This window comes from Nyctereutes procyonoides, unplaced genomic scaffold (genome assembly GCF_905146905.1).
Source record: "Nyctereutes procyonoides isolate TBG_1078 unplaced genomic scaffold, NYPRO_anot_genome, whole genome shotgun sequence".
Classification (NCBI taxonomy): domain Eukaryota; kingdom Metazoa; phylum Chordata; class Mammalia; order Carnivora; family Canidae; genus Nyctereutes; species Nyctereutes procyonoides.
The window spans coordinates 43,008,722-43,297,079 of NW_026575131.1; the positions used below are offsets into that span (position 1 = coordinate 43,008,722).

Consider the following 288,358-nt stretch of genomic DNA (forward strand, 5'->3'; position numbering starts at 1 on the left):
TCTCCCTCTGCCTATGTCTCTGCCTCTCTCTGTGTCTCATGAATAAATAAATAATATTTTTTAAATGTTTGGTAAATAAATCAGAAAAGGGAGTACAGGCATTATCACCTATAGGTGAACAAAAAAATTTATTGGGCTCAACCATGACCCAGATTTGGAGAGACAAAGAGGAGGCTGTATTATTACCCTGGTAACTTTGCAAACCTTCTATAGAGCTTAGTGATTACCTTGTACAAATGTTCAGTCTACATCATACATCCCCTATCTTGCTAGTCAAGAGCATGACAATATATAAATATATGTGTGTATGTGTTTGAATGTATAAAGGGTATTTGACTGAAGAATATCTATTTGTGGGGTGCCTGGGTGTCTCAGTCAGTCGAGCATCCGCCTTTGGCTCAGGTCTTGATCCTGAGGTCCTGGGATGGAGTCCCGAGTTGAGTTCCCTGCATGGAGCCTGCTTCTCCCTCTGCTTGTGTCTCCGCCTCTCTCTCTGTGTGTCTCTCATGAATAAATATATAAAATCTTTTTAAAAAAATTTGTTTGCATGCATACATGTCTATTTTTTATATACTTGAATTGTTGACTAAAGGGCATTCAAAAAACCCTAATCCAATAGACCGCAGGCAGCAAACGGTGCCCAGTCAGCCTGCGAATTACCAAGGGGCCCGTGAGGCCAAGGGCCCCCGTCTTTAGACAGAGCCCTGCTTATTTTGCAGTTAACTGAAAGGGCCTTTCTGTTGCTTTTGCTTGGCTACAGGGAATGTCTCTGCACACAATGCTGTGTGTGTCCCAAAGCTGGAGGGCCACTTCAGGGAGAGCTCTCAAAAGAATCTTTATATTTCAGTCAAACAGATGGATGAAGAATGAAGAACCCAGGTTCCCCTGGGCTGGTCCCTGCTGATGCCCAGAGCAGGCCAGGAAAGCTCAGCCCCTCCAAATCTATTTCCCAGAACCCTGGGGGCTCCGGCCTTGGCCTTCACGGTGGAATTGCCCCGAGAATAGAGAGAACAGATGTGCCGAAGGCCTTTTCCTGGTGCTTGGTGTCATGATCGTCTGCCCTGGAAAGCTGCCGGGCCAGACCCAGATATTCCGCCCTTGACCTTGCTGTGTGCGGCTGCTGGAGCCCACTGTCCTATGGTCTCAGGCCTGCCCCCGGCCCTTGCACCACGCTGCAGGCATGTGCCTGGCCACAGGGCTCCACGTGGCTCCTACATACCCACGGGGGGACGGGGGGCTCCCCCTGGCCCCGGCCCAACCCCGCCCAGCGCCATCTGCTCTGAGCGCTGCCAAAGATGTTTAACGGGACCCAGTGAACTGGGGTGCTCCTTCACGAGCCAGCTCCAACTTCTGCTTCCTCTTTGGGATGTTTAAGCAAGCGGGACGTGCCTATAGCTTCAAACGCGAAAGGTGAACGAGCACCGAGGGAAAAGTAGGCGTCCTCCCCCATGGAGCCCCAGGCCCCCAGCGCCCCCTCCAAGGACAGTGGGTCCATCTCTTCCTGTCTCCCTTTTCTGTGACACAGTGGAACACGGCCCGCCCCCTTGCTCCTGCACTTGACCAGGCTCTTGAACATCTTTTCACACCACTTCACAAGCAGCTGCCTTCGTCTAGGCGAGGGCTGCCGTTTCTCTGGGTGAGTCATGGACTTTCTTTTTTTTTTTTTTTTAAGATTTTGTTTATTTATGAGAGACACAGAAGAGAGAGAGGCAGAGATACAGGCAGAGGGAGAAGCAGGCTCCATGCAGGGAGCCCGACGCCGGACTCGATCCCGGGACTCCAGGATCGCGCCCTGGGCTGAAGGCAGACGCTCAAGCGCTGAGCCACCCGGGCATCCCCGAGTCATGGACTTTTTACCTGACGCCCCAATTCGCAGGCCTGCAGGCTGCTTCCACGCTCTCCTGCCAGTGCGTGCACCGCAGTGACGGCTGCGCCCCGGGACACCCGCTGCTGGCGCGGCTGCGGGATAAGCCAGTGCGGCAGGGTCTTCCCGAAATCTCCGCGGAGCTGCGGAAATGACTGGTTGCCTGCAACTCTCACCGACCCCAAGGACTTGCCCCACGTGCCCCCGGGTACCGCCGTCTCGCTGGGGGCAGTGCTAGGAGCACTGAGCGGCCACGACAAGAACAATGATCACGACACTGATCACCAACATGTCACGCGGCGTGCTCAGCTCCGCTCTCTACATCCACGGACGTGATGGTGTGGAATCCCGCCACGGCCCATCGGAGAGGTCCCGTGATCTGCTCCTTTGTACCGAAGAGGAAACAGCCCAGGGGAGCTGAGGAACCGTCTGGAGTCCCCCTGCAGGGAGGCGGTGGATCCAGAAGGGGACCCAGGCAGCCCAGCTGTGCAACACGCCACCTGTCACGACACAATCGTCTGGGTGCTCGCCAGCTACCGGAGCCCCTGCACCTGCCTCCAGAGCCTGGCTGCCTCCCAAGCCCTCACGGGAACCACGTCTTCTGTCCCCAGCACCGCTGTGGGGCCCGGCAGTCAGGGAGCTGAGCCACAAGGTCCCCGAGGGTGGGTATCGGTCTGCGTGATTCACCCGGGACCTTGCACCCGGCTCAAGGCATTATCACAATGAACGAGTAGTGTCCTCAATAATCATGATGCTAATAATAGCTGATTTTCATGGGGCACTAAAAGCTCACCTAAATTACCTCCTTTAATTTTCACAGCAGCTCCAAGGTAAATCCCATTATTATTTCCACTTTAGAAATGGAGAAACAGAAGCTCACAGGTGCAGGCAGCTGGTGAGGAAAGGGCCCAGGACCCAGGCCTGAACCATTCAGAGAGAGGAAAAGGCCAGATAATGAGGCTGGGTGAGTGGGCAGGGAGGCAGCAAGAAAAGAGGGGAAAGCGCATCTGGGAAATTGAGAGAGGAGGGTGGAAGCGAGTCCCCGGGCCTTGTCACACTGAGGCCATTGGCAGGCCCGGCTTCCACGGGGAAGGGCACAACTTCCCCCAGGCTGGTGGCATGGGCCTACATCTGTTTTATGTGGGTAATGAGAAATGGGTAACTCCAGAAGGGCGGCGCATGTGGGACACTTGTGCTACCTTTGTGAAGCAACATCAAAAAGGAGAAAGTGCCTGCAACATTTTCATTAATTGGCATGGGTGGGTGTGAGCGCTGGAAGAGGCATGTCCCGGCCACAGTGCGGCCCGAGGAGAACCCTAGAAGCTGTCAGACACTGGACTGAGGATCTGGGTGTGCAGCAACCCCCCCACCCGCTCTCTGGGAGAGGCGACCCCGCTTGGAGAACATGAGCCCTGGAGACAGGAGGGAAGGAGGCCCTATTTATTATTTTCACTTGCCGTATTTCACACCAGCTGAGGTCTTCATGCCCACAAACCTTGTGCCTAAGGGAGCTCAAGTATAAAATGCTCACAATTCTCAAAGTCTGTTAAAAAAATATATAGATATAGATATAGATATAGATATAGATATAGATATATAGATCCAAAAACATGCCAAAGACTGGCTCCATTCCCTCTGAGAGCTGTGGATGGACCATGAGGCATAGCGGGCATCCGCAGGGCGCACCCCACATCTGAGGGCCAGTCTCACAGCCACTGTTTTTTTTCTTGTCAAAATAAATGGGCCTCTTGTGTTGGAAAAGATTTCACGGTCTAACTCCCTCTGAGGCCTGCCAACCCTCACTGACGTGAGAGCACCTCACTGAAACTCCCACTGCCGTGGGCTGGCGGGCCTGGGTGACCTGCACCCCAGGCAGTCTGGCGGGCCTGGGTGGGGACGGCTGCCTCCCCCACTCCCTCCCATCTTGGCATTTGCTCCACTGAGGATCCAAATGAACACACCTAGAGCTTCTAGAAATCAGTGGGAGTGCAGCAGACAGCCCCAGCCTTCTCTGCCTGGAAGGCCGGTTGCCACTGTCCTCCTGGCAAGGCTGGTCCAGCAGGGCCCCTCCTCAAGGAGAAGGGGGAGCACTGGAGAAGGGGGCACAGGGAGCAGGTGGAGAAGGCCACGGGAGAGACCAGCGGGAGGCCTGTGTTCCCCCAAAGTCATGCCACCCCTGGAGCCTCATGATGTGACCATGTTTGGAAACAAGGGTGTTGACAGACGTCACCGGTTAAGTGAGGTCCCCACGTGGGAGGAGGGCAGGTCCTAGGACCAGCATGACCCGTGGCTTGTTAGGAGGAGACACCGAGACACAGGAGGAGGATGCCCTGTGACAATGGGCACAGGTTTGTGCGACGCAGCCACCGAACCCAGCATAGCAAAGGACACCGGAGCCCCCAGAGGCTGCAAAAGGTGAGGGAGGATCCCCTCTAGAGCCTTCTGAGGGAGTAGGGCCCTGCCCACACCTTGCTTTTGGACTTCTGCTCTCCACAGTGGTCAGAGAACACATTTCTGTTGCTTAAACCATTCAAGGGAGGCCTGGGTGGTTCAGTAGGTTGGGCATCTGACTTCAGCTCAGGTCATGATCCTGGGGCCCTGGGATTGAACCCCACATTAGGCTCCCTGCATCTCCCTCTCCCTCTGTCCCTTCCCCCTACTTGTGTGTGCACCCGTGCTTTCTCTCTCTCAAATAAATAAAATCTTAAAAAAAAAACAAACAACCCACTCAGGTTGTGGCACTGTGTTGTGGTACCTTCCCAGCCCCAAAGTGGCACGTGGCAGCCCTTGGCTCCCCTCCAATCAGCCCCCTCATGAATGTTCAGAATCCCCCAGCGAGGCAGAGCTGGAAAACGCATATAGCATCTCATTCATTCCTTCGACTAGTAGTTATCGGGTACCTACTCGGTGCTGGGCCCTGAGCTCAGTGCCAGGGACGCCATGGGAGATAGAGCAGATGGGCCGCCGCCCCACGCAGCATCCAGGCTCACGGGAGACAGGCGCACATGGAACAATCACACAAGTGCAAGGGGAATTCCAAGTGGTGGAAAATGCTGGGAAAGAGGAGAACATGTTCCTGGGAGCGCAGTAGGGCAGGAGGAGTGTGGTAGTCAGACAATAACTCTGTGAGGAGTGTTCTGCAAGGGCAGGGAAGTCCTCCCAGGGGGGCAGAAACTGAGACAGGGTGGGAGCAGGAGGCTGCCCCCTAGGGCTGGTCAGGGGTCCTGGATTTATTCTAGATTCAGTGAGAAACACTCCCAGTTAAACCTTCATCCACGTGCTTATTCTCACAAACAGATTTTTTTAAAAAAATTATTTTAAAGTAATTTCTAAACCCAAAGTGGGGCTTAAACTTACAATCTTGAGATCAAGAGTCACATGGTCCGATGCCTGGGTGGCTCAGTCAGTTGGACGTCTGCCTTCAGCTCAGGTCATGATCCCCGGGTCCTGGGATTAAGTCCTGCATTGGGCTCCCTGCTCAGCAGGGAGTCTGCTTCTCCCTCTCCTCCCCACTCCTGCTCTCCAAATAAAAATTTAAAAATAGGGATCCCCCTGGGTGGCGCAGCGGTTTGGCGCCTGCCTTTGGCCCAGGGCGCGATCCTGGAGACCCGGGATCGAATCCCACATCGGGCTCCCGGTGCATGGAGTCTGCTTCTCCCTCTGCCTGTGTCTCTGCCTCTCTCTCTCTCTCTCTCTGTGACTATCATAAATAAATAAAAAAATTATAAAAAATTTTAAAAATAAATTTTTAAAAAGTCACAAGCTCCACCAACTGAGCCAGCCTCCACCCCTCTCACAAATGGATTTTAAAATGGGGAGGTGGAAGTGCCTGCATGAGGCCATGATGAGACTGTCATCTCCTGGGGAGCGGCGGGTCACCGTCTGAAAATGTGCCCTCCCTACTTCCTTTCGAATGTGTATGTGCAGACCTCACACTAAGCCTATATTGAAAAACAGGCTCACATCTGGATTCCAAATTGAGGCGACAATGAAGGAAAGCAGAGGTAGGGGGGCCCTTCAGTCATCCGAACCCAAGAAGTCAGCCCTCAGGTGGGGCATGGTGGCTCCATAATTGAATGCCCCCACACTCCAGACGGCCTGACTTTGGGCAGTTTTTAGGGAAACACATGCTGTGGGTCTTGTCTTTCTCTCGGGCTGTGCTCTTGCAGAGCCTGTTGCTCTTGTGTCTATGGGTATCTCTTCGCTGTCCAGACAGTAGGAACCTGGGAGGAAGGGGTGGTGGTGGGCGAGAAGCGGCACATGGAGGTGGGGGGCAGGAAGAGTCAAAACCCAGGTCATCCCAACACAGACCCGTGAGTCTCCTGAACCTCAGCAGGGTGTAGACAAAGAAGACCATATCGAGGGCACCTGGGTGGCTCAGTTGGTTGGGCGTCTACCTTTGGCTCAGGTCATGATCCCAGAGTCCTAGGATCCAGCTCCCTGCTCAGCGGGGAGTCTGCTTCTCCTCTCCCTCTGTCACTCCCCCTGCTTGTGCTTTCTCTGTCAAATAGATAAAGTCTTAAAAAGAAAACAGAAAACCACATGGAGGCACATCCAACTCAAAGTGCTGAAATACAGAGCTAAAGAGACAATTTTCAAAGCAGACAAAGGAAAGAGGCCGTCTTCAACAGAACAACAAAAGCATTGTCATCAGAAACGAAGACGGCCTGAAGCCTGTGGCATGGCATCTAAAACATTGAAAGAAAAACGTGTCAATCAAGAAGTCTCTGGTGAAAGTACAGCGAAGAATTTTTTTCAGACAAAAGCTGACAAAACTGGAGAGAATTTACTGCCAGTAGGACCACTATTATAAACCCTGAAATAATTCTTTAAGGCTAAAGGGAAAGTATCTTGGATTAAAGGTCAGAATCAAGAACATCAGAAATGGTATGTGTTTGGGTAAATACAAAAGATAATTTTTTCTTAAAAAAAAAAAATTTCTGGGCAGCCCTGGTGGCTTATCGGTTCAGTGCTGCCTTCAGCCTGGGGTGTGATCCTGGAGACTCGAGATCGAGTCCCACATCGGGCTCCCTGCATGGAGCCTGCTTCTCCCTCTGCCTGTGTCTCTGCCTCTCTCTCTCTGTGTGTCTCTCATGAACAAATAAATAAAATCTTTAAAAAAAATTTATTTAGGGGCACCTGGGTGGTTTGGCAGTTTAGCACTACCTTCAGCCCAGGGTGTGATCCTGGAGTCCCGGGTTTGAGTCCCACATCGAGCTCCCTGCATGGAGCCTGCTTCTTCCTCTGCCTGCGTCTTTGCCTCTCTGTGTCTCTCATAAATAAATAAATAAATAAAATATTTTTTAAAAGTTTCTTTAAAGACTGTTGGCTGTTTAAAGCAAAAATAATGTGCAATTTATGTAGGATTTACAGCATAGAGAGGAAAAGTATTTGGAGGTAGCTCAAAGGACAGGAATAGCAGTTCAATTTGTACAATGTGAAGTGGCACAAAATAAACTCAAGAAAGATTATTACCAGTTATGTTTGTATGCTGAAATGTCTAAAATAATCATTAAAATCGTATAAAGAAATATAATAAATATATTATCTATTCAATACTAGTGACAACTGGGTAGACCATTCTGGTCAGACCATTACCATCCAATTTAAGAGTGATCTAGAAACTCAGGCTTGGAGAGGCTAAGGCTTTGCCTGGGGTCGCTGGATAGAAAATAGGTGCCCCAGAACTCAAGTTTTTGGACCCTTCCAGCCCCTTCCATCATTCCAAGAGTCAAGAAGCTTTCTCTGTGCAGAGCCAGATAATAAATATCCTAGGCTCCTCTGGGAGCCATAGAGTTTCTGTCACCGCTTCTCAACTTTGTGCAGCCACAGACAGGGCGCCTGGGTGGTTCAGTGGTTGAGCATCTGCCCCGGCCCAGGTCGTGTTCCCAGGATACCAGGATCAAGTCCAGCGTTAGGCTCCCTGCGGAGCCTGCTTCTCCCTCTACCTATGTCTCTGCCTCTCTCCATGAATAATTAAAAATCTCAAAAAAAAATAAGTAGCCACTGACAAATATATGCACAATTCAGCACAGGAGTGTTCCAATAAAACTATTTATAAAAACAGGAGGTGGGCCGTAGTTGGCCAATCTCTGCGTTACTGCACCATCGAGTGGTGTTCAGCTCTGGCCCTCGGAGGATGATCCTGACGGACAGCCGGGGTCCGGAACCACCGACCAAGGCAACAGGCTGTATTTGAGCCAATAAGGCTGTCCCCACCCCTCTCCCCTTCCTGGCTCCCTTGGGCTCTGGCCCCACCGTGATGGTAAATAGGACGCTTGGTTCCTTTTCATTCCTGCCCAGAGGAATCATCCAGGTAAATGGGCCCTGATTTCTGGGCCCTGATTATTGCATCACCTCGTGCTCCCTCCGCTCTCTTTCTTTCTAGGCTTAAAATACGCCCCCCCACCACCCCCGTGCTTCCCCCTGTAGCTCCCCACTGCCGTCTCACAGCTGACCCCACAGGGCCTTTCGCTTTGAAGCTCCCTCTCCAGCAGGCTCCTGGCCCTTGGGCTCAGCCCGGTTCTGGACAGTCGAGGCTTAAAACCCACACAAACTAGACGTGCAAGGGGTTGTTGCCTCCGGGAGCGGCCCGTGCCTCACCCTCCACCCTGAGCCCACGGCAGCCCCCGCGAGAGGGGCCAGAACTGAGGCCTGAGCCCAGAGGCTGCGGGCAATCATCCATCCAGCTGTTACACTTTTGTTCCAGCCAAGAAATCCCCAGACCGTCAGTTAGGACTGCGCAGGGGTTTCCAATGTACAAAATATCCCCAGACTATCTTCAGCGGTCTTCCCTCCCAGGATGCCCATCTCACTTACCAGCTGGCATCGCTGGGTTGACTTTGTAGCTAAGGAGATAAACGTCTCCGCCGTCCTTAGCAAATTGCTCAAGGTGGTGGTGCCCACCTGGGGCCAGAATCGGAATTCGAAGCTGTCGAGCACCACCAAGCTTCACCCAGAAGTCTGTGACCACTTCTTTTTTTTTTTTTTTTTTTTAAATATTATTTATTTATTCATGACAGAGAGAGAGAGAGAGAGGCAGAGACACAGGCAGAGGGAGAAGCAGGCTCCATGCACCGGGAGCCTGACGTGGGATTCGATCCCGGGTCTCCAGGACCGCGCCCTGGGCCAAAGGCAGGCGCTAAACCGCTGCGCCACCCAGGGATCCCTGTGACCACTTCTTGATCCTTGGAATCACATCAAGACTTTGGACTGATGCCGAAGGTCAGTCTTCTAGCTCATTCTGACCTGATGCTTAGGATCTAAGCTAAAAGGTGCTGCAGGAAACATTTTGCTTAGGGGCTGAGGGGCAAATCCATGGATCACCTCTATAACATATTTATATGAAGGAGAAAAACTGCCTGTTTTGGGCAGTCAGTCCTGTGGGCACAAGGCTTGGCCACTTGCCCCCAACTAGATACCTTTGTGCCGTGTACAACCTACACAACCATACCAGTAACCTTACAGAAGGGACAGCCTAGGCATTTTGTACTCTTTCCACTCTCCCAGAAAAAAATAGGCTGGTCTTTGGAGCGTGCCACCACCCAAATGCACATAGCATTAGGACGTTCCCCAGCTGCCCCACAGAAGCCTCTCCACGGGCCATGTAGGGTGAGACGCAGACTTGCAACCCACTGTGGCAGTCATACCCCAAAGGAATGGACCTGTTGCCAGGAGTGTGGGGAGAGGGGAGCAGAAGGGAGCTCGTGTGTGCTAAGCACTTACTGTGCACCAGAGCCCACACGCACCCCCTCCCCCAGCCTGGTGGTTGCCCCGTGGAAAGGGGGAAATCGTGAGGGGTAGATGGAGCCCAGGCTGGGTGAGGCGCAACTGGCTTTTCTGGTTTTAGTATTTGGTGTGATAAGCGTATGGTTGTGAGAGTACTGGCCAGCTCTCAGCCTTTTCCCATACCTTAGCCTGCTCACAATAACGTCAAGGTGGAGCTGTCCTATCCCAGGCCCAGGTGAGGAAATGAGCCTCAGGAAGGGTAAGCGACCCGCCAAGCTCGGGGTCGGGGAGCCGTAGGGCTGGGACTCCCACCAAGCCGAGTTCCAGAGTCCTCTGCCTCACCTGCCAGGCCGTTTGTCCGGTTCGGTGTCTCGCAGAAGAAAATTAATGGTCGATACACAGCGGCCAGTACGGGTGGTGCCCTGATTATTATTATTATTCGCTTTTATTAACGATACAAAGGGCGTCCACCACAGGTGGGTGCTGTGGGGGGGAGCCCCCAAGATTTCTTTTTTTTTTTTTTAAGATTTTATGTATTTATTCCTGAGACACACACACACACACACACACAGAGGCAGAGACACAGGCAGAGGGAGCAGCAGGCTCCACGCAGGGAGTCCTCTGTGGGACTCGATCCCGGGTCTCCAGGATCAGGCCCTGGGCCAAAGGCGGTGCTAAACCACTGAGCCACCCGGGCTGCCCCAGCCCCCCAAGATTTGACGCCTCTGGTGATGGTGAGATCCCCTGAGCACTGGTGAGGATGGGGCCCCCATGTGTAATGGTCCACAGTGGCCCCCGCCTCCGGCCCGTCCTTGACTGTCAGCTGGGACTCGCATCCATTCTCATGACTGAACTGCCCTCCCCGCGGCCCCCTCATCCCGTGGCTGTGAGGCTCTCCTCCATCAGGCAGGAATAAATGACCAGGGACCCGCCCCTCAGGCTGGATGTCAGTGTCCAGGGTGACCCTGAAAGCCAGGAGCCCAACATGACGGAGCTGTGGCCCCTGGGTCCCTCCCACAGGCCAGAGCGGGCAGAACAGGGCCCCCTCCCCTGCTCCTTCTCTGCAGGATTAGAGTTCTGGGAATGAGAAACAAGGTTTGCTGTGAGACCACGGAGGTTTCGGGCCTTAGATGTTATACTTATTAGTTAGCTGATACTTAAAAATTTATTTCTTTAAAGATTTTATTTATTTGACAGAGAGAGAAAGCACAAGCAGGGGGAGCAGCAGGCAGAGGGAGAGGGAAGCAGACTCCCTGCTCAGCGGGGCTCGATCCCGGGACCCCAGATCATGACCTGAGCCGAAGGCAGATGCTCAACCCGACTGAGCCACCCAGGCGCCCCTCTAGGCATTTTTAATTTGTAAAGATGCACGGCGACCAGGATGGCTAGCAGACAAGCAAGGCTTTGGTGCACGGGGACGGGGTTGTAGGCAATAAGGGAGGAACCGGTAACTAGGAGGTCTCGGCCCTTCTCCAAGGGGGTCCCGAGAGGCCACTGTACTCCCTGGGATGCTTGCCGGTTCGCTGATGACGGACGTGGTGATCGCCGTCTTTGTGTCGGCCGCTGTGACAAAGTACCACAGACCGGGGGGCTTATGAACAACAGAAATGTATTCCTCACGGTTCCAGGAACGCATGTCTGAGATCGGGGAGCCGTCACGGCCGAGCTCCGGTGCCGGCACCCTTCCCGGGCTGCAGACCCCCAGCTTCTCCTTGGGCTTCCGCCCCTCTCTGTGCAGGGAGGCGAGCTCTCTGAGATTCCTCCGAGGGCACTGATGCCACTCACGGGGGCCTACCCCCAGGACCCCATCGCATGCCATCGCCTCCCAGTGGCCCTGCCTCCTTGCACCATTACTTGGCAGGGACAGGCTTCCAACATATGAATTTCGGGGGGTCATATTAAGTTCATAATAGTAAAGCTATTAACAGAAAACTAAAATGTGGGACGCCTGGGTGGCTCAGTGGTTGAGCGTCTGGCTTCGGCTCAGGTTGTGATCCCAGGGTCCTGGGATCGAGTCCTGCGTCAGGCTCCCTGCTCAGTGGGGAGTCTGCTTCTCCCCCTGCCCCTCCTATCCCCCAGCTCATGCTTGTTCGCTCTGTCTCGTGTTCTCTCTTAAATAAAAAAAAAAAACTTAATGTCTTAGTTTTCTTTTCTTTCTTTCTTTTTTTTTAACTGACCATGAAGAAGTTTATTGATAACTACTACTGGAGATAGTAGGTGACACTTGGCCCAGGGCCCCTGCTTCTCAGCTACTTCTTCCAGCCTATTTCTGCACAGTGGCCACCCTGGTGTCCTGCCCACGGACGGGGAGGCCCCTCTGGACCCCCCTAGACAAAGGCTCCCTGGCCCACCCTGGCTCTGTTTCTAGTGGAAAGGGAAGCTTGCCTTCTTCTGATGGGTGACATGCCAGACTCAGGGAATGACATCAATCTTTGGGTGGCCCTGCCTCCCCGGCAGTCCCCACAGTGTTCACTACACCCTTTGCATGCGCCCCCATCACCTCCCTGTCTGAGGGAGGGGAATCCTTCCCCAGGACACAGTTCTCTCCTGGTCCTGCGGGCAGCCCATGGGGGTGCAGCTGCAGTGGTGTGTGTGTGGGGGTCTCCTCTGGAAGGGGCCAGGGGCAGCCAAGCTCTGATCCCAGATGAGGTCCTTCTGTTGTGCCCTGAGGTCAGCCCAGGCCATGTGTCCCCCGCCTCCTTCCGCGGCATTTCCCTAGCGGCACGTGGGGTTGAGCATGTGGACTCCCTGACTTCTAGGTCCCCGTGATGGAGCCCAGAGGAGGCTCGGTCGGCCTGCCAGAGGTGGTGGCCCCTCGGGAGGGGTCAGTCCCAGGCTCGGAGAGCGCCCAGACCTCTCTCCGTGGGCACTCGCTGAGTTGGTGCCTCGGGCCACGGGGGATGTGCTTACCCTTCTGGGCCGCAGGTCAGGAAGTGGGGGTGCCTTAGGATGATCCGGAGATTTGCTGGGACAGGGTCAGAATCACGGCTCTGCCCTTTTCTCCCATGTGGAATGAGCAAGGCCCCTTCGGAGGTAAAGTCGTCAGAACGGGGCTTGCCATGTAATTGGTTCGCGATAAATGGTCAATATTATCATTGCTGGTAGTAGGGGATCCCAGACTGGGGCTCCCACACCCTGAATGTCTGGCATGGGCAACGCTCTTCCAGAGGCCCGACAGGAACGGAAATTCAAGTTCAGGGCTTGAGGCTGGGGGAGGTGAGTCATGAGTGTTGGGTCCCAGGCCAGCTGGGTGACTTCAGCAGGCCTGGCCACCACCTCCCCTGCAGGGCCTCACTCTCCTTGCGCTCCTCCCCCATGTGGGCGGGTGGCCCCAAGATACAGTGGAAGCCTGGAGCGGCCCCACCCTTGCATCTGGGGCCTCTGCCCCCAGGACTGGCCTTTCCCTGGGTGTTGCAGGCTCTCCCCTTCCCGCCAGCACCAGCAACGCCCACCCACCCACTCGCCCTCGGGGGGATCCCCTCCTTGCTCACTGTCGGTCATCCCAGATTCCAATCTCCAAACTCATCGGCTTGGATGAGATCCTCTAGCCGCCCACCCTCGGAGGGTCGGACAGGGACCCAGCCCACGAAACAGATGTTTCTGCTCGTCAGCCTCCCAGGGAGAAGGGGAGAGCAGATCCTTCTCATTCTGTCTACCCTGTGCCTTCCCCTGGCCTACAGGGTGCCGTGGGGCTCGTGCATCGGGGGGATTTCCGTCCTGAGCTGAATTTTGCTGCCGGGAGCCCCAGGCTGGGCCTACAGAGGAGGGGAGGGGTGCTGCGAGTGGACTGGGCACAGAGCAGAGGCAAGATGCTTCGTCACTTACGGTCACGGTCTCAAGCAAGCCCCAGCCTGTTCGAGCCACAGCTTGGTCACCAGCAGGAGGGGGACAGTAAGGCCTCCTGGTCGGTCTCACCCACCGCCCGGGAGCCAGCGGCATTGGCGCGAGGAGGCCAGAGGCGGCTGGGCTTGTTCAGACTCCATCCCGCCGCATTCCACTTCTCCGAGCCTGGCTGCTGTCTCGAGCCTTTGCTCACCCACAGGCTCGCTGCTCCTCGGGCCTGGACTGTCGCCTTCTCTCTCCGGGTGGTCGCCGTGGGTGCTCCGATCAATCCTCTTCACAGGCTGGCGGCTGTTCCCAGCTGCTCTGCAGGGTGGCTGCTGAGGGCTCAGCTGTGCCCCATCTTGGGAGACTTTCCCTGAGCCAAGGAAGGGGGTCCCCAGATGCCTAGAAAGTTCTCACCTCCACACCCAGAAGTGACCCGCAGCCAGTGATGGACAGATTAAAGCACAAAAGCCCAGCCCCCTTCTGCAAGGCCCGACAAGTCTGCAGGGCCACACAACATGCCAGAGCTCCAGTTTAGAATTCTCTGGATAGAAAGAGCAAGAAATGGGCTATACTCCCCCCCCCCACCCCCGCCGCGAGACATCCCACATCTTGCCTCCCAGGTAGGCAGGTTGGTGCTGCAGAGGAAGCAGGAGCAGGAAAGGCAGACCCAGGACGACTTAGGTAGGTTTCTAGACATTTCTAGGCCTCTGTCCTTATTTATAGGAAGTGGGTCATAATTTTTACTTTGTTGCTTCGATGTACGAATTCCAGAGTAGTGACAAAGCCTCTGCAATGGCGTTTGGCGCACAACATGACCCTGGAGGGAGGCCTGGGTGGCTCAGCGGTTGAGCGTCCACCTTTGGCTCAGGGAGTGATCCTGGAGTCCCAGGATCAAGTCCCGCATCAGGCTCCTTGCATGGAGCCTGCTTCTCCCTCTGCCTGGGTCTCTCATGAATAAATAAAATCTTTAGAAAAAAAAAATGACCCTGGAAGTGTGGCTGCCCCTTCCCTTCTCTCTCAGGAGGAGGAAGGCTGAGGAGGGCAGCTGGTGGGAAGGCCAGCTGGTGTAGGAACCATGCCCTCTCTGACCTGTGGTCTGTGGTGACCAACCCTGGCCCAGCAGGAGTATTGCAGGCCCATTGCTCGCTGTGGCATGTCCGTGGGCACTAGTGACCTCATAACCCCTCCTCTGTGGCTTAGTTCAGGAGCCAAACCACCTGTAAATGAAAACTTCTGATACCCCACTTTGGGTTTGGAGGCCATATTGCCTGAGCACTGGCCTGCCATGGGGCCCCTGGGCCACGAAAGACCTGCCAGGTCTCTGGTGGACTTCTCTGTGTGCCCCCAAACCTCCAGCTCACACCCTGGACCATTGCCCCCAGCAGCCTCAGCCCACCAATCGGTAAACCCCAAGCCAAGGCTGCTCCACTCTGTCAAGAGGCACCCCCTAGCACAGCACAGGCTCTCTTTCCTATAGCTGCTGTGGAGGGAAGGGCGCAGAGGCCACTTGGGAAAACTTCTACTCTGGATGCCCTAGGCAGGCCACCCCACCTGAACCAGACTTGATCGAAGGGCTGAGGCTAGGCTCACACGTATGGTTTCCAGCTCTTGGCTTTTTGTCCCTTGCTCTGTTCTCCCCATGTCACAATCTAGTGTGTCCTGGGACAAAAGTGAATGGCCACAATGGGGCCAGAACAAGGTTGGGAGCTTCCCAGGCCCCTGGCAGGCTGTCTGTGGTGGGGCTACCATTTAAAGAAAAGTGGGTCTCCAGCACCAGAGAGATCACTGTCACCTAGATGAAGCTCCAAGAAACAAACCAGCAGGCATGGAATCAAGGAAGCGGATAAAACAAAGGTTTCAGGACAGGAGGTGAAAATACCAAATAGTAGGGCTGATTCTACCCAATGGGATTAAAATTCCTCCAAGTTTACAGTTTAAATCTTTTTCCTCAACAGGCCTGGGATGCATATTTTTCTAAATGTTCCCTACTTTCTGACCAAAGATAATCCCATTCTAGACCATTAGCTTATTCTTACTCAGGCAAGATTACTCATAATAAGGCGTTCTCATTTATCGCGAGCTTGTTCCGTGCCATGTGCTTTGCACACATTCTCTCACTTTATCCTCATACCCCAAGGCATTATTTTTACTCCTGTAAGGATCAGAGACATTCCAGGGCTTGCCTAGGTCACGGAGGTTTCAAGTGACACAGTCACTCCGTCACAGAGTCACACAGAACCTTGGTCCGGCTGACTCCGGAGCTCACGCCCTTGGCCACCATATTGGCTTATCCACTGGGAACAGGAGAGTTCCACGAAGGGAATGTTACCTCCTGTTCTTCTGTCCTCAGGCTGCAAGATTCTGAGGAGGTTCCCACACCTGCCCACACTGAGTGGCTGCAAACAACAGCTTTAGGGGGCTGCTTTTCACTTCTTTAGATTCCACTGCATACAACAAAGAACCTATGCTCTCCTAGTTGGGGCATGTCCTAACTGGCAACTAGCTACTGCAGGAGAAAAAAAATGAAAAAAACAAGGGGGACAGGCTTTTAGCTCATTTGGATCTTCACATAATTGCACATTTTGATATATTTCCCCCATTATTGAAATACTGCATGGCCAACACAAGTTAGAATATGCAAAAAAGTAGAGAAGGAATAAATTACTTGTAGGACTCCCAACCAATGATTTGTGGGCAAATCTCCTCTCTGCGTAAAGGTTAGGGTTGGTTGGAATTTTAAAAAATCATCAGGATTTTAAAAAATTATCAGGTCAGGATCACATTGTGTAAATATTCTGATTTATTCATGAGAAAGACGTCACATTACTTTTTTTTTTTTTTTTATAAACCATCTTTGGTTGGCTGCTTTTCCTTCCATTGACTGGCTGCACCCTATTTTCCTTAATCAGCTCCCCAAGGGTGTGTAGTTGGGGTGGGAGGAAACATGTCTAAGCCTTTTTTTCCAGCTCATTTATTGTTTCAGGGTGTCAGAGATCAATTTCATTTTCCTTGGCAGGCAGTTGGCGCCTACTGTAGTGGCATCTGTCATGGGGCTTCCCAGGCGCCGCCTCCTCTATGCGTAAGCCTGCTTCGTAACTCACTCGCTTGACAGCAGTAACCCTGCCATCGCCCGTGAACCTGGGCAATCCACTGATTTGGCCTCAACCTCTGCCTCCAGCCCTATGGAAGCCACACCATGTTCTCACAACCGTCAGCCACTCTCCATCCCTGCATAAGGCCAGTTACGGGGTGGCGGCCGGGGGCACGGGCGAACACAGTAGGGAGGCATCAGGGGATTCGGAGGCCAGAAGATGTGGGTTTGGATCCCAGTTCTACTTTTCTGCTGTGGAATCAGAGCAAATCATTGAACCTCAGAGCCCAGGCTTCTTCGTATTTATGAGGCTAATACCCTCCCCTCTAGGGTTTCTGTGGGAGTTAAATGACATAATGCAAGGGAACCTGTTGAGTCCAGTTTTTGACCTAATCAAAGTAGTTAATAAAGGACTGAGATCATTCCCCACCCCACCTCCCTGCCCCCAGGGATTAGCGTTCTGTTCCATTGTTCCTTTATACCAACCATGTCCAGTAGTACCAAGGAGCTCTTGTTTTCTTCTTCTTCTTTTTTTAAAGACACAGAGAGAGGCAGAGACACAGGCAGAGAGAGAAGCAGGCTCCATGCAGGGAGTGCAATGTGGGACTCAATCCCAGACCCTGGGGTCACGCCCTGAGCTGAAGGCAGATGCTCAACCACTGAGCCACCCAGGCATCCCAGGAGCTCTTGTTTTCCAAAGGTTTATCCTCTTGAAGAAAACTTCTCCAAAGGCAAGACCAGTTAGCCCAGCAGCCTTGAGGCTTTAATGGCCCATTGCTCTGGCCAGATTATGTGCAGATCAAGGGCTCCCTGCCCTTACCCTGTCACAGGTTCCAGGCTACTCAGCTTACTTTAGGAAGAAATAGGACAATCAAGCAAAAACACTTGAGGCTCCCTCCCTGTATCAAATATCCTCATCCACTAGCTTATGTTGAACCTACACAGGCTGTAGAATGGGACTGTGTGCACCCAGGTCAGCTCGGGAGCATCTAAGCACCTGCTGGGGAGTTCCGGTCCTGCCTCCCATTCTGGGCCTCGTCTTTCCTAGCTTTCCTCCTTCATGTTTGGGTCCCTACACCAGACTCCTCTCAGTGAAGCTGAAGATAGGAAGAGGACGGGCTCGTTAGACATTACGGTTCAAATCCATCAATTAACCCAGTGGCTCTCAAAACTTGCTGCCGGTTAGAATTACCCATGCAGCTTTTAAAGCTCCTTGAGGCCCAAATACACCTTAGAGTAATTAAATCGGAATTTCGGGGCATGGGGACCAGGCTGTATTAAGTTGATCTGTAACTGTGAACAATCAATTGAGATAACTCACTACCTTCGGACCAGCCAGGCTGTATTAAGTTGAGAATCAGTAACTTAACTGCTGCTGTTGCTAAGGGGCCTGAACCAGCATTGTATATGGCATTCTGGAAGTCCGGCACACACCTCACTTTGTGACTTTCCAGGTGGAGTCAGGCCCAGAGCCGGTGCTTCTGATGACAATGGAGCACCTCAATCTGTTCCTGATTAACTCCTAGAATTGGAAATATGGTGGCTATAGCAAGATCACACATATGTCCCAAAGTCATACATGACAAACATTTTATTGCGTTAAAAAAAAGTCATCTGTTAGCTGCTAAGCTGTAGCCACATGTGAGGCTACTTCGGAAAAATAATAGAGATTTTCAGGGGCGCAGAATGGCTGCACTCTCCTCCACTTCCCCAATAAGCGTTCATCAGTGGCTCAGGCCAGTTCTGGTAAGAGCACCTAATTGTTGACTTCACATAAAACCAGATTACCCTAATGCACGGACAACCTCGCTGGCAGCCAGACGGCAGTGGTGGCTCGAACGTGGAGGCAGCGCTCGGTGGCATCGGCCCACTCGCCTGGGGCAAGCTCACTCTGGCTAACGAGAGGCGCTGGGGGCACAGCAACGTCGGGCCATCTGGGGCCCACATGAGCAGCCTCCCAATGGGGCTGCGGTGGGCCTGGGATCGGCACCAGCTGAGCTCAGAACCAGCGTGGTTCTGCTTCACGCCGCAGCACATTTTACATCCCGGGGGAGTTGGAAGCCATGCTTCGCCCAAGAGCCCGTGTGTCAGCAGCAGAGCAGGCCCGGCAGCGGGGACGCCTGCAGAGAGGGACCAGGCTCAGAGCAGCTTCTGCAGATTGCAGCGGGCTCGCCACACACTGGACATCTGGACACGATCCAAATGGCTCCCCCGTCCAGCGTGAGAGTGAGTAGACCATCTGCATTGATGCCCAAGCTGTCACCCGTTTAACACTGGCTGTCCATACTGCTCCTGTGCCGGGTGTGGGTCCTCAGTTTACCCTCATGTTTCCGGGGTGTGCCTAAGGCAGCACAATTTCTAGGAGTCAGAGCTCCCAGGCTGCCCAAGAGGCACCAGGTTCATTCTCACTTGCTTCTCTTCTTGCCTTCCTGTAGACCCCCAGGGGACACCCAGCAGTTCCTCTGGTGGCTTCACCTGCGTCAGCTGGCTTCCTCCACCTGCAGCGGTTGCCCAAGCCCTCTGCCCCTGCTTGCCCTCCTCCTCTGTCCACACCCACCCTCACCCCTGCACCGGCCCCGCCACACAGGCTCACTGCCCAAGCCCATGTCAGAGCACGAGGACATCTGTTGCTCCCCCGCCCCGGGCCAGCACACTCCCAAGCCTTCCTCCCCTGCAGCAGTGGGAAGGAGGCCCCCTCCTTCCTCAGAGGCCGCCCTCCTGTAGTCAGTCCTGCACCAGAAAGTTGATGAGGGCCGTTCTAGGGGACAGGAAAGCCTTCTTGATGCTTCGCCCCTGCAAGAGCTTGACACCCAGCTCGCTTTGGAGGACAAGTTCATGGACCTTGTCCTGGTCCTGCGCGACTCCTTGGGGCACGGGGATTTTGCCGCAGGCTTTGTTGTTGATCTGGGAGGGAGAAGAGCAGAGACAGAGGATGAGGAGTGGTCCTGAGAGTAGCAGGTGGCCCCAGGCCAACGCCCGCTTCCTGTAGACGGGCAGCATCTGTGCGGGGAGGCAGGAAGACACAAGCACCAGCTTCCCCAGAGGATGGAGGGCAGTGAGGACAGGATTAACGCCCGTAAACCACAGACCAGGGGGGAGAGAGGATGCGGGCGCCCCAGCCCCGAGTGCGCACCTGTGCCTCTTGAGCGCCACCCCATACCAGCTGTGCTGGTGGTTAGCTCAAGACCCTCAGCGGCTTCCAGGGGGAGAGGGATGGTTGGGTCACTGGGGACCGAGCCTAAGTTCCACTCACAGGGGGTGTCACCGTGAGGATTTAACCCCGGCTCCTGGGGATGGCAGGCAACCTCCTGGCTGGGGGCCTGGCTCCGAAATGGGGCACCCAAGAATGGGGACTGGGAAACTGGACCCACATCACTTTAACTCAGCCTTGCTGAGAACGGGGTCCGTCTGGTTCCAGACATCGGTGGGTATTCACCAAGTACTGTTCAGTGAGGACAAAATTCACAGCAAATATGAATAGATATCGGCACTGGGTGTGGGAGCTTCTGAACAGCCTTGCTTTAGATCCTCCATCCCACCGCTCCTGTAGGAACACTTGCATTTCTTTCATTTGTGCTCTTTCTCCCCTCACCAAGATTTTGTTTATTTATTCATGAGAGACACACACAACACAAAGAGGCAGAGACATAGGCACAGGGAGAAGCAGGCTCCCTGTGGGGAGCTGAATGCGGGACTTGATCCCCGGGATCACACCCTGAGCGGAAGGCAGATGCTCAACCACTGAGCCACCCTGGTGCCCCTAATGTTCCTGTCTTGTTCTTGTTTTTTTTTTTTTGTTTTTTTTTTTTTTTACTGGGAAAATACAGACATTGTATTATGAAAAGTTATCAGGAATCATTTTGTAGGTTTCAACCAAAGCCTATCAGGTGTCCTCATGACCCAACTTCATTTTTTTCAGATTTACTAAGAACTCAGTGGCATTTTTCTTGGTTGTATCAACCTACATCACTGGTGGGGGCCCAATAAGATAAAACATTGTGTCCTGAAATAATTCTAAAATATGATTCTCCTAAAAAAGCTTCCTGGATGCAGGGTGTTGGTGTCCTAAAGCTATGAACTGGGGCTGCTATTCAAAGGACAGTGCCCCCTGCCACCCCCTCCTCCCACCACCTTGTTTCTAAGCCACTAGAAGCCGCCTTCTTTCATGAACACATGCTTGCTTTGACCAAGACCTCAGAAAAGACCCCCCACCCTGTCACATCAAAGCTGTGCCCTTCTTCAGATCCTGGGGGCCCCAAAATGCATTCTCAGAACTGGGAGTGGTAATGAGTCCCGGCTCCAGCTTTGGCTCTTGGTTCTGACCCAGGGAAGAGTGGCCCAGGGCAAGGGCTCTTTAGCCACTTGCCGTGATGGGGCGTGTGGGGAGAGAGCACATGCTCTCATGCAGACTCTCAGGCCTGGACTTCAGTTTTCTCTTCTTTAAGGATGGAATTCTCTGGATGGCTGAAGGAGATAACCTGTCTGAAGGTCCCTTCCTTACACTCCCTTATTATGCCCCTGCCTTTGTTGGGACTCCTGGCTACGATGGAAGGAGCCAGTGTGAGATGTCCTCTTCTATACATGGCCTGGGCACCATGACCCTACTTTTAGACCGAGTGCCTCCCTGGAGCCTGGGGGCTGACTCTCAGCTGTCCCTGGTGAGGCCTGTCCAGGGGCTGAGTCATTTTTGTCCCTAGTTGGGCCTGGGGGTGGGGCAAGTGACCTGGATGTGGCCAGGGAGCCCAGTGGGCATTCCCACATGGCCTGGACACCCTCTCACGGCTTCTGGCTCCCCGGGCCTTCCCCTTAGTTGCCTAACCCAGGGCAGTTCCTTAGAGTGAGGGGGTCTCCAATGCACTCCACCTCCTGGCATGAGGCACCAGGTAAATGGACAACAGAAGCCCAGGTGGGATTCCACACTGGACTTGGCCTTCAGGGGTCCACAAGGGAAGAAGCTCTTTCAAATCACCTCAAGTAGTGGCCATTTGACTTGCGAAAAGTCTTCTGGTCCCCATCTGGTGGCCTTGCAAGCTTCCATCTTTGTCACCTCCCCTCATTACTCACAGCCTCGGTCTAGGGCCTCAGCGTTGTTCTCTGAGACTTTGCCAACTGTTGCCTGATGGGCCCCTGGCCATGAGCACTACCTCCTTCTCATCCATGGCCACCCAGAGACACAAGGGCAGCCCTGTGATAGCTACGAACAATGAACACTCCCGCTGACTAAGCTCTCACTCCATGCCAGGTGATGAGCTATGCAATCCACTGAGCCAACCTGTTCATCCTCCCACAACCCTGTGAGGTGCGTGTATAACCACTCTGTGCCCATTTAACAGATGGGGAAGTTGAGGCACACAGGGTGAAGCCACTTCATCCAGCAAGTTATGTGAATGGGATGACCCCCCTCCACCCCCGTCAGATGCCCTGCCAGCCCCCAACCCTCTCAGAGGCAGAGCCTGGCCTTCTCCCCAGCTCACAGACCCACCATCCCCAAGGGCTTTCCCTGCCTTTGCTTCTGCCAATGAGGCATCCTCTTCTCCATGAGGGAAACACCGCTCCCCTTCATAGAGCCCGTCCCACGCCCCCTCCCTGCACTGTCCCCGCTGCCGGAAGCAGTGACTGCCCACAGCAGCAGCCAGCGGGACCTGCCATCTCCCTCGGGGATTAGGCCTGTACTGCCGCTGTTCCCTCACCTGTACTGTGGACTTGGTTACATGTCATCTGTGACATGGGGAAAACAGAGCCCACTCCCAGGGCTGTCGTGTGGGGTAAACGAGTCAGTATCTGGAAAGTTCTTAGGGCAGAGCCTGGCCCTTATGCGGCGCTCACTACTTGTTAATGGGTTTTGTTGTTAGTGCATCAAGAAGCGGGCTAAGCACCTCCTGGTATTATTTGATTTAATTCTTTCCACAATGGGCAAAGCTAGGTGCTGCGTTTGCCTCCTTTTGTAGCTGAGGAAGCTGAAGCTACAGAAGCATTTTGTAAAATGGACACTTCCAATCAGGACGGTCTCACTCCCAAGCTCTATGCCTTAACCTCAAGGCTATAGAACTCCCTGTGTGTGTGGCAGTTGTGGGGCCCTGAGAGCATCACTCCTGGGCACTGAGCCTCATGAATCTATGGTGGTGCCTGGCCTGGGTGTACCTGGTGTTGGGCCCAGCCCTGTGTGACACGGGCACGGCGAGACCAAACCACGCTGAATGACAACGTGCTATATATACTGCAGTTGCTCCTTCTGGCCAGGGCACCAATCGAGATCCCATGGACACAGAGCACAGCGTGGCACGCTGCCCTGAGCCGGAGGTTCTCCAACTGGGCAAACCCACAGGGAGTCCTACTCACATTTTAAACTTTGGGTTTTCATTTCCACGATAACTTAAAACTATTTTATCAATTACCAGAACTGAATTTCTTTTCTGCAGTGATTAAAGTGGAATGATAGTTTACAGACTCAAACTTTGGTTTCTCAAGTCGGCATTTCTTGTGCTATGGACGAGTTCTCTGGGGGTACACAAGACATTTCTTATAAACGTTACTTAAGGTAAAGAAATCTCTCTGTGCCACAAGGCTTCTTCTGGTTTTGAGGAGTTTTGGAAGAAGCCCACCAGGGCAGGCCCACCTCCTCCCTGCTATGGGGGAAGCAAAGTGGGGTTGGTGGGGAACTAGGTGCCTGGAGAGGTGGTGTGGAGACAAAGTGACTGTGAAGGGGCCGGGTCTCCTCCACAGAGTTGGCTCTTCAAACACCGACCTGCTGGCTAGGCCCAGGGTTTGTACAGATGCAGGAGGGCAGGGGCCTGGCAGACTGAGTGCCTGTGAGCCTGGGCTCTCCCCCAGCTCCCGAGTGATGTGTGTTCATGGCCCTTTTCACCATGTGTAGTAATTTTGTTTTTCTTTACTTTTTCTTTTCCCAATCTCTCCCCCTCAGCTTTCAGCTCCATCAGGGCAGGGACCCTGTCTGTCCTGTTTGATTTGTATCCCCAGAGCCTAGCACTGAGCCTGAAACACAGCAGGTAACTTGATAATTACAGAGGAATAAGCAAATAAACTTGGGCCAGGTGACGGACTTCTCTGAGCCTGATTTCTCAAGTGAAAACAATGAGAATGGAAATGCCTACTTTCCTGAGTGATAAGAGTTTAATTACATTTTGGATGTGAATGGCCTGGCTCCGTGTGTGGTGCAGAGACGTGCTAAGAGGTCTCCCTATTCCTCTTTCCCTCTTCAGCCACATCAGCATCAATTTTCTGTATGATGTGTTTCAGAGTAAACACATTAGATATTCAAGGATTACATAAAGGATAAACTGTTATTTGCTCTATAAAAGGTTGCAATAAAAAACTAGTTTTATGTATCTACAATGATGTAATTAACCAAAAAGAAAGAAAGAGAAAGAAAGAAAGAAATGTTATGTAGCCTTTCTGAAATAGATTTTTCAAGGAAGTGTTCCTGGTCCGCCAACCTGCTCACCATCACCCTCCTCCCTGAACGAACCAAGAGCCACTGAATGAAGCAGAAGCTAGAGGAGATGGGAACACAGGGGGAGAGCAAGGCCAGATGAGAACCTGTAATGCAGGCCCTTCTAATCCCTGGAGGGCCTCCAGCGCTTTCTGCTCACAAGCTTTTGGTATGTGGTGACCTCAAAGCTGAAGTGTGCAAAGGTAAGACAGGCAGGGACGGTCAGGCTGAGTCAGGCTGGGTGGGCTAGAAAGGCCTGACGGGACACCTCTCAACCCCAGAGTGTTTGCGGGCTGCAGCGGGACTGGGACCTGTCCCTGGTCAGGTCCGCCCCCGGCTCTGGGGCTGTGGGAGACACTCACCAGGACAGCCATCTCCACCACGTCAGGCTGCTGAAGGAACTTCGGGTCCACGGTAGGCCACGCCTGAAGCAGCACACCAGCGTCCCAGGCGTAGTGGGCACACAGCTTCCCAGGCACCTGTGCCAGGCCTGCAACACCAAGGCACAGAGGGTCATGGGAGCAGGGTAAATAGCCTTTGCCCCAACACAGTCTGGTTTGGAGCTGCCTGAGGAGGCCACACCTTGGTTTTACACAGCCTCCCAGCCCCCCCCCCCCCCACTTACTTTGGCCTCGCTTATCATCCTGGGTTATAGGTAGCACCCCCTCCCCATTTTTTAAACCTATAAGAGCAACATTTTTTTTTAAAATATTTTATTTATTTATTCATAGGCAGAGGAAGAAGCAGGCTTCCTGTGGGGAGCCTGATGTGGGACTTCATGCCAGGCCCCCAGGATCATTACTTGAGCCAAGGCAGCTGCTCAACCACTGAGTCACCCAGGTGCCCCCCTGTTCCCTTTTTTAAACCGTACCCAGAGCTGCAAAGATGCATGGGCATGTTGTTTTAAAGTGTGTGTTTGGAAAAACAAGGCTGCTGATTTTCCTTGGTCTCTGCACTTCTGTTGATGAAGGAATGCCTTTGTGCTCCTGAGTGCAGAACCCAAAATAATGAGCTGTGCTCGCTTCCTTTCTTGCCTGTGAATACTTGTGGTCTGTAAAGGCCTCTGACCCAGTCCTTTTACTCATGATCACTGGAGCCAACATGCCGAGAACAGCAGGGTGTTCCTTCTCGACCTTTGCAAAGGGATCTCAGCCTTCACACTACACTTTTTGAGAGGGGCTCCTGCCAATGACTGAATTGGGAGTGCTGACTTGGCTCAGGCTGGGTCAAATGCGAGCCAGCAGTGTGGAATGAAAGCCCCAGAAGGCTTGTGTCCTAGAGGGCTCCTTGCTGAAGCCCCCCAGTAGAGGCAGCCGTGCTCAGCACCCACAGTGCTCTATAAGGACTTCAGCCAAGGGCTGCTCATGGGAAAAGCTTCGACTTCAGAGCCTCTGCCGATCTCATGAGCACAAGAGATGCCCTCAAACATGCAAGAAACACACACATCAGAAAACAGAGCTCGGGGTATTACCAGTGTGGCTACATTGCCATTGCCTCCACATCCTCATCCTCCACATCCACCCTCCTGGTGGGCCTGGCACAGGGGCTGGCAGTGAATGAGGCAGTATGCCCCCTGCTTGGGCAGAGCCATCACAGCTGCACGGCCCTCACCCCGTGAATGACTTTTCCAAGGGTGGTGGAGGTGGGTTGGCCCTTGCACACCTCTTCCTTGAGCCCAGGAGATGCATTTGAAGGAATGGGCCCAAGCCTCACAGGTGGTCTGAGGCCAGCTGCAAGACAGAGGGAGTGAATCCTACCAACGCCAGTGCCTGGAATGCTGGGCTGTGGCTAATAACATTTTATTTTCCTTGATGGCAAAAGTAAGGTATGTTCCTTGCAGAAAATTTGAAAAGGTCAAACTATAAAGTAGAAAGTCATGTTCACCTGCATAGCATTTTTTAAACTTCTGGTTTTCTTTAAAGATTTAATTTATTTTGAGAGAGAGACACACAGAACAGAGGGAAGGATAGAAGGAAAGGGAGAGAGTCTCATGCAGACTCCACATGGCACTGGATCCCATGACCCTGAGCTGAAATCAGGTTGGATGCTTAGCCAACTGAGCCACCCAGGTACCCCTAAACTTCTGATTTTGAAGAACAGTAATGTATGTAATGAATAGTATATTAACCAACCCACCAAACCAAACCGCTACCCCCAGGATCATACTATATAGTAGCTTTGTATTCCCTTCATTTCATTATTTTAAGACAATGTTTCATTTCATGGAAAGGGATGATCTACAATAGCACATATAGCATGATCCTGGTTTTACTAAATATTTATATGAACAGATAAAAGGTCAGAAGAATAAAGCAGAATAACAGCGGTGATTCTATCTGGGAGGTGGAAGCATCGGTGATTCTTTTAATGCTTTATAGATTCTCTACAAAAAACATTTATTACTTCAGTAATTTGAAAGGATATTTCAGAATCAACTTTTCCCACACTGTGGGGTCAGTTCAAGATTTTTCTTCTGGTTTCTTTTTTAAGGTTGCATTTTGTTTCCCATTTAATTTTTTTTAAAAAAGATTTTACTTATTTATGAGAGACAGAGAGAGAGGCAGAGACACAGGCAGAGGGAGAAGCAGGCTCCATGCAGGGAGCCCGACGTGGGACTCGATCCCAGGTCTCCAGGATCACACCCGGAGCCGAAAGCAGCGCTAAACCGCTGAGCCACCTGGGCTGCCCTCCCATTTAATTTTTGAATCCAGCTGTACTTCATCTTGTGTGTGAAGCAAAGGAGCACAACATGGTTGCCCAAACCTAATTCAGAGAGTAAACCTTCCCCATTGGTTTGTGATTTTTCTTTTATAAAATACCATAGGGGGATTGTCTCAGGATCATCCAAAGCTATTACCTGAAGCTACTCAAAGTGCCCATCTGCCATGTGCTGGAGCAGAGGTTGGAATGTGGATCCACACACTGGTTTTTTGAAAGTCTTGCTACCAAGAACTTGGTCAGCCTAACTTGTGTGCTCGGAGACACAGTTGGTCTAAGTTCTCAGCTCAAGCTGCGTATCTCGTTTGCAGACTGTTATAGCCAGTGCTCAGACAGGCCTCAGGGCTACGGCCCACTCTGAGGACACCAGACCCATTCCACGCTGTCGACTTCAGTCTTTTTTTTTTTTTTTTCCCAAGATTTAATTTATTTATTCATGAGAGACAGAGACAGAGTCAGGGACATAGGCAGCGGGAGAAGCAGGCTCCCTGTAGGGAGCCTGATGCAGGATTCGATCCCAGGACCCGAGGATCACGACCTGAACCTAAGGCAGACACTCAACCACTGAGCCACTCAGGTGTTCCTCAACTTTTGTCTTGTTTCTTGCGTGACCATCACAGATTTATGTGTTGCACATTATAGGTTTTTACTCTTTGGCTCTCTTGGCATAACCCTGTGCTGCTCGTCAGCCTGAGGGAAGAGAAAGCCCATCAGAGTCTGTGCATCAAGTGGTGTCAAAGATGTATTCCTGGGGCCCAGCTGCCCCTAAGCCCTGGGCTTCCAGCACTTGCTGATGAACCTACTCCATTTCTAACAGATGTGCCTTCTGGCAGGGTCCCAAAGGAGCTTCCTGCTTGTTACTCAGAAGGGGTACTATTAAGACTCATATCTAAATACAAGACAGAGGTCACAGAAGGGAGATAATCACTTCTTTATTTTAGCAGGCTGGCCCAGGATGGCTCATCCTGTGATCCAGCTGCAGTGGGAAGGATCCAGAACTTCTGCGTGGTACTTGTACAGGATGCCTGGGAGATGAAAAGGGCCTTGGACACAAATGTTCTAGGCAGAAGCTGTTGCAAATTCCACTGGAAAAAAAAAATGAGGAAGCTCAGCCTTCCTGGAGCAATCAGGATGCTTATTTATAGCAGCCTGGGTCCCCGCCAGAGTTTCCATATAGATGGGAGTGGAGCCATCCCGCTTGGCGGCGAGGAACAAAAAACTCAATGGCTGTGGGTTCTACGCAGTGTATTTGTCTCCCTCCTCTTTAGGGAAGTAAAAATACCTAATGTTTGCATATAGCAAATACAATGGTTTCTTTACGAGACACAGGCCAGGTCGAGAGCAGACCCTTGGGTAACACCTGGAGAAAATCTGAACACAGGCTGGGAAGTGTCAGAGCCCTGGCATACAAGGCCATCACACAGGGCCGGCTGTCCCCCACGGCCCACCCCCTTCCTGCTCCTCCTCTGGGAGAGCTGTTGTGGCTCACCTTCCTTCGAAACGACCGAAACAACCAACTCAAGCCTCCTCTCATGCTCTGAGAGCTGGTGAGGTCACCGCGGCCACCATGGCACCTGGGAATGGGTGGTGGTGCACTTGCGGTGTCTGGGGACAGCAGTCTCTCTGGTGGCCACCATCAGGCCTGCTTCCACCCCGACCTCAGCTTGTGCACTCACACACAAGGGTGGACTTGGGGACTCCAATGGCCTCTGAAGCCAACTGAGCTTCATCTGGCTCTGGCGATTCCAAGAAAATGGATAGAATGTGATGCCGCTTCATTTGAGCCTTTATCCACAGAAAGAATTCCACTGACATTATTTTGAAATAACAACACTGACTCCGCACCCATATTCATATGTAAAATGCCACCAGGTCATCAGTGAGAACTTCTTTTCCTGTACAATGATCACACACACACACCCCTACGTGATTTGTATGTTTGTAATTTTGTTGAAATTAAGGGATACATATGTATATAGCAAAACTCTAAGCTACAATATTTTGCAGACACTTTCATTTTACGAAGAAAAATGGATTTGTGGCAGCAGCCTGATCCTTCAGGATAACGAGTTACCTCTGGATGCGCAAGTGGGGGCACGGGGTTCCCTTGCTGTGACCTCACAATTATGGTGGTGACGGGACACCTGGAGCTCGCACGAGGCAAAGCCTGAGGCAAGAACACGGACAGAAATTGCTACACAGCCATAAGAGTGGCCAGAAAAGTAGAAACAGAGATCTTACCACCACATTTTAAGTAACTTGTATTTTGGGTAAGCAGCACAAAAAGTAGCAGAACAATCACCCAAATGCCCACTACTGGATGACTCATAGGACATTCTCAGGATGGCACACACCACGGCCAGTAAAACAGAAAGGGTACGTCCGTAAGTGTTGACACAGAACTGGTCTCACACACACACAGAGAGAAAAGCGTTTGTACAGCCTGCCAACATTTGCATAGAAACAGATGCATGTCTCACATCCTCCATGCGTGGAGTCCTAGTGTCAGATTGAAGAGCCAATACGGAGCAGGTGTTCCCAGAGCAACAGAGGGACAAGGGTGCTATGGGGCTTAGGACACACCCTTCTTCGACAGTTGAATGTTTCACAGTATGTGCACAGATGTGACTTTTCAATTAAAAATTGAGGTTTTGCTTTGCTTTAAGAAGCCCAGAGAGAGGGCAGCCCTGGTGGCTCAGTGGTTTAGTGCCGCCTTCCGCCCAGGGTGTGATCCTGGAGACCCAGGATTGAGTTCCACATCGGACTCCCTGCATGGAGCCTGCTTCTCCCTCTGCCTGTGTCTCTACCTCTTTCTCTGTGTCTCTTATGAATAAATAAAAATTTAAAAAAAAAGAAGCCTAGAGAGGTGCACTGGAGGGGGAGTTACTTTGCGCAGTTGGCTCTAAGCCTTTTCTTCTGAAGCTGGTCTGCTTGCTTTCTTCCCTCCCTCCTTTTCTTTCTTTTTAAGATTTTATTTGTTTATTCATTAGAGACACAAAGATACAGGTAGAGGGAGAAGCAGACTCCCCTACAGGGAGCCCAATGCAGGACTCGATCCCTGGACCCCAGGATCATGCCCTGTGCCAAAGGCAGATGCTCAACCACTGAGCCACCCAGGTGTCCCCTGCAGCCCGGCTTCTTTTTTTTTTTTTTTTTCTGTAGAAACATTTTTATTGTCAGTATAAAAATTAACAGGTTTTATTAAATACTTTCTCCAATTTCGTAACAAGTAGAATCAGTGTAATCTGTGTTCATGTTGCATGGCTAGAGCAAAGTGAGTAGGTGTTTCCAAAGCAAAACACAATACTTTAAATACAGAACGCACAACACGGCAACATCGTGTCTGACGTTGGTACGAGGCCCGATCTTTTGGTGAGGTCCTGCCAGAATTAGACAGAAGCAAACCCTTAAAAAGATGGAAGTATCTCCAAAACCATCAGCAGAACAACTCAGTGTTTCAATTTCGACGATGACACGTGAAGATTCTAAAAGGCTTCCCTAACGCGAATGAATCTGGAAGCCATTATCAAAATCCACTGAAGAGAATACAGGCTAATCTGATTAACGTGCAACTCAGGGCAGAAGGCCAGCTGCCGGAGGGGAGTACGGTCTGCTATCATCTCAACTAAGGTCCACCCTCGAGGAATGGATTAAGGCATCTTTTTAAGAGAACGCTGGTACCATTTGTCTTGGGAAGTCCAGTTACGCGCTCCATGGGCCCAATGACAGAGCTACACAGCAAAACAAAATACTTTCCTATCGATGGGTTTGTTTACTACTGGCATTTTGGTGGCAGAAGAACAATCATCTGACAGCAGAGTTTAAACAAATAAATCAAAACTTCATTTTCCCCCAAATTAGTCATATTCTGTAAATATTTCTCTTTTCAAAGAATCTGATAACTAGTTAAGTCCAAGCAACAGATTAACTAGTCCGATGTTGCAGCCCGGCTTCTTACAGAGAAGTGAGGGCACTCTTGAACAGCAGAGCTTGTGGGACATGGAAATAGGCCTGGCCTGTGACTGCATCCTGTAGCCACTTCATCCTGCTCTCCTGAGTGATGCAGGCGCCTCAGACACCAGCAGGATGAATGAATGGTTGCATCTGGTCAGGTGTGTGTGTGTGTGTGTGTGTGTGTGTGTGTGTGTGTGTGTGTGTTAAAGACTTCTCCAAAGAGAAATAAATTCCTTCCTTTCTCATGGTCTACTATGTTCCAGGGCCAGAATCTCAATATTCAAGACTTGTGGGTTTAGAAAGAAAATTGGAGGAACGCCTGAGTGGCTCAGTGGTTGAGCGTCTGCTTCAGCTCAGGTCATGATCCCGGGGTCCTAGAGTTCTGGGATCAAGTCCCATGTCGGGCTCCCTGCATGGAGCCTGCTTCTCTCTCTGCCTATGTCTCTGCCTCTTTCTGTGTCTCTCATGAATAAATAAATAATTTTTTTTTTTTTAAAGAAAGGTCACTTCTGAAGATGATGAAATTATACCTCCAACCAGAGTACCATGGAGAAGCTCCCTGTAGGGTGATTTTCTGCTTTCGCTGTCCACCAACAAAAGAAACCTTGTGTCTTTTGTGTGGAAACAGTATCCGTGACTCCAAATACACAAAATTTCCCTAAGCAAGCAGCTAACATTCTCAGCTGGGGAGCACAATACTCTATTATGGTACACAAAAGTTAGCTGTGTGAATTCAGACATGGTGTCTTGAGCTCAGATCCCAAACTTCAGGAAGGAAAAAAGATTTCCTCATCCTGTTACAGTTTGCCAACTGGCAAGACACTGGTTCTGTTTCTTACTGGAAGGTCTCCGCTGACCCTTTAAAGGGTTGGTTCGGGACTACTAGAGCTTCTCTGAAATGTTTCCTTTTTATCCGCAGCAGTAATGGCCATTTTGCTCCCAGGGCTCCGAATCTCCCCTAGAAGACAGATCCCAATTCTGCTGCTCTTTGGAGGGAGGCTCTCTCCTGGGAAAAATGTGCTTCTCTAGGGAACTCCAGAAAATGGCCATTTCTGAACATTCCATCCTCACCATATTCCCTTTACAACCATTCTGACTTATCTGTCGAAGATGCAGGAATGAAACCAGAAGTTACATGAAAGCCAAATTTTCTAGAACAAATGAAATGTGTATCAAAGCCTGGAGGGAGAAGGACCGACAGTGTGGGATGGCAATAATGATGCTCCTCGCAATACAGTGCTGCCGTCTGCAAAGCACTCCCCATACCTTGCCACAATGGCCCTCTTCAGCTCTGGGATGGTCATGTCTCCACTCTCTCCTGAGGGCACCTGACCCGCACCTGTGATGTAAAGAACAGGGTGCCACACCAGGTGTGTGGGACTCCTCACATGACTGTTAACGGACCCAGTGGCTCATTCAGAGGGTGTCAAATGTACATGTGTGGGGAGCCAGGAGACAAAGGCTCCCCATTACTTCCCTGAATTCAAGATAAAAAAATCAATTGATATGAATTTTGAAAGCCTGAGTGAAAATGTTATCTAGACCACCCTCCCCAGTTTTCATGCAAATGCCCTAAACAGAGCCTGTACATAATACGTGCTCAATAAACCCAACTGAATGAAACTCTGTAGCAAAACTAAGGTTCCATCTCTACCTACTCATCATGCTGCAGCTCACAAAAGCTGTGTGTGGTAGGACAAATCATGGGGCAAGGTTTGGAAGGGGCTGGTTTCTTTCCTAATGCTTTGGCATGTGTCCTGTTGAGGATCCTGTCACACAGCTGAGGGATAGACGGGCAGGGCCACACCATGCTGTATATTCGTGTCCTAAGACTGGGCAGGTAGGGACAGGGCCCTGGGTAGAGTAGATCCTCTCCGCTCTCCTGCAGCACAAATGAAGGGCCATGTGAGGGAGGAGTTTCTTCAAATCGCACTGACACTAGTCCTTCGTGGGCGAAATGAAATGAGGGAGATAGATAATGTGGGACAAAGAAGGAAGATAAAAGGAGGAGATGTGCATATTCTAGGATGAGAGTAAGTTTATTACAAACTAGCTTGGTTTTGTTTTAGAGCAGAGGAAGACTAGGAAAGAATGAACAGTGTGCCATTTAAAAAACTTATCGTGGTTGCCAATGGTAGATCAAAGAGCCACGTTTCCTTCCCAAGGAGAGAATAAAAGGCTGCAAAATATAATACAGCATGAGCATGGAGGGCCTGAGACCAACCTCCCTTTAGGGCATTCTGTCTATGCAGCAAAGAGTGAGTATCTCATTCTCTCTAGTCTTTAGAACAAGCACCACAAGAGGCAGAGGAACCCAATGCAATTCACTCAGGGGAGTCAGTGAAATCCTCATTTCCAAACCTGACCACTCATCCTGAGAAAGACTCATCCTGGTCTTCCATAGGAAAATAATTGCCAAATCCTAGAGAAAACACTCACAGATAGAATTCAATGGCATCCTGAAAATCCACAACACCATGGTCAAGGTGAACCTATGCTAGGAGAACTTGATGTTAGGCAGTCAATTAACTGGGCAGAGATGTCATCAACAGGGCAATGAGGGAGATTAAAAGCAAATGATACAAATACCTCAACAACTGAAGAATATGGATGTTAAATAAAACATAGCTCCCACTCCTAATATGAGTTCTGGAAAACAAGGACAGAAAGCTGCTTCCTTAGCATCATAATGGATTTTGGGTTGCCTAGAAGGCTCAATCCGTTAAGTGTCTGATTCTTGATTTCGGCTCAGGTCATGAACTCAGGGTCATGACATCAATCCCTGCGTTGGGCTCCATGCTCAGTGGGGAATCTGCTCAAGATTCACTCTCCCTCTCCTCCTGCCCCTCCTCCCTCCCTCTCTCTCTCTCTCTCTCTCTCTCTCCCTCTCTCTCAAAAATTCTTTAAAAAACCCTAAACAACATTATAGGGAATATCTATTCTAAACCAATAGCCAACATCCAACCCAACAGGGAAATGTTAGTTCCCCTTCAATCTGGAAGTGAGACAAGACGATGTGGACCAGCATCTCCAATATCCTGTAGGGTTTTCTGAGAAGTAAAATACAGTACGTACACAGACTCCAAACCATAACTGTTAGAAAGAGAACACTTATCCTTTATGTGCTGATCACAGAATGCTACCAAATCTAAGAGGATCTTACCCCTTATACAAAGTATGAGAGAGAGGGAATTGGGATAAGAGAATAAGTATGCAAAAAATTTTAAAAATTACATGCCAGCCATCACCATTCAAAATGTATAAAGAGAAAAGATTCTAGTTACAAGGGCAAAAATAAAACATAACGGGCAGCCCAGGTGGCTCAGCGGTTTAGTGCCACCTTCAGCCCAGGGTGTGATCCTGGAGACCGGGATGGAGTCCCGCGTCTGGCTCCCTGCATGGAGCCTGCTTCTCCCTCTGCCTGTCTCTCTCTCTGTGTCTCTCATGAATAAATAAATAAATAATATCTTTGAAAAAAAATAAAAATAAAACATAACAAAAAATACTTGGGAATAATCTTAAGAAATGTTAGGACTCACATGAAGAAAACTATAAAACTTGACTCAGTGTAAGGGAAGTCTTGAATAAAGAGAGAGGTGGGGTGCCTGGCTGAGTTGGGGGAGCATATGACTTCTGATCTTGGGGTTGTGAGTCTGAGCCCCACATTGAGTGCACAGTACTTTTTTTTTTTTAAGATTTTATTTATTTATTCATGAGAGACACAGAGAGAGAGAGAGAGGCAGAGACACAGGCAGAGGTAGAGAAGCAGGCTCCATGCTGGGAGCCTGACTTGGGACTCGATCCCAGGACTCCAGGATCATGCCCTTGGCTGAAGAAGCACTAAACTGTTGAGCCACCCGGGCTGGCCTAGACATTACTTAAAAATAAAATTAAAAAAAAAAAAAAGATTTATTTTAGAGGGGAGGGAGAGGAGCATGACCAGCAGGGGCAGAGGGAGAGAGACTCTCAAGCAGACTCGGCACTGACTGAGGAGCCTGGTATGGGGCTTGATTTCATGACCCTGAGATCACAGCCTAAACTCAAACCAAGAGTCGGACACTTAATCAACTGTGCCACCTAGGCGTCCCCAAAATAAAATCTTAAAAAAAAAAAAAAAAAAAAAAAGGAGAGACAGACCAGACCACATGGAAGTCTGGAAGGGGTAAAGATGTAAAGCCTTCCCAAATTAATTCTAGGTTTAACCACATTTCAAAATCTCAAGGATTTTAAGCACAAAATTATACCAGAGTTCTACTGAGAAGAATAAACAGGTGAGAAGAACTCAAATAATGATGAAAAAAAAAAATGAAGGGAGGCTAGCCCACAGATGTTAAACTATGTTGAAAAAACCAATAATTAAATTAGTGAAACAGAACATACACTTCAAAAACAGATCCTCGAGTGGAAACGGGGATATTTTCAGGAAAATAGTCTGGCAACATAGATCAAGAGCCTTAAAAACATTCCTATCTTTTCCACTTCAAGGGGATCATCTGAAGTGGAAACTCATATCTATGCACAGAACTGTCCGTGGTGGATTATGGGAGCCAATGCTAGATATGTCACCGGAACAGTTACCAAAGTCATGCCTGTGGGCAATTAATGCAGTGATTAAATACGTTTACAAGTAAAAAAAAAAACAAAAACACACACACACACACAAAATCTAAAATGTTTATAAGTGTATCTTATTTTTAAACTGGAAATACTCACAGATGAATTTTTTTTTTTTTTTTTTTTTGCAAACTCTTAGGAAACCAATTGGAGCTCCACGTAAAACCACAGATGGCCCAAACTATTGTTCCACATTCTGATTGTCTTGAGTCGGTCCTGACAGGCCACGCTAGGCCTCTGACACTGAGGCCCAGGCCCAGGGAACTGTTCTCCCCTAAGATTTATTCACCTGCTCTGGTCCCATAAGATGTGTGGCTCTGATGTTCATCTTCATGGCAGCAAAGGCATGAGCATATCCCTCAGGATTTCAAAGGGAAGGAGTGTGCCCAGGTTAGGTTATTCCAGCATGCGGGGTAAGTTTATCACTAAGTGATTGCAAAGAACTTGCAGAACACCTGGAATCGTGATGGATGCTCTTGTTTGTTGATATTCACTCATGATCCAGAGAATTTTTTGGAAGCATGATTTGAGGATATGCATCAAAAGCCTTACTATTTTGCATCTCTTCTGAACAAGCATTACATTTAGGCATGTGTTCTCAGGATTGTGCATGTGAACAAAAAATTAGCTATTCAACTCCCACCTTTTTTTTTTTTTTAAGGATTTTATTTATTTATTCATGAGAGACACACACACACACATAGAGAGAGAGAGAGAGAGAGAGAGACATAGGCAGAGGGAGAAACAGGCTCCTTGGGGGAGCCCGATGTAGGACTCGATCCCACGACCCTGGGATCATGCCCTGAGCCGAAGACAGACACTTGACAACTGAGCCACCCAGGTACTCTGCTATTCAACTTTTAGAACAATAACATATAGTTTGAAATAGTCTAGGTGTCCAAAGATAGGAAATGGGAAGACACTTTAAACCTCACACCATCTGAAAAAGTAGTTCCATGTTAAAATTCACAAAAAATAGAGATGACAAAAAGGAAAAGAATGAACTATTGAAGGCAGTTCAGGGTAAAGAACATTTCAATATTTCTTAAAAGGAGAGGATACAAGTATTCCTAGTGATAGTCTTTTAGAATGACCAATTGGCCCTGAAAAATGCTCTCAAGAGGCTACCCTAAGACAGAAAAAGTACATGAAGTCCTGCCTTGGGCTTCCTCTGAAAGTCAGGTCTTAACAGTAGAGAGACACAATCCCCTGCCTGCCTGTGGATCAGAATTGCCTAAGAGCTGGTTTAAAACTCTCCAGTCACGGGGCGCCTGGGTGGCTCAGCAGGTTAGGCATCTGCCCTTGGCTCAGGTCATGATCTCAGGGTCCTGGGATTGAGCCCCGGTCAGGCTCCCTGCTCAGCAGAAGCCTGCTTCTCCCTCTCCCTCTGCCCTTCCCCCCCACTCATGCTCTCTCACTTTCTCTCTCTGTCAAATCAATCAATCAACCAACCAACCAATCAAAAGCCCACTCTCCAAGCACTCTCCTGGCTCCAGAACTGGGACCTCTAAGGGGGCAGGTGAGGGGGAAGCTTCCATATTTCGCTCACAAAAGCCTCAGGCAGTGGGACTTGCTTCAGTGCCCAGTTTAGGAATGACGGTCTGCTGGAGTGACCAAATCCCAGTTCATGTGAGTTTTAGATCTGCAGTGTGATCCAGGAGCCCTTTTCTCCATCTGTCAAGTGGGATTAAACCTGAGTTTCCACCTTAAAAAGATAACCTGAGGTCGCGGTATATGGAGAGCAGGAGGCTGAGTTAGGAGAAAGAATGCCCAGTCTGGACACGTGTGCCAAAGTGGAGAAGTGCTTTCCCCTTCGGCAGGGGTGACCATGCAGAAAGCCCACCATTGTGACCGTAAGACAGAGGTCCCGGGTAGAGATGCCAAACACTGGACCCCACGCCTGAGGACACTTGAGCCCCAAGTTGTGTTCCACGAGAGGCTTGAGCACATCCTGCTCAGATGAGGACACCCCACCTACCTGCCCAGAGCTCCGAGGTGATGTGAGGGGCCATTGGGGCAGCCATCACCACCAGGGCACACAGCGCGTCCTCAAACTCAGGGCTGTGGAGAACCACTCTCTGAGAAGCTTGCTGAGGAAGAGAAAAGAATGGTGTAAGTATACTGAGATGACCGGAGCACCTGGGTGGCTTAGTTGGTTAAGCGTCAAGCTTCAGCTCAGGTCATGATCTCAGGGTCCTGGGGTTGAGCCCTGTGTCAGGCTCCCTGCTCAGTGGGGAGCCCGCTTCTCCCTCTCTCTCTGTCCCTCCACTCTGTTCATGTGTGCTGTCCCTCTCAAATAAATCAATAAAATCTTTAAAAAAATTGAGACGAACAAAATAAGCCTGCCTAAGAAAGGCCATTTATGTATCTGAAGTGCAGAGACACAAGCGGGTAGGCCGAAACCCTCCTTACCATCTGTGTTTGCTCTGGACAAAGAACTTGCCCCTTTCAATCAGAGTATTCAAAGGAATGCAGCAGCAGCAACACCACATACACGACTCTTAACTGAGCACATACTAGGCCCTCAGTCTGAGGCTCATTTGGTTCCCACAACTACCCTTACAGGGTGGTGTTCTTACCCCACTTGACGGATGAAGCAGCTACAGACCATGAAAGGAGAGTAACCTGCTCCCAGGTACCTGGTTAGCCAAGTGACGCAGCCCCCATGAGAATCCAGCTTTGTCTTCCACCAGACTTAAACCACTAACCGCTCTGCGAGGTTTCCCGTGCATTGCAGGGCCAGTGAGACACACAAACAGACTTGCCCACAGGTTCTGCAATGTGGAACGTCCAGTGCAGGGGCCCTCCTGCCCGCTCAGGGACCTCGGGGGTCCTCCTTCTATTAAACAGCTTTGCCGATTACAGTAAAGACCTGGTTTCCTCCTGCAGTGCAGCTGGTCAGATAATGCAGCCACACCCATTTAATTTATGGGGCACCTACTCTATACTAGACTTTGGGGAAGTCTCTGCCCTCAAGGAGTTTACAGAGGATCGAGGGGGAAAAGTGACAAATGAGTTGAGGGTGAGGATTCCACGGGGTGCAGGTGGGGAGGGAGGGTGGTCAGCAAAGCAGGGTGTAAACTGGCGAGTGTAGACCAAGGACAGTCCAGAGGGAGGCAGGCCAGGCTAAGGTGGTTGGAGGAAAACAACTGTCCTGAGTTTCCCAGAGGCTGGCAGTTCTCAAGGCACCCTGGGAAAGTCATGGTAAAAACCAGCCTAAAGTGATGGTGGCAGCTCAGTCTACGTTTGTTAACTCAGTCTATGTTTTGTCACTCTGTGGCAAAAACAGTTTTGGTCTAATTTTATGATTTTTTTTTTTAGATCTTATTCATTTTTATTTATTCATGAGAAACACAGAGAGAGGCAGAGACATAGGCAGAAGTAGACTCCTTGATGTGTTTGTTAAAATTAAAAGTAGGTAGCGGGGGGGGGCAGCCCCGGTGGCGCAGCGGTTTAGCGCCGCCTGCAGCCTGGGGTGTGATCCTGGAGACCCTAGATCGAGTCCCACGTCGGGCTCCCTGTGTGGTGCCTGCTTCTCCCTCTGCCTGTGTCTCTGCCTCTCTCTCTCTCTCTCTCTGTGTCTCTATGAATAAATAAATAAATAAATCTTAAAAAAAAAAAGTAGGTAGCCCACATAATGTATTTTGCTAGGTAAAGGGAGTCTAAATATATTAAACACTTTTTTAAAAAAGCATGCATATATGATCTTTGCAAAACTGCCTAAGAGATTTAAATATAATTCCACGGAAGACGGTACAGAGAGAATTTGCCAGAAGTAGCTGTTGGGGAGAAGAAATTTCATTTTTCTATAATATTAGCCATTTTTTTCCTGATTAAAAAAAATAACACACTCTCAATAAAGAAAATTTGGGAAATATACAATTACACATAACTGTATCACCTAGGAAAAAAAACAGATGTATTTTTATCCTGGTCTGCAAAAAGGCAAAAATATGTGAGTATACACAACTGTCCACATACCCTTTTGCTTGACTGGAATTTTTGTCATGCAGGCACTTCCGTATTGTGTGCCTTTACTTGATGTTATATCGTGAACAGTTTCTGAGAGTAAGGATTCCTGGAAGGTATGATGTGAGCGGTGGTGGCACATTTCCTTCTTATTGATATGACAAGTCATTTTACGACTTCCCCATCTGAGGACAGTTGGGGTATTACATGTCTGTGATTATGAGTCACTTGCCAATGGGTATCCTGAGCCAAAGGACCTAAATAATTGTAGTAGGGCTACCAACCTCAAAGCTGAAGTTCCTCTTGGCAAGGTTACATCAACCACGGCCACAGCTGCTGTGTGATACTCTCTCACTGCCTTTGTCATAGGACAGACTTTATGTTAGAAAGTCTCTACAAATTTGATAGGTTAAAAAAAAATAGCATTGTATTTTTAATTTGCGTTCATCATGATAACTAGCAAGGCAGATATATTTTTTCTACCAAGTTTACAGATTATTTCTATTCCATTTTCTGTGGGTTATTGTCTTCTCACATCCTCTCACTATTTTTAGGTTAGGTATTTTCATATTCATATGTAAAGAGCTCTTAATATGTTACGGATATTAAGGCTCAAGTCTGACATATTTGTTATAAACTATTTTCCCCAGTTTTTACATGCTTTTTAATATGTCATGTTTTAATATACTAAAAATACTAAGTTTCACGTAGTCAGGCCTGTAAATTTCTTCCACTTTCTTAAAGTCTGGAGAGAGCTTCATTATAAAAGCCATTTGTTGGGGCGCCTGGGTGGCTCAGTTGGTTAAGCCTCTGCCTTTGGCTCAGGTCATGATCCCATAGTCCTGGGATGGAGCCCCATGTTGGGCTTCCTGCTCAGTGGGCAGTGTGCTTTTCCCTCTCCTTCTGCCCCTCTCTCTGCTTGTGTTCTCATTCTCTCTAGTAAATAAAATTAAAAAAAAAAAAGGCATTTGTTAATAGTTTAATGTGCTTTTTGTTGTGTGTTGTCCAAACAGCTAACCACTGTTCTAAAGCTCCATTTGTTGACAGATGCTTCCCCTGGCAAGAAACATTCTAGTCATATGTAGCAAGATGAGTCTATGCTAAAAACGCTGGCTTTTGTTTTTAGTGAGCACAAATCTGATCTGTCCAGGTTAAATGAGCGTAAAATATTAAGGATGCCGAGGGAGTATCAGATCAATCGGGAAAGCAGGCAGTGGAAGCATGAAGAAAAGAGCAGAGCCGGAAGAGAAGGGGGCTTGAGTCTGGTACTGGTTTGTCACTAATCATCCAGACATGTCATCTAACCTTGCTGGGTGTCACTGTCCTCATCTGCAAGATATGGGAGTGGGGGAGGGGAGAGAGGGAGCAGGGTTTAGAGCAACTTTTAAGAACCTTCCAGCTAGGAACACCTGGGCAGCTCAGTGGTTGAGCATCCGCTTTTGGCTCAGGTCATGCCCCCAGGGTCCTGGGATCGAATCTTGAATCGGGCTTCCCATGGGGAGCCTGTGTCTCCTTCTGTCTGTGTCCTTGCCTCTCTCTGTGTCTCTCAAGAATACATAAAATCTTAAAAAAAAAAAAAAAAAAAGAATCTTCTAGCTATAAAACTAGGTTGTGACTATGGAAAAAATGCTTCTTTAAGATAACAGAGCCACACCAAGGAGGTGACACCATGGTGCTACCCTCTGTCCACAACCCAGGATCCCCTGTAGGCCACCTAACAATGTGGTTGGCAGCCACCTGCCCTCCTCTGCGACCAGCAAATGAGGGCAGGAGGGCCACTTACCAAGAGGTTACTGCTGAGTCCCATCAACTGAGCAATTGCAGAATTCAGTGAGAAGTCCTCTGTGAAATGGCCGGTCACCTATTTATAAAAGTCAAATTATTCACTGTCTTCAAAATTCCTTTAAGGACACAGAACATAAAGACTCCTAACTCTGGGAAATGAACTAGGGGTGGTGGAAGGGGAGGAGGGCGGGGGGTGGGGGTGAATGGGTGACGGGCACTGAGGGGGACACTTGACGGGATGAGCACTGGGTGTTATTCTGTATGTTGGTAAATTGAATACCAATAAAAATTAATTTATTAAAAAAATTCCTTTAAGGTTTTCATAAACCACCAATGCAACACAACACAACAACAAAGCAAACGAATTATCCCAAAAAAAGGGGGGGGGGAATTAAATGAATGCAATCAAAGATGTTTATAAATGTATTCACCATCTTGAATAATCATGGTAACATTTCATTGGCAAAGATTTTTAAAATCAGGATCTACAGTGTTTCCACTATTCAACACTTCCAGCCGCCCCACATCTGGGACAGTGCTGGTTCTCACAGCACTATCCCAAATGCTGCTAACTACCTGGATAGGAGGCAAGACCCACTGACAAGCAAACATCTATACAACAGTCAGCAGGAGGTGGGGTACAGGATATCCCTTCTCTGTGGCTACGTGACTTTCATTCACAACGAAGGTTATTAGTATATGGGATAAGTTTTGCATTTTCGAATATGGAGTCAACATAAGAATATGAGTATGACCTGTCAGCTACTTCCTGTTTGTGTGCTTTTCAATTTTGGCCACGGCCAAGAATACAGAGAAACGACATGTCTAAAGATATCGAAAAACAACACATCTAAAGATGTCGTTGAAATACTCCAATTCTATTATCTGACAGAACAGAAAAATGTGCCAAATCCTTACAGGAAATATGTGGTATGAAAACAATCATTCAGGCGTCACTCACATCATGAAATTCAACTGTGTGAGCTCTGTGTCTCTACCCTAGAGTGGGGAGGATAGGGATCTTCCCTGAAGAAGTGTCACCGAATGAGACCATGCTGCACCCGTGGCCTCATGAAAACCCTGTTCCTCCAAGGTCATCAGTTACGAGTCCAAAAAGTGACCCTGGCTGACTTTAGATTGGCAATTCTAAAAAACAGAGGTAAAATTAAAAATTCAGCCTGAGGAGTACTTGGTGTGTTTGGTACCCACTAAAAATACAGCTCCGGATCTCCTAAATGCCTTCTTTCAAAGACAGGACATTTTTTTTTTTTTTTTAACAAAGTGCTTAAAAAGGCAAATGTCATGGTATTGTGTCAGACTTCTAGATAAGAAATGTATAGGGATTTGTTATCAATGAAGAATCTTTTAAAATGAGTGAGGGGGCGCCTGGCTGGCTCAGGAGGTGGAGTGTGTGACTCTTCATCTCAGGGTCAGGTCTTCAAGCCCCACGCTGGGTGTGGAGGTCACTTAAAAATAAAGTCTTTAGAGACAGGAAAAGATAAAATGATTTAGACAATAAAACATTCTCTAAGAAGGTAATACGAACAAATAATTTATTGGCAAAAGTTACGTCATAGTAACTCACACAGATTCTGTGTAACAAAGTAAGTGGTGGGAAAGTCCTCACTATACTGAGCGTCCAGGAACTCGGATTCTAGCCTCTGGGCCCCATCTCTGTCCCCATCTGTACAATGAGGAGGCCAAAGAACAGTCTCCTCACGCCTGTTTCACTTCTAAACTTCTGTTTGTTGATCTCCCACGTATGCGTCATCAGCATAATCCTGCATTTGGTTCTCTGCCCTGGTGCATTAAGTGCGGAGCCACAGGGCGGGGGCGGCCTCCTGAGATCTGGGATGGACATGTGGGGACCACTGTTAGAGGAAGCCGTTTCCTGAGAGCGAGTCTTCCTCAGCATGTGGACTGTTGCTCCCCGCTGGTGAGATACTCGACACGCTGACGGCAACCCTTCAAGACCAGAGGCCCACCACAGAGAGGAAGGAAGAAGGGTAGCTCACCCACACCAAGAGCACTCAGTCACCAAGTTAACCAGCATCCCCAGAAAGTTCCTGACCTCAGAGATAACTGCATTCTTGTACTCCCAGAGCTTCTTGCTCTCGGCTCTCTCCTCGTTCCTCAGGAGCTCGGGCCGGGGAACCATCCCAGATGCCCTGGCCTCAATGAAGCGGGTCACCAAGGTCCACAGACGCTGTTGCCACCTTAGCACGCCCGGGAGGGCATCAGCTGAGTTTCATGACAAGAAATGAGACAGAGAAGGAGAGACATGTGAGTGACTGACCTGGTTGTACCCCAGCCCAGAGAGGGACTTGTGCATTGAAGACATGCATCACTGTGCCCCAATGGGGGTTATCCAGGGCAGGCTGCAGGGTCCACCCTGGCTTCCAGGGTCTGGGAGCTCAGAGCAGCACTACTCTGCCATATTCAAGAGCCCTGGGTATTCAGAGCTCAGGGCTGCAGGGCTACTCAGAGTGCTGCCCCCCACCACCCCTGGCCCCCACAAGCTCAGGAGCCCTGGGGGATGTGCCTCAGTGACCAGCTGCCTTGAGTAAGAAGCTTGCTGCCACAAAGGTGTCCCCAAGGACACCTATGCCTGAACGTCTGCACTCTGTAAGTCCCTGATTCCGATGCGGCCAGTTCCAGGACTGGCACCTGTGACGATTGCTCCAGAGCACACTTAGCACTAGAAAGGGATGCTGGGTAAGCGGTCATCCCAGGCACTGATGGCTCCTCCCCATAGCAACACTAGGGGTGGACCACAGGAAGGAAAACTGAGTGAGCATTGGGCCGCTTATTCTCGGACATCCCGACACCTAAGATTGGACCTCATCCTTTTTCAGATCTAATCAACTCTGTACAGACAAATCTCCCCTCAGGGGGCTCTGGAGGCTGCTGTGGGTGACAGAGGTCACGGAAAACATTAGGAGGAGGCCCCAGAGGGCACCTGGGTGGCTCAGTGGTTGAGCGTCTGTCTTTGGCTCAGGTCACGATCCCAGGGTCCTGGGATTGAGTCCCGCATAAGGCTCCAAGCAGGGAGCCTGCTTCTCCCTCTGCCTTTCAGGGTAGATGGAGAGGGGACTGGCCTCTGTGGACCACCGAGGGGTCTCAGGGTTGCGTGGAAGCTAGTCTGGCTCCTGCGGAATGTTCTCAGGTGGGGTCTTTGTAGGACCAGCAGCAGTATACCACAGATTTGCCAAAGGCAGGGACTGGACACTGGGACCCCCTGGACGCTGTGTCAGCAGGTCTGGGGTGAGGATTGGGAATCCATGATGGCCACCAGCTCCCCCCGGGGTTCTGAGGCTCATTACATCTGGGGGCCCTGTCTAAGATTGGCACAGGATGCTGGACACACCGCTACTCACTTCAGGGACCCGATTCCTAGGACCCTCGCTACTGTCTTCAGCCACGACATTTCCTTCCCCTAAACTCCTTCGGCATCCAAGGCAGATCACAAAGGAGGCGGCCCCGGGGACAGGAAGGGGACTTACTCTTCACATCCCACAAGATATCCTTCTCGGGAGGGGCAGCGAAAAGGATGTAGAGCCGGATGGTATCGATGCCGAACTGCCCCACGACCTCCTCGGGGTCCACCCCATTGTGCTTAGACTTGCTCATCTTCTCCCACGTTACCTCCAGCTGCTCCTTCGTTTCTGAGTGAACAGGAACAGAGCCTACACACCGAAATAACATGTGGGGATATGTGTGGTTCTGAGCTAGCTCTAGAAAAGCCCATCTCAGAAGAGCTGTTCCAAGTGTCCAGCTGAGGAATCCCACTGACTCACTTAACACGCCTCTTTCTCCTTCTCTACAGGATGTTACAGGAAATGTTTTCGCTTTGAAATAAGTGAGGCCCACCTCTCACCACAAACCTTCCCTTTGGGAATACACGGTACAGTCAGAAGGGCCTGGGCCAGCTTTTTCTCGACCACAATATAAGACAAAGCAATTTCCTGTGTTGTAAAAGTCAATTACTTTTATCTAAAAGAGAAAGTAGGAACAGGGCAACAAAGCTTTGCACGCTGTACTGTCTTCTTTATGGATTCATGGTCTCCTCTGGAAGCCGGTGGTGGACTGGTCTGGGCCTTCAGGGCAGAGGAGCACCCCCGGAGGTCACTATAGTTCCCAACACATGGTCTGGCCCCAGGAGACCATGGGCTCATGCGGAATGGGGTGCACCCAGTGGTGCCAGGGTGCCACGGCCTGTTCTTTGGAAGTGACTCCTCCCCACCCACATGCCACCGGTCCAGAGGGTGCTAATGGAGAAGGTCTTCCGTGGCTGGGACAAGGAAGGACATCTGGCCAGGCTAAGGTCTTCTCAGAAACCAGAATTAAGAGACAGAAACTCTTGTTTCAGTGTTCCTGGGAACCAGAGCCATAAAGTCCTAAGGAGATGGGGTGAGCCATGGCCTGGTGTCTCCCCAAGGTCACCCTGTAACCTCAGAAGCCAAGCCTGGTGGAGGAAGGAGAATAGGGCAGAAGAAGAGGGCAGATGGAACAGGCATGAGAAGCTAGGGGACAGGGGAAGAAGTCCTAGGACTGGCATCTGTGTGGCAGCTGGTGACCACGGGCATGCTGTGAGGCCAGGCTGAGCCCCGGCAGCTGGCTTGGGTGACAGCCCTATATCCCACGCTCGACCTGCCTTTGGGTACATTTCTGTTCCTTCCAGGCAGACAGTCCTGGACTCTGGCCACAACCAAACTCCCAAGGGATTGATGTGTGTGCCTAAGAGCTAATTCCATAGTTCACAGAAGTGCACCCCTGAAGGAGATGGAAGCCTGCCCAGGCTGTTCCAAGTATTCTCTCCCACAGGGAAAGTCTACATGGGAAGGGAGATGTTCACAACACTGGTCCCGTGACATCAGAGCAAAGGGAACCGAAGTTGCTTTACCCAGGCTGTGGTAAGGCTCAGGGAATCACTGCTCCGTTTATTCTGCACACTTCCTCGGGTTGTAGCTACCCTTTTCAGCACTGTTGTGCAAATTAGGAAAAAGGCATCTATCTGGGCAGAGCAGTTGAGAAATTAGAGGTGCCCTCTCTTGGCAGATGTGGCCTTGAGGTGTTAAGTTTGGCAAGTGGCTGGATTTCAGGCCCTGCTCAGCCCCTTGACTGGGTGCCTTTGTGCAGTATACACACTGCACAGCTGTACATGACAGTCCTGCCCTTAACACAAAGAGCACTTCATTGACAATTGCAATCTGGATGCCCTTTGGATTTGGCTCCTTTCCCTGCTGGTTTGTTGGAGAATCACTGCCAATTTCTGCCTTTCTAGCTTCTTTTTCTCCCTTGGACCATTCCAAACCCTGATATATTACTGCATTAATTAGGTAATTCCCTTGATGGCTTCCACCTAAATCTTTCCTCTAGTATTTGGCTTGGGAGGCTGCCTACCATTAGGGGTTTGTTGGGTTTACATGATTTCATCCATAGTGCACTGGTTTTCTAAGTCAGAGTTCTGGGGGTTTCTTGCAGGGGCCTCTAGATACCCCCATTCCCATCTTCTGATTTCATCGGTATACTGGGTGCACACAACACCTTCACGGTGCCACCTATATAGATCTGGTAGAGCTACCCTACAGATCTGGTAGGAGGAGCTACCCCTGAGGAAAAGTTCAGGGGAAAGCCAGGGAAGTGCTAGACGGGGTTGCTCTGGGGTGCTGCAGGGTAAGTTTAGTGCTGCGCCTCTAAACCACTAGGGAGAAGTGCTGGGAGTACCCCAAGCTTCAAAGAGTGTCTCTTGGGTCTGGGGGCTCTCTCCCTGAGACGAGCTGTCAAACATAAGTGAGGACACGAGCTGATAGCCAGGTTGACTCTGGGTTACATACACATGAAAACCTGCCGGAAGTGAACCGACATGGCTGGGGCTGGGTCGGGGCCGAGAAGCAGGCAGCTGTCCGAACCCCAGCCTTCAGAGGGCACCAGCCTGCAGCGGGCGGAGGCTTGGAGACCCTGGATTTTCCACAGCCAAGGCCCTGGGCAAACACCTGCTTTGTCAAAGGCTCTCAGGCCTGTGAGTACCGGGATGGGACCAGGTGGGCCACTCTTACCTGTGAGATCTACTTCTTCTCTCTGTAGGTATTGTCCAGATGGCAGGCGGAATGTCTGTCCCTTGATAAGGCCTTGGGCCAGCAGCTTATGAAAAGGCTCTCTGAGGAAAAATAACAGGAAAAGAAATCAATGGGTAGGGATTTGAAGTGTCCAGAAGACAGCAATACAAACCTTATCTGCTGGATGGAGATAGTTGCCCCTCACAAAAGCAGGGGGGCTGGCCAGTGCCACTTGTAAACCCGACTGGAACAAACCGCTCCTTATAAAGAAGTGATAAGAACGTGAAGTCCAATCAGCAGGCGTTAACTCCTGTCCACCTGGCGAAGTGGCAAGAGCACGAGGCTTCCGATTCGGAAGACCTAGATTTGAACCCATTTTCCTTCTCGACAAATTCCATGAGCCAAGACAAGTCACTTACTGGTTCTTAGCATCAGTTTGCTTCTCTGTTAAGTAGAGGCAATAAAAATCTGTCAGAGGGCTGTTGGGAGGATTCGAGAATATGACTGTGTGAACATACTCATAAACTGTAAAGAACCACACAAAAGTCAGCTACAGGCGGAGTCTAGCATCAGGAAGGTCTCAAGAGGATGCAGAGAAGTTGAAGTTGGGGCTCTGTTCAAGCAGGCTCCTTTCACCTCAACCTTGTATACAGTGCCTACTTATATTCTTTAAAAAAAATTTTAGGGCAGCCCGGGTGGCTCAGCGGTTTGGCACCTGCCTTCGGCCCACGGCATGATCCTGGAGACCCGGGATCAAATCTCGCATCAGGCTCCCTGCATGGAGCCTGCTTCACCCTCTGCCTATGCCTCTGCCTCTCTCTTTCCGTGTCTCTCATGAATAAATAAATAAAATCTTAAAAAAAAATTTTAAATCATAGAAACCAATCACGTATATACCCTTTCTGTTCAAATTCAAACATTACCCTCCTCTTAGGCCTACCCCCAGCCTGAAGAGGCACGTTATTAATTGTATGGTGAATATACCTGGAAAAGTCTAGAGACTTACTGAATGTCTTTTCCATGCAAATGAGTATATATACACATATACATATATATAGTTTTGCACAATTTTTATTTTATTTTATAAAAAGATTTTACTTATTCATGAGAGACCCAGAGAGAGAAAGGCAGAGATATAGGCAGAGGGAGAAGCAGGTTCCATGCAGGGAGCCCGATGTGGGACTCGATCCCAGGACTCTGGGATCACACCTTGAGCCAGAGGCAGACACTTAACTGCTGAGCCACCCAGGCATCCTGATTTTTATAAAAAATTTTTTAAGAATTTTATTTACTTATTTGATAGACAGAGAGCACAAGCAGGGGAAGCAGAGGCAGAGGGAGAAGCAGGCTCCCCAATGAGCAGGGAGCTCAATGTGGAGCTGGCTCCCAGGATCCTGAGATCATGACCTGAGCCAAAGGCAGACACTTAACCGACCCAGGCACCCAGGCACCCCTTTGGTGTAATTTTTAAAAAATTTAAATAGATCATCATGTATATACTACTTTGTGGTATTTCATTTACTATAGGAAGGATTTTTCCACAACAGTCCAGACAGATCTATCTCAGCTTTAAACAGCTCTCTAGTAGGTCTACGGCACAGATGGATTATAATTTGTTTATAGTGCCTGGTTTTCATCACTTTTACTGGATGAAGAGTGAAATATAAACTTTTTCTCTGAAGGGGACAAGTTGAGTTTGACTCCTATGCTGAAAAGACTTTTCTTTTTTTTTTTTTTTTTTAACATTTTATTTATTTATTCATGAGACAGAGAGAGGCAGAGACACAGGCAGAGGGAGAAGCAGGCTCCATGCAGGGAGCCTGACATGGGACTCAATCCCGGGACTCCAGGATCACACCCTGGGCTGAAGGCGGCGCCAAACTGCTGAGCCACCCGGGCTGCCCAGGACTTTATTTCTGATTTGAAATGGTATCTCCTGAAAAATCCACCTGATTCTGTTTTGAAGCACATGAGCATAGCACTATTCCAAACTCCAAGGATGATTTGTGGGGACATGTGCTGACAACACGCATGTGTGCTATTCACAAAGACAGCAGGCAGGGACATGTGGTGGGAGCCGTGTTCTCCAAGAGCATCACCAGCAGCATGATGCAACTTTCAAAAGATAAACCCTTTGGCGTTTCAAGTTCATTTACTCAAGGTGGCTCTTATGTAGAGGTTCAAAAAACCAATTACCGGGATCCCTGGGTGGCGCAGTGGTTTGGCGCCTGCCTTTGGCCCAGGGCGCGATTCTGGAGACCCCGGATCGAATCCCACGTCGGGCTCCTGGTGCATGGAGCCTGCTTCTCCCTCTGCCTATGTCTCTGCCTCTTTCTCTCTCTCTCTCTGTGTGACTATCATAAAATAAATTTTAAAAAAAATTAAAAAAAAGAAAAATTAAAAAAAAAAAATTACCTCAGAGGCCCAGCAGGCCAAAGGGGGGCTGTGGTGATGGAGGGAGGAAGCTGGCTTGGCTAACCTGACAGGAGCCTCATTTCTCACGAGAGGTAGTCGGATTTAGATGAACTGGGATGCCCAGCAAGGCCACTGGCAGTCCCCTGATTTGTACCCAAGTGGCCCTCATCAAATGGCCGTATGGACAGATGTAGTATGAGAAACTTTCTAGTGGATTCTGAGCATGGCGTGGAACAAAGAGTTGATTGGGAAAGACATGAAGGTCAGCTAGAAAAAAAGACTCTTAGCCTTCATATCTTAAAATCTTAGTGTGTGTGTATATGTGTGTGCAGAGGTGGTGGTGGTGGTGGTGCTGAGGTATTCTCTAAGGTGGAGGAGACCCAATATATTTAACATTCCAGTAGAAATGTAACACACATTTTTGAGACTTATTCAAATTACTCAATGTTTTTCTCCACCGTCTCGGGGGCCATCGGTACGCTACCATGTTAATCTGGGAGAAATGCCACATGCATGTGTGCACAGAAGTCATTGACGTCATTGTGCAGGCCCTAAAATCCATCCTAATAATAAATTCTTTTGAGTCACACAACTGCCTTTGTCCCGCTTCCCCCATGACATTCCACCGGCAAAGTCCTGTCTGGCAGACTGACTTCCTCCTGTGCCACTGTTCATGTGCCAACAAGATTCCTAGAAAATGTTAGTCTTTTATTTTTATTATTTTTTTAAAAAGATTTTATTTATTTATTCATGAGAGACACACAGAGAGAGAAAGAGAGGCAGAGACACAGGAGGAGGGAGAAGCAGGCTCCATGCAGGGAGCCCGACGTGGGACTCGATCTCGGTCTCCAGGATCAGGCCCTGGGCCAAAGGCAGGTGCTCAACCGCTGAGCCACCCGGGGATCCCAAAATGCTAGTCTTTTACACAGGAAAACATGGAAGGTTATTTAACAACCAAATGTGCTCGGATGGATCTTATGTATTTGAATCCAGGAGCACCTAGAAGGGGGAGGCACGGTGTCTGAGGTCCTCCCCTCTTTTCAGGAACACCTGCACCAACAGCATGAGGAGCAGGTGTCCTCAGACCACACAGGCTTTCTCCAGGGCAGGTGGGGGTCTGGATGCCCAGGGAGCAGGGCTGCATTTTCCTCAGGAAGCTCAGAGAACTGTCCCCCCACGGGCAGAGCTCTCGGTTTTCTCTACCATCAGCCCCTGTTGACCTTCCCAGTGTCTCTGACACTTAAACACACCAGCTCCTCACCGAGGTCATATGTGCACTTGGCTGTTCCCAGCAGGTGCTGTGCTCCACAGGATCAAGTGCCTAGGCTCCCTGGGGAGACCTGAACTCAACACTCACCACCAGACTCGGGCATTCCCTTTTCTGGATGGCCAGCTCAGTCCCCTGTACACAACTCCATGCCCTCCCTTGTGTCCTGCAGTGTCCAGCACATGCTGCCGTGATGAGTGTGACCAGGCAGTGTTGTGACTACTATGTGAAGACCAGTCCCCAGCCTACCCTGCCCCCTCCATGGTGAGGACTATTCTCTTATTCTTCCCTCTGTCCCAGCTCTTAGTGCTGTGCACAACGCTCAACGACAGGCTCAAAAAAATTGTCCAAAACCCAGAGGGATGAATGAATGCACAAATATGCACAAACAGATGCCTACAGGAGGACAGCGGGATGGAAGGAGGACGACACCAGGCAGTTGCTGTTGCTAGCTCCTGAAGCCATCTCTCCCTTCCAAGCGACCTAAGGTGGCACCTGGATTTTAACCCCCACACATATTCTATACGGCAACAGTTTTGAAACAAGATAAGAAAATCATATGGCTAGGGATGCCTGGGGGGCTCAGTGGTTGAGTGTCTGTCTTAGATGCAGGGCATGATCCTGGGGTCCTGGGATCGAGTCCCACATCGGGTTCCCTGCAGGGGGCCTGCTTCTCCCTCTGCCTGTGTCTCTGCCTCTCTCTCTGTATCTCTCATAAGTAAATAAAATCTTTTTTTTAAAGTAAATAAAATCTTAATAAAAAATCATATGGCTACTTTTTATTGGGCAGGTAAAGGAAGAGACTGGACACAAATACATTCAAAAGCACAAAGCAAAATGAGCCAGTATTCTACAAGGAAGGGCACCCTCCCCTCACCCAAGCCCCAGTGGTGCCTTTGCTGAGCATCAGCAGGCTCAAAGGCATGATCTGGCCACACATTCAGGGTGCACAAACTCATCTTTTAGATCAGAATCTCCCTCAGATAATTTTACGTGCCGCAGCTTGATGGAAAGAAAACAATGCTCAAAAACCCAGACTGCCACCTTCTCCTTGCTGTGCCCTGTGCCAGCTGGAGGAACTTGTTACTGTCTGCACTAGTTTCTGAGATTTTTCCTTTCCTCTCTCTCTACGTACATGGCTTGGGTCACGAGAAATATAAGACCAGTATGGAATGAAGGAGGGAATAATCTGGATCCCAAAAATAAAGATGAGTAGTATGATGAATATCTGTATATCTGTAGCTTTCGGCCCCCCAAGGCAGGGAGCTCAGGGGAAGAAAGCAGGAATCCTGTCCTGGGTCCTGCAGTTTCTCAAGCGGGTCGATGCTGCCACCTTCTGGGAATGGACAGCACTACACCTGCCAGCATCTGCCCCTAACCCCGGTCATCCTGCCTGACGCTGCTGTGCTCAGGCCTCATGGCTTACAATTCTTCTCCCTCTTTTTTTCCCTTTAAACTGTGAAATGAAGTGCAGCACGCATATTGAAAAGTATACAAATCCTAGGGGTAGGACTTGATTGGATTTTCACAACTCCAACCTTTTGAAGGCCCTACCTCCCCATGGCAGGCACAGCCAGCCCAGCTGCTGATGCCCTCGATCAGTTCTGCCTATTTCTTTCTTTCCTTTTTTTTTCTTTAAAGATTTTATTTATTTATTCATGAGAGACACAGAGAGAGAGAAGCAAAGATAGGCAGAGAGAAGCAGGCTCCCTACAGGGAGCCCGATGAGGGACTTGATCCCAGGACTCCGGGATCACAACCTGAGCCAAAGGCAAATGCTCAACCACTGAGCCACCCAGGTGTCCCAATTCTGCCTATTTCAAAGCCACTTCTAGAGCACCTGAGTGGCTCAGTGATTGAGCACCTGCCTTTGGCTCAGGTCATGATCCTGGAGCCCTGGGATTGAGTCTGAGTCCTGCAGCTTGCTCTCTGCGGGGAGCCTGCTTCTGTTTCTGCCTCTCTTACTCTCATGAATAAAAACAAACACCATTTCTTACCTTCTCCCAGGGAGGGATCCCAGGGGTCAGTGCACCTTGGAGGCTGCCCCCAGAACTGCTCGTTGTTGGTGGGTGCAGTGTGGTACCTGTACTTGGGAGCTATGAAATATTAATGTGTTCTCATGTGAGTCCCCTCCTAATGCCTGGTTCACAGTGAATGCTCAACACTCGTTCATTGGTTTCAACTCAATGAACTTGTGTCCATGAGGGAAGAAATAAACCTGCCAGCAACAGAGTGGGGACGAGAGATGAAGGAAGAGAGGTGGATGACGGGTAGGCACGGGATGTCTCGGGTTCCAGATGGGGCCATGACTTTTCTGCAGGGAGAGGCACAGTGAGACTTCAGACCCTGCCCACTCAAGGTCGCAGGAAGTCTGACTGCAGGAAGGAGCAAGGGCACGAGCGTGGGAGAGGGCCCCGAGACTGTTCACACCGGATTTCACAGTGGGAGGGGTACAAACCACCCCTTCCCCCACAATCGTGCAGCGCTCCAGCAAATGATCCACAGGACTCTGGGAATCTGGTTCTCATTCTTAAGGCTGAAGCTGGTCACACACACCCACAAGTAGTTTAGCTTGGAATGAATTGCACTTGTGAGCACATTCCACATGCACAGGAGCAACAGCTAGGTATCAAGCGTTCTGCCGTTAGAGGGCTTCCAGCAGAATGGGTGATCTGAGACATCTACGCCATAGGGAGGAGGCACTAGTGTGACGTGGAGGTGCAAGGTGCACAGGCATGAGGGCGAGGGGGACATCAAGGGTCCTGCTGAGTCTGGAACCCAGTCTTGCTGGAGCAGAGATCACACCAAGGCCAGGTTCATTACTAAGAATCACAACCAGTGAGGGGTGCCCGGGCAGCTCAGTTAAGCATCTACTGCTCCCTCTGCACCTCCCCCTGCTTGTCCTCTTTCTCTTGCTCTTTCTCACTCTTAAATAAATAAAATCTTAAACAAAACAAAACAAAAACAGTGGAACATATTCCCTATTTGTCCATTCATCTCAACAAATGGCACTGGGAACAAACTTGCAAAAGCAACTGAGGTATACAGTCATCATAGTGACCAGGTGTAGCAGAGGGCTTTAGAAGGAAGTGAAGAATCTGAAACCACTGCCAAACCCCTCCTGCCCTGGAAGCATCATAGTTCTGTGTATGTGTGGGGGGCATTATACGGGGCCCCTGCCTGCAGGGGATTAGCTGGTTTCCCTGGGGTGGGTGCAAAGCTATGCTCTCTGTTCTGGCTCAGTTTTAGAGGTGGGGTGAGTCTGCTTTCACTTGGCAGCAGAATGAGGGAGTGTGATGCCCTCTTCAGTACTGCCTGGACAGTCTGCGTGGCTCTAATTCAGAAAATCCAACAATTGATACCTGCCCGTCACAGAAAGACACCTCTGTCCCACCAAAGAAGGAAGAAAAGAAGAGAGGGAGGAAGGGAGGGCAAGAGGCAGGGCAGGGTGAGCAGGGTCAGTAATCATTAGGATAAACAAAGAATTTCAGGGTGTAGAGTGAGAGGGTATTTTAAGTGCCCTTATGACAAATCACTGCTATACAAGTAAGGTACAAACCGGGATGTGGCTAAAGGAAGCTCAGGATTTATCAGAGCACTAACTGGTCAATGCAGATGACATTTTACCTACTTATGAGGTCCTAGAGAGCTGTCCTGACCTGCTCAGGTGGCTCCCACATAGATCTGGAAAGAAGAGAACAGGAAGCCCTGAATTTCTGAAAATAAGTCTCTAACGTGGACTTTTCAGACTAAGTTCATGAACTTCCTCTGTTTCCCTGCCCTGGGCAGGGAGCCATCATGCTCACATAATCAGCTGGTTTCTAAGTATTAAGCCATGGCTCATTCTTAAAATACCACCGTTTCTATTTCTTAGCAGCCAGCCAGCAGCATGGGAGGAGCCCCAATTAATAGGGTGAGAACCAAGTAAAGCTTCCCTTCTCTTCCCTTCCTCCCAAAGCTCGTTTCTGGTGTGATGAGAGAAAAAGGATGGGAGCTTTCAGTGGTCAGCAGGGTGCAGCTGCTCTCTGTCAGTAGAAACTGTGGGGAGAGCATCAGTTCAGGGCATTTCATGTCTCCCCAGAGCTGTATTAATAGCAACAACAAAAGCTGACATGATGCCCAAGTTTACCGCTGTCTCTCACGGAGGGAGAGAAAAGGCTTCCTGAATTGCAGTTCAGTGGAGATGAGCTGCAACACATCCCTCACTGCAGAGGTCCCCAGCAGCTCCCATCCCTGTGCCCTCGACCCAGGGCTGATGTCCTGCCAAAGCTGCTGTCTTCCCCTTGCTCAGAATCAAACTGGAAAGCTCCGCCTATTTCTCTGCTTCTGACCATAGACTGTAAAGGACTGTTTTTTTTTTCTATTGTGAAGTTACATAATTGTTGTAAAAAATCTGGGAAAAAAATCAGGAGTGCATGAAAAAAATAATAAAATCATCGATTAGTTCATCATCCAGAGAAAACTAGTGTGAACACGCTGGCATAATTTTTCCTAGCTTTTTCTCTTGCTTTGTGTCGTGTGCATATATGTGAACATATGTTTAAAGGCAGAGGTAACCAAACTGCATCTATAATTTTGTATCTTGCTTTTTTTTTTTTCAGTTCTAAGCATGTCAGATGCATTTCCTTATATTATTAAACAGTCTGTATAACCAAGAGGCTTTCATATAGAAGGGCTAGACTTTATTTTCTCTTTCTCAAACTTTCAGGGCATTTATAAAGGTTGTATCCAAACTTTTAGCTACTTGAAATAACACAAGAACAGTTTGGTGCATAAGTTTGCATTTCTGATTATATCCTTAGGCTCAATTTCTAGCAGTGCAATTAGTGTGTCCAGAAGTATGAATGCTTTTAAGGCTCTCACTATTCAAACAGCCTTCCTGCAGTATATGAGACGCTGTTCATCTCAGCCTCTTCACTATGTGGAAAATGGTACCTCACTGCCATTTAATTTGTATTTCTTAGGCTACCAGTTAGGGAAACATTGCAGGGTATGCTTCTTGGTCATTTGACTATATCTTCTTTGCAAATTTCCTGCTGACATGAATTCTGGCTTGATCATTAACCTGGTATTGCCGACACACAACTGCACCGCACTATACTGTGTGCTGGCACTCCCAACCCTAAGACCAACTTCTTGTAGCCGGTTAGGAGACCTACGGAAAGCTCAAAGTACAGACCTAAGTGCATAAGTGTGAAAGAGGGCCAGGACTCACTTAGAAAACAGGAGAGGGGGACGCCTGGGTGGCTCAGTGGTTGAGCATCTGCCCTTGGCTCAGGTTGTGATCCCGGGGTCCTGGGATCAAGTCTTGCATTGGGCTCCCCACAGGGAGCCTGCTTCTCCCTCTGCCTCTGTCTCTGCCTCTCTCATGAATAAACACAATCTTAAAAAAAAAAAAAAAAGAAAACAGAAAAGAGGATTAGATCTGCACAAACACCTGTGGTTTATACTTGATGAAATTTACTAGAATTACATAGTGAATCCAGTGCTCAGAGATGATTGAATTGCTGACATATGAGGCTCTTGAGAGCCAAAGGGGTTACCTGTCCAGAGCAAAGCAGGGGCCCACATGAACATGGGACACAGGCCTCAGGCTTCCAGGCTAGAGCTACTGCCTAACATGGTGGCCAAGAGGTTGAGAAATGAAAACAGAAGGGAGTGTCTGTAGCCCCAAATCCCTCCCGGAAGGACAATGCTACCCAAAAGCAGTTACAAAAATAGACATAAAATTCTGATTTAGACATGTGCTGGCAAAAACAGCTAAGAAAGACAAATAAGTACACATGTGGTTGACAGGCCTCAATTTTTCCTCGTAGGCCAGCTTGAAAAAGTTGTTGGAAAGCCTTTAAAAATCTTGACTGGAGAATTCTGAGTTAGTGCAGAAAGTGGGTGACTGTCAGTGCCTTTGTGGCTGACTGGTTTACTAGGACAGCTCTGCTGGGAAGGGCGTGCTCAGAGACCATTTCCAGAGGCTGTCCTTGTCCTGATGTGACCTCATGAGAGTGGACCCTGACAACTGTGCTGAGGCACAGAGAGGAGTTTCTGAACCTTCTTCAAGGTTCAGTTTCAGTACTTAAAGTAAGTACATTTTCAGTACTTAAAATAACTCTCTCTTTTTTGGTGGGGGGCTGGGAGGGCATGGGGTAGAATCTTATTATCTTGCAAAGAGTTTTTAAAGATGCACACAAAATACTGCATAGATATATTTCAATTCACACCCTAGAGCTGTCCCTTGAGGTTGATGGTAAAGCATGTTCCAGGCGTACCTGGAAGCTCTGCAAATTAAAGATTCATTTAAGTAGATACAAAGTCATACCCAAAACCATATTTTAAAATGACATCAGAAATTTGCTGCCAACTTTTTTTTCTCCTTGAATATAGTTTTAAAACCACTATACAGGGACGCCTGGGTGGCTCAGCAGTTGAGCGTCTGCCTTTGGCCCAGGGCATGATCCTGGAGTCCCAGGATCGAATCCCACGTCGGGTTCCCTGCATGGAGCCTGCTTCTCCCTCAGCCTGTGTGTCTGCCTCTCTCTCTCGCCTCTCATGAATAAATAAATAAAATCTTAAAAAATAAATAAATAAAACCACTATACAGAAGTCACAAAAGCAGCCAGGCCTTGTCTTATACTTTGAAATAGCTAGCCAATGGATCATTTATTGGTTTGTTCATTGCTCCTACAAATAACTGTTTTGAAGCTGGAGAAATGTGCCCAGGAGCCAGAAATCATTTATGATCTTTGTTTCTAGACCTACGTAAGAAGGAAACATTCCTCGTGTTATATTTTCTCTCTATCCCAAGGAGAACGGTTCCTTTGAAAAATATAAACTATCCCCCCCCCTTTTTTAAAAGTAGGCTCCACACCCAATATCGGGCTTGAACTCATGACCACAAGATCAAGAGCCACACACTCTACCAAAGCCAGCCAGGTGGGCTACGAAAAACATAAAACTTTTATCTGTTTATATCAAGAGGTTACACTCGATTTACTTAAACAAATAGTCACTGAGAATGTATGCTGTCCACAATACTGTCACAGCAACAAGACATAATTCTCATCCCCCAGGGGTATTTTTATCTGGTGAGGTAAATAAGTTTCCACAGACGAGAAATGCAAGGAACGATGGCAAATTCTCTAACCCAGGACACAAACATTTCGACTGAAGATTAATGCTGCTAACGTGTTCATTGTTCTTTTGATGTGGATCAGTTTATTTTTACACATGAAGGGCTCTGGGACTAATGAAAAGAAAATTATTTTAAGCATTTAATTTATAAACTAAAAGCATTTTCTCTACAGGAGACCTTTAATCCCTGTGTGCGAGCACAGAACGGGCGGGGGGGAGCAGCTCTGAGGGTGATGTGAAGGGAGGGGGCTTTCAATGTGCTTCATTTTACCAAGACTGGATTACAGTCTGTGTTACAGATTTTTTTTTAAATATTTTATTTATTTACTCATGAAAGACACAGAGGGAGAGGCAGAGACATAGGCAGAGGGAGAAGCAGCTCCCTGTGGGGAGCCTGATGCAGTACTTGATCCCAGGACCCTGATATCACAATCTGAGCTCAAGGCAGATGCTCAACCGCTGAGCCATCCAGGTGCCCCTGCATTACCAGATTTTAAAGTAATAGATTTTAAAAGTAATGTGTTTTTTAGGGACGCCTGGGTGGCTCAGCCAATTGAGTGTCCGACTCATCATTTTGGCTCAGGTCATGATCTCATGGGTTGTGGGACTGAGCCCCATGTCAGGCTCTATGCTCAGCAGGGAGTCTGTTTAAAGTTTCTCTCCCCCTGACCCTACCCCCACTCATGTATGTGCACTCTCTCTAAAATAAGTAAATCTTAAAAACATTTTTTTAAATAAAAGTAATATATTCTTTATCTATCAAAATTTTAAAAACACATATCCTTTGACCCAGAATCCCCCACTGTCAGGACCTGAACCTACAGATATGATCCCAAATATTGGCCAAGAACATAGATGCCAAAAGCCGCCTGGCTTTTTTTCTTTTTGGCAATAGCTGCTGGAAAACTAGGTGCTTACATATATTATGGTATATCCATGCGATGGAATACTATGCATAAATTATAAGAATGGGGGATTTTTACAGGACGATGCAGAAAGATCACTAAGATATATTACTCAATCAAAAAAGCAAAAGGCATATATGTAATATATGTGACATTTTAAAAATGAGTATGTTCATAGAAATATGGAGATAATGCAAATTTCTTCTGGAAGAAAACAAAAGAAATTGTTAACAGGCTGAAGAGAAGGGTAGAGGGTAGAGCGAGATTTCAATGTTTGCTTTCTGTGGAGCTAAAAATAAATCTTAATCTTAGACGTCTATTGCTTTTTTCTTGTTTTATGTTTCTTAATCATTAACATGGGTTACCTGAACAAGGAGATCATTAGATATTTTTTCCCCTCTTCTTCTCTGCAATTAATAAATAGTCTAGGGAGGGGCACCTGGGTGATCAGTCAGTTATGCGTCTAACCAGTTCTGGTCATGATCTTAGGATCCTGGGATCGAGCCCCACATCGGGTTCCCTGCTCTGTGGGGTGTCTGCTGCTTCCTCTCCCTCTCCTGCTCATGCTCTCTCTCTCAAATAAAAAAATAAAATATTAAAAAATAGCCTAAGGGATGCTGAATTTAAGAAAAAAAAACCAAAACACAACAACAATTGAAAAAAGAATCCCAGGAATTATGCCCCTGGCAATATGGCAGACCAGAGCGTCTAAATTATTGTCCTGGTAATAAGTGAAAAAGCTAAAGAAGATATAAAAAAGAGGGGCACCTGAGTGGCTCAGTGGTTGAGCATCTGCCTTCAACTCAGGTCATGATCCCGGAGTCCTGGGATCAAGTCCTGGATTGGGCTCCCTGCATAGAGCCTGCTTCTCCTTCTGCCTACGTCTCTGCCTTTCTCTCTGTGTCTCTCATGAATAAAATCTTTTTTTTTTTTTTTAAGAATTGTTTTAAATGTGTCATTGAACTGGTAAACAAACTAAGAAATGAGGTTGAAATAAATAAGAGCTAGCAGATGTATCTTCACTAAAGACAGCAAGAAACATTCTAAAATAAATATTTCAGATAAGGAGGAAATAATTTCAGGGGCACCTGGCTGGCTCAGTTCAAAGAGTGTGCAACTCTTGATCTTGGGGTTGTGGGTGTAGAGATTACTTAAAAATAAATAAATAAACAAACAAACAAACTTTAAGAGGAAATAATTTCAGATGTTAAGGTCCGAGACACAAAATAAGAAGAGTGAGAGAAGATATCAGTAAATATGGAGATTTAATGTAATTCCAATTAAACTCCCAATAAGATATTTTTGTGGACTGTGACTTGGTGAATCTGAAATTCATATGGAAGGACAAAGGTCCAATTACAGCCAAGATACTCCAAAAGAAAAAGAAAGACGACCTGGAACTTATAAAAATGAAATAAAGCCAGTAATTGACTAGCATAGCAAAAAGCAAAGAGACCAACAGACAGAATAAAGGTCCGATAATGGGGCCCTTGCATATATACAAAAACCTGACTTCAATGGAAAGAGCACTAAAGATCAATGAGGAAATGCATGGACTGGTCCATTAACAGTACTGAGACACTACAAGCAATAGCCATAAAGGAAAAGATTATTAAAATTTACTGCATTAAGAGTTTCTGTTCACCAAAGTACACCATAAAATAAGAGAAACTAAGATCTGGGAAAAATACTTGCAATACATATAGCTGGAAAAGGATTAGCATTTAGAATAGAAATTTAAAAATTCCTACAATCAAGAGGTACGTGGGTGGCTCAGTCAGTAAAGCATCTGACTTTTGATCTCACCTCAGGTCTTAATCTCAGGGTCATGAGTTTAAGCCTTGCATTGGGCCCCACGCTGGGTTTGCAGCCTACTTAAAAAAAAAAAAATTCCTATAATCAATGTAAGACAACTCAGAAAAGAAGGGTAAAGGACTCAAATAGGGATTTAATGTAAGAGAAAACACCGAGGTCCCTACATATATTAAAAACACACTAAATATCATCATGTGGGCATTGTCTTTTTATTCAAACATAACCCACAAACTGATTTACTATATAACCAACACTGACATGATAAAGATGTGTGGGGATGGGAACCCTCATCTCTGTTGATCCAAGCACAGGGGTTTTTTTGCTTTGCTTTGTTTGTTTTTTAAGTAGGCTTTATTTGCAGCATGAAGCCCAATGCAGGGCTTGAACTCACGACCTTGAGTTTGTTTTTTTTTTTAAAGACTTTATTTATTTATTTATTTATTTATTTATTTATTTATTTATTTATTTATTTATTTATTTGACAGACAGTGAGAGAAAGCATGCACAAGCAGGAGCAGCAGAGGGGAGTGAGAAGTAGGCTCCCCACTGACCAGGGAGCCCAATGTGGAGCTCTATCCCAGGACCCCGAGATCACGACCTGGGCTGAAGGCAGACGCTTAACCGACTGAGCTACCCAGGTGTCCCCAGAGAGGTGATAAATTTATAAAGGAAATTAATAGTCACGATTTCAGGATAGGGGTTGGCTGCGGAGGGACAGGGGGTAGGGAGATGGACAGAGGACCCTGGATATATTCTAAGGGACTTGTAATATTCTTTTTTTTTTTAAATTTTTTATTTATTTATGATAGTCACAGAGAGAGAGAGAGGGGCAGAGACACAGGCAGAGGGAGAAGCAGGCTCCATGCAGGGAGTCCGACGTGGGATTCGATCCCGGGTCTCCAGGATCGCGCCCCGGGCCAAAGGCAGGCGCCAAACCGCTGCGCCACCCAGGGATCCCGTAATATTCTTTCTTAAACTTAAATTCTAAGGGATGCTGAATTTAAGAAACAAAAAACAAAACACAACAACAATTGAAAAAAGAATCCCAGGAATTATGCTCTTGGCAATATGGCAGAACAGAGTCAAATTATTGTCCTGGTGATAAGTGAAAAAGCCAGGCAAGATATAAAAAAGAGGGGCACCTGGGTGGCTCTCAGGGGGTACAGGGATAGTCACTTTATTCTTAAAATATCTATAAGACATTGAATACATCATATATATATATATGATATATTTCATGGGAAAAAAGTACGCACAGAGCTCTTTGTGACCATAATGGGAACAGGTTATAGGGCCAAAAGGAAAAACATTTATCGATGGATTTGCAATGTGATTCCCTGGCTTAATCTATTACCTACTTTTATCAGAGTGCTCCATCAAGGCAGGATTCAGTCAAGCTTAGAAAAAAAGTGTGCACAGGACAGCCACGAGACCTCAACACGACCTCAAACGAGAAGCTGTAAAAAACTGTACAACATTATGAATTGCTTCTCTCTGCCTCAGAAGTAAAAATCTCAATCACTTAACTCAGCTAAAGAGACAAGCGCTGAAGGCAAGCCTCAGTGCGAGCCTGCAACATCACATGCTAGAACCAGGATGAAGTAACAGAAATGTACTTCAAATGGCTAAGGCTGACAGTGATGGCTAAAGTATATTTGAAAAACCAAAGTCTTCTGCTACATGTGTTTGCTCTGGAAGAACTGACACCTGCTTTAAGCTGTCGTTTGTGGAACTGAATTCTTTTGCAAAGTGGTATAAATGCTCACCTGTGTCTGACCATTTTTTGATCATGGCAAAAATGACTAAAGAATCTCGCGTAGAACAAGTGCATGACGGCATGTTCCTTCCCTCCGATGTACAAATCCACAGGCATCCAGTAATCTGCCAATGCTGTGTTAAAAGGGCTGGAAGAGAGAGAGAGAGGAGGTCATTTTTTAAAAACCCGCTTTGCTACAATCAACATAAATTAGACAGAGCTACTGTAATCTGCATATGCCCTGAGTCAAATTATGTTGGAGAAAAACAGTGATTTTTCTTTTTAAAATCTAATAAGAGAAAAGCTGATACAATAAGGGAGGAAAAAAATCAGATCAGTGTTAAATTATGAAATTTGTAAAAACTGTCTTGGAAGCCATTACTGACTTAAATGCGATTCTCATATAAAACGAGGACAAAGGGAAAAAAACAGCAGCAAAAAAAAAAAAGGTATTTCTGTGAAAAAGGTATTTCTGTAAGGTGTATACTTGAATATTTGGATTTTATCTTAATTTTTATTATGATTAGGCAATTGGGATTTGAGAGTTCTTACCAACAGGGGGCAATATGGCCTTTACAAAGGAGATGAACCTGCAGCCACTAAATGTTCATTTTAAAACAGAAATTCAGTCTTCTTTTTAAAAGCCTTAAAATAAAGTCAGCAAGAGCTTTGTGTATGGTCTCCTGCATGCAAGGAGCATAGTTAGGGTAACTAACACAGGATTGCTGGACTTCTCTCTCTCACCTAATAGATACTGTCAGTGACCGAGATTCTACAGGAAAGGCTTCCTCATACCCCATGGTTTTAATGGATGCTGGGGAGTAAAGGAGACACCACCTCCCTCTAACCTCTGGCTGTAACTCTTGAGAGGAGTCTATGAGTGTGCAGGTGTGTGTGTGTGCGCGTGTGTGTGCACGTGCACACATGTGCCTGTTGTGGGGAGGGGGGACAAAGCTGACTCAGACTCTCAATCTCAAGATAATGTGCTTCGTAGAGATGATCCAATGAAGTCAATCTCTGCCTTTGTAGGATCTGTACTCCATGGTTTCAAATATTTGTAACTTCTCTTCCCTACACCTCAAGGCACTTTTTTTCCCCCCAGCAAGGACTTGGCTCAGGCTGTAAGGACTGTAAAGGCCATATTGCCCCCTTGGACTTGGCTGAGCCTGCAGCTCAGCAGGTAGGCCTGGTCCACAGCCCCGCATATTTGCATCTTAATGCAGCTTGGTTTTCTCTGGTCTCTGGGCCAGAATTCTGGTAAAATTAAAACAATGTTTTTTCTTCCTTTGTGAACAATAATGGTTCCTCAGAAAAATCCAACTACTAATCCATGTGACAGAAAAAAAAGGGAGGTCAAGGGTGATGGTACTCATCCCCAAAACAAGTGCGGGGTGCATTTAGATGTTGAAAGTAGCTCAGATCCATGATTTAGTCCAGAACCCGCCTAGGGAGCACTGGAGCTGGTGCTGAAAAACTAGCAGCCGCATTTTATGAGGGCAAAGAGGTGCTAAGTGGTATTCCCAGATCGGAGTCTGTGAAGGCCTCAGAAATGTCTCCTGGTCAAGGATCCACCACTGATGTAGAGCCTCCATCATCTGTAAGATTTTTCTTTGAAGCATTCTGAGAGGTAGGGCCTGACTGCCCTGGCATTCTAAGCAACTGTTACTGAACAGAAAGCACCAGTAGCCCTTTCTAGAAGGAAGAGTCAGAAGGAGGGGCCACGGCAGCCTCCGGTCATTATCCTGCCTTTGCAGGCCACCGTTTACTTCAGGTCCCCTCCTTCCCGGATGGCCTGGACTTGGAATGACAGAATCGCAGTACTGCAGGGCACGACTCTGGCAGGGGGAGGGCAGGAGCGCCCATCTCACTGGAAATGTATTATTTTACAGCCACTGGAGAGAAAAAGAGGGCATTTTTATGCATGGACTTAGGAGAGTGATGGTTCTCCTGTGGGCAAAGAGCAGCCTGGCAAGGTCTTGGAAGTGCGGTGCTTGTAGTTTTTGTGCACTCGGCATTTGCTTTCTTTTTTGCTCATTCTCTTTATCCCCTCTCCCAATGGCTCTTATCCCCAAAGGTCATCTATTTATCTTTGTCTGAGAAATCCGCAAAGGGCTGCAAACTCAGATCGTACCGAGAGGTCTGTCCTTTCAACACTGGCCCCCAGCCCCTGCCTTTGTGAATACTGCCCCCGCTCAGCTCTCAGCCACTCGGAATTCTTGTAGCTGTCTCTTCTGGCAATTATACTCACAATCGATTTATCAGTTTAGAGATGACTGTGTGTATGTAACAAGAGACAATGCTTCCTAGCTCCCTCTTGCTCCCTACCTACGTCCCTCATCCCTCTCATCGTTATTGTCAGCTAAGTAAACAACATTACATCTTTATGGCCCCATCAGTGCGGTTCACCACAGGGCCAAGAAGGCTAGGACAACAGCATTTTCTTGCTTCTTTGGTTTTTGCATTTTTCTTGTACTTGGGATCTGCTTGGCTGTGAAGAATTGAACTTAATAATCCAACACACATGGGCAGCCCGGGTGGCTCAGCGGTTTAGTGCCGCCTTCCGCCTGGGATGTGATGCTGGAGACCCGGGATCGAGTCCCATGTCAGGCTCCTGCATGGAGCCTGCTTCTCCCTCTGCCTGTGTGTCTGCCTCTCTTTCTCTCTCTCTCTCTTTCTGTGTCTCTCATGAACAAATAAATTAAAAATCTTAAAAAAAAAAAAACAAAAATGACACACTGCCTTATGAGGGCCTGTTTCAAGGGGCACAATTGACCAGCAGCTTCCAGCTGTTGTGCCTCGGAACCACTGCCAGCTTCTGCTCCCCAAAAGGGAGGGGACCAGCACATGGATACTTCTGCTGGACTTGGGACTCTACTGGACAAGCGTTGCTCAGGGCTTCCCATCGGTCTGGCTGAGACTTTCTCAGAGCTGTGCTGTGGTCTGAGGCTCTTCAACCCATCCCTCCTTCCTGTCCCTTATTTTTCGGGTGTGGGGCTTGCACTAAGGCCTCTCCCCACCAACTCCTGCTCCCCCCCCCCATCCTCTCAGGTGCTGCCCCCAGTGAATCTCTCGCATCTATAATTCCATCTTGGCGTCAGCTTCTTGGGAGGTCCCAGACTGATGCATATTCAAAGGGTTCAGCAGTGCTTTACCTATGAGTATTCTGCGGGTCAGTATAGCGGAAGTAGTACCAGGCGGAATCAACAAAGGTATCCATCGTGTCTGTCTCTCTCCTGGCAGCTCCCTTGCACCTAAGAAATAAAGGAAACTCATCAATTGGTTCGTTTTTAAATCTTAATGTGGTGTTCCACCAGCTTTTGAGACAGCTATGACAGGTTAGTATCAATTTAGAAGGTCTTAAGAACAATGCCTTATCATGAACTGGTGATTCAGAAGATGCTCTCCCCTTGTATGGTTGAGTACAGTTTTAAAGAAATTTATAGGGCAGCCCGGGTGGCTCAGCAGTTTAGCACCACCTTAGGCCCAAGGTGTGATCCTGGAGTCCTGGGATCGAGTCCCACATCTGGCTCCCTGCATGGAGTCTGCTTCTCCCTCTGCCTGTATCTCTGCCTGTCTCTCTGTCTCTCAATAAATAGATTTTAAAAATCTTAAAAAAAATAAAGAAATTTATAAATAGAAATTTAAATCTTCAACAAGTAAAGGCATTATTCTCCACTTGTCTCAATTCTACCTGGTTGAAAATCTAATCACCAGGAGTATCTGTTTTGCACGTTAACTTTTATTTTAGGCATGTCAAGATTGCCTTCAGCCAAGGCCTACTTCATGATACTTGCGAAACCAATCAATTTGCAAAGAGAAGCTGAAAACCAAACATAGATGTTGTGCTGAGGAATGAACTTGGGTTTTCTCTATCTCTGTGAGGACTGGGGGTGGTGCAGAAATTGAAACCCAACAGGATGACCTTGGAAGGGAGGTCACCTTGGAGGCCCAATGGCAGTGGTCTGCTGGAGCCAACTCATACCAGCTTGTGAAAATCAAGTGTTCGCACCTCTTCTCAGCTCGGTGACAAGTGATGTCAAGTTTGTAGCCGAAACTAGCCCTTGGTGGAAGTATCAATACTATAGAAATTGGCAAACACCACAAATCAGAAGTTCCCATCACTGAAGGACAGGACACAGAAGGGTGAGGATAGCACCACTGTTCCAGAATGAAGAGAGATCGCTGGTGTGTGAGGGGCTGAAAAGAACAAGAGATCCTCATCCTAGGGATGGGGATGTCTGGGGAGGAGTAAGGTTCCTCAAGGGCCCAACTGCTGAACTGGTTCTGAAGCAGTGCCCAGTGTGATGGACCTGTGGGACTGCACAAACCGGATGCAAAAAACCCCACAACTTCTAGGAACCCATGAGAGGATGCCCTTAGCCAAGCTTAGCGTAGGAGGGGCCCAGAGCCACTAAAGACTCCTCAAGGCCTGGATCAGCAGTGGATGCAACGAGCCAGCAACCATCAGCTACTAATAGGTAACAGGGGCCCTTTGTGGCAATGAGAAGTACAGTAGGAGAACAGTTCTCATTCCAGGTTCTCCCTTCTGAGGTGTAGAAGCGGGACCAACCACCCCTCTAAATGCTGCCCTTTTGGCAGTCTGAGTCCTTGGGGGTTCTTGGAGATTCTGAGAAGCCCTGAGAGGAACGGATAAATTGTCTGCTAATTTTGTGTGCAAGGGTGTGAGTTTGCTTTTAATTTAAAAGTAAAAGAAGGCCTGCAGTTATATCCTGCATCTGTGAAGCAGTTCATACTGGCTTTATAAATCGTACCGAAGGGAACAGCCACCCCCCAAACTCCTGCTTATTAAGTAGAAGTGGCTGAGCAGAGACAAAGGAGCCCCAGATATGAGGGGGCTCTGGGACTCACCGGGGCCTCCCTCCGGGAACAGTGGTGGTCCCTAGGGGCAGATGTTTATGGGAAGGAGTCCTGTTTCCTACCACCCAGGGCTACTAGAAGACATTGATCTCAGTGCATCTCTAAATTAAAGCCACATCTCTTTATGTGGAGAGCAATCAACCAGAACTCAGACACTATTTGGGGAAATAATTACAAGATAAAGGTTACTTCTTCTCCTTCACCATCAATGCAGGTGTCCAAGTCAGGAAGAAAATGCAGGGCTCAACTGATCAAAGGAGTAACGTCTGGCTACAGCTCACCATGATGATTTTCTCTATAACAGTCACGTGGGACTTGAGGACAACCAACACGTTTTATTCCTGACACTAAGAGCTAGTGTGGCATAGGCTACTTGGTAAGTGGGGCAGATGGGTGATGGTGACAGTGACAGCAGTATGATCATCATTAGCTCCAATGGTACTAACAGTGACAGTGGGTGCAGGCGCTGAGCCAAATGCTTCCCGGGCATTCTCTCACTTAATCCTTAGGAACCCTGGAGATTACGAAGTAGATACTACTCATGTCCCCGTTTTGCAGATGAGTAACTAAAATTCAGAGAGGTTAAGAAATCTACCCAAGGTCTTGGAGCACAAGAGTAAGGAATCCACATCTGTTGAACTCTACTGCCCTGCTTGCCATGCTGTTCCATGACTAATGGTCCTGCATGCTCATTAGAATCATCCAGGGGGCCTTCATCAACACCACAGTCTGGCCTCCACCCTCCAGGAATCTGCAGCCAGGGTTGGAAGCCTTATCCCCACCAGAAGGGTCCTGGGCTGCTGTAGCTGGTGTGCTGAAGGCCAGTGTCTCTGGCAGGGAAGCCCTTTGTCACTGCTTATCAATAAAGAGGGTGTGCTATTTTCTCCTGGAGCCCACAATTCTACCCTGAAAAGGCTCAGAGCTCCCTATGTTCCTGCCCACATGTCCCATCTTAGATCTTAAAACCACCTAGGGACGAGGACCTGAAAGGATGGTGGTAACACTTCCATTTACTAGATATTTGTTAGGTGTCACTGTGGAGGATTATAGGTGTTAATTCTGTACTTTTGAGTAGCCCTTTGAAGGGGTTATATTAGTTTCTGATAAGAAAATCGAAACTCAGAGAAGTTATGTGACTCTCCCAAAATCACATAGCTAGTTAAGAGGCAGGGCCAGGGCTTGAATCCATTACTGTCTGACTCCCCAGCTTGGGCCTTGCAACTGTGAGATTGTTACCTGATTGCCAACCTCGTAACCCAGCTCTGTACCGGCAGAGGACCAAATTAGTTTAACATCCTCATCAAGATCTGTAAGGCAGAGAAGGAAGGAGAAAGATTCTGGAGCTGGGATTGGTTACTTATTTGTCTAATCAGCTGGTATAGTGTCACAAACACCCTATTTGCCAGCGAACTAACCGTAAAATACAATCCTACTTCCAAAGTGAGAAGATGTTTCAGTGTCTTACAGAATGAAACCCCTGTGCATACTCACCCTTGGAGCTACCACTCTGCTACTTGTGAAAAAACCTCCCCTATCATCAGCTACTAGGTGGGAAAACTAAGGCAGAGAGGAGAAAACATTTTCTATCAGCTCCAAGGAGCTCTCTGGAATATGAAAGGGAAGACAGTGGTCTTTTAGAAAGCCAGGATGAAAACGTGTAGCTTTCCATCGGTTGGCAGGTATTTCTGGTAAAGGTGTGAATGGATGCTGTTGCTTCTGCCAGCACAGAACAGAGGAGAGGGAGCTCATGCTGGGAGCCAGGCCTCAGATTCCAGCCCCTTCTCTCGAAGGTCTAGAAAGACCTAGGGTATTCTTTCCAGTCTGGCAGAAGTGCCAGAAAGGGAACCGAGAGCCTGAAACTCCAGCAGGCTGCTGGGGGCCACAGCTAAGGCCATGGCTGGGGGCGTGGTTCCTTACCTAGGGCAGGAGCAGTTCACCCACTCTGAAGCCGCGGCCAGTGGGGAGCCTCCCTTGCCGGTGAAAGACGTGATGTGGGGCAAGGTGACGGGCAAATCCTGCAGAGGCACAGGTACCGGGCCACAGGCCGGGCAGTGCACCATGGGGATGGGCGTGCCCCAGTACCGCTGTCGTGAGATCAGCCAGTCCTTCAGTTTGTTACTTGTCACGTCTCCACCTACTCTCTTCTTCCGGGCTTTCTGCGTCAAGGCTAGAAACGCATCCTGCCGGTTCATGCCTGTGAACTGTGAGGGAAAGGACAGAGAGCCTATTCTTCCCTCCACAAGGACAAGCTGTCACCCACTGCTAGCCCCCATACTGCTATAGTCTGTGCTGGGCAGTGTTGTGACTTCATAAGCCCTTAGGTGCCTTTACCTCTGTGGCCCCATTCCTCCTTAGGATAGTATTAAAAATTATGTCTTATGACTGTGTCGAGGATGAACATTATTTTGACCCTAAAAGTTCACTTTTTCCCCTCTGATTTTAAAAGAAATCAGCAGGGCACCTGGGTGGCTCAGTGGCTGATGTCTGACTTTTTTTTTTTTTAAGATTTTATTTATTTATTCATAGACACAGAGAGAGAGGCAGAGACACAGGCAGAGGGAGAAGCAGGCTCCATGCAGGGAGCCCGATGTGGGACTTGATCCGGGGTCTCCAGGATCACACCCCAGGCTGCAGGCGGCGCCAAACCATCGCGCCACCGCCACTGGGGCTGCCTGCGTGTCTGACTTTGGCTCAGGTCATGATCCTGGGAACCTGGGATTGAGTCCCGCATCAGGCTCCCTGTGGGGAACCTGCTTCTCCCTCTGCCTATGTCTGTGCTTCTCTCTCTGTGTCTCTCATGAATAAATAAATAAATAAAACCTTAAAAAAAAAGACATCTTTTTGGGGTCCCCTAAAAGTACCATGAGCCCTAGGTACTATGTCCCCCGTGTCTCATGGGCAAACTGGCCCTGGTTCTGCGGTTCTCCTTATCACCTGAGCCCTGGAATAGTACAGAGATCATCAAATGTCAGCATTGAGCTGCCAGCAAAGAACTGCATGATATGTATTTCTAATGACTAGTACCCTGTTGGGAGAAAAATAATCCAGAAAAGAAAATTCAGTATCATAAAGCAGAAGTATTTCAGGAAAGCAGGGGAACATAGAGCCATAGCCACAAGAACTTGAACCATTCCTTTTATATTTAAATTGCTCCCATTTCATAGAGAGCAGAGCAAAACACTAAAAGTAGAAGAGAAATTCTCTCTTCACCTGATGCTTTTTCACAGAACCAAGCTAATGAGCATCAAGTCAGCGTGGAATGCCAACGGGGGGATCGTGGGTATCCTGGAATTGGTTCACCGAAGATGGACTGCATACCTACTATGTGCCAGGCTTCTGCTAGGCATTCTGTCCCCTGCCTGCAACGAGCTTATGATCATGAGGCATAAAGAGAGAAGTATAGTGACTTTTATCAAAAAGGGGGGTCTGCAGTGTCTTCGGAGGCACACACAGAGCTTGCTACCAAGGAAGCACTCATACTCTGGGAGGCATCTTCTATGTTTTGCGCTCCCACCATCATATAATCACAGGACAAATGACTTCAAGCTCTCTTGAAAGGCTACCTTCTCCATGTATCACTGTCTTTACATTCTAGAAACTCACAGATGATAGGAGCCTTTTACCACCTGTTCTCCTTCCACCCACTGAAATAATTCGTTATTATCCTATATATTCAGTCAAGAGCCAGGAGAGGATTCAACAGACTACCAAAACTATCTGGAGAAGCCAGGGAGCATAATTAACATCAGTCCTATACTAAGGAGTGCGCAGCTCTCTGGGCACTTCAGAAGCCTAATTTCAGCTACGAGTGTCCCCTTTCTTGCCCTGCAGAGAGAGATCCAGGGCTCCCTTAGAGGCACCTTGGTTTGGCTCTGCCCCACCTCCAGGGAACCTGCTCTAACACAGTCTAAAAGAAGGTTTAAGGTTCAACATCTTAGAGCATGACTCATGTCTGGGGATACCATTTATGCAGTGAAGGCACAAACATGAGGCCAGAAAATTTTGTCATTTACTCTTATTTTTAAACATCTATATTTATCTATATGCATATATATAAAATATCCTCTAGCCAGGTAATCCCAAACCTGAAAATCCTGGATCTTCAGATCTAATTGAATCAGTATCACACAGGCTGGGACCTGTAAGCATCTCCCGGGTTATTCAGAGACATGGGCAGGTACATGCTACGTGAAACCAGTAGTCCCCAGACTCAGTGGCACATTAAAAATCACAGCAGGGGAGTTCTGAACACACTTGATGATTAATCCGTGTCTCCCACCCCATAATCTTTACATCAGAATTTCTGGGGTGGGACTCAAGTATCAGTCGTTTAGAAACTTTCCAGGTATTTCCAAAAGGCGGCCACATTTAAGAGAGAGTACTCTAAATCAGAACTGTCAACCTTTATAAGTACACGAATTGCATGTACTTATTAGATCTTATTAGATCTAATCTAATTAGACTATTAGACTTAATAGTCTTATTAAGACTTATTAGATCTTATAGATCTTAATAGATCTTATAGGGGATCTTATTAGACTCGGGCAAGGTCTGGGAGTCTCCACTTCTAATAAATGATGCCTGCACTCCTGGTCCCGGGACCAGACTTTGAGTAGCAAAGTTCTGGGCCAGTGATTCTCAAAGTGTGGATCCTGGATCATCATCATCAGCAGCAGCAGCACCTATAAATTTGTTGGAAATGCAAATTCATAGATTCTACCCAGGACTGCTGAATGAGAATCTCCAGGTTGGGGAAGGCACTGTGTATGTGAACAAGGCCCCAGTCGATTCTGGGGTTACTCTTAGGTTTGAGAAACACCATCTCTGCTGTCTCCCACTCACCCCTCACTCTACCCCTATCATCACACTTCCTGGCCTAGGTCAATGGCAAGGCTAAGGTCAAATCCTGCCAGACCTACCACCTGGCAAGAGAGAACCTGACCCAAGTAAATAAATGTGATTCAACTTCAGTGTTCACTTCTATACATAAGCTTAACTTTAGGCAAAAACAAGTCAGTCATCTGGGGAGAATAGAGACCTCCAGGAAGAACAGCCAATTTCAGCCACCCTCCCAAGGAATCCGTATCCTTGGAAGAGGGGATTTTTTTTTTTCCCTCCAAGGAGAAGATTCCCCAAATATAGTGACTATAACCATACTATTCTAGGATTAGGCTTGATGTAGAGTTGATAAATTTCTAGATCTTAAAGAAGAATATGGTTTTGTTTTCATAGATTATGAAATGAGGCTGCAAGACCATGAGTGAAATGGTAGGCTGTGAAGTGCACCTGAAAGAAAATGTCTCATCAAACTCCTGTTTGGATCCTCAAGATCAGGATTTGAGAAGCTGTCAGGCCCGTGCCACAGGGAACCAACCTCAGCAGAGCTGCTCATTCTCTCGGTGCCGTCTGGCAGAGTTTCTATAACTTCAGAGTAGGGTAGGCCCAGAGTCTGGGCTAAGACGGTGTCTTCTGGGCTGGTGCTGGGGATTCCTATTCAGAGGGGAAAAAAACATAGAACACCTTCTTTGCAAATACCCAAGTCACAAAATAACTGACGGCACTGACACTCAGCTTTCGATTCCTAAGGGAGACTCTCTTTTAGCTATGGAAGTTCTAAAAATGCAGCACATTCCTTGGGAAAATGGAGGACAGTCTTGGAGAAACCCACCACTCTAATACAACCAGTTTACCACGCTGGCATGATTTCCTTTCTTTATCCTGTGCTTCATGTCTTTTAAAAAAAAAATAGCTGTAATTCTAAAATATATGATTTGGGATGCCTTTGGTCACTGAAATCATGAATTGCTGAGCATCTGGAAAAGCCTCTTATCTGAATTCCCTTAGTGACTAAGGACAGAGGCATTCTCTTGAGAAGCAGGGCTGACTCCTTTAGCATTTCCTGGCACCTTAGAAAAATCCACACACTCTGGAAGTGGAAAGCTGGCCACTGTGTTTCTGCACGCTGTGTTTTGTTCCCAAAGGCAAATTCATTCTGAATAGAAATTTATTGTTCAACCCACACACGCCCTTGAGATGGAACTGAGCATAAGTAAATCACTCATCCAGAGGGTCAAGGCCTACTCTGTTGGCTTCAGCTATTTGTCAAAACAAGCTTGTTGGTGGTTGGCTCTGCAGGGCAGACCTCAATCTTGGCACTCCTGGTATCCTGGATTTGTGAGGCTATGCTGAGCATCGTAGCCCCTGGTCTCTGCCAGTAGCACTCCCCTGAGTGTGACAGAAAAATGACTGTAGAATTGTGAAACGTCCCCTGGTGGGCAAAAATCGCCCCAGGTGGAGGACTCCTGCTGTAGAGTCAGCTGTCAAAACTGTTGATGTCCTTGCAGACACAACACGTCATGTGGCCACCAAGAGGGAAAACTAAGGACAACCCACAAAGTGCTTGAGTCAGATTTCGGTAAAGGGCCTCTTTGGAACACTGCCCTACAAGGGTGATTTAATGTTTGGGAGACATGTTCTAAAGCTCCTTGGCAAGATGGAAAGCTCCATGGTGTGATGGAAAGTTCTGTGGTGTTCCAGCTGAGGTAACTGACAAAACGCATCTAACAAGGCAAATAAATGTTAAGAGTGGACCTGAAGGATATGGAAGGCTGACGACAAATGGCAAGCAATAAGTATTAGTGGAAAGTGTTCATGGGCAAGAAGGGAAAGAGCCATTTGCTACGTTCCTGAAGCATATGGTTTGGAGTAACCAAGAGAAATGTTCGAATGGAGACACTATGGCCAAAATTTATTTGACCACATAAAGAATGCTCTGGACCACAGTGTGGGTTATGTGGGGCTCAGCACGATGTGAACTATTTGTAACATGCAGGTGGGATGGCAAAAACAGTTGCTTTTTCTCTTTTCTATTTCTACTGCTTGTTCTTGGAAGGCAAGAAGCAGTAACTTAGAAAATGTTAATAATGGAACTGCGGGAAATCAAGACAACAGGGAAAATGATTTCCATGCACATCCAAAAAAAAGATTTTTTTCTTCTTTCAGGATTTTTTCTTTTTCTTAAGATTTTTATTTATTTATTTGAGAGAGCACAAGCAGGGGGAGCAGCAGAGGGAGAAGCAGGGAACCTACTGAGCAGGGAGCCCGATGTAGGGCTTGATCCCAGGACCCTGGGATCATGACCTGAGCCAAAGACAGATGCTTAACCAACTGAGCCACCCAGGCTCCCCTCTTTCAGAATTTTCAATATTGTGCCAGTAATTTGATTCAAATTATATTCCCTACCCCCAATAGAGCAAAAAGCCACATCAACAGCTTCCTTTATTGCTTCTCTTGGCTGGTTGTGTTAATGCATCTTACTAATTATAAAATACATAAAAATAATAGAAGGAATTATTTCCCTCAAGCAACACACTTTCTAGATTTAAATGGTCAGAAGGGAATGACCCGAATGGCTTAATATCCATTTTCTGTTTGGATGTTTCTTCAAATCACTCTGTCAAAAACTGATCTGGGAATCACGATGGAAAACATGATTTCAGTAAGAAATGCTATTTCTTCTGGGTGCCAGGAAATTGAGAGTGTGGAAGGAACTTTCTCTGCAGGCTTTTGGCATTTTGAGACTGGCTGGGATCTGCAGTGGGAATGCCAGGGGAGAGGGGCACCCAGGTCCATCCGAGGGTAGATCTTGGACCAGCTGTCGGCAGTTCTGTCCTTGGTTTGCCCCCAGCCTCTGTGAGGTGACAACTTAGAACTCCCAGGGCTGAGCAAGGCTCTGGAGGACCTCCAGTGCATAGCTCTAAATGCACCTTCGACCTGACTGCTGTGCCATGGTCCTTTCCCTAGAGGGCTCAAGTTTACCTCCTCAAGCCTTCACTCAAACCCTGCCCAATCCATCATGTGTGCTGAGCATCTCCAGCTCTGCAGTTGCTGTTGGTTCTATGAGCTCTGAAAATCAGATTTCATCTGAGTTGTGCTCTTCCCCATGTCATATGTGCGAGTCTCACTAACTAGTTCTACTGGCCAGACCTGTGGGCCAGACACTTTTTATTATTCTTAATAGCAACCAGCAAGGTGTGATATACTGGGTATGTTTTCAAAAATGTAGCTCTTAAATAGTGAGTGGCTAAATGAAGAGGCATATCATTTTTCCAAACAGGTAAAACAGACCGTGAATCAGCAGTGAGCTCTTCCAGTTGACAGCAACAGGCTGGTATTTGGATCTGAAGCCTGCTGAGTGTATTAAGTTGATTATATTTTAATAGCTACTTACCTATTTTGGAATCCAGAGAGCCCTCAAAGTCCGCTTTGGCCAAGATAACGACAGGGGCCTCCTGCTGGGTGAGCATGTTCACAGCCATCACGGGTGTGAGGCAATCTGAAAATGAGAGCGAGTGACAGCTGGGATATTAAGACCATCTGAGTCTCTGAGGAGACAAGTGAGAAAAATAAGCACTAAGACTTCTGTTTTGTGCTAATTGTTAAAGAATCTTTTCTTTGAAGGTATTAATGGATAATTCACACCAGGAGAAAATCAAAAGCTTATGCAAATACACAAAAAAGTTCATCTATGTTCAGAACCAAAGAAGTTAAATGGGATTTTTACTTTACGGATGGTAAAGATGCTCCCGCCACCTCCCTTTCCTTTTGAAAAATACCTCAACTATACAGAATAAGCAATAGAAAAATCTATGATGACTAAGAAGATGTCTGAAATTCTAAATCCTAACACCTGAAGATGGAAGTGGACAGGAACATAGAGAATAACTAAGCAGAGGGCACGAGAGTTCTGGACATACGAAGATAGAACAGTTCTTCCCACCTACCCCTTTTTAGGAGATAGTGCAGGAAGGATGTGTTCCAGCAAAACAAAGGGGTAAATGAAGAAAGACACAGAAATGGGATCTAGGAAACAGGATCCACCAAAGGAAAGAAGATCAGGACACTCTCAAAACAAAGATAAGGGGAAGCCCTAGGATGGGAGATGGGCAGCAGAGGCCTTGAGAGTGACCAGGTCAGGCCTGAGCAGGATGGAGGGCCCAGGGAGCATCTTCAGGGGAAAAAGGAGAATCAATACTTTATCTGACAGGTTGGAATATGTAGAAAACTCTATTGAGAGGAATTTTAAAGAGCCTCTGGGAGGGTGTGGGAAGACTTAGAAATTCAAGGAACACAAAGCAAATGAGAAAAAAAAAAGGACATCATTAACTTCAGGCAAAACAGAAAGTATATTACCAAAAGGAAAATGTAATCATAGTATACTTGTCTCAGTTGTGAATGACATTTATGTAGTCATAATAAAATACTTAATTTGGAATTATCCAAACAGTGTGTCATCTTAAATGAAGCTTGTTACAACCACCACAGCAGGGAGACAAGACATTAATAGATGAATCGTTACTGACTATATACAGGAATGGAAGCATGAAGGCCCAAACACAGTCCCAACGAAAGAAAGGATGAAAAAAAAAAAAAAGAAAGAAAGGATGAAAGAGGTAAATTAATCAGTGAGTTTACTTGAGCTTATTCCAACACAAGCAACTGACAACAGTTATAATTTGTGAACTCTTACTACTTATAGTTGCCATATTTTAAGACTTTATACAATTATCTAAAATCTGTTTTATAAACCCCAAAGTTAGAATATGCCCAGTAAGTAAGATTTATTCTTTTCAAAGAGGGTAAATAAGCTCTATAGGCATCTAAGCCAGCTCTTCTCTTCATTCACCTTGGTGGGGGTAGTCAGGAAGCACAAGACAGGTTATAATGGGGGCAGAGTAGCATGTAACCCAAACGGGTCTCCAGGGTAGAGGTTCAGTAGCACCAATGGTACCAAAGCTAAGAGGCACCTGCTGCCCTCAGCTGTCTAAGTGGCTGGCACTTCTCAAAGTGGACACCATTTTTTCTGATTCTGTACTGCCCCTTCTCAAAAACATCACATGATAAAATGTGAAGAGAAGGATGGAAGATGAGGGGAAGTGGTATATGAGTAGAAGTCACAGGATAATGTTGAGAACTGGTGAACTGGGAGGGAACAGGGTGGGCATATTATCCAGACACATGGAGGTCTGTACCATAGAAACAGCTGTAGCACAGAGTGACAGTTGACCCCAGACCTGCATTGCCTTCTGACTCAGCAACAGAATGCTTAGTTGGACACACGTCTGCATAGTTCACAAGAGCACTGCTCCACCTTCCTTACGCTATGTGTGGTCATGGGGTATGTGCAGAAGCAACTTCTAGGGCATGCTCTCAGAGGGAAGAAGGATGTCCTTCTTTCCCTCTTTCTTACTTACAACACAGATGATGTGTAGAACATCTCAAAACACACAGGTAAAGACAGGACCCTTGAAGGGCAGAGTGGGAACGCAGAAAGAGTGTTGGCCATGACTCATTCACAAAGCAGACTTGTTATACTTGCTTTGAGATTCATGTGGCCAAGAAATAAACTTGTCTTATTAAGTCACTGTGTTTTCAGGACTCTGTTGTAGCCACCAAACTTATATCCTAAGTAACACATACCTAAAATGATATGAAGTGGCTGGATAAGTAAGCTCCTGCTGTTGTTAATACGTTTTGACTTTTCTTTTTTTTAAATATTTTATTTATTAATTCATGAGAAACAGAGAGAGAGAGAGAGAGAGAGAGAGAGAGAGAGAGAGGCAGAGACACACAGGCAGAGGGAGAAGCAGGCTCCATGCAGAGAGCCCGACGTGGGACTCGATCCCGGGACTCCAAGATCATGCCCTGGGCTCAAGGCGGCGCTAAACTGCTGAGCCACCTAGGCTGCCCCACTTTTTGACTTTTCATGTGATACACATATATCACTTGGATCTTATAAAACACAAGTTAATTTTTAAAAAGTGAAATGGACATTAAAGTAATCTTGAAGTAATATCATTTTACACCTGGTAAGTTAGCAAAAACTTTTAGAAAGGTACCATCACTGTTTGTGAAGTTGCTCTGAAATTTGTGTATCATTGTACATGGCATTATAAACTGATAATAGTACTTTCAGAAACCAATAAAAGCAACCTGTAATAAGAACTAGAAAAATGTTCATAACCTTTGACCAAGTAATTTCCATTCTGGGAAATGTCTTTTAAGGAAGTAATTCTACAGAGAAAAAGAGCTATGTGGATATAAATACCGAGAGTGGCTATTTCTGTAACAGCCCCAAACATTAAAAGGCCAAATGTTCAATATGATAGGGAAGACTGAGGATATTACGGTACATTGAGTTAATGTAATATTTTGTATGGATTAAAAAAGAATTGTGAAGCCTGCCTAAAAACCAACACCCTCTCCCCTTTCTGAAATGATATTATATGAAGACCAAAACATAAAGACAGAAGCTGTCTGATATCTAAGATACATTTCTGTGAGAACATGAATTAAAAAGTATTATGATCACACACTGGGACACCTGGATGGGTCAGTCGGTTGAGCGTCCGACTCTTGGTTTTGGCTCAGGTCATGGTCTTGGAGTCATGGGATCAAGCCCCATGTTAGGCTCTGTGTTCAGTAAGGAGTCTGCTTAAGATTCTTTCCCTTTGCCTCCCCTTATGCCCCTCTCCCTGCTCACGCATGCTTGCTCTCTCTCTCTCAAATAATTTTTTTAAAAAGGTAATATGAACAGACACAGAAGAATAAAGGTTGTCCCTTACCTTTGTTGTATATAAAAATTAACTAAAAAATGGATTAAGGACTTACATGTAAGATAGAAAATGAAGACCACCCACAGAACTGGAGAGTATTTCTGTAAATCATACATCTGACAAGGGACCTGCATCTAGAATATGTAAAGGACTATTAAAAATCAACAAAAGAAAGACAACTCAATTAAAAAGTGGGCAGAGGGTCTGAACAGACATTTCTCCAAAGAAGATACACAAATGGCCAACAAGCGACATACAAAGATGCTCAGTATCACTAACTATTGGGTAAATGCAAATCAAAACCACAGTGAGATACTACTTTCCATTAACTAGGATGATCATGATCAAAAAGACAGATAACAAGTGTTGGCAAAGATGTAGAGAAATCGGAGCCCTTGTATACTGCTGGTGGGAATGTAAAACAGTGCAGCTGCTGTGGAAAACTCTGATGCTTCCCTGACCAGTTAAAAACAGAGCTACCATATAATCCAGCAAGTCCACTCCTAAATACATACACAAGGAAATGAAACCTATGTCTACATAGAAATCTGTATTTAGGGATCCCTGGGTGGCGCAGCGGTTTAGCGCCTGCCTTTGGCCTAGGGCACGATCCTGGAGACCCGGGATCGAATCCCACACGTCGGGCTCCCGGTGCATGGAGCCTGCTTCTCCCTCTGCCTGTGTCTCTGCCTCTCTCTCTCTCTCTCTCTGTGACTATCATAAATTAAAAAAAAGAAAAGAAAAAGAAATCTGTATTTATGTTCACAGCAACACCACTCATAGTAGCTAGAAAATGGCTAGAATGTCCATCAACTAATGAATAAATAAAATGTATAATATTATTCTGAAATAAAAGGGAACAAAATACTAAAATGGATGAGCCTTGAACACATTATACCAAGTGAAAAAAGCCAGTCTCAAAAGAAACAAATACTGCACGATTCCATTCATATGAAATGTCCAGAATTGGCAAACCTATGGACAAAGTAGACTAGCAGTTGGCTAAGGCTCAGGGTAACAGTAGGTACAGGGTATGGAATCTCTTTGGGGGTGACAAAAATGTTCTAAAGCTGTGCATAGGGGCACCTGGGTCTGCCTTTGGCTCAGGTCATGATCCTGGGGTTGTGATCAAGTCCTGCATCAGGCTCTCCACAGGGAAAACTTCTTCTCCCTCTGCCTATGTCTCTGCCTCTCTCTCTGCATTGCTTATGCATAAATACATAAAATCTTAATAAATAAATAAAACTGTGCATAATTCTGTGGATATACTAACAACCACAGAATTGTGCACTTTAAATTAGGGGTGAATTTCATGGTATGGGAATTATATCCCAATAAAGTCATTAAAAGAAAAATATGAAACAAATGTAGGGTACTATATTAAACAGTTGGGTTGGGGGTTTTGTTTTGTTTTATTTTTATTTTTCCACCTCAAAGTTCTATTGGGACAGTTTTTCAATTAGAAAAAAAAATTGGCCTATGAACTCGAATTATTAGCAGATCTGTAATGAATATACAGCAGCATCTTGCATGCTTGCTGCATCTGGTCAAAATCTATTCCTTACAAAGGACAAAACTAAAATCGGAAGTTCTCGAACCAGACCGAGAGCTCTCTGTATTTCTCCTGTCAGGTGCTAGCAGCGTGAAGCAGGAAGCAAGGAGGCCACAGAGAAATCCAAAGTAACTAAAGCGTTTCCTACAGAGGCTCTATACCTACCAAACGGGTTTAGTACAAAGCCTACGAAGGAAACATTCTAGGCCAAAAGGTGCCCTCTGCCCCAGGGCCCCACTGCAAAGCAGGCAGGTCTTTCGTGCCCTCTGGAAAAAACAAACAGATGGCTTTCCTTCAGTGATCAGCAAAGCAGTGCTCCACGCAGGGACACCCTGTGGGAACTGGGTTGTGTGGTCAAGGAAGTGTGAAAAGTGCCACGTGACCTGCACTCTTGGACAGTCTCAGTGTAAAACGGCACAACAAAGGTTCTGAGACATCCAGGAGCAAAGAAACCTGTTTGTTTTTGTTTATTCCACATTATGTGAGCACAGAGACTCTTTCCTCTGCCTAACATCTATTAGCATGTGCTGGAAGGATGGTAGAGGGAATAGCTTGATTAAAGAACAGACTATAATCTACAGGATTCCTTTCCTTGTCTTGTATCCCATCCTCCCACACACACTAAGCAGAAAGGGGGCAAGGGCCGAGTAAGCAATTAATTATTTAATGTCCTGGAGCTTCCAGGGAGATGAGGCTCCTGCTCTGATGTGTCCATAAACAACAGGGTTCTGAGGTACCCTCACTCAGAGGGAGACCTCACTTACCCTTTTGGCAAAAAATGCATCGTAGAGACCACTGGTGACTCAGAGCTGAAATGTGTGGTTCCAAAGCCTCAGGGTTTGAATATTTTAATATCAGAAATGTAAGAAAAGACGTCAGGAAAAGCCAGAACAGCTTCTAGAACTCTGATGATATTTCCCTATTGATGCTTTTTATGGTTTCTGCTCCCATCAAGTCAGAGCTTACATAACACGACTTAAATCAGAGGCGGTCAGCTGAGAGAAGGAGGCAACGTGAATGATAGAAATAAACTCAGTTTGAAGAACTCTGGAGGGAAGCACCTGACTTTTTGCTCTCTTAAAAGAAATCTATGCCAAATTATAGGATGCTGAGCAAAACAGTATTTGTAGTCAATAACATTGGCAATCCAGTCCACCCATCCAGAAATCAGGGCAGCATGCCTAGAGGTCTGCCCTTGATGCCTTCCAGATACTTCTGGGAGCTGCTTCGGACCCTCCATTCTGACAACTGCTGTTTTCTTGTCTTCATGGTCTCCTAACTCATGGTATGCAGGTCCTCCTGCCTGCCCTCTGCCAAGCATCACCCTATCCGCGTGTGTCACCTTCCTCTGAGCCCCTGAGGGCTCCTTCTGGACCCGCAGGGCCCCCAGAACCACCTTGCCCCCTGGGCTGGGAAAGCCAAACTCCCAAAAGTGAAGTGACTTTCCTTAAGTAACAGCCAGGATGGCTCTGGGATCAGAACCTTGGCCATCTTGTTGTCCACAAAGGCACTGATATACAGAAACCAACTTAGTGGCTGTAGGAACTCACATTTGAGTATTTAAACTTCTGCAAGTGACACATTCCATCACAACTGTGCACTGTCCTGACTTTCGGCGGTCACTAGTCGCCCTCAAAACCTGATGCTGGAGAAAAAATCCAGCCGTTTGTCTGATTTGAGCTGAGCCACTTGGCAAAGGTAAATGACAATAGCAATGTGATGTTTGGGTTTAAAATGTAACTTCCAGGGATCCCTGGGTGGCGCAGCGGTTTAGCACCTGCCTTTGGCCCAGGGCGCGATCCTGGAGACCTGGGATCGAATCCTACGTCAGGCTCCCGGTGCATGGAGCCTGCTTCTCCCTCTGCCTATGTCTCTGCCTCTCTCTCTCTCTCTCTCTCTCTATCATAAATAAATAAAAAATAAATTAAAAAAAATAAAATGTAACCTCTAAATAAATATATAAATAAATAAATAAATAAATAAATAAATAAATAAATAAATAAATAAAGAATGTAACCTCCAAAGCCAAAGAAGGCATCCGCCCATATTCATATGGTGATTTTAATTCGAATTTTAGGAAAACTGTATTACACTTAAGGCACCGTACTGGCCTTACGTAACTAGTGTCACATGTCAAAATCCAGAGACTTGACGTGCAAATTAAACTTGAGACTTTGAATAAGTTGACATCTGCAAAAAAGAATATTTCTATTCTGAAAATTGGAACTGGAAAAGATAGAGCCAAATGCAATGTTCCATTTGAAATTATTTCAGAGATTATTAAAAGAGGTGAGAACGAAGCTAGTGAGCCATTTAGTGCTAAAATGAAATGATGGGACAAGTCAGAAGTGCCGATACCCCAAATGATCATGAAAACATCGCTCTTTGCATCTGCTAAGAAAATTAAATTTCTTATATATAAAAATGTAGGGAGTTTATACAGTCCCTTTCATGTCAGGAGCTCTGTCTTTTATAATGTATGATCTCATTAAATCCCTGTTAATATTACCTCATTTTAAATTGTGTCCCCAGATTAACTGTAAGAAAACGAAATCTAAGGGCTGGATATTTACATTTTTTAGTTTTTCAATTTTAGGTATTTTTCAACCATCACAGCCCACAAGAAATCTCAAAATGCTCATGAGAGTAAAAATTATGAGTTTTCCCTTTAAACAGTAGAAAAAGGATCCAATTTTTTTTTTTTTTTTGAGTAAGTGGGAAAAAACCCAGAGAGATAGCTACACTGGACTTTAATGAGCACAACACTGAAATTTTAACACAAGTCTTTTTTCTGTTTCAATACATAACAACAAGAGATGACAGCAAGTGGTATCTGTCCTGGGCCAGAGTGAATCACACTTGCATCTGGCTCTCCTCTGTTATGGTCTCCCACAAAGGCAGGACCATGACTGGTCTTCTGCACGTCCCAGATTGCTTAGCACACAGCAAACTCATCCTAAGTGCTCATTGATTTGACCCTGGCTTCAATGCTGGAAGTTCACAATTAAGTCTTCAGCAGAGGTAAGTTGGGATGACACTGTCTATCTTTCCAGCCTGATATCAGGAAACCTTTCATTCTGGTTACTTTAAGAATAGCAATTAAAACAAACAAACAAACAAGGGCGCCTGGGTTGCTTGGGGGTGAGCATCTGCCTGCAGCTCGGGGTGTGATCCTGGGGTCTTGGAATCAAGTCCCATATCCAGCTCCCTGAGGGGAGCCTGCTTCTCCCCTCTGCCTATGTCTCTGCCTCTCTCTCAGTGTCTCTCATGAATAAATAAAATCTTAAAAACAAAACAAAAACAATAAAACCAAAACTTTACATCACCATGCAAATCATTTTGTTAGGCAAATAATTCAAACAGACCCTGATAATTCAGACTGTGTTCTTTGGGTTGAAATTTATAGTCTACGAAAAGAGAATAAGGATGAGATTTTTACAGAAATATTTACATTTCTCCAGAAACCTACCCCCCTTTCTAAAAAGATTTATTTATTTATTTATTCATTTATTATTATTATTTTTTAAAGATTTATTTATTTATTTGAAAACGAGCAAGCAAGTGCATGCTCATGACCAGGAGGAGCAGAGGGAGAGGGAGAGAGAATCTCAAGCAGATCCTGTACTCAGTGTGGAGCCCAATGTGGGGCTCAATCTCGCAACCCTGAGCAGAAACCAAGAAGTGGACAGTCCACCAAATGCGCCCCCCAGGTGTCCTATCTGGAGACCTACTTCTAACTGGTAGGGGGACTTTCTTTTGCCTGCTTTCCTCTGGTAAGAGCCTCTGAGTTTGTTTAGGGTAGCTACCTGTCCTCACTGGTTCTAGTCTTGGTAGTCTAACAAGGAAGGGGTCCAAAAACGCCAAGAAAAAGGTCATGGGCCTCAGTTATGCCATTCAGATACTTTTCCTTGCAACAGGAATCTCAGACCAAGTGGTCCAAACACTGAGGGCGAAGGGAGAACAGATTCACTCAGTCAGTGGTGCTCAAGAGACTGTTCCTGCTGCCAAAACCCAACAGCTGGCTGATCCAAGTCCTCTTTAGTCCAGTTCCTGCTAGTAAGCAGGGTTCCCACAGCCTCCAGAGTGTCATCTGGTTTGGCCAGGGATGGATTCTGTTGCTTGCAACCACAGCATCCTAACGCACAGGCACTCCCCAAATCCTCACTGACCAATAACATGTGCTAGGCCTCTTCCAGGTCAGCCTGATCCATGGACTGAAGGCCTGTACTGAGCAGGGCTCTGTTCAGCTGCTCTAATGATTGTGTGAATTCTTTAAAGTCATAAAATGAAGTTGTTGAAAATGCTTCCTCTGATTCTCACTGGCTTTCTCCTTGTCACCATCATCAGGAAAGTTTCACTTGATGATGTAATTATAAATCAAGCAGAAGATTCTATTCCTATCAGAAAGAGCTTTAAATTTAGATTATATTTAAAGAGAAAGAGTTGAGCTTTCGGTCAGAAATTCAAGAAGCAGATAAAATAGTAACTCAAAGTGAAACCAGGGGTAACAATATTTTCAAGGCTCTTATTTACCCTGTTTTATTATTTTTTTAAAAAGATTTTATTTATTTGAGAGAGAGAGAGAGAAAATATGCAGGCAGAGCAGCAGGCAGAGGCAGAGGGAGAAGCAGACTCCCCAGTGCACAGGGAGCCTGACATGGGGCTGGATCCCAGGACTCTGGGATCACAACCTGAGCCAAAGGCAGACCTCAACTGACTGAGCCACCCAGGTGCCCCTTAAAATAAAAAACCAACAAGTCAGGGCCAAGTGAAGAACAAATGACACAGGATGACATATGAGAGAGAACCGTGAACCCATGTAGTGCTATCCAACTATAAGCTGTAATCCACATGTTCGCCTGAACTTGCCAGCTCACCTTTGCCAGGAACAAGTGCCTTCTGAAGGGTTTCCTTCAGGGAGCTGTGCCCGTGTAAGAGTCTGTGGCTGGGAGAGATGGCGACGTGGGAGGTACCGTAAATGGCTTCGGGGGTGGCCGTGTAGGCAGTTAGCTTTTCTCCTGTGACTTGTCCATCCACCTGGAAGGTAAAAGCAGAGCCATTTCATTCCTTAGGGCTCCTTCTGGGCTGTCGTGCTCCCTGGCCACATTCCCTTCTCCCTTCTCTCTGGGGACAGTTTCTGGCTGCAGCCCCAGGGATATGGGGCCCTAAGATGGCCCCTGGCAGGGGCAGAGGTGAACGACAGAGAAGAGGATCACCATTCCTCTTTGAGAAGCCTGGTGCCCATTGCCCCTGGTGGCCCCAAATGGAAGGTGGTTAAAGCATGCTCAGAAAGATGCCTCCCCCATTTTCCTGGCTCCTTTGTTCACGAATCAAGAATTAACTATCAACATTATATTGTTTCTGTCTTGACAAAGGAGCTATATTTTTCTCCAGGATTTAAGGTAGAGATTAAAAAAATAAAGGTATCTACTTTTCTAACCAGAAAAACAGTCACTGAGGCTAAAACCATTCTGAGAAGGAAGAAAAAAGGACACTTGAGCTCATGACTAAGTGTTCCTAGGGCTGGTTAAATGCCTTTCAAAGAAGAGGCACACATTAGGCATCCACTGAATGCTAATTCTATGACAGACACAGAGAGGACAGAGGCTCCTTCCTTCACACATTCATTCAAATATGCTCACAGTGAGCCAGTGATGTGTGAGTCTACACTATGGCCTGAGTGCCAGTTAGGTGTCACCTAGGGAGCCTGGCTTAGGGTGCCAGAGGCACGGCCACATGATCCTGTACCTACAGGACTGAGAGTGTTCCCATCCCTGAGACAACTCATTTTCATGTGGGTCCAGGAATGGAGACAGAAACATTTTCATAATAAAATGTTGGGTAAAGGAGAGAATGTGGGAGCCACTTCACATACAGCAGCTGAACGGCTCACAGACCCTCAGCCTTCACCCTGGCCTAATGCACAGGATCTCAAAGAGATGGCCCTGAAAGTCTCAACCAAAGTCGCAGCTGGGCTAAATTTCAGAAATCTCACCACTTTCTTAGGAAAGTGGTGAGAGAGTTTGGTCATTTCAGGATTTGTTTTTCAAAGGTTCCAAAGTTCTCACTCCCTCATGGGGGGCTTCCCATGTCTGCAGTGAGGTGGATCACTTCTGTGAGATGGCACAGGGAAGTGTGAGCTCTGTGACAAGTAGCAGGTGCTCAGCAGACACCAGCATGGCTGTCAATAGGAGGAGTCTAGAAAACTAGGTCAACTCTGTATGTTGGCTGCTGTCCCCTCCTTTGGTCTGGCTTAAGGAGAGGGATGAGTTTGGAGCTAAATGAACAGGGCACAAAAGTCTTAAGTAGAAAGGAGACATCAGAAGCATTAAAAAAAAACCAAACCATAACCTACCCAGGTAAGAAACAGCCAAACAACAACAACCTAGTCTGTAAGGACAAAGAGAAAAGTTTGTGGGGGACCTTCCAAAGTAGGTGGGCCCTCGGTAGTGACCTTTGAGCAGTGTTTCCACACAAGTAGGCTCTACTGAACCCTGGGTAAGCCCATAGCTCTTACCAGCTTCGGGTGTGGCTAGTTTTGAGAAGGCGTCAGCCTTTGCCTAGCTGGTTTTTAACCTGCTTTGTAGACATGAACCCCTCTGAGCTCTGGGCCCTCTGCTCCAGAAAATGCCCACCCAACATTCCACACATCATTGCAGGGAATTCATGGGCCCACAGAAAACCCTCTATATCTGGGCTGACCAGTAGGGTGGCCAGTAGTAGCATGAGGTGATGGAGCACTTGGAATGTGGCCAGGATTGTTGTGTGAGATAGTGCACATTTCAAAGACTCTGTTCTAAAACTGAAGTGTAGGGACGCCTGGGTGGCTCAGCACTTGAGCGCCTGCCTTCGGCCCAGGGCGTGATCCTGGAGTCCCAGGATCGAGTCCCACATGTTGGCATTTGTACATGGTTGATTTGTTCCTTATTCTACTTAAAACTAAGAGCTCTAAGTTCTCCTTGATCTCCCTTGGGAGATTCAGGCAAGCATTCCTAGAACTCTAGTTTCATCAGCATCATAAAGTATCTGAAGCACAGATCGTGGTAAACTCTCAAGTTTTAAAACTTACCTTATTTTACTCCCCGCATGGAGCTTGCTTCTCCCTCTGCCTGTGTCTCTGCCTCTCTCTCTCTGTCTCTCATGAATAAATAAAATCTATAAATCAATCAATCAATCAATCTGGAATGTAAACTGTTTTCTCCATAAAAGTTTGTTACTGATCACATCCTGAAATGACAATGTTTTCTATACGATCGGTTAAATAAAAATATGTTATTAAAATCAATTTCGCCTGGTTCTGTGCACTTTAAAAATGTGGCCACTACGAAGTTTGAGATGACATGTGTGACTGGCAGTATTTTTCACCAAGTTGCTGGTTTGCTCAGTGAGTTCAGAAACTTGCAGAAGGGATTTGTGAGCTTCAATCGATGAAGAGGCATTGCCTGATCACCTTCAGTGTGAAGTCCAGATGGCAGCCCACGCAGTCCCCGATCCAATGGGCTTGCATGCCTTTTATCCCATACCACTCTGGAAGGTCTGCCAGTGCGTCCTGCATGGCCTGTAGGAATGACAGGAGACAGCAAAGCTTACTTAAGGGACAGCACAGGATGAGGGGCTTGAGAAGGCAGGAGGTCAGCCTGCTCCAGATCTAGCCCGCTTCTTGTCCACCTGCCAATCCAGGGAGCCCAGCAAAGTCAGAAACAGATGCACTCACCACGACTCAATTTAGTGAGATGGGTTTGACCGATTTTTCTACTCTGACCGGGCCAACATTTCTCGGAAGGAAGAAAATTAATGAAGGAAGACCTTAACTAGTATCTTTGCTGAGTGCAGGGAGTACATTCTCTCCCACAGTCTGGGAACTAAACAAAAGAAGTTCAAGTTTATGAATTCTGAAACTCTAAGATGAACAACTCATGGGGATGGCCATGCTACAACTCAGCTGTATCAAAAATAGAACACTATAAGTTACATCTTTGCATTTAAAAATTCAAAAAAAGGGATCCCTGGGTGGCGCAGCGGTTTGGCGCCTGCCTTTGGCCCAGGGCGCGATCCTGGAGACCCGAGATCGAATCCCACATCGGGCTCCCAGTGCATGGAGCCTGCTTCTCCCTCTGCCTATGTCTCTGCCTCTCTCTCTCTCTCTCTGTGACTATCATAAATAAATAAAAATTTTAAAAAATTAAAAAAAATATCTTTTTTAAAAAAAATAAATAAATAAAAATTAAAAAAAAAACCCACCCTCAAAATCAGCATAAGGGAAACCGTCCCATTGATTTGTGTAAACATTTTCTATCAGAAGTGCATATATATTTTCACTGTTTCTTTTGGTCTACTTTTAGTCCTAGCTTCCTATAACAGGGAGCCTTTTCTACAAATTACTCTATGGCCTCAAGTACATGCCATCCTTTAGCATTTGACGATGAGACACATTCCTTCAACAGATGGATTTAAAAGTAAATCATGGGGGGGGGCCTGGTAGCTCAGTCGGTTTAGCATCTAACTCTTGATTTCGGCTTAGGTCATGGTCTCAGGGTTGTGACATTGAGCCCTGAGTTGGGCTCCATGCTCAGCAGGGGGAGTCTGCTTGAGATTCTCTCTCTCCCTCCTCTTCCCTCCTCCCTCGACCAGTGCTTGCCCACTCGTGTGCATGCTCTCCCTCTCTCTCAAATAAATAAATCATTTTTTAAAGAGTAAATAACATATTTGAAATGTAAAGAGTCCAATTTTAAATTCTTAATTGTATTGTGATTAATACGGGCAACATAATGATGCTTTACTTGTCTAGTGTTTTGTGATTCATAAAGTGCTTTTATACACATCTCTTCTTACATACTCTGGTAAGGCAGCTCACTTTCCTATCAATCAACTTTTGCTGAGAAAGGTTATAGCTCTCTGATGTGAAGCTGCAGGAACAGACCAGCCAGGATTAGAACCCAGACTTACTAACAGCCTTCTTTCTCCACCAGCACAGAGATTCTCATTCAGTCATGTGATAAACAACACAGAGCTCTTTCTATACATGTTATGTCTATCCTCATCTATTCAATAGAGTCTGGAAGCTTCAAGATCCAGAAATTTCTTTTGCCACAGAAACTATGGATAATGGACCCCATCAAGCTGACTAGCAATGTGTTCATTCATTTCTTATTCCACCACGACGTGTTAGCCAGCCACCCCTCCACACTAGGACCTCATGTAGGCACTGGAGGCCTGGGCAAATGCAAAGTAGGATGTGCCAGAGTCCTTCCTATTAAGTTTAAATAATGCACACATGCAGTCTGCTGCTGTTAGTTGGTAACCGATCAAGATTCAATGCCAGATATAATTAGCATCACAGAAAGTGAGACACAGGTTCTGGAGATGAGGCAAGGAAGAAAAAAAATAGTGGGAAGGTGGGGAAGAAAAGGAAGAGAGGAATAAATAGGGAGAGATACAAAAGAGCTGGGTGGATGAACCCCAGAGAAGGAAAGTCACAGGAGTGGGTAGTGGGGAAAGCAAGGCTCCAAAAAGGAAAGACAGGAAGAAATAAAGGGGGGGGGGCTTGGAAGCAGATAGGTAATGGAGGAATGGCAGGCGAGGGAATGAAAGTTGGGGAGCCTCTACTGTGTGTGGGGCTACAGGGCATCTGTCCACAGGAAGGCACAAGGAACAGTGTGACATGGGACACGGCTTACCAGCTGCTTGGTGACATGGTGAGCCTTTCTGTGGTAGGGCTGTTAGTCTCAAGCAACAAGCAAATGAAAGAGGGAGAGCACTGGAAAGCCTTGAGAGCTCAAGTTGTTCTTTGAACACAACAGCACACCAAGGCTAGGGAGGCCCCTTCCTTTCTGCCACCAATGAACCTAGCGATGGGACACTTGGCGCAATCCTCAGTGTAGAGACCCAAGCATCCAGGGGTGTTTATAGGTTCTTTCCAACAAATGATCCTAGGCTTCACCCGTTTCTGGACTGTTACTCATGTAAGATGAACACTGCTTTTTTATGATGAAATGCAATCAACTAGAAACTGCGGGTATTTTAAAATCTACTTGGTAATTTGGATAGGAGATCCGTGAAAACCAAACGGTTGGTAAAGATTTAAGGTAAGTTTTAAAACTTGAGAGTTTACCACGATCTGTGCTTCAGACACTTTATGATGCTGATGAAACTAGAGTTCTAGGAATGCTTGCCTGAATCTCCCAAGGGAGATCAAGGAGAACTTAGAGCTCTTAGTTTTAAGTAGAATAAGGAACAAATCAACCATGTACAAATGCCAAACATACGTTCCAACTTCCTGTAATTGTGAGAAGGCTTCACAGGAGAAATCTAAAATACCTGACAGTTGGGTGCACAGGTGGCTCAGTCGGTTAAGCATCTGACTCTTGATTTCAGCTCAGGTCATGATCTCAGGATCATGTGTTGAGCCCAGTGTTGGACTCTGTGCTGGGTGTGGAGCCTGCCTCAGATTCTTCCTCTCTATCCCTCTGCCCACTCTCCACCCAGATAAAATAAAATACTTGATCGTATAAAGTAACCCAACAGGACCACGATGTTTCTGTATTTGCTATAGTGAAAAATGACTTTAGGGAAGGTGGTAGAAGTCCTGCTCCCGACTGTTCATGATGCTTCAACTAAAGCGATGTGCTTTCAGTTTCTTAAAAACACCAAGTCTGCCTAAGGCCCGGGCATGGGCTATGCTTCTGGCCTGCCCTAGCCACCCTGGCTAAAGTACCCCTTCATTCTCCTCACTCTCCATCTCTCTAATCGTTCATCTCTTCTTTGGACTGTGTGCTTGCTCTCTGACAGCCTGGTCCATCCTCCAGATTGGAAATTCCCTGAGAGCAAGGACTGTGCTCGATTTGGTTCACCACTGAGTACACCACAACTATAGTATACCTACAGTGTGCAATAGATCAGAATCCACGAAAAACACGAATAAATGAGAAATGGGTCTCCTGCCAAGGTAATGTAGACACCAACCTTTTTGTCTCCTCCCCTCCCCTCCGATAATGAAGAGAAAGCCTGTCTCTAACAATCTGGAACAGCTGAGACACTGCTTTCAGGAGGTCTGTCTCAATGGTCACACCACTAACTGCACATAGGTGGCCTTGTCCTCCTGGGGCCTGGCACCACAAATCTGGCTCTTGAGGTGGCCCTTTGGTGGCCTCTCAGTTTCATTGGCATCCCTTCCTTTTTCTCTCTTAGAGATCTCAAGAGGCCTCCATCCCATGATTATAACACTATAAGCGTTAAGAGAAAGCTACAAAAGGCTAAAAACAAAACAAAACAAAAATAACAACCCCCAACCCCCTGATACCAGGTTTATTTTTATTTTTTTATTTTTTTTTTTCAGGTTTATTTTTAAATGTGACTTCTGGGGTGTCTAAAAATCACTCATGGTGATGGCTGAAGGCAGTATAAGATCCTGACTCATCAAAGCAAAGTTCAATTATAGGCCACGTATAGTTTACATATACTTAGTTGGATCAGATTTCTTTGGAAACTGACTAACCATGTACATCAAGGATAGTACACTTGGATGAACACTCAGCTAGCTAAAATACTGACTTGATTCAGACAGCCTGTCTCCTGACTCTTACAGATAAACAATGGCTTCTCCATCTTTTCCTTTCCTGACTCACATAAACAGAATGTGAATTGTGGAGCTATGTATGTATGCAATGGTTTGAGAATGCTCAAAAACAAATATCAGAAACACGAAAGAGTTTCTATTACTGATAACACAGACTTGAGTAGCCACACAACAATTTTAGTATAACCCAGAGTGCAAGGCGAGTTCTGAGATTTGATCTCAGGATCCACTGTCCTAAAGGTGCGTGAGAGAGAAAACCAAGTGAGCTGGTAAGAAATGCAAAGTACACATCATCTAAAAATATGGCTTTCTGAGAAGTCTGTTCTTTTAAAGTCACCAGTGGCTTTGGAAACGTGGACATGACATGTAGTATGTCCATTATGAATGAATCACGTACCAAAGTTCCCATGCACCATTCCACTTCAATTACAAAATGGTCACTGAGCTCCTTCTTCTACAGGAGACATTGTGGTGTTTGGTGTAATAAAAGGCATCAGGATCTCCAGATGACACCAGGAACATGTCAAACTGCCCCAAGAGAGTCCGATCAGCAAAACCCATGAAATTCTAAGGGCCGTAGTGCCTGGCTACTCCAACAGGTAAATTTTAAGAAAAAGAAAGGGAGGAAGAGGCAGATCTGCAGATTCAGACACTTAAAAGGCATCATCAAATAAAAAAAGGGAGGGTATGAATAAACCGGAGAGTCTAGGGAGGCACACGTGGGTGACTGAGCTACAGAGAAACGTTAAGGAAGTACCTATTCTAAAAGCACAGTGGCTACTTGGGAGGTCATTTATTATGGGACAGAGGCATAGGGAGGGCTTCAGGGTGCTGGCACAATTCAGCATCTTGACTTCCAAGTGTGGCTGTTTTAAGATAAATCAATAAACTATGTATTTGTTTCATATGGTTATATGCATTTCATTTTACAGCAAAAAATGTCACAGCAAAACAAAAACTTACTAGGTTTGGTACTGCAGAGGTCACAGCTCTCAATCCCAGAGGGCTCCTGGAGAGCAGGGCACAGGGCAGGGCTGGCCTGTGGGATGCAGCTTCTGACTCTGGTTTTTCTTTAGAACCCATGTAGGCCTGGCCCAGAGCACAGAAGTGTACCTTGTGTTTGACGAATGTTCACTGAATTGCCATTTAACTCCCTCTATTCGAGGGTGAGACTGAGAGAGCAGAACCAGGAGAACCAGACCCATCAGCCTCCTGGGCAGGGAAGGAATGACCTCCTTAGAACACTTCCTATGCACTGGGTACTTTTACATGTGTGGCCTCAATGAAGATGAGGCACATTTCATCTTCACAACAGTGCAAGTCCACCTTGCAGATGCGAATACAAGTTTCAGAAATCTCCCTTGGGGCACCCTGCAAGGACAGGGTTAGGGGTGATGGCATTGGAAAAGCAGTGCTTAAGCCCATTCATTCCTACACCTGCTACACCATGACCACTCTGCCATCCAAATACTTAAACTTTCTCATGTCCAGGTTTCAAGGAGTGTCGACTTAGCATTCTCGAACTTTGAAGAGATGCTTTATTACAGCTCTGTCTGCTTCTATTATCTGATTTATTTTAAAATTTTATTGCTGGAAAGAAGGACTCTGGTTATGGAGTCATGGGGCTGAGGCAGTCAGTAAAATTCCCTCTCTCAGTAAAGATGAGGACACAGAGGCCCCCAGGGCTTTAGCAATCTGCCCACCATCACTTAGCTAACTGGAGTCAGGCCCCAAAACTCCAGTCCTTAGTATGCTACTCAGCCCTCATTTAACTAGCACATACTTTGCTCAAATTTTCTCCCCAGTGACACAGGGAACTTCTACTGGATCAGCTGCCCAGTACCTGAAGCTCTTCTTTCTTGGGGGCGATCCATGGTGGGTGAGTGGCAGGGACCCATCACCAACTATGGAAGCTTTCCCAGGCCCACTCTCCTTCTCTGTGGAAGCGAAACAGGGTAACCAATCACAGTGCAGGCTCAGTACAGCCTTGGAACACTGCAGGGTGGGGGTGAGGGACACAGAGGCACATGGGCAACTGCTTTAAGTGTTACACCAGACCTGAGAGGCTGGAGATTCTGGGAATGACAGTGGTGATGGCTTAACCAGATCTTTCCTGGACATGGTTTTAGCTGAGTCTTGTTCTCCATGAATCCTGCCAAAGCCTGAGTCTCTGTCTTCCCCACTGAAGTGAATAACTTGATCCTCATCTGATCAATTCCTTTGTAGCTGAAGTTAACTAGAATAAGGTGAGGTTGCTGTTTGCAGCAAGTTTTCTAACTAATATCAATGGATTTTAAAAGTTTCAACATCCTGAATATCTCTATTAGCTGACGCTGTACTACACTGCTATCGTTGTAATCAAAGTATAAAATCTTGAATATCTTAATTATATATTAATATAACAATAATATATTAATAAACTAATAATCCACCAAACCGCACATTCTAGAAAGCTTTTCAATTTATGGAATGATTTAGAGGTCCTTCAATGCCCACAGGCACATAACTAGTGTATTGTAAGCTCTAAAAATGACCCATGGCTTATCCTCTCCAACAATCGATAAATTCCATTTAACTTCCAAGCAAACCCACATGTGGTCTCATGGCATCTAATGTCTTTCCATCTGATAAAACCCACATTACATGATTTGAAGATTAGCTCCATATCCCACACTATCCTTTCCTGCCACAGAAAATTCAGAGTTGATAGAGCCCAATGCTGACCACACTTGATGCCCCCCCCACTCCCGCATCACTGAAGGAGTATGTAAGTCCTCTCACCATGTTTTCCTTCTAGATTGAATTGTCAAGGCTGAAATACTTCTGGTGGAGGTGCTTTGCTTAAAATATTCAGATCTCGGTGAGGACAAAAATTTTGAATAAAATGAAATGTGAATGTTTTGATATGCTAATTATGAGGGGGACTACCTGCTTAAAATCTTAATCCAATATATGAATATTTTTTAAAAACCAGAAGAAATTTTGACAAATAAACCAAATGAAATCAACATCTTGAGAACAAACCAGCAAACACTGCTTCGTTGCCACTGTAAAACAGATGCATTATGTACTTTTTTTTTTTAAGGATTTTATTTATTTGTTTGACAGAGAGAGCACAGCAGGGGGAGTGGTAGGCAGAGTGAGAGGGAGAAGCAGGCTCCCCACTGAGTAGAGAGCCTGATGTGGGGTTTGATTCCAGGACCCTGGGATCATGACCTGAGCCAAAGGCAGATACTTAATCCATTGAGCCACCCAGGTGCCCCTATGCACTGGTTTTTGATGAACAGAGTTTTAGAGAGCACAGCCCAACAGCCCCAAGGACCTCTCCATCCTGTGCTGCCCCAGCAGCTCCACCAGACCAGGAACAACGTGGGGGGGGGGGGGTTAGAGTACTGCAGCTGTTTGATCTAAAGTAGGCTATTTTTATCTGTTTGGTTGGGTTCTTTGGTTGAGACCAGATATTCTTCCTCCTTTTTGAGGCAATTATGGTAATAGTCAATGGAATTCATCTCATCTGGTAAAGAGTTGGCAGTGCTTCCCTTCCCCATCCTGGCCAACCTCAGTGTACAGAAATCTTACTGGTTTACAGAATCCCCAAACCTGGGGAAACAGCAGGTTTTGACATGCTCCTTAAAAAGTGTGGTGAAATCACTTTTTCAGCGACCTCAGAGGGAAGCTGAACTATCCCAGGACACATCCTGCTCTCTCCTCTGAGCCCTCCCCATCAATCCTAAGGCTTGGCACGGATTGGCAATGACTAATTTATTCAACTCCCCTCACTTGATAAATGGGAAAAAAAAAAAAAAAAAACAACAACTCACTCAACCAGGTCAACAGCAAACTCCAAATAATGAATTACCCAGGTCTCCTTATTGTCCTGGAACCCCTGTGCTATTTTCAGTTATTTCTATGTAAATTAAACAAAAGACAACTTCTTCCAACCACAAAACCGAAAAATTAACCATATGAATGGGCTTCTTACTCAATTTTTATAAATAAGGACTATACTATACTTACCTGAAGTCAGACTACCATTTCCCTGTGGTTATTACTCAGCATACACAGAAGTACTGTGGTTGGCAAAGGGCCCTTACAATCATTTTCACCAGGATAGGTCTGAAAATACTGCCATTGCTGCTCCACAGGTATACCATCTGAATGCAGACGCTTTAAGAAGCTGAAACAGGACTGTACATTAGTGAGTCTGAATAGGAGCCAGGGTTTAAGAACGTGAACCAACAAGAGATGGGCTGACGCATGCATCTGATCAAAAAAGCTTCGGGGATACAAAACATAGGAATAAAAAAGACAGAGATTAAAACGAAAAAGCCGGGGATAAAAAGAGAATTAAATATAACATGGCTAATCTGCCTCTTTCTTCAAAGAAGCAGAAATAATGCCAGGAATAAATCCATACCTCCCAAGAGAGGACAGTACGTGGGCTAAAGCATTAAGAACAAGGAACAGCAGGCCCACAAATAAAAATTCCAGAAGAAGTGGTTTTAAAAACATGATACACTTTAGAAGACCTTGGTTAAAAAAAAAAAAACAAAAAAACTTTAAAAAAATGGTTTAGGCAAACTGAGAAATAAAGTGGATTTATTAGCTACTAAGGGAGAGAGTTCAGAAACTGGAGCCCAGAGAGCTGGACACAGATTGGAGGCAGAATAGAAGAGAAAGACTTAATGACAAGATTTAATTAAAATGGACACTTTTTAAAGTCTCAACATTTAGCCTAGTTCTGAATCAGTGGGATCTGAGTAGCAATTATGTTTGAATTATAATTCGTATGTACTTTTTTCTAAAACTAAATCTTATGGCCAAGATGTCCTTATTCTTTTTGTTTTTGAGATCATTTCAATGCAGTCACTCCAAAGACACAGTGTATCAGCGTACATTTGAGGTGTAATAAAGGAAAATAAATGCTGACGGCAGTAAGATGCTTACAGAAACTCCAGATGTCCTGTCTAGAATATTCTAGAGGGATAAGCTCTCCCGCAGTCTAGTCTCCTTCTCCTGTGTTGACTCTGGCATGAAGTCTCTCACAAGGACTTCTGCATTACAAAGCTCACTTGGCATGTTTACCTTGTTCACTTCCCTCTGACAGCTGTACTTTCACCTCTCTTCTGAAGGTGATATGTATTTCTAGCAAAATCCATTTGTTGTGGCATCTCAAGGCAAAACATTTATTTGCAAAGACAGCTGTGCTATCCAAGAGTCTCAATTCCAGAGAAGGTGTTGTTAAACCAGAAGGGAGATAATCAGTACTGAGCAGGGCATCCTACTGATGATACACAACTTGCCAACAAGGCGTGCATTTCTGGGGCCACGAGGGTAAGAGGAGGAGAGCCGTCAAGCAGCCCACATGAACACTGAGTGTGCATCTCAAGGCCTAGTCAAAGAGAGAAACACACCAAGTACTATTAAATAGCTTCCAAGCAGCTGGACAGAAGGAAGGGCTTTCTGGGTGCAACCACCAGGGATGCATGTGGGGAGGGAGACCAGGAAGCATGGTGGCAGCCATTCTGGGTAATCTCTGATTCCTGTATGCATACGTTCACTCAGGCCACACCTAGCAATCTTTTCCCCCCACTTCAGACCCAAGCAAACCACTGCTCTCTCAGAACAGTTCTAATTCCACGAACTTCCAAGAGGTGCTGACCACAGGTTCTAAAATGTCACCACCATGCCCCTAAGAATGTAGATGATAGAGGACAGGATCTCCTGGTGACAGTCATCTATCTGGATGAGGCTGCTTCTGATTCCCAGGGGCCACTCAGGTCACCTCCCTGCCCCTGGATGGAAAGGACACAAGCAAGGCTATCCTGTACCCCACAAGAGGGGGAGCAAGCAGTGAAACAGCCACACCATGCACTCAGCCCAATCTGTAGCTCTGGGCTACCCTTGTCTGGAAAGGTGCTTTTGTTCTGGGAAAGCAGAGTCTTGGGAGCAAGACTGAAAGCTTTTATTGGTCTAATAAGGGAGGAAAAAAAAAATGGGGACAGCAGTCCCACAGGACATTCCACTCAATTACCTTCAAGTTGGAAGCCTGCCTGTAAATTGAAAACTTGCAGGAACATAAGACCATCCCTTCTGAGGCACTCGGGTCGACAGAAGATATGTAAATAAATGCTGACATAACCCTGCTATCAGGTGTTTTGGTTTATGATTACTAAAATAATGATAATCATTCTGGAAAATATGAAGGATGAAGAACAAGTTTCCCACAATCAATATAAATACCTAGGGAGGTCACTATTAATATTTTATTCCATGGCTTTCCATCCTACTTATACCTCATCTTCCACTGATTCAAAGATACACATTTTCTGTCTTCCTTCCTTCCTTCCTTTTAAAGATATTTATTTATTTATTTATTTAAGAGAGAGAGAGAAAGAAAGAGAGAGAGAGAGAATGAGCAGGGGGAGGGGCAGAGGGAGAGAGAATTTCGAGCAGACTCCCTGCTGAGCATGGAGTCAGATACAGGGCTCGATCCCATGACCCTGAGATCATGACCAACATCAAGAGTTGGATGCTTAACCGACTGAGCCACCCAGGTGCCCCAAAGATGCATATTTTCCCCACAAATGCTGAAACTGGGACCTGTCTTATAATCAATGGTGCCTTTGACACCATTTTTCTTTCTTATGGAACAAAAGATGTAATGCCAGTCACGTGTTACAGCTGATAAAATGTACTAGGGTTGTGGGTACTCATGGGATCTTCATGTAGTTAAGATCATGCTGTTAGTCTACTCTTTTTAAACTACCAGAGTGTGCATTTTGCCGGAGTTCACAACTTATTACCGTTCTAGAAAGGATTAAATCTTTATTTCGAGCAAATCTGACACTCAAAATTAGCCACTGTGGAATAGTAAACAAAACAGAGAGAAATGGAAAGATACTGTGGAAAATTGTTTTCCTCTCTAAGAAGGACATTTATTTTGAATAACAAAGCACTATCATATGATTATGGATATGGCTGTTAATGCCTGCTTCCCTCACAGCACGGCAGCCACGGCATCAGTGTCCTTGTTCCCCAAGCAGCCAGGCTCCAAAGGTCTAGGGTAAGGACAGGACGTTGGAGGAGAGATATGACACAAAAAGACACAGTTTCAGGTTAGAGGCCAGCAAACCAATTCCATCAAGAACAAGCTAGAAAACTTCCAACCACTGTCCTTGCCATTACCTGGCCACCTATGCCCTGCCCCTGCCCTTATTACACTTCCTACCGTGCTAATGTCTGGCCTTCCTGCCAATACCTGCCCTCTGACTGCACGGAGTGCTCAGAAATGCCTGGTTGCTTGGGAACCCGTGCTCAAGAGCTGGTGGAAAGCAGCAGACCTGGCTCTCAGGAAACCCAAATTGGGGGCTGGCTTTCTTGGGCTTGGGAGCCTAGTTTTAAAATGAGGAATGGGCCAGGTCTGTCATTTTCAAGGACACCTCGAGCTGGCCATGAGCCCCCAGGGGAGTAGGAGGGGGGGCAGGATGTATGCTGCTAAAGAACAAGCAATGCCCGATCCTTTTAATTTGTCTTTAGATTGCATACTGATTTTGTAATTTCAAAGTCATGAGGTTTTTTTTTTTGTTTGTTTGCATTTATGTTTTTCAGATCAGGGCAGGGATTTAAAAAGCACGAGAGACTGTGGGCTAAATGTGGGGGAGCCTATGCACTGTTTGCTCAAGTTTCTTCTAGCTTTAAAATCCAAATGTTGGGGTACCTGGGCATCTCAGTTTTTTATGCCTCTGACTTTGGCTCAGGTCATGATCTCAGGGTCATGGGATCAAGCCCTGAGTCGGGCTCCAAGCTCATTGGGGAGTCTGCTTGAGATTTTCTCTCCCTCTCCCTCTGCCCCTCTCCTCAGTCATGTGCATGTGCTCTCTCTCTCTCTCGAATGAATGGGTTGTTTTTTTTTTTTCTTAAGATTTTTGTTTATTCATGAGAGACACACAGAGAGAAGCAGAGACACAGGCAGAGGGAGAAGCAGGCTCCCTGTGGGGAGCCCGATGCAGGACTCAACCCCAGACCCTGGGATCACACCCTAAGCTGAAGACAGACACTCAACTCAACCGCTGAGCCACCCAGGCATCCCGCTCTCAAATAAATAAAATCAATCTTTAAAACCCAAATGTCTCCCTAAGCTAAAGGGGTTCACTGGTAACTACACTCAGCAGCCCTCTCTGGCATACCCATGGACCCCCACAACAAGGTGATAACAAAGCCCTTTATTCTCATGGGGTCCAGTTAACACTTTGAGAAGGAAAGAGGTTCTTACACCCCAACGGATCTGGCCAGGAGCTCAAAAAGCCCACTCAGGGTTTAAGAGCAAGACAACATGTTTAGTTTTGCCTTCATTTTTTCCTAATCAGATCTACAATTTATTCCATTTTCAGTATAACCGAAGAAGTATAGGTTGACCCTTGAACATCATGGGTTTGAACTGTACAGGTCCACACAGTACTGCACCATAAATGTATTTTCTCTTCCCTATGATTTTTTTTTTCTTTTTAAAGAGTTTATGTATTCATGGGAGACACAGAGAGAGAGGCAGAGACACAGGCAGAGGGAGAAGCAGGCTCCCAGCAGGGAGCCTGACACAGACTCAATCCCAGGACTCTGAGATCATGACCTCAGCCAAAGGCAGACGCGCAACCACTGAGCCACCTAGGTGCCCCTTCCCTATGATTTTCTTTCCTCCTGGCATTTCCTCTTCTCTAGGTGTCTTCATTGTAAGACTACAGTATATAATACATACAACCCACAAAATATGTGTTTATCGACTGTTTCTGTGATGCTAGGTCTCTCTGGTCAACAGTAGGTTATGACTAGTTAGATTTCTGGGGGACTCAAAAGTTATCTGTGAATATTGAACTGCATGGAGAGGGGGCAGCGGTCAGCACCCCTGAACCCCATGTTATTCATGGGTCAATGGTATTTATTTCTCTCATTTCTCCCTTTGCAGTCATTCCTTCTATGTTAGATACAAAACCCCCCAAACAACACAGAAATGGAAGCTTCTTGTTTGTCAAGCGTGCACACTGGCCAGGAGCCCGTGTGTCCGCTTCAGAAGCGCTTTGGGCAGGCTGTGCAGGCACAGCTGTCCTCAGTTCCCAGACTGCAAGGCACCAGGAAAAGGGAGAGGAGGGCTCACAGGGAACGGAGCTGATGGAGAACACACACAGATGTGATCAGGCACTGGCAGAGGGCCTGCCAGAGGTGGCCAGGAAGGCCCTGTGTCTAAGGAGAGGAAATCTAATTACCAGTGTCATCTCAGTACCATCCACAAACACTGTGGGTTCCTGAACCCTGGAGCCAGGGCCCTTGCCCTGCACCAACTCTGATGAACTCTTCCGGGCAGACTTCCCACCAAGAGCTGCGAGGAGCCAGCCAGCTACCCCCCTTGCAGTCTCACTGCCTCCAGGCAGCAGGAGGCTTGCGGACTTCAGGGAGCTGTCAACCTCAAGGCACCTGCTTTCCTTTCAGCCCTGTTCCCACACCCCCCTGGGTCCTGCCTACTTCCACTCCAGAATGACTTCCAGGGGGCTCAGGGGTAGCTCTCCCTGTAAGAAGGCTGACGATTACCCCAAGGAGTATAGAGGGAACAGCATGGAAGGTGGGGGATTGAGTTCACCTTACAGCTTAGGAGAGGAACGATCCTAGAGAGGCAGGGAATACAGAGGAGAGAAAGAAGTCAGAGAGATTATGTAAGGAGGAGCAGATTTAACAACTAATTCGTTTTGTGAGACAGGGTGTCAAAACCAGATCTTAGGGACGAGAGCAGAGTCTGCGGCTTTCAAAAGAAGAGACAGCCAGGGCAGGGGGAGAATTCTAGAAGGAAGCTCGCACTCAGAGGGTGCCCCTGAGCGCTGCTCTCAGAGTTCAGGGGTCTGGAGCCTGCAAGGGTTCAGCTACTCTTACCACTCAGGAGCTGAGAACATATTTTGTTTTTACAAGCAGAGAGGCATAAGGCCACCTTTCCAGGCCTGGTGAGCACCAAGAGGCATGGCAGGGATGATGCCATAATAGCTTTAAAGCCACAGGGCTTTTAAGAGCCAACCCTCACATTAGATAAGCCCAAGCATCATCATTAAATGTGGTCCTGACCAGTGTCCTCACTGCTTTTTATCCCAACAGCCCTGCAGAGAAGCAGACAGCTCATTAAACATGTCTCACTGTCTCTCTCGGTTCCCAGAAACTTGGCCTCCTCAGCCCACCTCTCATCTGGGCCTCCACCCACCTGTGAAGAAGCAGGCCCTAGCATGAAATCGGGGCAGAGGTGCAAGGGGGCAGAGGCATGGAGGCTACTCTCTCTCATTTTCCCTGATTTCTTGAGGGCTCCCCGATTTCATGAGGGCACATGGTTGCCTGGCTGCTTCTTGCCAGCAGAAATTCTACTTGCAAATACCTGTGAGACATGAAGTTTCTTGCACATCTGGAAGGCAATAAAATCCTGAGAGACATTCTGCACTTCCCATTCTTCATCACTTCCTGGAGATCCTCCTCACCCCCTCCCTGGTGCTCACCTGTGCTGTCACAGGGATCCTATTGTGCTGTGCCCCCTCAACCTGAGCCCGTCTCCTGCACTAGCCTCCACGCTCCCTGTGGGCACCTAGCCCAGGTCTGGCCGGGCGCTCGGTAACATCTGGGTAAAGAATGAATGAATTCACTCCCTGAGATGTGATACAGACTGCCAGCCACGAGCTCCAGCACTTGGACTTGAACCCCAGTGCTATTACTTATTACCAGTGGGAGCCTTGGTTTCCTTTTCACTAAAATGGGGATAACAGGCACCCCAGCCCTCAGGGGTGGTTAGCATGAGGGTTAAGTAAGATGGTGTCTGTATGAAGCCCGAGCACTGATCAGATCTGATCAGATCATGGGCAAGCAGGTAGGAAATGGGAAGAGAAGATAGACTTTGATATTCTAGCAGCTACCAGGTAATTCCTGAACACTTGGATGGTATACCCACCAATTTAGGGTGGTGGCTGACTAAGCACCATGACGGCATGATGATGCCCATCTTACCGCCAAAGGGGAACCTATGTCCAGTGCCCCAGGAGCTGAGGGCCTCCGGGAGGCAGCATCTGGGGGCTACAGGAGGCAGCCACAGAAATCAAAACTGCAGATCTGTTAGAAAAGTTCAAATGGGAAGCCAGGTCTTTGTCTCACCTTCCAACTGTCACCCAGCTGGGAGGAGCTGAGGCGTTCGCTCAGACCCTGAATCTCTTCTTTCTGTGGGGAGGTCTGCAATCCCTGCTCCTCCCCTTGCTCTCACCTCGTGGTGCTGCCCACAGGATACCTCCCACACACCTCTGCCAAGACTAATTCATGTGCTTTTGATACTCCTACTGCAAGTTTTCTTAACATTTCACAAAACAAAGAGTCCTAGCAAGACTGGGTGGGGAGGTAAGGGGAGAAAAATCCAGTAACATCACAGAAGAGCCTTAAAAAGGGATTTCTGCATTTCAGGGTTCCCTCTAATTTTCACATTGGGCCTCGTCTTGCTAATCTGGAAGGTGAGTGAGTGAAAGGAGGGCCCCCGCACAGCCACACTCCCCAGCAAAACCAGATGCAGACACAAAGCTCTAAAGATGACTGTGGTGGGCACAGCTCACAGGCCATCCCAGCACTAACTGGCCCTTCCCTTCCCTCAAACAGCTTGACTAAAGAAGCTTAAAAAAAAAAAAAAAAAAGAGCCCAAGCCCGCTTTCCTAGTCTCCTTTGAAACTGGAGAGTAGGGACACCTGGGTGGCTCAGTGGTTGAGCATCTGCCTTTGGCTCAGGGCATGATCCCGGGGTCCTGAGATCAAGTCCCACACTGAGCTCCCCGCAGAGAGCCTGCTTCTCCCTCTGCCTGTGTCTCTGCCTCTCTCTGTGTCTCTCATGAATAAATAAAATCTCAAAAAAAAAAAAAAAAAAAAGAAAGAAAGAAAAGAAAAAAAGAAACCGGGCAGTAGCCACATGACACAACTGGAGCTAACATGACATCAGTGGAATTTTGTTGGGGGTTTGTGGGAAAGTTCTTGCTTTCCAGGTAAAAGTCACTCACACTGCCCCTTCTGTCTCTTTCTGTCTTGAATAGGATGTCTGAAGCTGCAGCAGCCATCTTACAACCAAGAGGTGATAGGCAGGAAGGAAGGGCTAAGAGAACCACCGAGATGCCAGCTGAAAGCCCAATCCCGGTGCAGTCCCAGCAACTTGGGCCTTCTCATGTGGGAAAAGTCAACTCCTGTTTGTTCAAGCTACCACTAACTCAAGTTTTTAGTTACTTGCAGCTGAGAGCATTACTAACTGATCTGACACCTCATCTTCTCTCTATAGCAGGACCTCCTCCCTGATTCAACACTATTTCTATCATACTAGGTTTTAAGGTAGATGTCTTATCTCATTTGATCTTTGAAATTTCAAATCCATTACCTGTGGTTTCCCACGGCCCCCATGATACAGTCCAAATTCCTGAAGGCTTTGGCTGATCTGGCTCCTAACTCCCTCTCCAGATTTTCCAGCCCTGCTGAATCTCTCCTCTTGGCTTCCTGTTGCAGTTCTGTCATTCTTTCAGTTTCTCAAAATTATTACATACGTTTCTACTTCAGGGCCACCACATGATGTTCCCCGTATGAAGGAGCTCTCCTCCAGTCTGTGGCTTTATTTAACCCTTACTCATCCCTCTGAAGCCCAAAGAGTGATTTTCTATTTCAGATATTGTACTTTTCTGTTCTATATTTCCAGTTTTTTTTTTAATAGTTTCCAGTTCTCTTCTGAGATTCACCATCTGTTCACTCATCATGACCATCTTTTCCTTTAAGTCCCAGACTATTTATATAACAGATGTCTCTGGCTCTATCTCCTAATTCTAACATCTGGGTCATCTCAGAATTTATTTCTACTGGGCTGCCCCTTCTCCCTTTTTTTTCTCTTGATGGGCCACAATTTCTCAATTTTTCCCAAGTCTAGTATTTTTTAAATTATATGTGGAACATGCAGATAAAAACTATGTACAAAGTCTGGATTATGTTGTCTCCCTTTAAAGGTGCTGACTTTTGTCTTGAAAGCTCCTTTTGAAACTGTCGGGTTGACTTTTATTCTTTATTAAGTTGAGTCTATTCTGATTTTGTCTTTGGTCCTAGGATGTCATCCATACCTCTAACATATGGCCTTTTGGGAGTCTCAACTGCAGACTTCTGGCTGGGCCATGACTCCAAAATCTCTGAGCACTGTGCAGTTTTCTGGTATCTGATCTCCCCTGTCTCACTGTGATCATTTTCTGTTAGAGCTTCTGGAGTCTTGCTTTTGTGCATGTGTAGCCTCCAGCCAAGGACTTAACAGTGTACATCGATTTCTGCTCGCCCTTACCACTCCCATGCCACTCCCTCTTCTCCTGATTTTCAGGGCAAACCAAGTGCTGACCTCTAGAGACAGCTTTTTCAATAAATCTGCACAGGAGTTCAGCAAGAACCAGGTGAATCACCATGGTAACTAACCATTTCTGCTGAACAGCTGAAAATTCACAGCTGACAATTTAAAGAATAATGTCCCTCAGTTAGGTTATAACATTCCCAGCTGGAGGCAGAGGTCAAAAAAAAAAAAAAAAAAAAAGACCTAATTAGATGACCTTTCCCACAATGCCTATCACAGAGTCATCTGGAGATGACCTGGCTTCCCTCCTGGTAATGCAGCGGATCTAGGCTGTCAGCAGATAGGGGCTCCCACTGCCTGGAATGTTATGGAAACAATGTCCTCAGCTTTGTTTTTCTCAATCAGTCTCTTGATATTACCGTGTGTTTCAAAGGAGCAAGGCACTGTGTTAACAAGTTCTAATGGGTAGTTTGCCAAATCCATATGCTAGTCTCTGCTACATTCTGAACAACCTATAATGGGAAAACTGCCTCATTTAAGACCTGTCTTTTGAGTGAGAAAACTGGAGGTCATATATCCATATGGCACTGGTGTTGTGAGTTGGTGTACTGCGGTTCTAATTCAGCAAAGTTCTGTACTGATCAGAGGTTATTTATAACTTTGTGCTTTCCTGGCATGTAAGAAGACAGTATTGGATCTGACCCAAAGTCCATTTCAGCCCACCACCCTCTCTCTGACAGAGCACCCCAGGGGCTACTATGAGTGGGTATAATTGTCCTTCTCATGGTGACTACCATGGGGCAAGAACTAGAATGGCACACCATCAGTAGCCTGTCAAGAGGTCTTTACCTTTTCTTTTTCTTTTTTTTTAATTTATTTTTTATTGGTGTTCAATTTGCCAACATACAGAATAACCCCCAGTGCCCGTCACCCATTTACTCCCACCCCCCGCCCTCTTCCCCTTCTACCACCCCTAGTTCGTTTCCCAGAGTTAGGAGTCTTTATGTTCTGTCTCCCTTTCTGATATTTCCCACACATTTCTTCTCCCTTCCCTTATATTCCCTTTCACTATTATTTATATTCCCCAAATGAATGAGAACATATAATGTTTGTCCTTCTCCGATTGACTTACTTCACTCAGCATAATACCCTCCAGTTCCATCCACGTTAAAGCAAATGGTGGGTATTTGTCATTTCTAATGGCTGAGTAATATTCCATTGTATACATAAACCACATCTTCTTTATCCATTCATCTTTCGATGGACACCGAGGCTCCTTCCACAGTTTGGCTATTGTGGACATGGCTGCTATAAACATCGGGGTGCAGGTGTCCCGGCGTTTCATTGCATCTGTATCTTTGGGGTAAATCCCCAACAGTGCAATTGCTGGGTCATAGGGCAGGTCTATTTTTAACTCTTTGAGGAACCTCCACACAGTTTTCCAGAGTGGCTGCAGCCGTTCACATTCCCACCAACAGTGTAAGAGGGTTCCCTTTTCTCCGCATCCTCTCCAACATTTGTGGTTTCCTGCCTTGTTAACTTTCCCCATTCTCGCTCAGATCCTGTTTATGTCCAGTCGTAAGCTAAAAAATCTGGAGATTATCAGATTGCCATGGGAAGCATCCCTGATTTGCTCTAGTCATTTCTCTCTGGAGTTTCAGGGAAATATCTCTCAATTCCGTATTCTGAAACTCAGTAAGCTTGAAGTGTTATCTTGCACAGAGTGGTTCTGGCATACCCAGAATGAGTTCTTCTGCTCAGGCTATCAGTGATTTCATTAAAAAAATCTCTTCTTTCAATGGCTGACTTTTCTGAACACAGAAAGAGCCAGAAAGCACCTTAAAAATCACTTGGGGGGATCCCTGGGCGGCGCAGCGGTTTGGTGCCTGCCTTTGGCCCAGGGCGCGATCCTGGAAACCCGGGATCGAATCCCACGTCGGGCTCCCGGTGCATGGAGCCTGCTTCTCCCTCTGCCTGTGTCTCTGCCTCTCTTTCTCTCTCTGTATGACTATCATAAATTAAAAAACAAAAACAAAACAAAAACAAAAACACTTGGTCCCACCGTCTCCTTTTATTGATGAGAAAATGAAGCCTCTTGACTCACACTGTTTACAGTATTAATTAGGGATGCAACAAGAGTCAAAATCAGAGCTTTGGCTCCTGGTTTAGTTCATTTACACTCTGACTTTCCTTCATGGAGATCGAACATCTCTTCACTCCCTTTATTTTAAGATTTATTTATTTGAGATAGAGTGAAAGAGAGAGAGCGCACAAGCAGGGAGAGGGAGAAGCAGACGCCCCACTGAGCAGGGAGCCCAATCTAGGACTTGATCCCAGGACCCTGGGTTCATGACCTGAGCCCAAGGCAGACGCTCAGCTGACTGAGCCACCCAGGCACCCCTCTTCACTCCTTTTAGATGGTCTTCTCTGGACCTTCTGAAATGTCCTACTCTTTCTGGAGGTTTTATTAGTATTATACAGATGAAGATACTTTTTTCCTTTCTAACTGTATTGCTGATATAATTGCAAAGTTGAATTTTTTTTGCCTCTATGGCAGCACAATGACTGAGTGTGTTGAAAGGTCAGCAAAACAATGGCCAACCATGACCTCTAGGTACTATTCTTGACTTACCTTGAAAATACCCAAACCCATCGCCTTCTCAATGAGTGACCCTAAGGCTCACATGCTTCCAGTCTACCCACCGACAGCTCCAAGAGCCCTTCCTGGAGATTATTCCCAACAGCGAGGCTCTCTAAGACCCAGAAGACCTTGGTGTTGCCTCCCAACACAGACGGTATTACTGGGGCAGGGGGCAGGCACTAGGTGGATACTCACCTTTGCATAGGCAGTCGTCTTAATAAACCATTGTCGGAGGTACTTCTGTTCCACCTTTGCTCCAGAACGCCACGAACAGCCATGTTCATTCACCTGCTCATTGGCAAGCACTGTTTGATCCACTGGGTCCCAGTTAACCAAGGCCTGTTATAATTCAGAAAACAAAATGATGCAATCTGGTGACTATACTAAATGAGGTCATCTCAAGGTTCCTTACATGTGAAGGGTCTGCAAGTGCAGTCTCTCTGCTCTGAGACTTGAGGGCATCTCCTTGGGAGTACTGCATGGCAAGGAAACCACCAGTGTGGTGTAAAAAAAAGAACACATGAACGACCTCTGTGCTTTCATCATAGAGTGGGCTTGGAGGAAGCCTGTGAGCAGGCGCCTAATCAAGTTTGGTATATTCTTGTGTGAAAGGATGGAGCTGCAGGATTGGGAATTTTAGTAAATAGAAGAAAAGGAAAAAAAATGGTACTGGAACTTAGCAGAACCAGGTTATTTTAGGGGAAATAAATATATTTACTTAAATTTATATAGCTACCATTTGTTGAGTGATTATCATGTGCTAGATGCTGTGCTAAGGATCAAACTAAGGTTGGCTCTTCTAAGTCTTCACATTAAGGGTAAAATAAGGGTAAGGGTTAGGTAAGAGTAAGAATTAAGGGTAAGAATATTATTATCATTACTTGCAGCAAGATTTACTATCAAATTCCACTCATTGGGCCAGAGATCTTTGTGGTGTTAATAAAAGACTTGCCTCTCGTATAGCATACCACCTACACTTGTGAGTTTACTGGCCAGCCAGCGGAGGTAAGAATATATTACAGAGGAGGAAGTTGAAGAATAGAGTGATTTGATAACTTGTCTATGGTCACAGAGTCAGTAAGTGAGAGAAAGGGCAAGAACTTAGGTCTCTTGAAACTATAAAAACTTTTTGCAACTTTTAAAAACTCCATTTTTTTAAAGCTTTATTTATTTATGTGAGAGTGAGAGAGAGCGTGCATTATGCAAGTGTGGTGGCTGAGGGAGAGGGGGGAGAGAGAGAATCCTAAGCAGACTTCCCGCTGAGCATGGAGCCCAACGTGGGGCTCAATCTCACCACCCTGAGATCATGACCTGAACCGAAATCAAGAGTTGGATGCTTACCAGTGCCCTAAAAACCACTTAAATTCAGATAGAACATACAGAGAACAATGTGGATCAATCTGAAGTGTACAACTTAACAAATTTTTGTCAATGCTCATTATCAAGATACAGAACATCCCCAGAACCCCAAATAATCCTGTCGTGCCTTCTCCCAAATCAGTATCTGTCCCCAACAGGCAGCAATATTCTGAGATCTGTCCTCATAGACATGGCCGGCTGACTGCACCTGCAGTCTTAACTGAAGCTTCTCTCCAGAGTGCTAATTTGTTTCTGTCATCATTTAAAATAAGTACCTTAGCTGTCAATGTTCATCCTTTTATGACATTAGGGTAAGACTTAGGGCAAAGAAGGTAATGAATACAAATGAATACAATAAATCCAAAGGAGATGTGTCCAGGGTCTGAAATATCCTGACTTGATACTCGTTTTTTAAAAATATTTAAAATAAGGGGCGCCTGGGTGGCTTAGTCTGTCGAGAGGCAGAATCTTGATTTTGGGTCAGCTCATGATTTCAGGTCACGGGATAGAGCCCTGTGTTGGGCTCTGCACTCAGCAGGGAGTCTGCTTGAGGATTCTCTCTCCCCCTCTGCCCTTCCTCCAACTCATGTATGTGCTCCCTCTCAAATAAATTAATTAAAAATAATGTTTTTAAATAAGTAAAATTTTACTAAGCAATTCTACGAAGAGATTATAGACTGACTCTTGGTTTCGACTCAGGTCATGATCTCAGTATAGGGCTCCATACTCAGTGGGAAGTATCAGCCCCTCCAAATCCTCTTTCCACCCTGGTCTGCACCCTTGGAAGCTGATCTCTGCACCCGCATTAACCTGGGCCCTTGTTCTATGGCTGTGCTCAACCAGTGAGAAGCACCCTGGTATCTTCGCCACTGGGCTGTGTCTGGTGGCACCAAAGTCCACACATCCTCAGGCACACAGGCCTCTGTTCTTGCTCTCCCAGTTCCAACAGCGGCCCCTTCAGCCAGGGGTGGCAAAGGCTTCCCTCTGTTGCCAGCACCAGGTGCTTAACTACTCCTTGTGGGTCTCCCTAAACTGCACAAAATCAGTCCTTTTATCACATTTTCTTCAATAACTGCTTTTGGGTCTCCTGCCAAGACTATGACTGATCTAGAGATATATCTAAAAATTAGGAGTGGAGGACAGACTAACCCATCCATGGGTTGTGCTTTTACAACTAAAACATAGTGCATCCACTGAAAAACTTAGGCTTGAAAGCACAGAGGCAGAGGGGGAAAGGTATGCACTGAATGATTTTTTCCTTCTCTCATTTCACGGTCCCTGAAAACCTTGGATCCATAAATATAGAGAGACAAAATACAGGACAAAAGTATCTTAGATCTGAACACTTTGGGTTAATAAACAGGATGATTTACTTATCTGTTTATCATTGCCTGTATTAGGGTGTTATAGGAAGAGGTACCACTTAAAAGATAAGAGGCACCTGGGTGGCTCAGTTGGTCCATCGTGGACTCTTGGTTTCAACTCAGATCATGATCTCAGTACAGGGCTCTATACTCAGTGGGAAGTCTCCTTGAGGATTTTCTCTCTCCCTCCCCCACTGTCCCTTCCCCTCACTCACATTCTCTCTCTCTCAGATAAATAAATCTTTAAAAAATAAAATAGGGACACCTGGGTGGCTCAGTGGTTGAGTGTCTGCCTTTGGCTCAGGTTGTGATCTTGGGGTCCTGAGATGGAGTCCCACATTGGGCTCCCCGCAGGCAGCCTGCTTCTCCCTCTGCCTAGATCTCTGCCTCTCTCTCTGTGTTTCTCATGAATAAATAAATAAAATCTTTTTAAAAAATAAAGTAAAATAAAAGATAAACAGAAAGGGCCAAGTATTATTTAGGAACATGCACAGGTCTTTCAAGAGCTCCCCTCCCCCCAAAAAAGATGCACAACTAAAACTATATAAAACAGAGAAGAAAGAAAAACATTCCTTTATACCACACCTCTGCCTCCTGCCCTCAGCAAACTTCCAAGGATATGGGAGGAGCAAACAGGAAGATTGCAGAAACAAATAGGACTTTATTTTCTTATCAACATTTTCCCACGTGGCCTGGCATCTCTCAGGCTCTAGGTTACAGAGTACAATGAGGGAGATGTGCTCCTAAGACGTTTATATGTTATAATAAAACCCTGGTGTTGAATGAAAGACAAAAGCAAAACACAAAACCAATTTTGTCCCCCTCCCATGAAAGTCCTAGAGGAAGAGGAAAGGCATCAAAGGAAACAGCCTCTCAAATCATCATTGATTTGAGAACCCATTGGCGTTTCTCCCCAGGACCTGCAGGGGTCAGGCGCAATGTCTCACAAGTGGCAAATCCAGGGAGGCGGGACAAATGCAGGGCCACTGGGGTCCTGGGTGTGCAGCATGTATAGTCTCGTGAAGCTCCCAGGACCTGGTTCCCAAATCCTTTTACTTGGGACTCCATTCTTATAAACATTTTCTATCAGATAGCTTCCCTTGAAACCAGGGTCTTATCCAACATTTCTGGATTTTCACACCTTGAACATGATGGACACCCTGATTTTTACTCAAGCACAGTCTTGCTATATTTAATGTGGCTTCTGGACAACTTCACTGCTTCTGGTCTTTTCCTTTTCTTTCCTGATCAACCTTTGTTTGCCATTACCCACTAAAGCCACCTCGATGCTCCTTTATGGTTAACTACCCTTATGTATAAAACACAGCCTATACCTGTGTTTTGAAATCAACCTTAAATAAATAAATGATTCAATCAATCCATGAAATCATTAAAGCACCTACAAACATACAGGATTCTATGAGATTTTGCCCACTGCTTCTCTCTTTTAAGTTACCTGGCAACATCACAGAAGGAGCCATTCCAAATAAGAGAATTTCCCCAGCCTATCAAGAGTTAAATACCGGGATTCATATATTTTTGTTTGTTTGTGATCTGTGGGAAGCTTTCAGAAAGTCTTTTAGAAAAGCACCCCTGACATAGTCATAAATCTTAAACAGCCATGTTCACAAGAGTGATGGTGGGTGTCCCATCATTTCCACCCTCTTCCCCCTCTCCTTCTTGGACCCTAGGTTCTCAGAGGGGTGGGCGACTATGGGCTCCAGGAGAGATTCTTGGGGTGCTTTCATCTCATATTATCATTTATAAATTTTCTGGGACACATCAGCCATGTGGTGTCTACTGCCCCAGTGGGCCTCCTATTCCAAACCTACTTTCTTATCTCATCCTTCCCCTTCACTTGGATCCTCCTTCCCCTTGCCTCCCTGGGCCTCACCCTTTACACCCATGCCAGTTCCTTCTAGATCACCAGTCCCTTCTAGATCACACCCTTCATTAGCATGCTTTTGTCTCCTGGCCAAGGCATCACCCCTCAGGCCTTTGGCTACCCTCCATCATTTCCCTTGCTTCTTTCTCCTCAGGCTCTGCTTTTTACTACCAAAAACCTTTCCTGAGTATGCTGTTAGGCAGCTGCAGGTTCCAGAAGGATGCTTTAAGGTATTGATTTTCTCAAGGTCCATTAGTTTTTTTTCCTGACAAAACCATGTGTAATTAAGGAACATCACATAGATCTTATTAAGAAATCGAACCCTCAAAATCTATCTTCCTCTATTCCATCTAGAATGGGCTTCAGTTTGGACTGAGTCCGGAGGGGAGGGTTGCCAAAGCTACCAGTTATTTACTGCCACCACCTTCCAAAGCCACGAGAGGGCAGAGTGGGAGAGGCTGCCCCTGTGTGCACTGTTTCCTTCTGTACGCTCCCCAAACAAACACGAGGCCACACTGCAAACCTAGCTCACTCAGGTGGGTGCATTAGCTCTGTCACCAGCTGCTTCTGAAATCATGCAGGAGGCCAAAGACAAACTCACAGATTCGGCGGCTTCCGTAATTCCCCAGAATGCCCAAGCATAACATAGCATCCTCCCTACTAACTACCTTTTTTTTTTTTTAATTTTTATTTATTTATGATAGTCACACAGAGAGAGAGAGAGAGAGAGAGAGAGAGAGGGGCAGAGACATAGGCAGAGGGAGAAGCAGGCTCCATGCACCGGGAGCCCGATGTGGGATTCGATCTTGGGTCTCCAGGATCGCGCCCCGGGCTAAAGGCAGGCGCCAAACCGCTGCGCCACCCAGGGATCCCTACTACATCATTTTCATTTATTTTTTTTAATCAGAGGTGAAATGAAGGTTCTGCCAAGTGGAGGTCTTTATAGTCATATTTTTGGCTAAAAATAGTTTTGCGAGAGCAAGAAAAGATTCTTTTGGCAAAGGAAATAAGCTTTTTTTTTTTTTTTTAAAGATCATATTTATTTATTCATGAGAGAGAGAGAGACAGAGACACAGGCAGAGGGAGAAGCAGGTTCCTCACAGGAAGCCTGACGTGGGACTTGATCCTGGAACTCTGGGATCATGCTCTGGGCCAAAGGCAGACGCTCAATCGCTGAGCCATCCAGGCGTCCCAGGAAATGAGCATTTTGATGGACGGTGCTAGTTAAGAACAAAAGACTTCAACACTCCAGCTATGTTTAGCAATGCTCTGCTAAAATACTTCCCCCAATGTAAGTTCATTTAGACAGCTTATACCAGAACTGAATTAAAGGGTTAAGGCTATCTCATATTTCAAAAAAAGTTATGACAATGCTGTTAGAGGAAAGGCATAAATATGCAGGTTATTTTTGGCTTAATATGCTTCACAGACTATGTTATGTGCAGCCTTTCTGGAGTCAATTAACTTTCTGATGTTAATTTCAAAAGTTTATATTTTGAAATAAACGCTTTGAATGGAATACCAATTGACATCAATACATTTTATATTTTCAAGCCAATTTGGAAATAGCTATCCAATAAAAGGAGACCTACATGGAATAATACTTTGGATTAAGGCTAATGCTGATCTTCAAACAACATACCAAGTGTGGATTTTTGCATTCTATTTATGATTTTTTCTTAAGATCATGACTTGGTGGGCTCAAATAAATTAATACGCCAAAAACCTTTCAGTTAACAACTAGCAACAATGTAAACACTATCTTTCTAAATGAAATTCATAAGATAAGCTGTATTATTCTTCCCTAATACCTGGCCATGGATGGGCTGCCTTAGAATTAGCCAGAAAGCTTTAGGATTTTTTCCATTCTATTTTTTCAATTTAAATTAACTACAACTTCAGGTAACTCTGCAGGCACGCTCTGGCAGGCATATATTGAGCACCACTCTGTGCCAGGCACCATTCCAGGTTCTTTACAAGCGTTGACTTGGTTAATCCTCAGTGAATCAGGGAGAAGAGGCTTATGGCAGGCAGAACAATCACACCCCAAAGATGTCCATGTCCTAATCCCCAAAACTGATGAATATATTACCTACAGGGCAAAAGGGTCTTTGGGATGATATGATCAAATGAAGGATCTCGAGACGGAGAGATTAGCTTGGATTACCCAGGTGGGCCCAAATGTCAAAGACTCTTCTAAGAGAAAAGGGAGGCAGAAGAGTCAGAGAAGGAGATGGGTTAGTGGAAGCACAGGTCAGAGAGATTTCAAGATGCTATGCTTTGGCTCTGAAGATTGGGGGTGGGGGGAGGGAAGTGGGGTCACAAGTCAAGAAATGCAGGCAGCTTCTAGAAGATGGGAAAGGCAAGCAATCGGATTCTCCTCTAGAGTCTCCAGAAGGAAGGTGGTCTTGCCGACATCTTGATTTTATCCCAGCAAGACCCGTTTCATGGACTTGTGACCTCTAGAACTATAAAATAACAAATTTGTGTTGTTTTAAGCCACCCTGTTTATGGTATTTGTTACAGTAGCAACAATAGGAAACTAATATAAGTTGTTCCTAAGAGAGAAACCATCAGTGGGGAAACTGGACTGTGTTCCCCAGGGGCATGTGTCATGGAGGAGGGGGTGAGGTGAGGAGAAAAGAGACATCTAGAGCCAGCAGGATGGTTGTGTCCATGCAGTGAGATCCTCCCTGAGAACCCCTTCCATCTTTAAAAAAAGTTACTTAGCTCCTAAGATGCTGTACATGATTGGCTTTGGATTCAACCCAACAGTGATGTGGTTAAGTTTCCTATTTGGGTTTGATGTGCTGTAAAACTGAGGTACCATGAACAAACCCTGAGTGCAGAGACAGAGAAGCAAGTGTCCTATCTGTGGGAATAGTAAAAAAATATTCAATATACTCAAAAATTCAACTCGAATACATAATAAAGAGCTACAAAAAAGAAAGTGTCCTATAAAGGAATATTACACAACACAGGTAAGTGCTCCATGTGAGAAATGTTTACATTATCGCGTCAACGTGCCCCATCATTTCATATCTCATGCATATGAAATAAACAGTAACCATACAACTGGGGCAAGGGAACATTGGATAATCTCACACAACTGCTCACACAACTGCTCTTCAAAGAACTGTTTATTCTTCCCTGTGGTTTACCTCCAGTGCACTCTCTGCTTTGCTATGGCTTTTTCATGTCTTAATCTGATTGAGTTCATCCTTGCTGTCACCTGGAAACATGATGTAGCTCATGAAATCTCCTTCCCTCTGCCTGGACCCATGGGTGATGCCAGTGTGGAAACCCCTTTTGGACGTAATTACTGGAGCAAGGGAGGCTCTTCTGCAAATGTGCCTGTCAGGCTGCCAGATCAGCACTGAATCTGTTGAGTGGAAGTGGGACTCTGATAATTTTCTACTGATTCTCTTCCTACCCTTTTATTTCTGAATACTGAATGATCCTTTTTAGAACAATTATCCAAATTTTAGAAATAGACCAAAGGGACTAGTAGGTGTCCTTTCTATGTAGGCTGGGATTGCTGAGTGGGCCCACATCTCCCAGGAATGATCTGATTTTCTAGACGTGGGTACCTTTGACTTCCTATTTACTATGGTTTGAGTTATTTTACAACCCTGCCTGGGTGCGAGGGGAGAGGTTAACTTAGAAAACTTATCCCAATGCAAATGGTTTCTGTCTGAGAGTAATACAAATGGCTCCCATCCACTGGCAACAAATGATTTGTATCATAGCAAGGACAGCTCCCAAAGTTAGGTTTACTGCCTTGTAGGACATTAAGTGGTTTGCATTCTATTAGCAGATTCATTGCAGTATTCGTTTGACTCCATAAATCTCCGTTCTTTGAAACCTTGATTTGAACCAGTTTTAACATACAACTAGTTTCCTCACTAATTAATGAGTTGAATAAAATCTCTGACACATGTTCATTTTGTATTTGTATGGGAGCCAGGTTTTTAATTCCTGGAAACTAAACAATACAAAGAGATCTGCTGTGGTCAGGAACTTTGGACAGGTATTCTTGTCTCTCATCACCTCCCACCTGAGGGGACTCTGAGCCAAGGAAAAACTGAATTAAGGAATTAAATTGACCAGGAGAATCTTCAGTGGTTGAACATCAGTATGAGTCAGTTCCACAAAATTTGCAATCAATTGATCCCAAATGTTAATGGGGACTCAATGCTTTGTCCAAAAAAATAAAGTCAATAATAATCAGCATTTTAATATTCTTAATTTAAAGATAGGAGCAGAGACAAGGTAGGGGTTGTGTACTTTGTACAGTGGCCTCTGGGGGTCCCTGAGGCCCTTTCAAGGGGTCTGTAGGTCAAAACTCTTTGTTATAACAAGACACTGTTCGCTTTTTCCCTTGTGTTCACAGCTACAGTGATAGTGCCAAAGTGACAGAGGGTGAGACCACTGGTCCTCAGCATGAATCAAGGTGGTGCCCCAGACTCCGTGAGTGGTCACTGGATTATTTGCTACTGTGCACTCACAGTTAGAAAGGGAGAAAAAGTCAGTTTCACCAATAACATGCTTGACGAAGCAGCACAATGTATTCATGTTCTTAAATCTTAACACTTGAGCACACATCCTCTTAGTATTTTCTGTGATGAAATGGGACGTACGCATAAATGCTGCCACACAGCAAAGTGGGACAGTTGTCTTGAGAAAAAACACAAATGTGACTGAGTTGTGAGCAGGATTAGCCAGTTTTTTTATGCAACTATGTTTTTATGTGAAAGAATGATTGATGATAAACTACGGTTATTGAGACTTATGAATCTGGCAAACATTTCCTCAAAAATAAACAAAGTGAGCCTGTTGCTCCAAGGAAAACAACTGATGGTTTCCGTTGCCAATGATAAAATTTGAACTTTGAAGTGAAAAATCAGAATTTTAGAAAACTTGCATCCACCCACCATGAACTTCACAGCTTCCCACCACTTAAAAACTCTTCTGATGGTATTCTGAGATGAAATATGGCAACATTTGGGAAATCTGCATAACTCACTAGACTGGGATTTTCCAAGTGACCAAAGCATGATGTTTACAAGATGATGCACGGGGGAAAAAAAATCCATTCAAGTGCAAGACAGATGCACTTTTAATCTAACGGAGTATAAAAGTGCATTGATGTTTCAGATTTAACACTGCAACTAACTTTTAAGAAACCACCACTTGTTGAGTTTTGGTGTACTATCAAAAAAGAACATTCATAAATAATCTGAAATGGTTATTAAAATATTCCCCCACCTTGAGTAGCTTCTGTCCATTCATTCTTCTGGTGTTTGCCATTGCAACTTTAATAAAATTACACTTCGATTTTGGTGTATCACCTTTAGATAGTTCTACTGACTCTCTGCCATGAAATTTGAGGTATTCAGCACGGTCATATAGCCTTCCTCCCCCCAATTCCTCTTCTAGTTTTAGGGCTCTTTGTTACCTTGAGCTTTAACAGCTACCTTTCTAACTATAAAAATAAATAAATAAATAAATAAATAAATAAATAAATAAATAAACAAACAAACAAACCAGATGTACACCTCTAGTTCTTCATCTATGCCTCCTTGTTATGAAAGATAAAGGGGTCGCCTCACCCTTGCTTCTACTTCTCCAAATTCACCTCCTGATTTTGGTCAGCCTTGCGATTTTTATGTTGTCAAGGTTTAAACTTTTTTTTTTTTTTTTTTAATTTTTATTTATTTATGATAGTCACAGAGAGAGAGAGAGAGGCAGAGACATAGGCAGAGGGAGAAGCAGGCTCCATGCACCGGGAGCCTGACGTGGGATTCGATCTCGGGTCTCCAGGATCGCGCCCTGGGCCAAAGGCAGGCGCTAAACTGCTGCGCCACCCAGGGATCCCTGTTGTCAAGGTTTAATGACATTTTGGGTTTATTCTGAAATTCAAATCGAGCCTTCTGCATTTGTCTCCATGCTGATTCTAAAAATTTTTCAACTTAAAACATGATTATGTAAGTCCGTTCACTGCAAGACCAAGCTGTGTGATACCACCACAGAAAAGCATATGTAATTCTATGTCATTAAATCCCTCTGGTCAAAAGAGAATGTCTCAAGCAGAAAAGCTCAATGGATTTTCTACTTGTCACTTCTGAGTTTTCTAGACTAGTGCTCATCATTATTCTGTTATGACGGAGACATTCTATATCTGCGCTGTCCAATACTAGCTTCCCAGCCCATAGAGGTGGTTGGTGTGACTAAGGACTGGACTTACTCATATTGTTTCATCTTAGTTACCTTAAATTTAAGTATCAACAACCACACACTGCTAGTGGCTACTATAGTGGATAATGCAGCCCCAGGCCACACTGGTGCTCTCTCTCTCCTCTCTCCCCACCTAAGGCTTATCTACCATGATTGAGCCCCTGTCAGAACAGGCACCTCCACTTCTTAGGATACCACTATGTACAGGCACTATGATAGCTGTTCTTTATTTTGTTTTAAAGATTTTATTTATTTGAGAGAGGGCAAGAGAGATCCCAGGGGGAGAGGGAAAGGAAGCAGCAGACTCCTTGCAGAGCAGAGCAGGGAGCCCAGCCCGATGTATGGCTTGATTCCAGGACTCTGAGATCATGACCCAAGCCAAAGGCGGACGCTTGACTGACTGAGCCAGCTAGGTGTCCCTATGATAGATGTTCTTTAAATAGCACCTCAAACCTTCCCAAGGGAGATGCTACCACCCAGTTAGCAGATAAGAAACCACAATTCCTGGAGTTAAGTTACCCAGGTTGCATGCTGCTGAGAGAGGTTGCTAAGCTGGGATTGGAGAAACTTCTTTTCCTCCTATGCTCCCTCCTTGATGTCATTCCAGGCACCAGACACGTGGTGGTGGAATTCAAGGGTAAAAGAAACCCCAGGCCTGTCCCGGAGGCACCAAACTAAGCCAGAGGGTAGTTATTTTCTGCATCTGCTGTGACTGATTTCATGAACTTGGGGTGGTGTTCAATTCCACGGTTTCTGGTTTTGTAGCTTACTTAATAATAATGTGCTCTAATGAGACTGAGAAGATTTACAAAAATTTCACAGTGCAGTTAACTTTAACTTACCTCCTTCTGATAGGCCAGCCCCGCTTCATAGAGTTTAATAAAGAGGTACTGAGTCCATTTGTAGTAATCTGGTAAACATGTAGTTATTTCCTGGCAAAGAAGGGGGAAAAAAAACACTCAGAGGCCATTGTAAACATTCCTCCTCACCCCACCACCAATGAATGCATTGGCCCTGCGATTCAATTTTGAAAAGCAATCACACTGCAAAAATATTTACCAAGCAATATTTTTTCTGCCAATTCGTAAAGTGGGGGAAGAAGCAATTCATTCTGGGAAGAAAGGTTATTACTGAAATGCCACCCCTACTTGTTCCAGGGTCAGTTTAATGATAAGAAACTCAAAGTCTTCTGCATACTTCTTCCCCAGGCCATGTAACAGGTGAACGACACTGTATAAGATTGGGCTTTAATATTTTTGTCAGCAGGTATTCTGGGGATTGTGACACTAATTCAAGAACGTAGTTTGAATTTTGAAAGCAATCACAAAATTCAAGAGGAATATCTGCCTGCTTCAGTAGGATACTCATTTGAAAACAAATCTTGTGTTTCTATGTATAACAAAGCCCTGGAAGCTCTTTTAGACTTATTTACATTCCATTTATCCCGTTAGGTGAATCAGGCTCCTGCCTAATTAGGAGGACCCATTAAAATCATTATTAAAAATTAAACTTAGTGAGAAATTACCTGGCTTATATTTCTAAGCCTAAATCTAAGGTTCCAAAATTTTGTTTTTTTTGTCCCGAAAACGCCATTTACTATGGAATCTTTTTTTTTTTTTAAAGATTGTATTTATTTATTCATGAGAGACACAGAGAAAGAGAGAGAGAGAGAGAGAGAGAGAGAGAGAGAGAGAGAGACAGGCAGAGGGAGAAGCAGGCTCCATGCAGGGAGCCTGATGTGGGACTCGATCCCAGGACTCCAGGATCACACCCTGGCCGAAGGCAGGCACCAAACCGCTGAGCCACCCAGGGATCCCCTTACTATAGAATCTTTAAAAACAAGTTACTGAGGAACCAATCTCTAAGTTGATAAAAGTCAAGTAAGCATACAACCTCTACACTGTCACATTGTTTTTTTTTTTTTTTTAAGATTTTATTTATTTATTCATGAGAGACACAAAGAGAGGCAGAAACAGAGACAGATTTGGAGAAGCAAGCTCCTCACTCCCCTGATGAGGGACTCAATCCCAGGACTCTGGGATCACAACCTGAACCAAAGGCACACGCTCAACTACTGAGCCACCCAGGGATCCCCATCACATTGTTTCTTTTCAAGTGGTCCTTAATTTCAAAAAAATAGCTAAAAGCTATCTGAATATGAATGTAGAGCAGGGACCATTCTAAATGGTTCCATTTAGAATGAATTATAGATACAAGGCATACTTGTATCAAAAGTGCAAACAACTTAGTCTTTCTTTAGATGAATGAATGAAAAGAGAGTTGAAAAACCGAGGATGGGAGGGCAAGTGTAACCAGCACTTGGCAAGATGTCAGGTAAACTGGTGTCCCCAGTAGGCTCTTTTTCTTTTGTAGGATTCTTGGGTCCTTTTGTGTGCTGTTCTGTAAAAAACAGCAGAGTGAACTCTGAGAAAACAAGGAATTCAACTCTGATCACTGGCTCCACACCCCCTGTTGCAAGGCAGGTAGAGAATAACCCACCAGTCTAACAGCTTTGCTCCCACTGGAGCTGTCCCCCGGCAAGCAGGCCTCACGCAATGCCAAAGCTGTGACACGCACAACACAGCCCCGAGGCCCCAGGAGGCTAGGTCTGCAGGGGTGTCATGAACAAAGTACTTGGCCAACTCGAGCATGGGACCAGCACACGATGGCATGCTTGTTCCCCCAAACCTCCAAATTCACCTTCTAACATTTCATAATCTTTTCTCTACCAGCAACGTGCTCAGCCCCAGCCCTCACAGGCATGGCACAGATCATCTTCCCCAGTTTTCCTGAGAAGCTACTTAAGAGCTCCCTTTTTTATCAAAACCCAGGGCAGAAAAAAAAAAAAAAAAAAACAGGGCAGGAGCCATGCTCTGTGTGTTTTGTTTTGCTCAGGTTGAGGCACCCCAAAATTAAATGGAAAGAAGAATGCTTGTATGTTGAGTCAAATCTGTATCCCTCGCATAGGTTTCACAAATTAAATTCAAATCACATCAAATCCACAAGATGAACGGGGGCATTGGGAGAGGGGGAGGGGCACAGGAACTGGGTAAAAATATTCCCAGACCTTGTTATTGTGTCTTTAAAATTCTCATGCGTAAGAAGTTTAAGGAAACATGTGAAGCAAATGTGACCCAAATCATTGACAACTGTTATATGAAGAAGGGAGTTCTCTTTTATTTTTCTATAGATTTAAGTTTTAGGATTCATAAGAGAATATCAAAATACTTCAAATGAATATGTGTGTGTGTGTGTGTGTGTGTATTCTCAGCCCTTGAATCTGCATCTGTATTGAAAGAAAAATTAAATAGGAATGGATTGGCATTATTATCTTCATCTTGGCTTAGGGTTTTGAAAACCACTTTCACCTAAAATAGAAAAAAAAAGGTGATAGATCCAGTCAGGAAAAGAAAAAGATCGTTATCCAACCAAGCATTAGCCTACCTTCAGGCAGACGGGTAATGCACAGTGCCTTCTCCTCAAAGAGCCTTCTCCCCTGTAGTGAGGGGAGGTGAGGGGAGGGGAGGAGAGGTGAAGTGAGGTGAGATGAGGGGAGGGGAGCAGAGGGGAGGGGAAGGGGCCTGTGGGCCCCCTTCATGCACCCTGGCCTCAAACTTGGCTCTGACTCATCTTATTTATATTGGGTTTCTGTACATATTGGTTGAAGAGAAAGTCCTGTCAGCTGCTAGAAGGGTAAAGCTTGAAGAGCCCTGCTCCAAGGACCATTATCCACTCCTGACAGTTTTCAATTGCAAGTTCATCAGCCTCCCCCAAAGTTGTCCTGGTGCCTGGTGCCAAAGCCACCTGCCCAGAAGAGGTGGGGATGCCCTGAGATGGGATCTGATCTCCGGTCACTCCCATCTGCTGGACACCAGGCCCAGCCAGCACTCTACCTTCCACCTAACCTGTAAGACATGCCAGAGCACATACTCACCAGGCTCCCCAGGAGCCATAAACATGGTCTGGAAGATCGACCCTGCTCAGAAATGCATTTCCTGAAAAAAGTCCTAGAACCCTCGGGAACCTCTCTTGATTTGCTAATTTGGGGGAAACTTCAAAAAACCAAAATAGCTCTTTCTAGTCTCATCTCAGTACAAAATATCGAAGACATCTTTCTGGAATTGAACTGCTTAAAAGCTTTAACTTTTGTCAACGGACTAGAAATTCCATGTCTGGGGAACTATTTACTCAAAACCCAGCCCTGTGGACAAAGGTCTCCTGGGGGGCACAGTGGGGGGGGGGTCAGCACTCACAAAGATGTTAACAGCCCTTCTTCTTTCCTTTCCCTAAGAAGAGGGTTCTTAACACAGATCACCCTCTCCCCAGGGACACCTGGTAATGTTTTTTGTTTTTTTAAAGATTTTATTTATTTATTCATGAGAGACAGAGAGAGAGAGAGAGAGAGGCAGAGACATAGGCAGAGGGAGAAGCAGTCTCCATGCAGGGAGCCTGATGTGGGACTCGATCCCGAAACTCCAGGATCATGCCCTGGGCCGAAGGCAGGCACCGAACTACTGAGCCACCCAGGGATCCCAACCTGTTAATGTTGGCAGGCATCTTTGTCACTACTGTAGTGGTGGTACTACCCTACAATGCACAAGACAACCTCAAGAACAAAAAATTCTCTAGCCCCAAATGTCAGTAATACCAAGGGGAGAGACCCTGCCCTAAGGGTTTTGATCTTTTTAGTTTTTTGAGTCTGTGACCACAGGCAGATAAAGGGAGAGTGAACAAAGCAACTCTCTGGCGGGCATTCCATAAAAAGCCATAAAAGTGGAAACACAAGGAAGTTAACTTAGAATTCCTTCTTCAACTGGCGTGATGGCATCTCTGCTGAGGACGTCTTGCAGGGTTACACAGAAATGCTGTGGGACGCCACCTCCTCGCCCTTCTACCAACTCCAAGATCAACCAAGGGAGAGGTCTGTCAAGTCTGGCAGGTGTAGGCAGCTATGATTCTGGAACTCTCCTCTGCACGCAAAGTGCTACTGGGAAATGAGTGACCGATTTAACTATATAAATTTTATATCATGTAAAAGGCCTCCAAGTCGTCTGACTTGGCAAATCTCACGTAGTAACTTCGGGTAATAAATTCTCCTATTTTGAAGTAGGAGAGACATACGGTTGTTCTTGATATGACATCAGTTTATCCCTCTCTCATGAGAGAGTGGTTGAACAAATAAGAGTTTAAGTATCCTCTGTTGGAATCCAGCCCCCTCCAGGGCCAGCCCTGCCAGTGACCCCAAGGGGGAGCCCTGTGTCCATGGTTCTGTTGCTTACAGCTGCCCACAAGCTGTGGGGTGGCACCAACCTGGTAAGACCTCTCCATGAGACCACCAGAGAAGTCAAGTGAATAATGTTCACTATGTTCCAGATCCTTTTTCATCCCCCTGCTTTCCTTTGTCCCGCTTTCCAAATAAGCCAACACCCAAGTTGCTGTAGACTTGTGTGTGTGTGTGTTTTAAGATTTTATTTATTTATTCATGAGAGACACAGAAAGAGGCAGAGATATAGGCAGAGAGAGCAGCAAGCTTCCTGTGGGGAGCCCGATGCAGGACTCCATCCTAGGACTCTCGGATCATGACCTGAGCTGAAGGCAGACGCTCAAGCACTGAGCCACCCAAATATTGCTGTAGACTTGTTTTTTAAACAAAACCAAGCAGTTCAAAGTTATAGCTCCAAAAGCAGCTGCATTTCAGCCATACTCCACATAGATTTATATAAAAGCATTGCCTTTTATATCCCCCTGAACTTCAGAAAACACAATCTTGCTGTCAAGAGACAAAATTTATGAATCTGGGATCTTACCTAGAATCGTTCCTCTGCACTGCAATTTTACATCTTACAATGCCAGGTTTTTAGCATTAAAAATGTTTTGCACATTCACAGTCAAACATAGCACCCAACACAGAAGGTGAGCTCCCTCAGAACAGAAGGTGAGGCTCAAAACATCATCCTTTGAGGCCTACCAGCCATATCTCCCTGACTGCATGAGTTAATAATGAAGCTGGTTTTGCCAGGGGGTTCCTGCAGCACCCTGATTCGGCCCTGATGAAGCCCAGAAGGCTGAGCCTACTGTATGGTCCTTGATATGAGACAGTATTTAGTCTGTGAAGAAAGAATGAGGGTAGTTAGCTACCTTCTGTGTACTTCACAGAGGCCTCTTCAGGCTCACACTCCTCACTCCATGAAGACTCGGAGAGAGCGTGATCTACAAGAAAGACAATCTACTTTGGAGCCAACTGACTTGGGTTCAAATCCTAACATCACCATTAGCTATGTGGCCCTCGCCAAGTGTCCCCATCTAGAAAATTGGGGTACTGAAGACCATCTGAGTGGGATGTTGTCAGGGCAAATGCGATAATGTATATAGAGCATGTGCTGGCCACATAGGAGGGGATGCCGGGGCTACTTCCCTTAGCTTAGCCCGTGGTGTGTCAGAGTGTGAGGCTGGCTTCCTTGTCACACACTCAGAGGCAGGCCACTGGAACAAGGTGAAAGGGAGAGCTAACTCACTGTTACTTAGCATCATTAATACCTTCCCAAATATGGGCCTTCTTACTACAAAGAGATTGTGCTTATGAGGGAAAGACTAAACACATGACCCAGTTGGAGACCTCCACACACAACACATACACACATACACCCAGGCAGGGAGAGCCAGATAAGTCCCTCTGCCTTGGTAGGCTTTAGCTGGCCTGCTGTTCCTTGCTTCCCCTGGCATCTCTAACAGAGACTGGTCCCCGATCACAGAAGAGCTAACATCACTCAAAGCTATCATGAATCTAATTTGCCTGGCAGCCTCATCATATTCAGCTTAGCTATTAGGATTACATACAATAAAACAAAAACCTGAGGCTACATGTTTATTAAGTCAGCCGTTCAGTAGCCCAGTACCCTGGGAACCCAACACCATAAGAAAGGTGCCATGTGTTGGTTTCCAGAGGCAAGACATTCACCCTCTCTCCCCGGTCTCACTGTGAACCTCCTGCCTTCAAATCAATGGACCCTGGAAACAGAGGAGAGAGGTCCCTTTTTAAAAACTGATCTTCTGTACTGTGCATTTTTGTCATATGTTCCTTATTGCAATGGATCCAAAGGGAACGTATGGTAATGACCTTGTCAGGTTCTCCAATCTTAGAGGGAAGGGGCTCTGAAAACACAGCATAGCTCAAAGGACATGAGAAGCCGGCCTCAGGATTCATATTGTGCAGCTGAAGACAAGAAAAAAAATCAATCCAGGCTGCACCAGATGTTCCTGACTGGTGCTGGTACAAGGTTCCAGTCCAGAGCTCCATGCACCCGCTGTGCTGGAAGAAGGAAGAGGGAGAAAATCTGCCAGAATGGGACAGTAACGGCCACCCCCACAGGAAGTCCTCTAAACTTAGCACTGGCTCTCAAACTTTGTGGCACCTTGGAGCACAGCTATAGAGGTTTCTGGCATCTGGGTCTCACCCCACCCCCAGAAATGTCAAGAGCAGCCAGTGTTAAGAATCACTGCAAAGAGGTTCCCCCCCCAAATACATCTCCCTCCCAAATATACTGCGTGAAAGGCAGGATCTGGTCCTGCCCGTGTCTTCACAGCATTTAACTGGGCTTCAGCAGGAGCCAAGAGAACGATTGAGTCGATGTGCGATTTCTACCAAGGTCCCCAGCGCTCTGTGCTGAGCGGGATCTCTCCACCAGCCTGCCTGATTCCCGTCTTGCCCAGCACAGACTCACTTCCTTCTCAGAGTCCTTGCCCTCTCTGTCTTCCCAAGACATACACAGGCAGGAAACAATAAGAAATCACCACTTGGGGGGACGCCTGGGTGGCTCAGCGCTTTAGGGCCGCCTTCAGCCCAGGACGTGATCCTGGAGACCCAGGATCAAGTCCCACGTCGGGCTCCCTGCATGGAGCCTGCTTCTCCCTCTGCCTGTATCTCTGCCTCTCTCTCTGTCTCTCATGAATAAATAAATAAATAAATCTTAAAAAAAAAAAAAAGCAAGAAATCACCACTAATAACAGAAAAAGCAACCTGACCGGGTACCTATGCTCAGTTGTCGACTGCTTAAAAATGCCAGACTTTCTGACAGCTCATGTCTCTGCCCAGAGGAGAAGTGCTTCTTGGAGGGGAGGCTGCAGAAAACCAACAATGGTGGCCTGGTCCTCCCCTGAGGCTTCTTGGGGAGAGGGTGAGGAGGAAGATGTTTAAATCCTCACCTGGATGCCCCTAAAGGGGATTTAAGCAGGAAGGGGGCAGAGAAAATGGAGGCAGGTGGCACAACACAGCTTCAGGCTGGGAGTCTTAATTAGCAGGCGACGGGACACGTCTGTGCACAGCTCCATGCTCCCACACTGCTCTTCCCTCCTCCTCTCATCTCACTCCCTGTGGCAGCTCTGTTGTGGCAGGCACTGTGCACCCTGTACACCTGGCTGAGGCTAGGGGAGGGGGCAGCACCCAAGGCTGCCCAGCTCTGGGTGGGGGTGGGGGGGCAGGAGGGACACTGGAACCCAGGTATCTCGACTCAGAGGGACATCAGGGAGTAAAACACCACCTTGAGTAGTACCCCCTGGCTTGCCCTGCTGTGCCTGGACTGACTCACACACATACTCCCGGGAGGTCTGGGTAAATCAAGCAGAAGGAAGGAGCCAGAACACTCCTCCATAAAGGAATACCGGGGTGAATATGCTTTGAGCAAAAACAACAGCAGCAGACATAGTAACAGTGAACATTTCCCAAGCCCTGAGCAGTGCTGGACTCGGTTTTGGCTACTTAGAAGCATCTCATTTAGCTCTTAGTATGATCCCAGGAGTCAGTTACTCTGGTTATCAAATGTGGGCTTGAGCTCCCGGTTTGAAACTGCAATTCACCGCCTGATCCTCCCACCTGCCCTTGCCCTGTTCTACCTTTTTTCCTTTCCATAGCACTTATGATCTTCTAGTATACTTTATTATTCAGTTATTTATTATGTTTACTGCCAATCTTTGTCTCCTCTTCTCTACCCACTCCTAGTGTACTCATTTCAAGGTTCCTCTGTGAAAGAGTTTTGTCTTTTTTCCTCCCACTGATGTATTCCAAGTGCCTAGAACACTACCTGGTACCACGAATGTTTAGTGAATGGCTGTTGAATGAATAAATCATAATTTTACAGATCAGAAAACAAAGACTCAGGATAACTTGTTCAAGTTTGCATGGCTAGTCAGAGGCAAAATTAGGATCCAAATGTGGGTCGGAGTGACTCGGGATCTGCACCTCTGCAAATGATTTCCTCCTCTCAAAGTCAGCTTGACTTTTATAAGACGTGATGCCAAGTGTTTTCAAAGCAGGGTGTGCTGTGTGAACCAAACACATATAACATACACTTAAACTTGTATTATAAAGGTTTACACAGCTGTCTTTCAATTGAATATTTGCATGATGTGCACTAATGCTAGAATGAATGAAATGGCTTAAATACTATATCCTTTACTTACATAAACACGGTATAATGTTTAATGACATGGGAATATGATATTTGATACAAAATTGTATTTTATGGTTTCAGTTATATAATGAAAATATAAAAAGAATGTCAGGGAAAAAAGGGGCAACACAAACACACACTGGGTTGCCTCAGGATGACACTGAGCATGGGTGATTCTCTTAAACTTATAAACGGTTTTTCTAAACGCCACTGATTTCATAGAGTGACTATTACTTGAAATTAGCCCATAGTTTTACAGTTCTTGACGAGACTTCCACCTTGGTGACAGCCTTACGAGGGACCCTGTGCCAGGGCACCCAGGGGAGCCATGCCTAGATTCCGATCCACAGAAACTGTGAAGCCACTAAGTTTGGGGACAGTTTGTTATGCAGCAAGAGATAACCAATACATTGGTAAAAGGGGTCACTAATTGGACCAAGTCCTAGGATGGACACAATGACTAAATGAAAAAAATGTGGGTAATACACTTGGCAAATGTTCAGCATGCAGATGAGAAGGTGGAGCCCCCAGGGTATCCCCACATCACCAAGCTTCCCTCTCCACAGTGTGGGCAGACAACTGGTCTGCTGCCCAGGCCACGGGGGAATGACAGGGAGGCCTAGTGCTCCATGCTCCTGCCTGACTCCATCTGAAATGTCAAGCACATACCCCTCTTTTAGGACCTAACACAGACTTTTTTGCTTCTGTGATTCAAGTCCCCAAGATTTGTTCACCTTCCCAGACAGGCTGTCAGCCCCTGATGGCAGGTGGAGGGCAGCGGATGGCAGGAGCATAGGGTTGGCAGGCTAAAGACCAGGGTCTGAGCAATGGATTCTGCCCATGGGTTTGCTATGGACTCGCTGGTGACCCTGAACAAAGGTCTCACCTCCCTAAGGCTCACTTTCCTCATCTGGAAACTGCTATGAGGATCAAGGTTATCTGAAGAGGGTCAGCTTGTCTGGCTCAGTATAGATGCACGGCAGGTACTCAATGAATCTTCATTAAAACAACAAATATATCAAAATTCAGGTAGTCAAGTGTCAGAATCTTAAAAAAGAAAAAAAAAAACAAAAAAGTCTTGAGACAGAGCCCTTGCTATTTCTTAAACATGCAGGCTTTCTTAAAAAGTGGTATGTTTCTTCTCAGAACCACAATCTAGCTTATTTGTACTAAATTTTGTCAAATATGGGTTCACAAGAGAAATACTGCCCAAATTCATACCACACTAAGTGCTTATCTAAGACTTTTGTATGCAGAATCTCCAAACTTCCAAAAGCAAAAAAAGGAAACACGTTTACCTCCATTAGCCACTTCTACAATGTTAGTAACAAATGATAATTAAAAAAAAAATCCACTGAGATCAGTTTCTCAGTTCCCTGGTATAAAGCTGGTTCTGAATTTTGTTTTTTTCCCTTGTAATCCCCAGGAGAAAACATTCACTGAGGGTCTACTACCCAGTCCTCATCCTGGGGGACTCACTAATCGGCTTGAGCAAAGGAGAGAAAATGGTGGTATGTGAGAGCAGAAAGGATAGATTTTCCACCCAAGTCAAGGTTCTCTTTGCTCATTTACTTACTGAATCGCTCCAAAGACATTTACTGGGTACCAGCTACATTATCAGCACTAGTTGGTGGCATGGGGAGGACTGCTCCTCCATCACTAAGAAGATTAAGGCTACCTATAGTGGACCATCTCATGGTTTGTCCTTCTTTATGCAAAGTTCCTCTGAATTATCATCCCCAGCCCTGACCACGCAGTCACATTTATCTGAGGGGGAAAGAAAGACAATCCACCATCCACCCCAACTCCCGAGCAGTCCAGGCCTGGCACCTGCCCCTGCCACTAGGTTGCTTCATTTTACCTCATTTGCACCTTTCCCATCAACAGGGAAAGGCCAGGAGTCGCCTATAGGCCTGGCCAGGGGTTCCCATCCTAGACCACATGGCCACTGCTTCCTCCTTCCCAGACTGTTATTTCCTAAGGCTCCCAAAGCCCAGGCTTCTCAGCCTTACTGGCCACTTCTTTGTATCTCTCTCCCTTCAACCATCTGTTAGATTCTATCTTTGCCAAGCTTCTGCCTCTGGCCTCCTTTACCTTCCCTGTTCTCCTCCTTTGTGTAGAGTGGAGGGAACAGGTGTTAATATCAGGGTAATTAATTAATCATGACCCTAACATTTGTCTAAGAGCTCATTTTTATGTAATTATGTTCCTTTATCTCGAATCTAACTTTAGACTGAAAATGAGCATTTCATGAAAATTGAAAATGACAAATGCTAGGCACTGTGCTTTTATACAGCATGCATTTTATTCTTGAAGGTCTTGTTTTTCAAATCTAGGGCTACGGCTAGATTCTCGCGTAATTTGAAAGGCTTATGTTCTACATGCTCTTGAGGCCAATTTAGAGAATGAGTATTAATGGAAGGGAATCATGGTCTTTGCAGTTTTAAGACAGCTTACATTGTCTTTCAACTGAAATCAGCTTGATTGGTGAGTTTCTCTTCTTGCTATTTTCTTGACCATTATATTCTGAGCACTGTCATTTTTAGGGAACCTGAAAGCTATCTCCTGCTACAAACTACACAAGACTCCGACATCTCATCCATAATCGGATGAGAAGCAACAATTTGCTTAATTTCTTGGTAATTGTTCTCTGCCAGCTGACAAGGGTTTCATCACGGCCGTCTAACAATACAGACAGCTTTTCTAACTAGACAGTTGGGAACAGAAAACCTTCCATTAAACGACAGATGAGACTAATGGGTTTGAATTGCAATTTGTTATCAGTCTACTTGGGCAGATGCCAGTATTTCAACTGTCCGAGCCAAACCTGCTCTCCTACAATTGTCCCATTTTTCTGGGACAAAAGAATGTTAATTTTATCTGCAACATTATTGAAAATTTCAGGATTAGCAGGACAGAGTCCTCTGAAAGGTATTTTGAGACATGAGTTCTCCAGGTTTCCTGAATAATATGAAGGCTATTTGTTAGACATGGGCATGGATCCAGAGGAAGAGGAAATATCAATTCATCAGTTCCATGGATGCAAAAACAGTGACAGCAGTGTGCAAAATGAGCTGTTCTGCTGCCTGCAAGTGCCGTAAGCAATGAGTAGTAGAAACCTGTCACAGCTTGAAACCTGTCACATGTGACACAGACCAATAGATAAAACTATAAACTGGGGAAAAAAGTATAGAAAATTATTTTGGATATCTTTTCATTCAGTGATTTTTAAGGGAAGGGCAAGGGGCAGGGAAGCACAGATCAGAATCTCACAGGAGGTAGGGGGAGTTTTAAAAATATCTTCTTCCTAGAAGAAGATGGTATAGATATACTTTCCCCTATTCTTTTCACTAGGTAAAACTAAAAACCCTAGTTATTCCATGTGTAAAACAAACTTAAGACTCTGAAAAATGAAAAAGAGAAGGCGGAGCAGTTAAAGACCTTAGCACCTAAGGAATGACACATTGGTAAGTTCCATGGATTTTCCTGATATCTCTAAGTTCTGAAATGGCAGCTAACTAAGCCAGTAACCCAGAAATGTCAAGAAATACAGACCAAAATTTTTTAGAATTAAAAATTTAAAAAAAGAAAAGCCTGCTTGCTCTAGCCCGAATACTAGGGAAGGGACAACCTAGCAAGAAAGGAAACCTAGACAACTGCTCTATTCTGCCCCGGATCACAAAAAAAATGGCAGCCTACTCCCACCAGCAAAGGCTTAGTGGGAGACCCTACACTTACAACTTTGGCTGGCTATAGCCAGGCAGCTCAAACTCTGCGCCAGGGCAGTGTCAGAAGAAGTTAGTGGAGAGCCAGAATTTCTACCCTTACTGGGCATTAATGAACATTTCTCCTTGGCAGTGATAGTGGAGACCACAGGGTATATCTGAACTACCCCAACCAGCAGTAATGAAGTGCCCCTCCCTTTCCTTGATGGGAGTGGTAGAGGAGTCAGGAAGTCCGTCCCTGCTCAGTGGTAACAGGGCCATCCCCTATGGTGTCAGTGGCATCCTCATGGGGACAGTAACAATGTCCTCTTTCCCAATTAGGGTAATATCAGCAGGGACCTAGTGGGGAGCCTCTATCCTACCCTTGCCCAGCTGCAACAAGGAGGTCCTCCATTCCCAGGGTGTTGATAGTGGACATCTGGAGATTCTAGACTTCCACATCTACCTAGAAGTATAGAGGCAGTGCTCCCCTTTTATCCACTGGAGCAGTACCAGGGAATCCCTGCTAACATACAAGGTTTAAATAAGATCCAGAGTCTTAAAAGAATTCCCCAAATGTCCACATTTCAATAAAAAAAAAAAAAATTGTTAGTCATACCAAGAACCAGGAGGATCTCAAACTGAGTAAGAAAATACAATTGGGGGGATCCCTGGGTGGCTCAGTGGTTTGGCGCCTGCCTTTGCCCCAGGGCGCGATCCTGGAGTCCCAGGATCGAGTCCCATGTCAGGCTCCTGGCATGGAGCCTGCTTCTCCCTCTGCCTGTGTCTCTGCCTCTCTCTCTCTATGTCTATCATGAATAAATAAAATCTTTAAGAAAGAAATACAATTGGCATGTACCAACACCATAATGACTAGACTGCCAAAATTATCTGACTAGGATTTTAAAGCAGCCATTATAAGAAAGTTTCAATAGGAAATTTATAAACACACTTGAAACAAATGAAAAAAAAAAAAACCAAAGTTTTTACAACGAAAAGTTATAATGAGAACTAAATGGAAATTTTAGAACTAGAAAATAAAATAACTGAAATAAAAAGCACAAAGGATAAGCTCATCACCAGAATGGAGGGGGGCAGAGGAAAGAATCAATGAACTTGAAGACAGCACAACAGAATTTATCTAAACTGAATAGAAGAGAGAAGACAGACTGGAGAAAAATGAACAGATGGGATGATGGGACACCTGGGATGATGACAAAAGATCTAATGTTCAAGTCAATGACGTTTCATAAATGAAGAAGAAAAAGAATGGAACAGAAAAAGTATTTTAGGAAATAATGGTCAAGATTTTCTCAAATTTGGAAAAACATAAACCTCCATATTCAAGAAACGGAGTAAAACTCTAAACAAGATAAATCCAGAGAAATCCACTCCAAAACAAATCATAATCAAATGTCTAAGAACAAAAGATGAAGAAGAAAACCTTAAAAGCAGACAGACAGAAACAATGCATTACAGGATGTACAGGAAACAATGCATAAGGAGAAAATTCAAAAGACAGCAGATTTCTCACCTGAAACCATAAAGGCCAAAAAGAAGTGGCATGTTTTTCAAGTACTGAAAGAAAAGGATTGTCAACCCACAATTGGCTATCCAGTGAAAGTATCCTTCAATGAAGTAGAAATCAAGACTCTCAGATTAAGAAAAACCAAGAGAATTTGTCATGAGCAAAACTACCTTAAAGAATGGCTAAAGGAAGTTCTTTACATAGAAAGAAAATGATGGGATCCCTGGGTGGCGCAGCGGTTTGGCGCCTGCCTTTGGCCCAGGGCGCGATCCTGGAGACCCAGGATCGAATCCCACATAGGGCTCCCGGTGCATGGAGCCTGCTCTCTTTCTGCCTATGTCCCTGCCTCTCTTTCTCTCTCTCTCTGTGTGACTATCATAAATAAATAAAAAAAGATTTAAAAAAAAAAAAAAAAAAGAAAGAAAATGATAAGAAAGATAAGAAAGGGAAACTTTTTTTTGTTTAAAGGAGGCTCCATGCCCACCATGGAGCCCAATGCATGGTTTGAACTTACAACCCAGAGATCAAGACCTGAGCTGCAGTCAAGAGTCAGACACCCAGTGGACTGAGCTATCCAGGTGCCCCCAAAGGGAATCTTGAAACATCAGGAATGAAAAAAAAAACAAACAAAAAAAAAACAAAGAAGCAAAAATATAGGTAAATACAATAGCCTTTCTTTTTCCCGAGTTTTCTGAATATATTACAGATGGAGAAGAGTAAAAGAATGTAAAGGTTCCAACATTTCATTCAAACTGGTTAAATGTCCATACCAATGGTCATGGATACATTATATATGTAATATAATACCTAAAGCAAAAACTAAAGAAGCTATACAACACACTAAAAACAAAAAAGTATAGATTAATCTAAATGGAACTCTAAAAATCACTCAAGTAATTCACAGCAAGGCAGAAAAAGAAAACAGAGAAGCAAAAAAATAAAAGAAACTAGAAAATAAGTTAAAATGTCAGAATTTAGCCACAACATATCAATAATTACATCAAATGTAAATGATGCAAATATACCAATTAATAGGCAGAGTTTGGCAAAACTGATTTTAAAAAATGAACCAACTATATTCTGTTTTGAAAAAAAATTCCCTTCAAATAAAATGATGTAAGTAGGTTGAAATATAAAAGGATTAAAAAGATATACCATGTAAAAATTAGCTGAAAGGAAGAAATCTGATGAATCACTGACCTCTACCTCTGAAACTAAAAAACAAAGACAAAAACAACCAACTCTAATAAAACAAAAGAGAAAGAAAGGCTTTATTAATGTAAGATAAAGGAGACTAAGTAGAGTGGCTGTATTATCAGTATATTTCATTTATATTTCATGTACTACAAGGTAAAACATCATAAAGTAGACTTCAAAGCAAAGAAAATTACTAGTGACAGAGAGGAACATTACATAACAATAAAAGGGTCTGTTACCAAGAAGATGCAGCAGTCCTAAATGTATGTACACCAAACAGCAGAACTGTAAAATATGTGAAGCAGGAACTGCCAAAACTGGGAGGACATTGGAAAAAACCCACAATTACAGTTGAAGACTTTAAGACCTCCCTCAAAATGAATGACAGAACCTGATAGGAGTTAGAACTCAACATCCAACAGAACCTAATTGACATTTATAGAACACTCTACCCCAAAACAGCCAAATCCACATCATTCTCAAAACAGATGCCAAGGCAGGTCATATTCTGGGCTGTAAAACAAAATCTCATAATTGAAATCTGTGATATAATAAATATATTTGTATAACATTTCTGTCCCCATTATTGGCATAAAGCTCCAAAAATCCTTAGAATTTCCTGATAGAAGTTGGGTCTTTTTTGTCCTTCAAAAGGTCTTTTTTGTCCTTCTGAGCATACCTGAGGTGACTTAGGGTGCGGACCCTAGATAGACTCACGATGGTCACCAGAAAGACAAATAGAGGACTAGGAATTTCAGCCACAACCACCAACTTCTGGAAAGGAAGAGAAGGGGTGGGACTTCCATAAAAACTCTTGAACAATGGGATTTTATGAGCTTCTGGGATGATAAACATCATGCCAGAAGAGAGGCCCATTCTGGTTCCATCAGGACAGAGGCCCCTGTGGTTGGGCCTCTTCTGTACCTTGCGCTGGCCGAATCCAGCAGTGAAACCATCCAGGCTACGACTTTGCTTTGTCTGGAGATTTCTGATGACTGATCCAATCTCCTTTTGGCAGGTTTTGTTTCTAGGAATTTACCTATTTCATCTACATTATACTACCAGTAGTATACTACTAGTAGTAATGGGAGTCTTTTTCTTTGTTAGTCAATCCTAGCTAAAAGTTTGTCAGTTTTGCTGGTCTTTTTCAAGACCCAACTTTTGGTTTCGTTTGTTTTCTCTACTGTTTTTCTATTCTCTACTTCACTGATCTCTGCTGTAATCTCTATTATTTCCCTCCCTGTGCTAGCTTTGGATTTAGTTTGCTCTCCTTTTTCTAGTTCCTTTAGGTTTTGAAGTTAGGTTATTTGACATCTTTCTTGTATTTCGATGTCAGCACATATATTATACATGTCCCTCTTAGAACTGCTTTTGCTGCATCCCAGAAGTATTGGTATGTTGTGTTTCCTTGTTCATTTGTCTCGAAGTATTTCCTAATGTCCCTGTGATTTGAGTCACTGATTGTTTAAGAATGTGCTATTTAATTTCCTCTTCATCCCATTGTGGTCAGAGAAAATACCTTGTATGATATCTTTTACAATCTATTGAGATTTAATTTGTGGGTATCCTCTGGTGTCGGGATGTGGGCAGTAGAATGTCCACTCCCTAATTCCTTGAACATGTGAACATGTTAGTTTAGAAGCTACAAGAATTATGTAGATATAGGTAAAACTGGGAGATTATGCTAAATTATGTAGGTGAGCCCAATGTAATCACATGGGCTGGTTAAGGAGGAGAGATCTTTCTTTGGCTGGAGTCAGAGGGACATGGCAAAAGGATGAAGTCAGAGGGACTGGAGTGCAGGCAGACTCGAAGAACCAAGAGCCTGGGGGACAAGCGCCTGGTCCTACAAGACCAAGGAACTGAACTCAGCCAATATCCCAAACGAAGCAAGAAGCAGATTTCTTCTCAACATCTAGCATGGAACACAACTCTGCCAACACTGTGATGCCGGCTTTTTAAGATCCCAAACAGATCCCTGGGTGGCGCAGCGGTTTGGCGCCTGCCTTTGGCCCAGGGCGCGATTCTGGAGACCCCGGATCGAATCCCACGTCGGGCTCCCGGTGCATGGAGCCTGCTTCTCCCTCTGCCTATGTCTCTGCCTCTTTCTCTCTCTCTGTGTGACTATCATAAAATAAATAAAAATTAAAAAAAAAATTTAAGATCCCAAACAGAGGACCCTGTAAAGCCCAACCAAATTTCCAGCTTACTGAAACTAAGATAATAAGTTCATGTTGTTTTAAGATGTTAAGTTTGTGGTATTTTTTTTTTTTTAAGATTTTATTTATTCATGAGACACACAGAGAGAAGCAGAGACATAGGCAGAGGGAGAGCAGGCTCCCTCAGGGGAGCCTGATTTGGGACTCAATCCCAAATCCCCAGGATCATGACCTGAACCAAAGGTAGATTCTCAACCACTGAGTCACCCCGGTGCCCCTGTGGTAATTTTTACAGTAAGCTAATACAGGAGATGTGTCTAGGATAAAAATAGCTATGAAAGACTTTCTGGCAACAACCAGGAAATTCACATATGGATTGCATATAAGATAGTATCATGAAATTACTGTTAATTTTTTTTAGTTGACAAATGGTATTGTGGTTAGGTAGGAGGACATCTTAAGTCTTCAAAGACAGGAAAGTGCCACCATGTCTGCAAGTTGTGAAGCAAATATGGCAAAATGTCAGTGATGGTTGATCCAGGTGAAGGCAGATGAATGTTCAAAAACATTTTATAAATTGCTGGAGAAAAAAACTGTTGAGTTAAAGAAGCTAGACACAAAAGAATACATACTAAGGGCACCTGGCTGGCTTGGTCAGAAGAGCATGCGACTCTTGATCTTGGGATCGTGATTTTGAACCACATGTTGGGTGTAGAGATTACTATTAAAAAAAAAAAACACACATACTGTATGAGTCCATTTATGTAACTGTGTAAAAGACATATATAGGTGGTAAAACTGGAAATAAGGCAGTGACGATCACAGATGTCAGAACAGTGGTCGCTTGTAGAGGGGAGAGACAAACTTGTACACAGAAAAGGACACACAAATAGTTTCTGGGTGCTAGTGAAGTTTTATTTTGTAACCTAGGTGGTCACTACACAAACATGTTTTATGTTCTAGTCTATTATGTGTAATATCTCACAATTTAAGAAGTTATATAAATAATACTTGTATTTGCAAAAATATTGCCAGTTTTCAAAATTTGTTTTTATTATTCATTTATGCTCTAGCTTACACCAGAAATAATTGAGGGTAGGCCTGTATTTTGATTCCTAACTAATAAGGTTCAGGAGCATGATCATTCCTAAGATCCTTTTTTCTGAATAGGAAAACAAAATCACAGAAATACTGCATAAGAAACTCTGGGAGTGAGGCCCAGAAATCTGTGCTTTAACAAGCTCTCTTGGTGATTCTGATGCTCACAAAGTTTAAAAACCAGTGGTATAAGTACACTTCTAAGTAATCCTCATTTTCATGGAGTTACAACTTCATCTCCAAGATATTCTAGATATTGCTTCCCAACATGCTTCAAGTCCATTGTCCCCATACAACTACAGGCAGCCATTCTAATCAATGGTTGTCCCAATGGCTGATGGGCAAGATTGACCTGGAGGTCTGATTCAGCTGTGGACAGAAAGGGTTTATGCTTTTATTTTCTAAGACATTTAAAGAGTGATCTAAGAGTTATCTCTTCAATAACCATAAGAAACATTCACTTGGAGAGAAGCTGAGGCTTAGAAGAGCAATAGATGATGCCCACCACATGTGAATGACAAGACCCATCACCCAAATCCAGGCCTCTGAGATGAGTGGGTAATGCCACCGCCATTAACCAGAGTGTGCATCCTTGACAAAGATGGCCTGACCGGGCTCGTGACCACCAGGAGGGGAGGACTTTGGATAAAATAAACAACTTCCTTGGATAGCCAAATCAAGAGTGACCCAGGACACTTCCTTCATCAGTTAGGTCTGACAAGTCCAAGAAAGCCATCCTGGTTGAAACAACAAATGTGGATGCAAAACTAGTGGACTGGCGCTGCCCTGTATGAGGTCAGAGGCACGTGTGTTCTGCATTCATGAAGACATGTGCTTGGGCAGCCCCGGTGGCTCAGCGATTTAGCGCCACCTTCAGCCCGGGCGTAATCCTGGAGACCCAGGATCGAATGCCTTGTCCGGCTGCCTGCATGGATCCTGCTTCTCCCTCTGCCTGTGTCTCTGCCTCTGTGTGTATGTGTCTCATGAATAAATAAATAAATCTTTTAAAAAAAAATGAAGACATGTGCTTCACAACCTCCAGACGACCACAGTCCTGAATACCAACCCTTGAACACCAGCACCAACCTCCCTGTAAACAGGTAAGCACTACAGGATGAGCCGCCAATTCACTTCAGCTCCAATAGAGATATCCCCTTCTCCCTCTCACCCAAAGGAAAACCTCCGGAAAAAGGTTAATTTTCTGCCTCTGCCAGACAAACTGTTTCACCTCTGGAAGAACTTGAAAGAAGACTCAGAGAGTCACTCTGAGTGCCTGTTACACGTTGTCAAGGCAACCACGGCTCCCAGCTCTCGCTGCGGGAATCTTCCCAAACATGTTTGCAGGCCCTTGCTTGCCCCCAAGTTCTTTTTGTTTTGAGCTATTCTTTAAAGTCTTCTAAAATAAAAACCGTTAAAAATATATCTTTCTACTCTCTTTGAGCCTTCATTACTTCTTGGAGTTTAATCTTTCCTATCAGATGTCTGGTCCTCTATGTAAACAAAATGCCAAGGCTAAGGCCCTTGAAGCAAACATTAATTTTCACTCTTGTAATCATACAAATCAGGCTGCATTTGGAAGTAAACTCATGAAGGTATGGTCCAAAGAGCTTGTGTGTTTTGCACGAAGAGAGGGTGCTGTTCCAAAACCATGATAACAACACGAAGCACCGATGGGTGGGTGGAGAAAGCGCCAAACAAAGACCAGCAGGAGCACAGGAGAAAGATATTTACAAGACAACCAGCGGAATCTGCAAGATGACTGGTACTCCTCCTCGAAGTTAGGGGACTGTCATTCACTGCTTCAGCTGTGACAATGGGAATGTGAAGAGGGAAAGGAGCAAAGAGCAAGCCTTCATCTTGGAGCAACACGTACTGAACTCTTTACAGATAAAGTTATCTGACCTCATGCCTGCTACAAAGTAATTCAGAGCAGAAAGTAGGGATGAAGTACTAACTGGTCACGAAACAGCAAACTGTGGAAGCTGGGTTATGAGTGCTTGGAGGTTCTCTATACCAGTCTATTTTTTGGAGTGCAAGCTAGAATTTTTCCATAATGAAAAATTACTCAAAAAACAGAGAGAGAGAGAGAAGAGAAAGAAAAGAGAGAGGGAGAGTTGGAAAGGAAAGCAAGTGAGTCAATGGAAGGAGAGAGAGTGAACAAGGGAATGGAAAAGAGGACAGTGAAAGACAAGAGAGATGGAGAGACCTGTGCATGTGGTGGAGACACCTTGGGTGCCCCAGCAGCCCCCCCTACTTCATGGAGGCTATGTAGCACTGCCAGATAAAACCCGGAGAAGCTCAAAGGCACCAAAAGTCTATCCTAGTAAAAATCCTGATAGAGTGCAATTCTGATGTGCCTCCTGTGTTAGCTCCAAGATAGCCATGCTCCATGCCTTTCTCAGCCTGCTGTGCAGCCTGCCTTCTGCCTTCGGGAAGCTGGGGAAGCGCATTTGCATTCGTTTCAATGGATGACTGTCTTAGGGGGCAGTTATTCTGGAGTTTGCCTGGCCCTACTGGGACCGATGGGCAAAAGTGTCAATCTTATTACTGGACACCAACATGTACAGAAGACTGAACCCAGAAATACAGGAGGAAATGAGACAAAGGAATTAAAAATCCAATGAAAATGAGTATAAATTAAAACTCCTATGATCTCCACAATAAAGAAACTCAGTGAGAGTCAAGTCTTGATTGCTCCAGTACAGGAGAATAAAAAAAATTAATCCAAACACCGTTTATGCCAAGTCCTGGAATATGTTTCCGTTTTGTCTTGTTTTGAGTTTATGCTGGAGTATGAATGTGTTTGGGGATTGCTCAGCAAGCACCAAAAGCAAATAATAAAGCCCTCCTCTGGCTGATTCCACAGGCATTACTTTGAGTCCCATCTGGTTTGAACTTTCTCTTCCTTCTTATACTTGTCTCAGTTTGGAGGTAACTCCTAGGAACTGCTCCCACAACAATTATGCAGACAATTCCTGATAAGAAATCAGGCCCCAGAGTATACGTCAATCAAGATGTGCAGCCAAGGCCTGCTCTAGAACCAGCTCAGGCCCCAGAGCACTGGTAAGCAGGCAGGACATGAAGTCCAGAGACACATCCGCCTCCATAGCCCAAGGAGCCCAAACAACTTCAAAGCGAACTCTGTCATTTGTCACAAGGAATTCACAGAGCCATCCCCTAGGACTAGTGGGTGACCACTGCCAAGGCCATTACCTGAGCCCACGAGAGTAGAACGCAGCCCAAGCCTTCTCTGCAGGAAGGCTGCCAACTCTTCCATAGAGTAAGTGCTCCAGAAGAAGCACGTCCCTGTCTCTCACTGCACAGTCTGGAATTCATTTCCTCTTTATTCTTCCCTTAGTAGATGTTTAGCCATTCAAATTCAGCTTTCGGCTTCTTACTTTCCCTCTTCTCAAGATGACACAAGCTGTTTCAGGAGTAACATCTGAAAAAGTGAAACCCGGCACTGTGCTAACAGCAACGTTTGATTCTCATTCTGGCTCACCAGACGTGCCTTAACTCCAGAAGTGTACACATTTTTTTTTTAATCCCAAGAATTAAGCCTCTTATGTCAGAATGATGAGAATGTAGCTCAAGAGCTGGACAATTCTTATGGGAGTCCCACCCGGGGAGAGGCAGGAAGAATTAGACCTAGACCCAGGTTTTAAAGTTGACTTTCTCCATCTGGGGAAGAAGCATTTCTGAGCTATCTTATCTTTAAAATATTCTGTTGTCAGCTACCCATCTGCTGAATTAGCCAGGTTTTATGAGACTTTAGGAATGTCACTTGCAAAGGGCACAGGTCTGCCTTGCCAATTAAATAAACTATTCTTCTACTTCCTGACTTTGCCGCTCCATATGACCAAACAGATTGTAACATTTAATCAAAAAATACTAGTGTGGGGCATCTGGGTGGCTCAGTCGGCTAAGTGTCTGTCTTCAAGTCAGGTCACGATCACGGGGTCCTGGGATTGAGCCCCACATTGGACTCCCTGATCAGTGGGGGATCTGCTTGTCCCTCTCCCACCGCCTCTCACTCCCCCTGCCGCCTGCCACTCATGTGCGCATGCTCTCTCTCTTAAATAAATACATAAAATCTTAAAAAAAATAAATGACCAACAGAATATAAAGACAGGGACAGGGGACTGCACCAGCACTGGGGAACAAAAGAAGGTGTCACCGACATGCCAAAAATGTCACGGAATTTTGGCAGATGGAACCATATTGAAGAAAAATACCATAAGCCAAACCGTGCACCACCTCCCAACCTTAAGAACAGGCTGGGTTCTTGAGAAGCTGGGCTCTGCTACCTCTTACTTGAAAGGGCAAAGTCCTGAGGGGACACTGGGCCACGGGACAGATGGAAAGCTCACAAAGTGGACCCCTGTGGCTGTGGTGGTGCAGTGGTACTTCAAGCAGTCACGGTCAGGGGTATTGGTGACATCACAACTCATCCCTGGGTAAGGATCAGACCAAAGGAAAAGATGCACCAGGAACAGTGGATTCCCCAAGCCCTTCTGGAATCAGTAATGCAGAGACCATGAAGGAGCATCCTCCCCGCACCCCTCAGGCTGACAGATCTCTAACTTGATATACCAGTCCAGGTCACTCAGCAAACACAGGAGAAAACCCACAAGGTTTCTGTGAAAAGATCCCGAAACAAACAAGGATAATGCAGCACTCCTACTTGTAAAAAGACTCAGTACAGGAAGCAAAAATAAGTTTTAAACAGCATCTCCTTATATTCTCAAAATTTCTGACCATACACGGTCTGTGAAGATGAGATAAGATGGTAAAAGAACAAGAAAATAAAGAAGCTTGAGAAAGAAACTGGGAACTGAATGAGATAAGTAAAAAAAAAATAATGAAATCTAAAAATACAATAGCAAAATTAGTATCTGCATTAGAAACCACACAAAGCAACACTCATTCAATAGAAACTAGACCAGTGATGTGGAAAGCAAACATGAGAAGTTCTTCCACACGGCAGAGAAGAACAAAGGGACCAAGGTCAGGAGGGAGACAGAGAAAACAAAGGAAGACAGCGAGCAGACCGGGTGTACAGTTCTTGAAAACCAGAGCCCATAACACTGTCACAGGAAAAGACCCACAACTACAGATCGAAAGGAGTCCTTGAGCACCCAAAATTTAAGTGGAAGGAGTGACACAGGGATATGCTCTGATGAAAACTGGAAGCGGTGGGGGCAGAGACAGGATGAATCCGACAAGCATCAAATGGGGGTATAAAATTATTGCATGTATGAACAAACCTCTGGGTTGGTCTCAGACTTCCCCACCAAAGGTCAGAGAGGGTCAGAGGCTGGTGGTTACATAAATTCCACATGGAATTAAGCTGCACAGAACAATTACTGTGGAACAGACCCCAGTGACTACATGTAAAACTGATGAAATCTGAATGAGATTCATACTCTAGTTAATAGTTTCATACCGGTGTCAATTTCCTGCTTTTGCTATTTTATCATATAGTAGTTCTATCAAATGTTATTACTGGGAGGAAGCTGGGTGAAGGGTACCTAGGATCTCTCTGTACTGTCTGGCAACCCCCTGTAATTCTATAATTATTAAAAAAAAAAAAAAAAAAAAACGGTTGGCCAAGCATCAAGGTCTACTACAGAAACCTGAAAGAAAGAATTCCATACCCCAGCAAATTGTTGTTCACACATGAAAGCAAAGGACAGTCATTCTCTGTTATGAAGACAACATATGATGTCACAAAAGCAAGAGTCAGATTTTTTTAAATGGGCAGACATATGCTCTAAAAAGCTCTACTGATGAGCATTAAACCAGTTAAGGAGACTTCAATTTGAATAATTGGATGTGATTTAAAAACTAGCAGCAAATACCAAACATAATGTTTAAGAAATAATACATGATCAGAAAAGGTATAATATAAAGAATAAATTAGGCCTAAAAACTCCTACCAGGGGTGCTTGGGTGGCTCAGTCAGTTAAGCATCCGACTTTGGTTTTGATTCAGGTCCTGAGATCAAGCCCCATGTTGGGTCCCTGCTCAGTGGAGAGTCTGCTTCTCCCTCTCTCTCTGCCTCTCCCCCAGTCATGCTCTCCTTCTCTCTCTCTCTCTCCCCCTCAAATAAATAAATAAATCTTAAAAAAAAAAAAAAAGAAAGAAAAAACTCCTATCAAAAAAAAAACCCTAGAAAAATAGGTTGTATAAAATGGAAGTGTCACTGCCTCTCAAGTTCCTTATTGCACACAGCAAGCAAAAAATACCTGGTTTTATTTGGTATGTTGATACTAAACACTAAAGAAAAACACTTAAAGCTATCTTTTAGCAGAATAAAAAAACATTTTTTTTAATCTCTAGAGGAAAAAAAGAGAAAATTCTAACTGTAAGACACCCATTTAAAAAAAAAAAGATATCTAGGGATCCCTGGGTGGCTCAGTAGTTTAGCGCCTGCCTTTGGCCCAGGGCACAATCCTGGAGTCCCGGGATCGAGTCCCACATCGGGCCCCCAGCATGGAGCCTATTTCTCCCTCCTCCTGTGTCTCTGCCTCTCTCTCTCTCTGTCTGTCTATCATAAATAAATAAATAAATAAATAAATAAATAAATAAATAAATAAATAAATAAATAAATCTTTAAAAAAAGACATCTAAAACTATGTTTTAACTGAGTCTACAAGTGATGTAACAAAAGAATTTGACAGATAAGGGCTAAAAGTTAAAAAAAATGAAAAAAAAAAATGGACAAAACACATCAAAGAAACAAGACAACAGGGACGCACTGTCACATCAGACAATAAGAGGGAGCCTCTGCAGACTACCAGGTATTAGCATTAAAACCAATCATAAAGCAACTACAATTAAAATATGGGAGTAATAATATCACAAATGGATCAAATGATCAGAAACAGAGTTTTAGTAGTATAATAGCATAAAAGAACTAAGTTATATTTAAGGTAACCCTTTAAATCAATGAGAAAAGGACCATTTAAAAATAAAAACAAAAAAAATAAAAATAAAAACAGAAACAATTGGTTATTTAGAAAAAGTCATTCTTTATCTTCTACACTAAAATAATTCCAGTAAGTTCAATGTAAAACTTAAACCATAAAAGACTGAGAAGATATGAATGTATCTATCTCAAAGAAGGTCTTTCCAAGTACATATTTGTATGCTAATAACCTCACTATAAACAAAATGCATGGCAAATGACAAACTGCGGAAACATATCTATAAAAAATATTATTAAGAAAAGGACAGGGGCACCAGCTGGTTAAGTGTCTGACTCTTCATTTCTGCTCAGGTCATGATCCCAGGGTCATGAGATCTGGCTCCACACTGAGCTCTGGGCTCAGCACAGAGTCTGCTTGAGATTCTCTCTTTCCCTCTCCCTCTGCCCCTTCTGCTGGTGCTCTCTCTCTCCCTATGTCTATTGCTCAAATAAATAAATAAATAAATAGTCTTTAAAAAAAAAAAAGGAAAAGAACAAACACTCCTTGCCTATGCAGGCAAAAGACAGGATTAGATCATACACACACACACCCTAAATTCAAACATCCATTTAACACATGAAAAACAAAACAAAATGAAACCTCGTTATCATGAATAATGAAAGAAATACAGATGAAAACATATAATAACTTGAGAGATAAATGGTCTTCAAACCTTCAAATACCACAAGCCAAATTAAGTTTCCTTCAAGTACCTATCTATATAAGCCTTAAACTTGTTCATGGCTTTTTTGAGAGTTCACATTAAAGAAATAATAGAACATGTTTACCAAGATTTGTGCAGCCCCAAAAGTGGAAGATGAACACAGCAGTCAAATTGGCCAGGGGATTAGCCAATCCCTACTGCTTGAGTAACCAGCAATAAAATCATGGTAATAAATTTATCTTCATTTCATTTTTTAAAGATTGTATTTTATTATTCATGAGAGACACTCAGAGAGAGGCAGAGATGTAGGCAGAGGGAGAAGCAGGCTCCCTGTAGGGAGCCTGATGTGGGACTCGATCCCAGGACCCTGGGATCACAGCCTGAGCCAAAGGCAGACACTCAACCACTGAGTCACCCAAGTGCCCCAGTATTTTCATTTTAGAGCTTACTAGGGACCCAAAGAAGTAATTATGCATGCCTAGCCCATGGTAAGTGCTCTGTAACTATTAGAGAGTTGTAGCAGTAGGGACATATTTATCTACAACATCACACAATAGGTTCAAAATCTCTTTCCTGAAATGTTTGCAGTCAAATGTGCCTCAGAATTAAGACCTTTTTTGGATATCAAAAAGCAAGAACATATTTATCCAACAAAGTCTAGGAGAGTACCCAGTAATCAATTATATTATTATATCTACAGAAAAATATATGAATACTCATTCTAAGTGAGATAAATATCAGTTCAGGTTTTGCAGTCAAATGAGTTAAAAATTTTTTTTTAGTTTTTAGAGCTTTCTGGACTTTAGATTTGCACAGAAGGGATTGAGGGATCCCTGGGTGGCGATTGAGAACCCATATTTATAAGAGAAACATTAAAATCTATCTAAATGTATGGTAATAAGAAGTAAGTTACATAAATTATAATATAGTCATAAGATGGAAAACTATACCTCTATAAAGTCAGTTTTTCAAAGAATATTTAATAAAATGAGAAAATGTTCATGGATGGTAGGTGTAAAAAAAAGATAAAAATAGGCATTATGGATTTAACTCTGCAAAAGTAAATTACATAGATGTTTATAATTCCAGAATAAAAGATACAAAGAACTATACTGGGATGTTAAATTAGCTGCACTGACTTACACTCTTTAGATTTTTCTGTACTTTCTAATCTTCTAAAATAATCAGGAAAATAATCCGCTAATATTTTGAGCCATTTATGGCTGATGTTCCTATGCAGGACTAGAGGGTTAACAAGTCCATCTCCGCCCTCAAGGAACCTAGAATCTCAGCTCTGGAGAGCTCTGGGCAGTATTCAGCTCTCTCTGCAACAGACTGCATTTCATCAGTAATTCCCGGCTGACATCCTGGGACAATGTGACCAGGGCACCGGGACTTTTTCACCCCTTCACCAAATGAACAACTGAGGTGACCCTGCAAATCAAGTCAGTGGTAAAAATGGCATCGGTGGTACAATTAGAACTTGATTCAACTCGTGACCTTATCTAAGGAAGCTACCAAAAAACAAACAAAAAGGACTGTTCGGATGTGTTTGCTTTTTCTCACTGTATTCATCAAATCTCAATTATCTAAGAAATTGCTGGAGGAGGAGGAAAAGATTGTATTTGGATTTGTTCCAGGTGCTTCTCATGAGGAAGAGGATGTGAACTTGAACTTGACAGGCCCAGTAATGAAAACCTCAATCATTTTGTGGAACATAGGGATGCTAGAAGGGTTCATGACACTAGAAGGGTCCCTCATTTATTTATTTATTTATTCATTCATTCATTCATTCATTCATAGAGACACACAAGGGGGGGAGGGGGGGAGAGGCAGAGGAAGAAGCATGCACCACACAGGGAGCCCAATGTGGGACTCGATACGGGGTCTCCAGGATCATGACCCTGGCCAAAGGCGGCGCTAAACTGCTGGGCCACCGGGCCTGCCCTAGAAGGGTCTCTCTTACCAAACAGGCCACCAGTGTCTAAGGGGGTGGGCCTTCAGCCACAGTGTGCAAGGGCTCAGTTCCCAGTTACCTGAGTGTTCCTAACACCCAGGTGGTATTCATGAACTCCTCCCATGTCTAGAATTCTCCACTGGCTTAATACACAGCTCAAAAGTATTTTACACCAAAATGCTATTTGTGACATAATCATTATGGGCTGTTATCAGACCCAATTTGGAACTTGGAATGCAGATAAATAAATGGTCAGTCAACTCAACACCTATTCACCCCAAAAAACCAGAGAGGCTGATAATTAATCACGTTAATATAGATTACACTAGTCTTTTTAAAATATTGCAAAGAGGAAAAATCCATTTGTGTGAGACTTTTGATACCCATAAATTCTAGCCAGCTGTGGAGTTAAATAAGAAGTTAACTCTGGGATCCCTGGGTGGCGCAGCAGTTTGGCACCTGCCTTTGGCCCAGGGCGCGATCCTGGAGACCCGGGATCGAATCCCACGTCAGGCTCCCGGTGCATGGAGCCTGCTTCTCCCTCTGCCTGTGTCTCTGCTTCTCTCTCTCTCTCTCTCTCTCTCTGTGACTATCATAAATAAATAAATAAATAAAATAAAAATTTAAAAAAAAAAAAAAGAAGTTAACTCTCTTTACTTATTCCTACAGAAAATGACTTGTCAGCAGGCAGACTGTCCTCTGGGAATACTTTTTCATTTGTGGAATGCTAATCCTTCCCATCTCTCCCTCCCCTTCTCCCAACAAAGAGGAGAAATGTGAAGTAAGTGCACATGGTTCCCCATGGAAGGGCGACCTTCATAAAAAGGTCGCCCTTTTCCATAAAAAGGAAAACTTTCCAGGATGAAGGGCTGACTTACCCTATCCCAGCTGAAACACAGGCCCAGTCGATCAAGCTGCTTCCTCATGTGTTCAATATTACTGTGAAATGGAGGGAAGAAAGTTTGGTTTTCAGAAGGCAGAAGCCACAATCAACACTTTGAGGATATGAAAGGAAAGTAAAAGTCTAGGTTATTCAAAAGGGCTTCCAATGTTGTTTTGCCCTGGGGAAAAAAAATTAATCAGTAAGACTCAACGAAAATATCAGTGTATTAGAAGATATCTATTTGGATTCAACCAGAATCTACTAGAAACCACAGTGGTCTTTGGCCCTGGGGACTGGCTCTTCCTCTGGCTGTGATAGCAACCCCTGTGGTATGTGTACTCCTGGCCCATCCCTATGTCTGTATTCCATGCAAATTTAAGCCAAGCATTTACAAGTTTAAAATCAGCTGAAGAAAAAAACCCTAATTGTGGGAATCCAAAAGAAACCCGCTTTCGGGTTTATCGGTCAAAACCTAAAATCTAAAACTATCCAATAATTGAGATAGGGGGAGAAAAGCAAATTAATCAACTTTATTATGAAATGAAATAAGGGAATACGTTTTTTTCTTTCCCCTTGGTAATCTCTGCTTAGCCAACAATAGTTTATTTTCGGCCAGGCTTCATGCTAGACATTTTGCAGAAAAGTGCCTGCCATGGACAATGTTTGTGTCCCCCGCAAAGTTTGTATGTTGAAACCTAATTTCCAAAGTGATGGTATTTAGAAGTGAGGACTTTGGAAGGTGACAAGATCATGTGGGGGAAGCCCTCTTGAATGGGAGCAGTGCTTTTATGAAGGAGACTCCAGAGAGCTTCCCTGCCCCTCTGCCACGTAGGGACACAGAGAAGATGGCCACCTGTGAACCAGGAAGGGGCTCCTCTCCAGATACCAAATCTGCAGGTGCCTTGGTCTTGGACTTCCCAGACTCTAGAACTATGAGAAAGAAATGTTTGTTGTTTATAAGCTACCCAGACTATGGCATTTGTGTTATAGCAGCCAACTAAGATGGACTATCCCTCTTTTACGGACAAATAAACTGAAGCACAGAGACGTTAAGTAGTTTCCTCAAGGTGATTAGCTACCAAGAAGGCAGGATTTGCACTGAGGTGGCCTGATTCAGGGGCCATCTTCTTAACCACTATTTTTTCTGTGGAGGGGTTGGCAAACTCCTGCAAAGGGCCAGATGGTAAATGTTTTCAGCTTTGTGAGCCATATGGTTTATCACAGCTACTCAACTCTGCCCCTGTATCAGGAAAGCAGCCATGGGCAATATGTAAACAAATGGGTATGACTGTGTTCCAATAAAACTTTATTTACAAAATCAGGCAGGGCCAAATATGGCCCATGGGGCCTAGTTTGCTAATCCTCCATCTAGCTTTACATCAATTTTGTGCCATCTTTGGTCCACTTTATTTGATTATCTTTTCTTTCTTTTTTCATTACTCCCATGTAATCGAGAATTAACCATAACTGAGAAAGTGGTAACTAGGGGTTAGGAGAAAAAAAGAGAAGTGAATGGTACAATGGATGTTTCTACAAAGTAGCCTTGGGCAAAATAAAGCAAAGGGAGGTCAAAGACATTGAGACAGGCCCTGGAATTGCCCTTCTAGATCTCTTGAGGCATGGAGTGGGGAAAGGCCCCCAGATCTTTGTGAAAGAGGCTGGTAGAGTGAGCCCAGAACATTCTGCTGGGTTCTGGTGTGAGGGATGGGCACTGCTGGCCCACATGTACGTGGAAGCCTGAGGCACAGGTGGAATTGGGGATGTGTCCCCCTTGGAGAAGGCCATATTCAAAATACAATGGCCATATATTTCTACATTGAATGTCTAAGTTTCCATTGTTCTAGAATAGTGAAGGCAAACATTAACAGAATTTTCCGAGAAAATTACAATGTGGAATTTGGATATAGCTCACATTGTGGTCAAGCGGATGAGAAACACTATAGAAATTTAACAAATGCAACCCTGTCCTTTTTCCTTCCAAATGCAAATACCCAGGGGAAGAATAACTTTATAACAACAAAGCATCAAAATGAACACATTCCGAATGAATACCCAGAACCTTCTCTGGGACTTCTCAGTTAAGAATACAGCATACTAAAAGACAAACGCCAATATACATAATCCTGCTCATCGCTTGGCAGACAGCAATGTTTTTTGTTTGCTTCACTATCTGTTTCTCAGGCACAGAGTAAAACATTTTTTTAAGGTTTCTGTATGGAAGTATTTGAAGACGCCTGTAAATACATACCTTTGCGTCCAACTTTCTGGATGTAGATTCCTCTCAATCGCTGCATTTTCAGCAGGCAGTCCAAATGCATCCCATCCCATGGGGTTGATGACCTAGCACCCGGAAGAGAAACATCAGCCATGGCAGATTGCTAACACCTCTATCCATATTCTTCTGGGTGATAAACAGGCATTCTCTCCTACCAACATGTCATATCCCTTTCTGGACGACTCCAGACTATGCTTCTGAAAGCCAGCTGACTACCACGACAAATGCAGAGGAGAGCATACAGAACGTTACACACCAAGGTGCCCATAGCAGTTATCTCTGAGTAGACTCATCTTCATGACTACTCTTTTACTTTCTTCCTCTTGTCTGTATTATCTATAATGAAACCAAATTGTTTATCTAAAATTACAGTTTTTTAAAAATTTCAGTAATATATACATGTAAAAATGCACAGGCATTTAAAATGCTCACCTCATAGTACTTTCTTCCAGTTGAGGAGCTGGGCCATCCAAAATGGTAGCCACTGGCCACATGTGATTATATAAATTTAAACTTAAATTAAAATAAAAAATTCAGTTCCTCAGTCACGCTAGCCACCTTTCAAGAGTGCAACAGGCACTTCAAATCACTTCTGTAAGACGTACCCATTCCCTGAAGAAGCAGCCTAAAATCTTAGAGCTCAAAAGGCTTTGACATGTCCTCCAGGCCTAACCCCCTTTAATTGGACAGTTTAAGCAACAAGGGCCTCGCAAGAGTGAGCAGCCTAGCCACATCACAGCAGTAGCAATTACCTTCAACCAGGATGGGCCAGTAAGGCATTCATTCTGCAAATGGACAACAGTTACAGCTCAGCTGGCAGCTCCTGTCAACCTATTTTACATGAATGGGAACAATGGCTTGAAACACATACTGTGGCACCAAGGGACAGCCTTGTTTGTAATCATATAGACAGCCTGAGCTTGTTCACCCACAAGCTGCATTTCCTTGGGATAATGACGAATACTCAGAGACACATGAGACCTGGGGGCGTGGGCTACTGTGGCAGCCACTGTCATCTGCTACCCTGGTAGGCAGCACTCACAACACAGCACATCACTGGTTCCCCCCACAATATTTCAGTGGTGTCACTGGCCAGAGGTATTACGGAGGCCTTCTGACAGCAGGGAGGCAGACGTCTTGACCTCACACGCATCCTTACCCCTTTACCTTCCTGAACGTGAGTTATTCATGACAACTGTCTGCAGCATATTGGTGCCAGGTGTTAGAAGTTCTTAACCAAACCGAATGGACCATGAGCTTCAAAGGGCCAGTCATCTATTTGGCCTTCTTTTCCATAAAAGAGGCCCAGTGGTTCTGTCCTGCATAATTAATGACTCATATCAGGTGCTCCACTTCAAAGTAGTCCAGCTGTTCCTGCCACAGCTGGCCAAAGCAGGGGTAGCCTGGGAGAGAAGGCAGCCACCGGGAACCCTGGGTGGGAAGAGCCCTGCCTCTGTCCTGGGCAAGGACACACTGCCTAGTAGATCTGGCCATAGTAGGGGTGGTGGTGAGTCTGACCCACTCAGATCTTCTTTCCAGAAGAGATATAGGCCTGGTGAACAAACAGCACTGTGGAGTGCTCCAGCTGGCTACTGCCACAGGGGAGGCTGGGAAGCCTTGGATGTCCAGGCAAAGATGACATGACTCCCAGGCTGTCCCACGTTCAGCCCTGCATCCGTACACCTCCTGAGTTCAGTGAGAATAGGGTCCTTCCTTTCTCCTTTACAGGATGTTTCTCAAAGTCCAGACAAAATACGAGCTTACTTTAACACATGAAACAACACAGTACGTGATACATAAAAGCAAAGCTGACTCTGCCCCCTGGCGCCAAACCCCATTCTCAGCTCTTTGACTTAACTGGTAACACCAGCCTCTGTATTCCTCCACATCTTTCTTCTCACTCAAGCACAGATATACAAACATATGTACCATATACATAGGAGCTGGCTGGTTTATTTTGGAAACAACCTGTTATACACTATTTTATGATCTGCTTTTTTTTTTTTCATTTAACATATCATGGACATCTGTACAAACGATGTAAGTATATATGTGTGTACACCTATGTGCTTGTGTATGGCCTTTTAAAACATCCTAACATTCCCCAGGTATATCTGCTGTTTGTAGTTTTAGGAACTTGACCAGATACAACCCAATCCAGTTGATCTTTCAGATCCAAGGTCTCTCTTCCTCCTGCTAAATGGGACAGACCTAGGACGCCTGGGTGGCTCAGCAGTTGAGCGTCTGCCTTTAGCTTAGGGCGTGATCCCAGGGTCCAGGGATCGAGTCCCACATTGGGCTCCCTGCATGGAGCCTGCTTCTCCCTCTGCCTGTGTCTCTGCCTCTGTGTGTCTCTCATGAATAAATGAATAAAATCTTAAAACATAAATAAGTAAAAAAAAAATAAAAAATAAAAATAAATAAATAAATAAAATAAATGGGACAGACCCAAAATGCTTCATCCTTCCAGGTGGTGTCCCTCCCCTTCAGGAAACTGCTCTTCCTCCAACTTCACACAGTCTTGCTGAGGGCTGCCAATCACAAAACCCACCCCTCTGGTTACACATGCCTGAATGCTGCTTCTCTGGGCTTGTCTGTTGTCTGCAGGGGGTGGGGGTAGGGGTGGAGGTGGGAGGCAACAAAGATCAGAAAAAGGACAACACACTCACTTTACTCATTTCTCCTTGGCCCAGAGGAACAAGGAGATGAGACGGGGACTCTGGGTGACCCCACCCTCCACCTGGTAGAGGTATCTGAGAAAACAGAGCTGGTATGGGGACAAAGACTGGGGATACCCACATGGTTCCAGGACCTGTCCCGGTCCCCAAGGGCTTCTGACACTACCTCTGATTCTGTGAACTACACCAGAGTCTATAAAAACAAACACTCCCCCCCACACCCCTTGTGGCTTAAGCTGGTCTGAGCTGGGGGCTGCAGTCTCTGATAGCCAAGAATCCAGAGCAAAACAAACATCTTTCAGGAGACAGCTGTCTCTTCAGCATTGCTTAATCCATAAATGAGAAACATTCCCTTGTATTAACTATTAAGCTTCATAATTTTTTCTTTTTCTTTAATTTCCAAAAGCTAAAAAAAAAAAAATTCAATCAACCAATCAATCATATGTTGGAGATTTGTGCTGGATTATTAGAAAGTTCTGCACTACTTCCATGGACTATACAAGAGCAAGTGTGATTTCCAGCTGTGCTTTAATTCTCCTGGGGCTGCTTCATTGGAGGAAAAATGTAACTGTTGTGTAACTGCTCCAGGAGAAAGGGGAAAACTTAATTACCCTTGGTTTCTTTGTTGGAAGTGCCAAAATAACACTGGTTCAATGCTCCTGCCTATCAACATTCTGTTAGATGCTGTCCATATTTTTAAATAAAGTCAATACAGAGGCTGTCACAAAAACCGGTCTGGATTTACGTAATATTTTTCTATTTTTGTTTTCAGATGAAATTCACATGAAAAGATATTCTTAGCCCACATGTTATGTTCCCAAGCTGTCTATGAAAATAAAGTTAGAAAATCTTAAAGCTTCTTAATATTCCATTCTTACCAAAAATCGACAAAAAAGCAAACGCCTGCCCTAGAATACAGACTGTGGGAAGGCCTCTTTGCATCCTGAAGTCAGAAGAGTTCTCTCCACTATGGGCCAAGTCACTGGAATAAACGTTCCCATGAGCCAATTTCTATGGAACAGGAGAGGGGTCCCATCACTCCTCTACCTGGGTTTCCAGAGCCTCCGGAACCAAGTGCAGAACTCGCTCTAGTGCTAGGAGAGGATTCACCACCATCAAGCAGGAACCCAGTAAAGCCTGTAACAGGATCATGAAAATACCAAAGCCTGTCCCTTTCTCCGAGGCAACAAATTCTATTTGCTGAACAAACTGTCACAGCCCCTTAATAGTAAAGACACCACGTCACGTGCTTCTTTTGCCAGCCTCCTTCACCACTTGGTCTCTTAGACATCGTCCACATGGAATACCTCCAATGTAGACCCAGGATGCCTGCCTTCTTGCTTGTGATTTCCTGCAGCCAAGACTATCCAAAACATTCACTGGAAGGAATTCCAAACTCTCCTTTTTGGTTCTCAAATTCCTCCTCCTTTCTTCCTATCACCCTAACTTGGTTTAACCTTTACAGCTAGGGCTACCCAATCCCTCTCAATTCCCTAAGCATTAACTCTTCTTGGACATGAGTGCTTTCTGTAGAAAAGGAATCATAAAAAAAGTCTTAGTAGCTTTAACTTGGAAATCTATTAAATTAAATTTCCAGTGTGTGAAAAACCATCACGTCCAACTGCTCTTCTAACACTCTTTTACACATTTAAAATTAAGCGAGGAGCTGAGAGGGACAGTGGAACAACCCCCAAATCCGGAAGAGCAGGAGGACCCCGCCACCACCCCTAGACTGAAGGAGGAATTAAGTGGGAAGCAGAAGTAACAGAGCTCCACGCCTGAGGTCATGAAACTGAAATACAGGGGTCTGCCCAGACGGAACTGGATTCCTGAAGAATATACTGACCAGGGCAGACAGAGGGAAATTCTCCAGCTTCTCCTTTCCTCCTGCACGCCAGGCTTGCCAGAATTTTCTTCTTGTCCAAAACCAGCTGGAGGCCAGCTGCCACCAGGGCTTGGGAAACATGGTCTGCAGGGGTCTGTCCTGCTCTGTGGGGGTCAGAGCAAAGCAGTGGGTGGAGCTGACAGCCAACGGGCCAAGGGCCAGCCCGGGAACCTCAAACCTACCACAATTTGAGATGTCAAAGGGGAGTCAAGGCCAGCCATTGTCAAAGGGCAAACAAAGGAATCAGAAACCTGGCAACTCAAACCAAGGTTGGGCAGAAGGTAAGGCCTGGGAGCTGGGACTAGGCCAGTCTCTGGTGTGGACAGAATCACGTGCCCAGGGCTCACCCTGACAGGGCCTTCTGCTGCCTTGCAAGTTGAGCTGTGGACATCTCAGGGTTGGCAGGCAGGGTGGATGGCAAGTAGACTATAAAAAAAGGATATAGGAGAGAGCACGGTTACATAGGACAACATGCAGATGAGGTTCTGAAGGGATATACACTGAAACATGCCAGGGGTCACTGCCCAGGAGGGCCTGGTCCTGGAGGGGGTAGGCAAAGGAGACTCTAGCCTCATCTATGTCATATTTCTTCTTCTCTTTTAAAAAAGATTTTATTTATTTATTCATGAGAGACACAGAGAGAGAGGCAGAGACACAGGCAGAGGGAGAAGCAGGTTCCCTGTGGGAAGCCTGATGTGGGACTTGATCCCAGGACCCTGGGATCACGCCCTGAGCCAAAGGCAGACGCTCAACCACTGAGCCACTAAGGCATTTCATATTTCTTCTTTTTAAAGGGAGGAATATGGGATGTTATGTGCAATTTAAAAAGACATTTTTTAAGAAAGAAAAAAAGAACAGGCAAAGATACAGTTCTTCCTCCAACACAGGAAGTAAGATCAAGTAGAGGTAAGAAAACTTTTAAGGTAAAAAGGAAGGAAGCTGGGGCAGCTGATCATCTGCCTTCCTGATGGCAAGAGGAAGAGCACAGCTGTTACTAAAGAAGGGCCAACCTATTCCCTAGGAATGACCAGCTTTCTCCCCTTTTCATCATAAAACAAAACTTTATAGTTGAAACCAATTGAAACCAATTCAGCTTCGAGCTGAGAGCAACCATGGTTACTGCTTCTCAAAAAATTGCTATTTTCAGAGAGTGTCATGGTTTCTCTGGAGTAGATTCAACACTTTATTTCCAAGAAATGAGAAGCACAACATTTAATTTTGTTTAGCAAGTGTAATAACCCATCATTATTATAGACTGAGGCTCAAAGTCCTCAAGCGAGGACTTCAGAGTGAAAAACCCGAATGACAATACCTAGACCCAAACCAGAAGACCTCCTCTGGGAAGGTGGAGAGATGTGACAAGCAGATAAATCAGCCAGTTTCTAATCAAGACACTGGACCAGCAATTCATTCCTCCTTTCAAATTACACCGGAGAGGATAAGCCCTGGAAATCCACTCTCCACTTTTAGAAGCTGCAGAGAGTCAAAAATTTGAAAACTAAATGCCTTGCTATGCACCCTCTGGACACTTCATATACACTTGTTGACTGGCTGGCAGGCTGAAAACTGATGAAACATTTGTTATCATTCACTTGCTAAGAACTCCCTCCGCTTCCTGATATTTGGGGGTAATCACATTATGATCATGCAGCAGCAAGACACAGAGCCTCAATTACTTCCTCCTCCACAGTGACTAGCAAAAAGGCTCAAGCAGAAAACCTGACTTGGGCAGTGTGCGGAGGCTTCTGGCCTGAGACAAATGAGTCCAAGCCCAACCCTGGGAGAGGGACTGGGCACCTTGATGCTGTCATCACCCTCCTTTTGATCCAGAGGGTGCCAAGAAGACCAGCCAGGGTGGCAGGTGGGTCATTTTATTTTCAAATCCCCTGTGCATACAACATACAAAAACACAACAAAATCACCATATATGCTAAGCTTTAAATACGTCATCAGACACTGTTTAGTTTAAGAAGAAGCCAATTGGCAGGGCAGTCTTTTCTGACTCTTGAAAGAGAGTAACTGATCTCTGGCTCCAAGAGGCCCCTGCTTAACCATCCAAACGTCAGGACTACCTTATTTTTGCTACTATTAGTTGGGTTACACTGGGAAATTGCATTAGTTTTTCTCACTGCCTCATAAGAACCTTGCCACAAATCTGTGAGGTGGGCTGGGCAGGACTTATCATTGGCATTGACTAAAGCCCCTATTTCTGATCAATTCATCACCCCCAAATCACCTAACTCTCCACTTATAAACTCTGTATCGGCGTGCATATCCATGGCCTGGTCAGCTATTTGTGATGTCAGCTTTCCCCAGGAAAGCTGTGATGGTCATGGCTTTTAGGCCTATCTCCATAAAGGAATGACAGCATGGAGGGCCATAATGATCCAGTTGCACTCTTTTCTCATTTCTCTCCTTTGCACAACTTGTTTGCCATTATAGGAGGAAACCAAAGTACAAGCAATCTTGAACTTCCCAAATCATCATTCTCACCCATTCTCAAACCCAAATTACAATCTGTGGTCTGGCTGGGTTCACAACATACAAAAACAAACCAGAGACTGGGAGAAGACATTTGCATTGCATTTAACCAACACAGAGTGAATAATCCAGACAATATAAAGAATTCTACAGAGCAACATGAAAAATATAAACAACCCAAGAGGAACTTGGCAAATAATATGAGCAAGGCAAACAGAGAAAAGGAAAATTAAATAGGCAATAAACATATGAAAATATATCAGCTTCACTAGGATAGTACTCAGGAAAATGTAAATGAAAAACACAATTAGATGCTATTTCCCATATGACAAATTAGCACAGACTAAAAAGTCTAACCTTACTAAGTGTTATCAAGGATGTAGGGCAGTTACAAATGGCATTCATTGCTGGTGGGAGTAATAATTGGTCTCGACAGTTTGGAAAGGAATTTAGAAAGATTTAAAATAATGCTGAGCTATGTACACTCTATGACCCAGTAATGCCACTTCTCCGACAGGCTAACTAGTCAGGTACAAGGACGTTCATTGGAGTAAAAATACGAAACAACCTAAAACTCTATCCATGTGAAAATGGATAATTAACTATTGTCATAATTGTGCAGCACTTATAATGGATGGAATTACTATAGAGACATAGGATAATCCTTGATACAAAATACTGAGTGAAAAAATATGCAGAATATTAAATTAAGATCTTTTATATAAAATTAAAAACGCATTACTGCATATAAGTGTGTATGTATCCCTAAACAATAGATAACAGTGAAAGCATGAAAACATGAAGGCAAAGGATATATACACTAACTCCTGAATAGTAGTTACTTTGACTTCACGGATTGGAATCCAATTGTGGAGAGGAACAACTATATCCACAACATAAAAAAGGAAAAAAAGAAACAAAAGCACTGAGGCTAACAGGATTACATGCTGGCATCTTCTATCAGGACATGGATTTGGGTATCTGTGATAATGCTCTCTGAACTTCTCTGTTGGAAATGTTCCATAATTTTTTTTTCAGTATCCTGTTTAAACTAAAGGGGATAAATGAGATTACCCAGGAAAAGTGAACAGGAAAAATAAAAATTAGGGAAGGCAGAGCAGAACAGAACTGGAGGTAAGGTAGAGAAATTCCTTGAAAAACACAACTTAAAATTGACACAGAAGAAAACAGAAGATCTAAATAGCCCTACAGCATTAAGGAGATAGAATCTGTCATTTTAAAACTTCCCACAAAGAAAATGGCATCACTATCCCTGGTGAATGGTATTAGACAATAAGGAAGAAATAACATCAATAATACACAACACTTTCAGAAAATAAGAAGAAGGGAACACCTTCTAGTTTGTTTTATGAGGCCAGTATCCCCCTGATGGCAAAACCAGACAAAGACATTTAAGAAAAGAAAATTTCAGAGCAGTATCTCTCACACACATGGAGAGATTAACAAATTGTATACAACAATCTATGCATTAAAAAAATATATTATGACCAAATAGAATTGGTCCCAGGAACACAAGGCTGATTTAAAATTTTTTAAAGAATCAATCAACAGAACATATCTCATTAACAGAATAAAAGATAAAAACTTAACTTCATCTCAACAGATACAGAAAGTTTATTTCACAAAAAATCAACCCCGATTCATAAGAAAAACTCTCAGCAAAGTAAGAATAAAGAGGAACTTTTTCAACCTGATAAAGAGATGCAAAGATGGGAGTGGGCTAGGAAAAGTCTGTGGAGTAACCTGGGAGGGAGAAGCCAAAATACAGCAGCACCTTGAGAACAGGGTCTCCATGAGGTCAGAGCGTTTTAAGGAGAAGAAAACAGTCTACCGTATTTCATGTTGCTGAGGTTGGGAAAGACAAGGACAGAGGCACATCCAGGGAGGTCACTGGTAGCCTTGAAGAGAGCAGAACCACCTCATGGGTCACTCCACCTTTTATTTCCCATGCTGTTCTTCGTGTGACTTAGAGTTATTTCATGTATTTCTACTCAAGAGCAAAGCAAACCAATCAACAAATTAACAGGTTCTAGAAAAAGGCAAAGCTTGTTGAATTTTTCTTTGGCCTACTGACTGATTTTGAAACTAAAACTCTGATATTTCTATTTAATACAATAGAAATCCTAGTGTTCAGAACAAAGCTGATACTCAGCTATTATTTATTGAATGAATAATACACATCAGACTCTATTATTATTCCAAGTTAGACATTCCTTTCTTCCTAGAGTGAGAACCATTGAACTTGACTTGAATCCAATCCTGCTCTATCTTGGGGACCAGTCCTGACATTGGGAATGGATTTTAAAACAAACGGGGCACTTGGGTAGCTCAGTCAGTTAAGTGTCTGCCTTCAGCTCAGGTCATGATCCCTGAGTCCTGGGGCTGAGTACTGCATCAGGCTCTCTGCTCAGCAGGGAGCCTACTTCTCCCTCTCCCTTTGCTTGCTTCTCTGCCTACCTGTGCTTGCGCTCTCTAGCTCTCTCTCTCTCTTTCAAATAAATAAAATTTTTAAAAAGAAAAAAAAAAAAACAGGGATCCCTGGGTGGCTCAGCGGTTTGGTGCCTGCCTTCAGCCCAGGCATGATCCTGGAGACCCGGGATCAAGTCCCACATCGGGCTCCCTGCATGGAGCCTGCTTCTCCCTCTGCCTGTGTCTCTGCCTCTCTCTCTGTATCTCTCATGAATAAATAAATAAAAACCTTAAAAAAAAATACTTAACCTAATAAAAAAAAAAAAAGACAAGAAAAAGAAAAAAAAACAACAGCAGCAAACTCAATAGGCGCTCATATTGTTGTCAATTGTCATATTGTTGACAATTACACTGAGATCTGTTTCTCTCTTAACCGTATCACTTAAAAAATAGCTGGACAAGATTTCACCAAATTTGGGAGTTATAGATGAGATGATCTGACTTAAGTATGGCTTATGAAAATTACCTAGAAATTAATTTCAGCAGAACCTGGAGGATACCCCAAAAAAGATAGTTTATCATTATAAACAGTACTGAAACTTAGAAACCAGGCAAACCCTAGGTGCCTATTAATCACACAAACACAGTCACTGTAAACTAAATAACAAAGAATAGCTTTAGGCACCCACCAAGTCATAGGATGGGTAATACAAATTGTAGGCAATGTTTTATAGTTAAGCTGCTTCTGAGGAGGTAACTCTATGCGGCATGCACCAGGGTGAAGAGAGCAAGGTTCATTTATTAAGTGGTGGTGGCTGACCTCCAAAATAAATCAAATCAATGTAAATAATAATTGCAGCTATCACTTATTAAGGGATTATTATTTTGCCAGACACATGTACTATCTCATTTAACTCACACAACAATCCCATGAGGCAAGAATTACTGTTGTTCCTATTTTAAAGATGAGGAAAGTGGGGATTCATAGCCATGAAATGACTTGTACAGGGTCCCTCAGCAAGAAGGTGGCAGACTGTTGTTCAAATCTAGGTTTTTCCACCTGTTAGGTCCAGCCTGACCTTAGGCTTCAGTTACTATAGGGGTCTCCATTTTGTCTCTTGGGCCTGAATAGCTCTGGGCCTGGAGCTCTTCCTTGAGCTTCCTCTGGAACATCTCATCCCATCCAAGGCAACTGGAATCCCACCTACACCCCCTCAACCACCTGCACCCTTTCATAAATGTACAATTTTGCTATAAAAGCCTGATCTTCGGCAATTTGCCTATACTCACTAATTGTTCAAAATAAGTTGGTGTAAGTAAAAAACGACAAGATAAATCCAGTTGAAGAATCACAGTAAGACAAAGAATTATACTTCAGGCAAAGAGCCAATTCACTCTGCACCGTCTCTTTCTAATAAACATAGCAGCAGTGATGGAAAACAATGTCTGGGGGAAATAATATCTGACATAAACCAGGAAGACAAATACCTTTGACTATTAAAGTAGAACACAAATCTCCACATTTGGTAGTATAAAGTTATTAACTCTTCAAGTGACAAAGAGCCATTATAACTTGCCTTTCTTTTTAGGAATACTTCTTGCCAATGTCAGTGCAGCATAAATTTTCAAACCAATTGTGACAACAGATGCACCTAGTTCTCTAAGAAAAAATCTTTAGAATGAACTACGAGGTGGCAGATGTCATTTGTATAGGACCCGGCAGGTTAATCACAGCAACAGCCAGTGGGAGAGCCAGGGAATGTTTAACAGATGCTTCCCTGGAGGAAAAAACCCAGAGTTGTAGCATTTTGCTGATGTCCATGGATGACGTCCAGTAAATACTCCCACTGTGGTTGTGATTTCAAGCTACTGAGGTGACTGATCAACACAGAGCTGGAGAGAGATGTGCACAGTGGGCTCTCAGGAGCTGCTGTGAACATGCTCCAGCCAGCCACTGGTGATCGCTAATATTTACTCGTTATGTACTAGGTGCCAGGTATGTGTTAAATGCTTCATAGCCATCCTCTTTGATCTTTATCACAGGCCAATGGGCAGGTACAGTTTTATCCCCATTTTATAGATGAGGGAATGTCACATAGCTAGTAAGTGTGAAGAGCTGGCATTCAAGTTCCTGGCCATCTGCTTCAATGGTCCCTGCTCTCAAATGCCCTCCTCAATCTCACCTCTCTGTAAGTAAGTAGTTAAAGAAGGTATTGTGACCATTCCCGCCCCATTTTACAGATGATACACTGCTAAAGGGTAAAGAGCAAGCTTTGGGGTAACTGGAATGTGGTGAAGGGGATGGACTCACAACAGCCAAGGAAGGGGCTTTCTCTTCCTGTTCTGCTAAATTTCATCTGTCCTTCAAAACCCAGGTCAGAAATTCCCTCTTTAGTGGAACCTTTCCCAAATGCCCCATAGTTGGTACAACCCAGATTTTTTTTTCCTTATAAAAATTTTTATTTTTCCTTTCTCAAATAATCCATGCTCATTAAAGAAGATAGAAAATATCAAAAAGACAGAGAAAAGTCTCTTGTGGCCTCACCTCCCCCTCCTCACAGCATTTGATCCCTATTTGTACTATTGGACTCACTCCCCTACCCAGTGACTATCTATTATGTTTCACCCCTACCAGACCATGTGAACTTCACCTGGGAAGACGGCCTGTGTTACCAACATCTGTAGCTCCATTTAACCCCACCCTGGCCTACCTCCATCCCTAGCACAACACCAAACACACGGCTGTCCCCTCCATTAATCCAGGTGCTTTATCAGGTCTTTTAACTTGTACAAGGACACACTAGGCTTTTCATGTTTATCTTCCAAGCTGTCCTGATTTTAACTAAAGTTGGTTCTCTTCATTTTCTTGACCACGTTACGACATCCTTGCCACCCTGAGTGGGACGGAGCAGTGGGGAGCGGGTGTTCCAGCAGGTGTCTTTCCTTACCTGCATCCCTCTCATCTTCTGGAATCTTGCAATGGTGTCACTGATGGTGTACACACGCACATGGCCCATGTGCAACTTGCCAGAAGGATAAGGGAACATGGAAAGCACATAAAACTTGGGCTTTGATTTCTGGGAAAGAATGACAAAGAATGACAATGAGCATTTATTTCCCCAGCATTGACTGAGACCTATATGCACATAAAATTTTGGCACTATTTTTTAAAAGTTTAACATTTTTTAAAAGTTTCCTTTAAAAAAAAAAGCTGCTCCCATAAACTGACAAAAACGTCAAAAACCAAACTTCAAAGCCCTTGTTTAAGCTAAAGAATGTCCAAAATAATGCCTCAAAGTGCTAATTACCCATATATATTTTTTTTAATCCTTTTCCCCCCTCTTTTCAAAGCTTCCCTTTTAAGACAGTTTCTATCTAGGCCTTAAAGAACTAGATGTTTTTCCAAATGAAGCTCTAATGCATACATCCATATAATTCAAGGACACAATAGTTGAATTACACAGATGTGACACCTTTAAAAATGGAGCCCCTTCCTAAATCCCCTGTAGCTGTATTCAGACCCGGATTTAACAAGTTGACCAGGATCCTGAGGCCCCACTTAGGGCCCTGGCTTTCTCTGCTGTATTGTGAGCTTATCTTTTGACAAAGTTGAAAGGGGAAAGTAATGAGAAAATCATAGCCAACAAGGCGAGAAGGTTGTTGTTTCCCAGGGGTGATCTACAGACAGCCTCCTGCCAGGGTTAGAAAACCTCCCAGCTGCCAAAGACACAGCTGCACCAGGAGAAACAGAAAAACAGTACGTGTGTCCAAATGGAATGAACACAGGGTGGGGAGTCCTTCTGAGATTGCTGACTTTGGGCTTATATACTGCCCGAGGGGATAAGCCTCCAAAGGAATCATGGTAATATTTAACTGATTGCTAATTAGGGGTCTGTGATTCAAGGGCCAAGGCTATGTTTTAATTATCTCCCCCTTTCCATCCTCCCCTACCTCATTCCATCTCACCCCCACCCCCAGCAGGAGTTTAATAGCCAGCCTCCACAGAGTACTTAGGACCTAAGGGCATTTTCCCCAGCTACACAAATCCTGTCCAGGGGACAGGTGTTCCCCCTACCCAGCCTGAAATGCTCTCATGGCAGGGCTCTCAGAAGAAAGGAAGAGGTAACTGCTTTTGTTGGGTCTCAGGGTCAGCACCTTCTGATATTACCACTCATTTATTTATTTCTGCCTCCTGTTTTTCTCTTTCTGTCCTCCCTTCCTTCCTGTGGCCCTGCTAGAGTTCTTGCAGGTTTTGCTTCTCCAAAAGGAATGAAAACAAAGGCAGAACAGAATATTCGTGACCCTTCTTTCGTGTACAGGGGGGTGGTATATTTTTTGCTAAGTATTTGCACGACTGATCATTGACACAGCCAACTAGAGTCAGGGAAGCAGAAGAAACCAGAAATTAGATTCTTTCCAAGTCTCATTTGACCCCTTGCTTTAAACTTCCTGCAGCAAAGAAGTTAAACAAACCTTTAACTGGGCTACTAACATGGGGCAAAACAAACTAGAATTTTCTCTGTACTGCCCAACCTCCCAAAATTACCGAGAGGTAAGTCAAGCTACTAGAAGGAAGGAAAGGGAAAAGAGAATACAGAGGACTCTGGCAAAAACACGAACCAGAAAATCACGTAATGCTGGAGTGACAAGTGCAATTGATTTACATAAATGGATGGAAAGCAGCACGCTGGTCACACTTTGATCAGAAATTGCAGATCCATGATCCTTAGGAAAACCTCAGGAGACAGACAGTCCCTGAGGTGTGGAGGCGATGGGGACTCAGGACTTGATGTCTTTAAGAAGGAAAGTGACATATAATCCTCTCAGCTTGGAAACCAGTCCCTCAAAGGAGGGGCAAGACTTTACTCTGTCACTCAGTGCAGAATCTGGAGCAAACTGTCCAAACCATTGGAACCTCACTCCTCACTCCTCACAATGGATTAGGTCTATTGCCTTTTCTTGGGGCATTTTTAGGGGACGTGGGAAAACAGCTATTACACAGAGGTCTTTAGGATCTGGGAAAAAAAAAATCAATAAAATCCTTGATATAAACCATTTCTGGGTTTTCATTTTAAGTTTTGACATTTAGCCCATTTTTCTTTTATTACCTTCTTTCTGTTACAGTGATTTATTTATCTTTCTATATTATGTTTATTTAATAACTGATCTTACCCCAAACATTTTCCATATACAGTCTCTTCCTGACTACCTCTTTTCTGCAGGTCTGTCCAACAGATTTAATTTATAGTACAATTGAGTGATTCATTACGTACTAACTAAGCCAAACTCCAAAATGGAGCTTATAGAAGATATGCAAAAAAGCACTGCTTAGCAGAAGTCTTTCACATTCATGACTATTTTTGTTTATTGCAGAAGAGGTATTCAGCTTCCCTTATGTCCCTGCCTTTTGCTTTTCTATGTGAATTAAATCATTTTCCTCCGTGATAATGAAATGAGTTTTATCCTCTGGGGATGGCAAGAAGGAATTATGGTTGTTTGTGGTAAAACAGAGCAGGAATCTGACTGAAGGGGAAATTCTCGTAATTATATAAAAGTGTAAGAATGTAAGCCTTTAAAAGAAATGAAGATTGTAAGTGATGGGAAGGGGATGGTTTTTATAAGTGGGACCTATTATTTTTGCCAGCTTCTGATGTCAGGAGAAAAGATAACTTTTGCCTCTTTGTAGATCATGTCCCAGAGCTGTGGCAGAGGCTGGAGCGGGCAGAGAGAAGGAGCCCAGAGTCCCAGCTCTGGCCCTAGCGTTGCTACTAACTGTGAAACACTGGGCAAATGCCTCTGCCTTTCTGGACTCAGAATCTGTAAATCAACGGTGAGGCAACAAAAGGTGGTAGGCAGGTATCCCAATAAATTACCAAACCTCCCACTGAGACTCTGTTTTCTCATCCCTCAAAAATTCCCCAGGGTTATTTCAGGGTTAAATGAGGTAACAGAAAGATAGGACCTGACATACTGTAAAATGCTCATTAAATGGAACTTCTTTTCATAATGATGATAATGGCAGGACATTCAACTCCTAGAAATTCATCTGGATGGATGGATGGATGGATGGATGGATGGATGTATTTATTTATTTATTTATTTATTTATTTATTATTTATAAAGGTAATAAAGGCTTTTTTTTTTTTTTAAGATTTCATTTATTCACTCATGAGACACACAGAGAGAGAGAGAGAGAGAGGCAGAGACACAGGCAGAGGGAGAAGCAGGTTCCACACATGGAGCCTGACGTTGGACTCGATCCCGGGTCTTCAGAATCACACCCCGGGCTGAAGATGGCACTAAACCGTTGAGCCACAGGGGCTGTCCCTGGATGGATTTTAAATATCTCTACTAGCAGAGTGAGGTCCATTCTAAATGCTTCGAAATCCACTGACATCCACTTGTATTCATAGTCCCTCACAAAGATACCACACTTTTTATCCTCTTGTATCTTTGATTTATTTAACATTTCAGCGAGTAAAATGTGTTCAGCCACATTTTCTCACTTGGTTCTATTTTTTTTTTAAGATTTTATTTATTTATTCATGATAGTCACAGAGAGAGAGAGAGAGAGAGAGAGAGAGAGAGAGAGAGGCAGAGACATAGGCAGAGGGAGAAGCAGGCTCCATGCAGGGAGCCCGACGTGGGATTCGATCCTGGGTCTCCAGGATCATGCCCCGGGCCAAAGGCAGGCGCCAAACCGCTGCGCCACCCAGGGATCCCTCACTTGGTTCTCAAAACAATTCTGTGAGATAAACAATGCAAAGAAATCTGAGGATCAAAGAGGTGCCACAATCAGGCTGAGGTCTTGAGGCCAAGCCCATAGTACTGGCCTGGCCCCAGACTGGGCATATCACCCCCTCTCCACCTTATCATTCCCCAGTGCAGACCCAGAGGGGGTGCCACCAGCAGATCACTCTCCACATCCCTCTTGCTACTTCTCCAATTATTGATAGTTTATTTTGATCCATTTAATTTTTTAAAAGATTTTATTTATTTATTTAGAGAGTGCATGCACATGTGTGCGAACAGGGGGCAGGGATAGTGGGAGAGGGAGAGAGAATCCCAAGCAGACTCCACACTGAGCGTAGAGCCTAAGACAGGGCATCATCCCATGACCCTGAGATCATGACCTGAGCCAAAGCCAAGGACCAGAGGCTCAGTTATGACTGAACCACCTACCAGGCGCCCTGTGATCCATTTAATTTAAGAAAAAAACAAAAACAACTACTTAAGAATGAAATCCCACAAAAATCAGTAAGCTACAACTTTAAAATGTGTGGCAGCCACTAAATCATAATCTAAACTAAGAAGAAAAAAGACAAAAAGAAATACTAATTTTACTCTCCTTGTTCAGAATTCAACTGCTCCCTAGTTTGTTTCCAAAATACGTTTAGTTATATGAGTCTGGTTGTGTTGACGTGAAGGCTTTTCATGTCCTGCTGAGGCAGACGTCAGGCTTTCAATGTACAATCATGCATCCTATTCAAACCTTCCTTTTTATCATTCCACTTGTTATCCACTATACCTCTCTCAATACCAGATTTTCTTTCTAACCAATTCCCAAAACCATCCTCTTCACTTTAACACAAATAACTGCCCTCAGCACTCTGCACAGTGATCAATCTCCCAGAAGGCAGGAATCTGAAAAGAATGAGAATCAGGAGATGGGAAAAGGCAAGTCTAGGGAAAAGCAGTCTCGTGCAGTTATATTTACTCAACTGCTTGCCTCTGGCTGAATCTCTTTAATGTTATGTTAAATGTAGAAAGTCTATATTATTTGGTAACTATTACAAAAGGATGGTCAGAACTTGAGAGTAAACCATCTTATAGTGCTTGGCTCTGATCAGAGTCAACATTTCATGTAACACATGACATCTCCCATTTGTTAATTTGACCAGTATCAAAAGGTAAGGGTTACCATACCCAAGACTATCCCCGACAGGCTGGACTCCTAGAGAAGGAGCCCCGCTCCAATATGGCACCCCACGGAAACGGAGTACAACAAAATACTTAAGATAATTATTCAAGGGGAATACCAATGCATCCAGAGCAGAAGTCAAGGACTCACTAAGTCACACAGCTGCCACTGTAAGCCTGGATCCCAGCCCCAGATCACAACAGGGAAGGGCTGGCACGTCCCAAATCTTGATGCTGAGATGGCAGAACCAGGTTGGAGGTCACGGTCTATGGCCAGGGGAGAGGCAGGCACTTCTCAAAATATGCAGAATATTAAAAGCTCCACAGGTGAGATGTCCAGGTGCCACTCCTGGAGCTTCACGTCTGACCCTGCCTGATCCCGGTGTGCTGCCCCACCACGCAATGCACCATGAAGGACCCAACCCCTGCTACAGCTCCAGCCCTGATGAGTCTCTCCAGTAAATGCAGCTCCAGCATGCCCAGTGTGGCACTGTCTGCATGGATCCTGTGGATATGCACCACGCTGAAACCCTAAGCACTGTCTTTGTCTGATCTCATCCAATCACCCACAAGCATCCGAGGCAGCAGGGGGGTACTATTATTAGCACAGTCTATAGGAGATAAGAAAACTGAAGCAGATTCCACCACTTGGTTCAAGGTCACTCACTTAATAACTTAATTGACCTTGGGCAATAGGGCCCCGGAGTCCAAGTCCTTAGCCCCTCTTTTCTACCCTCTTAAAATCCCTCAGAATACTCACATCAGCTTCGGAAATTTTGGAGGCCTGTTCTTTGATTCGTTGATGCCACCATTTCTCGACATCCTTTCTTGTCTGCAGCGTGTACTCCTTCGTCCACTCTCCCGTGGCACTGTAAATACCTCTGGCACATCCCGGAATCACTCTCCTTCCTACACTGATGATAGTTGGTCCACCATCTAGCTGGTTTTTCAGAAAAGAGATGTAAAAACCCAGTCTCCGGCAGGCAGAAGCCATTGTGCAGAAAGGTAGAAGGCCTTGATAAAGAGAGCAGAGAGCACACTTAGGAGCTGCCCAGAGAACCCTCTCACTAGTTTGTCCTCCTGTTCCACATAGTCTGGTGTCCCCTAAACATGCAAGTGCTCTCTTATCTTTTTGATGACTTCCTTTCTTGAAAATAACATAGGAGAACTTCAATGGAACAAAACACAAACTTTTTAATGGAAAAAATAAAGGCAGTCAGTGTTCCCAGATGCCAAAGATACAAAACTCCTACAGGAGCAAATGGAGACTGCCAGCTGGACCAGCCCCTGCCACAGGCTCCCAGTCTCCCTTTCCTGAAGACCAGGCCAGGGTCTGTCCAGCACACTTCTTGTCCCATCACCCAGGCTTCAGAGGAGCTCCAACCACAAGTTGGCTTGGTCTGGGGCTCAGATGTTGCCTTCCAGAGGTGCAGAGACTTGGAGAAATTACTTGCATTTTTCATACATATTGTAAGTTCCGTGTACTCATAAGCTGAGCCAAGAAATAACTATTATTTATAAGACTGCTTATTCATTTAGTTCTTCATTCATTATTCACCAAATATGTATTGAGTGCCACTAGGTCCACACACTGTTCTAGGCAGTGGAGATACAGCAGAGAACATAAAGTCTCTTCTTTTGTGGTACTTATACATTAGTAAAGAAAAGCAGGTAAGAATACAAACAAATAAATATACGTGTATAATAGTGGTGAGTGCCATGGTGTTTTTAGAATACAACCCACAGGTTGGGGTCCACCAGGACATCCAGCAGCCATTCAAGACTCAACTTGAAGGTTTCACTGGCTTTCTCCAAAGGTGAATTCCAAAAATGACCTCGTGGAAGCAGTTTCATGTTTGTCAAAAGGTTGAGGGGACAGGTCATCAAATATTTAAGACTTATGACTAAATAGCCTAATCTTTCTGCCTTCTTATACTAGACCACTTGAGAAGTGCTACGGTAAAAAAACAGATATAAAACCAAGAGGGAACTAAAGGAAGAACGTGCACTTTAAGCTGGTGTTAATTGTTTGATTTTCCCAAAAATTTTTCCATAGCTACTAGTGTTTGGCCTGTTTTCACACAGGTCCTGGGTCACGGATGTTGCCAAGAGAGTTTATCATAGGCTTACACAAGTGGGTTTCACACCCACATAAAATGGCATCACAGTGTTGGCATTTTACAAGATGGTCTGCCAAAGATCTTGATATACCAAGTCTCACTGTATTTAACACCTTTTGCCTCTTTGGGGGTGGAAACAGAAAGACAAAAAAAAACACAAAAAACCTGAAAACCTCCATATCCACTGGGCTAGGCTATTCTAAAGTGTGTAGATGTGACTATAGATATCAGGGTTAACTATATAGAAATGGTTGAATAACAGCAAGTCCATATGACCAACCTGATATATAGACACTTTGTACACTTGAGGCAATTGTGTTTATTTTTAAGGGTTGGGTTTCTACATAATTAGAACTATCCACAGGAGTCATGGATTTCATGGTTCCCTGGCTAAGTCAGCATTTTCCTATTTTTACAAGCCAAAGACTGCCCAATTAGCAAGGAGCACAGAGAGATGCCTGCCATTTCTCTCCTGGACTTCATTCCCTAAGAACACATAGGAGAGGGTTCGGGACTATTCTCCCCAACAGAAACAATGGGACACAAAAAACTATAAAAATACAAATTAACCTGAGCCACAGTCTCACAAGTTTTTGCTTTCATTGCTTGTTGGCCATTGTGACAAATGAAAACCCAGAGTGCAGACAGATCAACAATATGAGCAATATGAAGGGAGGTCATTCTTTCACTGAAAATTCTAAATGTCTCTGTAACGTCCTCATATTATATACTAATTGTAAACAACACATACAACACTATCTACCAATGAGAATAAGCTTTCTAAATATGCTTACATAATACATGGCTCACTGACAACCTCTCCTTTACATAAACCAGTGGTATAGATGAAACTGATCTGGGCATTTAAAGAACTTAAAGTTCATAAAGAAAAAAGCACAAGTAGATTAGAAAGTGATATATTATTTAATGAACGGGAAAAAATTTAAATTAGACCCTCATCTCAAACCATAAGCCAGTGTAAATCCCATACAGATTAAAGGCATTTTTTTTAATTTTTATTTATTTATGAAGTCACAGAGAGAGAGAGAGAGAGGCAGAGACACAGGCAGAGGGAGAAGCAGGCTCCATACACCGGGAGCCCGACGTGGGACTCGATCCCGGGTCTCCAGGATCGCGCCCTGGGCCAAAGGCAGGCGCTAAACCGCTGCGCCACCCAGGGATCCTAAATCCCATACAGATTAAAGAATTTTTTTAAGTATCATAAAACAAGACAAAAATATGAGTATTTAATATATTTTCCCAAGGTGCAGGATGTTCTGTCCTGAGCATAAAGCAATGGAGGAGTTCACAAACCATTAATAAATTTGACTCTGAAGATGTGTCAGTATAACAAAAACACCATGAACAAAATGAGGAAGTAAGCAAGAAGCTGAGACAAAATCTTTGCCAAAACTGCAATAACAAAAGATTATCTCACCCTATAAAGAAACATATGAACAGAGAAACGTTGAAAAAGAGACATATGAAAAGAAACATATGAAAAGAGAAACGTTGGGGATGCCTGGGTGGCTCAAGCGGTTTAGCACCTGCCTTCAGCCCAGGGCGTGATCCTGGAGTCCCAGGATTGAGTCCCATGTCAGGCTCCCTGCATGGGGCCTGCTTCTCCCTCTGCCTCATCTCCCTGTCTCTCTCTCGGTCTCTCTCTCCATGAATAAATAAATAAAGTCTTTAAAAAGAAAAAAAAGAGAGAGAAACGTTAAAAATCCAATTTAAAAAATGGGCAAAGGAAAAATGGAAACAGAAATACAAATGTCTAAGAAACATGAAAAACATCAACTTTAGAACTGATCAAAAAATGCAAATTAAAACAACAATGAAATATTTTGCTTGACAGATCAGCAAAAACCCGTTAAGTGAAAAATGGGCATGTTTACACACTGCTGGTGAGAATATAAACGGATTCCACCTCTCTGGGGAGCAATGTGGTAACATGTCAAGAATCTTCAAGAAAAATTCACGCCCAAAGTTAGGGGATCCTCAAGACTCAGAGGGACACAGCATATAGTATGATACTGATAAAATAAAGAAAAATTTTCAACTTTAATGTTTGTGGGCCCTGCTCCTGGGCTCCCAGGGAAGCTACACTTTAACACACTTACCAGGGTCAAAATGATTTGGCAAAGTATGGGCTCTCTTTCTGCGTCAGCACACGTTGTATACCTGCTTCATTTATGAAACAATACAAAAAGGAGCATTCCAAACATAAAGATTTTTAAAAATGGGAAAACCTCCCTGGTTCCCATAAGATTAAAGTCATACAGTCCTGCATATACTAGAAGCATAAACTAAAGTCTGCAACTTTCTGAAACATCCTTTGTCTAATGATTTGCAACTTTTTATGTAAAAAAAAAAAAAATGTATACAACCCTACACCAAATGTTCCTTCCCTGGAGCTTATATAACCCCACACCAAATGTTCCTTCACAGGAGCACTGTCTTCTTTTTGAAGATTCTGTACCCCAGCAGCTGTCCTAACTTGGCGTTGAATAAAACCCACTTTCTTTTTTTTTTTTTTTTTTTAAGATTTTTATTTATTCATAGAGATGCAGAGAGAGAGGCAGAGACACAGGCAGAGGGAGAAGCAGGCTCCATGCCGAGAGCCCGATGTGGGACTCGATCCCGGGTCTCCAGGATCACGCCCTGGGCTGCAGGCGGCGCTAAACCGCTGCGCCACCGGGGCTGCCCTAAAACCCACTTTCTTTTAGGAATTCTAAAAGGCTTGTTCAATTTGCCTTGACAGGAACTTCCTGATGCTCAGCGCTGTTCCCTTTCTTTGCTTTCCAGGCCCTGCTCTTGGCCACTCCATCACCAAAGCCCTGAGGGGCCCAGCCTCTTCCTGGCAACAGATGCAGCTGTTTTATTAGAGAATTATGCCCATTCCATCGATGTGAAAGGTGTTGCTCAGGTCTTGTATTTAGGATCAACTCGGCCCTTTTCTTCCTTATCTCTGTCTCATCCACTTTCTTGCCTAGATGCTTGGCATCCGGTCTTTTCTCCCACATCCTTCCAAAGCATCAATCCTCACTACTGCACTTCAGAGTAGTCCTGATCTCACCTTCTCTTGGGGCTTAAGGTTAAGCTTTCCGATAACGATGGAGGCAGCGGCTCGTGGTCAGGACGGTACAGGCCTAAGAACAGGACAGAAATGACAATCCTATATGGGCCGAGAAACCTACCGGAAGAGCAGGAGACAGACGAAGAAACTGAACACACGGAAGAAGAACGAGAGGGCATTTGCGTGCGCCCACCAGAAAATGTGCAAGAAGGGGCCGGGGAAGGTGCATCTTAAAGAAAACAGATTTTGTGACAAAAAATACAGATTTTGGCTTTTGCAAGCACTAAATCCCCTGTGGCGCCTCAGACAATGATTTCCAGTCGGGAACCGTGGGTCGTCTTTGGAAGATGAGGAGGTGGCCCCACGTCCTCTCTGAGGATTCCCGAGCCTTCCTACGCGGCGGCAATGACCTCGGGGCACGGAGATGCCCTGGACGGTCCGACCCCCGGCCCAGGGAAGCAAAGATCCGGGGATGAACTAGGGCAGGGGAACTTAAGCACACAACTACGTGACCAGGTGCATTCTCCTGGGGCCGGGAGAGTCCAGAGCTATCCTCAGGGCCCGTGGCTGCAGGAGTCGAAGACCCGGGGCTCCGGGACTTCCTAGGTCAGAAACCGCCCGGCTCCGGGGCCACCTAACCCAGCCCGCGCCTCCCCTTCCTGCCCTCCGCAAGTCGGAGCCTCCAGATGCGGGGGCAGAGGCCTCCCCTCCAGAAGTCCCTCGTCCCTCTGAGCCTTGCGCCGGGGTTTACCTGCTCACAGGCCCTGGCCTGTGGCTCCTCACGCCTCTGTTTCCACTTTTAGGGGAACACGGCCCAGACAGTCACTGTGGGCGCCGCCATGTTGGCAGAACAACAACTTTATCGGCAGCGGCCGGCGCAGACACAGACAGGCGGGGGCGGGGCCCGGGAGGCGGACGCCCGGCAGCCTGTGGGGCGGGGCGTCTGCGCGGCGGCCCTGGGCTCCGCCCCCCGCTCCCGGGCCCCGCCTCCCGGCCGCAAGCCCCGCCCTTCGGCCCAGTCCTCTGCCGGGTGTCTTTCCTTTCTTTTTTATTTTTCAAATTTTAAAAACATTTTTATTTATTCATGATAGACATAGAGAGAGAGAAGCAGAGACACAGGCAGAGGGAGAAGCAGGCTCCATGCAGGAAGCCTGATGCGGGACTCGATCCCGGGTCTCCAGGATCACACCCTGCGCTGAAGGCGGCGCTAAACCGCTGGGCCACCCGGGCTGCCCCTCTACCGGGTTTCTGACGTCACCGAAACCATATACTCGCGGGTCCGATTATTCCAGTTGCTGCAGACAAGTGAAAGACACCAGTTTGGTGGCCCCGGAATAAACTAGATGGCAGGTGGCGTAAAGAGCACTGGGAGTGTCTTGATGTCAGGATTCGCATCCTACGGAGAAAAGGGAACCCTCTTACACTGTTGGTGGGAATGTGAACGGCTGCAGCCACTCTGGAAAACTGTGTGGAGGTTCCTCAAAGAGTTAAAAATAGACCTGCCCTACGACCCAGCAATTGCACTGCTGGAGATTTACCCCAAAGATACAGATGCAATGAAACGCCGGGACACCTGCACCCCGATGTTTCTAGCAGCAACGTCCACAATAGCTAAACTGTGGAAGGAGCCTCGGTGTCCATCGAAAGATGAATGGATAAAAAAGATGTGGTCTATGTATACAATGGAATATTACTCAGCCATTAGAAATGACAAATACCCACCATTTGCTTTAACGTGGATGGAACTGGAGGGTATTATGCTGAGTGAAATAAGTCAATCGGAGAAGGACAAACATTATATGGTCTCATTCATTTGGGGAATATAAATAATAGTGAAAGGGAATAGAAGGGAAGGGAGAAGAAATGTGTGGGAAATATCAGAAAGGGAGACAGAACATAAAGACTCCTAACTCTGGGAAACGAACTAGGGGTGGTGGAAGGGGAGGAGGGCGGGGGGTGGGGGTGAATGGGTGACGGGCACTGAAGGGGGCACTTGACGGGATGAGCACTGGGTGTTATTCTGTATGTTGGCAAACTGAACACCAATAAAAAATAAATTTATTATTTAAAAAAATCCTAAAAAAAAAAAAAAAAAGGATTTTTGCATCCTAGCTTACCTACAACTGCCTACTGGCCTTGGGTAGGTCTTGTGACCTCTGAGTCCTTAATGATGGTTCAGGATCTTCTTCCATCATATTCTGTGATTTTATAGCCCTGTGAAGGAAATTACCTGGCCGTGATTTGGGATAAAGTGTACTTTTCTCACCTGGAAGTGGGCTGGGAGTCAGGAAAGCAGGATTCCTGACCAACCACTTTCCTGGAGGAGTTTATGTACCCACAACCCAACCCCTCACCTGCCCCCACTAGTGTTTCTTGCTACAAATGAAAGAATCAATGAACGAATTGTAAAGGACCAGTGGCGTATGATTTTTAAAAAGGTAAAGCCTGTTTATTTTTAAGATTTTATTTATTCATGAGAGACACACAGAGTGAGGCAGAGACATAGGCAGAGGGAGAAGCAGGCTTCCTGTAGGGGGCTGGATCAGGGACTTAATCCCAGGACCCTGGATCACAACCTGAGCGGAAGGCAGATGCTCAACCACTGAGCCACCCAGGTGCCCAATAAAGCCTGTTTAAAGGAGATTTTGAAGAACTCCTATCTGTGGGCAATCAGGAATACTGATATGAACTTGGTAATTATGCAAAACTGGTTGATAATCCTATAGGACAAGAAGAAGTAATGTTTGAGAGCCATCTTTTTCCAGTGTTGACATCAGTTGTACTTCTATAAAACAAGTCAGTCCAGTACTATACATATTCTACATTTTAACTTCTACTCTTACAATGCTGAACAATGGAAGATAAGGAAAGGTGCATACACCGCTAGCACCAGATAAGTACCAGACCAGCACTCCACCCAAGGGACACACAGGAATTTTTTTGCCCGTTTCCAAGTCTTTAACCAAATTTCCGGACAGTGCGAAATCTAAATACTTGGCTGTTCAAAGGGTGGGGTCTCCAGACTCCCATCAGCCTCACCTGAAAACTTGCTAGAAATGTTGAATCTCAAGTCACACTCTAATCTGCTGAATAAAGCTCTCCATTTTAACAAGATCCCCAGGGGATTTTCAGGCACACGGAAGTTTGAGATTCACTGTCTTAGGATGTGAATGTTAGAAAGGATCTTGAGAACACTCTAGACCAGCCTGCTCCTTTTACAGATGAATAAACCGAGGCCCTACAGAACTGACTTGTCAGGTTCAAGGTCATAAACAAGTTAATGGAAGGTTTGTGATTTGCCACCGGACCTGTAGCCTGCTAGAATAGTGACCTTCGCAAATTGCAGAAGGGAAGGTCTCGGGGATCTTGGGCAGCTACCGCTGCAACCCTCCCACTTCAAAGATTAGGACACCGAGGCCCAGAGATTAGATACAGCTTGCCTAAAGTCATACAGCCAGTTGATGGAAAGGCCAGGATTCCAATCCAAGTCTTCTGATCTCTCCACCCCTGAAACTAGATGCTTAATTTTTTGAAAGATTTTTATTTAAAAAAAAAAGATTTTTATATATTTTTTGACACACACACACACAAACAAACACAGAGCACAAGCAGGGGGAGCCAGAGGGAGAGCAGCAGACTCCCCACTAAGGAGGGAGTCCGATGTAGGGCTTGATCCCAGGACCCTGAGATCATAACCAAAGGCAGACGCTCAACCCACTGAGCATCCAGGTGCCCTTAGATGCTTAATTTAAACTGACACCATGGAAGCATTGACTCTCATATTAACATGCTACACTTAAAGTAATTTAGCCTTCAGGTATGTCATGTTTTATCCATCTATAACTAGAGCGCCCTTTCTCTAATTATCCAAAATACTAAACTCTAAGTAGCCTCCACCCTTATGTTGGTTCAAAATCTCTCTTCTCTCTTAAGAATTAAAGTTAACATTGACTTTTCTAGGAGATTATTTCAAATAGAATTTTTCTAAAAGCCATTTGCTTTACTGGAAAGTTGCTATTTTTACATCAAAGAAGACAGTAGCATGAAAGTAAATCCCTTTCACTCTTAAAAAGCTTGCTGCAAAGATGCATTATTGAATGAAAGAGACAAGTTGCTGGGCCATGTAGAAAGTTACCCCACTTTTTATTTTTTTTAAAAGGAAAGGAGATAAAAGAAATACATTTGTTAGTATATGTGTGGAAAGAAATCTAGAAAACTATGTCCCTATATCCTATGATGATCTCTAGGGATGGGGTGGTTCTATGGGCCTTTCTTTTTATGACAAGCTTCTGTATTCCTTTTGCTAATTTCTATTAGCTTGTGTGGGAGGCTGAATAATGATTCCCAAAGATATCTAGGTCCTAATCCCTGGAACCTAGGAATGTCACCTTATATGGCAAAAGAGACTTTGCAGATGTGATGAAATTAGGAATCGTGAGATAAGATTATTATGGATTGGTCAGCCCAGGTGGCTCAATGGTTTAGCACCGCCTTCGGCCCAGGGCGTGATCCTGAAGACCCAGGATCGAGTCCCATGTCCGGCTCCCTGTATGGAGCCTGCTTCTCTCTCTGCCTGGTCTCTGACTCTGTCTGTGTCTCCTCATGAATGAATAAATAAAATCTTTAAAAAAGATTATCCTGGATTATCCTGCTGGGCCCTACATGCCATTATATCCGTCCTACTAAGAGAGAGACAGAGGGAAGTTTGAGACAGAAGAGGCAATGTGACTCCTAAAGCAAGATGCTACCCTTCTGGTTTATTTATTTAAAAAAAAAAGATTTTATTGATTTATTCATGAGAGACACAGAGAGAGATAGGCAGGGACATAGGCAGAGGGAGAAGCAGGCTCCCCACAAGGAGCCCGATGCGGGACTCGATCCCAGGACCTGAGTCAAAGATGCTCAACCACTGAGCCACCCAGGCGCCCCCATACCCTTCTGGTTTAGAAGATGAAGGACTCTGAGCCAAGGAATGCAATAAGTCAGCTCTGGAAGATATAAAACACAAGAATATAGATTCTCCCATATGATTCAGCAACTCTACTTCTAGGGAGATACCCTGAAGAGTTGAAAGCAGAGTCTTAAAGAGATACTTGAACACCCATGTTCATAGAGGCATTATTCACAATAGCCAAAAGGTGGAAGCAACCCAAGTGTCCATTGAGTCATGAGTGGATGGAGTAAAATATGATGTTTACCTACAATGGAATATTATTCAGCCTTGAAAAGGAAGCAAATTCTTACACATGCTACAACATGGATGAACCTTGAAGACATTTAATTTGTTTAATAGGCACAATGTTTCAGTTTGGGAAGATGAAAATGTCCCAGGGGAAGAGTTGGTGGTAAGTAGCTACATAACAACATGAATATACTTAATGCCACTAAACTATACACTTAAAAATGGTTCAAATGGTATGTTTCATGAATATTTTAATAAAAAAAGAAAGAGAAGAAAACAGATCCTCTAAAACCCCCAGGGGGAGTGCTGACAACTTGATTTAGACCCAGTGACACTGATGGTCAAGCCACCAAGTTTGTAGTAATTTGTTACGGCAGCCATAGGAAGCGTGATATTTCAGCTTCCATGACTTTCTATGCAGAAAAAAAATCAAGAAGATTTTTTGGTAAATAAATAAATAAATGCCCATCACCATGTGTTTGGTTTGAAGGGGTGTGGTGGCTTCACTTCTCTACTCTCTGTTCATTTCCTTACCCCTCCCACTTGCTCTGCATTCTCTTTGTCTAATATAAAAGCTTGTGTGTGTCAGCAATTTCCAGAATTAGGAGTCTCCATTTCTTTTCCTCAGTGTAAAATAAGACTATTCCTCTATCTTACCTCACAAGGTTGGGCAAATTTACTAGAAATGACCTAGAAGTGCAGAAGTCATAACTAATCCCAACTGGACACTAATTTCCATGCTTTTGTGATCTTTCCAAAAATAAGTCACTGGGGCAGCCATGTAAATTCTTCCCTGAGCTGTCACATTTCAGACATTGATTCAGGTCTTCTGGGAATGGCATTCAGTTATCCATTATGGAGACAAAAGCAAAACCCAAGATTCTTACTACTATATGGATTGTTTTTCAATTAAAAAAAATGCCTGAGTCCTGATAATCAAATCACTTAAGGTGTAGATAGGCTTATCATCTATGCTTCACAGCAGCACCTGTTCTTCCCTCTTTCCTGACCAGGGCTTCTGGACTTCCCTGAAGGAAACCACCCCTGTACCCCAAATCTGAGCCATTTAGTCTTGTGGACTTGACCTTTCATCCCCCAGGTCAGAGGTCTGGCTGAATCAATCTGCTCATTCCATCCCCTGACCACAGAGACAGTTCAGACAGGCACTTGACCTAAGCCAGAGCTCTCAGAAGGAAGCACAGAAGCCTTCTGCTGGGAACATTAGAACCAAGATTCTCGGGGATCCCTGGGTGGCTCAGCAGTTTAGCGCCTGCCTTTGGCCCAGGGCACGATCCTGGAGTCCCAGGATTGAGTCCCACGTTGGGCTCCTGGTATGGAGCCTGTCTCTCTCTCTCTCTCTCTCTCTCTCTCTCTCTCTCTCTCTCTCTCATAAATAAATCTTAAAAAAAAAATAGAACCAAGATTCTCTTTCTTGGCTGCTAGTTGCTGCCTCAAACATTCCAGAATCACATTAGGAGAGCCTGCTAAGACTGGATGCAGAAGAAGTGGGTCCTGGTACCACAGAAGGATCTGCTCAATCAAGCCCTGCCTGAAGCTAAATCGCCTTTCGACTTCCCATGCACAGGAGCTGGGGAGGCCCCTCAGTTGCTGAAGCCAGTTCAACTGGGGTTTTCTGTTCATCACAACAGAAGTTATCCTGCTATACCCGCCTACCCAACTGACAGGGACGTCACCCACCCTTCTCCCTCCCTCCACATGGAAACCGTCTCCAGGTTTTGTTACCTCTGCTCTCAAATAGCTTTCCCCAGCCCTCCACTGTCCCCTAGCACTTAATACAACCCTCCTCTCTCACCTGCACTGTTGCAATGGCCTCTTTACCACTTCCTAGTCATCTACCACTACGGACAGTACACGGTGGGTACTCAGTATATGTCTTTTAAATGCAATCTTTTAAAACTGGCAAGTAAGTACACAGATTCCATATTTGTGAATTCATCTACTCTCTAAAATCTGTGTTAACCCCAAAATCAATACTTGTGGCACCTTTGTGGTCATTCACAGACATACACAGAGGAGTGAAAAGTTTGAGTGCCACCCCCCCATCCCATGCATGTTCCCATGAGACCTAACAAGATGCCACTCTACCTCCTTGTTTTGGCTCTTATACTATAAACAGGGTATTTTTCCAGGATATTACATGTCATGTTTTTTTTATATTTTTGTACTTTCTGCTAGTGAGTTCATGCTTGAAAATGGATCTGAAGAAAAGCACAGAAGTCCTGGTTCTAAGCACAATAAAGCTGCGATGTGTCTTATGGGGAAAGAATGTGTGTCAGATGACCTTTGTTCAGGCATGAGTTACAGGGCTCTGGGCCATAAGTTCAACGTTAATGAATCAACAATCTATATTAAATAGGTGTCTGTAAGCAGAAACCCACATACAAGAAATGGATCAGCTGACAAAAACTTTATGACCAGAGGCTTTTAGGAACCTAACCCTGTATTTTCCTTAGAAGAAATGCTTCAATATTCGCTAATGTAGAGCTCGGGTGACTTTATAGAACAAAATTACTGTGAATGATGTGAAACAACTAACTGCATGTGGAAAGCAAATAGGAGTGACCCAGCTCTTCTGACATCATAGTTATCAAGAGCACATGCTCTGGGCAGAGGCAGCCTGGCTTTTAGCTCAGCTCTACCACTCTCAAGATGAATGGTTGTGGGCAATTTCCTCAGCCTCCTTGATCGTCGGTTGCTCTGTCTGTAAAAGAGGATTGTTGTGCTCACCTATTAGGTTGCTGGGAGGATGAAAAATTTGTAAATGAAATTATGTAAAGTGTTTGGCCAAGTTACGGAGTAAACACTCAATAAACAGGATCTATTGCTTTTGTCATTTTTATTGAATTTAAAGAACTGGCCTACACACACTACAAGTGCTTGGCAAATGCCAAGATTGTACGGGAAAGAAAGAGATCTCCTGTCTAGTACTGACCCCATTCAGGCCAGGAGGGAGTGGCATGGAATGTGCCCCGGTGATATTTTTACCAGAGTGCAAGCTCCTTAAGGACAGGAACTGAATCTTGCACACACCTTCAGTGACGTGATGCCAAATGAGTAAGCTCAAGAGGGAGGCAGATCCAGAGAAGAATCATAGTTTAGGGGCACCTAGGTGGCTCAATCGATTAAGCATCTGCCTTCAGCTCAGATCATGATCTCAGGGTCATGGGACCGAGCCCTAGGGAGTCTGCTTCTTCCTCTCCCCCTCCCTCTGTGTCCCTTTATCTCTCTCTCTCCCTCTCAAATAAATAAAATCTTTTAAAAAACAAAGAATCACAGTTTAGGGGATCCCTGGGTGGCGCAGCGGTTTGGCGCCTGCCTTTGGCCCAGGGCGCGATCCTGGAGACCCGGGATCGAGTCCCACATCGGGCTCCCGGTGCATGGAGCCTGCTTCTCCCTCTGCCTGTGTCTCTGCCTCTCTCTCCCTCTCTGTGTGACTATCATAAATAAATAAAAAATTATAAAAAAAAAAAGAATCACAGTTTAATTACTTACTGGCTGTGTGAACTTAGACCACCTACCTTGCTTTTTTTTTTTTTTTTACCTCCAATGATAATTAATAGTGTCTGCCTTGCAGAGATGGTGTCACTATTAAGTACAACAACCCTCTTACAGTGCCTGGCATATGGGTCTTTTGGTAAATGTTGGATTCCCATCCCAGCAGAGGCCAGTTTCCTTGATTATATCTCAGCCTATTCACTGGCCCCTCACACCTTGCTCCTTGGCTATAATTTCCCACTTTCCCTTATTTTATATCCAGACCTGGGCCTAATACCCCTCCCCTACTGCAAAACCCCATTGCAGTGGTCCCTACGTCTATTTGAAAAGTGCCCCTCACCGTTTTAACAAGTGTCATGGATAATTCTTTAACAGTTCTTACTGAGCTGAAAGTCAAATCAGCAGCATTGATGGGCCAAAAGACTCATGATAATCTTTGCAGAGCCAGGATCAGAGAAGTCAGTAACTGGGAAAATAAGAGTAGATGCCCTTCTGAAAGTTGCCACAATGCAATCTTGACCTTGAAGGGTCTGGAGTAAAATCATTATTTTCCTAGATGCCTGATATTAAAAAGCACTCACTTTTGTCATCCCTTCCAGGGTACAAAGTCTACTGAAAGTGATCTCATTTGTTGACTTTTTAGATTTGGGGTCCTCCCTCTGAATACCTTATAGTTCTTGAGTGTTTATGAGAAAACCCATTTGGAGTGGCTCACACAACAATTATACTTGGACACAGAAACAGACCTTGGGACTAAGCTTTTAATCTGTTTATTACAGGGGAGAAAAAAAAATCTTTTCTATTGCTGCAAATCTTCTTAGGCCTTGTGATTGCTTCTAGAAAAAGATAATCCTATTTGAAGAAATACTGAATGTATAAAACAGTACAGATGGTCCCCGACATACGATGGTTCTACTTATGATTTTTTGACTTACAATGGTGAGAAAGTGATATGCATTCAGGAGAAACTGTACTTTGAATTTTGATCTTTTCCCAGGCTAGTGCTATGTGGTCTGATCCTTCTCTCATGATGCTGGGCAGGGGCAGAGAGCACAGCTGCCAGTCAATCCCGGGATCACAAGGGTGAACAATCAATAAATACACTTACAATCATTCTGTTTTTCATTTTCAAGACACTATTCAATAAATCATGTGAGATATTCAGTAGTATATTAACAAATAGGCTTGGTGTTGGATGATTTTTTCCAACTGTAGGCTAATATAAGTATTCTGAGAATGTTTCAATTAGGCAAGCCTAAACTGTGATGTTCAGTAGGTTAGGTGCATTAAATGCATTTTCGATTTGCAGTACTTTCTACATGTGGTGGGTTTATCAAGACATAATAACACCACAGTAAGTCAAGGAAAAGCTGTATTGAGTTAAATTTGACCTGAATATATTCAGAATGTGTTATTGCTGGTCTAAGAGTGGTCTACAGGTAACGTGAATTTATTTGCAAATGCATAAAGTGTATCTTGCTTATCTGTAGACATCTGCAACTTTAATAAATAAATGTTAATAAGATCTTACAGTTCCTACACGTCTGCCATTAATTTGGCATTTAGTCACCATCTTTTGGCATCTCTATATTCTTGTAAAGTAGTCTTGACTTTATATGCATATGTCTTCTCCTAAGTAGACAATAAACTAAATCAATGATCATACTTCTCCGATCCTTGACCAGTAGTATAGTTTTATACACAGAGAACACAAGTTGTATGTTACTCCCTAAGATCTAGATTAGTGTTTTTCATCCCAACTTATACAGCAGACAAATAGAGACATCATAGACCTCAGTTTCCTACTCTGCCCAATTTATGGGGCATACAGATAATGTTTGTAAAGAATTAAGAAACTCTGGGCACATGAAGGGAGGTTGGGAAGTGGTGGGCTGATATTAATGGTAACAGTAATGTAACTGCTCCTCAGCGTCCCGTAATGGCTAGAAGGGCTTACTGGCAGTAGCCTTCCAGGGGTTGATAACAAACACACCCCAAGTAGAGAAGGTGGTGCCAAACATATCTATATTTTTTCTACTAGTCACCTTTCAGACCAACCAGAATATGTGTCTGAGAAGCACCTGGAGTCCTTCTTTCTAGTCTCTTCTCTCCTCCCTCCTCAATCCCTGTAACCATCACCCCCCTTTTTTTTATATTTCATGACCCTCCCTCCACCTACAGAGTGTCTAAATCTCAAAAACAAATCACCTTTTCTCTTCCTAATATTGGCTGCCTTTTGTAGCAGAACTTCATGTTCTTCTGCTGAATGACCTCTCTCCTACCAGTGTGCAACATAAAAATAATAAAGGGAGCTGAGGGGCTAAAAATCCTGGTCAGCTGAACAATAACAACAAAATCTCCATGACCAGAAGGAGCAGCAGCAGTATCACCCATCAGCATCACCATCCACCATCACCATAATCCATCAGCATCAGCATCACTATCATCATCACAATCCATCAGTATCACCATAAGCATCACCCATCACCCTCAGTATCACCACCATCATCATCCATCAGCATCAGTATCACCATCACTGTCAGCGGCGGCAGCAGCATCCAAATTCTGTATGTGAAGCCCAAGGTGAAAGGAGGACAGGAGGAAAGAAAGAAAGAGAAGCTGAGTTCAAGTGCCTGTCAAGAGAAAGAGAAGAAAGATAAAAAGAAGAGAAGGAATAGAAGGAGAGGCAGAGGGATCCCTGGGTGGCGCAGCGGTTTGGTGCCTGCCTTTGGCCCAGGGCGCGATCCTGGATACCCGGGATCGAGTCCCACATCGGGCTCCCGGTGCATGGAGCCTGCTTCTCCCTCTGCCTGTGTCTCTGCCTCTCTCTCTCTCTCTCTGTGACTATCATAAATAAATAAAAATTAAAAAAAAAAAAGAAGGAGAGGCAGAAGATCAAAAGGAGAAAGAGGAGATGACTGAGAAGGAGGAGGAGTAGAGGAATATAGAAGGGAAGAGGTATGGGACAGGCAATGAGACATTGTCCCCAGCCCTCAGCTCAGGGTAGGGAAATGCTATTTCTTGTGCACAAAGGGTTGAAAAGAGAGGATGATCACCAAAATGCAATTTCTTAGTTAACTGGACTGTTCTGTTTAAATTAGGACCACCCTGGCCCCAGAAAGAGGATGATGATGATAGGAGCCCTCAGTTACAGGACCCTGGTACTGCACACCAAACTGGGTGGCAGAAAACAAACTGTTGTACCTCTCTAATCCCCAGGCTCTTCATCTCTAAAGGGGACAGGCACAGTACCTACCTCATAGACTTGTTGTAGGGCTTAAATAAGAGAATGCACGTAAAGCAGTTGGCACAGCTCCTGGCACAATGTAATGGCGGCCCTTGGTACTGTATGTGGGACTTCCTCTCCCAGGAGCTCAGGGTGGGGCAGGCAAGGCAAGCTGGCTAGTGTGTCCATCCAGTAGACGTACAGGCTGATGACAAATTGCAAAGAGGTATGTATTCTATACTTTTCTTTAGTTCAGTTCCCACATCATCTATAAGGAATGAGACAGAATTAGTTGAACCTCTGCTTCTCATATATGTATGTGAATAGGACTCACCCAGGTATCAGAAAGTCTGGGGCGGGCCTGAGATTCTGCATTTCTAACAGGCTCCCAGGAGATACTGATGCTGCCAGCCCATGGCCTGCCTTGTGAGTAGCAAAGAGCTAACTGATGGCCCTGGTGTCACACAGTCAGTTGTAACATAAAAGTGATGCAGGGATAAAGACAAGATACATGACCACTGATGTGCTCCCCAATCCCTACTTATTCTGTTAAATTTGGGAGCAAAACCCCATCTGAATGAGTGGGAAGCTTGGATAATAGAACCTTAATAAGATGAAAAGAATGGAGGAAGGAGAGAAAGAAGTAAAATGGAATGAAAACGCTTCAAAGGCCATATAGTAAAAAGATAAATGAACAGAATTTTGCCAAATAGAAATTGGCCCTATTGGACTTACTTATAAATACATTCAAATTATTTGAAATTAGCCAACTGTTTGTCAAATGGAGACTGCCAAAGTACCTTGGGAAAGATTTTAAACAGTGTTAACATCTCTCCATCTGAGTCTTGCTTACACATTAAATTTGCTTAGCAGCTCCAAAGGCAAAGACTAATCCCTATCAAAATAATGTTTCCTTCTGAATTGAACTAACCACAAATGAACAATTCAATTCAACCCACCAAACAATGTCTGAACATCCTGTATATACTAAGCACCATCTTCGGTCCTGCAAAAAAGGGAAAAAGATACCAAATGCATATTCTCAGGAGCTCAGGGCTGATTGTGGAGACAGACAATTGAAACTCTTCTATTCCATAATCTATGATGGTGGTAAGAATGGGGACTATGGGACACAGAGGAGGGACACATCTCTCAGCCTGGAGAGGAAGGAGAGAACGTGCAAGGGGTAGAGAGAGATCAGGAAAGACATCCTGGAGGAAGTGGTTAGAGTGCTATCCTCCTTGTGTAATTGTAAAACAATCTTCTGGATGTCCATTCTTCACAACCCCAAAACCACATGTAGGAAGATGGTTAGATGCCCGGCCAGAAAAGCAGTCTCTGAAGTTCTCTGGCTTCCACCCTCTGGAAGAGCTGGCTGGGAGGTCTTCAGTTCCTTGGCTCTTTGACCATTCCTATCTCCCATCGCCAGTAGGGGGCAGAACCAGCAGCCCTGAGCGAAAAGAAGTCTCCAGGAATTGCACTGAAATTGCACTAATGTATTTATTAGCATCTCATTAGCATCCTTTGACAGCAGAAAAGGCAGAAATAATTCATTGGTTCTGCTCTAGAATATCGAATGGAGTGGTCCAAACTCTCCTGCAGAAAGGGCAAGCCTAAGGAGCTAGGGGAAGGTTGAAATGCGGCATCAGCTCTTACCCTGGATAGTCTTCCCTCACGGGCCCACAGGGCCACTCTCATGGAAGAGAAAAAGTGATGCATCACTTCCCCTTCACACAAGGAGACCCTCTGAAAAAAAGGGAAACTGACCAGGGTGACCCACTTTCGAAACAGAATAAAGATTCATTTTCAGGAAGCTCACAATAAGCCTAGATCAGCCTCTTCCGAGGCTCCCATCCGGCAAAAGATCCATGCCAAATTATGAGAAGTTTTGCAATTCAGAGACTTTAAAAGCATTGTCTGACAAAGGGTTTTCCCAAAAATTATTGACCACGGAATCATTTTTTTAAAAAATTGCTGAGGACTTATTAGCTTTCATCAAACACTTGTGTTCCATGAAGCTGAGCTGCAGTGAGTCCAAAGGCTATCTGTTCACAATTTCTTCTTGCTCAGGTGGGGTCAGTCTTTGTTCTATCAAGGCTTTCAACTGACTGGACAAGGCCCACCCACATTATGGAGGGGGAATCCACATTAGTGAAAGTTTACTGATTTAATTGTTGATTTCATCCAAAAAGCACTTTCAGAGAGGCATACAAAATAATATTTGGCCAACTACCTGGACACCCATGACCCAATCAAGTGGACACATAACATTAACCATCCCAGTGACCAGTCTGGTATCATGTCACTCCATATAGTGCGGCTAAGGAGCCCACCTGGGGCTGGAGGAGCTGAAACCTTCCTAACTGGCTCACTCATGCAGCAGGTGAGTTAGTGCTGGCTGTGGGCTGGGAGCTCAGCTAGATATGTTGGTGTGGAGATGGGGGACTGGGTTTCTCTCTCTCTGGGCTTCTCCATGAGGTTGCCTGGACTTTCTCCAGCAAGATGACTGACTTCAGGAGCAGGTGTTCCAGGACATATTATAACCCACCCTCAAACTACATTTCTGAAATGTACAAAATACCCTCCAAAGTCACATCCCTCTACCACCCCTGGCTTGAGGACCAGGGTCTCATCATCTAAATGAGGCTCAGATGTGGATGAGTCTTTTCAGGTACACTTCAAAGATAGACACAAAACTTTCTGCCCACTGAGAAGTGGGGTGTATGTCCCCTTCCCGGGAATCTGGGGAGCTCCATTGACCTGGTTGAGAAACAGAAGATGGAAAAGTAACACCATACCTGCTTCTAGGTCTGGGCCTTAAAGAGACTGGTGCTTCCCACTTTCTCTTGGAGCTTGCTCTGGGCCCTAAACCACCATGAAGTCCAATAACCATGAGACCACAGTGCTAGAGCAGCTCCATGTAGATAGATGTTCCAGTCAGTAGTCACTACTGAGCCCAGCCTTCCAGCCGTTCCCCACAAGGCTCCAGACATGTGAGTAACACCATCTTGGACCCTTTAGACCAGTCCGGACACCAGATGCATACCACTGAGTAACCTTCATGAGTTATGTCTGCCTAGATTCCTGACCCACAAAATTACATATTAAAATAACTGTTGTTTTAAACCACAGCAAATAGATAATAGGAACAAACAGTATTTTAACTTTTTTTTTAGTTCATTAGTTTATACACTCTTGGCTTTGTGTTTAATAGCAGAAACCTCTTTTCCAATAAAATTTCACACAGAACCCTAGTATATAAAGAGATCTAAGAAAGCTACTTTGCCTAAGTAACAGTGGGAGACTTGAACTCCTTCAACCTTTTTATCTCTGCCCTGTGGCTAAGGCACCTCTGGAAACATGTAGAAACCTCAGGACACAATCAAAGACTGCAAATCCAGTCCTACTCTTTGTTCTATAAAGACCGTATTTGAGGTTCAAGGGCTAAACAGCTTGCTTTATGTAAGCACTTCTCAAAATGCGGCTCCCAGAGCATCAGTAGCATCAGCACCATCTGGAAATTTATTAGAAATGCAAATTCTCCAGCAATATTCCAGATCTACCAAATCAGAAACTCTGGGGTAGGGCCCAGCACCCCATGTTTTAACAAGCTCTGCAGGGGATTCTTTCACAACCTGTGGTTGAAGAACCACTGCTCTATATCATAGAGTGAGGTGATTACCAAGCACATATTTTGACTTGATCAAGACCTGGGTTTGAATCCAGCATGCTTCTTAGATTTGTGACTTAGGCAAGTTGCTTAGTGTCTCAGCTTCAGTTTCCTTCTCTGGAAAGAGAAGGAAGTAGTAACTATTGGTGACTCCCTCTGATGGTCCCAACCATCTTGGGTGATGGAAACAAAGAGAGGACTATAACAGCCAGGTAGATATGGTGACTGAGTCCAGCTGGAAGAGGGAGTGGCTGCCATTTCCTGAGTCAGGGTTCTGGGGTTTTCTTCTAAGTATTCTTGATTAATTCCAACAGGGCAAGGGAGGCAATGAGGATATGCAAACACTGAGATTTAATTTACACTGACCAGCTTCACTAGAATTTCGTAAAAGCCTCCATTGCATAGATTTAGGCCCACTATGGTCGTGCCCCTGTCTGCGGCCCCAGCCCAGGAACCCTTTGCCCCTCCCAGCTCCTCCCTGGACCACCCTGCACACAGGATGAAACAAGCCAGACTACGACTCATTCCACCTCTAATGACTTCATCTGCCTATTTTTTCCTACTTTCTTGCAACAATGTCAATACAAGAAGGAGGAGGTTGTCAGGGCAACCCAGAGTGGAGGTGGGAAGTCCATCGTTGACCTAAACTTTAAGTCTATTTAGTTAAACACCCACTGAGTTCTTGGCTGCCCTGTTTCCTGGTAGCAAGAATGTAAAAATTCCACATTTTCTGTTTTTCTCTTTTCTCTCCCACTAATAATCTCTACCTCTCCCCTGCCTCTCTCCACTCTCTGCAGAGTTGGCCTGACCTGTGTACATTCTCCTGGATTTACTAGCTTTAACTCCTTCAGTTTCTATGAGCTAACATTGATACCTTTTTCTCCCTGACTCAATAGTTCAAGACCCTCCAATACCCCATCTGATTAGTATTGTTCACCCCACACCATCCGGGGCAGTAATTACATGAGGCTGAGCATGAGGAGGGCTGAGAGCAGGTGGCAGACACATGAAGTCAGGGCAGGTGGTGTTACTGTCTTATTAATTCCCATCTCCCTAGCCTGCATTTTCTCTATTACAAAACCAGAATGTTGGTCTCAGAGTAGCCATAATTGTGTTATAATACCATTTAAAATGATAAAGAAAAGTCTGGAGAGGGAAAAAAACAGAGCACAGGCAGAGATTATGTCTAGGAGATGAGATAATAATTTTTTATATTTTTCTGTACTTCCTGAATTTTTAAAAAAATGAGTATATATTAATTTTTAACTTTCTTTTAAAAATAATTGTAGATTTACAGGAAGTTGCAAAAATAGTACAGAGAAGTCCCATGTGCCCTCTACCCAGACATGTATTACTTTATAATAAAAAATGAAGATATTAAAAAAATACTCCTGTATATACAAGAACCAATTGAGAGTTCCCAATGGCCAAATCTGAGATAATTTGAGCAAAAAACAATCATAATAAAGGATTATAACCCATAGGAAGAAAGAAAACATACACAAATCCATATTGATATAAGTAAATACTTGAATAAATAAGAGACAATTCTTCTTTACAGAATTCCAATTAATAATGTAGAAGGAATGATAGAAATAGAAAATCAACAATAAGCAAACAGCACAGTAATAACTGTCATCTAAAAGCATCATCAATGGCTGCTAAAATTTATGGGCAAAAAAAAAATGAGAAACAGGATAATTCCATAGTCTCAAGATAATTATTCATTACAAAGGGAAAAACAGAAACTAAGCAGACACTCACCACCTTACCCAAGGGATCAAAGTCAGTATTACCAGTAATGACATGTTGATATCATGCATCCCTGATATGATTCACAAAATCACTTCTGGTATTCTTGTCCAAAATCCATCACCTCAACCTAATCAGAAGAAAACCTCAGACAAACCCAAATTGAAGAACATTCTATAAAATGCTTGACCAGTAAATACTCTTCAGAAGTGGCAAGGTCAGGGACGCCTGGGTGGCTCAGTGGTTGAGCACCTGCCTTTGGCTCAGAGCATGATCCCAGGGTCCTAGAATCGAGTCCTGTATTGGGCTCTCCATGGGGAGCCTACTTCTCCCTCTGCCTGTGTCTCTGCCTCCTTTTCTCATGAGTAAACAAAATCTTAAAAAAAAATTATAAAGATTAAAAAAAAAGAAGTGGCAAGGTCATAAAAGACAAGGCAAGCTGAGAAACTGCCCCAGATTAAAGAAGGTTAAGGAGACATAAAAACGAAATGCACTGTGGGGATTCTGGATTGGATTATGAACTAGTCAAAGGAGATTAGTGGAAAAACTGAGTGTACCAGTTAGGATTCTTATTTATAGGCAACAGAAATGAACACTGGTTAAACAAGATCTATCAGGAAAGCATCAGGGCTGGGAGGAAGACACCAGATTTGAACCTAAACAGACTGGCCCCAGAGGTATAGCTCCTAACCACTACATTTTCCTTACTTTTGACAAATAAACCTTTAAGGAGACATTGTGTTCCAGACACCAGAGATACAAAATTGAGCAAAGACTCAGTCCCTAAATATAATTACAACCATATTGGTATCCCCAGTCCTGAACAGAGTATCAGACTCCTGAAAGATGCTTAATACATGACAATTGATTGACTCAATGAACCAATGTGGTAGCTAGCCTCCAAGGTGGCCCCCAATGATCCCCACTTTCTTTTACCCCTTGGGTAGTTCCCTCTTATGTTTTGGTCCCAATATGGTAGAAGTGATGGTATACGATTTCTGAGGCTAGATCATAAAAGACATTGTGGCCTCAATCTCCTTTACCAGGATCAGCTGCTCTGGGGTAACCAGCTGCCCAAGTCATGGACATTGGAATAGTCCAGGTTCAATAGCGAGAAACTGACACCTCCCATCAATAGCCATGTGGAAAGCGCCATTTTGGAAGCAGATCCTTGAGTCCCAGTCAAACCTGCAGATGACTAGTGCTGGCTGGCATCTCGGCATCAGCATCACAAGAGACCTCAAGCCAAAACCATCTAGCCAAGTTGCTTCTGATTTCCTGACCTACCAAAACTTGGTGATAATAATTATTGTTGTTTTAGATAACTAAGTATTGGGGCAATTTGTTACCCAGCAACAGATAATATAATCAGTGAATAAATAAATGAATGTCAGACCTACACATTCCCTCTTGGGTCCCATGCTTACCACCGCAGCTTTGACAATATTTGATTGTCATGCCTGCATCACCTAGATGCTCTGAGAACAAAGATGTTCCTTTTTCTCTGGATCCCCTGGCCTGGTGCCATACCTGACATTTAGAAGTTGCTCAAGGGTCCCAGGATCGAGTCCCGCATCAGGTTCCTAGCATGGAGCCTGCTTCTCCCTCTGCCTGTATCTCTGCCTCTCTCTCTCTCTCTCTCTCTCTCTCTCTCTCTTTTTAGTGGCCTAAAAGTATTGCCACTGGGGGAGGAAGAAAAGGAATAGATTTTGAATCAGAGCCATGAAATCAGTAGGGTTTTTTTCTCCTGGCTTTCAATCATCAATATTTTTCAAAGGTATTTGATACAGAAGCAAAAGTATTTAGTAAAAAGATCAACACCCTTCCACTACCCACTTGCGTTGGGGATTGGCCAGCCCCTCCTTTCAAGCCACAAAGGTATAAAATGACCCTTTGCAGGTCACCTCACTGGGCTGGCTTGTCACTGTTTTGCAAATACCACAATGCAGGGAAATTGATTATATTTAAAATATGCTGCTTTTCATCTACTAAAATAACGAGCAGCCACTAAAAAGCCTATTAATCAATATGTTAAATATGTCATGTTCAGTGGGAAAAACAAGAATGAAATTCCATGTGATTTCCATCACAAAGACTATATTAAGACACCTCTTCAGATCTTCTTGACCCTGCCTATCTCTTAGAGTAGGCAGTGCTGGGGTGACCAGTTCTAGGTAGACTCTGGCCATCTTCTCAGAGCTGCAACCTGACATCGTGTGCCCGTGGCTCTTGCCCTTCACCCTGGCCAAGGGAAATATGCTTCTTCCCTCCCCCCACCTATGGCAGGTCTTCATATGGCTCCTCAGATGGTTCTGAGTCCAGCACTCAGTGGTGGCCAATTCCATAATACAGTGCCTACCCCCCCACCACCACCACCGATTCCTCATCACCACTCCCTGGAATTTCATACCTCAATCAAATACTTGCACAGAAACCTTCGTCTCAGACTCTGCTTTCTGGGGAACAAGACCAAGACAAGCATCACAACGTTAGAATCAAATGTATTTATAGGCACAGAAGCTGCAAGGAAAAGCCCCAATGTGATGGTAGTGGTTATGTTGGGGGTGGGGGGGAATAAGAGTGATTTTTTCCCCCTATTTTAAACTTTTTCTTAAATGAAGCTTTACAAAAAAAAAAAGAAGAAGAAAAAGAAGCTTTATTTCTATAATGAAGAAACTCACGTTTAAAAAATCATTTCCATTTTAAAAGTCATTGTCAGAAATAGTCCTGAACTAGATAGAAAAACTGAGGTAATGTCATTTGGAAACCTCTGCTCAGAGGCTCATTGTCTTCCTTAAGGGGCAGGGGTGAGGGTGAGGCCCCAGGAAAGCACACAGCTGTGTGTGGGGCATGCCGGGAGCAGAGGCCATCGGCCTGAATGCTGCTAAGGAGAATCCACCCTCTCTGCCCTGTTGGTTTCTGAGTTTGCATGGAGTGATTCTATGCATTTTGACCAGCTCTAATTTGGCATTTTCTTTTCTTTTTTTAAAAATTTTATTCATGAGAGAGACAGAGAGGCAAAGACATAGGCAGAGGGAGAAGTAGGCTCCCTGCTGGGAGCCTGATGCAGGACTCAATCCCAGGATCACGAACGACCCCAGCCAAAGGCAGCCGCTCAACCACTGAGCCACCCAGATGCCCCTGGCATTTTCTTCTACTTAAAACGTCTCTATGAATATTGACACATTTGAACATCCCAGAAACCTCTGAGGCCCTTCTTTGGGAAAAGCTCTTTAGATCCTGTGGGGTCTCCTTACCCTACTTAGTCAATGACCAAGGTTCAGGTGGGGGTCTCAGGGGAAATGGGGTAGGAGATGGGGGTTCTGGTGGAGGACAACCTATGGGTTCCTATGGGCAGGAATAGTCAAGGTAACATCTCTGGATAGGAAGAAAAGCATTGGAACCAGAGGAGGACAGGGTCAACAGAAGGAAGGTCACAAGCAGGATAAGCAGGGATGTCCCCTCAGAGCTGGTCTGGAGTCTTAGAGCCCTCCATCTCGAGACTGATCCTGGTAGATGACAGAGTTGGCGCTGTTAACTTCGAAAAGGGGAGCAGAAATCTAGAAATTTCAACTCCTAAATCTCTTTGCTGGCTGCATTTTCTAGTGATGTTTCCAGAGTCACCCAGATGGTTGGTTCTGCTTTTCATGCACTGATTTGGGAAATGTTCCAGAGAATCCCTGGCATTCTGGGAAGCCAGATCACAGGGCTTGGAGTAGTATGTTGGGTATTTGCTAAGCTTCTCTGCACTTCAGGGGATCAATTAGATCCTCTAGGCAATGAAATGTCAGACTCCAAAAAGGGTCCCCCAGGGCCTATCTTGTGCCTATAGCACCTCCCTACCCTCATACACACAGTGACCCTGAGGTTGCCCTGCTTGCATCTGGGCTTTTAGAATTTTCAAATATATTTTCACAGTGCCCTGGAGGTGGCTGGGGTAGTGATCCACATTATCACTCCCATTTTACAGAGGAAGAAGCAGAGGTCAGAGGCCAGGGATTAGGAACACAATAACATGTGACAGAGCTAGAACCTGGGTCAAGCCTTCTGGCCTTCATATTGAGTGGTCTCTCCGTTATACCCCAGGCCAGTAGTTCAGAAACGTCTCGTTCTCAGGACCCCCTTACACTTTTAAAAATTACTGAAGATCCCAGGGTGCCTGGGTGTCTCAGTCAGCATCCAACTCCTGGTTTTGGCTCAGGTCGTGATCTCATGGGTCATGGGATTGAGCCCTGCTCCTGCTCGCTAGCATGCTCTCGCTCTCTCTCCCTAAAATAAACAAATCTTTTAAAAAATTATTGAAGATCAAAGAGCTTTTGTAAGCCCCATGAGAACAGGGACAGGGAGGATCAGCCTTTTCTCAACTTTGTGTGTTCACCCACTCCCAATTGCATCCACACGCAGTAGGTGGTCAATTCTTGCAGCAGGATGAGACAGAGGATGGAAGGGGAAAAGGAAAGATCATACCAGGTCCAAAGTCACTGTGTTGTTATCCACGCTACCATCTCACCAGTGCCTCCTCTGGATGCGTCCACTTGCCATAAGCACCTGCTCCTTCCAGAATGTGGACAGTAACCAATAGCTAGAGCCTGCAGACCATCATCATCATCATCACAGAGCAGGTACATATATGGAGCACTTACTGTACCAGGCACTGTCCTCTCACTTTACATGGATGGCATTTACTCAACAAGAGCAACCCTATTTCTCAGCTGGTATGATTGTTATTTTTAAAATAGCTGGCATATACGATTATATTAGTTTCAGGTGTGCTACCTAGAGACTCAACAATTCTATGCATTATGAAATTCAGCTTGTTTTATTTTCACAGATGAGGAAGCTAAGGCACGGAGAGGCTAAATAACCCATCCACAGTCACAAAATTAGTAAATACTGGAACTAGGGTCTGCTCCAGTCTCTGCCAACCTAACAACTGCTTGATGCTGCCTCTCACAGTGGGAAAAGGAATCTGGAAGGAGCTACCATAAGATAGGAGCACATGAATGGAGACAGTTGGGGGAAAAGGCCAGGGCAGCAGCCTCTTCAATCACGTGCAAATATTCCCACGTTCAGCGGTGTACGGGTAAATGTTTAACAATCTACTCTCTGGTGGGGCAGGGGTTGATGAGTAAGCATTTGCCCGTTTCCGTGGTATAAATGTTCTCTTACCAGGATACATTTCAAGAGACCAGTGGTTTAACACCAATTCACAATTCACATATTTAAGAATGTGCTCTTGGGAACCAGTAGGAGCCTGCTCCCAACACACCACTGTACACACTGGTCCAGCAACCCATTTAGCCCCTTAGGCATCTAGCAACCCACAAGACACTAACTGAACTGCCATGACTATTAGTAATCTCCTTAAACAAATGACAACACTGATTTTCTCAGGGCTACAAGGCTGGAATGAAACCGAGCAAGGGCTCAAATTCAAGTCTCTAGACCCACCACTGGTCAGTATCATGACCACGAGCCACACATGACTACTAACACTAGACATGTGGCTGGTCCAAGCTGAGATGGCACTGAAAGGATAAAATACACACCAGATTTTGAAGACTTTGTTGGAAGAAAAAAGAATGTAAGGGATCTCATATATTTGTACATTAACTGGATGTTGAAATGAGAATATTTGGGATAGGTTGGGTTAAATAAAATATATTATTGAAATTAATTTTACTTTCTAACGTGGCTGCCAGAAAATTTAAATATCTAGCTCACATTACGTTTCTACTAGCATGACTCTAGACCTCTGGTCTGGTGCTTCCTCCCAAAGCACCAGGGACTTCTTATAGTCAGGGATACCCAAATCCCTGCAGGGTTTTGTGTGCAGGAATGCATGTGTACCTGCACACACATACACAATCCCACCTGTGCACAGGACCATTTCCACTCCCTGCTCCCTCCTCCCAAACACTCACCACTCACCTCTCAGAGCCCCCTCAGCTGCTGTAAAGGTCTGTCTGCAGAGCACCCACCTGAGGATTTCACTCCCCCAAACTTGATGAACATGCTGCCTGGACCACCTGCTGGGGGTTCCCCCCACGCACACTCAGTATTGTGCGGTCTGGCTGAGCAGTGTGCAGGTGGCACCTCTCTCACCAGCCTTTGTTTCTTTGAAGAGCTCTTCCAAGGAATGGGCATTTACTGGTGCTGCAATATTACTGCCCTTGGGTAACAGGAGCAACAGCTTGGGTGTTCAAGATGAAAGTAGCTTCTGTTCCCACTCTGCTTCTCCCCAGCCTTCTTCTTTCTGAATCTTCCAGGTCGAACTTTTCAGAAGCTTTTCAGGAGCCTACTGCTGCCAACTTCTCAGAGAATTTGCACACCTTTGTGCGTGTGTGTGTGTGTGTGTATGTGTGAGAGGAAAGCAGGAAAACAAGCATGTTCTCTGCCAGCCTCCCCTCCGCCTCATTCACAAGCACATTTGTTCAGCATGCTGCTGGCTGGGCTCTGGCCTCGCTACACTGGTTCCCTAATTTTTAGGACTCGGGCTTTTTCAAGTCCACAGCTTTTGGGCATCTCCGAAGGGTTTTGCTTTTTCTCTTTCTGTAAGTATTAAAAAAAAAAAAAAAAAAAAACACAAAACAGACCTTTGGGCTCAGGTGATGTTAATCTGACAATTACATGGAGGTAATTATCCAAATGCAGACTCTGGGTCTATAAACAGACACCGCCACAGCCCCCACTGTGGCCCAGCAGGACCCTGTTTCCAGAGGTCTCAGCAACCCATCACAACAGCCAGTGAGGGTTTATAAAGACTCATCACAAAACACAGGTAGGCTCTGGAGATACAGCCTTCCTGCTTACAATCGCTTAATTAGGTGGAATATTGCCTGCTGGATTCCAATCAGATGAGCTTGGATAGACACATCTGACTACACAAGGCTCTGGGCTGATGGGGGCAGGGCACTGACTGAAGATTCTAGAACCTGTGGTATGAGAGGATGAGGCCAGTGTGGCAGAAGTGAGGCACACCTGTGTCACACTACCCTTACTTAGCTTTGAGCCCCACACACGTGACTGTCCCTCTGGGCCTTAGTTCCCTGCTCAGCAGAATAAGGTGGTGGTGAGTCGGGCTTCCTGCAGCCTCCGCAGGATGGGGGCTGCAAGTAGCTGAAAATCCCAATTCAAGGCGTTTTCTCATTTGTTACTTCACATAACAAGAGCAAGAGACAATCAGCATTCGAGGATTCCATGTCATCAGAAGCCCAGGTAGCTCCTCTGCTGGTTGTACTGCTTAGGGACACCTTGCGACCATGCAAGCAGCCATTCCAGGTGTCACATCCCAACTCAGAGCCGAGAGAGCCCACCTGTCTTGCAGTCTTTCCCAAAAGCTCCTCCCAGAAGCCACCCCTCTGCCATCTCATTGGAGGAACATGGTCACATGCTCACTCCTGAGCCAATCATTGGTAAGGGACAGGGGAGGACCGAGATTAGTTTAGAATGCGTCTGGGGTTACTGAGTCACCTTTCTTTGGGTCGGTGGTAGGAGGGTAACACCTGAGAAACACAGAGGTTCTCTTTACAAGGAAGGTTATGGGGGTGGGGGTGTCGGGAAGCCTACAGTGTCTGCGACAGGTACTACTTACATTGAAATGAAAACTGGGCAGGTCTGGTCTTGTCCAACCTCTCCCTTATGCCCCACTTCTCTCTCCTTTTTGTCCTTTTTACCCCTCTATTCTAGTTATATTGCAGGGAACATAAACCAAATCAACTTAAAACTTTCCTTTTTTAAAGAATTTATCAGCTTATATGAACTGAAAAGTTGAAGGGGAGATTTGAGCTAGAGCCAGCTCCATCCAGGAGATGGAATGGTATCATGAAGAAAGGCTGGATCTTTCCCTCATCCTCCTCATTGCCAGCTCAGTGTCAGCTTATTTCCCAGGCAACCTCTCTCTCTCTCTCTCCTCAGCAGATATAGCCTTTGACACCCAGTGGTGTACATGGCCCTCAGTAGCTTTCCCAGAGCCCAGAAGGAGAGTGTTCTGTGGAACATCCTAAGTAGAAGCCACATTTCAGGAAATTAAGTCTAACCATAGGTTGGCTGGTTTGGAGAGAGAGAACAGAGATAGGAAGACCAGATGGAAGTGGGAACTGACAGGAAGCTGAGTGGGGGCCTGGATGGTGATGGTGGTGACGGTGGTGGTGTTTGTGGTGATGACTGATTCTCTGCCTGGTCCTTCCATGCAAAGAAGAGTCTTGGTCCAAACCTTGATCATGACATTCAAGGCCTGACCCCAGCTTACTTCTCTGACTAGCTCTCTTGGAGCTCATCAGCACAAACCCCTATCTGTTTTTAGGCAGATCATGAGAACACACCTGATGAAGCCTTAGTTCCCCTTCTGTCACCCTTCCTTGCCTGTCTGCTCAACTGCACCTTCAAACAACCTTCAGGGTGCAAGCTCACCCCCTACAGCTCGCCCCTTCCTGACACAACCCCTATAAAAATTTCCTCCTTCCTTAAACAGAGGCATTATCCTTTACTGTCCACTCCTGGAATCTCATTTGTCTTCTCCATCGCATCGCCACCAGAGCCAGCCCACCTGCAGACTTGGCATTTCCATCCCCAGGAAGGATTCTCTCCTGAAGCAGGAGTTTACAGAATTCCAGGGATTCAGTAGGAAGTGACTCTGATTGACAGTTCAGCTCTGACCTTGTGTTCCAGTGTGATAATGGGGTTCCTAACTTGTGACCTGCAACAATGACATCCAACATCTCCAAGCACTAAGTGCTTCATTCGTGTTATTTCATAGGAAAAGCAACACTAGGATTTTTCCTATCTTAAAGGTGCAACTGAGGCACAGAGAGAAGTTAAGTAACCTATCCCCCAATCAAAGGAAGGAACACAGACTCCACCTCTTGAGGAGGAAGTGGCAAACTTCTGGAACAGCAGGTGGAACCAGAACTATTGGTGGAACCATTTTTAGAAAATATGGTCTACCACGTCTTGCTCGTTTTTTAAAAAGATTTTATTTATTTATTTATTTATTTATTTATTTATTTATTTATTTATTTATTTATTTAATGAGAGAGGGCACGTGCAAGCAGGGAAGAGGGGCAGAGGAGAGGGAATCTGGAGCTGATGCCCCACTGAGGGCAGAGCCCAACACAGGGCTCTGGATCCCACGACCCTGAGATCATTACCTGAGCCAAAGCCAAGTCAGATGCTTAACAGACTGAGCCACCCAGGTGCCCCCATACACACACTCTTTGCTCTCTTTTTTAGAATAACTTTTTAGTTCTAAATAATTTTAGAATTGTTGCAAAGAAAGATTTTCACATGCCCTCCATCCCGGTCCCTCTACTGTTAACATCTTAAGTAACTGGGAGATGTTTATCATGGCACTTTTAGGCATTAGGTCTCCTTAAGTTTCGATCTGTGCAGTTTCTTGGTTTTATCTTTCATGACCAATTTGCTTTTGAAGAGCACTGGGTCAGGTGTACATGCTCACTTTGATAAATATCACTCTCACATCATGCTTCAGTGCTGTATGAAATTTAAAAATAAAATCCTAGGACCACTGCAAAAAGTAATAAGGAAAGCTTGTTTAGAGTGGAGTCAGGAGGCCGGCAGGAGGAGCTCTCACAGCCTATGGTTCATCTTCAGTTGCAGACCCAACTGGAAGAGACACACCTTGCAAATTAATACTACTGTAGCTACTACTTTAATAAGAAAGGTTTCCTACTCCCCCGGCAACAGCCTAGCCAATGAGAGAGAGACTGTTACAACTCAGCCAATGAGAAGCCACTCTGCTTGGAATCCGTTTCCTCCCATAGACTTTTTGTTTAGAATTGCCCTTCCTGTCTCCCCCCTTTTCTCTATAATAGTGTTCATTTCCTTTGTTCTCCAGACTTGCCTATGGGTTTGCCATAGTTTGCTTGCAGGGGATTGCAATTCTTTGCTATTCCCAAATAAACTCATTTTTTGCTGGCAAAATAACTAGCAGCTTTATTTTTAATTAGCATCACAAACTAGCTACTGCGTTGTATGCTTTTCCCACCATACATGACCCATGACCATATGGAGCTTGTGATTTCCTCACCCCAGGATATGAGCCTCTTTCTTATCTGGAAAACTATCCATTGGCCAGTGTGAGCCTCAGTTTCCACATCTGATAGTAAAAGAGGTACAGGGTGGATTAGATGAACTTGAACCTCTGCCTCAGCTTTAAAAGTTGATTCCAGGAGCACCTGGCTGGCTCAGTCAGAAAAGCATGCAACTCTTGATCTTGAGGTTGTAAGTTTGAGCCCCACATTAGGTATAGAGATTACTTAATAAATAAAAACTTTAAAATAATAATAAAAATAAAATAAGATACCATTTCTTAAATTTCATTAACTTAAAATGTATTTCTTGAACCTTATTGATCAAAATTCTGCCTTAATTCTAAGGCAATGAAACAATATTAAATCAGTTCCTTTTAAAGTCTGAAACCTAAATTGCCTCTGTCTCTGGACACTCCCCTTACCCCTTTGTCACCCCTCCAGACCCAAGGCTCTGGGAGGGCAGGGGTGAGCCTCAGGACTCCTCATACCCCAGAACTCAGAGCATTTCTGGTGGATGAATGCAATCCCTTACAGATGGACTGCTCATATGCCTCCATGTTGCTCTGCTATTTACAAGTTCACTAACCCCTATAACTTCCAAGTACATTTTTTTCTCCCAAACTACATGGTTAAGTCCTCCAGGGGAGCAACCTGAAATACTATTTCCTTTGTGTCTTCCCACGCCATACCTACTCTTTCCACCTTAGGAGGCAGTCAAGAAATGTTGTAGAATGAACCACTCACTCCTTGAGCATCAGCATAACTGGCTCCGGGCACATCCTTTGGATGAAATTGCCATTTATTTATTTGACAAGTATTTACTGAACATCTAATGTATGCCAGGGTCTTCTCTCGGTGCTAAGCCCTATTTTCTTTGGAATAGGATGGCCAGTCTGTCAGATAAGATAATGTTTGAGCTTTACTCTGAAAACCTCCTACCAGCTGATGGCCAAAGGTACCATAAAGATAAAATGAGGTACACATGATACCAAAGCCATGTGTATCTGGGCTTAAGATGTTTTATCCTGACAAAATACCTTATTGGCTTTGCTTCATTTTGTTGGTTGGTCTCAGGTTATTGCATTTTCGTTTTGTTTTTGACTCAAGTGGCCTATTCATGAAGAAAAGCCTGGGTGCAAGAACAGCATAGAAATAAAACGTAATCAAGGTAAAATTAGGTGTTTGGGTTTAGATTCCACCTCCTATAGAGTATGATGATGAGGCCTAGTGATGGGAGGTAGGGCTTGGAGGCTCACTGCAGGACCAACCTGGCTTAGATGTGCTCACTCTGCTCTACCTTCCTTGAAACCTAAGGCTGTGATCTGGAAGTTACTAGACAGCAGGAGGCCCCCAGTTCTTCTGGAACCTAGCCCTTCTTCCAGTCTGGCACCCCTTGCTCAAATGACCTGCCAACCACACTCTGAAACAGGCCACCCTCCCTTACGTCCTGGATGCATCTGGACAAACCACAGTTCTGAATTCTCCATGCTGGAGACACTCTCATTTCACTCGCCTCTCTGTTGAAGACAGAAACCATCTTCCTTTCAAATGGGATCCAAGAATTTAAGGGGAAAAAAAATCTATTGAACTTTGTAACTTCCTTTGGTCTCTTGATAAGACAGATTTGGCTTTTAATTCTTTCAAAATGAGAAATTTGCCTTGTTCTGCAAGATCAGAGATTGGAGGAGTTTCTCCTTTTTTCTCCCTTTCTTTTTTCCTTTTTTAAGCCCCAGGGGCACTGACAACTGTCTAGGGAGTGGCACCTGCTCAGAACTCCCCAGCGTGGTACCAGCTCTCCCAGGAGCACAATTCAAGAACAGCCAACATGGGGCACCTGGATGGCTCAGTTAACTAAGCATCTGCCTTCGGCTCAGGTCGTGATCCTGGGGTCCTGGGATCAAGCCCTGCATCTAGGCTCCCTGCTCAGTGGGAAGTTGGCTTCTCCCTCCTCCGACCTCTCCCCTTGCCTCTGGTCCTGTTTCTGCTTCAGCTCCTCTCTCTCCCTCTCAAATAAAAACAAAAATACAAGCTTTAAATCAAAAAAAAAAAAAAAAAAAAAAAAAGCCAACATGAGCTCCCCATTGCCGGGTTCCAGCACCATGTCATCAGGCAACTTCAGGAGGTGCCATTTCCATCCTCACCCATGATGGGGCAAAGCTGAGCCTGACAGATAAGAGGAGGGCCCCCTCTTAATGGACCCACAAAGGCCTGGGTTGTTTAATGGAAGGAGCCAGCAGTGATCCTGCCTCTAAATTGCCACATGAGCTTGAGCAGGTTGCCGAGGCTCTCAGATCTGTGTGTCAGTTGTAACGTATGAGGCTGTGCCGGATTGGACATGCTGGTCCTTATTCCTCGGACCGATGCTGACATGGCAGGAGGCCACTATGCTCAGGATCCTGGGTTGACAAGACTCAGCTGGCCCCATAATAAAACATATATAAAGTGCTCTTCTCTCCCCACACACCAAGAAGCAGGACACTTTGCTTGGTCTTGTTTTCTGTGGCAGTAGCTGCTGAGAGAATACTTTGCAGGATAAAGGAATGAATGAAGAAGCCAAAGAGTGTCCAGGAGAAAATCCACCTGTCTGCTTGCTGGCTATCTGTTCCTCTCTCTTTTGGGGAACTCCCTCTTGCAGGTGCTCTGGAGGGTTAAGGGGCCAGCAAATGTCCCTAAAAGACAGAGCATGGGCCCAGTGCCAAACCAGGGAGCAGAAGGCAAGAAGGGCTCCACTTAAGGCATGACTGCCCTGAAGAGACCCTCCACTCCTCTCTGCTGTCCAGATCCCCACAGCTGCCTGCTTCTGTCTTCCTGAGACCCAGATGTTCAGCTCTGTCTTCAGTGCTGTGTCCCCTCACATCCTTCCACCAAATGCAGCTTGCATTTAAGTTAGCCAGAGTCAGATTCTGTTGCTCTCAACCAAGGGATTCTAACTGTAACGAACATTTCATTTACTCTCTCCCTCTCTCGTAACCTTGTCAAAACAAACAAAAACAAACCAAGGAGAATGGGAGGAAGGAAATGAAAGAATGGATAGGGCGACATTAGTGGGGTTCTTTAAAAGATTTTATTTATTTATTTATTTGAGAGACACAGAGAGAGAAAGCATGAGCAGGGGGAGGAGTAGGAGTGGAAGACGCAGACTCCCCTCTGAGCAGGTAGCCCAATGCGAGGCTCAATCCCAGGGCCCCATTACCATGACCTGAGCCAAAGGCAGCCACCTAACGGACTGAGCCACTCAGGTGCCCCAATATTCGTGTTTTTAAGATTTGTTTTAGAACCCTTTCTCTGATTATATCAAAGGTGGTCTACCCAAGACAAATGAAATGGAGCTCCTGGTTTCTCTCAGATGTAACCCACAGTTGGTAACCAGGTTCTGCCTCCTGAAAAGCAGTCAAGGGTGTTAGATATATTTCCCATCTAGTCTGGTGCAGGGATACCAGGAGCTACCCTTGCCCCTGGATCCTGCCTTCTCAGATCCACAAATTTCAGCCACCACTTCCTCTGTTAATACTCACACGTGAGAAAGTTCGGTTTCCTTGGGGGAGTGGAGGTTGGGAGAGAGAGGGAGTAACAGCAGCATTTAGGGAACACCACCTGTGTGCTTCAGGTGGTGTTTCATGTATGTTTTAGGTAACACACCAAACCCACAAGGTGGCTTCTGTTACTATCATTTTGCAGATGAAGAAACTCAAGAGACCAAGACACTGGCTGGAAGGCTCGGAGGTACCAGTGCAGAGCTGGGATTTGAACTGAGCTCTCTTGTGACCTAATACAAGGAGACACTCATTAGGGCTCTGATCTGGGGTACACGGTATACCTCTCTCTGCACATCTGTACCACCAGCAATCCCTAGCAATCCCTGTGCCACTCCTTGTCACCCCCCCCCCCAACCCACTGCATTTTTTCCTGTGGGTCCTTTGCTCTGTTACTTTAAATCCTTCTGTTTCCATCAATGCAGACCTGTGCTAAAGTACTGAGTGAAAGAGCACGGAATATATGGAAGGAGTACAGGTTAAAGGCTAAGAATACAGAGTTTGTCATCAGATGGCCTGGGCAGATCCCAACTCTACTGCTCACCAGCTGTGAGCAAGTCACACAACCTCTCTGTTCCTCATTTTCCTCACCTGGGAAGATAATAGGAGATAATATGACCTACCACAGTAGGAACAATAGCGGCCCCAAAGGTGTACATATCCTAATCCCTAATCCCTAGAATGTGTGAATATTACATTATATTGCAAAGGGGAAGTAATCAGTTGCCTTTAAAATAAACAGTATTCTGGGTTGCCCAGGTGGGCCCAATATAATCACAAAGACCTTTAAATGCAGAAGAGGGAGGCAGGAAAAGTCAATGTCACAGTGAGAAGGACTTGCATTGGTGGCTTTGAGGATGGAAGGGGCCATGAGCCTAGGAACAAAGGCAGCTTCTAGAAGTTGAAAAAGGCAAGAAAATTAATTCTCGGTAAAGCCGCCAGAAAAGAACACGGCCCAGAAGACACCTTGATTTTAGCCAGGGAGACCCATTTTGAACTTCAAATAAAAACAAGGATTCAGGATTTTAAGAAAATAAATGTGTGTTGTTTTAAGGTATTAAAATTTGTGCTACTTTGTTATAGCAGTCCTAGGAAACTAACACACCTGCCTCAAAGGCTCGTTGTGAGGATTATAAGAAAAGCTGCCAGACACACAGGAGCGCAGTGAAGTTGGTCTGCCCTTGTTGGTTGGTGTGCAGAGGTGGGAGCTGGCCGAGAGTGGTGTTGAGCTGTGCTCATTTCTTCTAACCGTGCCTGTCCACCCTCCCCTAAATGGAGAGCCCTGTACCTTCCGTGCCTTAATTACTTTGGAACACTGCTTTATAATCACACACCCGACGACTCCCTTCATCAGACTGAATTCTGAATTGCACTTGAAGTGGCTTATACAATGTCAGCCCTCTGATTAGCTTCTTTCCGAGCTCTAAAATGAGTGTAATCAGAGTGGAGGAAAGATCTTACCATGTGCCCTGGGAGGGAAGTGAGGGCAGGGGATCTTGCTATCACAATTTTCTAATTAAGACTTTAAGAGCTTTTAAAGAGCCAGCTCATATCACCCTGCAGGCCTGTGGTCATCCTCCCTGCCTCCCTCCCCCCAGCCCCTCCATGAGCACAAAATTTCGGACTGGCACTTCCAGGATCAAGCCAGCTGATCCTCCACCACCCAGTCTCTCCTCCCCAGAGATTATAACCCATCTATCCCGCCAGTCCCTGAGATCTGGATCAGACTCCCCCATTGCACACCTTGTGGAGCCCATGCTCCCTCCAAGATCTTGGGACTTTCAAGTGGGGTCTGGTTTTCCCATGGTCTCATCTGCCCAGAGGAAGATTTATAAGGAAGCTAAAGAAGTCTAAACTCCAGCTGTAGGAGGCCGAACAAAGTGTTCCCATGATCATGGGCTTCAGTAAAATTGTCAAAAGTTTGATATTTTTATGTTCTTTAATGGGATCACGCCAAACTGTAGAAGCTTCGGGTAGCATGAAATTTGGCTTTGCCTCTGCACTGAGGCGCCCAGCTCTATGCCACAGGGCACTCACCCGCACACAGAGTTCAGTCCTCTGTTTCTCCCTGAAAGATGTCAAGGTGTTACTGAGTGTGGTAGATTTCTCTCAAATCTGTGTGTGAGCGTGCACTGGCGACGTGAAGAAAGGGTTTGTAACTTACAACTGGCCATCAGGTGTCCTGGTTCTTAGGAATTTCCTTTGGCCACCAGTATGGGCCCTCTGTTTCTGCATCCTTCGCCCCCAGGGACCCTCTCGGTAACTCCGGCTTTGCTCTGCCTCCTTGCTCTTCTTCTACTCAAGAGCACAACAAACTCCTTTGACTCTCTCATTTTTAACCATTACTTTTGGGTTCTTACCTTGTAATCGCCCTGCTCTGCCCTCAAGGGGTTGGCCATGCTATTTTTCCCTGGATGGCTTTCCTAAGAAGGTTTACAGTAGCTGCCATTAAGAGAGTATAGTTTTTACAATCACTACATGGGGTGAAAAATATTGGGCTTTTCTTTCTAAGGTTGGAGTGAGCGGACCTAAGGGCCTGGGGGATAACACAGTAATGGGGATGCAGAGGGGCACCTGCAAGCAGAAGTGACTGCGAGAAAGGAGGTTGGCTGAGAGCTTTGGTTTAATGACAACAAAAAGGTGGTTGAGATGATGGTTCTCGGTCTATTTTCTTCCCTAGCCCTTTCGAAATCTCCAGGACTTACATCCACCTGAATAACACCAAGAAGGGACCATTCCCTTCTTTGTGTCCATCTGAGCCCTAACAGTTGCTCACGGTGGCTCCCATACTTTATTGCATGTTTTTGTTTATCCATCTGTCTTTCCTCCCACAATCCTCTGCCTGTTAATGCAAGGACATGTTAATTTTTTTTAAGATTTTATTTATTTATTCATGAGAGACACAGAGAGAGGCAGACACATAGACAGAGGGAGAAGCAGCTCCTTGCAGGGAGCTTGATGCGGGACTCGATCCTCGGACCGGGATCATGCCCTGAGCTGAAGTCAGACGCTCAACCACCAAGCCAGCCAGCCAGGCGTCCTACATGTTTTTTTTTTTTTTCCCCTGTTCCTCCCTATTTAGCATAATGGGCCTGACACAATAAATATGTCTTTAAAAATTCTTACTTACGAAATGCTGACAATATTAGCAGTTATCCCTTGGAATAATTTTATAGATTGAATGAGGTAATCATCTAAAGTTCTTAGCATAGTTCAGCAGAGAGGAAATAAATGCTTAAAAAGTATCCTTTGGGGCAGCCTGGGTGGCTCAGCAGCTTAAGCGCCTGCCTTCATCCCAGGGCATGATCCTGGAATCCTGGGATCGAGTCCCATGTCAGGCTCCCTACATGGGGCCTGCTTCTCCCTCTGCCTGTCTCTGCCTCTCTCTCTCTCTCTCCCTCTCTCTCTGTGTGTGTGTGTGTGTCTATCATGAATAAATAAATAAATAAAATCTTAAAAAAAAGAAAAAGTGTCTTTTGGGGCACCCGGATGGCTCAGTGGTTGGGCATCTGCCTTTAGCTCAGGTTGTGACCCTGGGGTCCTGGGATCAAGTTCTGCATCCAGCTCCCCCCAAGGAGTCTGCTTTTCCCTCTGCGTACATCTCTGCCTCTGTGTGCGTCTCTCTCCCATGAATAAATACAATCTTAAAAAACAAAAGTGTCCTTCATTAATATTATTGAATGAATGGGACGCTTTGGTTTAAGTCATTAGCACGACTTCATACAGGCCTGGAATTCCTTTCGCGTCCTTTTTCTTGCTATGGAAAATGAAAAGAAACAGCACGATAAAGGGAAAGAAAGAAAAACAGTGGAAATCACAGCTGTTCAATCACATGTATCTACTACAGATTTTTCCCTCTTAAACTTCCAGGGCGCCGAGAGTAACTGAAGGCAGCGCCACCCATCCGCGGGGGGAACGCATCCAGCGTCCACGCACGCTGCTGTCTTGTCTTTGGAAGAATCACTGAAACCATGAAGGCCTGGGCCCGCGCCAGCCACCCCGAGGATGTTACCCCCCCCCTTATTTAAGCGTCACAGGAACCCTATCCAGTGGGTCCTACTAGGTGGTCACGTGGAGAACAGAGAGCCGGTGCTGAGACTCCGCATGCATCTATGATTAGGGGAAAAGAAATAAAAGGGGGGGGGGAGTGGAGGCTTCCGAGGAGAGGAGAGCAGGAGACGCCGCGACGCGGTACCTGGGATGCCTGGGAGAGCAGAATGCCCGCAGGTGGAGGAAGACGGGGGCGCAGGGGGTCAAGGAGGGCGCAGAGGAGGGCTGCGAAAGGCAGAAGGTCTGACGGCGGAGGCCGAGGGCCCGGGGGAGGAGCAGGTGCGGAACGCGGCGCGGAGGACGAAGGCCGGAAGGCGGGCCTGGGCCACAGCCGCTCACCTGCGCTCGAGCTGGAGCGGTGCGGGGCTGCTCCAGCCGAAGGAAGCCGCGGGAGCCAAACCGGAACCGGAACTGGAGAGCTCGCGGGATGGGGAGGAAGAGGGGGCGTTGCCCCGGAAGCAGAAGGGCGGATGAGGACCAGGTGGGCCCCGCTGCCTGCCCGCGCCCTCGAGGCGCCCTCGAGGCTCCCCGGCCGCCGTGGCCGTGGCAGGGGGGTCCTGGGGAGCCGGTCATGCAACCTAACCCGGGATGTGAGGACGAGGAATCCATGAAGAGGGAAGGGGGTCGCAGGCCGGAAGCCTCAGACCGGAAGTCCCCTCAGAGCCAGGGGCACCGTGGGGAGACCTGAGCGTGTTTATGGGCGCAGGGACGGACTCAAGGAGAGGGAGAGAAAGAGCAGAGGAGGTGGGGCGCTGACCGAGCCAGGTGTTGGGGCAGGTGAGGAGGACGGGAATCTGAAAGGCCCGAGGACTCCTGCTCGCCGCCGCCTGGGAAGGGATGAAACTGCCGGTAAATCCAGGGCCCCGTGTGACCCTGCCAGGAGGTGGTTTGGCGCAAATAAACGAGCCAACATTGAAAACCGCAGAGGAGCATCTCCCTAAATTCCTTCCCGTCTTTCCCCAGACATTTCTGTGTCTCTCAGACCCCCAAACCTCCTCCTTCCACGGAGACCCTTGGGGTCTGGACTCATTTTCTCCCCCTCCGTGGTCCCCGTTTCCAACCTTCTGCTCTTCCCTCTCCCCCCAGACTTCACGTCATAGGTCAGTCCGACCACTCCGACTGCCTCAGCTTTAAATGTCTATTTATCCAAATCTCATTTTTAGTCTTTTCCTCTTTACCCATTTCCTGGATTCTACAAAGCAAAGGATGCTGATCCAATGACCCCAAATTCCCCCTTCCTTTTATTTTTTTTTATCATTTTTTTAATGTTCAATTTTTTTGTGTGTCTTTATTATTGGAGTTCGATTTGCCAACGTAGAGCATGACACCCAGTGCTCATCCCGTCAAGTCCCCCACTCAGTGCCCGTCACCCATTCACCCCCACCCCCCACCCTCCTCCCCCTCCACCACCCCTAGTTCATTTCCCAGAGTTAGAAGTCTCTATGTTCTGTCTCCCTTTCTGATATTTCCCACACATTTCTTCTCCCTTCCCTTATATTCCCTTTCACTATTATTTATATTCCCCAAATGAATGAGACCATATAATGTTTGTCCTTCTCCGATGACTTACTTCACTCAGCATAATACCCTCCAGTTCCATCCACGTTGAAGCAAATGGTGGGTATTTGTCGTTTCTAATGGCTGAGGAATATTCCATTGTATACATAGACCACATCTTCTTTATCCATTCATCTTTCGATGGACACCGAGGCTCCTTCCACAGTCTGGCTATTGTGGACATCGCTGCTAGAAACATCGGGGTGCAGGTGTCTGGGTCTTTCGTTGCATCTATATCTTTGTCCCCTTTCCTTAAAAAAAAAAAAAAAAAAAAACTTACTCATTTGTGAGCAACACAGAGATAGAAGCAAGAAGTAGGCTCCCTATGGGGAGCCTGATGTGGGACTCCATCCCAGGACCCCAGAATCATAACCTGAGCCAAGGTAGATGCTCAACTACTGAGCTACCCAGGTGCCTCATCCCCCCCCCTCCTTAGACCAGTGGGAATGCAAACACTTATTCGAAACTCTCTCTTTAAAAGTCCCTGCCAAAGGATAAAGGGAAAAAATGGGCAAAAAGACACCAGGAGGTAGCGTAGAGACCCAGGAGAGGAGACAGGGTAAAGATGGCACATCCTAGCAAAGCCTTCAGGCCCCACTGCAGGTCTAGGCTCCAATGTCTGGATAGATGTAGCGAATCCAGAGGTTCGTAGCCCAGCCTTTGTCCCAAGGGGCAGGTGGGGAGAATGGCAGAAATATGCCACCAACCTTGCCTGGGTGTTGGGAGGCAAGGAGAATTGATTGGAGGGTGCTTTTCAGATGCAGAATATCTCCAAAATGCAGACACAGAGTGAGTGCACAGTATCAGAAGAGCTGCCTCCACAGCTCAGGAAAATAAATAGATCCCCAAGCAGATTTGATTTTTGATAAGCATTGATCTTTGACTTTATAATCACTTGCAAATTCTGCTCAATTCAAAAGGCCAGCTGCTCTCCTGTGGAAACCTAGATTTTTGTTGGAGGGAAAAGAGAAATTTAAAAAATATTAATTTTTAAAAAATATTTTGCATTAAGAACGCAGTGTATTTAGTTGTAGTTTATAATGAATTCCTTTAGGTTCCAAAGTATTCTAATTATATGGAATTTATGAGGGCTTAAAGAGCCATCTGTGCCATTCCAATTACCATGATGTGTCTGCCCTGAAAAGGGTTACATAATTGTAGCCTGAGTTTATACGCTAGTATGTAGTTTGCCTGGAAATGATTTCTGTTTCCATTATATAAAGTTGCATAGGCCGTTTTGGAAAACACAGTCCTATATGTTGATACCAGAGCTAGGAATCACTGCAAGGGTCTTGCATGGATCGTCTGCCTTCTGGAAGATCTCGGACATTTGAAGCCAGCGATTGTTTCCGTCTGTTTTGGAAAGCCCTCAAGAGCCAGGATTTCAGTCTCTGGTTTTTAGTACCTAATCACTATTCCTACCAGGATGTTCTTTCCAGAGAACTTGATTTTCTCCAGCTGCAACTTCAGCCGAGGTCTATGGGAAGCAGTAATGAACAATCAGTGGTTTTTAAGAACCCATTTCCCCCAGGGTTAGGACATCTCCGGGGGTGCTGATTATTCTCTCTTTGCCTCTTCCCTTGTGTCCTCTCTGCCCTACCCAGGATACCACGAGGCAGGTCCTGAGGACTGCATTGTCGCCTTCCAGATTCTGCTTGGGCTGGCCAATGCAAGGCACCAGCAGAGATCTGCATGGGGGTGGAGAGCCAGAGAGCGTCTTCTCTGTGGGCCCTTCTCTGGCCCTGACCATGGCCCCACGACCACAGCTTCTATCAGGTGGCCCTTCCTTCACCGCTCCAGCTCTCTCAGTGCTCTGTGAACACCTTTCTCTCCTCACCCCTCAGGTCCAAAGGTAGCACCTCCCCCACCTCTCCCACCCTCCCCACCCCCCATTGCATCTGGTCTCTGTGTTTCCTTAACCAGTGTGGTCTCAGTAATGGCCCCATCACTGAAGTCTCTAGAAACATAGGGCTAGATTCTGTTCCAGCCAGGACACTGGCTGATGAACTGGGTGACAATGTGTTTTCAGCCTTTTTTTTTTTAATTTTTATTTATTTATGATAGTCACAGAGAGAGAGAGAGAGAGAGAGGCAGAGACATAGGCAGAGGGAGAAGCAGGCTCCATGCACCGGGAACCCGATATGGGATTCGATCCCGGGTCTCCAGGATCACGCCCTGAGCCAAAGGCAGGCGCCAAACCGCTGCGCCACCCAGGGATCCCCCTTTTTTCTTTAATTTTTATTTATTTATGATAGTCACAGAGAGAGGGAGAGGCAGAGACATAGGCAGAGGGAGAAGCAGGTTTTCAGCCTTTTTACAGCATAGGAGCACCTCATCAGGTATCATGTTTATCCCATTCCTCCCCGGGTTCCCTCAAAGGATATGGGTTTCTCAGTTTTTCTGAGGCCAGTGGGGCTTATGTGTGTCAAGGACAAATCATGCTGTGCCCACCATGAGAAGGTACTGGAGTGGGAGCTCTGGGTGATAATGAATAGAGTCTACTCTGTGGTCCTAGTGCCAGAGGGAGCCAACAGAGTGGTCGATGCTGACTCCCTGGTCATCTTGTTGATGGTGAAGGACATTTGCAGGGCAGAGTGGGGGCTGGAGAGACAGACTCTGACCACAGCTCCCCTGCCCTGCCTCTGATGCCCTCACTTCTGACATGGATCTGCTTTTGCCCCGCCCCCAAATCTGTTCTCTACTCACAGCCAGAGTAACGCTTTCAAACATAAGTAAAAATAAAGTCAAATCCAACAAATAATAATAATAAAAAAAAAAAAAAAATAAAGTCAAATCCTTCAAAGGCTCCCCAACCCATCTGCACAAAACCCAAAGCCCTTTAAAGCCTTCCACAAGGCCTCAGTGACCAGTCCCTCCCCTTGGCCCCTGCTCTGACTCTCCCTGACCACCTCCATAGGCCACTCATCTGCCCCCCACAGAGTGCCTGCCTCACCCAGCAAGCCCTGCTCCGGAACTCTGCTCTTGCCAATGCCTCTGCGTGGAGCCCCACCACAGGTTCCATCCACTCCTTCAGCCTTCTGCTTAAAGATCACCTTTTCAGCGAGGATCTTCCCTTGCAACCACCACACCTCCACTCCTGGCGGCCTGGGGTGGACCCTGTGTTCAGATCCCTACAAGACAGCATGTCCTATGCATAAGCCCTTGTAGCAGGAGCGGGAGCTCATAATGAAAGTGGAGACAGCAGTGGTGAGGACCACAGGAAACTTTAGGTGTTCAGTGGGTATATAAAACTATGCATAGGGGCGCCTGGGTGGCTCAGTTGGTTAAGCATCTGCCTTCAGCCCAGGTCATGATCCCAGGGTCCTGGGATCGAGCCCCACATCGGGCTCCTTGCTCAGCAAGGAGCCTGCTTCTCCCTCTCTGGCTGCAGCTCCCCCTGCTTATGTGTGTGCATGCACACTCTCTCTCTGTCAAATAAATAATTAAAATGAAATAAAAATAAAACTATGCATAGTCTTATAAGCAACAAAAGAAGCTAGGACTGAGATAGGCTTAATGCTAATATTATTCTACAAACACCATTCTACAACTGTTATGTCTCTATCATTCCCTGCGTCCTGTGACAATATGGTACTTTTGGCACAACAGTTCATTACAGAAAGGACCTGGAGCCCCGATGAAAGGGCAAGCAGGCACAGGAGGGGGGCAGAGAGCAGAGCAGGACGGGAGGAGCTTCTGGAACCCCCTCCCCCTCAGCATTCAAAGCTGAGACAGGTGCGCCAGGAGTTCAGAGGAGGGAGCACTGGTGGGGATTTTTGGGCAGGAGGGAGGAATACGGGTTGCATTTCAGACATGGGGGTGATGTGTCCTGGTAGGAAGGATGTCAGAAGTGAGCGCAGGAGGTGAGACTGTGGGACAGGGCGGGCTGTCGATGACCCCCATCTGAACAGCAGGTGGATGGGGTGAGCTGGTCAAGACGGAGAAGGAGCGTCAGTGCTGGCTCAGGGGTTCTCCCTTCACCCTCACCACGGTGTCCCGAGTCTCCCTGCCTCCATCTGGCACAGGGTGCAGCGCTGCTCTAATGGCTGCAGATGCTGGGGTCGGCAGCAAAGCCCCCGCCTCAGGAACCCCCTCGTTGGAGCCCCTGTGGGGCTGGAGTGGGGACCCAGGCTCCGCAGGGATCCAGACAGAACCTCTCCGGTGGCTGCTCCCCCCAGCCCAGGCACGCTTTGCCTGAACACAATGATCGCAAATGAGCCAGAATATTTAAATGTATGGTTTCCAGGCCAAAGGGAGCTCCAAGGGTCCCAAAGGGACACAGTCATAACACAGCCTACCCGGTGATGTGTGATTATGTGACTTTGGACATAAAACTGGACTCTGGAGGGTCCCTGGGTGGATCAGTGGTTTAGCACCTGCCTTCAGCCCGGGGCGTGATCCTGGATACTCGGGATCGAGTCCCGCATCAGGCTCCCTGCATGGAGCCTGCTTCTCCCTCTGCCTGTGTCTCTGCTTCTCTCTCTCTGTCTCTCATGAATGAATAAATAAAATGTTAAAAAATAACAATAAAAAAATATATCTGGACTCTGCCTTTTGGTGGCGGTGTGGCCCTGGGCATGGCCCCGGCTTCTCCAGGGGTCATGTCCTCATCTGTACAAGAGCAGTCCTTGAACCAGCCTCATGCTGTGTGGATTCAATGGGAGAGCACACTGGGAACTCTGGGCCGAGCACCTGCCCAGAGGAAATGCCTGGGGGCCGTGGTCATAGCTATTGTGAGCAGGAAAATATCACCAGTGCGTGCTTCCTGGACACTGACACCTTCTCTAACAACAGAAGGCCACAGCCCAGCCACGAGAGGAGACAGGCTCAATTTTCCAGAGATGTGCATTAATGAGAATAATCTACTTTTCTTGCAGGCAAAAGCACCCCTCCAGACCTTATACCTTGGCCGGCTGCTTTTGGCCATTCAAAGTGTTTCAACATCTCCCCTTTGCTCTCATCGGCTTGGTAGGACAGATGAAGGAGCGGGAATGCAGGAGTGGCAGCCCAGCCTGCCTCAGGTGTCCCTCGGTTGTGAGCTCTAAGGACAAGTGGCTGCCCTGGCCAAGGCTGGCAGTGTGGCATTGGCATCCTGGCATTGACAGCATCCCTGTCACTAAAGTTCAGCCTTCCCGGCTGTGGGCAGGCATGTCCTCTTGTCCTCCTGGGGCTCTGCTTCCTGCCTAGGCATATCCCCCTGACCATGAATGTCTCCCTGCTGGGGGGCAGGTGGCCCAGAGGCTCCTCTCACTGCTCCCCTCCTGCTCTTGGGCACCATGGCAACAAATGTACACCCCACACACACACAGCCGGGGCTCTTCCACCACTGACTCCCAGCACTACTACCGCTTGGCCCCTGGCCAGGTCCACCTGATGAGGATCCACAGCCTTTTATTTTTTTTTTTTCTTAAATTTTATTTATTTATTTATGATAGTCACATAGAATGAGAGAGAGAGGCAGAGACACAGGCAGAGGGAGAAGCAGGCTCCATGCACCAGGAGCCCGACGTGGGATTCGATCCCGGGTCTCCAGGATCGTGCCCTGGGCCAAAGGCAGGCGCCAAACCGCTGCGCCACCCAGGGATCCCGATCCACAGCCTTTTAGAGCAAGCCCTCCTTTCAGGTGATAAAGCTGGTCTGCTGACCTGCTCTCAGAGTCACCCCAGCAGCAGATCCCTGCTCTCACTGTGGCCTGCAGGAGGCCCCCTGGGGGTCTTCTCATGAAGCCCCTGGCTCTGCCACACTTCCAGGAAGTGGTGTCTGTCTCCTTAATACATTTTGACATTCTTGAGGCCAGGACCCCATTTTCTTAACTTTGTAGTCACAACATCTTGCACATAACAGGTGCTTAGGAGAGGTTTGCACGGCTCACCTTGTGCCAGGCCCGCACAGGGTGACCAGAAAGACCAGGCACTTCTTGAAGTTGGACACTCACTGGTGGGGGAGCTCACAGGGGAAGCCAGAGGTCTGTAAAATGGAAGAGATGGAACTATCTTTCTTCTAGGACTTGAGAGAATCAAATGAGATCATACCACTATAGTACAGCAGATGGGTCCTGGTATGGAGCTAATGTTCCATATGTGTTGACTGGGGAAAAGTAATAATCTGGGTAAGCTAAGGGGGAAAAAGTTTAAAAACCGGAATAACTCATGTGAGTTATTATTATGTGTATGCACCAAAAAAAGATGGAAGTGGATACCAAACATGCCAAGGAGGATTACCTGTGGCCAATGTGATTATGGATGACTTTTTGTTTCTTTTACATACTTTTCTGTAACTTTCAACTTTCCTATAGTGAACTGCACATGAACTCACTCTTGAAATTAGATATTCAAAGAAATATTTGCTTAAAGGCCACTTGGGACCTCTACTGCCTCCCTCCACCCCAATCTTGCATTCGATTTTGCATTCTAAGGAAACACCCCTGCTGTTTCCAATTGCCCGGGAATCAAAGGAACCTGCTGAGACATTTCTGCTGGAGTAGTGGAGGCTACATTTCCCCAGTATTTTACTTGTACACCCAACTAGAAAATGAGACATCTTGTGTTTTGAGTGAATCTTTTCCATTAATCACGGGGATACTCCAGGTCTATCCGGCAGAGTGATTGGTATAATTACAGCCTCCGTCTCTGAGGATAATGCCAGCAGTCAAGAGCAGTGTGTGTGAAGCAAGCCCGAAGCTTCCCAGAGCTCGTAGAAATGTGACTGCGTCCCTGAGCCAAGGAAGCCAAAGGTGAGAGAAGGTCTGGGTGGCCCAGAGATTTCAGGTGGAGACAGAAGTGTGATAGCTTCAAAGAGAGGTTCCCTCGGGCTCTCCAGCATGTGAGTAAATGCAGTGTGGCCTGGAGTATGAGACAAGGGTTCCTACCATCCAGCCATGGCCTTAGGAACAGCTTACCCAAGTCTGACCAGTGATTTCTTTTTTCCTGCCTGGCTCTGTGTCTTTTTTGCTAGTGGAAGCAGTTTGTACCCATCAAAGAGTTGTGACTGGTTTTGAAGCGCAGCCATGTGCTTCGTTCCAAGATGTACAAATTCTAGAGCCCAAATCAGCAGATGGAGAAATGACCAATAAAACATATCCGTTCCCAGCCACTGGGTCACCTGCCCTGGCTGTTCCCTCCTCTCTTTAGTAGCTATGGACTCCCTGCGGGTTTGAGCCAAGCCAAGAAGATAAAAACTGAGTTGGCTCTGGGAATGGTAGAAAGCCACATCCTCCTCGGTGGTCGTGTCCACAGGGTTAATAAAGGGAAGGAAGGAAGACGACTTTTACAGTGGTTCCTATAAGTCGTGCCCCTGCCTATAAATAATCACATAAAACCCCAACCCTTCACTATTCAGTCCATCACCATAACAACCCTCATCCCCTAAGAAAAAAGGGAAGCTATCAAGAAAGACAGGATAAGCAGCCTGATATTTCTCCTTGGGGGTTGTCTCAATCCTCCAGTCTGCCCTGATTTTTGTCGTTTTGAAATGTATAACACGCTTCGATTAGCTCTATAACCGTCCCTGGGGGCTCCTGCTGCCCTTGATGATCCTTAAATCCCTGTTTGTCCCAACCCAGCACCCAAGCTCAAAACAGGATGAGCCATGTTAATCATGTGAGGCAGACAGGAGAAAGCTCACCACTTGGAACCATGACTGCCCGATTGCACCATAACCCTCCCCCCCACGGAAAAGAACAGCGCCCCCAAAACAGGGTGACCCTGGGATGAGGAAAACATGATGTTCAAAGAGGGGATTTGCCATCCTCAGTGCTAACCGAGGGGCAGTGGCTACAGATCTGGAAGGTCACGGTGAAGCCCCTGGCAGGGATCCTGGGCAAGGAGGGGGTGGACAAACTAGAGGGTCCATGGCCCTGCCCTGCTGCCACCCCCCCTCCCCCCACCAGCGATGACCTTGGGAGCTGTGGCTTTGCTTCTGCCTCCTACCTCCCGGGTTTGGAACTTCAGTTTTAGCCAAATCAAACTCAGAGCCATACCCGGAAGGGGATTTGGGGAAACGCAGCTCTCCGAGTAAACAAGTTGGCGGTAGAACAATCCAGCAGTAGGTTGCCAACCAAACCGGGGTGAGGCACATGCAGGATGTCAGCTCTGCAAAAGAAATGCACGCAGGCTGTTGGCAGAAGGGAGAGAGCCTGATGGGGGGAGGTGGGCAGAGGGAGGGAAGCGGGCCAGGCGGGCTCTGGAAGCCCTGCACCCCTACAGCTGTCGACTAGGAAAAAGTCAAACACAGAAGACTGTATGTGAGAGCATTTATGTGCAATTCTAGAAAAGACGAAAGAAAGGGTGACAGAGGGCAGCCCTGGTGGCCCAGCGGTTTAGCACCTGCCTTCAGGCCAGGATGTGATCCTGGGGACCCTGGATCAAGTCCCACGTCCCACATCAGGCTCCCTGCATGAAGCCTGCTTCTCCCTCTGCCTGTGTCTCTGCTTCTCTCTCTCTCTCTCTCTCTCTCTCTCTCTCATGAATAAATAAATAAAATCTTTATAAAAAAAAAGGTGACAATCGCTTCTCGGCCTTTTGGCTAAGATCAAGTGTAAAAAAAGGGTGACAGAGCAACACAGGGTGGCTGCTTGAGGTTGGTGCGGGGAAGGGAGCGAGGGCACAGGGGCTCACCGGGGTTTCGTAGGGCGAAGGGATGATTCCGGTCCGGACTGTGGCAGCGACTACGTGATTGTACACACTTGCTCAAATGCATCAGCTGTACACTGTCAACGGGTGAACTTTGTTACATGTAAATAATACAGGAGTGCAAAAATAAGCATTGAGTTGTGATGCGACAGCCTTGGGGAGACAGAGCAATTGAAGACAGGACGGCTTCTGACCATCAGGAGTGGGGTGATGGGGCGGGAAGGGCTGCTGCAGGGCACGGCTCCTCTCTCCGTGATGCCTGACTCCTGTGATTTCTCCTTCATGGTAAACCCACCCGTTATAACCCAGAACCTAGCACAGCCAAGTCCTGTTCCAAGAGGCACTGTTCATATCATGTCTATAGAAATTTTTTAAAATTATTATACAAATTTAATACTTTTTATTATCATATTGATTTTTTTACTAGGGCTGCAAAGGGAAGTGGGGATAGGTATTGTCATATATCAAATAGCAAATTGGGAGTGGTGGGGACAAAGCTAGAGGAGAAAGCATATGTGAAGCGGAGAGTTCACAGAAGACAATGACAAATGGCAACTGCTGTGTTTTTTATGTGCGTCTTGTGGCTGTGGTCAGCATAGCAGTGTGAGTCCGGGCTTCTGGCTCAGAAGAAGCAGCGCAGATCACTGGGAACAGGATTAGAGCACTGGTTTCCCAGCCTTTCAGCCCCAGTGACTTCTCTTTATAACAGGTTATTTTACGAGATCCTTTTTGCTATCCTGAATTTGATAATCTACCCATACACATGATTAAAAAAAAATGAACACAATGCCTGCTTGAAAAAAAGGAAGAGGAGGAGAAGCAGAAGGAGAGGAGTGTATAATAAAACAGCATTCATTTCAATGTGTAAATGCTTGAGCACGATTATGCTAGAAAACACCCTTGACACAGACACGCATGTGTCTGCTCTGAAATGCAGACTGGGAAAGGTGAGTTGAATTAGCAACTCAAATGCCACCAGTGGCATTGCTATCGGTGACATGATTTTCCCAGATGGTGAACAGCTCTTGGAAAAGTTCCAAACAAAACAGTATCAGTCAGGGTTCCAGACGGTAAAAGCCAGCAAAAGCAAATAAGATCCTTGGTGGAGGGCTCAGTACAGATGGAATTTGCAAAGGTGAGGGCAGGGTGTCAGGGCTGTAGAAGGCTGGTCTCTTAGCCTGGGGCCAAGTGCATGCATGAGTGCGGGTGCACGTGTGAGTGTGTGTGTGTGTGTGTGTGTGTGTGTGAGAGAGAGAGAGAGAGAGAGAGAGAGAGAGAGAAAGTTGGTTCCTGAATCCTACTCCCAGGAGCAGCATCTATCCTGAGGGGGGCCTAGAGACAGCATCTTGTCCTTTGGGACCAGGAGTGAGAAAACCAGAGAATGGATGACCGTGGTCCATCTTTTTCTCTTTGTCCACAGCAGGTTTCTATCTGAGCTGTTTTCTTATAAAAAAAACATTTCATGTAAAGAGAGCTTAAATGATTTAAAACATGCAGGTGGGTGGGGAAGAACAGGCCATCATAAATTGTTCAAGGTGACCTTTGCAGCCCCTTCCACCTGCAGCTGCTCTGTTTCAAATCAGACTTCCTGTCTCTGGACCCTCCCAGCCCCAGACCCATGCAGATCCACACCCCCCCCCACCACCTTGCCCTTCCTCTCTTCCTCCAAGCTGAATTGCTGCATGTCTGTGAATCCCGGACAAGGTGAGCTGAGTGTGAGTCAGGATGCAGAGGGGTGAACATCCTAGAACAGCTGAGGGAAGCAGGGGACACCCCAAGCCTCCTTCCACAGTGCAGCCATAACGGCTCTGAGTTATATCAAAGGCTGGGCCTTGCTGTCCAAGGGGGCACAAGATCCAGCAATGTGTGGGTTTCTTGCCCCTCCTGTTGAGCCCTTGTGTCTGCTGCAGCCTTTTACAGAAAGAGAGTCAGCAGTTCGTTCCATACCTTCTATGTGCCAGACACTGCCCCAGGTGCCAGGGACCCCGAGACGAATGGGGCAAGTCTGCACCTCCCAGGCACTCACAGTCTGGTTGGAGGAGTAGGCAAGTCGCTGGTGATGGCAGCAGGGAAAACTCAGATCTCAGCCCCCATCCCAGCTCCCATCCTCAGCAGCTTCTGGGGTGCAACCTGCTAAGCCAGGCATCTCAGACTGACCTTGTTCCGAAGGGTGGAGCTTTTGCAGATCAGGCCGTAGGGAACTGGGGAGCAAGTCTGTAGTTCAGCCAGGGGAAAATCAAGAGGCAAATCCAAGCAGGTCTGGGCTCACCGGGAGCAGATGGAGAGAGAGGGATGAAGCGGGAGGTAGGGAAGCAAGGCCAGGAGGAGCACTGAGAATCATCCTGGTGGCTTAGTATAGGGTCCCTATGGTCGCGGGAGGGACCATTCTGAAGCTTATTGGAATCACCTGGGGTTGTACATCTGCAAAAGCAGCATGCACCCAACCTTTGCTGTGGGCCTCCTGGGTGCCAGGCACCGTGCCAGGTGCTGCCTCAGCCACAGACCCTGCCCTGCTCAGCAGATCATAGGTTCCAGCCTCCATCCCACAGAGAGAGCAGCTGTGAGTGAGCTCTGAGATTGCTTTTCATTTTACAACTTGATAAGAACGACATACATGACATAGGATTATTCCTCTTAATATAGATAAAAATCCCTTCAGACAAGGAATGATGGAAAAAATTCTGCTAAAGAGAAACCCAGTGGGCTAATGAGCATGTGGAAGTATGCTTGGCTTCCTCAAATAATCAGGTATGAAAACTAAAATTAGATACCGTCGTGTTTTCATCTATCAAAATATTTTTTTAAAGACAATTCTCTTTTGGTGAAGTTTTGGCAAAATGGGCAGGCTCGTACGAGGTTGGCTGATGTAAACATTAATCAACCGTGGCATCCTGTCAATGTGTCCCGAAAGTCTTGTGCATAATACTGGTCTGGTAATTCCATTTTGGAAGAGGACACCTGAGGATTTGTGTGCAAGGATGTTTATCATATACATAGCAGACACAAATTAGAAAGTACCTGAATGCCCAACAAGAAAAAGTATAAAATAATGAATCTCTCTCTCTCTCTCTCTCTCTCTCTCACACACACACACACACACACACACACACACACACACAATCACACAGAAAGACTATGAGCTTCATTTTGTTTTTAAGTATAATATTTATGTCTTTCTCTCTCTTGCTCCCTCTTTATATATACATCCAGAGAACAAAGGGCTGGTAAGAAATGTACCAAAAGATATTTATTTGGGGATGGTAGGATTTTGGGCTGCATCTATTTCTTTAAAGTTTTTTTTTCTAGGGACGCCTGAGTGGCTCAGTGGCTGAGTGTCTGCCTTTGGCTCAGGGTGTGATTCTGGGGTCCAGGATCGAGTCCCACATCGGACTACCCACAGGGAACCTGCTTCTCCCTCTGCCTATGTCTCTGCCTCTCTCTGTGTGTCTCTCATGAATAAATAAAATCTTTTTAAAAAATCTTTTTTGTCTACAAAGAATGTGAATTGGTTTTATTATCAGAAAAAATTATTTAAAAAATATCCATGAAGTATTCTTGCCAAAAATGAATCTAACTGAGACTTGAGCCCTAACTCCCACTTGGCAAGAAAGAGAGAGAAACAAGTGAAATGACACCAGGAAGAAACGATTTGACAAATTCCAGAAGGTAGAATGTCCTATGACCAATCATCTTCTCCAGGAGTCAACAGAATCAGGGACCAAAACACTCTGTATCAACAGAAGTGAAACAGACACAGCAACCAAATTCCGTGCTCAAATCTGGACTGGGTGCTGACTTGGAAGGAGGTCTACGAGACATAGTAGGATCACTTGGGGAAAGTGAAACAGGGGTTGTGTTTTGATTTTTCCCTGGGCCAAACCACAGAGGTGCTGCCCAGTTGGCAACTCCCTGATCTGCAAGAGCCCCACCCCCAGAATCCTGTTGGACACTCAGAGAAGTCATCACACTGTGCTCCTAAAGCTAAGAGGAATTCCACACAACTCCAACACAGCACATTCTCCTCCATCTTACATAAAATGCCAATCAGAAAACTACCCAGGAGCACCTGGGGGACTCAGCTGGCTGAGCATCTGCCTTCAGCTCAGGTCATGATCCCATGGTCTTGGGCTTGAACCCCACATCAGGCTCCCTGCTCAGTGGGGGGCTGCTTCTCTCTCTGCCTGCTGCTCCCCTGGCCTGTGTGTGCATTCTCTCTTTCTGCCAAATAAATAAATAAAATCTTACCAAAAAAAAAAAGAAGAAAAAAGAAAACTATCCAAAGTCAGAGTTCAGATAACCAAACTTTCAGTGGTAGATTCTTGACTTACTGCACAGTAATTTCTCCTGTGACTCCCATCCAGTGGAGAGGTAGGTAAGACACTGAAGATGGGCTGGAGGGAGACCAAGCAGATGCCCAGCACTGTCCCTCCTCCAGCCCCTCCAGCACCAGACACCCTGGTCCATCCTGAGCTCTGGGGAAGGTGGTTTTTTTTTTTCTACTTCTAAATAACAAAAGGTAAGAAACTCTTGGTCGAGAGCCCAGAATTTCTCAACAAATGGCTAATTTCGCCTCGGTAGGTTCTGTTATTTGGTTCAAAAGCTTCCATTTAAGGGTGGAGGGACGAAAATATCTAACTGCTAATAATTGTCCCTGAGGTTTATACAGCAGCCAATGATTTACAGAATTCTTTTACAGACATATCGCATTTAAAAGACTCCAAACCTCCCAAGTGGGCAGCTGTTCCTTCTGATCCCGGAGTGTGCTCTGCTGATGAGAATTTTTGCAAGTCTCTGTTTTCCTCTTTGGTGCTGGAGTGGGGGTGAGTGAGGGACCCACGAGTCTATGTGGAGGATGAAGTAGGGAATTGTTACCTCATTGTATAGATTTTATAAAACATAAGTATGCAAATGCATAACGGGAAATGTGTATTTATGTATAAAACATGCATTTGCATACTTATAAAATATAAATTTAAAATACAGGAGATTGATGCTCGGGAGGTGCCAACTGCCAACTCCTGGCAAAATATCACCTAGCTAGCCCGCAGAGGCAGCAAAGCTCAACTCACTGCTTGTTGCTGCAAGGGAAGCGCTGCCTCACAGCATCAAGGTCAAGAGCACCATATTTATGGGATTTGGGGGGTCTGGTTTAAGGTAGGTCTTCACTTCTGGGGAGCTGATTGGGATTGAACTGAGTTTTTGGTATAATAGTTGAGGATTGGGAAACAGAGAAAGGAAGGTTTTGAATGAAGCTTAAAAGTAAACAGTCGTGGGGCGCCTGGGTGACTCAGTGGTTGAGCGGCCAACTTTTGATTTCAGCTCCGGTCATGATCTTGGGGTGGTGAGATTGAGCACTGTGTTGGGCTCTGTGCTCAGCAGGGAGTGTGCTTGAGATTTTCCCCCTCTCCCTCTCCCCCTCCCCTGCTACCTGCACTCGTGTTCTTTCTCTCTCTCAAATAAATTAATTAATTAAATAAAAAAAATAAATAGTGTTTGATAAGCCCAGCTGAGCTTCTGAGGAAGGGGCTATTTACTCTGGCAAAGGCTAGTAGAGTAATAAATACAAATTCAGACGAATGGATCTTCAGAAAATTCAAGGGGCAAATAATAAAATTATTTGTAACTTTATCTTCCTGGGCAGGAATTTCCTGCAGAAAGTGGCCAGTTAATCTTTATATACCCAGTCTTATTTTTTTAAAGAGATTTTATTTATTTATTCATGAGAGACACACACAGAGACAGAGAGAGAGACAGAGACAGGCAGAGACAGGCAGAGGGAGAAAGAAGCAGGCTCCATACAGGAAGCCTGATGTAGGACTCAAATGGGGGACTTTGGGATCACGCCCTGAGCCAAACACAGATGCTCAACCACTGAGCCACCCAGGTGTCCTATATACTCAGTCTTAGAACTTAATCCTAGTAAGCTGTGACGCTGCAGGTGGCTTCATGCTCTAAGAGTAGTGACCTCCCCAAGGTCTGCTGGAAGTTGACCTAAGTCTTCAGATTCAGGCTGAGCTCACCTCACCCAGACTTTGCCAGAAAACCCCTCCAATGGAGTTCAAGCAGGCTCTGCACCAATGCCATCTCATGACTAGGGTGGCCACATGATAGGTATTGGGGTGAGGGCACAGGGCAGAGTGGCAGGGGAGGTGGTTCCTGGCCCTGGAGTAGGTGAGCCCCAGGGATACTGTACTGGTTAAAGTAGCATCCCCCTAAAACTCCGGTCCACTCAGATCTTACTTGGAAATAAGGTCTTTGTGGATATAATTCATTAAAATGAGGTCATAGTGGATTAGGGTGGACCCTAAGTCCAATGACTAATGTCCTTCTAAGAGGGTCATGTGAAGACACACAGGGAAGAAGACCATGTGATGACAGGGACAGAGATCACAATGACCCATGTACAAGCCAAAGAATACCATGGATGGCTGGCAGCCACCAGAAGCTAGACAGAGGCAAGGAAGGACTTTTCCCCGGGACCATCAGAGGGAGTATGGGACACCTTGATTTGGAATGTCCAGCCCAAAGAACCGGGAGAGAAGAAATTTCTGTTGTTTTGAGCTCCCTCCATTAGCCCCACTCTGCCATGTGCAGTGCACACCCTGTACTCGCCACCTCTGAATGGGAGACTGATGCCCCGCAGTGGGCTGTGCAGCCTCCCTAGGGCTCTGAGGAGGTGGGGAACTCTGATGAGGGCTGAGGGTCGGTGTCCATGTCATAGTTTTTTCTGGTAGTCTGGCCACTTTGCCAACAATTAAGGAGGGACTTTTTTTAAAAAATGAAAAAAAAAATGGGGCACCTGGGTGGCTCAGCAGTTGAGCGTCTGCCTTTGGATGAGTCCCGCATCGGGCTCCCTGCGAGGAGCCTGCTTCTCCCCCTGCCTATGTCTCTGCCTCTCTTTGTGTGTCTCTCATGAATAAAGAAATAAAATCTTTTAAAAAAATGATCCCAACTAATCAATTCTGGAAAAGCTTCAAACATGCAACACCACTCCCCATTGAGCTCCCCAATTCTCCCCCCCTACAAGAGACAGCCCGATGCCCCCGGTGTCAGGGCTGCGCTGGAAAGTGCCAAAATGTGTGGGAAGGCAGCTCAGGGTCCTTCTCTCAGTGGGCAGGTGGGCATGGCCATGGTGACAGCCTTTCTGTGAGGACAGGATCGCTTAGAAATCTGGGTCACTTCAGAAGCCTCCCCACGGGAGCCGGCAGCTGTTCCAGAGGAGGCCTGCAGTGCGCTCCGCCCGCCCGCCTGAAAATAGCTCAGCCCCTTTCCCATGAGAAATAGGCTTTGCAGTAACACATTGGGCAAACCGTGACCTCCGGGAGCTGGGCAGTGACTCACTGGCAATCCAGAGGCTGTGAGGTCCTGCCCTCCAGGGTGCCAGGATGAGGGAGAGCTAGGCTTTGACTGCTTGAGTTTCCCAGGTGGATCCCTTGGGACCCCTTTCTCTTTCCCACATCTTGCTGGTGAGATGAGGTTCAGGGAGGCTGATGTGCCCGTGGCCCAGGGCCCTGGAGAAGTCTTCCCACCTCCATGTTCCTTCCTCTGGGGGCATGGTATGTTCTTACAGCCCCAGAGACAGAGGGAGGAGTGGCAGGTGCGGAGAGGCAGTGGGAACCCAGGGCCAAAGCTTCAAGTGGATCCTTGGGCAGTGGAGGGAGGAGCCTGTTGACAACCCACCAGAGCAGCAAGATGGAAATCCTGCAGGATTGGCGTGGGGGTGGTGAGGGGAGGGCACAGAACCTCAAACGTAGTCTTCTGACACTATCTCCAAAGATGTGATAGGGAAGGATGGAAAATACGAGCCATCCCCTCATAACTGTGGTTATGTGGTTAGAGCTGTGGTTCACAAAACTGTCGGGAGGTGGAGGTTGGAGCAGGGGGAGGGGCTTAAAAGTCCTGGGCTGGGTCCCAACCATACTGATTCTTCCTCAGGCCGGGTGGGGCCTGCGACCGGGGTGTCAGAGCTCCCAAGGGTTTCTGAGAGCAACCACAATGGTAGACCACTGTTTCAGAGGTCTGCAAGTCTTCAAAGTCCTGTGCTGGTGTTTCTCCTCCTTTGAAGACTTCTACAAGGAGCCTCGGGATTTGTGGGCAGGACCTGAGGTTAGCATCAGAGCACACAGAGGCCCACCCAGGTCTGGGTGAGGAGAGCAGGCTCAAGGGGCACTGGGTGCGGGTGTTTTGGGTGTGCTTCAATTCAGGAATAATTTATGTGTCGCAGAACTAACCCTTTGAAGCTTACAGTTTTATGCCAGAAATGACAGTTGCCTATAGTCATGTGACCATCAACCACAATCAAGATCTAGAAAGCTCTATCTCCAAGAAACAGTCTCAAGAGACAGTTTTGGTTGCAGTTCAGTGGCATGACCGGGGGTAGAGGTCCCAAAACCTTATGCCCCGCCCTGAATTTTCTGTCCCTCTGAAAGTTGTGTGTCTAAGGCACCTATTTCTGGCCCAAGCAACTTTTCCTGATAGTTGGAAGTAATTATTCCCCAACAGCCCCGCTCTACCTCGTTAGAGCTTCTGTTGAAAAAGCCAGGTTGCTAATGTCACTTTTCTTGCTTCTGAGTCCAATTTTCCGGACCCAGACAACACCCACGGTCGATACCTCCTACAATCGCCAGAGCCACTTCTGACGGCAGAAACCCGTTCACCTGCTACCCAGAGCAATTACAAGTGTTTTCCTCTCGCAGCTCTTCCCGGCTCCTGAGAAAACATTTAATTGGCTTGGAGGTCACAGGATCCTCTTCCAATTAGGGTGCCATCACGCCAGCTGCCATCCACACTGGGGACAGTCCAGACTGGGCTTCTCCGTGGGATACACAGCCGTCCACTCTGAGAAACAACAATAGTTCTTTAGCAATCCTCCGGCTCCTTTCAAAAGGCAGACTGTAGGCTGTGTAGGCTGGAGCTCCTCTTTGCCTCCAGGTCAATTATGGGGGAATCAGGATGGAATGAGCAGAATAAGAATTTTCAACTCAGCCTCTTCCCCTTTTCCAGAGCAGCCACCGTAAAGAAAAACAGGGTTGCTGGGGCAGCAGAGGGCCTGGGAGAGCTTATCTTTCAGACTTAATGGAAGGAGCGCGGCCCACCCAGGGGCCCATCAGCAGCACAGTTTCCAGGCCTGGGAGGGGACTCAGTGACAGGCTAAGTGGCAGGAACATCATGAACAGAGAGCAGTATGTGTGTGGACGTTATATTTAACAAAATGTTCCCATTAGGGAGGACTTTTGAGAAAGTGGGGAGGGCTGGGATGGGGCTTCAGTCACAGGGGGATGGCAGCAAAATGCCCACTCCCACGGAGCCTCCTCCACAAAACGCTCCTGTAACTGTCTGCCATCAGCTGTGCTCCCGGGCCCCTGGTGACAGAATGGCTCAGTGCTCTCCCGGGCCCCGGGATGACTTCAGTTGAGGCAAAGCCTCTCCCGGACAGATCAGGCTCGGTGTCTTCATGGGGGGCCCAGTGGCTCTGCCTATAGTGGAGAGGGCTCGTCTGGACCCCTGCTCTACCCTCAACACACTTGGCCTTGCGTTTTCTATTCTGGTTGGCTTTTTTTTTTTTTTAACATTTTGTTTCTAAAGAAGTTTTAGGTTCATAGTAAAATGAACAGGAAGGTACAGAGATTTCTCATTTGCACCCTACCCCCGTCTCCCCTCTACACACAGCATCCTTGTCAACATCCCCCACCGGAGTGCCCCAGTGACCACTATAGTGACACATCGCCACCACCCCAAGTCCAGATTTTCCAGTAAGGCTCACTCTTGGTGCTGTACTTACTGTGGGTTTGGACAAATGTGTGATGATATGCATCCATCATTACAGTATCATACAGAGAATTTTCACTGCCCTAAAAATCCCGTGCTCTGCCTACGCACCCTTCCTCCCCCAACCCAACCCCTGGCAGACAATCTTTATTGTCTCCATGGTTTTGCCTTTTGCTGAATGTCACATCGTTGGACTCATACAGCATGCAGCCTTTTCAGATCGGCTTCTTTCGCTTAGTAAAATGCATCTACGTTTCCTCTGTGTCTTTTCATAGCTTGATAGCTCATGTTCTTTTAGTGGAATAAAATTCCATTGTCTGGATGGACCAGTTTATTTATCCTTTCAGCTCCTGAAGGACATCTTGGTTGCTTTCAGATTTTAGCAATTACGAACAGAGCTGCTGTAAACATCTGTGTGCAGGTTTTTGCGGGGAACCAACATACTTGTTTTTCACTAGAGCAGGGAGGGGGAGTCCCCCTTTCCCTGCCCTGTCCCAGGCCCAGAGCTCCTGGGCATTGCAGTCACCCGCCCCCACCCACCCACACTCCCTACAGATGGAATCTGCGTGTGCTCTCATGAGGCCTGGGGCTGCTGAATTACTTCCTGATTCAGAGAATCCTTGAGTCAAAAGCAAGTAATTCTCACTGAGATCATCATGCTGTTTGTCCACATCTGCCAGGCAGACAAGCAGCGCCCAGGTGACAGCCAGGCCCTCTCCCCCGTCCCTCGAGTCTCTAAACCCCGTCCCACCCAAACCTGCGCGCTGTGCAACAGCTCAGATGACACCTTGTTCACAAAGCTGTCCCTGAGCACCCCACTAGGAAGCAATGTCTCTTTTCCCTGCCCACTTTTAAATAGCTTTCTGATTTTAGAACCACTTTAGATTCACAGGGAAGTTCAAAGATAGTAGTGAGAGCTCCCATATCCGTCACACCCAGTGTCCGCTATGTTAACATCTTACGTTACCGTGGCACGTTTGTCAAAACTAAGAGATTAACTGGTACGTTAAACCTCACTCCTTATTCTACTTTCATTAGTTTTCCCCTAATGTCCTTCTTCTGTCCCAGGACCTCCTCCAAGATGCCACATTATATTCAGGTGTCACTTCTCCATAGGCTCCTCTGATCCACGACAGTTCCTCAGTCTTTCCTTGTTTTTGCTGATCTCGACAGTTTGGAGGATTACTGGTCAGGTGTTCTAAAGAGAGCCCCTTGGTTTAGGATTGTCGGATGTCTTTTTCCTCATGCTCAGGTTGGGGCTATAGGTTTCTGGGAGAAAGGGCCTGGGGGTGAAGTGCCCCCCATCCTCATCATTACACCTCGCTCTTTGTTCTTTTTTCTTTTTTTCTCTCTTTGTTCTTGATTGCTACATTCTCCTGGCCTCTCTTCCTGCCTCCACCTGGCCCCATCCGTCCTCCTCAGAGCACATCACCAGAAGTATCCACGTTCTTAGGCACCTCATGACCATAAGATACCTGAGTGGATGCCACCTGCCAGGCACTGTCCTCCGCCTGAGGTCCTTAAGATGCCACTGGAGAATAGTAATAACAATATCAAAGCCCTTTTCCTGGGTCCTTGGGTCCTGGAAGAGGGAAGACAATCAGGAACCTGGATGGTCTTCCATGATTGGGTGGACACTGCTTCCCTCCCTCTGCTGGTTGGTGTTCTCTGCATAGATGGTGTGTGTGGCCCACCCCCCCAGGTGTGTTCTGCCTTAACTTGGTCTCTTTGGTTACCGAGGATGCTGTCAGAGAGGGACAGCTGAGCTTCTGATCCAGGGATAAGTAACAGCATCCCCCACCCCACTGCAAGAATGGGGTTCATTTAGCAGCTGTGTTTGAGTGACGTGCATCGCTCTTCACTGAGTGCAGATGTGGGTCAGGAGGCAGTGGGGTGGGACTGGATAAATCCCTTTAGTGCCCTGGGCAAGAATAGACATCTGTCCTGCCTCCCCCCTATATGTAATTCCAAATAAAAATCATAAAGCACAAAATTCGCATGCATGTTGAAATTATAATACCTTCTTACTTATCTGGTTGCCATTGTTCTGCACAGGTTCGTTGATAGCAAATTTTCCTCCTTCCTTCAGCTCAGTCTCCACACCGTGAAGCCAGGCTCTGGTGGGAGGTCCCTCACTGCCTTCCCAGCGCTTCTCCTCTGGTGTCCCCAAGGTCAGGAAGCCATCATTCTCCTCTGGCTCATCCATCAGGCCCACAGAGCCTCTTTGACCATTGAGACCAGTAGATTTGCAAGCCTCACTCTTGTGAAGATCTTGGATGCTTTCCCTCCTGAGAGTAGAAGAACAGTGCGCAACCCCTCCCACTGCCCACAGCCGGGAGTTCCTTAGCTGCAAATGGCTCAAATCCTTCAGAAAAGGCATGACCAAGAAGTCCTAAAGATAGCACAGCCCATCAAAGAGACCACAGGGCATTCAGAACCAGCCAGATGCCAACGGACCAGCCGGCAGCATCACTTAACTCCCATGGTGTGTCTGGCCTCAACTTCTCCTTCATTCATGCCCTCAGTCACGGCGTTCGGGAGCCCCTTCTGCTGGCTCCCAAGAGCCCTCTGAGTGCATCTCTTCCCAACTCTATTCAGTGACATCATGTCCATAGTGTGGCCATGCTGGGAGTGATTACACCAGAGCAACTGGCAAGCACGACCACCCAGGGCTCCTCTCCCCAGAGCTGGTGGCTAACCATATTCCTGCCTTGAGGGCAGGTTTCCCGCCGTGAAAGGTTAGCACCATGGCTGCCCCCCAAAAAAACAGATCAGTGGAGGCTCTCCTGTCCTCAAATGCTCCACAGAAAGTCCCTTCTTTCTACAGATCTACTAACTCCATGGTCAACCCTCCAGTGTCTGTCCTAGCTATGTGCCTTTTGGCAAGTCTCTAGGCTTCTTTGGCCTTCTGGTCCCTCATCCATGAAGCAGGGACAGTACTATGTATCCCTTAGACAAATGGCATCCAACTGGGCTTTGGCATGGCCCTGTGGCACTGTAATACATGGACCCATGGACCACGTGGAGCCTCTCGGCGATGGAGAGCAAAGATCTTCCTCTTCCTCACCACCCATTCCTCATGTGGGGCTCTACCCTATGGATGCTGGGTGTAACTCTGGCAGCAGCTCAACGAGGGAGTGACAGTGGGAGTGGCCTGCCCTGTGAGCGGGCAACAAGAGAGCATGTTGTCTCTAGAGAAATAAAAAACAAAAATACACTGAGAGTGACTGAAATTTAGTCTGCTTTGTTATTGGCACCCTGTGCCAATAATTCTAAGGAATGTCAATGATAAAATACTCACCTTGGGACACGTGGGTGGCTCAGTGGTTGAGCATCTGCCTTTGGCTCAGGATGTAATCCCAGAGTCCCAGGATCGAGTCCCACGTCGGGCTTCCAGCATGAAGCCTGCTTCTCCCTCTGCCTGTGTCTCTGCCTCTCTCTCTCTGTCTTTCATGAATAAATAAACTAAATATTTAAAAAATAAAAATAAAAATAAAATAAAATGCTCACCTTCTGTCAGATGTGGGGAACACTCCACTGCCCCTTCCCACTGGCGGGCCTCAGCTGCTCACTGTGGGCATTCAACAGCTACGGGAGGGACCGGTTACAGTGAAGCTTTGGACACTCACAGTCATGGCCCTTCGGGTGTCTCCTTGCCCTCCACAAACACCTGCTCTCTGGTGTTCCGGGAAGATCCTTAGCATTTTCCTGCCTTGGAATCTGTGATAGATTTCTGTATTTTGCAGCTTGTCCCATCAAATCATGGGGGCAATTTCTCCCTAAATCCGGGCTGGACCATGACTTGATTTGGCGAACAGAATGCAGCAGGAGTGAGGATATGCAGGTTGCAAGTCTAAGCCTCAAAAGTTCTGGCAGGCTTCTGCTCTTCTTCCTGGAACCCTGGTGCCGCCATATGCAGAAGCCCAGGCTAGCCTGTGGGGTGAAGAGGGTACTGGCTCTGTCACCCATATCACCGCAGCCCAGCCAGCTGACACCAGGGGTATGAGTGAGGCCACCCTAGACCAGCCAGTCCCCCAGCTGACTGCAGACCCATGAGCAAGCCAGCCCGAGAGACCAACCATACCTGATCCAGATGCGTAGAAACATTCAGCTGATCAGTGGGCTCAGACACCATAGTTAACATTGGTGTTTGAAGCTAATCACTGGAGTGGTTTTTTACTCAGCAAAAGGTGACAGAGACAGTGTCTTTGCTCTTGCTGGTCTCTTCCATCGCTTTCTCCATGTCTGCATTATGAAATCTACCTCTCCTTCAAAACACTTCTTTCATACAAACTTCTTGGATTTCTCAGATTGGAATTCGTCTCTTCTTCCCATGGCTCTTGTGTCTTCTGTTTCTCTGGTTTTTGCAATTTCCTTTGCCTTAGATGTATCTGTACACTAGCCCTTGGTGAGGAGGAATACTGGGTCTTGCTCATCACTATAACTTCTCAACTACCCAAGATGCAATAACCTTGAGAGTCCTAAACTCAAGTGAGTAGAGAGGTCACTTGCAGAGCTGGCCAGTCTCACAGTTCTCTGCCCACTGCCAGAGACTCTGATACATGAGTTCTGGAGCGGGGCCCAGAATCTGTATGCTTAACTAACACCCCAGGGAATTTTACACACTACACAGGTAGTGTATAGACCACACTTAGACCAATCGTGCAGCACGGAAATGTCCATGAACTAAACACAGGGGGACTTTTAGACACTGGGGGGCCAAGTAACTTGCCCAAGTTCACAGGGATGGAGAGTGGTAAAGCCAGGATTCAGACCTAGGGCCAGAAAAATGTGCACATACTCTGTATATATTCTCTGGGAAGGAGAACACATCATGCAGGCCACTTGTACAGCTTCAAACTCTGAGGTGATGACAGCCATTATGGGCTTTATTCCTATAAAGAAGATAAATGATTTCAAGAAAACACGTGCACGCACTCACACACGCGCACGCGCACACACACACGTGTGCACACACACACACACACACACACCTTTAAACAGCAATGTCTTGGAGAATCTGTGCCAGCCGACAGCCCTCCTACCCAATCATACTTCTATGCTACACACGACGAAGATGTTGGACTAACTTGCCAGATGTTGCCAGCATCAGCCCGGATGAAGAACTGCCTTCTGCCCAAACACTGAGAAAAATGGAGAGCTCAGGTTCAGAGTCTGCCTTCCCTCTCCCCAGGTCCCCAGCAACATGGCTTGGATGAGGTCTCAGAAGGAGCCAGGTATGGAAATAAGGGAAGACCACCCAAATGAGAACAAGCGAAGGGTATTTATCCAGAGTTTTCTGTAGCAATGGAGCCAGCCACTATCACTTGCCTTTGGCAGAGACTCACAGGCAGGTAGAGGAGCAGGAAGCTTTCTAGTGAGAAGGAGAAGGATCCAGGTGTGCCCCAATTGGAGGTGTGGACATGGAGGAGCTGGAGGCAGGATAACTAGACGTGGGGGCATCCTATGTGATTGGTGAGGGGAGCATGTTTGGCCTTCTCTCATTGGTCCTAAATTGGAAGGGGGACACACTTTTGGGAAGCCAGCAGTTATATCCAGCCATTGATTACATCCTAGCCATTTGGTGCCAATTGTTATAGGAGTTGTGGGCTTGTTTGCTGAACTAGTGGCTGCACATTGTGGGTCAGAATTCTATTTTTATGTATGTTCTGGTTATAACTGTTTACATATTTAGTGTCATACAGAATTCAAATCCCAGCATATTTCTCCTAGTCATTCAGCCCTGTCCTTACTTCTCTCGGAACAATCCAATGTCACAGTTTCCACAATGTGTGAAATATACCTACCCCCAAACCCCCAGGCTCTCAGTAGCCAGAAGACACAGTTCAGTGGAACTCCAACAAAACTGTCGCCTCTTTGGGGACTCCAGAATAGAACTCTGTTTCTATTCATGTCCCCATCCATCATCTGAAATGTCTGCAGAGGAAAATCCACCTTCTGAGTCACCTAGAACCCCCGTCACCCTCCCACTCCATCCTCATTTCCTCCAACACTGATCAGATATAGTCAATGACCTTTACATTTTCACTCACGGGCCTCTGAGGAGGATAATTTTGCATAAAGGACCTCTTGACACCACCAATTGTAGAATAAACAGATTTCCAAGAGGTATTCCACCCTCCGGCTCCTTTTCATGGGCAATCCTCCATGCTGTTCATGCAAGGAGGCTGAGAGTCATCCTTAAGACTCCCTGCTTACCTCCCACGCTCGGTGCAGACTTTCCCCCAAATCCTTTCAATTGAATCTCCAGAATCTTTCTCAGTTCTGTCCAATTCCCAACTCTCTCATCCCTGCTGCCTCCACCCCAACCCCAGCCTGCAGCATCCCCCTACCGAGCTTTGCAAAAGCTCCCTACGAGGCTCCTAGAGTAATTTAAATGAACCCAAGCTACCAAACTCTGTTTGAAAAAAATTACAAAGGCATATATTTTTCTTACAAAGAGATAAGAGGGTGATGATCAATGTTCTCCTCAGGGCTTAAGAAAGTACCCTTGTAAGTACTCATTTTTGGAAAATAAAGATGCCATTTTATTTTTGTTTTGTTTTTGTTTTCTTTATAGTTAACATACAATGATATATTCATTTCAGGTGTACAACATAGTGTTTTGACAATTCTATACATTACACAATGCTCATCATGAGAAGGATACTATTTTAAATCTTGTTACCAGGGCAATCAGTTAGAACCAGAGATATTTTAGAGGTCATAGGTCATAGTTATAGCTGCAGCACAACCATCTCCAAATCTAGACATCTTAGAGAAGACCTTGTCAGATAAAGCTTCTGCAAAGATTGTATTAAGAAGTAGAGTAGTATCCACTTTTCTGTAGCGGCAAGGAAGGAGATGACAATTTTTTTTAATCGTGATGAGAATTTTTTCACCAGCAGTTAGAAGGACCTGTAGTTTCCAGATCAAGCACTAGAACTTGATTAGTAAACATCAGAAGAGTTTGCCTAAGCAACTCAAAACTTGTGGGAAAAATAAAAGACAGATCACAACCAACACTGAAGAAATACAAACAATTATAAGAACATATTAAGAGCAACTATATGCCAACAATTAGGCAATCTGGAAGAAATGGATACATTCCTAGAAACATATAAACTACCAAAACTGAAACAGGAAGATATAGAAAACCTGAACAGACCAATAGCCAGAAAAGAAATTGAAGCAGTAATCAAAAATCTCCCAACAAACAAGAGTCCAGGGCCAGATGGTTTCTCAGGGGAGTTCTACCAAACATTTAAAAAAGAGTGAATACCTATTCTTCTGAAGCTGTTTCAAAAAATAGAAATGGAAGGAAAACTTCCAAACTCATTCTAAGAGGCCAGCATTACATTGATCCCAAAACCAGACAAAGACTCCATAAAAAAGTAGAATTACAGACCAACATACCTGATGAACATAGATGCAAAAATTCTCACCACGATACTAGCCAATAGTATCCAACAGGACATTAAAAGGATTATTCACCATGACCAAGTGGGATTTATTCTTGGTCTGCAAGGGTGGTTCAACTTTCGCCAATCAGTGTAATACATCACATTAATAAAAGAAAGGACAAGAACCATATTATCCTCTCAGTTGATGCAGAAAAAGCATTTGGCAAAGTACAACATCTTTTCTTGATTAAAACTCTCTATAGTAGGAATTGAGAGAACATATCATAAAAGGCATATACCAAAAGGCCACAGTGAATATCACTCTTAATGAGGAAAAACTGAGAGCCTTTGCCCTCAGGTCAGAAACACAACAAGGATGTCCACTCTCACCACTGTCGTTCAACATAGTACTGGAAATCCTAGCCTCAGCAATCAGACAACGAAGAGAAATAAAAGGCATCCAAATCAGCAAAGAAAAAGTCAAACTCTCACTCTTCACAGATGATGTGATACTCTAAGTGGAAAACCCAAAAGACTCCACCCCAAAATTGCTAGAACTCATACAGGAATTCAGCGAAGTGTCAGGATATAAGATCAATGCACAGAAATCAGTTGCATTTCTATACACTAACAATGAGACAGAAGAAAAGGAAATTAAGGAATTGATCCCACTTACAATTGCATCAAAAGCCATAAGATATCTGGGAATAAACCTAACCAAACAGGTAAAGATCTGTACTCTGAAAACTATAAAACACTTATGAGGGGGATCCCTGGGTGGCTCAGAGGTTTAGCGCCTGCCTTCGGCCCAGGGCAAGGTCCTGGAGTCCCGGGATCGAGTCCTGCACCGGGCTCCCACATGGAAGACTGCTTCTCCCTCTGCCTGTGTCTCTGCCTCTCTCTATGTGTCTCCCATGAATAAATAAATAAAATCTTTAAAACAAAACAAAACAAAACATAGATGCAATAAACAAAAAGACGTACCTTTAAAAAAAAAAGGAAAGAAAACACGAAAGAAATTGAGGAAGACACAAAGAAATGGATAAACATTCCATGCTCATGGACTGGAAGAACAAATATTGTTAAAATGTCTATGCTCCCTAAAGCAATCTACACATTCAGTGCAATCCCTATCAAAATACCATCAACTTTTTTCTCAGAGCTGGAACAAATAATCTTAAGATTTCTATGGAACCAGAAAAGACCCTGAGTAGCCAGAGGAATGTTGAAAAAGAAAACCAAAGCTGGTGGCATCACAATGCCAGACTTCAAGCTGTATTACAAAGTTGTAATCATCAAGGCAGTATGGTACGGGCACAAAAACAGACACATAGATCATTAGAACAGAGAACCCAGAAATGGACCCTCAACTCTATGGTCCACTGATCTTCGATAAAGCAGGAAAGAAGGATCCCTGGGTGGCGCAGCGGTTTGGCGCCTGTCTTTGGCCCAGGGCGCGATCCTGGAGACCCGGGATCGAATCCCACGTCAGGCTCCCGGTGCATGGAGCCTGCTTCTCCCTCTGCCTGTGTCTCTGCCTCTCTCTCTCTCTGTGTGTGTGTGACTATCATAAATTAAAAAAAAGAAAAAAAAAACTTAAAAAAAAAAGCAGGAAAGATATCCTGCTGGAAATAAGACAGTCACTTCAATAAACAGTGTTGGGAAAATTGGACAGCTACATGCAAAAGAATGAAATTGGGCCACTTCCTTAACCATAAACAAAAATAAATTCAAAATGGATAAAAGACCTAAATGTGAGGCAGAAATCAAAATCCTAGAGGAGAACACAGGCAGCAACCTCTTTGACCTCGGCCACAGCAACTTCTTGCTAGACAGGTCTCCAAAGGCAAGAGAAACAAAAGCAAAAATGAACCATTGGAATTTCATCAAGATAAAATGTTTCTGCACAGCAAAGGAAACAGTTTCTCCCAACCTATGGAATGGGAGAAAATATTTGCAAATGTCTTATCTGATAAAGGGTTAGTATCCAAGATCTATAAAGAACTTATCAAATTCAACGCCCAAAAAACAAATAATCCAGTCAAGAAATGGGCAGAAGACACGAATAGACATTTCTGCAAAGAAGACATACAAATGACCAATGACACATGAAAAAATGCTCAACGTCATGCAGCATCAGGGAAATACAAATCAAAACTACAATAAGCTACTACCTCATACCAGTCAGAAGGGCTAAAATTAACAAGTCAGGGAACAAATGTTGGCAAGAATGTGGAGAAAGGGGAACCCTCTTACACTGCTGGCCAGAATGCAAGCTGGTACAGCCACTCTGGAAAAACAGTATGGAGGTTCCAAAAAGTTAAAAATAGAGCTACCCTATGACCCTGAAATTGCACTACTAGGTATTTACCCAAATGATACAAACATAGTATTTCACCCCAACGTTTATAACAGCAATGTCCACACTAGCCAAACTATGGAAAAAGCCCAGATGTTCCTTGATAGATGAATGGATAAAAAATATGTATATATATACACAATGGAATATGATTTAGCCATCAAAAAAAATGAAATCATGCCATTTGCAATGATGTGGATAGAACTAGAGGGTATTATACTAAAGCAAAATAAGTCAATCAGAGAAAGAGTTAACATATTGATCTCACTCATATGTGGGATTTAAGAAACAAAATAGGATCACAGGGGAAGAGAGGGAAAAATAAAATAAGATGAAATCAGAGAGGGAAAGAAACCATAAGAGACTCTTAACTCTAGGAAACAAACTGAGGGTTGCTGGAGGGGAGGTTGCTGGGGGATGGGGTGACTGGGTGATGAGCGTTAAGTAGGGCACATGATGTGATGAGCACTGGGTGTTATATGCAACTGATGAATCACTGAACTCTACCTCTGAAACTATTAATACACTATATATTAATTAATTGAATTTAAATAAAATACAATTTTTTAAAAATGTGTGGGGGAAACAAATGGCAGAAAGAGAGCACTGACAATGGGATGCAGTGCAGGTGTGAAGTGTTGCCTCTGCACTCTGATTCCCCTCCTCCCCATCCAGCTCAGCTCCCCACTCAGCAGCTGGGGTGGGGGGAACCCATGAACTCCCCCACCCCACCCTTGCTCTGTGTTCCTCCTCTGCTTGAATACATCACTTACTTGTGGGACCCACTGCTTGTTGAGCAAAGACTGCCCTGGTGGGAATGATGAGGTTCTGTATGTCCCTTCCTCCCTGTCCCTACCCTGCCAGTTGGCTTTTCTGTCCCTGTCCCTGGACATGCCAGCCTCTTGGTATTCCTTCACCACTTGGAGGAGAACCACCTGCCAATCAGGAGCATTTGCTTTAGACTTATGATGAATGAAAAATTAGTTTCTACTATATTTGAGCCTATATCCCATTGTTAGGATTGTTCCAACAGCTAACATGACCTTAAGTGACAAGCTAGAATATTCAATCAACAGCTCTCAGAGTCTCTTTTCTGGTTTTTAAGATAAGGATTATATTACCCACCTTCTGGGGTTGTTAGAGGATGGTATGAAACTCCCAGCATGGGGCTAACTCAATGACAATGGAGCTAAGTCACAAGAAGATAATGCTTCTGGAACTGTCAGAGATTCAGAACCACATTTCCGGCTGAGAGAGGAAGAGAGAAACATAGTTGCCTCTGATAATAAAGATCTCTCAAAAATAATGGGTTGTGATTGCATCAGAGCCAAGCAGAAAAATTGAAAGAAAAAGAAAAATATAGCGGTTGAGTGTCAGGCTTTGAAGTTGGGCAGAGCTAAATCTGAATTCTGGCTTTACCACTTAACAAAGCTGTGTGTCTTTGACCAGTCTTTAACTTCTTTGAGCTCCAATTTCCTCATGAAGATACCAACCAACTAACCCTATGGAGAGGGAATCCAAGGGTATTAACAAGAACTCTTGCCTGCAGGCAACAGAAACTGTTCTAGCTAAGGAATTTATTAAGGAGACTATAAAACCTACAGAACTAGGGTGATGGGTGAGGAAACTGGCTCTGAGCCGAGCTTCCATAAAACCACCAAAAGGTCTACCAAAAGGGCTTTTCCTTTGCCAGATCAGGAACCCAAGGGATGACTCAAGGGTCATGCCTCCTCTAGCCCAGCCTTGACACCTTGTGCCCTGCCTCTCTTTTCAAGTGCAGATTGAAGTCTTACACAAGATCATCCAGTGCAAGGGACCTACAGCACATCTGGGAACCAGCTGTTACAGGATCTGAAAAATGCCTCACTTTCCAGTCTTCCCAGTATAAGAAGTTACTTTAGAAAGAGGTCGGAAACAGTGCTGACTGAGCCAATACCTCTATGGAAAACATTTAGTGCAGTCTCTAGCACATAGAAGCGGCTTGATATATTGTACCTAGAGGTAGCAGAGCTTAGTTGTTAAGGGTCTAAACTCTGCAGCCACACAGTCTGGGTTCAAATCCCTTCTCCACCAATATTACTGCGTCCATCTACTTCGCCTCTCTATGTTTCAGCTTATGTGGTTAGGCTAATGACAGTAAGTCATATAACTTGTAGGCTTGCCGTGAATATCAGACGACTTAATAAGTACCTAGAAGTAGCTGGTTCCTGGAAGCTCAATTAACATGAGCTGCTACCACTCTTTGTCCTGGTCTCCATGATTCCAAAGAGGAATTGCATTTAATTGCCATGTGGGCATCCAAACTTTCCAGACTCTGCAGGCCAACCTCATCTCTCATTTCGACATATCATTCCTTCCCCCAAATGCTACTGAGTCAAAGAGACTGATGATACTAAATAGTAACAGCTAGTGCATCTATTAATTGCTTTGTTTGTTGCATTGCATTAGTTATCACAACAACATCACTTTGGAGATTTATATTGTCATCTCTAGTTTACAGGTCAGGAAACCGAGGTTCGGGGATGTTAAGTGAATTGCGAACTAACACTATGTTAGTGTCAGATTTACCAATGAAAGCCAGGTCCCCACTCAGGGTTGTAGTGTAGTAACCTACCTTTCTTTTTTGCTTTCCTAGTTCAAGTGCAACAGAGCTATGCTCACCTTGTGGTTCAGTTCTGATCTCCTTTGATTCTTAGAATACAGCAGTAAATAAGAAAGGGTCCTTGCCTTTGAGGAGCCTGCAGTCAATCATGGAGACCTAGTAAAGACACAGTTAAAACACAATCACAATGGGGAGTGTGAACAAGGCACAGATATAGGACCAAAAAAAAAAAACAAAAAACAAACCAACAACAACAACAAAAAAAGAGAGCCTTAGGTTAACTAGGGCTTCAGACAACAGCTTCAGGGAGGAGGTGAAGGCTGAGGGGGGTTACAAATGCTAAAGTTGGGGCAGAAAGTAGAACAGGAGGGGTGCCTGGGTGGCTCAGTCAGTTAAGCAGCTGCCTTCAGCTCAGGTCATGATTCCAGGGTCCTGGGATTGAGCCCTAGGTCTGGCTCCTGGCTCAGCAGGCAGTCTGTTTCTCCCTCTCCCTCTGCCAATCCCCCCTCCCTGCTCATGCTCTCTCTCTTTCTCTCTTCAGTAAATAAATAACCTTTTAAAAAATTAAAAATAAAAAAAGCAGGGGAAGACATACCACACACAGAGAGCAGTACGTGCAAAGGCACTAGGGCATAAAAGCAGCACAGGGTGTCCAGGCAATGACAAGGAGAGCTATGCTTTGGAGGTAAAAGCTGTGATGTGAGGTACAGCAGAAAATAAGATTAGAAAGGATTGTGAGGAGCCTTGAAAAGCTGCATTAGAGCAATGAGGAGGCAGGGAAGAGTACAGGGTTTTAAGTAGCTGAAGTACAAAGTATGACTTGCAATTTAGAACAATTCCTTTATCGCGGGGGGGTCATGGTACAAATGAAAATGTGGGGCCCCTTGTTCAAAAAGCAGGAGAAAAGTGCTGTTAAAAATACTAATATATAAAGTTTTTTCTTTGAAGCTATTTTATTACTTATAAAACGCAAGTTTTGTTTTTCTACTCTCCATTGTATTGATTTCTGTTCTAACCCTTTGTTTTCTTTCTTTGGCTTGCTTTGGTTACAGTTCGCTCTTGTTTTTCTAGTTTCCTAAGATTGAAGGTTAGGCTATTGATTTGTGATTCCCTTGTGTGTGTGTGTGTGTGTGTGTGTGTGTGTGTGTGTGTGTGTGTGTTTTAATATGGGCACTTATAGCTGTAAACACCCCTGTAAGTGCTACTTCAGCTTATCTCATAAGTTTCTTTAAAATTTATTTATTCATGGGAGACAGAGAGAGAGAGGCAGAGACATAGGCAGAGGGAGAAGCAGGCTCCCCACAGGGAGCTCGATGTGGCACTCGATCCCAGACTCTGGGGTCACCCCTTGAGCCAAAGGCAGACACTCAACCACTGAGCCACCCAGGCATCCCTCCATATCTCATAAGTTTGGAGATGTCATGTTTTTCTTTTCATTCATTTCAAAGTATTTTCTAATTTCCCCTGTGACTTCTTTATCCCCATTGGTTACTTAGGAAAGCAGTGTGGAAGTCTAATTTCCCCATATTTGTGAATTTCCCAACTTCCTTTCTGTAACAGGTTTCTAATCTGATGGCATTGTTCCTGGAGAATGTACTTTGTATGATTTCATCTTTTTAAATTGAGACTTACTTTATAAATTAGCATGCGGTCTATCCTGGGGGATGTTCACGCGTGCTTATGAATAATATACGTTCGGAGTGGAGTGTTCTAGAGAGGTCTGTTAAATCTGGTTGTGTACATGTTAGGTCTTTTCATCCTTGCTGGTCTTTTGTCTAGTTGTTCTATTTATTACTGAAAGTAGAGTATTGAAGGGCACCTTGCTGGGTTCAGTCGGTAAGGCAGATGACTCGATTTTGGGGTCATGAGTTCGAGCCCCATGTTGGGCAGTGAGCCTACTTAAACAAATAAATAAATAAATAAATAAAAAGAAAGAAAGTGGAGTATTGAAATTCCCAAGTATTACTGTTGAATGTTCTAGTTCTCCCTTCATTTTAGTTTTTGCTTCAAGTATTCTGGGGCTCTGTTGTTAGGTGCATATATACTTATAATTGGTGTATCTTCCTGATAGATTGACCCTCTTATCACTATAAAACATTCATCTTTAAGTCTAGCACATCTTGTTTTAGTTTGTTTTGTCTGATATCTTATGGCCACTCTAGCTCTTTTATGGTTGCCATTTACATGATATAACCCTTTCCATTCTTCTACTTTTGGTCTACTTGTATCTTTGAATCTAAAGTGCTCTCTCAAAGAATAGAGACTAACAAGGGGTAGAGTGGGGACACAGTGGGCTTCAGAGGTAGTCCTGAGATTTGAATCTTGCCTCTCTGGAAGCTGAGTAACTTTTGTTAATGCTTCTCAATTTATGTGAGACCCAGTCTCATTACCTGCAAAATAGAGACAACAATGCCTACTATTGTGGCCCGTGAAATGGGATACTTGAAGCTCACAGCAACATTCCTGGTACCTAGATGAGGATCAACAGAACTTTAGGGCAATGACAATGAGCAATTCCAAGCTGCAGACCCAGATACTGCTGAAGGATCCTTCAAACTTTTTGAAGGAGGCCTTTAGAGACACTCTAAAGCAATTCATCCCTTTTTCCATCTAGAAATTTAGATGTTGGTCTCTAAAAGCTCTGCAGCATAATCCTGATTTTAATGGGCATCTCTTTCTGGCTGTCCTTTACGCACAGAGCCACCTGCTCCTGCCCCCATCCCCCCACCCCCACTAACACTCCTCTCCAGTTTGACATTGGACTTGATGAAAAGATGAGAGTTTCCTTCGTGGACATGAGAATTTTGTTTTGACAAATGCTGGCAGAGTCCTTCTTGGATGTGTTGACAGCATTTTTATCACCTAGACATCCTCTAAAAAACTTGAACATGTCTAGCTTTTAATTGCCTTGCCCACCCACACAGAAGCTGTTTGGAGCATTAATCTGGGATGTTTAGTACTTTTCTGATTGCAACTCTACTGATGTAAACAGAACCACAGCTCCTTGTCAAGATGAGGGGAGACTTTAAATTTCTTTTTCTTCTCTGATAGGAATTTCTCAAGAATCTATCACCAAAGAGACCAACCACTACATAATTTTAAGGGATATACAAATATCACAAGGAAGAGGTCAAGCTGCAAAGACAAGGCCAGAAGTCGAAGAAGAGGGGAGGGAGAGAATGTAAAAGAAAAAGTTGATGGGAACATTGTTATTTAATGAGATCAATGCCAATATCATCATAAATAAGAGAAGAATTGAATGGGGCAGGCATTCATATTGTGCATCACCGGTGCATCAGCCACTGTCACAGTGAACTGAAATTGGGAGACTCTAACCCAAGCTGATACCACCCGTGCACGTGGGTAAGAGAGAGAAGCCTTTTGCAGCCACTTTAACAACTCTCGTAGGGGCAGAAAAAGTAAAATTCTACATGTCACAATTATGCCAGCACTACAGTAGTTATGTTTATGGCAGGAAGAGACTTTCCTCATATTGAAATTGGACTTGCCTCTGGGGGAAACAAGGTCAATGCTTGCCGTGATGAGGTTGCTTGTTCCTTAGATAACTTGATGGAAAAATCAGCTGCAGCTATCATGAGTAGGGGGTTGAATGGAATCAGAGAATCCACCATCAGCAGAATCAAAGGGGCCAGAGAACATCAAGTAGCTTCCAGCCAAGCCTGAATCGTCCATGATTGCACAAGAGGTGGAGGGAGACAAAGTCTTTCCCCACTGGCATTCAGCAGTGGCAGCATCAAGGTAGAAAAGCCATGCCTGGAAGTAATTGCCACCAGCCCACACCACCCCGAATAAAGTCCTAACCCCACACTTGTTAAAAAAAAAAAAAAAAAAAGCACGTAGTTCTCACCTCTATCTCCCTGCCTTCCATGGATATTATTGCATTCTGATCTACTATCAACATTCAGTAGTGAAAGGAGGGAATTGCTTACAGAGAATAATGGGGCTCTGGATACTCAAAAGAAAGTCTTTGGGTGAAGTAAAGAGGGATTTAGAAGAAGTAAAAAGAAGGGGAGACAGATTCCACATGGGAAATTTTCTCTTACTCATTAGTTTCTTTAGGACATCATGAAGTAACTCAGAATTAAGTTGATCAAGTTCAGTATATCAACTATTGTCATCAATCCGTGTAAGGCCTCTCTTTGTTTTGTTTTGTTTTTAATCCCCAGCCTTCAGCCCCATAATCTAGTCCATACCACCCACTGCCTTTGCAGACAAGATAGAAGTGTGATGTGACTACTGACAGATCTTTCTCTACCTTTGGTCTCTGTCTCTCTCTGCATTCCCTCAGAACCATTTCTCCTTGTGTATGGGTCTAAGCTGTTGGCTTATCTTCCAGTTGCACCTCTAGAGAAAGACTCCAACTCTCTCTTCTTCCAGTGCTAAAAATCCCTACATGGTGTTAGACTGGTGCAGTCTGGGTCTGCCCAACTCAGACTCATCACTCTAGTTGAAGAGTTTAAGTCTTATTTCAATACGGTTCTCCCAGTGAAACCACATTGTTAGAGTGAGAGGGCATTTCCCAGAAGGGAGAAGGTGCTTCTCTGGGCAGACAAAACAATGGATGTCTACTTAGGACAATTGCTGAAGTTCATAGGTTCTTCACCACACCTCAGGAAAGTCTTTTTGCTTTTATGCTTATTAGACATCGTGAACCCAGAAGCTATCTGATGTAATCATACACCAGCCTTCTACCTCCTCCACAAAAACCCCTCATGACTCCCAGTCCTATTCTCTCATTGTTCTTTGAGCTACAAAGAGATGGGGATGGCGATTATGGTGATACTAATTACAACAGCTAATAAGAATTCACCATGTGTTACCAACTCTACTAAGTAACTTCCATATATTAACATTCATTCCATTTCCACAATAACCTCGAAACGTGAGCACTATTAATATTGCACTTTACAAATAAGGAAACTAGTGCATAAAGATGAACCTGTCCAAGGTCATAAGGTTAGTATATGACAGAGCCAGAATTTTAACCCGGGTGTGCCTGCTTCCAAAATCCATCTTAAACTCCAGGGAATGCTGGTGGCAAAGCATGAGCTAATGTGTGCATGCAGAGAGCAGAGAAAGCAGGAACTCACTTCTTTTTTTCTCCTAGAGCACCAAGCAAGCACAAGACTTCGCCAATTGTAGGAACTCATATGGTTTGCAAGCTGAGTTGAATTATGTGACTCAGGAAAACCTGCCTGGTTCTTCCCTGAGACATTGAAGCAGAAGTTTCAAGAGCTGCAGCTACACTTACCAAGACTCTTGAATGAGGGAGGTGGGCAGATTGTTCAGAGTTTGTTGCAAAATATCTAGTGGAAGCTTAGGCTTCTTGTGTATTTAGGGTAAAAGCATGCAATTGTGGTACACACTGACTTGTGTTCTCTCTGCCATATTATATTGTAATATACGTAATTTTCAGATCTAAGAGACTTATCTCTGAATTCTTGAGTGTTTTTACAGACCAATAACAGTAAGTCTATCCAGATTGCAATTGCATGTTTTGAGGAGTTAATGAGTTTAAGTCACTTGTCTTCCACTGATTTGGCAGTTGCATTATTATTATTTTGTAGTCTCTAGATGATCCCAACTAAGAGTCCAATTAGACACCAATGTAGTCTTGATGGGAACACTGGTACTAAGGTTTAAGATGTTTGTTTGTTTTGTATTATTACTGAAGTTCTGGGGGGAAATGGAGACTGGGATAGAAATCCAGGAATAGGAAATTTGGGAGCAGGTGAGTCCTGGGCCTTACCTTAACACAAGAAGAGCAAGAACAGGGCACATACAGAAAGCATCCTGAGAGAAAAGCGTGGTGGATGTCTTACCAAGAAGCTGATGGAGAGTAAAACATGGTAGGGGTGGCCAAACAGAGCTGGAACTCACCAGGTTGGGATCTGCAGGCAGCAGGTCTGGGTTCCCTGCTGTGTTGTAACCCACACTTGTCAGAGGTCTGCTGCAGCACTGGGGATGGCTCTGAGCTCCACTGAAGCATGAACCTCTTGTTAAGTTGTATTACCCCATTTCACAGTTGATGAAACTGAGACTCCAAGATGTTTTATCACTTAAATGATTGAACTGGGACTCTTTTCTCATTTTTTAAATTCTCATTCAATTCTGCTACTCTCAGGACCAAGTTTTAAATCCCAACCCAGTAAGCTGCCAGGAGAGAGCAATGGGATCTCCTTACCCATAACCACTGTATACTTGAGCAGAACTTGATACAAGTGAGATGGTCACAGGCCCCACTCGTGCTGAGCTCTTCCTCTCTTCTCCTCCAAGATCTGAAATTCAGCCTTGAATTTCCTCCGTGGGAAAAATGACACTATGTCAACTCTTCACCTAGCAGGGGTCCCTCAGAACAAGGAGCCAGAATGTTTGTAGGCTTATGGAGGGCTCACAAAACTGAAATCCAGCCTTCTCTCTCTGACAGCCAGTTCTTCTCTGACAAGAGATTAGCAGGCTGTCTTTTGTTGCTTCTTCTCTTCCTTGATACCCCATTGACTTCTGATCATTTCACTGTCAGCAGTAGGCAAGAGAGGAGAGATGCCATACCAGTCAGTTTGCTATTTATAGATTTTGCTGTTAAGTTTGCACAGGAGAGAGATGCTTGCATTCGTATGGATTTCTTTAACCCAGTGCTACTCAAAGTTTGGTCCTAGACCAACAGCATCAGCAGTATCTGGGAATTTGTTAAAAATGAAGAACCTCAGGTCCTGCCTCCAACCCACTAAACCAGATTCTCTGTTGGTAGGCCCAGGAACCTGTGCTTTAACAGCCTCTCTGGGTGATGATTATGTGCGCTCAAGTTGGAGAATCACTGCTTTGACCAATTTCCTTCTTCCCCTCCTTTGTACAGATACTGAGGCTTGGCTAAACTGCCCACGTGGCTCTGAATGACAATTGGAGAAGCAGTTTACAAGGTACGGACTCTAGAATTCAGCAGAGAGGGACACCGGGGTAGCTCAGCAGTTGAGCGTCTGCCTTCAGCTCCGGGCATGATCCTGGAGTCCTGGGATCGAGTCCCATATCAGGCTCTTTGCATGGAGCCTGCTTCTCCTGTCTCTGCCTCTCTCTCTGCCTCTGTCTGTGTCTCTCATGAATAAATAAATAAAATCTTAAAAAAAAAAAAAATTCAGCAGAGAGGACCTCACTCCTCTTTCCCCCACCTGTGCTGTGATCATGAACTGACCTTACTGAGCCTCAGACTCCTTATTGATAACATGGAGATGATCATAATCACTCTATAGAATTATAGAGGATTAAATGAAATAGTGATATGCTAGCCCTTTGCTGCATGGTAAGAGCCCAACAAATTGTCATTGTCGTGGAAATCCTCATCATCACCATCTCATCTTTAGTGGCAAGTATGTGGGGTGTGTTTTAAACATTTGCTTGGTCTTCTGGCTATCCAACAGCTTTTTGGTGCACATGCTTTTATTATGTCTGACTTATTTTATTTTTTCCTAGTATCTTTTGAACACCATTGCTAATTTTGGGAAATAACCAACTGCAATAGTTAGTTTTATGTGTCAACTTGACTAGGCTATAGCACCCAGTTATTCAATCAAATGCTAATCTAGCTGTCACTGTAGAGGGTATTTTATAGACATGGAGATTATCTTTCATAGTGGGAGTGATCCTCATCAAATCAGTAGAAAGTCCTTAAAAGTAAAACTGATGTTGCCCTGAGGAAGAAAAAACTTTGCCTCAAGACTGCCTGTACCAGCTCCTGCCTGGAAGTTTCCAGCCTGCTGGACTGCCCTGAGGATTTCAGACTTGCCAGCATCCACAATCACATAAGCCAATCTCTTAAGATAATTCATCTCTTAAGATAAATCTCATATACCAGCCTTATGAATTTTGCTTGTAGAGGGTAGAATTCAGAAATCTCCATTTCCCCAGTCTCCTTTGCTGCTGAGACACAGGCACATAACCTCTGTGCCAACTCTTAGGCTTACCTCAGATTTGATTTCAGAAATTAGCAATACAAAAAAAAAAAAAGAAGAAGAAATTAGCAATACAAAGGAGGCTACATCCAGAACCTTCCACAGGATGGTAGCTGAGGCATCTGGATTTCAGAGTCAGCTGTGGATACAAGCTTACTTCCTGGAGAGAAGTGGCCACAGTGGTAGGTGGGTGGGGGTTCCTTGAGTGCCAGAGGTGGTGGGGTCCTTATCAGAATCTGCAGTGTGATTCTGAAAACTTAGCCTTGAGCATGATTCTCCAGCCTTCCGGACACTTCTGGGAGCTATGGTAATGTGTTTTTAATAAACACCTTTTCTACTTAGTCAAGGTCAGCTTTTCACCATCAGACACCTACCTGACTTATCCAGACATTGGGACCAGAAGTCACTGCCAGCTACAGAACCTTGGGGAGGAATGTGGGTTTGGTTATCTGACCCAGTTGGAAGGAATAGTACTGAAGAGCCAGTTAGCATTTAGGAATAGGACCTGGCAGTCTAAGCTATTATGAGTCTTAAAAACAGCAGAGTCAGCTATTTCCTGGGGTCACCCTGAAGAGCACACTGAAGGCAAAGTTCAGACGGATCTAACTGTGCTGCCATCAAAAAATATGAAAAGTGTGAAGAATTCAGGGCCAGTGGGGATAAACTGGCTGCCTCCAGCTACACTGGACAGCTTAACAAGAGCAGCACTGGGCCCCACTATCCTGCCTTTGTCAGAACAGTATTTTCTTCCTTGTTTGCAGAAGTTCTCCCTGTCTTGCTTTTGAAGCCCTGGAATGGCTCACCACTGAAGTTACTTTGCTGGGGAACTCCAAATTCCTCCAAGTTCCCTTTACCCCTTAACAGCACCAATGATTATCTTGAGACTTATGAGGTAAATCAGACTCCAATAGTTACTAGGAGTCAACTATAAAGTTAAACCTGTAAAGAAAAAGCATCTATATTAAAAGATCTTCAAGAATTTGCTAATTTATGCCAAAAAGAAGGTTGGAGTTGTGTATAGGAATTAATTCTGAAGATGCAAGACCAGGGAAGGAGGGGTATTATGTGAATAGGTTGCATTTGTCAATAGGAGTGCTTTGACCAGAGATTTCTGTGTTTAACAGACGATCTTGAGCAATTGGTTGTAGTTTAATTACCCTTTCTAATTGATTGGCTGACTTAATCCTGGATTCATTGACAACCAGCATAAAACAGAGTTCCAGAAATTCCATGGCATAATGTAGGACAGCAGCTCTCAAGCCTGGCTGCACATTAGAATTACCTGAGGGGCTTTTCAAACTACTGAGGCCATGGTTGCACCACAGACCAATTAAATCAAAATATCTGTGGATGGAGCCGAGCCATCAGTATTTTTCAGAGCTCCTCAGGTGATTAAAATGTATACCCAAGGTTATGAAGCTCTGATGTAGGGGAAAGAGCTATAAATGTGGACTGGGTTAATTCTATGAGATTTGCTTACTTATTTCCTAATTATGTACCTTGAAAGGACCCTGGAGATACTCTCCTTGCCAAAGTATTGAGAATTACATCAATAAGGAAAGAATCAGAATATTCGGAAGGTGATATTGTAGCTTTTACCTATAGATTGGATGTGCTAGGGAGAGAGACTGCATTAAAATGGGCTCCCTGGGCAGCCCTGGTGGCTCAGCAGTTTAGCGCTGCCTTCAGCCCAGGGTGTGATCCTGGAAACCCAGGATGGAGTCCCATATCGGGCTCCCTGCAGGGAGCCTGCTTCTCCCTCTGCCTGTGTCTCTGCCTCTTTCTGTCTCTCTGTGTGTCTCTCATGAATAAGTAAATAAAATCTTTAAAAATAAAATAAAATAAAATAAAATAAAATAAAATGGGCTCCCTGATGTCAGTGTGCATTGAAGGGATACAGAATTGGCTGAGGCCAAGAGGTAATCTTCTACTAACACTAGCTCCTAGAAGATGCTTCAGGGTTATAGCAGTCAGCAGAAGGGCTAGGGTGGCACTCAGACTAGTCTGATCACAGAGATTTTTTGGAGAAGTCAAGTGATCATGGAATCTATGGACTCGAATAGGGTACCAGCTAACTATGATCCTATTTGACATTATTATCCCAAACTGCTAGTTTGGCCACCTAGAGCTTAACTTGAACCATAAGAGCAGTTCCCAAATCTGAGTCATTTAGAAGACCCGGGGACCCTTGATAATGTGATAATACTAAAAGCATGAACATCATGTTTTATAACTAGCCTGGGATGAACCAGCTTCTTCCAGGTGCACTGAGAAGCTTAGCAAGAAAGGTGCCACGCTCCACTAATCCACTCTTACCAGAAAGTGTCCCTTCCTTCCCAATTTGAAGTTCTTCTTGCCTTGCTTGAGGCCCTGTGATGATGTCACCTAAAGAAGTTACTTTCAGGGGCACCTGAATAGCTGAGTTGGTTAGGCATCTGCCTTCGACCCAGGTCATGATTCCAGGGTCCTGGGATCGAACCCCACATTGGGATCCCTGCTCCTCAGGGAACCTGCTTCTCCCTTTCCCTCTGCCTGCTGCTCCCCCTGCTTGTGCTCTCTCTTTCCCTCTGTCAAATAAATAAATACACTCTTTTTTTTTTTAAGTTACTTTCATGGGGAAATCCAAATCTCAAGTTCCCTCCACTCCTTGCAATTACCAATCTCCCAACGGGACCTGTGGTCATTCTCCAGGGTAACCATGTCCTGGGGAAAAAGAAATTATCAGACCATTTGAGGAGAATTGGACATCTACTCTAAGGGACCCAAGGCTTCACTACAATCCTTTGGAACCAGAAAGAAGTGGTCCATCCCAGTCAGCCTGCTGATATCTTACACATTTCTACCCTAGCACGTAATGGCTAATTTCCCAGTTCCTGAGTATATAGTTGGAATAAACATATTCACCAAGAAAAAGAATCCCCACACTGACCTTGGATTAAAGGCAATTATAGTATGAAGAGTCATAAAGGAGGCCCTAAAGCTTCTCCTGCAATCCAAAATTATGAACCAAAAAACAAGTCTACACCCATGAGAGAACTACCAAAATTAGTTAATATGAATTAAAAATTAATATTAAAAATACTCAAAGATGTGAAAGATGTCGGGGTATTGATTTCTATCCTAGCCCCCATTTAACACACCAATTTAACAAAGAATTTACAAACATTCACGGGTCTTGAATAAAGACAACAAATTACCATAAGCTTAGTTAGGAGAGGACCCCAACTACAACTACTGTTCAAACATAGATCTTTAATCAGCATAAATAAACATAGTTTCTGGAACTGTAGGTCTTCATCTATAAAAAAAAATGTTCCTATCCTAATAAATAGAGAAAAATTGGAAGCTACTTGGCAGGGACAGCAGTCCACTTTCACCATTTGCCTCAGGGCTATGTCAACATTCTCACTCTGGACCATAATTTAGTCTATAGGGATCTTGTTTGTTTTGCCATCCCACAAGACATCACATGCTTCACCAATAATAACATCCTTCTAGAATCTGAAAGACAGAAAGCAGCCAGTGTTCTGAGAGGCTTTGTTAAGACACATGCATGCCAGAAGGTAAGAGAGAAATCCCATGGAAATACTAGGTCCTGACACCTCGGTGAGGTAATATGGGAAATGATGCAGTAGCTTCTTCAAAGTGAAAGGCAAGTAGTTGTACCCAACGTTAAGAAAAAGGTATAATACTCCCTGGGCTTCACTGTATTTAGGAGAATATATTTGCTCTGATTGGATGTGTTTCTCCAACTTTTTAACCAAGTTACCCAAAAGACAATCAGCTTTGAGAGAGGTCCAGGGCAAGAATCAGCTCTCCAGCTGTGCAAGCTGTGGTGTAAGAACTTTTGTGTCGCGGCCAGCGAGAGAAGGTCTGGATTCAGGAACCGAGGGCAAGGGGATGAGAAAGAAACAAGAGACTAAAAGTTCATGGGATAGGAGGTTCCATGCAGCTGATGGCTGCAATGGACAAGCTTTATTTTTGCATGTAGAGTTTATATAGCCTCTGTAAGCAGGCAGCTTATTTCTTTAAGGAGAAGTACATCTCACGCACAAACATACATTGTTTTTAAAACTAACACCTGTTATTTGTTTAGGCAATAGAGCATGAAGGCCACATACAGACTAAACAGTGAGGTTTGTTTATTAAGTAATGTCTGCCAAGGCGGTCATGTGTCAGGCCACCTTCTTGCTTACTTTATGGGAACTTGTCTCAATAACATTTTAAAGGAGAAGCAAATATGTACATTTACTTCCATAAGGGGGAAGAGCTAGGTGCAGCCCCAGCAGGTTGGCCAGGTATGACAAGGAGACTTTGCTCAACCCAGAACCCTGCCTCGCGCCGCAGGACTGCAGGTTGGCTAGGGACGACAAGGAGCTTTGGCTCAACTTGGAACCTTGCCTCGCACCGCGGGACCGCTCCCAACACTTTTGTCTCAGGGCACCTGCGTGGCTCAGTGGCTGAGTGTCTGCCTTTGACTCAGGTGGTGATCTCAGGGTCCTGGGATCAAGTCCCACATCACGCTCCCTGCAGGGAACCTGCTTCTCCCTCTGCCTGTGTCTCTGCCCCTCTCTGTGTGTCTTTCATGAATAAATAAATAAAATCTTAAAAAAGAAAAAAGAACTTCTGTCTCTTAGAGCTAATGGCCAGAAGATCCAACATTGCTGACCCTAGGTATGGTAGACTGGATGCTATGCAAAGCATACAGCAATAGGATAATTATAATGCAAGCCCAAGGGTTTAAGAGAAGAACCAAGCCTTCTTCACAGATAACCATTTGCCTTTTGAGAATTCGTGTCTTGCTTTTTTTTTTTTAAGATTTTATTTATTTATTCATGAGAGACACACAGAGAGAAGCAGAGACACAGGCAGAGAGGGAAGCAAGCTCCACACAGGGAGCCAGATGTGGGACTTGATTCCGGGACTCCAGGATCAAGCCCTGGGTCCAAGGCAGATGCTCAACCGCTGAGCCACCCAGGCGTCCCTCATGTCTTGCTTCTGAGCTTAGTAGAGACTGAATGCATGATTGAAGGGCACCAAGTACCATGAGATCTGAACTTCCCGTGAATAACTGGGTAATATCTGATATACCAAACTGTAAAAGCAGGCACGGTGGAAGTGGAAGCAGTACATATAAAATGTGATATGAGCAGTTCTGAAGCCACTGATGAATTATGTGAGCAAGATGTATCTTCTCTGGTTAAATGCCACCTCTCCTTCAACCCACACCTACCCTTGTAGGGAGTTCCTGACATTACTGACTGAAAAGAAAGACGGTCAAGTGTAGCTTACAGATGGCTTTATATTTTCTGAAATTGTATGAACTCATTCAGAGGTATCTCTGGAAGACAATATGAAGTAAAAACTCCCAGAAGAAAGAACTTTGAGTTATCTACTTTTCCTGGAATATAAGATAACCAGAAGAATGCATCCATCCTGACTCATGGGTATGGCTAATGGATTGGCTAACTGGCCAGAAATTTGGAAGGAACAACACTGGTAGATTAGTGTCAAGAAAATATATGGGGGGAGGTGTTGGAATGGGCCTCTTAGAATGGGTGCACAGCATGTGACGATGTTGCAGCTCATGTGGATAGTCACAAAAAGGGCTCTTCTGGGGAGGAGGCTTTCAAAAGTGAGATGGATAATCTGACTGTAGATAGAAATCACCTCTGCCACCCCATTGGGTTATCAAAAAAAAATGACTATATTGGCACTGACAGAGATCATACATGAGCTCAACAACAAGGATCCCCTCTCACCAAGTTGAACTGGCTACTGCTACTATTGTTACCCCAATTGCCAGCAGCAAAGACCCCTGCTGGGCACCTGATATGGCACCTACATCACCAGAATAGCCAGGGACCCAATGGCAAGCTGTTTATACTAGTCCCCTTCCAGCTTGAAGGGGGCAATGATCTGTCCTCAGGTCATAAAATCGCACTCTGGATTTGAATTTGCCTTGCATGGGTGCCATGTTTCTTCCAGCAACATCATCAGAAGACTTGCTGAATACTCTGCCACTGAGGTGTTCCACACCACACTGCATCTAAGCAAGGAATTTATTTAAGAGTGAAAGAACTAAGGAGGCTAGATGGAAATCATGGTATTCACTGGTCTTACAGAGGCGAGGATATTTAAGAAAGACTCAGGAACAGTGTTGGCTAGAGAAAGCCCCTTGCAAGGTTGGGCTGCTGTCCAATTGATTGAGTCTATGCTTTGAGCTAGAAACCAGTATAGGGCATGGGGTGTCCCATGGGCAAAATACCTGGCTCTGAGCAACCAAGTGGGAGAAGTGGGGTGGCATCTCTTGCTGTGACACCTAACCACCCACTTCCAAATTATTTTATTTCCTGTTTGGGTTGGTTGTTCTGTGTTTGTTCTCTCTCCCTCCTGCCCTGCTATGTAGCCCTGCAGACCGTCTCTCTTGGCTTCCCATGCTGGCTACTCTCTGGATCAGCCAAGGGAATAGCACAAGCAGGTAAGTGGAGACCAGAGGAGAGAGGGAGCCAAGCATTTCTTCCCCCATTCTCTCCAAGCTTGCTGTTTTGTCTGCCACGGTCTACTCTTTCCCATAATATGGCTCCTGCCCAGAGACCCCACCTTAGCTCCACCCTCACTGGGCTCAGGTACACTATTTGCAAACCCCTTACCCCTTCAAGCCACAGGGTGCTATCTGCTTTCCACTCTCATTAGTCTGTGTCCCTCTCGACATCCTGTGTTAGGCTCCCTAACCCTGCTCTTCCCTCTATAAGTGGTCCCCAACCAAAGTTTCTTCTTTTAAATCAAGTCACTTGGATTCAGTTTTCCACTGGCATCCGGAGTGGCATATTATTTCTGCAACTCATCTCTGTGGGCTTTGAGGACAAACACCCAAGAAAGAAGACAAAAGAAGGGTGCCACTGTGTTGAAAACTGAGGCTGCCACCTGTCCAAGTCAATGCCTTCATGCAACTCGGTGAAGAGACATAAAGAGGGTTAGCAGTAGGCTGCAGTGACAGGTGCTGTTATATAAATAACAGGCCTGGGAGCAATGCCGCCTACACGACAGGGAGGGCAGCACCTGGTTAAGTCAGACCCAGTATAACAAAAAAGTTAATGGAAGACTCGGACAACCCCATTCAGGCAAGACCACAGGGACTCAGAGCCCTCAAAAATCAAAGTCTGGGGCACCTCACTGGGTCGAGAACTCTGTCTCGTTGAGATGCCGCTAAAGAGAAGGGCCAAAAGATAAATAAATAAAAAAATAATAAAATAAATAAAAATAAATAAAAGAGAAGGGCCATGTGGAGTCGCAGTTAGGGGCAGGAAGTCAGAGACACCACCTAGGGCTGCATGAACGCAGTCAGGGGGGTGAAAGCTACAACATCCACCCATGTTTCCTTCCATGCACGCATCTCAGTTCTTTTCTTACCTATTCTCCTACTGTTTTTGTGGCTCCTTCCATGAGTAATGGGGAATCCGAAAGGGACTGCCAGAGACTCAGAAGAGGAAGAGGTGTTACCCAGAAGGAATCTGGCTTCAGAACCAGATGCAGTGGCTGACAGTGGTTTGAACTGGCTGCCTGACCTCTGGATTTCTTGTTCTATAGAAAACAGTTCTAGGACACCTGGTGGCTCAGCGGTTGAGCGGCTCTCTTTGGCTCAGGGCGTGATTCTGGGATCCAGGACCAAGTGGGATCTGGGATCGAGTCCCACGTTGGGCTCCCTGTGGGGAGCCTGCTTCTCCCTCTGCCTATGTCTCTGCCTCTCTCTGTGTCTCTCATGAATCAACAAATAAAATCCTTAAAAAAGAAAAATTAAAGGGTTCTCCCTTATTTTTTAAGCTACCTGGAACTCAGAAAGTCACTGAAGACCAAACTCTGCTGAATGAGCATACTTACACACATTACACTTATGCTTGCCGTGCGCCCTCCCTACTCCAATGCTTCCCGCAGGGACCCTAATACAGGGTGGGCCTGGTCACTGCTGGCAGTTCTGCCCCGGGAGGGGCTGCAGTGCAGAGAGAGGCTTCCCAGAGGGGACAACCACGGGGGGACTCAGTCGGGGGAACATTTAGCCTGGTCACGAGGAAGGCCCATGCTGTTGGGCAGACCTCTGATAGAGCCAAGGCAGTTGTGAAGTAAGAACCAGGCCAACCTGAAGTGTGGGCCAAGTGGGCACGCTTGGGCACGTGCCCTGGGAGAGGGAGTGTGGGTAGTGGGAGCTGAGCGTGTAAGGGGGAGGAGTAATCCCTTATGTTTATGCTTGTCCTTCTTCCTCCCTCGTACGGATTGCCCCATGCACAGAAAATCAGGTGTAAAACCAGACGAAAGATAAAACGAGTTGATACCATCTTTGGCTTCCTCTTGCCTTTGGGACAGACAGAAAATAATGTGTTGCTATGAGCAAAGGACTTGACTTCAGATGCTTTGACCAATTTGATTTTAAAGCAAATAAGAAATGGCACCTAGTAGAGGCAGGTGGTGACTCACTGAGCTGCTCTTTACCTGGCCAGTGCACCTGTCCCCCAGCTGCTGTGAGGGTCAGCCACTAATGGCTCACAGCTGTTCCCTTCTCCAGAGAATCATCCCCAACCAAGGGAACACCTTACTCAGAAAAGCCTGGAAGGTTCTGGGCAGCCCACCGCCAGTGGTGACCAATGTGGGTGTGCCAAGGCCAAAGGTCTTATCTCCAGGTAAAGCAACTAGTGCTTCCAAGCTCCACTGAGAGAAGACTTCAGCCCAACCCACAGTTTGTCCAGCCTCCCCGGTGCCCCATCCTGATTCCTCTGCCCCGTGATGGGGTCCCTGGAGCAGACCTCCAGTAAACCCTAGTCAGTGGGGTCAGGGCCTCTCAGGCTGTCCCATGAGAAAGACTCCACAGAACAGAACTTGTACTGTTCTCCTTGCTGGGTCTGACCTCTTGCCAATGTTTCTGCCCGGTCAGCTGTGGGGGTATTTGGGAAGGCTGGTAACCTGGTTCGATGATAACCAGACCCAGAAGAAGTCCCATTTAAAGCCATCCACACTACTGCAAGTCTGGAGAAGCTGGGCAAGCTCATTAGGTCCATCTGTGACACCTTCCAGCACCTTCCAGAGGATATTTTTAACTACATGGCACCTACTGTATCCCTGGGTGTCTTGATTCAGGTCTGTGAGTCACCTGCAGGATTGGCGAGATGTGCCAAAGGGCATCCTTGTTATATTCAGCTGGAGCTCTTTTTTTGGAAAGACTTAAGATGGGAAGAAAAAAAATTAAGTTTCATGGTTACAGATTATGCTGCACAACACACAGCCTAAGACCCTGGAGCCAGAGTGGCCTGGCTGCGGTCGCTCCTGTTCTCCAAGTGGCTCCACCGAGGTGACCAGCAGACACCACAGCAGGTGAAGGGCCAAGACTGAGCAGCTCGGTGCTGCTCCTCAGGAGCCCTGGCGGGCTCTCCAAGTGAGGGAACGTCTCCAGGCTAACTGCAGTGCACTGGGCTGTGGCAGAGCAGAAAGGGCTGGCATCTGGGTCCAAGGCCATCATTCAGGCTCTAGCTGTGACCTCTACTAACTACATTTCTCTGAGCCAGGTGTTCCCCCTCCTCCCAGTCACTTTGCCTTTCCTGCAAAATAAGAATAACAGCCAGCTCACCAGGTCTCAGGGGAGTGTCAGGGGAGGGGGTGGATATGTGAAAGGGCTTTATAAACTGTAAAGTGCTGAGCAGAACAGCAGTTGTTAGGGGGAGGCCCAAAGAGGAAGCTCTCAGAGGTGCCAGGATTTCCTCCCCAACTTAGGCAGGGCTGGGTGACCAGGAGGCCAGGCAAACTCCTTCAATATCCCAAGAGACGAAGAATCTTGGGGAAAATAGCTTTTGTCACGGCAATGTGTTCTCACGAGTTCCTCTGTGAAGGGTATTTTTAGGGGTGTTTAACTGATGCTGCCTAACTGATGCATGTGGCCAGCTGCGTGCTCAGACAGGACGGGTTGGAGTTGATCTTCATTTTGATGGTGGGAAAGATTCATTCCGGGCCTGCTCCAGCGTGGAGATGCTCCTCTGTGACCACACGGTCTTAGATCCACTGCCCACCACGTGGCTGCCACCCCACGTCTGCGGGGAAGGAGCAGGGCTCCTTCCTGCGCTCTGGTTTGCACTTCTCTTCTCCAAGATGGCTATCCAAGGAAAGATTTCTTTATTTCTTTTCTTTTTTTTTTCATCTTGCATCCAGTCAATAAGTGAGAATGTGTTTGCATTTCTCAAGGCCTGTGAGTCATACCAGGGAGACAGACTCAAGGCAATCCTTTCTTTTGTGGAATCTTCAAAGCAAAGACCCGTGTTTCATTCGGAGGCACCTGTTTCGCCTCTCCTGGGGAACCTGGCCTCGTGCTGGGAACGTGGCGGGGTTGCAGCTGATGGCAGCACTCTGGTGCCCTGTCACAAACCACCAGGCAGAGAGGACTGGCCTTGCAGTGAAAGGGCCCCTGTCTGTGACTGGTTTCCTCATTTTGAGAGTGGGGATTCCAAAGATTGTGATGCAGGTGAAATAATGAGAAAGGAGAGAGCACATGGCACATTACCAGACACAGAGAACAGTGTATGACAATGTAGGTGGGAAATAGTGGAACTTGAAAAGACCTTAGAATAGGGTAGCTGGGGCACCTGGGTGGCTCAGTGGTTGAGCGTCTGCCTTTGGCTCAGGTCATGATCCTGGTGTCCTGGGATTGAGTCTCCCATCCCGCTCCCTACGGGGAGCCTGCTTCTCCCTCTGCCTGTGTCTCTGCCTCTTTCTCTGTGTCTCTCATGAATAAATAAATAAAAATATTTTAAAAAATGGGGTAGCTAGTTCCCCTAAATGTGCCTCCCACCACCAGTGACCATGCCTCTCAGTATTTATTCCTTTAGAGAAGCCTTGAAGCATCCACGACTGAGTCTCCCGGGAAGTTTACTTTGGGGATACTCGCCCTTGGAACCCAGCTCCTGTGCTGTGGGAAGCCCCCAAGTCATGTGGAGAAGCCACGTTAGGCACACTGATGGATAGCCACAGGTGACCTCCCAGCCAGCAGCCAGAACCAATGACCAGCCACGGGAGTGCACCCTCTTGACAACCGCAGTCACCATCAGGCAGGAACTGTATGAGAGGCCCCAAGGAGGAACTGCTCAGCTGAGCCCAACTCCACCCACAGGCTTGGAAGTGATAAGGAATTGTTTAAGCTCCTAGATTTTACAGTGCTTGGTTATACGGGTATCCTTGTGGCCCTCCAGCTCTGGCCAGAGGAGCAGGAACAGAGTAGACACCTGAGTCCACAGTGCCCACCCCATAGGTGGGGAGCTGGGAGCAGGTTTTAGAGAAGTGGGAGAGGCAGGGTGTCACCCCTAGAAGAGTCCACCATACACTGAATATTGCTTGACCATAAACATCTGGCAGGCTGATATCTTTTGCCACTAATTGGAAAGGTGATCTAGAAACTCTAATGAGCAAGCATTTTGATGGAAAATTTGAAGTTCTGCTGAAAATAAAGAGCCTGTTACATCGGGCAATAGCAGTAGGGCCTTTTCATCTGGGCCGAACAAGGAAACTGCCAAGTTACCAGCTAAGTGCTTGGCATAAACTAAGTCATTACCCACATGCCAGGTTTTTGAGGTGGATGTTATTACCCCATTTCATGTATGGTGAAAGAAGGGCTCAGAACAAGCCACCTTGCTACTCATAATGCTTTCTTTGCTAAGAATTAGTCCACAGGAGTACCCATGAGCAACCAATCCCCAGTCCTTGTTTAAAAACAGAACAAAACGGGATCCCTGGGTGGCGCAGTGGTTTGGCTCCTGCCTTTGGCCCAGGGCGTGATCCTGGAGACCCGGGATCGAATCCCACATCGGGCTCCCGGTGCATGGAGCCTGCTTCTCCCTCTGCCTGTGTCTCTGCCTCTCTCTCTCTCTCTGTGACTATCATAAATAAATAAAAATTAAAAAAAAAAAAAAACAGAACAAAACAAAAAACAAGCCTGTATCTGCTCCAATAATTAATGATACTTGACAGTGCCCAGAATTCTGCCCCTAAGACTTGAGCAGAGGAGAACCATGGACTGGAAGGCATGGAGGGCAGGATGTTACTGGCATCTTTCTCTTGGATGGAAGATTCTAGATTGTTGAGTTAACCTTGAGCCATTCAGTGGCCCACGGGAATCCCTGGAATGAATTAGCACACGATGCCTCCCAATAACAAATCAATTCATTCTCTGGATGCTGAGGAGGGCCAGCTGGGAGCAGATAAGCGGAGTGTGGCCTAAATAGCATGGGCTACTCCGGCTGGTGGCATTAGGCCAGGAGAACCAGCTTCCCCCAGATGTACCTGTACAGAGAGCTATACATCCAGCGAGGAGTACATTGGCCTTCTCACTTGCTACTCTTGAAGAGTGGGCACCTTGCTCAGTCCTAACACTACCACTTAGCAGCGGTGTAGCCCTGCCTGAGTTCCGAAAGTTCTGTGCCTCAGTTTCTCTATCCATTAAGCATCATTAGCGCCTATCCCAAACAGTGATTGTAAAGATTAAATAAAACAGACATGAACTGCTGAACACAGTGCCTACATGTAGCAGGCATCCAGTGAAGGTTTCCTATAGCTCACAACCCAAAACCCACCCCCCACAACGTATGAATAAAAAGGGAGGACAAGTAGTTTGCCTACATAGGAAAGGACGAATAAATGACAGTGCAGCGCCTCAGAGAATTATGCCACCATTTGAAAAAAATAAAAAGAAGAGCTACTAGTAACTAACACATATGCTTAGAAGAAAGAACCAGAGGAGGCACCTGGGTGGCTCAGTTAGTCAAGCATCCGCCTTCCACTCAGTCATGATCTCAGGATCCTGGGATCAAGCCCCATGCGGGCTCCTTGCTCAGCAGGGGAGCTTGCTTTTCCCTCTCCATCTGCCCCTGCTAGTGTGCTCTCTCTCTCAATCACTAACTTTCAAATAAATAAAATCTTTAAAAAAGAAATAAAAGGGATCCCTGCGTGGCTCAGCGGCTTAGTGCCTGCCTTTGGCCCAGGGCTTGATCCTGGAGTTCCAGGATCGATTCCCACGTTAGGCTCCCTCCATGGAGCCTGCTTTTCCCTCTGCCTGTGTCTCTGCCTCTCTCTCTCTCTCTCTGTCTCTCTCTGTGTCTCTCATGAATAAAGGGAAAAAAAAAGAAATACAAGAATTAAATTATAAAAAAAAAAGAAATAAAAAAGAAGAAAGAACCAAGACCCACACTTGTATGTTAAATTATACCTAGGACAACATAGTAAAAGGAAATACACTTCAACAGTACTGGTGGTGGGATTAGAAAAGTGGGATATGGATCATCATTTTTATTAAAAAAAAAAAAACTTGAATGTCCCCAGGCCTCACCAAACTAGAGAAATAAGTCAAGGGCCACAGTAACAGCAATACTATTCCATCGGCTTTGACTCCTAACAGATTGGTGGATTGATAGAGGCTGCTCACAGAGCCACACCGGAGTGTATTTTGTGCACAGAATGCTGAAATCAATTAATAATGTCTGCCTTGAGAGTAGAAGTGGAAGTATCAGTAGGTGAGCTTTGTATTTATCATCCTAAACCTGGAAACTCCAAGTTGCCTGTGACTTTGTTTTAACTGAGATATAATTTGCACATAGCAAGGTGCAATGATATTAGGTGATGGATTTTGACGGTCGTCTCTGCTCTTGGAACCACTACCAAAAATGAAATATAGAACATTTTCATCATCCTGGAATGTTCCCTCATGTCCTCCCCATCCCTAACCACATTCTGATTTCCATCACCAGAGATGAGTTTTCAATTGTTCCGGAATTACCTAGAAATGACTGGATTCTTTTACTTAGTATAATGCCTATGAGATTCATTCTCCCTCTTGCACATATCATTAGTTCTTTCTTTTAAATTGTCAAATGTATTTCATTATATGGAAAATGTATTTATCTAGTCTCAAGTTGATGGACATTTGGGTTGGTTTCAGTTTGGGGTTTTCTATGTAAAATTGCTTATGAACATTCATATTGTTTTGTAGACATGTTTTCATTTTTCCTGGGTAAATGTCTAAGAATGGAACTACTGGATTGTAGAGTAGTCAAATGTACTTTATGAGAACCTGTCAAACCATTTTCCAAAGTGGATCTACCATTTTGCCTTCCCTCCAGCCATTCTGAGATTAGCCATCCTGTGTCATGAAATGATTTTTCATTGTGGTTTTAATTTTCATTTTCCTGATGACTAGAAAATCAGAGACCTGTTCTATAGGCTTAATGGCCACTCGTATGGCTTTGTTTTTTAAGTGCTCCTGTGTGTTATTTGTCGTGTATTAAAATGATTTCATTCTTAAAAGGAAGTATATGGCCGGGGGGCATTTGGGTGGCTCGGTAGGTTAAGCATCTGCTTTTGGCTCAGGTCATGATCTCAGGGTCTTGGGATGGAGTCCCACATTGGGCTCCCTACTCAGTGTGGAGTCTGCTTTCCTTCTCCCTCTGTCCCTCCCCCAGTTTGTGCTCTCTCTCTCTCTCTCTCTCTCTGTCTCAAATAAATAAATAAAAATCTTTTAAAAAGAAGACAATGTATCAGAAGCACCCCTGTGGACTAGGATCTGGCTTCTGTATTAAGGATAATTCGTTGTTTACTAGGTTGCTATGGAATTCAGAAATTCCCATGCCCATCTGGATTTCTCACTTCTAGTAACCAGGTGTCTTTTTTCCTCCTGTTTTTTTGGCCCTCTGAGCTCTCTGTCTCAGGACCTTGCTCTTATGCTGCCTCGAGAGGCTGCTGCCTTGAATTCCACTTGCCATCCTGCCACAAGTCCTGAGTGCCTTGTTGCTTGATTACCATCTCACAGGTCCAGCTGTGGCTGGTTCAGGCCTGCCTCACCTCCCAGCTCCCCCTGCCTCAGAGCTGGGCATCTGGGTGTATCCAGTCTGGGAAGTCTGAGGGTTCAATAGTATTGATTCAACACCCATGAAGAGCAGCTACTAAAAAGAGACAGGGAGATCCAGCTGTCTGGCTGTCAGTCTTGTTCTATCCCTGATTTGAGTACTTTGTGGGTACTTTTTTCCCAATTGAAAAAAAAAAAAAGAAAAAGAAAACAATTTGTCACTACTCTACATGGGAAAGAAGAATGCTAGCAACACAAGTCGACAGAACTGCCACCCTCTCCTCTTCTCACATAAGTCTATTGTCTCCACATCATACTGCCACTTTCCCAGTGCCCTCTCTATGCATTATTTCCTAATTACAATCAATATTTTAGTTGTAAAGGAGCCTTAATCAAGGGAATAGAACGTGCATCTCTCTGGCTGCACTTACCAAGACAAGTTAATGGCATAATCTCCTGCTGGGTGGTTCATGGACAAATGAATAAAAATAAGTTAATAACCAGGGCTTTTCCTGCCATGGACCTAACTGCCTGGCATATCCAGGATGGAAAGACAGTGGGCACAACTGGCAGAGTACCAAGCACCAAAGCTGTGGGAGGTTGCCACAATCCTGCTTGGTGATCTGTTTCCAGGACTCATTAGGGTGTTGGGTGGCAGCAGGACCTGCACTTAAACTCAGCTTTGTCAAGAATTGACCATGACTTGGGCTGGCTCTTATTCTCCTCCACCCTGTTTTCACCTCTGTGAGATGGGAATAACAATGCCTGCCTTGTCTATTTATGCATTCAACAAGTAAACATTGAGCCTTGTGCCGGGCACTGGGGATAGCACTTGAACAGACGGCGGCCATCTCTGTCTTCAGAGAGCTGGCACCCTGGCTGGGGAGTTGGACAGTAGAATCAAGAAGTTAGGGACGCCTGGGTGGCTCAGCGGTTGGGTACCTGCCTTCGGCTCAGGTCATGATCCCGGGATCTGGGATTGAGTCCCGCATCGGGCTCCCTGTGCAGAACCTGCTTCTCCCTCTGCCTATGTCTCTGCCTCTCTCTCTCTCTCAGTCTGTGTCTTCATGAATAAATAAGTAAATCTTAAAAAAAAAAATCAAGAAGTTACACATGATGTGTTTTATGATGAAGAAGTACAGAGAATGCTGGGAGCCCAGAGGAAGGGCACTTAAAGCAGGTGCAGAAGGTCAAGGAGGATCCCATCTAACCAGCCCCACAAAAAAAGTGAGAATTGATCTGTCAAGGAGATATGAGAAGAGCATTCTGGGCTGGGAAGCACGTGTGTGGAGGAAGAACCTTGGCAAGAGAAATGCAGAGTGTGTTAAGGAAGCTAAGACCTTCAAACGGCTGGGTCGGGAAGGCATAGTGGCACTGATATGGAAGGCACAGAGAAGGGGTGCAAGAGAGAACTGAGTCTTTGAGACCACATGGAGCAGAGACAACTTGCCCATACTATATCCTGTTCAAATTCCTGACCCAAAGAATCCATGAGTGTAATAAAAAAATGGTTCTCATGTGTCACTAAGTTTTGGAGCAATGTATTATGAAGCAAGGGGAACAGAGTATGTAAGTTATTTTAATGACGTTCAAGAAGTTAAATAGAGCAAAGGAATCACAATGCTTTTTTTTTTTTTTAAGATTTCACTTATTTATTTATTCATGAGAGACACACAGAGAGAGAGAGAGGCAGAGACACAGGCAGAGGGAGAAGCAGGCTCCATGCAGGGAGCCTGACATGGGACTCGACCCTGGGTCTCCAGGATCAGGCCCTGGGCCGAAGGCAGCACTAAACCACTGAGCCACCCGGGCTGCCCTAGGAATCACAATGCTTACAAAGCATTCATCCCTCCTGCCCTGTGTCCCCTGTGTCCCAAACATTCATAGTGGTGTCCCAAAGGGCTGTCACATTTCAGCTTGGTACAGACACAAATTTTATTTAAATGCATGTTTCTTTCACAGATACAAGGGAATCCAATCTAGGCCTTAACTCATTAAAATCTCCTGCTCTCGGGGATCCCTGGGTGGCACAGCGGTTTGGTGCCTGCCTTTGGCCCAGGGCGCGATCCTGGAGACCCGGGATCGAATCCCACATTGGGCTCCCTGCAGGGAGCCTGCTTCTCTCTCTGCCTCTCTCTCTCTCTCTCTGTGTGACTATCATAAATAAATAAAAATTAAAAAAAAAATTAAAATCTCCTGCTCTCAAATCTCTAGTAGCCTAAAACTCCTAAAACTTTCTTACTCTTCTGCTCTGACAAAACTCTCTCATCCAGGCTATCTTTTCCCTCCATCTTGGTCTCTTGAACTCTTCTCTACAAATGCATTCCCACCCAATTATCTTGTGCTCCTTTTATCTTGTGTAGTCTGTTGTGCTAAGCAGCTTTAGGAATTCTTATTATGCCATGGATGCCTTTATTTTGATAGTCAACCCGTATATTTTTGTTTTCAATCTTCAAAGCTGGAGAAAGGGAAAAAATCGACCTAAGAAGAAACAAAATCTGAATAGACCTATATCTGTAAGATTATTGAATTTATACGTAAGAGGAGAAAAAGGGGTTTACTTGAAGAAACCTATAGGTTTACTGGTAAAGTAGAGCAAACATTTGAGGAAGTAATAGGAGTCTTACATAAACTCTTTCAAGAAATAGAGGAGGAGAGATTTCATTTCATGAGACTAGCATAGCTCTAATAGCAAAAGCTTGACAAAGTCATTACAAAAGAAATACAGACCAATATCCCTCATGAGCCTCGACACAAAAATCCTTAACAAAATATTACTAAATCAAATCCAATAAAGTATAAAAAGAAAATATATCATGGCCAAGTGAGGTTTAGCCCAAGGATGCAAAATTTATTTCACATTCAAAAAGTACTTGATGTATATATTAGTTATCTATGGCTACATAAAGAAATCACCCCAAAATTTAGCATCCTAAAGCAATGAACATGTATCCTCTCACTGTGTCTGTGGGTGTGGAACCCAGGTGCTCTTTAATGGGTTCTCTGGCACAGAGTATCTTATAAGGCTACAGTCAAAGGGTCAGCCAGTGTGGTGGTCTCATCTGAAGATCTAATGAGAAAGGATTTGTTTCCCAAATCACCCATGTGGTGACTGGCAAGATTCAATTCCTTATGAGCTATTGGCCTGAAGCCCTCAGTTTTTCTCCAGTTATTGGCCAAAGACCTCCCTCCATCCCACACCATGTGGACATCCCCGTGATTAGCTTACAACATAGCAGCTCACTTTCTTCAGAACAGATGAGTGAGGGAAGTCAATCAAGATGGAAGCCCCAGTCTTTTCATAATCTAATCTCAGAAGTGCTGTGTTCCCACCTCTCCTGTATTATATTCCTTATAAAGTGAATCACTGAATCCAGAGCATTCTCAGGAGAGGGAATTACACAAAGGCATGAATACCAGGAAGAGGGGGTTCCTGGGGACCAACTTAGAGGCTGTCAACCACATTGTAATTCATTCCATTAACAGAATAAAAGAGAAGGAATATGTTAATGAAGAAAAACTATTTGACAAAATTCAACACCCATTCATAATAAAAGCTTTCAGCAAATAATGACTAGAAGGCGAATTTCTCAACCTGATAAAGGGTATCTATGAAAAAACCTAAAGTTTACATGGTACTTTGTGATGAAAAATACTTTTCCCCCTAAGAGCAGGAACAAAGCAAGGATACAAACTCTTACCACTACTGTTCACCATTGTTTTAGAAATCATAGAATTTCAATAAAACAAGAAAAATCAAAAGGCATAAATGCTGACTGGAGGGAAGTACAGCCATCTCTGTAGACAATGCTTGTATACATAGAAAATTTTAAGGATCTTTAAAAATTACTAAAACTAAGTGAGTTTAGCAACGCCACAATGCAAGGTCAATATATAAGAATCAATATTCTTGGGATGCCTGGGTGGCTCAGCCGTTGAGCATCTGCCTTTGGCTCAGGACATGATCCTGCAGTCCTGGGATCGAGTCCAACATCGGGCCCCCTGCATGGAGCCTGCTTCTCCTTCTGCCTCTGTCTCTGCCTTTCTCTCTGTGAGTCTGTCATGAATAAATAAATTAAATCTTTTTTAAAAAAAGAATCAATATTCTTGGTATATACTGTCACAAATAATTGGAAAATAAATAAATTTAAGATACTATTTATAATAGTATCAAAAATCAAAATATTTAGGGATGAATTTAATGAAAAATGTGCAAGAACTCTCCTAAAAAAACTATGAAAATTTTCATAGCAAATTAAAGACTAATAGATTAAGGCAGAAAAAAAATCATTTAACAAATTTCAACTCTTATTTATGGCCAAAAACCTATTTTAGAAAATTGAAGTAAAAGGGAACCCCCTGAATTATAACTGCCAAAAACATATGATAATGTTCAGTAAAGTACTACTGGATGACAAACCACCCCAAAACATCATGGCTTATAATCATAACAAGGTAAAACATTCATGATTCTGTGAATATGGGCAGTGTTCAAAGCTGATATGTTGCTCTTCTGCTCCTTGTGGCATTAGCTTGGGTCCCTCATCCACCTGCATCCAGATGTGGTGGGAAGGTCCCAGAAGGTTTCATTCTAAAAAAGTATGATATTTCAGGCTCCTCTTCATGTCCTGTCCTTCTCCATATGGCTCCTCATCCAGGAATGTATCCTGAGCTTCTTTTCACAGCCTCCCAAACACTGGGCCTGGAACTGGCACAAAGTCACCTCTAGCACGTTCCACTGATCAAAGTAAGTCCCAGACCAATCTCTCCACAGCATCTCCACAGCATCAAGTGGAGGGGAAAATAAACCTAGCACTTGATGTGAAAAGTAACATGTATAGGGAGAGCAGGTGTGACATTGTGATTTATAATAAGAAATATATATTTGGTCTCTGTCCTTGTTTCTGGCCCAGAAACCAAAAAAAAAAAAAAAACCTCTTGGACTGCCCTAAGTGCTTGATAGCTATAAAGATGTCTTTTGTCATGTCAATAAGGTGACTTTAGGACCTATGGATGGGGGCTGGTTGCCAGGAGAACCAACCATGTGATTAGAAGTTTGGACCTTTCAGTCCCAAGCGAGGCTGGAGGTTGAATCAATGACTAATGGCCAATGATTCATCAATCATGCCTACGCAGTGAAGCCTCCATAAAAAACCCAAAGGACAGAGTTAAAGAGCTTCCAGACTAGTGAACCAGAACACTTCCGCTTGCCACCCTGCTGGGCCCCAAATTCAAGGAGGACAGAAACTCCTTTGTTTGGGACCTCACCCTATGTATCTCTTCATCTAGTTGTTGATTTGCCTCCTTTAATATCCTTTATAATAAACCAGTAATTTAGTGAGTAGACAGGTCTCCTGAGTTCTGTGTAGCTGCCCCGGCAAATTAACCCAAGTTGAGGAAGGGGTCATGGGAACTTCCAATCTGGACTTCCTCCCATTGGCATCTGTAGTGGGGGCAGTCTCGTAGGACCAGACCGTCACCGGTGGAATCTCACACTGCCTCTGGGTAGATAATGTCAGATCTGAGTTGAACCGTAGGACACCCAGCCAGTGCCAGGAAATTGCTTGTTGGTGTAGGGAATGCCACCTCCCTCCGCTTTCCCATACACTGAAATTGCAGAGCCCCTTAACAAGAATTGTTGGTGTCCATCTTTGAAAGCTATCTGCCATAATTGATGGATGAAAAGATGAACGAATAAATGAATAAACAAGCCAGTTGCCATTCTGATTCAAGAAACACTCCTGTGTCCTTTAAGCAGAGAACCTGGGACAGGTTCTTTACGTATCTCCTGGTCTGTATAAACTCCAATATGGCATTAGCTTAATGGAAAATGGCTGACATATTTAGCATCTTCTTTCAGTGTCCTCTTGGTTTCTGCTGCCCTTTCCTGCCCTCTGTTCCCATTTCATTTCTTGAGACTCTCTTCTCCAAAGTTCAAATCTGAGGCTAGACTCTCTCATTTGGGGAAAGGGGGCAATTTCCATCATGCCCACCTTAAGGAATCCAAAGAAATGAACCTCTAATAGCAAAAAGTCACCAGTTTGGGGGAATTGCTTCTGAGAACTGGTCCCTTCTCACAAAGCCCTAAAGTTTTATTCCTCTGATGGCTCTACATCTTCCACTCAGAAGGCAAGTTCTGAGTCAAACCCAATTATTATGTGGAGCGCTGAGCCTCAAGCTTCAACAGTTATTCTTCAGTTTGACTTGAATCCCCTGATCATTCTTTTGTAGCTCTGGAGTTAAAATAGAGTAGAGGTTTTATGCTATCTGATAAGCCAAAAGCCCCTTTCTGACTAAAAAGCCAGGAGCACAGAATATAAACACACTAATAGGAGGAGAATTTAGGAGAGCCGAGGGCCCCTTCTTTCATATATAAAAGGACAGAGCCAGTCCAGGAACCCAGTGACTCAGAGCCATGGCACAAAGCAACGCAGGGGTTTCTGTCCACGTAGAGGGTTTTTCTTCCTTAAAAGGCGATGTATAAAAAGGAACAAACCAGCAATATTTCCTGGAACTTGGAGTCCAGGCAATGCGTCAGTGTTTTTTATCCTGGGCATTCTGGACAAAGATACAATAAGCGGACTCTCGGTACTGGATGAGAGGAAGAGATGCCATGTGAGTCCCTGCCTGCCCACAGCATTGCAGCAGATGCCAGAGACTGGCCACACCGGTTTTCCTATTTTTCACTGGAGAGAATGCATGTGTGCCTCAGGGTCTGGGGCTTTAATAATGTCCTCATTCCCTCCCCTTCTAGAAGAGAGAAATAATAAATCATTTGAGAGGTAGGAGAGACGCTTAAGATCACAGTCCCTCAATAACAGGTGAGTTAATAGAGGACCAGAGAAGCATAGCAACTCACTAGAGGTTACACAGCTAATTGGCCAGTCTTCTAGCTACAGAACTTGTGCACCACCTACATATAAGTGGACACCTGCTAACGCATTACCATGTGTTAGGTCACAGAGAATTTGATAAAAATTACCTGAAGTACAGGATCCAGAACTATGGTGCCCCATATATTTAGCCACTTGAAATGTGGCTAGTGTGATTAAGGAACTGGATTTTTAATTTTATTGAACTTGATCAATTTGATTGTAAATGTGAAAACAACTACTTGATTCAGCTATTGGGAAACTTTTTAGTCTTTTTGGAACAACTTAGGTATGTTTATGTTTTTCAATGTAAATTTAATGAAATATAAGTGCAGATCAAGTATTTCCAATGAAAATGTAGTGATTGAATTGAGATGTACTCAATGTATAAGTATAAAGATCACCCTGGATTTCAAAGATTTAATATTAAAAAATGTAAAAGATCTTAGTAGTAATTCATAGGTTGAGAGGCACCTGGTTGGCTCAGTGGGTAGAGCCGGCAACTCTTGATCTTAGATTTACAAGTCCAAGTCCCACGTTGTATATAGAGATTACTTTAAAGATATATCATTTTTTAAAAGATTTTATTCATTTATTTGAGAGAGAGAGAGAGAGAGATCGCAAGCATGGGAGAAGAGCAGGAGGAGAAGCAGACTCCCTTCTGAGCAAAGAGCCTGACAACCAGAACTGGATCCCAGGATGCTGAGATCATGACCTGAGTCAAAGGCAGATGCTTCACCAACAGAGCTACCTAGACCCTCAAAGAAAAAAAACAATCTTTAAAAAATTTTCACAAAAAACAAATTTCATAGATCAATGGCATGTTAAAATAAGATTTTGGATACACTGGGTTAAATAAAATATGTTAATTTCACCTGTTTTTTAATTACAGCTACTAAAAAATTAAAACTGCTTACATAGTTTGCATTATACTTCTATTGGGCAGTCTAGAGTCACATTTAAATCCTGCTCCAGGGATCCCTGGGTGGTGCAGCGGTTTGGCGCCTGCCTTTGGCCCAGGGCACGATCCTGGGGACCCGGGATCGAATCCCACGTCAGGCTCCCGGTGCATGGAGCCTGCTTCTCCCTCTGCCTATGTCTCTGCCTCTCTCTCTCTCTCTCTCTGTGACTATCATAAATAATAAATAAATAAATAAATCCTGCTCCACTATATCACCAGTTCTGTGGTCTCAGGCAAATTCTCAGGCAGCTTTGAGAAGAGATTGTCTTCTCTGAAAAATAAAAAGAGAAAGGTACAAGGATTTCTGTCCCCTTTCTTCTCCCATGTTTGTACCTCACTGTGATCTGGGCCAATGGTATCCATTTCTGACGATGGAAAAAATGTGTCCAATATATAAAGCACAGTAAGGAACATTCAAGGAACAAAAGGACCAGGGTCCTTGATGCAGGATAGGATCGCTAAACTGGGCCTGGTAGAGACCCTCGTGATGACCAAAGCAAAGGTGAGTCAATTCTGCATGGGTTAGAGCAACCAGAAATAGGAATATATGATGCCTGGGCTCAGAAAAGCTATGGGGGACATTTTGGCATGACGGAGGGAAATCAGAGAGACAGGCAAGACCTCTGCATCTGTCCAGGTGGGGCTCATGCTTAGTTTCAGTGAGGACATGACAGCTCTGTCTGCTATGGGCCAAGGCCTACAACTGGGCATTGTTTTATTAACTGCCCCGAGGCATTCAATTCAATGACAGGACACCCTGTGATTAATTTCATAAGAGTAACCTTGCCTCTTTGGGATGGAGGAAAGCAGAAAGCTGGGCAAGGAGTATGGAAATGTAGGTTTGTTTTTACTACTTAATCGCTGGGTAACCACAAGTCATTCACTTAACCTCTGAGTCCCAAGCATCTGAGTCCCCAAATATAGCATTTAGGATGCTTTGGGCTGCAAGTAACAGTAAACTAAGCAACCCAGAAAATCATTCCTTCACACAACTGGAGGTCCAGAACTAGGCCAGTCAACATACTCAGAAACTCAACCATGTCACTCAGGATCCTGGTCCTTCCATCACTGCACTCTGTCGTCTTAAGGGGTTTCATTATTGGTTTAGGAGCAGGATCACAGCAGCAGTGCCCGGAGTCATTTTCAGACACAGAAATTTCCAAGCCGACTCTTTCTTAGGAGAAAAACAAACTCTCCTGGAGACACTCGGCAAACTTCCTCTCCCTTCTCGATGGCTAAAATTGAGGCATATGTCATGAACTAACTAATCATTGGGAAGGATGCAGGTTATTAAACTGGGATGTATCATGGAAGCTGGAGATAGGAGTAGGACTCTTCTGAGTCATGTGAGGCAGAGGTAGATGCTGAGAAAAAAAATAACTTTTGTTAAAAGGGAAGGAGATCACAATTAATATATCTTCTACAATACATCTAGCAAATGGGGATACCACATACAGGGTGCTCTTGAATATCGGAAGAGATTAAATATTTTTTTAATGTTCTGCAGAATGTAAAAGCTAAAGAATGAACAGTGATAGGCCCACAGGAAACCATCTGGGGACATCACCCAGCTGAGATTGGATGTTGGCCCAAACCCCGCTCTTGGGCTGGGTTTAAATTTCCCCTTTGCTTTGTTGAAATGGAATGTGAATACTTGAGCTCCCTACTAGACTCTCTCCACCATGGGTCCTCCTTACCCTGATTTCATCAAAATCCAAGAGAAGTGAGTCCTTGGAGTTGTGGCTATTTTAATTTTCAGCCAGAGGAAAGTTTTTCTTCTTCTTGAGATTTTTACAAAATTCTAGCTTCTGGCTTGAATCCATTACATTTGCAGTGTTCTCAGAAGAGAATTACTAATTTTTCTTGAGAAAAAAATCCCTCTGCCTCCAATTTGCAAGCCTTACGCAGGCTGGAATGAGCCATCAGACATGCCTCTTCTCTCCCCCCTGTGTTTTTAGGCAGGCCTAGACCTCCATTTGCGAGGAGGTCACACCTTTAATACTATTAGCCCCAGGGATTTGTTTTCAGGGTTGTGGTCCGTGAAGGTCCTGGACTAGTTTCCAGAAAAGAGAGGCCCATCTGGCCCAAAGATTATTAGGTGATGTCACTGTTCTTTTCTGGCTAAGCTCAGATGGGGCACATCTTAATTGAGGATTATAAAAGTCATAAATACTCTTTCTGAAGGCGGCGTTCAATAACCAGCGATAAAGATGGTGTTAAAAAGAAAACCATGGAGACCATAATGGAGCTAATTAAATGAAAGTCCAACATCACTAAACTGAGGTTAAAACCTAGCCTGACTGCAGTTTGAATCTCCTCCAGGATGCAACCCTTAACCAGACACACTGGAATTTCTTGCAGGAAATTCACTGAGAGACCCCCACCCTCTTAGGAGGGCAGCCTTTCCCAAACAATGCCTCCCTTGATGATAAATTCCTTTTTTTTTTTTTTTTTTTTTTTTAATGCTTTCTCTCTGTCTTTAAAAAAAGACTTTCCTTTCCTGGAGCTCCCCTCTACTTGCTAGCTGGGCGGCTGCCCGGATCATGAATCGTTTAATAAAGCCGATTAGATCATCCAATTTACTTGGTCGGGGGTTTTTTTGTTTTGATTTGTTTTTCTTTTCTTCTCTCTCTCTTTTTTTTTTTTTGAAATTGATTGAGCAATCACAATGTGCCCATTGACATGCTAAATGACGTACTCCTCTTACCTAGTTCAGTGCTTCTAGGAAAGCTGTGGGTTTGGTGTTATTATCTCCCATTCCATAGATCAAAAAACAGCTACAGAGATACTAAGCAACATTCCCCAGTCCTCGTGATTTCCATCATCCTCTTCCTCGTCCCTACTCACAGTCATCACAACAATGTCTGGATAGAGGGGCCTGGGTTGTCACTGGAGGAGAATAGAATAGAGAAATGACCTCTGCCCTGGGCCTGGGCTGAACTCAACATCTTGCTAGCAAATGCATCATATGCTTCCACCCTGGAGCTGCCTAGAACCTTCCCTACCCAGATCCATACACTTGACTAAAAGAGTATCCTTGACCAAACTCTCAACAGGTTCCTGTGAATCCTCTTCCCAATAAGCTTCGACTTTTGGACTTCTATACCTATTTTTGCATGGCTCAATCTTAGCAAGAATGCTTTCTAGACAGTTCAGCCAGAGACTCCCCCATCCTCAACTTGTGATCACCCTCAATACTTGATTCAGTTCTTCATCTGTTAGGGTCATATCTGCTCACCTGGACCTGCTTTCAGCAAGAATCGTATTAGGTCAGTTTAGCAAGGAATTGCCCTATCCTTTTAATAATTTTCCAAACCCCTGATCCTCTCTATCCTGCCCGTTGGCTGTAGGTCCCCACTTTCCCTGGTTGTATTCAGAGTTCCCCTACAGCAAGACCCCATCGCAGCTGCCCCTCTGAATAAAGTCGGCCTCCTCAACTTTAACAAGTGTCAGAACAATCGTTTCTTTCACACCCTACAGGTCAACTCTGAGGACAGAAAAGGCCAAAATTATCTAAGTTGAATGTCAGAACCTCTGGGGTAGGACCCACCACCCCCACCCCAGCATCACTATTTTTTAAACCTCTCTAGGGGGTTCCGAAGTGCAGCCGAAGTTGAGAATCAGTTATCTAAAGCCAAAGGCAACGCAACATGGTCCTGTTTCATAAAAACTCAGCTGGTGATTCCTTCCTAATGCCCTGTCTACAACATGGACCATTGTCCAGGACGCTAAATGAATCTCTAATCCTTGAAAGACATATTCAGTGTTAAGAAACCTTGGCGTGCACAAGGCTCCGGTCCAAGGACAATTAATTCAATTACAAAAGACTTCACGAGAAGATTCCTTTAAATTACAAGTAACCCTGACAGTAAGCCTATCATTTACTTTCCAGGACTCAAGTTTATAATCTTCCTTTCAAAATGTGCCTGTGTGATTCTTTTATATCATGCACAGAAACAGGCGATTCTGAGCTACGCTGTTCCAAGTCAAGAGGCAGTGACAGGAAGCAGTCAGGAGAGGGCTCCTGGAGGGGAGCTGGTGGCACTCTGTTTTTCTTCCCTGAGTGCTGGCTGCATGGGCCTGCTCAGCCCTAAGTATGTTAGCTTTCATCAAAAGTTGACAAATGGAACCACCATGTAAGCCAGAGTGCTCTGTGATGTGTTCTCTGCAAACAAGGGAGAAGCATCCACCTCTACCTCAGCTGGACATGTGATGGGGCCTTTCCTGGCCAGCCTTTCCAAAGGAAGATACCTGGGGAGAGCCACAAACTCCTTATCAGGTAGCTCTCAGGTCCAGGCCAGCCATAGGCTCTTTTTTTTTTTTAAGATTTTTTTAAAAATTTAAATTCAATTTAATTAACATATAGTATATTATTAGTTTCAGGAGTAGAATTTAGTGATTCTGAAGAAACCTCCCCCCTTGTAAGTAGGGCCAGCCCTAACCCAGAGGCAGCCCATCCAGCGCCTTCCTGAAATTTTAGCAACTAAAAGCATTCTGTTTACACTAAGAAAACCATTTCCCCCCACACCCTGATTGGAATGTCCCTGAATAGGTTCAAGTTGACCCTCTGTGAAATCAACCTGGATGCTCTGCGACTCCCGCGGTTCTTTTGTCTTTAGGGGGGTTCTTTCCTTTTGCCTTTACAAAGATTCCTGTAATTGCTAATCGGGGCTCTTTTCCTCCTCGGAGGCGGAGAGCCCGTTTGCGCAAACGTTCAATAAACCCTCTTGCTGATTGCATCTGCCTGTCTGGGGTCTGGGTCTCTGGGGCGTCCACCGGGACACGTTGGCACCCGTGAGCCAGGATCCAACATTTGGGGGCTCGTCCGGGATCTGAGACGCCCCAGACTGAATCCTAAGACCGGTAGGAGGTAAGACCGAGCTCGCTAAATGTCATATCTGTCTCGTCCGTTTGTCTGACTGGCCGGGTCTGTTTTGTGCCGGGTCTGTATTGTGCCTGCAGGACGCTGTACTCTGTATTCTGTATTTGGACCAGCGGGGGAGGCAGACGTGCCCGAGACCCCTGGTCCCCCTCCGGAGTCGGACTCCGGAGTGGCCTGGAAGAGGAACGGAGCCCCGGCACTCCCTCCTCTTCGGGGAGGGTCGTGGTTCGCGACCGCTCCCATCTGAATCTGCCGCGCCAGTCCTGTCGTTCGTGTGCGTCTGTTCGTTCCGTGTTTTTCTTCCTCTCCTGCCCTCCTCACCGCTCACCTCTTCTCTACACCCCTGGGGCAGACTGTAACCACCCCTTTAAGCCTCACTCTAGATCACTGGAAGAAGTCGCCGGCCGGGCACACAATCTTTCGGTCGAAGTCAGAAGACGAAGATGGGTCACCTTCTGCTCCTCAGAGTGGCCGGCTTTCAACGTCGGGTGGCCCAGGAACGGAGCTTTTAATATTGACATTATCTTGCAGCCGACCCGGGATGACCGCCAACAGCTCGTGCAGACTCTCCTCACCACGGAGGAGAGACAGCGCGTCTACTCGAAGCTCGCAAAAACGTCCCGGGGGCGGATGGGAGGCCGACCCAGCTGCCTAATGAGATTGAGGATGTTTTCCCCTTGGTTCGCCCGACCTGGGACTACGACACTGTTGCTGGTAGGGAGCGGCTCCGTCTCTATCGCCAGGTACTCCTAGCGGGTCTCAAAGGGGCAGGGCGTCGCCCCACCAATTTGGCAAAGGTACGTGCTATAGTGCAGGGAAAAGAGGAGACGCCGGCAGGTTTTCTGCAGAGGTTAATAGAAGGCTATACTGGCCACCGTAGTACAGGGCTCAGGGCAGAGTAAGTCAGGACAGAGTAGGGACCTGGGAGACAAAAGAGGACCACGGGTTGAACGAGACCAGTGTGCCTACTGCAAGGAAAAAGGACATTGGGTTAAAGATTGCCCAAGGAAGGGCCAAACGCAGGGACCTAAAAGAAGCCCATTCCTGTTTTGTCCCTAGAAGATGAAGATTAGGGGTGTCAGGGCCAGGAACCCCCCCCTGAGCCTCGGATAACCCTTAAAGTGGGGGGACAGCCGGTGACCTTCCTGGTCGATACGGGGGCTCAACATTCAGTTTTAACTGAGGCAAAAGGACCCTTGAGCTCTAAAACGTCTTGGGTTCAGGGGGCAACTGGAGGCAAGTTATATCAATGGACAACCGAACGGAAGGTCCACCTGAGCACTGGGCAAGTAACGCATTCCTTCTTACTGGTCCCAGACTGCCCTTACCCTCTCCTAGGCAGAGACCTTCTTTCAAAAGTAGGGGCCCAGATACATTTTCAGCAAAAAGGGGCCACTCTTACTGGCGCAGAAGGGCAGCCCCTCCAGGTACTGACCTTGCGCCTAGAGGATGAACACCGGCTGCACGAGGACTCTCCACCGTCCGTGCAGCCCCTAGATTCTGAATGGCTCACTAACTACCCTCAGGCCTGGGTGGAAACGGCCGGAATGGGACTAGCTGTAAACCAGCCGCCCATAATTATAAACTTAAAACCCTCGGCCACCCCCATATCGATCCGGCAATATTCAATGAGCAAAGAGGCCAAAGAAGGCATTCGGCCACATACACAGAGACTATTACAATTGGGCATTTTAATACCTTGCCAGTCGCCCTGGAATACTCCTCTATTACCCGTAAAAAAACCCGGCACAGGAGATTACCGGCCGGTACAAGATTTACGAGAGGTTAACTGGAGGACAGAGGACATACATCCCACGGTGCCGAATCCCTACAACTTGCTCAGCACCTTACCCCCAAGCCATGTCTGGTATACGGTGTTAGATCTAAAAGATGCATTCTTTCGCCTAAGGTTAAGCTCTCAAAGCCAGCCTATTTTTGCCTTTGAATGGAAAGATCCTGAGACGGGATTCTCAGGACAACTCACTTGGACAAGGCTGCCGCAGGGATTCAAAAACTCCCCCACTTTGTTCGATGAGGCCTTGCATCGGGATTTGGCAGATTTCCGAGTTGGCCATCCGGACCTCGTCCTCCTGCAGTACGTGGATGATTTGCTCCTGGCGGCTAGGACAGAACAGGATTGTGTAAAAGGTACGGGGGCCCTGCTTGAGAGACTGGGAGAACTGGGGTATAGGGCCTCCGCCAAAAAGGCCCAAATAGGCCAGAGACAAGTGACCTATCTGGGATATCTCCTGGAAGGAGGCCAGAGGTGGCTGACGGAGAGCCGCAAAAAGGCTGTAGCCCTGATCCCAGCACCCACTAATGCCAAAGGACTACGAGAGTTCCTCGGCAGTGCTGGGTTCTGCCGCCTCTGGATACCCGGGTTTGCGGAGATGGCGGCTCCCCTATATCCTCTCACGAAATCCAACACCCCCTACCACTGGGGAAAGGAGCAACAATTGGCTTTTGACAAAATAAAAAGGGCCTTATTGACCGCCCCTGCCCTGAGCCTCCCAGATGTAACCAAGCCTTTTACGCTATATGTTGATGAACATAATGGAATAGCCAAAGGGGTCCTAACTCAAAAACTGGGACCCTGGAAAAGGCCCGTGGCATACTTTTCAAAAAAAATTAGACAGCGTGGCTGCAGGATGGCCCCCATGTCTCCGAATAATAGCGGCTATGGCAGTCCTGGTAAAAGACTCAGACAAGTTGACTTTTGGCCAACCCCTCACTGTGGTGGCCCCCCACGCCGTAGAGACAGTCATCCGCCAGCCCCCTGATCGATGGCTCTCAAACGCCCGGGTCACCCATTATCAGGCCATGTCACTGAATTCTGAGCGGATACGGTTTGGAACGGCTACATCTCTAAACCCGGCCACCTTGCTTCCAGAAACCGAGTCCCCCTCCCTAGTAATGCATGATTGCCACCAGATCCTAGCTGAAGTCCATGGCACCAGAGGGGACTTGACGGACCAGCCTTTGCCAGATGCTGAAGCAACCTGGTACACCGATGGGAGTAGCTTTCTACGAAATGGTGAGCGTAAAGCCGGGGCAGCCGTGGTAGATGGGAAAGCTGTCATTTGGGCCAGTGCCTTAGAGCCTGGGACTTCAGCTCAAAGGGCAGAGCTTATAGCCCTAACTCAGGCCCTAAGAAAGGCTAAGGACAAAAAGGTCAACATTTATACTGACAGCAGATATGCTTTTGCAACTGCCCATGTTCATGGAGAAATATACCGTAGAAGGGGTCTCCTAACCTCAGCAGGTAAAAACATCAAAAACAGAGAAGAAATACAAGATCTTCTCCATTCCCTCTTTCTGCCGAGAAAACTGAGTATAATTCACTGTCCTGGGCATCAGCGAGGCAAAGACCCAGTAGCAAAGGGGAACAGGATGGCCGATGAGACAGCACGGGCCGCTGCACTAGGCCCTCAGGCCCTCTCCCTACAAGTACCAGAGGCTGTCCGGACACCGGGGCAACTCTCTCTCGAGTACTCAGACAGCGACCTAGATATCGTCCAGCAAATAGGGGCAAAATATGACGAGCAAATGAAGGTCTGGAAACACCAAGGGAAGACGGTCCTGCCCCAGAAAAGGGCCAAAGAACTGGTGACTCACCTCCACCGATGGACTCACCTCGGACACAAAAAAATTAAAAGCACTCCTCCGGAGAGAAGGTCAGACCTATTACATTCCCAAACTCCCCTCCCTGATCCAACAGGTAACCGACGCTTGTGTACCTTGTGCTAAGGTAAATACCAAGCACCTCAAGATGCCTGAGGGAACCAGGATGGGGGGAGAAAGACCCGGAACTAATTGGGAAGTAGACTACACCGAAATCAAGCCAGGTAAATATGGTAACAAGTACCTCCTAGTGTTTATAGATACCTTTTCAGGCTGGACAGAAGCTTTCCCCACCAAGCGAAACCGCCCAGGTGGTTGTCAAGAAAATCCTGGAAGAAATTTTCCCCTGGTTTGGACTGCCCAAGGTAATAGGGTCGGACAATGGCCCCGCCTTCGTCTCCCAGGTAAGTCAGTTGGTGGCCAGATTACTGGGGATAAATTGGAAATTACATTGTGCATACAGACCCCAGAGCTCAGGTCAGGTAGAAAGAATGAATAGAACAATTAAAGAGACCCTAACTAAATTGACATTGGAGACTGGCACTAGAGACTGGGTCCAACTCCTCCCTATGGTTCTGTTCCGAGTCCGGAACACTCCCGCGCGCCATGGGCTAACTCCTTACGAGATTCTCTATGGAGGTCCCCCACCAGTAACGGACTTACTAGATTCTGCTATTGACCCTCTTGCTAACACTCCCGGTTTACAGGACAGGCTAAAGGCGCTCCAGATTATCCAGCACCAGATCTGGAAACCCCTTGCGGCTGTCTACCGCCCCGGAGACACAACCGGCCCACACCCGTTCCAGATCGGTGACTCCGTCTACGTCAGGAGACATCAGTCCAGGACGCTTGAGCCCCGCTGGAAGGGCCCATATACTGTACTACTGACCACCCCAACCGCCTTAAAGGTAGACGGCATTGCTGCTTGGGTCCACGCCTCACACGTCCAGCGCGCCCCATCAACGAGCACCGCTGACGCCAGCCAGGACGGACCGGACGAGCCACTCCAATGGAAGCTCCACCGCACCCAAAACCCGCTCAAGATAAGACTTTCAAAAATTGTTCAATGACAGTTGTTATATTCCTACCTCTCCTAGCGCTCTTCACCTCCGCCAAAGGTGACCCTCATGCCCTCAAAAGGTTAACCTGGCAGGTACTAACGTCTGGGGGTGACGAGGTCTGGTCTATAACTAAGACCGCCCCCGTGGGAACCTGGTGGCCTGACCTATATCCTGACCTATGCAAGCTAACCATAGGGGCCCCTAGCCCATGGGACCTAGAGGGATACTTCGACACCTCTAGAGCCCCTAACCAAGAAAGCCCTCCAGGGCGACTGGGATTAGACCCATGGGGAGGATGTGGCACGCCTGATAGAAGGGCCATGCTAAGCACTCTTCCCTTTTATGTCTGTCCCGGGCACCACAGAGATCGCAGGCTAAATCCCACCTGTGGAGGAGGGGAATACTTCTATTGTAAAAATTGGGGGTGCGAAACTACGGGGGATACAGAATGGAGGCCCTCCTCCTCCTGGGATTATATCACTGTCAAGGCTAACTATACTCACCCGACATTTAGCAAATGGAAAACCCTTAATTATGGGCCCTGCCAAGGGTGGTGTCATCCCCTACGGATATCCTTCACGGAGCCGGAAAAAGGGCTACTTACTGGGCCAATGGATATACGTGGGGACTCAGGTTATACAAAGAAAGAACAGATGATGGTTTTATATTCAGAATTAAACTAAAATAGAATCCCCAGACCCCGTGGCGATCGGGCCTAACGTGGTCCTCGGGGAACAAAGAGCTCTGCCCCGGCCCTAGCCGCAGGGAGCGCCGCACCCACTAACTTCGCGGTCACTCCAACCCCTCGGTCGTCACCCGAGACGGGACAACGACTGTTTAATCTTATCATAGGGGCATTCCTGGCCCTTAATCGAACCAGCCCCGATGTAACTAAATCCTGCTGGCTCTGCCTTGCTTCCCCCCCCCCTTATTATGAGGGAATTGCTACTTCAGGGACCTATAATAACATCACTAGCACTCAGGGATGCACACCCGACTCCCAACCACAACTCACCCTTACAGAAGTTTCAGGACAGGGAACCTGCATAGGAACACCCCCCCGGGGCTACCAGAGACTCTGCAACACTACCACCCCGATTTTGGGGACTGATTCTTACCTGGAGCCCCAGCCAGGAACTTGGTGGGCATGCAACAAAGGCCTCACCCCCTGTGTGTCGGCTAAGGTTCTAAATAGCTCAAATGACTTCTGTGTCATGGTGCAGATCATACCCAGGGTGTTCTATCACCCTGCTGAAACTCTAGAAAATCAGTATGATAAACATCACAGCCGTTTTCGGCGCGAACCTGTCTCCCTAACCTTAGCCGTTATGTTGGGACTAGGGGTCGCTGCTGGGGTGGGTACTGGCGCAGCTGCTCCGATCCAGGGCTCACGACGTTATATAGAACTCCAAACAGCTGTAGATGAGGATCTAGGGACACTAGCGCAGTCCGTTTCTAAGCTAGAACAGTCCCTCACCTCACTTTCAGAAGTAGCACTTCAAAACAGGAGAGGCTTGGATTTACTCTTCCTGAAAGAGGGAGGACTGTGTGCGGCCCTGGGAGAGGAATGCTGTTTCTATGCAGACCATTCTGGAGTCATCAGAGACTCCACGGCCAAACTCAGGGAAAGGTTAAATAAAAGACAAAGGGACCGGGAGGCCCAGCAGGGCTGGTTTGAAAGCTGGTTTAATCAGTCTCCCTGGTTGACCACCCTAATCTCTACCATTCTGGGCCCTCTAGTTATCCTGCTCCTGCTGCTAACTGTCGGCCTCTGCGTCCTCAACCGGCTGCTCCAGTTCATCCGAGAAAGATTGTCTATTACCCAAGCTCTGGTATTAACTCAGCAATGTCGGGCCCTCCAAACTGAAGAAATAAATGTTCCCTAAGATTTTAAGGTTAAAATCAGCCCAAACAAGAGGAGGGAATGAAGAAACCTCCCCCCTTGTAAAATTTAAATTTAAATTTTTTAAAAATTTAAATTCAATTTAATTAACATATAGTATATTATTAGTTTCAGGAGTAGAATTTAGTGATTCTGAAGAAACCTCCCCCCTTGTAAGTAGGGCCAGCCCTAACCCAGAGGCAGCCCATCCAGTGCCTTCCTGAAATTTTAGCAACTAAGCCCATTTGCGCAAACGTTCAATAAACCCTCTTGCTGATTGCATCTGCCTGTCTGGGGTCTGGGTCTCTGGGGCGTCCACCGGGACACGTTGGCACCCGTGAGCCAGGGTCCAACAATTCAGCAGTTGCATATAACACCCAGTGCTCATTCCATCAAGTGCCCTCCTAATGCCCGTCACCCAATGACCCCATTCCCCATCACCTCCCCTGCAGCCACCCTGAGTTTATTTCCCAGAGTTATGAGCCTCAACCATAGGCTTTTCAGACATCATCCCCTAAAAAGTGTTTCTTTTGCTATGTCCTGGGCAGGCAGGTCCCCACCACCACCCTTGAAGATGCAGCATCTCAGATTCCTGTGAACACCCCCAGGGCAGAAGGGCCCAGCGCCTGCATAATGTATTTCAAGCTGAGAAGCAGGCAGGAATGTGAACACACACACACACACACACACACACACACACCTGCATCTGTGCCTCCACTCTAGGCCCACACAACAGAATATTCTACTCAACCTATCTGTTTGCTGCATTCTTTGGGGCCCCAGAACACCGTGATAAAAATAATTCCTTTTAACATGGTAATTTATTGCCACAATCAGCTTCTCAGCATTGTTTGCAAAATTACCCTTGCAGGAATCCCTAGCAACAGGACAGCCAGATCCCAGCCCTCTCTCCCATTGACTGGGGCACCTGGGAGGCCAGGACAGTCTGTACTGCATAGTCTGGCCTCAGGCTCCTTTCATTGCCTTGCCAAAGGAAATTAAATGACCCCCTAACAAATCTAAAATATCCCTGACTTCTTCCCACACATTTTCCAAGACAGTCTTGGCATTTGCTGGGATGATGCCTCCCATGGAAGGCCTGGGGCAATGGATCATGGCATCTAGGAATGAGGTCTGGAGGCAGATGGACCTGGTATTCCTAGTTTCTTTGCTAGTATATTAGCACCCATCGCAGCCCTGGTCGGGAGTCTCTCTGCACCTGCGCTTTCCTTCCTGCAAACTGGGAATGAAAATAGTTCATGGGATTGGTTAAAGCAAAGCAGTTGTCATGTGAACCTGTCTGGTGTGACATTGGCCCTCGTCCCCTTCCCAGACCCTTCCCCACACCTCTACCAGTTTCTCCTGGGAGCTCTTCAGTAATGCAGTCCTTGCACTCAGATGAAACACTTGCTTCTGGAGAACCTGACCCAACACAGTGAAAGGCATCCTGCATCTTGGGTATGACTTCTTGAGCCCCTGCAGCTCTTCACGCCAGATATGCCCAAGATAGAGTTGTCCTCACACCTGCCTCCTCCCACTGCCCCTACATAATTTTCCTGAGAATGTCCACCTCCTGGTGTCTCGCACCACTGCCCAGTCTAAACCCCTGCAACCAGCCTCTGTCCCACTCGGATCGGCTCCAATCCACACCTCACACTGCAGTCTGTGAGCTTCCTGAAACACCTCCTTTTTTCATTATTCTCCTGCTTACACCCTCATTTTTCAGGCTAGACCTCCACGTTCTTAGCTCAGTGCTGAAACCCTTGACAATCCAGCTCCTGAATTTCCCCAGCCCCCTTCCCTTTGGGCCCCCCCCGCCTCATGCACTCCTCCCAGTGCCACCTTTCTCTGCCTCCTGCATGGGGTGGCCCTAAATACTATCCCCTCATTCACTTAGTATCTCCTTTTAATCCGTCAAAGTTCAGCTCAGGCATCACCCCTTCCAGGAGGCTTCCTGATGCCCTCAGGCTGATTAGATGGTCTGTTCTGTGTCCCTACAGCATCCTGCACTGGTCACCACCATCGCATTTCCAAAGTGTGGACTTTCTTTCTTTTTTAAAAAGATTTTATTTATTCATGAAAGACACAAAGGGAGGGAGACAGAAACACAGGCAGAGGGAGAAGCAGGCTCCCTGTGGGGAGCCTGATGTGGGACTCGATCCCAGGACCCTGGGATCACCACCCAAGCCAAAGGCAGACACTTAGCCACTGAGCCACCCAGATGCCCCCAGAGTGGCCTTTCCATTGCAACCCCCCCCCCCCCCACCATACTTGTGTCCTGACTTATCTAGAAGTTCTGGGAGGGGGAAGCACTGCTTCTCGTTGATGTCACTGCCTCCATCACCATGCAAGGCACACAGCAGCCACTCAGAAAGTGCTAGTTGTGCAAATGGCCTAGGTACAAGTTCCCAGCATGCAGTTGGAGTTGAGGGATCCACTGTTCTCCTGTCTCGTGTGCTCGTGGCCCCGCCTCTTGAACACACTTCGCCAATAAGCTCTACTTGCCTGCTCCAAGCAGATGCAATCCAGGGCAGAGTCATCTGTGTTATTTGCATATGATTTGCCAAAAATTGCATGTAATTGGCTTATGCCTGCAGAATCTAATCTGTGGCCGTTTGAATTTATTTTATTTTTTTAAAGATTTTATTTATTTATTCATGAGAGACACAGAGGGAGGGAGGCAGAGACGCAGGCAGAGGGAGAAGCAGGCTCTATGCAAGAAGCCTGTCCCAGGACTCGATCCTGGGACCTCAGGATCATGCCCTGAGGCCAAAGGCAGGCACTAAACAGCTGAGCCACCCAGGGATTCTTCTCCAACCCTCCCAACCACCCCCCACCCCGGGCCTTTGAATTTAATCACTCATCTTTGCACTCTCCCTGCCATGCTGGCAGTGTTGTCCTGGCAAGTGGTGCATCAGAGGCCTCTGAGCAGGGAGGAGATGCAAGATGAGAGTGAAATGGGCCAGGAAGAGGATGCATGCTTTGCTTTTATAGCTCGAAGAGCAGCGTGTGTATAAAGGATCCAGACCAGGCTGAAGGCAAAGGTGTCCTTTCGATGTGTCTGGGCTCTGCTGAACTGGGTCTGGGAATCAGCTCTACCCCAGCTTTGAGTCAATGGCACTTTGGAGTAAGAAGAGGTCAGGGTGGAATGAGGTGGGGTGATATCCTGTAGGAAAAATAGTAGCGCAGAACAGGGACTGGACATCCGACAGGAATCAGGGCCACAGGCAGGCCAGAGAAATTAAGTGCCCCCAGAATGCCTAGAGATATCAGCGACATCAGGTCACCTGTGGTAAAGGGACAGGTTTTTGAGGTGGTTTTAATAAAATCCAAAATGACAAGCTGATACCAACACATTGAAGGATTTGGGGGGGTCCCAGTTTGATCTCTGAGTTACAGGGGGTCTCCCCAAGCTGTTGACTCTCATGTAGCTGGTGACACCTTCCTCCCTAGCTCTGCACCCTATCCATCACTTTCATTCATCCTTTCTGGGGCCACCCAGCCTCTCCCATCCCCCTCCTCCCCTCTGAGACCACTCCATACCTCCCTTCCTCCTCCCACTGTGATGGTAGCCAAAGGCAGCCTGAGGCCACATGACCCACTGTCCAAGAGCCAGGCAGAGAATCTGGGATGGGCATGGGATGGACCAGCGCATTTATAGCACAGTGGGGGGTGGACGGGGTGTCATGGACAAATGGACACAATTACATCTTAGCAAGTCATACCCAGATAGCATGATGTCCCAGGTCGAGTTTGCTACACTCTAAATACAAAGCCCCAGTGAAGTACTAGCTGTTTCACACTTGCCTCACCAGCCTGCAAGGTGCCAGACAGATGCTCACATGATGCTGAAGATGGTCACCGTGAGCCCACACGCTCCTGCGCTTGGCTTACGTTTTCTGTCTGGCATCTAGGAAATGCATCTTGCAAATCAGCCCTCTCAAGGAGCTAAGGTTGCTGAAGACCCCAAGGCAACCTTTTGAAACTGTTATGCTCTGAAGTAGCTTGCATTATACAAAAAAGAAAAAATATACCACAAAAAGTATTTTTGGCTCCTATAGTTCCCAAACACCAGAACACTAAAGGCTGCGCAACCATCACCTTGATAGCTGCTTAAAAATCCAGGGGCATCCGGGTGGCTCAGTGGTTGAGCATCTGCTTTGGCTCAGGTCATGATCCTGGGGTCCTGGGATCAAGTCCCGCAGGAGCCTGCTTCTCCCTCTGCCTATGTCTTTGCCTCTCTGTGTGTCTCTCATGAGTCAATAAATAAAATCTTGAAAAAAATATATGGATGTTAGGTCTTCAGCCCCAGAGATGCTGGTTCCCTATACCTACTCACTGACTTAGACCACTAAGCTCTGCACTTGAGCATATTGCTGACCAGAGATTGGTTGTAAGTAGGTGAGGATCTCTGAAAACAAAGTTCCCATGTCAGGAAGGGTTGTATATCCACCCAAACAACCTTGGGGTTTGTCATGATGCAAGAGCTGATGTTAAGCTTTCAGTAAAGTGAGTAGCTTAGGTGGGTGTTCCTAAGAATTCACCTATTTGAGACATAAATAGGGTTTTTGACACAAGGAGGGTCAATCTGTGTACCCCATCCCCAGCCACTTAGACATTTGATGTTCATTAACCTTAATTAGTAAAATTAATCATGAAGCCTGAGGCACAGGAAGGTTTATGTTTATTATATATGAACTTTGCCAAAACAGATACCAGGCATTTTTTTTTAAAGATTTTATTTATTCATGAGAGACAGAGAGAGAGAGAGAGAGAGAGAGAGGCAGAGACACGGGCAGAGGGAGACTCAGGCTCCCTGCGGGGGGGCCCGATGCAGGACTCGATCCCGGGACCCCAGGATCTTGACCTGGGCTAAAGGCAGATGCTCAACCACTGAGCCCCCCAGATGTTGAAAAGAAAAGCTCAGGTTTTGGTCAAATTCTTTAATAAAGTATAAGAGGAGTGACAAAGTCTGTATGTTTTGTATTTTGCCTAGAACTGTCAGGTCCCCTCACCACTGCCCGGTTGTTACCACGCTCGGATGGGAAGGCTCCCCTCTCCTTGCTGCTGCTCAGCCCACTTTAATTAACACCTACCCTTCAGTCCCCAACATCCTTTTAAACTGGCTGCTCTCTGCCCAGATAGACTTTTACACCTGTCTTAGCAATTCTGGGAGAGCTGCTTTGAAGTGCCTTTTCAAAATCCCCTGTTAATGATCTGGTAATTATTGTGGTGGCTTTTCAATGGGGTGTGAAGTGCACAGCTAGCTGTGGCCAGGAACATCCCAAGGCTCCAGAAAGACAGAACAAGGAGGAAAAAGGGAGATTCTTGAGTCTGGGGCTGTCCCCCAAAGTCACAGGGAGGGCCAGACCTATCTGGCCAGAGAAGGGGCCCTGCCTGAGGCTGGCATGGCAGCCAGGAGCTCCTGTTGGCAGATGAGACCTTTCTAAGTCCTGGGACCAATGTGACTATAGAATGCAGGGAAACTAGAGGAATGTCCCCCAGTCGCCCCAGTACCAGCCAAGACCAAGTTCCATGGCTGACTCCAGGAGCCACACTCCTGCACACAGACTCCTACGTCGTCCTCCATCCCCTCTCAGCCTAGAACCTCCCTTCCCTTCAGGATCTACACCCATCTTAAGCAGTCAGGGCCAAGTCCAGAGAGGGCG

The 288,358-nt window shown here is 45.7% G+C and overlaps 1 protein-coding gene across 4 annotated transcripts; it reads right to left on the reverse strand.

Moving 5' to 3' along the window:
• Positions 1–18,087: 18,087 nt before the first annotated feature.
• LARS2 (leucyl-tRNA synthetase 2, mitochondrial) lies at positions 18,088–174,120 on the reverse strand. 4 transcript variants are annotated; one of them, XM_055343794.1, is made up of 22 exons: positions 174,032–174,120; positions 173,281–173,353; positions 168,845–169,098; positions 163,113–163,241; positions 150,664–150,755; positions 148,411–148,471; positions 119,651–119,740; positions 108,159–108,302; positions 87,842–87,949; positions 85,269–85,428; positions 75,455–75,559; positions 72,599–72,714; positions 69,142–69,425; positions 65,499–65,597; positions 62,357–62,494; positions 47,061–47,161; positions 44,505–44,666; positions 43,073–43,242; positions 41,000–41,077; positions 37,226–37,337; positions 24,324–24,451; positions 18,088–19,415 (listed from the first exon to the last, which is right to left on the reverse strand). In XM_055343794.1, the coding sequence occupies exons 3-22, from the start codon at positions 169,076–169,078 to the stop codon at positions 19,236–19,238; spliced, it is 2,691 nt and encodes an 896-aa protein (XP_055199769.1). In that variant the 5' UTR covers positions 169,079–169,098; positions 173,281–173,353; positions 174,032–174,120; the 3' UTR covers positions 18,088–19,235. The 4 variants fall into 4 exon arrangements, with proteins under 4 accessions (XP_055199769.1, XP_055199767.1, XP_055199768.1 ...); XM_055343792.1 differs by having other exon boundaries at positions 44,505–44,687; XM_055343793.1 differs by lacking the exon at positions 173,281–173,353 and having other exon boundaries at positions 44,505–44,687.
• Positions 174,121–288,358: the final 114,238 nt, after the last annotated feature.

Bases quoted from the DNA above. Each gene is read 5' to 3' on its own strand.
- LARS2 (XM_055343793.1), bottom strand. From the start codon at position 169,078: ATGGCTTCTGCCTGCCGGAGACTGGGTTTTTACATCTCTTTTCTGAAA. The intron at 85,429-87,841 runs GTGATCAGGCAA...TTTACCTTCCAG, and splicing joins ATCTGGACTTCACACTGAAG to GTGGATGGACAAGTCACAGG. The intron at 47,162-62,356 runs GTGAGCATTTAT...ATTTTTCCTCAG, and splicing joins CAAAAAATGGTCAGACACAG to AGAGCCTTTTCATAAGCTGC.